General features: G+C 37.2%; 1 protein-coding gene across 9 annotated transcripts; it reads left to right on the top strand.

The window, feature by feature from the left end:
• USP25 (ubiquitin specific peptidase 25) lies at window positions 66,147-236,378 on the top strand. 9 transcript variants are annotated; one of them, XM_018052437.1, is made up of 28 exons: window positions 66,147-66,611; window positions 92,380-92,457; window positions 96,443-96,587; window positions 101,152-101,235; window positions 111,557-111,680; window positions 116,392-116,439; window positions 126,878-127,040; window positions 135,076-135,162; window positions 145,308-145,445; window positions 147,965-148,041; window positions 155,799-155,872; window positions 160,484-160,632; window positions 167,372-167,499; window positions 167,842-167,937; window positions 169,215-169,376; window positions 169,985-170,211; window positions 173,085-173,155; window positions 173,846-174,074; window positions 175,513-175,713; window positions 184,072-184,211; window positions 189,501-189,614; window positions 191,864-191,959; window positions 213,211-213,389; window positions 215,185-215,263; window positions 220,426-220,505; window positions 224,611-224,734; window positions 228,731-228,926; window positions 229,231-236,378. In XM_018052437.1, exons 1-28 carry the CDS (start codon window positions 66,567-66,569, stop codon window positions 229,401-229,403), a joined length of 3,507 nt encoding a protein of 1,168 aa, XP_017907926.1. In that variant the 5' UTR covers window positions 66,147-66,566; the 3' UTR covers window positions 229,404-236,378. The 9 variants fall into 9 exon arrangements, with proteins under 9 accessions (XP_017907926.1, XP_017908096.1, XP_017908237.1 ...); XM_018052607.1 differs by lacking the exon at window positions 189,501-189,614; XM_018052541.1 differs by lacking the exon at window positions 101,152-101,235 and having other exon boundaries at window positions 66,148-66,611.

Here is a 250,825-nt window from a genome sequence, read left to right as displayed (position 1 = left end):
AAGAAGGCTTTGACAATAAGGTGACTTTTGAGCTGACATTGGAAAAACAGTTAAGAATCTAAGTGAGGAGTTTGGGGAGAGGTGTATTTATGGGGAGAGAAGATCATGAATACAAGCCTGAGGTGGAAGGGAAAATGGAACATTGAAAGGCATGATACCATAACAGTGTGGCTGGAGATGACACAGTGAGGGAGAGAGCCTGGAATAAGATGGGGCTGAAGAGCAGGGCAGGAGGTGGAGCATGGGGGAGCTGGCATTAGAAGGCATTGTTAATGGAAGCTGACAATTTTACATCTAGATAATAGGATCAGATTTGTGGTACTGTTTTTCTTGCAACATGTTTAAAGTGCGGCCAAACACAAGGCTTCTGCTGGAGACTTGGAACGTCTCTTAGGCAATGACAGTGGTGGCAAAGGGAACTAGCTAGTGGCACCTGACCTCTTAACTCTACCATTTCCTGGTACACAGAGCAACAAGCTCTTACAGTAAGCCAGCAGAAACCTATTTTGAAATCTATGCTTAATATACTCCACTGGGACTGGGGTTAGTAGGCAGAGGTGGAACAGAGATTTTGCCATGATTATGCCATTGTTGAAAAAGAATCATTTAATGATGCTATAAAGAGTTGCAAATGAAATTAATAATCTTAAGGTCTTGTCGTAAAATGATTTTCTATTCAAGTAATAATTTTAGAGAATTTTTTCCTTGCTATAATATGTAAGCTGAGATTTAGTGAGTATATGCTTTTGATATATTTAGCTTACAGAAATACAGAATTCAAGCATTTGATTTTATTGTGCCTCTCAAGGTCCCCTATGACTTTGCTACTTGAAATGTGGTCCAGAGAACAACAAAATTGTCATCATCTAGGATCATATTAGTAAGTCAGAATCTCAAGTCTGTTCTCTATATCTACATCTCTATGCCTGCCTTGCAAATAGGTTCACCAGTACTATTTTTCTAGATTTTAGATATATGCGTTAATTTAAAATATTCATTTTTCTCTTTTTGACTTACTTCGTTCTGTATAACAGGCTCTGGCTTCATCCACCTCAGTTCAACTGACTCAAATTTGTTCCTTTTATGGTTAAGTAATATTCCATTGTATGTATGTGCATCTATTTCTTTATCCATTCATCTGTCAACAGACATCTAGGTTGCTTCCATGTCCTGGCTATTGTAAATAGTGCTGCAGTGAGTTGTTCTAAGTTAAAAATAAAGTAAACCTAAAAAAAAGAAAACCAGAACCTCAGAATCTCAGCCCCCTCCCAAATCTACTGAGCTAGAGTCTGCCTTTTAACTAGATCTCCATGTGATTTGTTTACTCATTAAAATTTGAGAAGGATTGCTTTAGAATACCATTCATGTCCAGCGTAGGAAGCTCTATTTGAATAATTGAAAGGGTTAAATTGTGTGATTTTTTTTGTTCAAGTTCATTAAACATTAATATTCTGCTCTTTCAATAAGTGGCTATTTAACATTGAGTTGTAAGTCAACTTAGAAGAGTTTGGCAAATCAAAATTTTAAAAGTCCTATTTTTCAAGTTTTTCTTCTCCCTTCCCTTCAAAAAACACTTCACTTTTACATCCCTATTTAAAATGAACAGTGAAATATGTACAAACATATTTTAATGCCTTCCTGGTAGAGGAATAATAATATTTCTGGAGTCATGCATTAAACAGTGTATTTGTGGTAGAAATAAAAATGTCGTAAATATGATAAGAGGCCTTGGGCATGAGAGGGCTCTTTTTCATACATCTTAGGGATAGAGAGCTATTTTGTGAAGCAAAGTTTGTTAGTGTTCTCTTTGATTTGGCAAAGTAAAATTCCAGAGCTTGAGCTGGAGCAGATTTTGAGTCAAAAGAATTAAGATGTTTCACATCAAGATGAATTTGAATTTTGCTATCTTGGTCCTTGTATCTGTGCTCTATTTGTTGCTGCAAAAATTATTATAAATAATGGTTGACAACAACACAATTTTATTATCTTAAAGTTCTGTAACTTGGAAAACCAGCATAGGTCAGGATGTCAGGAGGGCTGAGTCCCTTTCTGGAGGTTCCATGGAAGAAGGTATCTTCTTGCCCTTCCTAGCATCTAGGGGCCTTTGGTTGTGGCCCCTTTCATTTTCAAAGACAGTAATGATCAGTGGAGTCTTACTGACATTGCTGTCTCCTCTTCCCTTTTAATGAGACTTGGAGGGGCAGGGAGGGTTCCCTAGAGGCTTGGTGGTAAAGAATTGCCTGCCAATGCAGGAGACACAGGTTCAGTCCTTGGTCCAGGAAGATCCCACTTGCCACAGGGGAACTAAGCCCATACACCACAACTATTAAGCCTGTGCTTCTAGGGTCTGGGAGCCGCAACTCCTGAGCCCATGTGCCTCAGCTAATGAAGCCCTTGCACCCTACAGTCTGTGCTCTGCAACAAGGGAAACCACTGCAATATAAGACCACTCACCACAACTAGAAAGTAGCCTCTCTGCTTGCCACAACTTGAGAAAAGCCCTCATATCAACAAAGACCCAGCACAGTACCCTCAAACTATAAAAAAATAAATATTAAATAAAATTATTTTAAAAAATAAAATAAAGAGACTTGTGGTTACACTGGATTCACCTGAATAATCCAGGCTACTCTCTGTTTGAAGGTCAGCTGATTTGAAACTTTAATTCCCCTTTGCTGCATTACATATTCACAGGTCCTGAGGATTAAGACATGGACACCTTGGAAGGAACATCGTTCTGCCTCTCTTAATCCTTATGGGGGGAGTGAGTGCACAGCCTGGGGAGAAAAGTCAAGAAGGAATTCCAGAGAGAGATAAGGACTGGGCAGTTCCTGGGAAGGGTGGCAGGCTATGTTCTCATGAGAAAGATATCCAGTCAGAGTTCCCCTATAGTCAGAACTGATTGTAAATGAGACTTTCAACTGCTTTTCATAATTGTTTTCAATACCTCACATGGCATGGATTCCTTTCCAGCATATTTTTGCATTTTTCCATTAAACCCTACACGGAATGAAAAATGTATTGCTTAAGGGTGACTATTTAGAATGGAGAAAGAGAGAGGGGAGGCCATGGTCATGGGGCCTGGAGTAAAGCCAAGCTCAGAGCGATAACTACAGGGAGGAGATGATAAGAAAGAATAGTGAGTCAAGCCAGGAGCACAATTGACAGCAAGGGAGTACAGGGAACTCACCTCTTTTCTCACGCCCTGCCTCTCATAGTGTTCAGAGGAAGTACATTCATGACAATAAATTCCATCTGAATGTAAGTGGTCATTGTTGCACAAATACCAAGTTCCTTAAATGCCTTAGGCTCTGCGAAACAAAGGCAAATAAAATATGCCTCTACCTTCAAAGTGTGTATGCAGTCCAGTGGTGAAGACTGACAAATAAATGCCTATTAGAAGGCAGAGTAAGCCTAGAGCAAAGCCCAGGGAGCATCTGGGAGTATGAGGAGAAGCTTCCAAAGCAGATTGCACTTGCCAGGGAAGGCTTTCCAGAAATGATGTCTGAGCTGTGTGTGGCAATATGGCTAGGGAACATGTGTACATGGAGGGGGGAAGTTGGGCCTTTCAGAAACAGCAAATAGGCATGTGTACAAATGTGCCCTCCTAATATAGATACAAGGGCTAGACTCCAATTTTATCTTTGTCACCCGATGATTCTCCCTCACTTCTGTCGCAATGGTGTAGAATTGCTCTCCTTACAGAAATGAAGCCCGTCTGGTCCTATCCACTCCTGCCAGCTAAGGGTCTATGGGTTATCCTTTTTCTCACTTGAATCTTCATTCTTTCTCTGGATCTTTCCTTTACGTTCTTAAACAAGTTCTCTAGTGTCTCCCAGGTTTAGCAATTTAGTAAATCTCTGTCCTGGCCCACATCTCCATTCTGTTACTTCTTCCTTTCTTGTCAAATTTCATGAAAGGCCTCTCTACACTAGATTTTCTAACATCTTATTACTTTCTAACATCCTGTTTACCTCCAACTCTTAGCTATCTGAGTTCCAAATGTTCCCTGCAAACCTGCCTAAAACTGCTTTCATTGAAGGTATCAAAAAAATTTTTTTAATCAAATCATCCTTTTGGTCACTAATTTTCTGAACTCTGACACATCTAATACCATGACAAACTTCTTTCTAGAAAGCCTCTCTTTCTTTCTCTTCAGGCATGACAAGATTCTGATTCCTTGCTTCTCTGTTCAAACCTCCATCTCCTTTTAGCTTACTTTTCTTTCACTTCTCTGCTAATAATGGGTGCTCTAATATACATTTATATATATATTTTAAAAGTTTATTCAATGAAGTAGATTCCTTGTTGAAAAAATATATAAGTATGTCTTAGAATTCACTTCACTAGGATTCAACTCTAAAAGTTTGCTTCAAATATTCAAGCATTGCTTCAGAAAGTTGACATTGTAATCAGAAAAATAAGTCTACAAAGATTACAAATAGCTTTGTTATAAGGAATAGAGTGTGGGAAATATGATGGCTTGTGCTTGTCCCCAGACACATTTTCTCCCAGACATTTCTGTTACTGCTGTTGTAGGAAAGCAAATATGCCAAATTGACTTGAAAAATTCTGTGCAATAATGTAGGACAGTGCAGTGGAGAGAAGAGGATAGAAAATAATTGTGGTTAGGAACTTCATGCTTTTTAAAAATCAGAGCAATTTTACAGAAGGAAAAATTAAATTATCAACATCAAATAAACTGCCATCACATTTCCTCTCCAATGACTGAAGCTAAATTTTCTTAATTGAAACATCCTTTTAAAAAGTTAAGCATATTTTTCTGATATTGAGAAACATTTTACTACTTACAAGGCTCTACCACAGCCCTCTACTCACACAAAGAGTGGTTTTGAAATTAGTTTATTTTCTTAAGAAAATAAGTGTTTATACAGATCTGGTCAAAGCAAAGTCTCTATAGGTTGAAAAAATTAAATAGTCAGAGCTATTAGAACTGCAGAGTGTCTTGCATAAGGAATGGAATGGGAATAAATGGAGACCCTGGGCTTGGAGCAGCAATACTCTGATGGTTAGAGAGTTATTCCACATAAGCTCTAGAAACTTGCTTGTATAGACATGTCCTTTTTGATGGAGACACAATAGTCAAATGGTATATCAGTGTTTATAATCTGACTTAAATTCAACAGAAGTGCAGCAGTTGCATTAAAGATAAATGGTATTTTGCCTAATCAAAGTATTCCCCAAAATGTATTGGTACTTTACAACTATTTTGTAAAAAGTCATCATTTTTAAATGTTCCAGATAAATTCAATATGTTCCAAAAACATTGACTCTCTTGAAATTGAATAATTATATCTTAACTTATTTTGTATGAATTTTTGTTTATGTCTGGCTCAAAGTCTTTTCTCCATGATTTATTGTGGAATCAAATTTTAGGGGAGGGCTTAGTTCTGAGAAATCATTTATAACATATATGTGACAAAGAGTTAATAAAGTTAATAAATCAGTTAGAGTAAGTATTACTAGTGCTACCATTTACTGATGTGAAAAAACACTGGACATTATTTGGTTTAGGAAGAAAACTAAGAATTTTATTCAGGGAGTGCTAGATTTGAGCTGCTTGTACCACATACAAGAGGTAATGTGTAGATAATTATGTACCATATTTACATACCTGAAAGGGCATTCAAAGGGGAAATTTTTTGCTTAGTAAGATTTTACTTTTAATATGTCATGAAAATCTTTTTTATTTTTTTTATTTTTCAAAATATGTTCCCAGGTGCATCATTCAGGTCCCCAAAGAGTTCTTCTATCTTTTTGAGGCAAGAAAAGATGCTGGATACATAACAGATTTCTGTGCAGTTACTTAAATCACCTAAGTAATTTATAGTGATACAGGAAATACATGTGAAAAGCAAGATATATTTTGTATATGGTATGATCACAACTAAGTAAAAACAGTTTTATAGATATAAATATTTGAAAATAAATATACCAGAATGCTAATAATTTTAAAAAAAAAAAGATGCTGGATACAGTTCTCTGTCTCTTTTTCAAAGTTACTATATCAATGACTTTATTTGTCACACGTATTTATCTAATAAAGGAAAAAAGCTTATGAATGTCAGAAACCTGGTTTTGAAACATTTCCATTGATTGTTTTTAATTCAACCAGCATTTTGTGGGCTTAAAAAAGAAAGACAACTGTTTTGAACCCACAACTTGCTGGTAAACACACTTCTGCTGAGGGAAAGTTGAGAGGAAAAGTGGCCTTCATATGTCTCCATTGGTCTCAAAAGTTACATTTTCCCAAAGGACACATCAAAATCAAACCCATAGTGATTACTTTGAAACCCAAACTGCCAAAAACAAGCAAAAAATATGAACCAGAAACCGTGTTTGTGAATGGTAACTATACCCTCTAATCGCACTGCTTCTCAATCTAAGCAGGGTCTTAACATTCAACAGTCAAGAAATTTATTTAACTGGTAGTTATTTTCATGTAACGAGTATGTTTTCTTTCTCCTTAGATACAAATACCGTACGAGTGAATACGTTTTTACTCAGACTCTTCTCATGTGCTGTCAGTTGGTACTGGGCTGGGGGGCGTGCGTGTTCCTCTTGTAGCTGTGCAGGTTTCTCTTGTTTAGTTGCAGTCATAAGTGCGAGTTCAGAAGAGGCCGAGCTCAATGCTGGAGCAACGGGTACCGGTTCGGAAGTGGGAGCCAAAGCAGGGACGGAAGCTGGCACTTGAGCCACAGTTGCTGCTGTGGATGAACCAGTAGCAGTGGTGGCTTGATTTGGTCGCTGGGCTGCCTGTAGCTGGGGCTGATGCTTTACTGCTTCAGGTTTTGGGGCCGTTACCATCTTGAACCTTTTCTTATTATGATTATATTCCTTGTGGATAGTATCATTGTTAAAGGTTTTGTCTGCAGAAATTAATTTTTGTCCCACTACCCAAAGTGCATCTTTTACTACAAAGATGCAGCCAATTCCAAAGGCTCTACAGGGCTGAACTAAGCTGAATTCTGGAAGCCAAGCCCTAACAGAGCGTGGAGCCCACAGATCTGATCATACCCCCGGGGACAGACTTCTGCCCCCTCCCCCAACTCCCTGTGTCACAGGGCACTTTTTTTTTCCTCTCTCTAGAAAGCTCTCCTTCCCTCAGACCTACTGTCACTCATGATCCAACTCATCTTTTAAATGATTAAATATAATCAGTGTTTCTTGGTTTAAAAAGAAAAGGAAGAAAGTCCTATACTAGTTAGTTCTCATTACCTTAAAGTAAGCTAAAATCACACTATGTTTCAAAAAACAAATTTTAACTCTAAAAATTATTTTAAAACCACCTTTCTGTTTTTGGCATTTAGCAACTGGCAAACAAAAACACTAGTGTATACAATAAAGAGACTTAAGGTGGAAAAGATTTAACTAAGAGCTCAATTTTGGAGAGTCTCTGTGTGAGGAACTTGTGACTATCCATGTGGAATTGTTTGTTGAGTAGGCAGATATTAAGTTTATAATTTTTACGGAGATAGCACAAAAGTTATGGGACTGAATGTCATTATCTGAAAAGTGAATATGCATAGAAAAAAAGTTATCTGGGGTAGAGTGACTTAGAGACTATCAAAGTAAAGCAGAAATGAGTTCCTAAAAGGAGACTGGGAAGGAAGGTCCTGACATGGAGTGAAGAAAAGTCTTTCAGGAAGGAAGGGATGATCATTTGTAACAAAAGCTGTTCGTGGGACAAAAGCTGCTTACAGGTAAGGCTATATCAGCACTGAGAATTGCCTGTTGAATTTGGCTGCATAGAGGTAACTGGTGACCTTGAACAAACAGTTCTTGTGGAGAAAAAGAGATAAGAAGGAGAATGGAGTAGGTTCAAGGGAATGAGGCAAACCAGGAATTACAGACAATGGGTACAGACAATTGTTTTTAAAAGATTTGGCTTTAAGAGAGAGCAGAGAAATAGAAAATGTCTCTGAAGGAGATGTGGAATCAAGGTGAGCTTGTCGTCCTTTCCCCCCCTTCTTCTTCTCTTTTAATGGAAGAGAGAGGGGACAATTGCAGGAGTGAAGGCTTTGAACAGGGGAGAGGTGATAAGAGACATCATGTTTAACCACAGGAGGGAATACAGGATGTATGATTACAGATAAAGTTTGGAAGATTGATATTTTTTTCCATGAAATAAGTAATAACTTCATCAGTTAAAAATGAGAAGAAGGGGGGAGTTGTTGGGAGCTTTAGTAGAAAGGAGAATATGCTTGAAATAGTCATGTGAGAGCAGGAGATTGAACTGACTTGGAGAAATTTCACAAACTCTCTTCCTAGACAAGTCAGATACCTATATAGGGAATTCAGACTGATAAAAAAAAAAGAAAATTGGGGCTTTTATTTTGGTAAATTTTACTCCACTGAAAAAGTGAGAAATCCAAGCTAGTTTCCATTCTTCATGAGCTGCATCCAGAAGTACTAGACTTCAAATTTTACCTTCTTCATTGTCCCATGGAATTTCAGGGTTTCAGGTTGCTTCAACAAAGATTGGGTATGTGGAGGCTCAGTTGCTTCATTCATGTCCAACTCTTTGCGAACCTGCAAACTGAATCCCACCAGGCTCCTCCATCCCTGGGATTCTCCAGGCAAGAACAGTGGCTTGGGTCACCATGTACTCCTCCAGGAGATCTTACCAACTCAGTGATGGAACTCAGGTCTCCTACATTGCAGGTGGATTCTTTACCACTGAGCCACCTGGGAAGCCCAACTAAGAATATCAGTTCAGTTCAGTTCAGTCGCTCAGTCACGTCTGACTCTTTGCGACCCCGTGAATCGCAGCACTCCAGGGCTCCCTGTCCATCACCATCTCCCGGAGTTCACTCAAACTAACATCCATAGAGTCGGTGATGCCATCCAGCCATCTCATCCTCTGTCGTCCCCTTCTCCTCCTGCCCCCAATCCCTCCCAACATCAGGGTCTTTTCCAATGAGTCACCTCTTCGCATGAGGTGGCCAAAGTACTGGAGCTTCAGCTTCAGCATCATTCCTTCCAAAGAAATCCCAGGACTGATCTCCTTCAGAATGGACTAGTTGGATCTCCTTGCAGCCCAAGGGACTCTCAAGAGTCTTCTCCAACACCACAGTTCAAAAGCATCAATTCTTCGGCGCTCAGCCTTCTTCACAGTTCAACTCTCACATCCATACATGACCACAGGAAACAATAGCCTTGACTAGATGGACCTTTGTTGGCAAAGTAATGTCTCTGCTTTTCAATATGCTATCTAGGTTGGTCATAACTTTCTTTCCAAGGAGTAAGCGTCCTTTAATTTCATGGCTGCAATTACCATCTGCAGTGATTTTGGAACCCAAAAAATAAAATCTGACACTGTTTCCACTGTTTCCCCATCTATTTCCCATGAAGTGATGGGACCAAATGCCATGATCTTCATTTTCTGAATGTTGAGCTTTAAGCCAACTTTTTCACTCTCCTCTTTCACTTTCATCAAGAGGCTTTTTAGTTCCTCTTCACTTTCTGCCATAAGGGTGGTGTCATCTGCATATCTGAGGTTATTGATATTTCTCCCAGCAATCTTGATTCCAGCTTGGCTTCTTTGATGTTGTGAAAGTGCTGCACTCAATATGGCAGCAAATTTGGAAAACTCAGCAGTGGCCACAGGACTGGAAAAGGTCAGTATTCATTCCAATCCCAAAGAAAGGCAATGCCAAAGACTGCTCAAACTACCGCACAATTGCACTCATCTCACACTCTAGTAAAGTAATGCTCACAATTCTCCAAGCCAGGCTTCAGCAGTACTTTAACCGTGAACTTCCAGATGTTCAAGCTGGTTTCATAAAAGGCAGAGGAACAAGAGATCAAATTGCCAACATCTGCTAGACCACCGAAAAAGCAGGATAGTTCCAGAAAAACATCTATTTCTGCTTTACTGACTATGTCAAAGAACTGTGGAAAATTCTGAAAGAGATGGGAATACCAGACCACCTGATCTGCCTCTTGAGAAACCTATACGCAGGTCAGGAAGCAACAGTTAGCACTGGACATGGAACAACAGACTGGTTCCAAATAGGAAAAGGAGTACGTCAAGGCTGTATATTGTCACCCTGCTTATTTAACTTATATGCAGAGTACATCATGAGAACTAAGAATATAGCCCCATTTAAATGTATGTCTATTTAAGACTATACTTACAAAGCAATTCAAGAAACCACCAATGTGATTGAGTTACACAGAGGCAACCCTGCTTCCCAGGACTGGCCAATTGAAACCACAACCTTAAACAAAGGGTAGAGGTAAAGAACCTTCCTGCCAGTGCAAGAGACAGAGGAGACATGGGTTCAATCCCTGGGCTAGAAAGATCCCCTGGAGGAGGGCATGGCAACACACTCCAGTATTCTTGCCTGGAAAATCTCCATGGGCAAAGAGGATCTTGGTGGACTACAGTCTCCATAGGATTGTAAAGAGTCTGACACAGCTGAAGTGACTTAGCACACACACACACACCCATCTCTGACCCACAATTGGCCTGACGAGTGAGACAAGATATCAAATTAACATAGAGCCACTCAAATGAGGAAACCCTTCATTATAATATACCAAAATAACAATCATTTAAACTTGGATAATTTTAATGATTTGTTACAACATCTGTCAGTGAGTACTTCAAACTAAAAGAAAACAAAAGACAAAAATAAAACTTTCTTTGTAATGTCTGGAAGAAAAAAATATCATTTTCCTTCTACCCTTCCAGGTTCTTGGCTGGATCTCTGTAACCAAAGGCAGGTTAATTAGAGGAAAGCATACAAATGTATTTAGCTTAAAAATGTAAGTTTTATGTGACACAAGAGCCCTCCTAAGGAAGTGAAGACCCAAAGAAACAGATAAATCTGCATGTTTTTATGCTGAATTTGATGAAGAGTGACAAGTTGTGGAAATATGTTATAAGATGAAAATGATATGAACTCAATGTAGGAAACTGGGAGAATCTTAGCAAGACCTATTCATTCACATTCAAAAAGAAGGACACCCCTTACCTCCTGGTATAGAGAGGGTACCTTTAGGGCTTCCCTGGTAGTCCAGTGGTTAAGAATACACTTGCCAATGCAGGGGACATGGGTTCAATCCCTGGTCCAGGAAGATTCTACATGCCGTGGAGCAACTAAGCCCGTATACCACAACTACTGAACCTGCACTCCACAAGACAAGCCACCACGATGAGAAGCCTGAACCTCACAGTTGGAGTAGTTCTCACTCGCCACAACTAGGGAAAGGCTGTGTGCAACAGCAAAGACACCGGGCAGCCAAAAATTAGTTGATCAATTATTTTCTTTTTTTAAAAAAAGAGAGGGCACCACTCACTTGAGGTCATTGTGACCTGCTTCAGAGGAGAAGAGCAAAGAGTCTTTCTAGCACATTTCACTTCTCAAATTCCTTCCACTTAAACTATTCAAGGGTGCATCCATATTTGGAGGTAGCATATTCTAAACCCCATCAGTAACAGTTCAGTTCAGTTCAGTTCAGTCGCTCAGTCGTGTCCGACTCTGCAGCCCCATGAATCTCAGCACGCCAGGCCTCCCTGTCCATCACCTTCCCTTTATTCCCCAAAAGCTTCAATAATCAAAGTAATCCTGAGATTGTGAGAGTAAATGTGATTTTAAAAGTAGTTTAGGTTAAGAAACAAAAGCAAGTAGTTTCATAAACAAAGTTTCACTCTATAGTGAAATGCTGAACTTGATCAAAGTATCCAGATATCCTGAATTATTCAAATAAACATATTAATCCTCCAAATAAATCTACAGAATAAAATAAGAACAAACATTACTCTTGATTAATGTGAGTAGAAGTAATATAACCTCTGAGGAAGATTTCATGAAATTGGCAGTGATTGCTACTGCCATGTTTATTAAATGAGAAGCAGCAGTTTCATAAATGAAATTACTAAAGACAACATTCACTGTGTCAACAGTGAAAACTGACAAAAATCAAAACATTAACCTTCAACAAATATTAAATACTGACAATTTTCCTAATGTTTTAAAATATTTTTCAATGATAAGATATTTAGTTCCAGTAGAACATTTTTAAATCTTGTGTTTAATTACTATGTGTGCCTACAAGTTTAGAAATCTACAATTCTGTATAACTTAGGCTTCTGGGTTCATTCTGACAGATGAAAACCTTGGAAGTTGCCACTGCTGTCCCTACAACAAGAAAAAGCTGACCCAGCTGAAAAGCCATATCTGCTCTTGAATCCATCAGAGAACTGAGGTTTCAGGAAAAATTGCCAGGCAAAAGTCTGAAGAGGCAAATTCATCCAGAGAGACACAGGTAAGACTTGCTGACCTGGACCAAAAGCTGCTGGAGCCATATACCAGTCAGTTCAGTTCAATCACTCAGTCATGTCCAACTCTTTGCCACCCCATGAATCGCAGCACGCCAGGCCTCCCTGTCCATCACCATCTCCCGGAGTTCACTCAAACTCACGTTCATCGAGTCGGTGATGCCATCCAGCCATCTCATCCTCTGTCGTCCCCTTCTTCTCCTGCCCCCAATCCCTCCTGACATCAAAGTCTTTTCCAAGGAGTGAACTCTTTGCATGAGGTGGCCAAAGTACTGGAGTTTTAGCTTCAGCATCATTCCCTCCAAAGAAATCCCAGGGCGGATCTCCTTCAGAATGGACTGGTTGGATCTCTTTGCAGTCCAAGGGACTCTCAAGAGTCTTCTCCAACACCACAGTTCAAAAGCATCAATTCTTTGGTGCTCAGCCTTCTTCACAGTCTAACTCTCACATCCATACATGACTACTGGGAGAACCATAGCCTTGACGCAATGGACATTTGTTGGCAAAGTAATGTCTCTGCTTTTAAATATACTATCTAGGTTGGTCATAACTTTCTTTCCAAGGAGTAAGCGTCTTTTAATTCCATGGCTGCAGTCACCATCTTCAATGATTTTGGAGCCCCAAAAAATAAAGTCTGGCACTGTTTCTACTGTTTCCCCATCTATTTCCCGTGAAGTGATGGCACTCATCTCACATGCTAGTAAATTAATGCTCAAAATCCTCCAAGCCAGGCTTCAGCAATACATGAACCATGAACTTCCTGATGTTCAAGCTGGTTTTAGAAAAGGCAGAGGAACCAGAGATCAAATTGCCAACATCCGCTGGGTCATGGAAAAAGCAAGAGAGTTCCAGAAAAACATCTATTTATGCTTTATTGACTATGCCAAAGCCTTGGATTGTGTAGATCACAATAGACTGTGGAAAATTCTGAAAGAGATGGGAATACCAGGCCACCTGACCTCCCTCTTGAGAAATCTGTATGCAGGTCAGGAAGCAACAGTTAGAACTGGACGTGGAACAACAGACTGGATCCAAAGAGGAAAAGGAGTATGTCAAGGCTGTATAGTATCACCCTGCTTTTTTAACTTCTATGCAGAGTACATCATGAGAAGTGCTGGACTGGAAGAAACACAAGCTGGAATCAAGATTGCCAGTAGGATTATCAATAACCTCAGATATGAAGATGACACCACTCTTATGGCAGAAAGTGAAGAGAGACTAAAAAGCCTCTTGATGAAAGTGAAAGAGGAGAGTGAAAAAGTTGGCTTAAAGCTCAACATTCAGAAAATGAAGATCATAGCATCCGGTCCCAGTTCATGGGAAATAGATGGGGAAACAGTGGGAACAGTGTCAGACTTTATCTTTTTGGGGCTCCAAAATCACTGCAGATGGTGACTGCAGCCATGAAAGTAAACGACACTTACTCCTTGGAAGAAAAGTTATGACCAAACTAGATAGCCTACTCAAAAGCAGAGACATTACTTTGCCGACTAAGGTCTGTCTAGTCAAGGCTATGGTTTTTCCGGTGGTCATGTATGGATGTGAGAGTTGGACTGTGAAGAAGAAGAATTGTGAACGCCGAAGAATTGATGCGTTTGAACTGTGGTGTTGGAGAAGACTCTTGAGAGTCCCTTGGACTGCAAGGAGATCAAACCAGTCAATCCTAAAGGAAATCAGTCCTGAATATTCATTGGAAGGACTGATGTTGAAGCTGAAGCTCCAGTACTTTGGCTATCTGATCTAAAGGGCTGCCTCAATAGAAAAGACCCTGATGCTGGGAAAGATTGAAGGCAGGAGAAGGAGCAGACAGAGGATGAGATGGCTGGATGGCATCACGGACTCAATGGACCTGAGTTTGAGCAAGCTCTGGGAGATGGTGAAGGTCAGGGAAGCCTGGCATGTAGCAGTGCGCGAAGTCACAGAGTCAGACACGACTGAACAACTGAACAATAATAATTCTGGTTGGTGGAAGGGAATCCCTTCCCACTCCAACCACTCCCCCCACCTGTTTCACCTTTTTTTTTATTTTTCAGTAACCAAGTGGTATCTGACTCTTCATGACTCCATGGACTGCAGCACATAACACTTCCCTGTACTTCACCATCTCCTGGAGTTTGCCCAAGTTCATGTCCATTGCATCAGTGATGCCATCCAACCATCTCATCCTCTGTTGCCCTCTTCTCCTTCTGCCTTCAATCTTTCCCAGCATCAGGGTATTTTTCAATGAACCAGCTGTTCGCCTAGCAAGGGAAAACAAAAGCAAAAACATAGTCAACAGGGATCAGAGGTTCAAGGAAATAGGTTGGAAAGGCTGCAGCCAGGGAAGGGAGTACATGGAGGTGAGCAGATGGATGAAGCTGTCTCACAGAGAAACACCTGTGAAGGTCACAGTTCAAGGACAAGGCTGATTAAAACAGTGAAATTTAATTGAAGGATTATAGAATGCCCACGCCTTACTACCACACCAACAGGGCTCCAGTGAAACAGCGGATTACATCTCTTAGTCCTACAAGAAGCAGACTTCCTCTGAAGAGGCATTCTCAGGGAAGCCCAATGTCCGGAGGAAAACCAAAACAAGGAGGTTTGATGAATATGAATCTTCTAGAAACTATTGCCCCAGCAAAAATTAACATAAATCTTCATCCTAAAGCCCTCTTTACTTCCTTCTAATTATTTATGCACATCATATTTACCTCTCAACAAAAAATTATAAGGCCTTCCAAAGGCAATTAAAAGCACAGTATGAAGTGAAGACAGAACAAGCATTAGAACTCAACTCAGATGTGACACAGATTTGGGGATTACCAGAGAGAACTGAAAATAACTGTGATTAGCCTTTCTTTATATGCTGCCTGATGTGAAGAGCTGACTCATTAGAAAAGACCCTGATACTCGGAAAGATTGAAGGCAAGACAGGAAGGGGATTACAGAGGACGAGACGGTCAGATGACATTACCATCTCAATGGACATGAGTTTGAGTAAGCTCTGGGAGATGGTGAAGGACCGGGAAGCCTGGAGTGCTGCAGTCCATGGGGTCACAAAAAGTTGGGCACACCTGAGCAACTGAATAACAAATGCTACCCAGAGAGGAGTCTGCACAACACTGTTCTGGGTTCTGTTATAACTTAGAGGAAAACTTTCACAATGTTCAGAGCCCTTGGTTTCCTGCATATAAAAAGCAGAAAACGTCCTCAAATTCCTCTCAGCAGAAACCCACTTAGGTGACACCAGTCCTGACTTCTGAAAGGAATAGTCACAAAAGGCAAAGGATGACAAGCATGAGCACTCAGTCGGGGCCAACTCTTTTGACCCTGTGGACTGTAGCCCACCAGGCTTCTCTGCCCATGGGGTACTCCAGGCCAGAATACAACAGTGGGTTGCCATTTCCTCCTCCATGGGGGTCTCCCAGACCCAGGGATCAAACCCACATCTCCTGTATCTTCTGCATTGAAAGTAGATTCTTTACTCACTGAGCCATAGCATCTACATCACAAATCTGAAGAAAACCTGAGAGAAGCTGGCAGCTGGTGCCATTGTTGCCTTTGAAAACCCAGCTGACATCAGTGGCATATCATCCAGGAATACTGACCCATGAGTGGAGCTGAAGTTTGTTGCTGCCTCAGAGTGACTTCCATTGCTAACTGCTTCACTCCTGGAACTTGGCACCAGATCCAGGCTGTGTGGAGCTGACACTTCTGGTGGTTACTGATCCCAACACTGACAACTAGCCTCTCATAGAGGCACCTCCTGCCTTCTCCTGCTCTGTGAGACTCTCCTCTGTGCTATGTGGACATGGCCGCCCATGCACCAACAATGGAGATCACTCAGCGAGTCTGATGTGGTGACGCTGCCCTGGAAGTTCTGTGTATGCATGATACCATCTCCCAGGTACACTCATGGGAGGTCATGCCTAATCTCTGCTTCTCCAGAAATCATAATGAGATTGAAGAAGATGAGCAGGGTGCTGCTGAAAAGGCTGGGAGCAAAGAGACTTTTCAGAATGAATGCACTGCCCCAGTTTCTGAGTTTACTGCTACTCGGCCTGAGGTTGCAGGTTGGTCTGAAGGCAAGCTGTGTGCCTTTTCAGCGATTTTCTATTGATGACTAGTCTGCAGTTCCCACTGCTCACCACTGAACATGTAGGAACAGCCAGTGAGTGGCCTTAAACTGATTTTGTCCACAAATTCTTATACAGAAAATGGAAATAAGATTGAGGGAAAATAAGCAATTTCTAAAAGTTTTTTTTTTTTTTTTAATGAAACAAAATAACTGTGACTAATACGATAAGGGCCCTAATGGGAAAAAGTGGACAACATGCAAGAGAGTTGGAAAATCTAAGAAAAAATTGAAAGGAAATGCAAGAAGTCAAAAAACATTGCAACTGAAACAAAAAATGTGTCTATCAGAAGAAGTAACATGGCGAGGAGAGAATCGGTGAGCTTGAAGACACATAGATAGAAATAATATAGTAAAAGATTCTAAAAGTTGGAAAAGACATTAAAAGTTATCTCATGTATCTTCTCAATTTCCTTTTGAAAAATTGGATTAAAAATACCTTCTCTTTTCTAATGGTATATCAATGTTATAAGTAATTACCTAACTCTTGCCATTAAGACTATTGTAAATACATAGAAGCATATCATTTTGACATAACTAACATAGATGAAGCAACTTTAGGCACTTAAATATCATTTGCCTGTAAAGAGCAATGCGACACACAAGTTATAAACATTTATGGCTTAATTTGGAGAATTAGAACAGGATTTATCCCACTATTGTATATTATCCTGATCAATTTTTTAAACACCTTTGCATTATCATTTTTTTCTAATATACCTATAACTATTTATTTTAATTAATATTTATTGGAGTATAGTTGCTTTACAATAATTTGTTTCTGCGGTGCAGCGAAGTGAATCAGTTATATGTACATATATATACCCACTCTTTTCTAGATTTCCTTCCCATTTTGGTCATCACAGAGCATTCAGTAGAGTTCCCTGTGCTACACAGTAAATTCTCATTTATTATCTATTATTATACACCGTGTCAATAGTGTATATATGTCAATACCAATCTCCCAATTTACCCTCCTACTTCCCCCTTTGGTAACCATAAATTTGTTTTCTACATCTGTGATTCTTTTTACTAAATGCCCTACATTCTTCATGCTGTATTTTTAATACTTGTCTACTGCTACTTTGAGCCTTTCTGGCATTAAGGATCAGTCGTCAAATGTTGGAACTAATGTTTGAACTTATTTATGGCCTTGCCTCCTTGGACTTCAGTACTTACCGTCACTCAGTCAGTGTTCAGTTTCAGTCCAGCTGTTCATGTGTGCACATTAAGGTAACCTGCTTCCAAATATTCATGACCCTGAGCTATTGAAGGTCAAGTTACTGCTAAGAGGACTTCTTTATATATTATAATGTCAGATGAAGAATAGTGCAACAGTTTTTTAAGATTATTAGCTTCTCCTGGTTGCATTGAATGAAATTGATATTTAAGCTCATATTCACATAGTTCACGTACTCAGATGTGAAATTCTGTACTAGCGTAGAGGCATTTAAGAAGAGGTGGCCCCTGTCTTCAAGGCATGATCATGCTATAATTGTGCTATTAGAATTGCCTTAGAAGGTTTTCTTAAATCCTGTCATGCAGGTTTGTTTGAGTAGAAGCCCAGAAAATAACATTGGGTTGGCCAAAAAGTTCATTTGGGGAAATGCGCATGAACTTTTTTGGTCAACCCAGTATTTCTTAAGAACTCCACAGATAACTTTAATGTGTTACCAGGATTAGAATTACTGAGCTATATTGATAAAGATATCAGGGTGAAGTAAGTCAGAAAGAAAAACACCAATACAGTATATTAACGCATATATATGGAATTTAGAAAGATGGTAATGATGATCCTATATGCGAGATAGCAAAAGAGACACAGATGTAAAGAACAGTCTTTTGGACTCTGCGGGAGAAGGTGAGGGTGGGGTGATTTGAGAGAATGGCACTGAAACATGTAAATTATCATATGTGAAACGAATCACCAGTCCAGGTTCAATGCATGATACAAGGTGCTCAGGGCTGGTGCACTGGGATGACCCAGAGGGATGGGATGTGGAGGAAGGTGAGAGGAGGGTTCAGGATGGGGAACACATGTACACCCATGGCTGATTCATGTCAATATATGGCAAAACCCACTACAATATTGTAAGGTAATCAGCCTCCAATTAAGATAAATAAATTAAAAAGCAGGCAAATAGATTTGAAAGTGATAAAGGATGTCTCTCCCTCTCTCTCTCTCTCTCTCTGTCTCTCTCTCTCTCTCTCCCCCCGCCACCCTTCTCTCTCACACACACACACATACACACTCTCTCAAGAGATTTCAGAAGATGGGAAGTTTATGTCCAATGGAGAAATCCACAACAAAGGTTTCTGAGCTAAAAGGACTGGAAAGATTTTGGAAAGGAATATTCAACTGAGTGGAGATGAACTCCTGACAGGAGGACACTAATACTGAAAGAAGGTAAAGTAATGCGCTAGACATTGACCTTTTTGAATGATATAGAGAGGAGCTAGACTCAGAAGAGAATATTGCAAAGAATTGTGGGAAGTAAGGTGAGACGGGGAATAAGATCCCAAAGTGAGAGCCTAGAAACTTGAATATCAGGGTGATGTCATTATAAAGCATTTCTTAAATAGTTTTTTTGTTGTATTAGTTAAATATCAGGACATTTAAATCTATGATCCTTTACCAACTGAAGTACTGAACATTATTTATGCAGCTGAAATTGCTCCCTTCCTGAATCATAACAGTCCCACCCGCTGCAGAAGTAATCCTTATTCTAAACTTGATGTTTATTATTCTTACACATTTCTTGATACTTTAATACATAGGGACCCCTACGTATTTTGTTACTAAAAAAAACCCAATCTTTCAAGTTAAAAATGTAAAGTATTGAAGAGAATAGATATGGTACCAGGCTTACAGAGAAAGGAAGGGATATCCAGGAATGGGAAGGAAATCTTAGTGCCTTAAATATAGAAAATGAGGAAGCAGGATGAATCAAATAAAGATGCTGGGCTTTGACACTAGGAGACTAGAATCATGATGTGGTGTTGACAGAGTCAATGAATCACTGAGGCAGAACCGTTTTCTGGGGTGTAGATGCTGTTTTTGGAATTTGGCTCTATTGACCATTTCCTCACGGTGAAGCACGCCTCTCTTGGCTTTCTGCCAGAGCTCTCTTTCAGCTTTGCTTCTTCCGTCCTTCCTTCTCAGTTTCCTTCATGATTCCCCATTTTGTATTTACCTCTTCCTACATCTCATACTTCCCTGGATAGACTCATTCACTTCAGGGGCCTTAACAGACAAATGCTGTTGACTTACCAATCTGTCTGGTCAACATGTATGTCTCCTCAACCCCAGACCTAGATTTCCAATTTCCTGTGGTTATCTAGCTCCGCAGTCACTTTCAATGTGTCCAAAGTTAGTCCTCTTCACTTTCTGCCATAAGAGTGGTGTCATCTGCATATCTGAGGTTATTGATATTTCTCCCGGCAATCTTGATTCCAGCTTGTGTTTCTTCCAGCCCAGCACTTCTCATGATGTACTCTGCATAGAAGTTAAATAAGCAGGGTGACAGTATACAGCCTTGATGTAATCCTTTTCCCATTTGGAACCAGTCTGTTGTTCCATGTTCAGTTCTAACTGTTGTTTCCTGACCTGCATACAGATTTCTCAAGAGGCAGGTCAGGTGGTCTGGTATTCCCATCTCTCTCAGAATTTTCCAAAGTTTATTGTGATCCACACAGTCAAAGGCTTTGGCATAGTCAATAAAGCAGAAATAGATGTTTTTCTGAAACTCTGTTGCTTTTTCCATGATCCAGCAGATGTTGACAATTTGATCTCTGTTCCTCTGCCTTTTCTAAAACCAGCTTGAACATCAGGGAGTTCACAGCTCATGTATTGCTGAAGCATGGCTTGGAGAATTTTGAGCATTACTATACTAGCATGTGAGATGAGTGCAATTGTGTGGTAGTTTGAGCATTCTTTGGCATTGCCTTTCTTTGGAATTGGAATGAAAACTGACCTTTTCCAGTCCTGTGGCCACTGCTGAGTTTTCCAAATTTGCTGGCATATTGAGAGCAGCACTTTCACAGCATCATATTTCAGGATTTGAAACAGCTTAACTGGAATTCCATCACCTCCACTAACTTTGTTCGTAGTGATGCTTTCTAAGGCCTACTTGACTTCACATTCCAAGATGTCTGGCTCTAGATTAGTGATCACATCATCATGATTATCTTGGTTGTGAAGATCTTTTTTGTACAGTTCTTCCTCAGATATGCAGATGATACCATCCTTATGGCAGAAAGTGAAGAGGAGCTAAAAAGCCTCTTGATGAAAGTGAAAGAGGAGAGCAAAAAAGTTGGCTTAAAGCTCAACGTTCAGAAAAAGAAGATCATGGCATCTGGTCCCATCACTTCGTGGGAAATAGATGGGGAAACAGTAAAAACAGTGTCAGACTTTATTTTGGGGGGGCTCCAAATCACTGCAGATGGTGACTGCAGCCATGAAATTAAAAGACGCTTACTCCTTGGAAAGAAAGTTATGACCAACCTAGAGAGTATATTCAAAAGCAGAGACATTACTTTGCTGACTAAGGTCCATCTAGTCAAGGCTATGGTTTTTCCAGTGGTCATGTATGGATGTGAGAGTTGGACTGTGAAGAAGGCTGAGCGCTGAACAATTGATGCTTTTGAACTGTGGTGTTGGAGAAGACTCTTGAGAGTTCCTTGGACTGCAAGGAGATCCAACCAGTCCATTCTGAAGTAGATCAACCCTGGGATATCTTTGGAAGGAATGATGCTGAAGCTGAAGCTCTAGTACTTTGGCCACCTCATGCGAAGAGGTGACTCATTGGAAAAGACTCTGATGCTGGGAGGGATTGGGGGCAGGAGGAGAAGAGGACGACCGAGTTTGAGATGGCTGGATGGCATGACGGACTCAATGGACGTGAGTCTGAGTGAACTCCGGGAGATGGTGATGGACAGGGAGGCCTGGCGTGCTGCGATTCATTGGGTCGCAAAGAGTCGGATACGACTGAGTGACTAAACTGAAAGTTAGTCCTGTTATCATCTTATTCCCTTTCTGCTTTATTCATATCCTTTGTGACATATTCCCTCTCCCTTCACAAATCTTTGCAAATCATTCCCAAGGTTTATCTTCTTACCCAAGCTAGAAAACAAGACATCTTCCCATATTTTTCCCTAAACAACAGCTGTAGCCACTATTTAATGCCGTGTCTTGTCAAGTCAACCTCCTTAATGGTGTTTCTATTGACCCCCCTTCTTTGCAACTCTCTCAACTACACTAGTCGCAGGTTCATTTTTTCTCTTACCTGGCCAATGATAATAGTCTGTAACTGTCTTTCCCCAGCCCCAGTTTTGTCCAGCTTCTATTATCTGTCTTCCACATGCTCTCAGAGTAATTTTCTTCAATATAAATTTGATCATTTCCTTCCCTTAGGTGGTAAAGAAAAGAATCCATTACACTCTTCAGAGGCTCCCCATTTTCCTCCTTTGATCCCTAATTAGGATTCTGCAGAGTTGACTCAAAGGCAACCGATGGTACGAAGTTAGAAGCTGAAAGGGCAGATGACTTTTTTGAGGAAACATGAAAGAGTTCTGGATCTGTCTCCTAAGCCAAAAGAAACAAATGCAAAAGTTGATAAATGGCACCTAGTTAAACCTTCCTTTTGCACACAAAAGGAAACCTTCGACAAAACAGAAAATAAACAACTACTGGAATGGGAAAATATATTTGTGAATGATATGACCAACAAAAGGTTAATATCCAAAATACATAAACAGCTTATGCAACTCAATATCAAACAATTAAAAGAATCCGATCAAAAAATGGCTGAAGACCTGACTAGACATTTTTCCAAAGAAGACATACAGATGGCCAAGAGGCATGTGAAAAGATGTTCAACATTACTAATTCTTAGAGAAATTAGAGCAATGAAGTATCACCTCACATATGTCAGAATGGATATTATCAAAAAGAACACAAATAACAAATGTAGGAGAGAATGTGGAGAAAGGAGAACCTTCGTACCCTGTTGTATGGAATATAAATTGATGCAGCCACTATAAAAAGCAACATGGAGGTTTCTTTAAAACTGTCATATGTTTCAGTTTTTCCACTCCTGGTTATATATCCAGAAAAAATGAAAACACTAATATGAAAGATATATGCATCTAATGTTCCTAGTAGCATTATTTACAATAGCCAAGATATGGAAGCAACCCAAATACCTATCAATGGATAAATGCAAAAAGAAATGTAATATATATATTGGACTCAATTGTGACACATATAAACAGATTTACAGATAGAGAAAACAGACTAGTGGTTATCAAACGAGAGAAGGGTAAATTAGGGATATGAGATTAAGCAGTACAAGTCACTATGTATAAAATAGATAAATAACAAGTATGTGTATGTAGCACAGGGAATTGTAGCCATTATCCTGTAATAACTTTCAATGGAGTATAATCTGGAAAAACATGGAATCACTATACTATATACCTGAAACTAATATATCTTGTAAATCAATTATACTTCAATAAAAACTTTTTTAAAGTGATTTTTTACTATCACTATTTTATGGGGAAAAAAAAAAGAATTGGGGGAATTCCCTCTTGGTCCAGTGGTTAGGACTCTGTGTTCTCACTGCCAAGGGCCTGGGTTCAATCCCTGGTAGAGGAACTAAAACTTCCACAAATGGTACAGCCTGGCCAAATTAAAAAGCAGACAGATTTGGGTTCAAAAGCACGGACTCTTCCCCTACTTCTATCCTACTGCTAAGTAATTCATTCACCAAGAATTTAATTTATTGAGCAACTACCAAAGGCCAGATAGTCTTCTCAGTGCTACTACACATGAAGTCTTTTAACTTTCACAACAAAGCATATATGTAAGTAATATTATTATTCCCACTTTACAAAGGAGGAAATTAAGTCATATAGATGATAAATTATCCAAGGTTATTCAGCTTGGTGAAGTCAAAAATCGGGACTTGAACTCATGTAATTTGACTCTAGAATTTTGCTATTCAAAGTGGGATGTGTGCATGTGGGTTAAGTCCCTTCAGTCATGCCCAACTCTTTGCAACCCCTGGCAAGACTGTAGCTTCCCAGGCTCCTCTGTCCACGAGAGTCTCCAGGCAAGAATACTAGAGTGGGTTGCCATACCCTCCCCTAGCAGGTCTTCCTGACCCAGGGATCAAATCTGCATCATCTCCTGCATTGGCAGGTGGGTTCTTTGCCACTACCACCACCTGGGAAGCTCTCAAAGTGGGATACATAAGTATTAGTAGCAGAATCATGTCACTGGTGATATTATTTAAAATGCAGACCCTCTGCCCTCTTCCCAGACCTGCTCATTCAGAATTTGACTTCATACAGGATTTCTGAGTGATGTGTGTTTTCTTTCAACATTGCTTTTTATCTGGATTCTTAACTATCAGGCTTCCCAAGTGGCACAGATATCAGTAATACATTTTCATTTTCTTTTTTAGACATATGGGCTGACTATTTTTTTTCATGGGCTTGTAAAAAAAAACAGCAAAAAAAAAAAAAAAACCCTCAAATCTTGCTCCTTTACATTTTACCAAAGGAATGATAACAAGAGGACCTCAGAACTCTCTGAAGGTGAGTTCCCAGGAGTGAGTTGAGCCTTTCTGAACACTCATCTTTCTATGACTATCTCATCACTTGTCTTGAATCTGGTATCTGATACTCTCAGTATATTTAAAATAGGAAATTAAGAAGCTAACTTTTCTGGTCAGGATAAGTATAAAATGGTTATGTTAACAGTACTATTCTAATCATATCTTGATGTAGGATAATTTTATACCTCCTGAAATGAAATTAAAAGACGCTTACCTTTACAGACAAGCAAAAGCTGAGAGAATTCAGCACCACCAAACCAGCTCTCCAACAAATGATAAAAGATATTCTCTAGACAGGAAACACAAAAAGGGCATATAAACCCGAACCCAAAACAATAAAGTAAATGGCAACGGGATCATACTTGTCAATAATTACCTTAAACATAAATGGGTTGAATGTCCCAACCAAAAGGCAAAGACTGGCTGAATGGATACAAAAACAAGAACCCTATATATGCTGCCTACAAGAGACCCACCTCAAAACAACAGACACATACAGACTGAAAGTGAAGGGCTGGAAAAAGATATTCCACGCAAATAGAGACCAAAAGAAAGCAGGAGTAGCAATACTCATATCCGATAAAAATAGACTTTAAAACAAAGGCTGTGAAAAGACAAAGAAGGCCACTACATAAAGATTAAAGGATCAATCCAAGAGGAAGTTATAACAATTATAAATATATATGCACCCAACACAGGAGCATCGCAATATGTAAGACAAATGCTAACAAGTATGAAAGGGGAGATTAACAATAACACAATAATAGTGGGAGACTTTAATACCCCACTCACATCTATGGACAGATCAACTAAACAGAAAATTAACAAAGAAATGCAAACTTTAAATGATACAATAGACCAGTTAGACCTAATTGATATCTATAGGACATTTCACCCCAAAACAATGAATTTCACCTTTTTCTCAAGTGCTCACGGAACCTTCTTCAGGAGAGATCACATCCTGGGCCATAAATCTAACCTTGATAAATTCAGAAAAATTGAAATCATTCCAAGCATCTTTTCTGACCATAATGCATTAAGATTAGATCTCAATTACAGGAGAAAAACTATTAAAAATTCCAACATATGGAGGCTGAACAACATGCTTCTGAATAACCAACAAATCACAGAAGAAAACAAAAAAGAAAACAAAATATGCATAGAAATGAATGAAAATGAAAACACGACAACCCAAAACCTGTGGGACACTATAAAAGCAGTGCTAAGAGGAAAGTTCATAGCAATACAGGCATACCTCAAGAAACAAGAAAAAAGTCAAATAAGTAACCTAACTCTACACCTAAAGCAACTAGAAAAGGAAGAAATGGAGAACCCCAGTTAGTAGAAGGAAAAAAATCTTAAAAATTAAGGCAGAAATAAATTCAAAAGAAACAAAAGAGACCATAGCAAAAATCAACAAAGCCAAAAGCTGGTTCTTTGAAAGGATAAATAAAATTGACAAACCATTGATCAGACTCATCAAGAAACAAAGGGAGAAAAATCAAATCAATAAAATTAGAAATGAAAATGGAAAGAGTACAACAGACAACACAGAAATACAAAGGATCATAAGAGACTACTATCAGCAATTATATGCCAATAAAATGGACAACGTGGAAGAAATGGACAAAATCTTAGAAAAGTACAACTTTCCAAAACTGAACCAGGAAGAAATAGAAAATCTTAACAGACCCATCACAAGCACGGAAATTGAAACTGTAATCGGAAATCTTCCAGCAAACAAAAGCCCAGGTCCAGATGGCTTCACAGCTGAATTCTACCAAAAATTTAGATAAGAGCTAACACGTATCCTACTCAAACTCTTCCAGAAAATTGCAGAGGAAGTTAAACTTCCAAACTCATTCTATGAGGCTACCATCACCCTAATACCAAAACCTGACAAAGATGCCACAAAAAAAAGAAAACTACAGGCCAATATCACTGATGAACATAGATGCAAAAATCCTTAACAAAATCCTAGCAATCAGAATCCAACAACACATTAAAAAGATCATACACCATGACCAAGTGGGCTTTATCCCAGGGTTGCAAGGATTCTTCAATATCCGCAAATCAATCAGTGTAATTCACCACATTAACAAATTGAAAAATAAAAACCATATGATTATCTCAGTAGATGCACAGAAGGCCTTTGACAAAATTCAATATCCATTTATGATTAAAACTCTCCTGAAAGCAGGAATAGAAGGAACATACCTCAACATAATAAAAGCTATCTATGACAAACCCACAGCAAACATTATCCTCAATGGCGAAAAATTGAAAGCATTTCCCCTAAAGTCAGGAACAAGACAAGGGTGCCCACTTTCACCACTACTATTCAACATAGTTCTGGAAGTTTTGGCCACAGCAATCAGAGCAGAAAAAGAAATAAAAGGAATTCAAATTGGAAAAGAAGAAGTAAAACTCTCACTGTTTGCAGATGACATGATCCTCTACATAGAAAACCTTAAAGACTCCACCATAAAATTACTAGAGCTAATCAATGAATATAGTAAAGTTGCAGGATATAAAATCAACACACAGAAATCCCTTACATTCCTATACACTAATAATGAGAAAGTAGAAAAAGAAATTAAGGAAACAATTCCATTCACCATTGCAGCGAAAAGAATAAAATACTTAGGAATATATCTACCTACAGAAACTAAAGATCTATATATAGAAAATTATAAAACATTGATGAAAGGAATCAAAGAGGACACTAATAGATGGAGAAATATACCATGTTCATGGATTGGAAGAATCAATATAGTGAAAATGAGTATACTACCCAAAGCAATCTACAGATTCAATGCAATCCCTATCAAGCTACCAGCAGTATTTTTCACAGAGCTAGAACAAATAATTTCACAGTTTGTATGGAAATACAAAAAACCTCGAATAGCCAAAGCAATCTTGAGAAAGAAGATGGAACTGGAGGAATCAACCTGCCTGACTTCAGGCTCTACTACAAAGCCACAGTCATCAAGACAGTATGGTATTGGCACAAAGACAGAAATATAGATCAATGGAACAAAATAGCCCAGAGATAAATCCACACACCTATGGACACCTATCTTTGACAAAGGAGGCAAGAATATACAACGGAGTAAAGACAATCTCTTTAACAAGTGGTGCTGGGAAAACTGGTCAACCACTTGTAAAAGAATGAAACTAGATCACTTTCTAACACCATACACAAAAAAAAATGGATTAAAGATCTAAACGTAAGACCAGAAACTATAAAACTCCTAGAGGAAAATATAGGCAAAACACTCTCCGACATAAATCACAGCAGGATCCTCTATGATCCACCTCCCAGAATACTGGAAATTAAAGCAAAAATAAACAAATGGGATCTAATTAAAATTAAAAGCTTCTGCACAACAAAGGAAAATATAAGCAAGGTGAAAAGACAGCCTTCTGAATGGGAGAAAATAATAGCAAATGAAGCAACTGACAAACAACTAATCTCAAAAATATACAAGTAACTTATGCAGCTCAAGTCCAGAAAAATAAATGACCCAATCAAAAAATGGGCCAAAGAACTAAATAGACATTTCTCCAAAGAAGACATACGGATGGCTAACAAACACGTGAAAAGGTGCTCAACATCACTCATTATCAGAGAAATGCAAATCAAAACCACAATGAGGTACCATTTCACACCAGTCAGAATGGCAGCAATCCAAAAGTCTACAAGCAATAAATGCTGGAGAGGGTGTGGAGAAAAGGGAACCCTCTTACACTGTTGGTGGGAATGCAAACTAGTACAGCCACTATGGAGAACAGTGTGGAGATTCCTTGAAAAACTTGCAAATAGACCTGCCTTATGACCCAGCAATCCCACTGCTGGGCATACACACAGCGGAAACCAGAATTGAAAGAGACATATGTAACCCAATGTTCATCGCAGCACTGTTTATAATAGCCAGGACATGGAAACAACCTAGATGTCCATCAGCAGATGAATGGATAGGAAAGCTGTGGTACATATACACAATGGAGTATTACTCAGCCGTTAAAAAGAATACATTTGAATCAGTTCTAATGAGGTGGATGAAACTGGAGCCTATTATATAGAGTGAAGTAAGCCAGAAATAAAAACACCAATACAGTATACTATACAATGTACTAATACATATATATGGAATTTAGAAAGATTAATGATAATCCTGTATGCAAGACAGCAAAAGAGACACAGATGTATAGAATGGACTTTTGGACTGTGGGAGAGGGAGAGAGTGGGATGATTTCAGAGAATGGCATTGAAACATGCAAAATATCATGTAAGAAACAAATCACCAGTCTATGTCCAATACAGGATACAGGATGCTTGGGGCTGCTGCACGGGGATGATCCAGAGAGATTATATGGGGTGGGAGGTGGGAGGCGGGTTCAGGATTGGGAACTCATGTACACCCGTGGCTGATTCATGTCAGTGTATGGCAAAACCAATACAGTACTGTAAAGCAAAATAAAGTAAAAATAAAAGGTAAAAAAAAAAAAAAAGACACTTACTCCTTGGAAGAAAAGCCATGACGAACCTAGACAGCATATTGAAAAGCAGAGACATTACTTTGTCAACAAAGGTCTGTCTAGCCAAGGGTATGGTTTTTCCAGTGGTCATGTATGGATGTGAGAGTTGGACTATAAATTAAGCTGAGTACCACGGAATCGATGCTTTTGAACTGTGGTGTTAGAGAAGACTCTTGGAGTCCCTTGGACTGCAAGGAGATCCAACTGGTCCATCCTAAAGGAAATCAGTCCTGAATATTCACTGGAAGGACTGATGCTGAAGCTGAAATTCCAATACTTTGGCCACCTGATGCAAAGGACTGACTCATTTGAAAAGACCCTGATGCTGGGAAAGATTGAGGGCAGGAGGAGAAGGGGACAACAGAGGATGAGATGGTTGGATGACATCATCAACTCTACGGACACGAGTTTGAGTAAACTCTGGGAGTTGGTGATGGACAGGGAGGCCCAGTGTGCTGCAGTCCATGAGGTCACAAAGAGTCAGACATGACTGAGGCAACTGAACTGAAGTGAACTGAAAAGGAAGTAGGGGACTGATGTTCAGAATAATCCCCAGTGGTCCAAACTTGGTATTAATTTAGTACCACAGGTAGATAAGCAGGAGGAAGGGATGGAAGCAGCTATGACTTAGAGATCAAGTACGATAGTAGGGAAAGTTGGGGATTACATGTCAGTACAACCCTAGTTGACATCACAATCACACATTGCAATCTTAACAGTGAGTTTAGGTGACACGTACCTTCTAAGTTAACATGGGAGAAACAGATTTAAGGATAAATTGCAAATCTTTCACATTTATGAAATTCACTCATAAAGACTTCTTGAGGCAGCCTCAGCCCTGGCTCCTAAATCACCTGGAAGCTATTTCCAGCACTTTTCTCTCATAGAGAGCTCAAAACTCAGCCAAGCAGTAATAACAAAATGGATGGTTTATAGAGATGGTGCAAACAGGGGAAGAATATGTTACATCACACACCACGTGGCAGAAACTTAAGCAAAATCCTCATTAGACATGAGGATTCTTCATGTTTCTCTTTCTCAAATGCTTTCTTCCCAATGTAGCTTTCCTTTCCTTTTCCTTCTATCCTCCATTTTTCTTCATAGTATCAAACTGCTCTGTTGTTACCAGCATGAACTAAAAATTTAAATAACCTAAGCAAAACATAGACTGGAGAGTTCAAAAAAGAGTAGTACATTTTCTAGCTGGTTTTACTATCTACAGTATCCAATCTCATTCTCAGGACCCTGCCAAACAAAAACAGGTCTATTCCTAGCCAGGGACAAGGATGTCTCTTGTTAAGAAAATAACAATAGTTTCTCCCCAGTGCTGCATTCTCCTCTGTTGTAGTACTAATTAATTCTTTTTATATAAATAAGTACAAAATTCTTATCCTACTGACAAAAGAATGAGTGGACATGCCATCCACATCTTCACAAGACAAGGTGCTTGCTCTTTGGGAGGATGCATGTATGTGACAAGCATTTGAAACAGGTGTTTGTATACTTCAGTGACTCTGGGCACCACACATACACTTAATCAAGAGGCCTCAGTTCAGTTCTGTTCAGTCACTCAGTTGTGTCCGACACTTTGCAACCTGTCGGACTGCAGTACACCAGGCTTCCCTGTCCATCATCAACTCCCAGAGAGTACTAAAATTCATCTCCATCTAGTAGGTGATGCCATGCAACCATCTCATCCCCTGTCATCCCCTTTTTCTCCCACCTTCGCTCTTTCCAAGCATGAGGATTATTTCAAATGAGTCAGTTCTTTGATCAGGTGGCCAAAGTATTGGAATTTCAGCTTCAGCATCAGTCCTTCCAATGAATATTCAGGACCGATTACCTTTAGGATGGACTGGTTGGATCTCCTTGCAGTCCAAGGGACTCTCAAGAGTCTTCTCCAACACCACAGTTCAAAAGCATCAATTCTTTGGCTCTCAACTTTCTTTATGGTCCAATTCTCATATCCATACATGACTACTGGAAAAACTATAGCTTTGACTAGACAGACCTTTGTTGGCAAAGTAATGTCTCTGCTTTTTAATATGCTGTCTAGGTTGGTCATAACTTTTCTTCCAAGGAGCAAGTGTCTTTTAATTTCATGGCTGCAGTCACCATCTGCAGTGATTTTGGAGCCCCTCAAAATTAAGTCTCTCACTGTTTCCATTGTTTCCCCATCTATTTACCATGAAGTGATGGGACCGGATATCATGATCTTAGTTTTCTGAATGTTGAGTCTGAAACCAACTTTTTCACTCTCCTCTTTCACTTTCATCAAGAAGCTCTTTAGTTCTTCTTCACTTTCTGCCATAAGTGTGATGTCATCTGTGAATATGAGGTTATTAGTATTTCTTCCAGCAATCTTGATTCCAGCTTGTGCTACATCCAGTCCAGCATTTCTCATGAAGTGCTCTGCCTATAATTTAAATAAACAGGGTGACAATATATAGCCTTGATATACTCCTTTCCCTATTCAGAACCTGTCTGTTACATGTTCAGTTCTAACTGTTGCTTCTTGACCTGCATACAGATTTCTCAAGAGGCAGGTCATGTGGTCTGGTATTCCCATCTCTTTCAGAATTTTCCACAGTTTATTGTGATCCATACAGTCAAAGGCTTTGGCATAGTCAATAAAGCAGAAATATATGTTTTTCTGGAACTCTTTTGCTTTTTCAATGATCCAACAGATGTTGGTAATTTGATCTCTGGTTCCTGTGCCTTTTCTAAATACAGCTTGAACATATTGAAGTTCACAGTTCATGTACTGTGAACGTTGTGTATGTTGAAATCTGGCTTGAAGAATTTTGAGCATTACTTTACTAGCGTGTGAGATGGGTGCAATTGTGCGGTAATTTGAGCATTCTTTGGCATTGCCTTTCTTTGGGATTGGAATGAAAACTGACCTTTTCCAGTCCTGTGGCCACTGCTGAGTTTTGCAAATTTGTTGGCATATTGAGTGCAGCCCTTTCACAGCATCATCTTTTAGGATTTGAAATAGCTCAACTGGAATTCCATCAGCTCCACTAGCTTTGTTAGTAGTGATGCTTCCTAAGGCCCACTTGACTTCGAATTCGAGGATGTCTGGCTCTAAGTGAGTGATCACACAATATTGGTTATCTGGGTCATGAAGATCTTTTTTGAACAGTTCTTCTGTATATTTTTGCCCCCTATTCTTAATATCTTCTGCCTCTGTTAGGTCCGTACAATTTATATCCTTTATTGTGCCCATCTTTCCGTGAACTATTCCCTTGTATCTCTAATTTTCTTGAAGAAATCTCTAATCATTCCATTTCTATTGTTTTCCTCTATTTCTTTGTGTTGATCACTAAGGAAGTCTTTCTATCTCTCCTTGCTATTCTTTGGAACTCTGCATTCAAATGGGTTTATAATTCCTTTTCTCCTTTGCCTTTCACTTTTCTTTTCACAGCTATTTGTAAGCCCTCCTCAGACAACCATTTTGCCTTCTTGTATTTCTTTTTCTTGAGGATGATCTTGATCACTGCCTCTGGTACAATGTCACGAACCTCTGTCCCTAGTTCTTCAGGCACTCTGTCTATCAGATCTAATCCTTTGAATCTATTTGTCACTTCTACTGTATAATCGTAAGGGATTTGATTTATGTCATACCTGAATGGTCTAGTGGTTTTCCCTACTTTCTTCAATTTAAGTCTGAATTTGCCAAAAAAGAGTTCATGATCTGAGCCACAGTCAGCTCCCAGTCTTGTTTTTGCTGACTGTATAGAGCTTCTCCATCTTTGGCTGCAAAGAATATAATCAATCTGATTTTGGTGTTGGCCATCTGGTGATGTCCATGTGTAGAGTCTTCTCTTGTGTTGTTGGAAGAGGGTTTTGCTATGACCAGTGCATTCCATTGGAGAAGCCAATGGCACCCCACCTCATCACTCTTGCCTGGAAAATCCCATGGATTGAGGAGCCTGGTGTGCTGAAGACCATGGGGTCACGAAGGGTTGGACATGACTGAGAAACTTCACTTTCACTTTTCACTTTCATGCTTTGGAGAAGGAAATAGCAACCCGGTCCAGTGTTCTTGCCTGGAGAATCCCAGGGATGGGGGAGCCTGGTGGGCTACCGTCTATGGGGTTGCACAGAGTCGGGAACAACTGAAGCGACTTAGCAGCAGCAGCAGCAGCAGTGCATTCCATTGGCGAAACTATGAGCCTTTGCCCCACTTTATTCTCTACTCCAAGGTCAAACTTGCCTGTTACTCCAGGCATCTCTTGACTTTCTACTTTTGCATTCCAGTCCCCTATAATGAAAAGGACATCTATTTTGGGTGTTAGTTCTAGAAGGTCTTGTAGGTCTTCATAGAACAATTCAGCTTCAGCTTCTTCAGCATTACTGGTTGTGGCATAGACTTGGATTACTGTGAGGTTGAATGTTTTGCCTTGGAAACAAACAGATATCATTCTGTCATTTTTGAGATTACATCCATTGTATGTATTTGGACTCTTGTTAACTATGATGGCAACTCCATTTCTTCTAAGGGATTCTTGCCCACAGTAGTAGATATAATGGTCATCTGAGTTAAAGTCACCCATTCCAGTCCATCTCAGTTCACTGATTCCTCAAATGTTGATGTTCACTCTTGCCATCTCCTGTTTGACCACTTCCAATTCACCTTGATTCATGGACCTAACACTCCAGGTTCCTATACAATATTGCTCTTTACAGCATCGGTCTTTACTTCCATCAACAGTCACATCCACAACTCAGTTTGTTTTTGTGTTGGCTCCATCTCTTCATTCTTTCTGGAGTTATTTCTCCACTGATCACCAGCAGCATATTTAGCACCTACCAACTTGCGAGTTCATCTTTCAGTGTCCTATCTTTTTGCCTTGTGCTGTTCATGGGGGTCTCAAGGCAAGAATACTGAGGTGGTTTGCCATTCCCTTCTCCAGTGGACCACATTTTGTCAGAACTCTCCACCATGACCTGTCCATCTTGACTGTCCCTACATAGCATGGCTCATGAAAGTGAAAGAAAGTGAAGTCGCTCAGTCATGTCCAACTCTCTGAGACCCCATGAACTGTAGCCTATCAGGCTCCTCCCTCCATGGGATTCTCCAGGCAAGAGTACTGGAGTGCGTTGCCATTTCCTTCTCCAGGGGATCTTCCCAACCCAGGGATCGAACCCAGGTCTCCTGCATTCCAGGCAAACACTTTAACCTCTGAGCCACCAGGGAAGTTCATAGTTCCATTGGATTAAACAAGGCTTTGGTCCATGTGATCAGATTGGTTAGTTTTCTGTGATTGTGGTCTTCATTTTTCTCAGCCCTCTGATGGAAAAAGATAAAGAGGCTTATGGAACCTTCCTGATGGGAGAGGCTGACTGAGGAGGAAACTGGGTGTGATGGGTGGGTCCATGCTAAGTAAATCTGTTATCCAATTTTCTGTTGATGGGCGGGGCTATGTTCCCTCCGTTTTTTGACCTGAGGTCAAACTATGGTGGAAGTAATGATGATAATGATGACCTCCTTCAAAAGATCCCATGCGTGCACTGCTGCACTCAGTGGCCCCAATCCTGCAGCAGGCCACTGCTGACCCACACCTCCGCCGGAGACTCCTGGACACTCACAGACAAGTCTGGGTCAAGATCGAGAGGATATATATATATATATATATACTATATATTATATATTTATATATTGAGTTTCCACATGATGTTTCTAAGAAAGGAGGTCCAATTCAAGAAGCAGTTTTATTTTTATTTTTTTATTGGAGTATAATTGCTTTACAATGTTGTGTCAATTTCTGCTATACAGTAAAGTGAATCACTTATATGTATGCATATATCCCCTTCCTCTTGGACCTCCCTCACACCCCACCTCTATTGCACTCATCTAGATCATCACAGAGCACAGAGTTGAGCTCCCTGTGCTATGCAGCATCTTCCCACTAGCTTTCTATCTATTTTACATGTGGTAGTGTATATTTGTGTGTGTGTGTATGCAGTCCCTCAGTCGTATTGGATTCTTAATGACACTATGGATTGTAGCCCTCCAGACTCCTCTGTCCATGAGACTTTCCAGGCAAGCATGCTGAAGTGGGTTGCCATTTTCTCCTCCAGGGGATCTTCCCAACCCAGGGATCAAAGATGCATCTCCTGTGTCTCTTGAATTGTCAAGTAGATTCTTTACCACGGAGTCACATGGGAAGCCCCAGTAGTCCATATGTGTCAATCCTAATCTTTCAATTTGTCCCACCCTAATTGCAATAGCCAGGACATGAAACAACCTAAATGTCCAATGACAAATGAATGAGTGGAATATATACTGGAATATTCAGTTCAGTTCAGTTCAGTCGCTCAGTCGTGTCCGACTCTTTGCAACCCCATGAATCGCAGCACACCAGGCCTCCCTGTCCATCACCATCTCCCAGAGTTCACTCAGACTCACGTCCATCAAGTCCATCATGCCATCCAGCCATCTTATCGTGGGTCATCCCCTTCTCCTCCTGCCCCCAGTCCCTACCAGCATCAGAGTCTTTTCCAATGAGTCAACTCTTCGCATGAGGTGCCCAAAGTACTGGAGCTCCAGCTTTAGCATCATTCCTTCCAAAGAAATCCCAGGGTTGATCTCCTTCAGAATGGACTGGTTGGATCTCCTTGCAGTCCAAGGGACTCTCAAGAGTCTTCTCCAACACCACAGTTCAAACGCATCAATTCTTTGGCGCTCAGCCTTCTTCACAGTCCAAATCTCACATCCATACATGACCACTGGAAAAACCATAGCCCTGACTAGACGGACCTTAGTCGGCAAAGTAATGTCTCTGCTTTTGAATATACTATCTAGGTTGGTCATAACTTTTCTTCCAAGGAGTAAACGTCTTTTAATTTCATGGCTGCAGAATATTACTCAGCCATAAAAAAGAATGAAATTGAATCATTTGTAGAGATGTGAATGGACCTAGAGTCTGTCATACCGAGTGAAGTAAGTCGGAAAGATAGAAACAAACATCATATAGTAATGCAAATATGTGAAATCTATAGATGAGCCTGTTTCCAGGGCAGAAATAGACATGCAGACATAGAGAAGGGACAAAAAGCAGTTTTTAAAATATCAAAAACAAGTGGCAAACAACATAAAGTCTTGTTTTAAATTTTTTTTTAATTGGAAGATAGTTGCTTTACAATATTGTGTTGGCTCCTGCCATACATCAACATTAATCAGCCACAGGTATACATCTGTCCCCTTCCTCCTGAACTATCCTCCTGAACCCCTCTCCCATCTCCCACCCAATCGCACCTTTCTAGGATGTCACAGAGCACTGTGTTGAGCTCCCTATGTCACACAGCAAATTCCCACTTGCTATCAATTTTACATATGGTAATATATATGTTTCCAGACTGTTCTCTCAATTTGCCCCACTCTCTTCTTGCCCCTCTGTAGTCCACAAGTCTGTTTATATCTGTGTTTCCATTGCTGCCCTGCAAATAGGTTCATCAGTACCATCTAAATGCAAACTTCTTTGCATAGCACAGCAATCTACCTGGCCTTGGCCAGCATTCCCAGCCCTGGAGAAGGGAATGGCAACCCACTCCAGTACTCTTGCCTGGAGAATCCCAGGGATGGAGGAGCCAGGTAGGCTGCCATCTATGGGGTCGCACAGAGTAATACATGACAGAAGCAACTTAGTAGCAGCAGCAGCAGCAGCAGCAGCAGCAGCAGCATTTCCAGCTTCAACTCCCACTGTTCCCTTCTTACCCTGCCCAGCCCCAGTGCTGTCGGCCAGCACTCTTGGGGATCCCCAAAGGCATGCAGTGCTTCAACCTTCTGCCTTTGCTTGTGCTGCCTTGTTCACTTACCTAGGGAGCACTTATATCCATTCTGAAACAAAATTTTTGTGTTACTCCTGCTATGAAGTCATCACTATGTTAGTTCTGGCTGCTGAAACAAAGCACCATAGACAGCATGGCATAAACAACCTAATGCTTTATTTGCTCACAGTCCCAGAGGCTGGAATTCCAAGATCAGAGTGACAGCATGGTTGAATTTTGATTATAGCCCTCCCCTAGGTTACAGACTGCTGACTTCTTATTGCGTCCTCCTATGGTGGAAATTATATGCAGAGCACATCATGAGAAATGCTGGGCTGGAAGAAGCACAAACTGGAATGAAGATTGCCAGGAGAAATATCAGTAACCTCAGATATGCAGATGACACCACCCTTATGGCAGAAAGTGAAGAAGAACTAAAGAGCCTCTTGATGAAAGTGAAAGAGGAGAGTGAAAAAGTTGGCTTAAAGCTCAACATTCAGAAAACTAACATCATGGCATCCGGTCCCATCACTTCATGGGAAATAGATGGAGAAACAGTGGAAACAGTGGCTGATTTTATTTTTGTGGGCTCCAAAATCACTGCGGATGGTGATTGGAGCCATGAAATTAAAAGACGCTTACTCCTTGGAAGGAAAGTTATGACCAACCTATACAGCATATTAAAAAGCGGAGACATTACTTTGACGACAAAGGTCCGTCTAGTCAAGGTCATGGTTTTTCCAGTGATCGTCTATGGATGTGAGAATTGGACTGAAAAGAAAGCTGAGTGCTGAAGAATTGATGCTTTTGAGCCGTGGTGTTGGAGAAGACACTTGAGAGTCCCTTGGACTGCAAAGAGATCCAACCAATCCATCCTAAAGGAGATCAGTCCTGAATATTCACTGGAAGGACTGATGCTGAGGTTGAAACCCCAATACTTTGGCCACCTGATGCGGAGAGCTGACTCATTTGGAAAAATCCTGATGCTGGGAAAAGTTGAGGGCAGGAGGAGAAGGGGACGACAGAGGATGAGATGGTTGGATGGCATCACCGACACAATGGACATGGGTTTGGGTAGTCTCCGGCAGTTGGTGATGGACAGGGAGGCCTGGCGTGCTGCGGTTCATGGGATCGTAAGGAGTTGGACACGATTGAGCAACTGAACTCAACTGAACTGAACTGATGGTGGAAATAGGGCAAGCGAGCACTCTGGTCTCTTTTATAAGGACACAGATCCGTACATGAGGATTAGTTAGTTTATGAGGGCTCTGCCCTGAAGACTTAGCCACTTCCCAAAGTCCCCAGCTTCTTAAAATCATTACATAAGAGATTAGGATTTCAACATATGGATTTTTTTTTGTTGGGGGACACAAATGGGGCTTCCCAGGTGGCACCAGTAGTAAAGAATTTACCTGCCAATGTGCCAATGCAGAAGACTAAAGAGATGCAGGTTTGATCCCTGGATCCAGAGCATCCCCTGGAGGAGGAAATGGTAAACCATTCCAGCCTGGAAAATTCCATGGACAGAGGAGCCTGGTGGGCTACAGTCCATGGGGCTGCAAAGAGTAAGACATGACTAAACACACACACACACACACACACACACACACACACACACACATTCAGTCTACTGCATTGGCCTTCCACATTAGAAGTGATCTCATCTGTCTTTGTTACCCTAAACATACTCCTATCATCGAACCAATATCACTTGTATTTACCTGTGTTTTAGCTTTCAGGATAATAAGGTTTTTGACAGTAAGGACTCTTTTATTTACAGTTGACCATCAGCCACTGCCTGACTAATGTTAATATCCTTTGAATCTTTGAATGGGAACTCACTTGTATGCAGTTTTCCAGTCTTAAATAACAACAGACTGATGAAAGAAAAATTGCCTAGGTGTAGTCTGCATTAGGGCATAACGTTGCTTGAGAAGAATTAATATGCCATAAATCTTCCTTTTACTTGTATTTTACTTTTAAAGTGTCTCGGGTAAGTATACATATTGCTAGTTTAGTCAGAACCAGTATCCCAGCACATTATAGGATAAAGGTGTAATTTCCAACTACTTCATAAAGTGTGAAAAAGCTCTCTGAGGTCTCAAAAGAAAAAAAAAAACAACAACTGTAAATAAATCTTAATTTTAAAAAATTTAAGGCTTTAATTAAGAATAATTCCATAATTTCATATATCCCCAGCTGCCATGCTCTCATTAGGAAAATAAACTTTAAGAAATATATGGTAGTGGTTGTCTTCTAAAATTGTTATTAGTGATTATTTCTCATTTAGTTTCAAATAGCTGGGCATTATTTCCCCCATGTTACAAAAATCCATTTATTTGTATAAGTATGGTTCGGATGCCTGGAAATCTGAAAAGCAATAAGAAAGTTTTACACATTAATTTCCTTTCTAAGAAACAGAGCACACATTTATGTTTGAACATGTGTCAATGAGATGGGCTGCCTGACAGAACAAGAATTTTGTGAAAACTATCAGTATGTGTGAAAATGAGAAGTCAGAGACAGGGCAAGAAAGTAGTGAAGACCAGATCACTTATACCCTGGAATTAGCACGTGTGCTTAGTCACCCAGTCATGTCCAACTCTTTGTACACCCATGGACTGTAGCCCACCAGGCTCCTCTATACATGGAATTCTCCAGGCAAGAATACTGGAGTGGGTTGGCATGCCTTCCTCCAGGGGATCTTCCCAAGCCAGGGATTGAACCCAGGTCTCCCGTGTTGCAGGCAGATTCTTTACCATCTGAGCTACCAGGGAATTGGCATATCTTGAATTAAAACTGAGATTGTTAGTGTTCTTTTTCAATTGTACTTTAACAGAAAAAAATCTATTTCCAGCCCTGTTATTTATTCATATTCATTCTATGACTCACATTTATGATTAAATTTGGATGCTGGCTGGAAATTCATCTAGATATAAATGAAAGAAAAAATCTGTTTATCATTTTAAGGATAGAATTAATAAAAATAAAAACAAATCAAGGTGTGGAAAAATGAGCAAATATTAGTTGCTATTTTATCCAAAATATGAAAGCCAACTACTTAACTATGCAAATTCAATGAATCCTGTTATATAGGCAAAATATACTCTTTCAAATGCCAACTTTATGTTTCAGTCAGTGAGTCATTTCAGTCGCTCAGTCATGTCCAACTCTTTGCGACTCCATGAGTTGCAGCACACCAGGCCTCCCTATCCATCACCAACTCCCGGAGTTCACTCAGATTCACATCCATCAAGTTGGTGATGCCATCCAGCCATATCAAACTCTGTCATCCCCTTCTCCTCCTGCCCCCAATCCCTCTCAGCATCAGAGTCTTTTCCAATGAGTCAATTCTTCTCATCAGGTGGCCAAAGTATTGGAGTTTCAGCTTTACATCAGTCCTTCCAAAGAACACCCAGGACTGATTTCCTTTAGAATGGACTGGTTGGATCTCCTTGCAGTCCAAGGGACTCTCAAGAGTCTTCTCCAACACCAACAACATTGTACAGGAGACAGGGATCAAGATCATCCCCATGAACAAGAAAGGCAAAAAAGCAAAATGGCTGTCTGGGGAGTCCTTACAAATAGCTGTGAAAAGAAGAGAAGTGAAAAGCAAAGGAGAAAAGGAAAGATATAAGCATCTGAATGCAGAGTTCCAAAGAATAGCAAGGAGAGATAAGAAAGCCTTCCTCAGCGATCAATGCAAAGAAATAGAGGAAAACAACAGAATGGGAAAGACTAGAGATATCTTCAAGAAAAGCAGAGATACCAATGGAACATTTCGTGCAAAGCTGGGCTCGATAAAGGAAAGAAATGGTATGGACTTAACAGAAGTAGAAGATATTAAGAAGAGGTAGGGCAAGAATACACAGAAGAACTGTACAAAAAAAGATCTTCATGATCCAGATAATCATGATGGTGTGATCACTCATCTAGAGCCAGACATCCTGGAATTTGAAGTCAAGTGGGCCTTAGAAAGCATCACTATGAACAAAGCTAGTGGAGGTGATGGGATTCCAGTTGAGCTATTTCAAATCCTAAAAGATGATGCTGTGAAAGTGCTGCTCTCAATATGCCAGCAAATTTGGAAAACTCAGCAGTGGCCACAAGACTGGAAAAGGTCAGTTTTCATTCCAATCCCAAAGAAAGGCAATGCCAAAGAATGCTCAAACTGCCACACAATCGCACTCATCTCACATGCTAGTAAAGTAATGCTCAAAATTCTCCAAGCCAGGCTTCAGCAATACATGAACAGTGAACTCCCTGATGTTCAAGCTGACTTTAGAAAAGGCAGAAGAACCAGAGATCAAATTGCCAACATCCGCTGGATCATGGAAAAAGCAAGAGAGTTCCAGAAAAACATCTATTTCTGCTTTATTGACTATGCCAAAGCCTTTGACTATGTGGATCACAATAATCTGTGGAAAATTCTGAAAGAGATGGGAATACCAGACCACCTGACCTGCCTCTGGAGAAACTTTATGTTCAGGGAAGACCAAATACCAAAAAAAACAAAACCCAAATTTCTGAAAAATCTTGCTTTTTATCCCCCCCAAAAAAGCAATAATATTCAACTGTGTACATATTAGTTGTGTTTCCTAATCATGCAGTCTAAGAATAAGGAAGTATCTTGGGTTTTTCCTTAGCTGAACTGAGGAATAAGAATATATAAAGTTCCCTAGACTTTGAGTTATTCATAAACAGTGTATAAATATATTTTTTTGGCTTTGAGGGTGTCCCTGAGTACAAGTTTTTTGTCATTTTCATTTTCTTAGTTGTTCCCAAAGAGAATATCAATATTGAAACTTAGAAATCAATTTCAATTTGTTTCAGTGCCAGTCTAGTATCAGAGAGGTTTTCCATTTAATATTTAAACACTTTGATAAATATTTAAACAGCAACTACTTGTGCTGGGTAAATTCTAACCAAAGTAGGATGGAAACTATTTTACTGTTCCCATGTTACTAACCTTAAGCTGGTAATTCTCAGATATGAGGCTTTTTGATGTGCGCTTGTGTGTGTGTGTGTGTGTGTGTGTGTGTGTGTGTGTGTGTGTGTGCGCGTGCGCGCGCGTACTCACTTTAAATTTATTCAATGTAATTTCCAGATTAATTTAGAGCCAAGTCAAATAAGTGATAAAATTAGTTGGAAGATGTAGATGACTCTTCTTCAACTTCTAGTTATATGCTTAGCATATGCTTTTGAACAAAGTGAAAATTTGAAGAGGAGAGCAAAATTCTTTTCAAATTCAAATTCTTCGTTATTAATATATGCCTGCTTTTACTTTTCTTTTGCTTATCTTTGATAATAGAGTATCATATTGCCCTTAAACATACATTTTAGGATCTCTAGAGTATAAATATTGACTAAAAACTTTGCAATTCAGTTCACTATCTTCATGACAAACATCAAAAGTAAAATAATAAGGCGATGTTAGGAGGGATAAATATTTCCCGTGTCCTTTAGGACAAAGTTTCCAGTGTGCTAGCCAGGCTTAGACCGTAGCCTACCAGGCTCCTCTGTCCATGAGATTTTCCGGGCGAGAATCCTGAACTGGGTTGCTATTTCCTACTCCAGGGAACCTTCTCCCAACCCTGGGATTAAACCCACGTCTCTTGCATCTCCTGCCCTGGCAGGTGGGTTCTTTACCACTAGCACCACCAGGAAAGACTAGCCAGTCCATAAGAGCTTTATATTTTAAATGACAAAAAATTATGGCAGACTTAGAGTGACAGGTAAATTTGGGTTGGTTGATAAGAATAAAGAGAAAGTGAATTAAATGGCATCTTTTGATCTGTGCGGTTCTAGCACAGAACTGCCCCCACAGACTATTAGAACCTCATCTTCAAGGAAGATTTTTATCAGTGTTTTCAACCTATTGAAAAACTTTGAGAATATGTGTTTTTAAGGACATAAAATGATCTCCAATATATGTTATTAAATGAAAACAAGCAAGGTAGAGAATCAATTGTGTGCAATGTTTTTTTCCTCTGCTTTTGCGTATGTACAAAGTATAGGGGGGAAAGATGGTAAAAACAATTGTCTCCACAGAAAATTTGTCCCCACAGAAGGATTGGATTAAGTAAATATGTTATATGTGTATTCTTTTGTATTTAAAATTTAGGTTCTATGGATGTATTGGTTAAAAATCTACGCAGACGCTGGCTACTTATCTCTCCTGAATCAGAATATCTGTGGTCTGGCTGAGGTATCTGAATTTGCAGAAGCTGTAACTTTCATTTGGTACTTACTGTCTTAAGAGATGCTCACATAAGAATATAACTTTTGTGCTCCTAACCAGAAGGGGACATGAGGTAGGAGTGGGGAAACAAGAGCAATGCAGGAGTATAACTGCCTTTCTTCTATCACCTTACATTATGATGAGGAAGGGTTTTACAAATAAATTTGACATGACAGAATTATGAGGTCATTAACAGTTTTGATTTTGCAAGATCAAATGTCAGTAAGTGCCAACAATGTGATATTCTCACTAACATTTTTGGAAGGCTATAATAATGAATTGAGCCCTGTGTGCTTAGTCGCTCAGTTGTGTCCAACTCTTTGCAGTCGCATGGACTGCAGCCCACCAGATTCCTCTGTCCATGGGGATTCTCCAGGCAAGAATACTGGAGTGGGTTGCCATGCCTTCCTTCAGGAGATCTTCCCAACCGAGGGGTCAAACCCAGACCTCCCACACTGCAGGCATATTCTTTACCATCTGAGCCATCAGGGAAGGCCAAGAATACTAGAGTGGGTAGTCTATCCCCTCTCCAGCGAATTTTCTAGACACAGGAATTGAACTGGGGTCTCCTGCATTGCTGGCAGATTCTTTACCAGCTGAGCTACCAGGGAAGCCCGAATTGAGCCCTAGGCACCTACAAAAGGAACCTGTGAAGTCCAGAGTTAAGACTGTAGGTCTTGTGGCTGTGTGGTTACCAGATCAGAAGTTATGTTATATAACAGAGAGGTTCTCCATCTCTAGAATGATGGATGTGGGGCAGTCCCACGGTTCTTTGTATTCCTCTGTTGGTATGTCCCCAGCAGATGCACTTGTTCAGGTTATAAAAGGCCTCCACAGTGAAAATCTGTTGTCCTACCATATTATTCTTTTGGACACAGTGCCTCAAGTCCAGCCCCTTCCAGCCTCCAGACAACCTCAGACCACTGCTTAGCACTTTGGTGAAAGGGGTATTCTTCAAAACTTCCCAGCATCCATTATTGTCTGCACCCTTAGTATTATCTTCTGGTTTTGTTTATCAACCTCTTTGGGTGATAGGAAGATGGTCCTCATGCAGGATGATCCAAGATGCTCAGAAAGAAGCTTCAAAAGTCCACCCTCCCCACAGCAACATACTATACCTGCCCAAGAGGAAGTAGCCCATGGTATCTGATGAGGAGGAGGGCAGTGGCTACCCTCACCCTCTCACATGGGAGCAAAATTGAAGCAATCAACTGTTCTGAAAGAATTGTTTTATTTTTATTTATTTTTTGCGCCCCCCCCCCAACCAGTGGCATGTGGAATCTTAATTCCCAGACCACCAGGGATTGAACCCATGTCCCGTTCATTCGAAGTGCAGAGTCTTAACCACTGGACCACCAGGGAAGTCCCCTGAATGAATCATTTTTTAAAATTATAGCAAACTTATAGCCCTCATTCAGGGGATAAAGACTCTCCCATCTCCTTTCAGTATCAGCCAGGTGTTATCCGGTCTTATCATTGATGAAAACAAGAGCTGCATGAAGGAGTTAGAAGCTTGCTCCATTCTTCATCCATGCATGTAGAAACCCATTAATATTAGTTACATTGAAGTTGGGCTCAATCTTCCCCCTTACATTGAAGTTGGGCTCAATCTTCCCCATCCTGTCTCTGGAAAGAAACATATATATGTATATAGAGATATGTAAGGGCTTGGGAAAGAGGATAAATGTGTTTGCTAGAAAAGAGATGTACAGTGCTTACTATTTGGTAACAACCAAAATGGGAAAAGAATTTGAAAAAGGATAGATACGTGTATATGCATAACTGAATCACTTTGCTATATACTTGAAACTAACACAATATTGAAACTTTATATACTCCAATATAATATAAACATTAAAAATTAAAAGAGAGGAAGTGTTACTGAATCACAGTTAATCTGAATACTCATCAGTGCAAGGTGGTCAGAAGGGATGTCCTTTTCTATCGCTTCTTCAGACTATAAATCCAGTAAAGATAGGAGGATTTCTTGGACTAGAATGTAGAGAACAATGCTTTCTTGAGTAGATCCGAAAATGCCTTTGATAATCTCCTCCCTGGATTGGGGGTGGGATCTAAGGCTGGCTTCTAACCAATAGAATATGACTAATGTTTTGGTACTTCTGCCTGATTGACTAAGTCAAAGCCTTTGACTGTATGGATCAGAACAAACTATGGAAAATTCTTAAAGAGATGAGAATACCAGACTACGTTACCTGCCTCCTGAGAAATCTGAATACCTGTCAAGAAGCAACAGTTAGACTGGAGATGGAACAACAGACTGGTTTGAAATCAGGAAAGGAGAACACCAAAGCTGTATATTGTCACCCTGCTTATTTAACTTATATGTAGAGTACATCATGTGAAATGCCAGGCTGGATGAAGCACAAGCTAGAATCAAGATTGCTGGAAGAAATATCTATAACCTCATGCACACGGATGATACCACACTTATGGCAGAAAGTGAAGAACTAAAGAGGCTCCTGATGAAAGTGAAAGAGGAGAGAGACAAAACCAGTTTAAAACTCAACATTTAGAAAACTAAGATCATGGCATCCAGCCCCATCAGTTCAGTTCAGTTAAGTCGCTCAGTCATGTCCGACTCTTTGCGACCCAATGAATTGCAGCACGCCAGTCCTCCCTGTCCATCACCATCTCCCAGAGTTCACTCAGACTCACATTCATTGAGTCAGTGATGCCATCAAGCCATCTCATCCACTGTCATCCCCTTCTCCTCCTGCCCTCAACCCTCCCAGCATCAGAGTCTTTTCCAATGAGTCAACTCTTTGCATGAGGTGGCCAAAGTACTGGAGCTTCAGCTTCAGCATCATTCCTTCCAAAGAAATCCCAGGGCTGATCTCCTTCAGAATGGACTGGTTGGATCTCCTTGCAGTCCAAGGGACTCTCAAGAGTCTTCTCCAACACCACAGTTCAAAAGCATCAATTCTTCGGCACTCAGCCTTCTTCACAGTCCAACTCTCACATCCACACCTGACCACTGGAAAAACCATAGCCTTGACTAGACGGGCCTTAGTCGGCAAAGTAATGTCTCTGCTTTTCAATATGCTATCTAGGTTGGTCATAACTTTTCTTCCAAGGAGTAAGCGTCTTTTAATTTCATGGCTGCAATCACCATCTGCAGTGATTTTGGGAGCCCCCCAAAATAAAATCTGACACTGTTTCCACTGTTTCCCCATCTATTTCCCATGAAGTGATGGGACCAGATGCCATGATCTTTGTTTTCTGAATGTTGAAATTTTAGCCAACTTTTTCACTCTCCACTTTCATTTTCATCAAGAAGCTTTTTAGTTCCCCTTCACTTTCTGCCATAAGGATGGTGTCATCTGCATATCTGAGGTTATTGATATTTCTCCCGGCAATCTTGATTCCAGCTTGTGTTTCTTCCAGCCCAGTGTTTCTCATGATGTACTATGCATAGAAGTTAAATAAGCAGGGTGACAATATACAGCCTTGACATACTCCTTTTCCTATTTGGAACCAGTCTGTTGTTCCATGTCCAGTTCTAACTGTTGCTTCCTGACCTGCATGCAGATTTCTCAAGAGGCAGGTCAGGTGGTCTGGTATTCCCATCTCTCTCAGAATTTTCCACAGTTTATTGTGATCCACACAGTCAAAGACTTTGGCATAGTCAGTGAAGCAGAAGTAGATGTTTTTCTGGAACTCTCTTGCTTTTTCCATGATCCAATGGATGTTGGCAATTTGATCTCTGGTTCCTCTGCCTTTTCTAAAATCAGCTTGAGCATCAGGAAGTTCACAGTTCACGTATGGCTGAAGCCTGGCTTGGAGAATTTTGAGCATTACTTTACTAGCATGTGAGATGAGTGCAATTGTGTGGTAGTTTGAGTATTCTTTGGCATTGCCTTTCTTTGAGATTGGAATGAAAACTGACCTTTTCCAGTCTTGTGGCCACTGCTGAGTTTTCCAAATTTGCTGGCATATTGAGTGCAGCACTTTCACAGCATCATCTTTCAGGATTTGAAACAGCTCAACTGGAATTCCATCACCCCTACTAGCTTTGTTCATAGTGATGCTTTCCAAGGCCCACTTGACTTCACATTCCAGGATGTCTGGCTCTAGATGAGTGATCACACCATCGTGATTATCTGGGTCATGAAGATCTTTTTTGTACAGTTCTTCTGTGTCTTCTTGCCACCTCTTCTTAATATCTTCTACTTCTGTTAAGTCCATACCATTTCTTTCCTTTATCAAGCCCATCTTTGCATGAAATGTTCCCTTGGTATCTCTAATTTTCTTGAAGAGATCTCTAGTCTTTCCCATTCTGATGTTTTCCTCTATTTCTGTGCATTGGTAGCTGAGAAAGGCTTTCTTATCCTCTCCTTGCTATTCTTGGAACTCTACATTCAGATGCATATATCTTTCCTTTTCTCCTTTGCTTTTCGCCTCTCTTCTTTTCACAGCTATTTGTAAGGCCTCCCCAGATAGCCATTTAGCTTTTTTGCATTTATTTTCCATGGGAATTGTCTTGATCCCTGTCTCCTGTACAATGTCATGTTCATCGGGCACTCTATCTATCAGATCTAGTCCCTTGAATCTATTTCTCACTTCCACTGTATAATCATAAGGGATTTGAAATAGGTCATACCTGAATGGTCAAGCGGTTTTCCCTACTTTCTTCAATTTAAGTCTGAATTTGGTAATATGGAGTTCATGATCTGAGCCACAGTCAGCTCCTGGTCTTGTTTTTGTTGACTGTATAGAGCTTCTCCATCTTTGGCTGCTTAGAATATAATCAATCTGATTTTGGTGTTGACCATCTGGTGATGTCCATGTGTAGAGTCTTCTCTCGTGTTGTTGGAAGAGGGTGTTAATGGACTGAAATGGGTGAATTTAACTCAGATGACCATTATATCTACTACTGAGGGCAGGAATCCCTCAGAAGAAATGAAGCAGCCATCATGGTCAACAAAAGAGTCCAAAATGCAGTACTTGGACGCGATCTCAAAAACGACAGAATGATCTCTCTTCGTTTCCAAGGCAAACCATTTAATATCACAGTAATCCAAGTCTATGCCCCAACCAGTAACGCTGAAGAAGCTGAAGTTGAATGGTTCTATGAAGACCTACAAGACCTTTTAGAACTAACACCCAAAAAAGATGTTCTCTTCATTATATGGGACTGGAATGCAAAAGTAGGAAGTTAAGAAACACCTGGATTAACAGGCCAGCCGCATTACTTCAAGGCAAATAGATGGGGAAACAATGGAAACAGTGACAGACGTTATTTCGGGGGCCTTGAAAATCACTCCAGGTGGTAACTGCAGCCATGAAATTAAAAAACGCTTGCTCCTTGGAAGAAAAGCTATCACCAATCTAGACAGCATATTAAACATCAGAGACATTACTTTGCCAACAAAGGTCTGTCCAGTCAAAGCTTTGGTTTTTCAAGTAGTTATGTATGGATTTGAGAGTTGGACTATAAAGAAAGCTGAGTGCCTAAGAATTGATGGTCTCGAACTGCGGTGTTAGAGAAGACTCTTGAGAGTCCCTTGGACTGCAAGGAGATCCAACCAGTCCATCCTAAAGGAAATCAGTTCTGAATATTCATTGGAAGGACTGATACTGAAACTGAAACTCCAATGCTTTGGCCACTTGATGTGAAGAAGTGACTCACTAGAAAAAACCCTGATGCTGGGAAAGATGGAAGGTGGGAGGAAAAGGAGACAACAGAGGATGAGATGGTTGGATGACATCACTGACTTGATGGACATGAGTTTGAGCAAGCTCCAGGAGTTAGTGAAGGACAAGGAAGCCTGGCGTGCTGCTGTCCATGGGGTCTCAAAGTTGGTCATGACTGAACAACTGAACTGAATGTTTTGGGATATTACACTTGAGATTATGTTAAGTGGAAAAGGTGAAGGAATTTTGAAGATACAATAATAGCTCTAATAATTTATTCTAAGTTAATCAAAAAGGAGATTATCAAGGTAGGTCTGACATAAGGGGAGTAGAGACTCTCTCCTACTGCCCTAGAAGAGGTAAACTGCTATGACTTCTATAGCTGCAAGGAAACATATAGTGTTAATTGTCACCTAAACTTGGAAGAGAACCCCAGGCCCAGATGACATCCAAGTCCTGATGACCCCTTAACTGCATCAAGGTGATTCTTCACGTTGGGCCCGAACTTCTCACTTATGGAAAACAGGAGATTATAAAAATGAGTTATTTTAAGCCTCTGAGTTTGTGGTAGTTTATTATGCAGCATAGAAAACTAATACACAAGCTTATAGGTTATTACAGGTAATTCTGGTAGCCTTGTTGTTGTTCAGTTGCTAAATCATGCCTGACTCTTTGTGATCCCATGAATTGTAGCACACCAGGCTTCCCTGTCCTTTTCTATCTCCCAGAGTTTCCTCAAACTCATGTCCATTGAGTTGGTGATGCTCTCCAACCACCTTATCCTCTGCTGCTCCCTTCTTTTGTCCTCAATCTTTCCCAGCATCGGGGTTTTTTTCCCAGTGAGTCAGCTCTTTGCATCAGGTGGCCAAAGTGCTGGAGCTTCAGCATCACTCCTTCCAATGAATATTCAGGACTGATTTCCTTTAGGATTGACTGGTTTGATCTTCTTGCTGTCCAAGGGACTCTCAAGCATCTTCTCCAGCACCACACTTCAAAAGCATTAATTCTTTGTATTCTTGGTAGCTGTGTACTATTATATTGAGTTTTTTCATGTCTATATTTTCATATATTTCTCAAGAGCTGGTCTCCTCTTTGGTTCTCTTTGTGTCTCTCTTCACTTAGCACATAAACATTCCTTGAATGTTCTTTGAATTAATTAATTAATGGGGGAATTTCTTTTTGTTGTATGTACACTGGTTCTTTTTAAGTTCAACTTTTCTGCTAAGAAACTGTTTTTCCCATCTCCTAGTTTTGGTCCTTCCTCTCACTGTTCTCAACCGCAGAATACATCAAATCCACTAACCAGCAATTTCTGGTTATAATTAACAAGCATAACCATTGCCAAGTATAGTGAAAGTTTAACCTCTTGGGTTTGGAAGTCATGTGAGCTACTCAAATTAATGTATCTTTCTTCATATTCAATCATAAAGATATTTTCCTTTGGGATGTCATCACCTGTCACTGAATAATTATTAGGACATTCTTAAAATACATTTCCCATAGAAATTTTCCAGTTAGAAATACTACAAGATACAATTACACTATGCATTCTACTATTTAGGAAAAATTGGGTCAGTTGAGGTTCATTGCTATAAGTCATAGAAATCAATTCTGCCTTTTTGAAAAAAGTGTTGGAAACCCATCTGGCAGCTGACAGGATAAAAAGAAAGATAGAGAATTTGGATTGGAAAATGGATAGGAATGGGGAAGGATGAAAAGTTAAAACTTGAGCTAAAGCTGCCAATACAGCTTGTTGCTACATTCTTGGCTTGACACTGGACGTCACTCATGAAGCCCTGATAACCACCATTTTCCACCAACCCCAACATTCCCCCCATTAGAAATAATTCTTAGTTGTCTGGTTGTTTTTTGTTTGTTTGTTTGTTTTTTTTTTCACCTCACAAGTTAAAGATTCAGTGGACTGGGGGAGTATCTGACTGGCAGAGTTCATTCTATGGATCTGAGAGCAGGTATCTGGCATTTTGCTTTCTGTGGCAGTAGACAGGACCTTACCCCTCACCAAGACACAATGGCCAATTGTCCAAACACGGGGTCCAGATAGTGGGCTGCCTCCATCTGAAAACACAATCCCTGACATATTCAGAACAGAGTTTTCTGGAGACAGACTTAGTTTGATGGAATTGTCTCCTCTTCAAAGAGGAGTCTCAAGAAAGACTTGAATAAGGGTAGAGGAATCTGGAACGATAGAGTATTATTTATTGGCCAAGTGTACAGCCACTTTTGGCCATAGTTAGATAAGGAAGGAGATAACACCAAATGGTTCTGGAGACTTCTTGTCTTCCCAGAAGTTTTCCTCATATGCACATCTGTGGATAATTCCACATACCTGGAATGAGGGTTCTGCAGTGTTCAAAATATGTTATTGTCATCCCGAAGGGTATTTTTTTCACCCAGTGTCTTCTGCTTAGCAGTCTGACTGTAGTGGAGATTCTGGCTACAGGACTTCCTGCCCATCTCCTCCAGGTGATGGGTTAAAAACAAACAGAATAGGTTCATAATCATTTATTTCAAATTTTTGTGAACCCAAAAGTAAAGGAAAGTTTCAGTTTCTAGTAACTTTACTCAGTAGGTTGCGATTCAAGACCTGTGCTGTCAGTTGTACCTACTTCATACTTTCTCCACCAAATCTTGTACTGAATGTCATGCTCTCTGTGAAAACTTGCTTTATTATCTCAGACTGAGCCTATTTCCTTTTCCTTCGACTTCCAGCAATTTGTACATAAATTTGGTTATTAGCATCGCATACATTATTGATTCTCCTATCAGATTGTGAACTGTGTCAGAGCAAAGACATCTTCTTTAGGCAGAGTTAGATGCGCCCTGGTGGGCTTTCCTGGTGAATGACTGGTAATGAATCCACTTGCCAATACAGAAGACACATGTTCAATCACTGGGTCAGGAAGAAAATGGCAAATCCTTCCAGTATTTTTGCCCGGGAAATGCCATGGACAGAGCAGCCTGGCGGGTTACAGTCCATAGGGTTGCAAAGAGTTGGACACAACTTGTAACTAAACAACAAAGATGCTCCCTACTACTACTTGGTACCCTGTTACATACTTTCTATATCTGACTCCTCAGGAAACTAGGCTTTTAGAGGGTAGAGATCGTTTGTTTTCCTTCCATCTTTGTCCATGGTACTGAAATTCAAAAGAGTCACTAAGGTGTTGAACAAAGCTATGAAGTTGATGGAATTCCAGCTAAGCTATTAAAAATTCTAAAAGATGATGCTGTGAAAGTGCTACACTCAATATGCCAGCAAATTTGGAAAGCTCAGTAGTGGCCACAGGACTGGAAAATGTCAGTTTTCATTCCAATCCCAAAGAAGGTCAATGCCAAAAAAATGTTCAAACTACCTCACAATTGTACTCATTTCACATGTTAGTAAATTAATGTTCAAAGTCCCCCAAGCTAGGCTTCAACAGTATGTTAAGCAAGAAATTCCAGATGTACAAGTTGGATTTAGAAAAGGCAGAGGAGCCAGAGATCAAATTGCCAACATTTAATTGGATCATAGAAAGAGCAAGATAATTCCAGGAAAACATCTACTTCTGCTTCACTGACTATGCTAAAGCCTTTGACTACGTGGATCACAACAAACTAGAAAAATCTTCAAGAGATGTGAGCATCAGACCATCTTTGCTGTCTCTGAGAAACCTGTATGCAGGTCAAGAAGCAAAAGTTAGAACCTGACATGGAAAAATGTGCCGATTCCAAATTGGGAACAGAGTACGTCAAGGCTATTGTTATCCTGCTTATTTAAGTTATATGCAGAGTATATCATGTGAAATGCTGGATTGGATAATGCACAAGCTGGAATTAAGATTGCTGGGAGAAATATCAATAACCTCAGATATGAAGATGACAACACGCTTATGGCAGAGAGTGAAGAGGAACTAAAGAGCTTCTTGATGAAGGTGAAAGAAGAGAGTGAAAAAGCAGGCTTAAAACCCAACAATCAAAAAATGAAGATCATAGCACCCAGTCCCAATACTTCATGGCAAATATATGGGGAAACAATGGAAACAGTGACAGATTTTATTTTCTTGGTCTCCAAAATCATTGCAGAAGGTGACTGCAGCCATAAAATTAAAAGATGCTTGCTCTTTGGAAGAAAAACAACAACAAGCCTAGACAGCATATTAAAAAGCAGAGACACTACTTTGCTGACAAAGGTCTGCATAGTCAAAGCCACGGTTTTTCTAGCAGTCATGTATGGATGCCAGAGTTGGACCATAAAGATTATTGGGCACCAAGGAATTGATGCTTTTTTTTGCTGTGGTGTTGGAGAAGACTCATGAGAGTTCCTTGGTCTGCAAGGAGATCAAACCAGTCAGTCATAAAGGAAATCAGTCCTGAATACTCATTGGAAAGACTGATGCTGAAGCTCCAATATTTGGCCACCCAATGTGCAGAGTCGACTCATTGGAAAAGACCCTGATGCTGGGAAAGATTGAACGGAAAAGGAGAAGTGAACAACAGAGGATGAGATGGTTAGACGACTCAATGGACATGAGTTTGAGCAAGCTCTGGGAGATGATGAAGGACAGGGAAGCCTGGTGTGCTGCAGTCCATAGGTTCACAACAACTGAGTGATTGAACAGCAATGACAATAGGGTGGGATCATTGGTTTGTCTTAAGTGTATTAGTTATTAACAAAATATATTAAATTTCCATGTATCTAGCCAAATCATTGTACTTTGTAATTCCAATGAAATTCGTCTGTGTGTCTGTGTGTGTGTATGTTAGCATTTTACCATTTACTCTTTGAAAATTAAAAAAAAAAAGTAAATTTGAGGACTGAGTACAAGCCTTTAATATAAGAATGCATATCATCCTCATCTGTTGTTCCTCTCTTAACAAAGACCTGCTAAGTGAATACTGCAATGTGTCTTCCTGAACTCATTTTTAATAATGTTGGCAAATTAGGTGGTGTTGCAAAATATATTACCTTCTTAAATTGGCATATGCCAGAGCTAAGACATTGGACTAAGAGTCAGTAGATCTAATTTATTTATTATTTAATAAATATTTGCTGGGGTATTATTCTTCGTACAAGTTTTGTCACCACTATACACATTCTGTGTACTGCTTGCAAGTCACTCAACCACTCTGAGACCAGATTTCCATATTTGTAGAATGAATATACTGAATATACAGTTTGTCTTGTTTGTTTCATAGCATAATTAATAAAGATCATATGAGACATCATATAATCAAGTGAATTATATACATTTAAATGGTAAAGCACTTAAAGCTATCATATCCATTATATTAAATTGGTCATATATAATATAGCTATATATATTAAATAGTGCTTTATATAGCTCTCAAAACCAATTCTTAATTTCCATAATTTCATACTACTGAAACCAGATAATAGCCTATAATGACACCATACATTTGAATTGTTCTTTATCACTATTAGAGTACTCTCTAGTAAGTCTTTGATCATATGGATCAAAGGATCTTTGATCCTTTCAACAAGAGAAGGTAGAATCCACTTCTTTGATTTATTTTTTCATCCACACATTTCTAGGGATCTATTTTTCTACATAATAATTTCTAAATCTAGAGCTCAACTAGCTTTTGAACTTTTCAACTTTTGGTACTTGAATAAGCAAGAAATTTTGATTCAATTTGTTTCCACCTCAATTTCTCAAAGGATCACCGTAGTGATACATGTTACCTGAGAGACATAAAGAGTTGTCAGATCAGTTTTATTTCTAGTTATTGCAAAATGCCTCATGAGAGTAGAAGTCTACAGTAATGAGTCTCAGCATTTTTGGTCCTAGGGCTGATTAATACACTCAAAAATTAGTGAGAACCCCAATGAGATTTTATGTCTGTAGGCTATATCCATCATTCTTCATTACATTAGAAGTTAAAACTGAGAAATTTCAAAAATACTTAGTATTTCATTTAAAAACAAGAAACCCATTATATTTCAATGTAAATATTACTTTTATCAAAAATGATCATGTTTCCAAAACAAAAAGGATAATGACATTTTGTATTTTGCAAATCTCTAATATTGCCTTTAACAGAATACAAGAAAAGTCTCTAATTTATTTCTATAGTCTATCCATTAACATGGTGTGATCACTAATCTAGAGCCAGACAACCTGGAATGTGAAGTCAAGTGGGCCTTAGAAAGCATCACTACGAACAAAGCTAGTGGAGGTGATGGAATTCAGTTGAGCTATTTCAAATCCTGAAAGATGATGCTGTGAAAGGGCTGCACTCACTATGCCAGCAAATTTGGAAAACTCAGTAGTGGCCACAGGACTGGAAAAGGTCCGTTTTCATTCCAATCTCAAAGAAAGGCAATGCCAAAGAATGTTCAAACTACCTCACAATTGCGTTCATCTCACATGCTAGTAAAGTAATGCTCAAAATTCTGCAAGTCAGGCGTCGGCAACACATGAACCATGAACTTCCAATGTTCAAGCTGGTTTTAGAAAAGGCAGAGGAAACAGAGATCAAATTGCCAACATCCGCTGGATCATGGATAAAGCAAGAAATTTCCATGAAAACATCTATTTCTTCTTTTTAGACTATGCCAAAGTCTTTGACTGTGTGGATCACAATAAATTGTGGAAAATTCTGAAAAAGATGGGAATACCAGACCACCTGACCTGCCTCTTGAGAAATCTGTATGCAGGTCAGAAAGCAACAGTTAAAACTGAACATGGAACAACAGACTGGTTCCAAATAGGAAAAAGAGTACGTCAAGGCTGTATATTGTCACCCTGCTTGTTTAACTTACATGCAGAGTACATCATGAGAGATGCTGGGCTGGAAGAAGCACAAGCTGGAATCAAGATTTCCAGGAGAAATATCAGTGACCTCAGATATGCAGATGACACCACCTTTATGACAGAAAGTGAAGAGGAACTAAAATGCCTCTTGATGAAATTGAAAGCAGATAGTAAAAAAGTTGGCTTAAAGCTCAACATTCAGAAAACGAAGATCATGGCATCCGGTCCCATCACTTCATGGCAAATAGATGGGGAAACAGTGGAAACAGTGTCAGATTTTATCTTTTGGTGCTCCAAAATCACTGCAGATGGTGACTGCAGCAATGAAATTAAAAGGCGCTTACTCCTTGGAAGAAAAGGTATGACCAACCTAGGTAGCATATTGAAAAGCAGAGACATTACTTTGCCGACTAAGGTCCACCTAGTCAAGGCTATGGTTTTTCCAGTGGTCAGGTATGGATGTGAGAGTTGGACTGTGAAGAAAGCTGAGTGCCGAAGAATTGATGCTTTTGAACTGTGGTGTTGGAGAAGACTCTTGAGAGTCCCTTGGAGTGCAAGGAGATCCAACCAGCCCATTCTAAAGGAGATCAGCCCTGGGTGTTATTTGGAAGGAATGATGCTAATGCTGAAACTCCAGTACTTTGGCCACCTCATGCGAAGAGTTGACTCATTGGAAAAGACTCTGATGCTGGGAGGGATTGGGGGCAGGAGGAGAAGGGGACGACAGAGGATGAGATGGCTTGATGGCATCACTGACTCGATAGACATGAGTTTGAGTGGACTCTGGGAGATGGTCATGGACAGAGAGGCCTGGTGTGCTACAATTCATGGGGTCTCAAAGAGTTGGACATGACTGAGCGACTGAACTGAACTGATTTATTAACATATATCATGCATGTTGAAGTATGTGAGGAAAATTTGGTCTTACATAGATATGTCACTGAAAAAGGGAACATCTTGCAGACCTCCAAAAGGGTTTTAAGGATTTCCAGGTTCTATTAAACACACTTGGAAAATGGTTGATCTACAGTGTAGAGGGTTTAAATGCAGAAGCTTTGAAGTCAGACAGACCTCTTACCTTAGTTCAAACCAGTTTAATATGTTTGGCTGTGTGTCCTAGGACAATTTACTTAAACAACAAGCCACAACTTCTTCCTCTGTGAAAAGAGTGTAATCATTCCAGCATCATGGGGTTGTTGCAAAGATTAAATTGCTTGAATTGTGAAATGCCTACCATAGGTCCTGGCACATAGTAAGTGTACAAAAAATAGTAACTGGCTCTAATGTATCATAGACTGTTTTCTGTACTCCCCTCAAAATAGAAGTCCTACAACAGCCAACCCAACTCACCTGACAGTAAGACCAGTCTTAGAGGAGGTTCTGAAATTGAAACCAATAGGATCTAATTTTAAAATATGCTACCCTATTATTCATTTATTCAAGACTTATTCTCAGTCAATCTTCTCTCACAGTTGTGGGTGTTTATAAAATGATAGCCCAACTAAAGCTATGGCAGATTTGAACAGAACCATCTAACTAACCTTTGCACCAGAAATATTTCACTTGTTCTTAATGAAAAACAGACCAAACTAATGGACTGAGACAACAGCAGATTATTGAATACATATCTCATTTTATAAGATATTTCACACTAATTATACAAAAACATTTTCTGAAAGCCTAGAGAGTAGGAAAGGAGATTTTTTAAATGTATGTGAATTCATTTTAATTACACTTGCTGAATACCTCTTCAGTATAAACATCATTATGAAGAATCCAAAAATGAGCAACACTTTTGCTTAATATTTAAGTTTTTTTCTTTTTGTTTTGTTTCTGCTTGCTATTAGCTTTGTTTGTGCAAAAATAAATTTCTGACCTGCCATATCTCTAGTAGCCATTTAAAAAAAATTTTATTGAAGAATATTTGCTTTACAATGTTGTGTTATTTTCTGCTATAGAGCAAAATGAATCAGCTATATATATATATTTCCTCTTTTTTGGATTTCCTTCCCATTTAGGTCACTACAGAGCACTGAGCAGAGCTCCCTATGCTCTACAGTCAGTTCTCATTAGTTACCTATTTTATACATAGTAGGGTATATATGTCAATCCCAATCTCCCAGTTCATCCCATTTCCCCTTTCCCCTTTGGTGTCCATACATTTGTTCTCTACATTTGTCTCTATTTATAGTTTGCAAATAGCTTCATCTGTGCCATTTCCCCCCTAGATTCCACACATATGCATTAATATATATTTGTTTTTCTCTTTCTGACTTACTTCACTCTGTATAACAGTCTCTAGGTCCATTAATGTCTCTGCAAATGGCACAGTTTAGGTCCTTTTCATCGCTAAATAATATGCATTTTTAAAAATTAAAGACATTTATATCAGAACTTTGTGTTTTTTCAGCCATCCAAGAGAGAACACAAATGATCATCGAGAGTCTAAAATTAACGGTAAAGTAGCTGCCCAGGAATAACTAAACAAGTTCTTTTGTACATGATTTGACATATGAAATTACTACAGAAATCACCAGAACAGTTCCTCCTTAGATTGTCAGATTGTATAAACTGATCTCATTTAACTCTGCTACTGGCCTTATTTTCCTATTCTCAGAATATTCAGTCACAGCTGAATAGCTTTTAACTTCTCAATTTGTAGATCATAAGGAATAATAATTGTAACACAAACTTGCTCACATTTATTATGTATTTACTTTGTGCCTTACGATGTTCTAAATATTTTACATGTACTTAATCATTTAATCAAGTTAGAACTGGATATGGAACAACTGATTGGTTCAAAATTGGGAAAGGAGTACAATAAGACTGTATATTGTCACCCTGATTATTTAACTTATATGCAGAGTACATCATGCAAAATGCCAGGCTGGATGAATCACAAACTGGAATCAAGATTGTCAGGAGAAATATCAACATCCTCAGATACACAGATGACACCATACTAATGGCAGAAAGTGAAGACGAACTAAAGAGCCTCTTGACAAGGGTGAAAGAGGAGAGTGAAAAGCTGGCTTAAAACTCAGCGTTCAGAAAATGAACATTACGGCATCCAGTCCCATCACTTCATGGCAAATAGAAGGGGAAAAGTGGAAACAGTGACAGGTTTTATTTTCTTGGGCTCCAAATCACTGCAGACAGTGACTGCCAGTATGGAATTAAAAGACACTTGCTTCTTGGAAGAAAAGCTGTGACAAAACTAGACAGTGTATTAAAAAGCATAGACATCACTTTGCCAACAAGGTTCGTCTAATCAAAGCTATGGTTTTTCCAGTAGTCATGTACGGATGTGAGAGTTGGACCATAAAGAAGCCTGAGTGCCAAAGAATCCATGCTTTTGAATTGTGGTGTTGGAGAAGACTCTTGAGAATCCTTTGGACAGCAAGAAGATCAAACCAGTCAATCCTAAAGGAAAACAAACTTGAATGTTCATTGGAAAGACTGGTGCTGAAGGTGAAGATTCAGTGTTTTGAAGCCACTTGATGCAAAGGGCCAACTCATTGGAAAAGCCCCTGATGATGGAAAAGATTGAAGGCAAAGGGAGAACGGGGCAGCAGAGGAGGAGATGGTTAGAATGCAAAACCGACTCAATGGATGTGAATTTGAGCAAACTCTGGGAGACAGTGAGGGACAGAGAAGCCTGGCATGCTGCAGTCCATGGGGTCACAAAGAGTCAGACACGACCTAGTGACTGAACAATAACAACAGCAATAAATCATTTAACCATCAAAATAACCCTATATTATTACACTCGTTTCAAAAATGACAGAGATCTCTAGAGCATATGTCAGTAAAGTTCATATAAAAAAATAAGAAAGCAACACAATACTCTCTAAGTATTAAATCAAAGTATAATTTAAAGTATTGGTTACACAGGTGAGGAAAGAGGACATTGAAAAGGGAGGATAAGTTAAATCAGAGTTTAGCAACAGCAAGAAGTCATTCTGACTCTTCTTTTGGACAGATGACCAATGGAGGCAAGATTTCCAGACCTCAGGGACCTGCCTCACCTGGAGGACCTTGAACTCAGGTAGGCCAATCTTTTGAAAATGGGAACCACTGAAGAGATGTAGCTCAAGGAGATGCCCCTGAAGGGGAGCAGGAGAAGGAGAAAGCAGAGTAGCCTGGCTTCTCCCTTTCTCTCACACTCTGATGCCCACCTATGTTTCTCAATGGTGAAATCTATTCTGAAGCCAGCTGACCTGAGAGAGTAGGACATGGAGGGATAGTCCTTTCTGTGATGCAGAGAAGAGTAATAGGAGTACAAGAAATGTTCCTGATAGCAAATAGACAAGGGATATGCAGAAGACTTAGGTAACTTGGTGAAGATCATCAGTCTTTCAGCTGGTCTTTGGGATTTGAACATATATAGAAATTGTATACCTGAATACCATTTCTGCCCATATATGTTTTGGCTTCCCTCGTGGCTCAGATGGTAAAGAATCTGCCTGCAATGAGGGAGACATGGGGTTCAATCCCTGGGTTCGGAAGATCCCCTGGAGGAGAGCGTGGCAACCCACTCCAGTGTTCTTGCCTGGAAGAAGAACATTAGACAGAGGAGCCTGGAAGGCTACAGTCCTTGGGGTCACAGAGTTGGACATGACTGAGTGAATAAGCAGAGCACATGCCCTGAATAAGGGAGATAAAGGTTTTAAGAAGTGACATGAGTCACTTTCTGATATGACTTTTTCTGCCAATATATGTCATAGGATACTTTCAGGGAAAAGTGTGTGTGTCTACGACTATATCAGGGGAAGAGAGGAAAGAAATGAGAAATGGTCTGGGACTTCATTTTCAGGGTCAGAATACACCTTTGGGCAGGTTCAGGTAAGAGGAGCATGTGATTCATTCAAGAAATCTCCACTTTCATGCGAGCTCTCAGTTGGTAAAGTGTAGGGTTTTCTCCACATAGATCTTGCTTTCAAAGTAGACCTCGCAAAGGTACAGTTCACGTTAGAATGGATTCTGTTTTCAATTTTTCAAAACTATATCAGTTGGAACTGTCAGTATTGGCAGGAAATGTAGAGATATATCCTTTAATGGCTGACAAAGGTCCATCTAATCAAAGCTATGGTTTTCCCAGTAGTCATGTATGGATGTGAGAGTTGGACCATAAAGAAAGCCGAGCACTGAAGATTTGATGCTTTTGAACTGTGGTGTTGGAGAAGACTCTTGAGAGCCCCTTGGACTACAGGGAGATCCAACCAGTCCATCCTAAAGGAGATTAGTCCTGAATATTCAATGGAAGGACTGATGCTGAAGCTGAAACTTCAATGCTTTTGCTACCTGATGTGAATAACTGACTCATTGGAAAAGACCTTGATGCTGGGAAAGACTGAAGGCAGAAGGAAAAGGGGACAGCAGAGGATGAGATGGTTGGATGGCGTCACCAACTCGATGGACATGAGTCTGAGCAAGCTCTGGAAGTTGGTGATGGACAGGGAAGCTTGGCATGCTGCTGTCCATGGGATCGCAAATGTGGGACAGGATTGAACGATTGAACTGAACTGATCCTGTAATGTGTTAGTGCGTCTCTTGTCAATCTAAGAGTTCATGAAGTGGGGCAGGAAAACGGATATTGATGGCATACAGATATGAAGTATAGTATTAACTAGATTGAGTATGGCTGCCTTGAGCTGAATTGTGTTCCTTTAAAATTCTCATGTTAAAGCCCCAAACTTAGTACCTCAGAATATAATTATATTTAGAGATGCTGTCTTTAAGGATGTAATAACTTAAAAATGAGGCTGTTAGAGTGGGGCCCTATGCAATATGGCTGGTCCTAACAAAAAGAGGAAGAGACACCAAGGGAGTGTGAGTACAGAGGGTAAACCATATACGCAGAGGCAGCATCTGCAAGACCAAGCAGCCAGAGAAAACCAACGCTGCTTGTATGTTGATCTTTGACTTCCAGTCTCCAGAACTGTGAGAAAATTGACCTCTGTTGTTTAGGCCACTCAGTCCATGGCATTTTGTTATGGCTGCCCTAGCAAACTAATACACTTACTAAAGGAGCAGTATCTGGAGACTATCTGTGGAAGGTACCATCCATCAATGACTGGAGATGCTAGTGACATTATATCATATAAAACAATATGGCTGCTAGGACCATGAAAATCTATCCAACCGGAATGAGAAGTTAGAGTTAGAGTTAGTTTATGGAAAGCCATAAATAAAGTTATTTTCTCTCCTTTGTGGCTGCCCATTTAATTTGATAAGCATTTTATGGTGTGTGTATTAGGCAGAAAATACTCTTACAGGTTCCAGTCTCTGAACACTCTATTGCTGAATGATGCCACTGTGACATCATAGAAATCTCTTCTTTGAATGATTGCTTATGGTTCCCCTATTGGTGGAAATAATATTATCCCAGAATGTCAATACATCTTAAGAAAAAAAAAATTTTCTATCCTCTTCAAAATAAATTTTAAAAACATTATTTTGCTGTGGAAATTGTTTAAATTTACCTTGTTCATGTCTCATAGATGTGTTTTGGCGCCATATGAACAGTAGTCCAGAAACAGATTTTCATACCCATCTAAACAAAGAGAAATAAAAAGTTAAAATAGAATAATACCGACATCATTGGTTCACATACAAGATAGGATATTAAAAACTCTTCAGTTCAGTTCAGTTCAGTTGCTCTGTCATTTCTGACTCTTCGTAACTCCATTTATAGCAGCACGCCAAGCTTCCCTGTCCATCACCAACTCCCAGAGCTTGTTCAAACTCATGTCCATCTAGTTGGTGATGCCATCTAACCATCTCATCCTCTGTCAACCCCTTCTCCTGCTTTCAAACTTTCTCAGCATCAAGGTATTTTCAAATGAGTCAGCTCTTCCCATCAGGTGGCTAAAATATTAGAGCTTTCAGCTTCAGCATCAGTCCTTCCAATGAATATTCAGGACTGATTTCCTATAGGATGGACTGGTTTGATCTTGCAGTCCAAGGAACTCTCAAGAATCTTCTCCAGCACCACAGTTCAAAAGCACCAATTCCTTGGTGCTCAGCCTTCTTTACCGTCCAACTCTCACATCCATACATGACTACTGGAAAAACCGTAGTTTTGACTAGACAGACCTTTGTTGGCAAAATACTATCTCTGCTTTTTAATATGCTGTCTAGTTTGGTCATAGCTTTTCTTCCAGGTAGCAAGCATCTTTTAATTCCATGGCTGCAGTCACCATCTGCAGTGATTTTGAAGCCCAAGCAAATAAAGCCTGTCACTCTTTCCATTGTTTCCCTGCCTATTTGCCATGATGAGACTAGATACCATGATCTTAGTTTTCTGAATGTTGAATTTTAAGCCAACTTTTTCACTCTCCTATTTCACTTTCATCAAGAGGCTCTTTAGTTCCTCTTTACTTTCTGCCATAAGCTGGTGTCACCTACATATCTGAGGTCATTGATATTTCTTCTGGCAATCTTGATTCCAGTTTGAGCTTCATCCAGCCTGTCATTTTGCATGATATACTCTGACTCATGAACAGCAAAACTGACCTTGGGCACATTTTTTTTTTTTTAATTAGGATATCTGGCAATGTGTTTTATGTGTAAATTTATTTCAAATTTTCACTCTCTATTCATTCCAATTGTATGCTTTCTAAAAAAATATCTAATGAAATATGAAATTTGATTCTGAAGATTCTATAAAACCACAAGTAAAATTTTAAAAAAATTAAATAGGAAACCAGTAGAAGTAATCTGGGAATCATCAAAGTGGGCAGGTACAAACTAACATATAAATAAAACTAACATATAAATAGCTTTATTTGCTAATTATATAGAAAGCACCAATAAGATCTTCTTTTTTTTTTTTTTTTTGTGGAAGTAAAAAGTCTAACTCAGAGGAGTATTTATTGCCAAAATCTAGAAACTAAACTCTAGTATCTGGTAATATCTTTTTGAAACCACACTGGTAGATTTTTATGTTAAATTTAACTTTCTTAAATTCAAATGTCAAGAAGTAGATAGACTAAATTTTAAGAACATCTATAATACAGACAAACTTGAAGTTGATATGTGGAAAGAATTTTTATCTATAAATGAGGAAAAATGGGCTCTAGTAAGCTTTCCTTGACAAGTTATCCTTGTCGGGACTCAGTGTTCTCATAAAAGGGCTTCCCAGGTGGTGCTAGTGGTAAAGAATCTGCCTGCCGATGCAGAAGCCCAGTTGTAACAGTGGTAGGTTTGATCCCTGGGTCAGGAAGATCCCCTGGAGGAGGGCACGGCAACTCACTCCAGTATTCTTGCCTGGAGAATTCCATGGATGGTGGAGTAGGGCAGGCTATGACTCATAGGATCACAAAGTCAGAAACAACTGAAGCGGCTTAGCACTAGGCATGTTCTCATTAAAAATGTATGCATTCTGTCAGAACGGTCTGTCATTCCTTAAAATTCTGAGTTTCCAACCAGTTCACAACTTTTCAAAATCTTCTGTCAAAGATGTAAGATAGCAACAAATAAAAATTGTAATCTGTCAACATCAAATGAGCAAATAAACATGAAAGCTGAAAGCAAAGACCACAAAAGTTGATTGAAGACCTACCTCTAAGGTACAGAGGCAAAGATGGTTTGCAAAGTGCACAAAGTACAAAACCTTATGAGTTACAGTAATTTATGATTATTAAATAAAATAAAAACAAAAATTTCAATGACCACATACCAAACTGACTTTTTGTTAAAAAGCAGATTAAAAACTATACCCAGATTTGCATATGTGTATATTGTATTTTTGAGTATATCAATTCAGCAGTGGCCACAGGACTGGAAAATGTCAGTTTTCATTCCAATCCCAACGAAAGACAATGCCAAAGAATGCTCAAACTACTGCACAATTGCACTCATCTCACACACTAGTAGAGTAATGCTCGAAATTCTCCAAGGCAGATTTCAGCAATACATGAACCATGAACTTCCAGATGTTGAAGCTGGTTTTAGAAAAGGCAGAGGAACCAGAGACCAAATTGCCAACATCCGCTGGACCATTGAAAAAGCAAAAGAGTTCCAGAAAAACATCTATTTCTGCTTTATTGACTATGCCAAAGCCTTTGACTGTGTGGATCACAATAAACTGTGGAAAATTCTTCAAGTGATGGGAATACCAGACCACCTGACCTGCCTCTTGAGAAATCTGTATGCAGGTCAGGAAACAACAGTTAGAACTGGACATGGAACAACAGCATGGTTCCAAATGGGAAAAGGATTACGTCAAGGCTGTATACTGTCACCCTGCTTATTTAACTTCTATGCAGATACATCATGAGAAATGCTGGGCTGGATGAAGCATAGGCTGGAATCAAGACTGCTGGGAGAAATACAAGTAACCTCAGATATGCGGATGACACCACCCTTATGCCAGAAGGTGAAGAAGAACCTGAGAGCCTCTTGATGAAAGTGAAAGAGGAGAGTGAAAAAGTTGACTTAAAGCTCAACATTCAGAAAACGAAGATCATGGCATCTGGTCCCATTACTTCATGGCAAATAGATAGGGAAACAGTGGCTGACTTCATTTTTTGGTACTCCAAAATCACTGCAGATGGTGATTGCAGCCATGAAATTAAAAGACGCTTACTCCTTGGAAGGAAAGTTATGACCAACCTAGACAGCATATTCAAAAGCAGAGACATTACTTTGCCAACAAAGGTCCGTCTAGTCAAGGCTATGGTTTTTCCAGTGGTCATGTATGGATGTGAGAGTTGGACTGTGAAGAAAGCTGAGCACCAAAGAATTGATGCTTTTGAACTGTGGTGTTGGAGAAGACTCTTGAGAGTCCCATGGACTGCAAGGAGATCCAACCAGTCCATCCTAAAGGAGATCAGCCCTGGGTGTTCATTGGAAGGACTGATGTTAAGCTGAAACTCCAAAACTTTGGCCAGCTGATGCAAACAGCTGACTCATTTGAAAAGACCATGATGTTGGGAAAGATTGAAGGCAGGAGGAGAAGGGGAGGACAGAGGATGAGATGGTTGGATGGCATCACCGATCAATGGACATGAGTTTGAGTAACTTTGGGAGTTGGTGATGGACAGGGAAGCCTGGTGTGCTTCAGTTCATGGGGTTACAGAGTCGGACACGACAGAATGACTGAATTAAACTGAACTGAACCACGGATTATTCCTTCTCTCGCAGCGCACGGCACCTTCATATCCTATTTGTGTCCCACCCCCAGATTAGCTTGTGAAATTCAAGATACTTTTGAGGTTATAGACTGCTTTCTCAATATTAGGTTTTCCTTACTATTCCATATATAATCAAGTATTTCAAGAAGGGTGGTTATTGATAATTGTTTTGCAACTGGGGTATCCTGTACCATCTAGGCAGTGATATTTTTGTAACATTGTTGAATAGACAGTATTTCATTTACGTCAAACCTTAGGAAAATAAACTTTATTTCCTAAGAGCCTGCCAGTGACTGGCACATGTTTGAAAAAACGAAGTTGACAGAGACTATCAATATTAATTTATGTAATGATTAGTTGCAGAGAAAAGTACATTCCAGCAAAAGGCCTTCTGACAGCCTTTTGCTTAAATCACAATTGACTTTTCTCTTCGGGCAAGTTTACTGCTTGTGAAATTCCTAGAAAGGGCTGGGGAGAGGACTCAGAAAGACCTAGGATTCGGGATCCAAAGCGGTTTGGGAACGTTCAGGGACCTAGAGGAAAATATTTCTCTTAGAGGGATATGGAAATCTGACAGATTCTGGGCATGAAGAGGCACGATGCCCTCCAGCCTTGGCTTGGAGCATCGCGGAGCCGCGGATAGGCGTCGCACAACCTGCCGCAGGGGCGGCTCCGAGGCCGGGCCCGCGTGGCGCTCGTTCGCCCCACCCCGCGGGACTACAGGGCGGGGGGCGGGGCTCCGGAGCGGCCCCGCCTCCCGTCACACCGCCCCGCGGGTCACAATGTAGGGTTAGGGCGGCCTGTGGGCGGGGCTCGGCGGGGGAGGAGCCGCCAGGCGGGGGCGGTGACGGCGGTAGAGGGAGGGGAGGGGAGAGGAGGGGAGGGGAGGGGAGGGGGCGGTAGAGGGAGGGGAGGGGAGGGGACAGGAGAGGAGGGAGGGGAGGGCAGGGGAGGGGAGGAGGAGTTGCGGTAGGAGGAGGACAGCGCCATTCTGGCCGGCCGCTCCCTCTGTCCCCTTTCCCTTCCCCGCAGTGGCCCGCGAGCCGCCAGCGGAGGAGCGCGCGCGCGCGCGTGACGCGTCCGGGCTTGCTAGCGCCCTCCCGCCCCCCAGCGTCCACCGCCCGCTCATGGCCCGGGCCGCGGCCGCCGAGCCGCGCTGAGGCGGGCCGCGCGGAGTCGTGGGGCCGCCGCCGTGGCCCTCGGTGTCCGCGCCGCGCCGCCAGCCCGTGGTGCCCGCGCACGCCGGCCGTCGTCGCCTTCGCGCCTGGCTGGCGGGGGCGCTGTCCTCGCCGGCCGTCCGCGCCGCTCCCTGGGGCTCGGCGGAGCGTGGCAGTCAGGGCCAGCGGAGGCTCGGGGAGCCGGACGCCGGCGCGGCGGGGGCCATGACCGTGGAGCAGAACGTGCTGCAGCAGAGCGCGGCGCAGAAGGTGAGGAGACCCGGCCCCGCTCCTCCGCCCGAGGTGCCGCCCTCCCCCGCCGCGGCCGGGACCTCCCCGCCGCCCGGGCCTCCGCGGCCCCAGCTTTCCCCGCGCCGCCGTCTCCCGCCCCTGCCCGCTTTGGGGGCGTCGCGCCCAGTTCCGGGCTGCGTGTGGAAAGCGGGGTGTAGTTAGCGGGTTTCAGTCCACTTCCTTCTTGCCAATTGTTTTCCTGTAACCGACGGTGATGGGTGTTTGTTGAGCGCGACCTTACATTCCTACACTCCTCTGTATGACTTCCTAATTAAACTTTATCTTCCTCGTCTTTTTTTTTTTTTTAAAGAAAAAGAAATAGCCGGTTGTCATCCCTTGTGAACCCAGTTTTCTTTCCAAGACAGGAGCCTTTCAGATCTGCTATTTTGCAAAAGAGTCTCCACCGCAATTGAATTGCCAGGTACAGGAACCAGGTGGACTCAATGTAAAAGTAGAGGATTTGGTTGGTTCCTTTTTCTTTTTGTTTTTTTCCTTTTTTAAAAAAATATAGAAACTGTCCCTTAAGAAGAGACCTTTTCGGCCATGCTTATTTCAGGTATATTTTGTCCCCTAGGTTTGACCTTGTTCCATCCTCACCCTTTACTCTTGCCTGGGTCACACATTAAAGAGGTTGTTCCCTTAAAAAAAAAAAATCTGGGTTTGTGAAGCTTCAAATCTGTTCCGTTAAGTATAGTTAAGTGAGAGATGCTACTTTTCCCCCTTCGATTTTGCTTTCGGAATCTGAAGTGCACTCTCACGGGTTGCACCATGTTCTGGAGAGTCATTGGCTATGGCTTAATTTTTGGGGAGGGGGTTATTGGTGTGAAAAACATTTTGGGCAAAAGGAAAACCATTACTTTACTCGTCTTGAAATTATGGTGGTGACCACGGTTTGCTGTGAAAAGCTGGTAGAACTATTCGATTTTTCTGGGAGAGTAGTGTGAATGCCCCACCCTGTGGTGTTGATATCAGTAGTTTCTTGGCATCATTGTATCTTACCTGTGCTTGATTTTAAAATAAGGCCTACTGTCGTAAAATGGACTATGTATACTCACAGCGTGCTAAGTTTTTGCTTTGAGATATTTTTAGAATTTTATGGTAGTACTTGAAGTAATTGAAGATGCTCAAGAATTTTGGAAAGCGAGCATACTGCATTGTTATTTTAGGCACTTTGGGGAAGTGTGTTAGTTAATTGTTATTGGTTAATTTGGGCATCCCAGGTGGCTCGGTGGTAAAGAATCTGTCTGCAATGCAGAAGACTCTGGTTCGATCCCTGGGTTGGGAAGATCCTTTGGAGAAGGAAATGGCAACCCACTCCAGTATCTTTGCCTGGGAACTCGCATGGACAGAGGGGCGTGAGGGGGTTTCTGGTGGGGCATGGGGCCATGGGGTGGCAAAGAGTAGGACACCACTTAGCAACTAAAGAGTGACTGGGTTGATTGAGAAGATGTTGCAGACTGCGGTTTATTTACAGTGAAATAATTCTAGTTTTAATAATGGGAGCTTAGGACAGTTTATCTCCTAATCCCCTTCATTCTGTTTTGAATACTTTGAACTTTAGTTTTTGATGTTGAGTATGTGACAAAGTGTTAATACTTAGAGGAGGATCTTGTGGCCATAGTATACTGAGCAATATTTAGTAGGCTTGGTATCCTTCCGGTTTATAGTTCTCTTCAATGTTAAGTGTTAAAGCCTTTTTTTTTTTTTTTTTCAAAGTGGGAAATGTAGCTCATGGTTCTCACATGTCAGATTTGAACAATGGCAAAAAAATTTGTGAGTTTTTAAAATTGATTTTTGACTAATGTACTTAGATAATGCAGATCTGCCCATTTCAGAGGTTTATGCATAAATTTGAATCAAGAATAAATTACTAAAAGTGATCTTAGCCATCAAGTCCAGTTTCCCAGTTTAATGAGTTCCCCTCCTTATGCAAAGGGAGTGGTTGTTAGTCTAAAACACTACCATTTTGACACTGTTTTTAGTATGTGTCATATCATCTCGTTGAGATTGTGGACATTTTTTTGAGCAATACAGTCGCATTTATTTTTATACTTCTATCATGGTGTTTATGTATTAAAGAAACATTTAATGTGTTTGCTTGCCATATGAATATGCTGTTCTTTGTTACTCATATTAGTACTATTTTAAAATATTCATACAGGTTCAAATACTTTAAACCATCTACTTCAAATGAACTGACATTAAAATCCATCAAGGTAGTAACTAGGAAGTAGACTTCAAGCTAGTAACTAGGAAGTGAACTACTTTAGAAGAAACAAAAGTGAAACTCTTTGTTTTTAAAATGGAAACTATGAATTATTAGTAAAATGGGAAGTGTCTAGTGCATACTGCATAACCAAAATTTCAGCCTATTTTCTGCTCTTCTGTAAAAACTTGGTGTATGCTCACGTGTAATATCAGCTTTATGTCTGTTCATTGGAACAGTTTCTTATTTTGTGAGATTGTTGTTTTTTTTTTTTCTTCCCAAAGGATGTATGATTATAATTAAAAAAAAAAAAAGTAGCACAACACTTGGGTCTTTTTTTTTTTTTTTCCCAAGTAACACAAAACTTACAGGTCTTCTGTTTACCTACAGAGTGGCTTGGCTTGTCACAGTGTAACGTAAGGCAAGGGGTGTCTTTTCCTTTGCCTCTGATGTGTTCTTTGCTTGATCACTCAAGTTTGGTCCTGGCAGGGAGTTGTGAGATTGAGTGAAACTGCAAAGAGCCATTTTCCTGAGGTTTAAGATGATACAGGTGAATTGGAGTTGGTATCAGATTAGCTAAGGTTAAGTCCTGTCATAATTTTGGTCTTGAATGTGTATATTCGGCCTTTCTGCTTGATATTTACCTGAAGTGTAGGATTCTCATCTCAGAATTTTGGTTCATTGATTCAGGTCCCAAATGAGGATTCTTTAGGGCAGCAATATATTAAATAGAAGGCATTCTCTTAGAGACCAGATTAATTTGAACAGCTGTGAGCTGGATTCTATTTACATTAACTGTATTCTCCTGAGTCGAATAAATTTTTTTTTTTTTTGGCCTATTTTGTTTCACCACAGGGCTTAGAACAGCTCCTTGCACATAGTTCAGTTTAGTTGCTTAGTTGTGTCTGACTCTTTGCAACCCCATGGACTGTAGCACACCAAGCTTCCCTGTTCATCACCAACTCCCAGAGCTTGCTCAAATTTATGTCCATCGAATCAGTGATGCCATCCAACCATCTCATCCTCTGTGGTCCCCTTCTCCTCCTGCCTTCCATCTTTCCCAGCATCAGGGTCTTTTCCAATGAGTCAGTTCCTTGCATCAGGTGGCCAAAGTATTGGAGCTTCAGCATCAGCATTAGTCCTTCCAATGATTATTCAGGATTTATTTCCTTTAGGATTGACTGGTTGCACATAGTAGGTTTCAGTAAATATTCGATGAATGAAATAGAGTGAGTGCTTTCTAAGAGAAATACAAACTGCAGGGGTTATTTTAGTTCCTTAACTGAATCTCACAATTTAACATGATTGAGAAACAGTTAAGAGCTTCGTAGCTGGAACTAATGGTAGAGAATCTGCCTGCCAATGTAGGCAACATCAGAGATGCGGGTTCCATCACTGGGTGGGGAAGATACCCTGGAGGAGGGCATGGCAACCCACTCCAGTATTGTTGCCTGGGAAATCCCAAGGACAAAGGAGCCTGGCGGCTACATACAGTTCATAGAGTCACACAGAGTCGGATATGACTGAAGTGACTTAGCGCACATGCAGAAACGATGAAAGCTTGAAATTGTGTACATCTGTTAGAATATAGGCAATGTAGTGAAAGAATAGGATGTGGGTTGATCTAAATCACCTTTCCATGACCTTGGACAAGTCATTAAATGCTGCTGAATTTACTTTTAAAGCCTTGAAGATAGATGATTAGACATGAGCAACTTTTTTATATCCAAGTGTTTAGTGGAGCTAAGCATGTGTTTATTCCAGACACAGGATAAAAAAGAGAAAGTAGAGGAGAGAGGCAGAAGGAATCTTATGGATCAACAGTCAGCTTTCATTTAATTATACTGGGGGTTAGGTGGGAAGGAAGTCACAGGTTAACCAAATTAAGAATTAAAACTTGAAAAACAATATAAGTTGAATTCTGGGTAAATTTCTTAGTTGCAATAATGTAGTATTTCTAATTTAGGAATTGTCTAAAGTTATAGAATGTTCATTGGAAGGACTGATGGTGAAGCTAAAACTCCAATACTTTGGCCAACTGATGCAAAGAACTGACTCATTGGAAAAGACTCTGATGCTGGGAAAGATTGAGGGCAGGAGGAGAAGGGGATGACAGAGGATGAGATGGCTGGATGGCATCACCGACTCGATGGACATGAGTTTGAGTGAACTCTGGGAGTTGGTAAAGGACAGGGAGGCCTGGCCTGCTGCAGTTCATGGGGTCGCAAAGAGTTGGACATGACTGAGACTGACCTGAACTGGAAGTTATAAAAATGTAATGTAGCATTTAAAGAGACAGTTCAGTTCAGTTGCTCAGTTGTGTCTGACTCTGCGACCCCATGAATCCCAGCACGCCAGGCCTCCCTGTCCATCACCAACTCCCAGAGTTCACTCAAACTCATGTCCATCGAGTTGGTGATGCCATCCAGCCATCTCATCCTCTGTTGTCCCCTTCTCCTCCTGCCCCCAATCCCTCCCAGCATCAGAGTCTTTTCCAATGAGTCAGCTCTTCGCGTGAGATGGCCAAAGTACTGGAGTTTCAGCTTTAGCATCATTCCTTCCAAAGAACACCCAGGACTTATCTCCTTCAGAATGGACTGGTTGGATCTCCTTGCAGTCCATGGGACTCTCAAGAGTCTTCTCCAACACCACAGTTCAAAAGCATCAATTCTTCGGCGCTCAGCTTTCTTGACAGTCCAACTCTAACATCCATACATGACTACTGGAAAAACCATAGCCTTGACTAGGTGGACCTTTGTTTGCAAAGTAATGTCTCTGCTTTTGAATATGCTGTCTAGGTTGGTCATAACTTTTCTTCCAAGAAGTAAGCGTCTTTTAATTTCATGGCTGCAATCACCATCTGCAGTGATTTTGGAGCCCCCCAAAATAAAGTCTGACACTGTTTCCACTGTTTCCCCATCTATTTGCCATGAAGTGATGGGACCAGAGGCCATGATCTTCGTTTTCTGAATGTTGAGCTTTAAGCCACCTTTTTCACTCTCCTCTTTCACTTTCATCAAGAGGCTTTTGAGTTCCTCTTCACTTTCTGCCAATAGGGTGGTGTCATCTGCATATCTGAGGTTATTGATAATTCTCTCGGCAGTCTTGATTCCAGCTTGTGCTTCTTCCAGCCCAGTGTTTCTCATGATTTACTCTGCATAGAAGTTAAATAAGCAGGGTGACAATATACAGCCTTGATGTACTCCTTGTCCTATTTGGAACCAGTCTGTTGTTCCATGTCCAGTTCTAACTGTTGCTTCCTGACCTGCATGTAGGTTTCTCAAGAGGCAGGTCAGGTGGTCTGGTATTCCCATTTCTTTCAGAATTTTCCACAGTTTATTGTGATCCACATAGTCAAAGGCTTTGGCATAGTCAGTAAAGCAGAAATAGATGTTTTTCTGGAACTTTCTTGATTTCTTGATGATCCAGCAGATGTTGGCAATTTGATCTCTGGTTCCTCTGCCTTTTCTAAAACCAGCTTGAACATCTGAAAGTTCAGTATTCACGTATTGCTGAAGCCTGACTTGGAGAATTTTGAGCATTACTTTACTAGCATGTGAGATGAGTGCGATTGTGTGGTAGTTTGAGCATTCTTTGGCACTGGAATGAAAACTGACCTTTTCCTGTCTTTAACCTTATATAAATCACTGTAAACATTATATAAAATAGGCATTGTTTAGTATTAAATGGTTGGTTATCTTGTTAGCATAAGACTTGGTTTACTGAGAGAGCAGGATCCAGCTACTTATTCAGCTACTTATTCCCCTTTTACTCCTTTCCTTTCTCACCTAGTTTTGACTCTATACTAAGGTTGTAACCCGTTGTCTTAATGAATTTTCATTAGTTCTAATATTCTGATATTCTTCAATATTCTTTGTATGCAATCCATGACATTTGCAAATAATTATCATTCTGACCTCTTCTCTGTCAATTTTGGCACCTCTTTTTTCATATGTTATTATTTTAGCTCAGATTACAGAATACTAGGATTAATAGTAGGGTCTGTAATGTATTGTTTCATTGTAATATGAAATGTCCTTATAGTTACAAGTTTTTAAAATGCTTTGAAATCAGATTTAGATGTTGACTCTTTATCAAACATCTTTTTTTTTTTTTTGCAAGAACTGATGGTGGTATTTTATGATAAGCACAATTGTAATGGATAACACATAACATTTTTACTGAGTACTATGTTAAGAAAGTGTGCAAAGAATTTTGTAACTTCTTTTCAACTTCATTTTCCCAACCACTTTTTTAGGTAGACACTTTTTTTACTTTCATGTCCTGGTTGAGGAAAAAGTATTAGAGAAGAACTAAAGCAACATTTCATTGTTAGTGTATGTTGAGGGTGGGCTTTAAACTCTGAGACTTGGGGGCTTCAGCCATTAACCATTAATCTGTATTGCTTTCTGGCTCGCATTTGTCCTGATGCCTCAGAATTCATTACACTAAATTTTAATCTAAAAATTAGAATCTTCATTTTTAAATGAGATTTGTTACAAGGTTTGTTTTCATATGTGTATGGACTATTAAGATTAGCTCATACAAAGATTAGAAAGCTTTTTGTTTTTTCATACGGTTTTGGAATTGTCTAGCATAGCATTAAGTTAAATCAGTCAAAATTTGTAGCATTTTGTTTTTGATCTTTCAACCTAAGTGCTTGTGGCTTTGAAGTTTTGATGACTGTGACGCTTATTAGGCTGACCGCTTTATTTAAAGCACGTTTTAGTTATGCTTTCCAAATTTTGACTATTATCTTAAATTGTTTTTCTTTCATTATTTAAAAATATTTTTTGTTTTACTTTTTTGTTGTACTTTTTAAGCTGTTGGTTTTTAGTTTCAATACAATTGAAACATTCTGTTTAGAGAATATGATTTGTAATAGTTTTAGAAATTTATTAAGAATTTCTTATGACTAAGCACATGAGGTTTTAATGATCATGTAAAAGAATCTGTATTTTTTGAGTTACAGAGTTCTATATATATATCACATGAGCACTTAGAGTGTGATTTGAATATTTCATGGTTTTATTTTTATATCTTCTGAGCAAGATTGAAGTCTCTACTTTTAATATAATTTCATCAAATTATATTTGTATTTCTAATGGATCTAATCTAAATTTGATTTTGCTGGTCGTTTAGTAAGATTTCATCATGTATATGTGTGTGTATATATATATATAGTGATAACATGTTTAATCTTTTTATTGCCATCTGATTTTCATTTATTTAAAGAGCTTTTTCTTCTCTTAATTTTAAACAAATATATTTAAACATGTTTTTATGTAATAATTAATAGTTTTTCCTCCTTCCTTGTGCTCCCAATAAGACTGTTTAGCATATTTTTTCTTACATCTTTCTTGAGTTTATTGGAATAATATCGAATGGTAATTTTAAATGATTTTTAAAATTTTTACAATGTACTCTATGTCAAAAATATTATTTTACTTAATTGTGTTAAATATTAGTGGCAAGTAAATTTTTTAAAATGGGTATTTAGATGTTTAATTTTAACTATGCTTTTCTGTGTAGTTTAATGCTGTTTAACTTTTTTTGGGGTAGATAATTTAACTTTCTGTGTGTATGTATGTTCTCAGTCATGTAGGACTTTGTATGAGATTATAAGATTTCCTCTTTGGTTTTAGAATTCAGAGATTTTGCACGCATGTGTGTGTGTGTGTTTAACCATCCTGACAAAAATTTTTGATCTGAAAACTATAATGTTCTTCTCAGGAAAAAGATATATATTTAAAAGTTACTACTGGTACTCTCTTCCATTTTTCTTCGTACTCTGAAACTACATTATTTGAATATTAGATACCATTCATCTCGCTGTCTTGCTTCAAATTTCATTTTATATTTTTTTCTATTCTTTTGCTCTGTGTGCTAGAATAACTTTGCTTTGTCTAAAATTATTATTTTTGTATGCCAGTTCTGTATTTGCTTCCTTCATAAGTGGTCAGATACTTTTTGTCAGGTTTGTTTTAATTCTAGTTGGTTCTGAAGTACACAGCATGGAATTAATCATAAACTTTGGATCATAATCAGCTATCAGTGCAAATATGTTTTCATTTATTTATGAAATAGCAAATTAATCTTTGATGATAAGTACACATTAAACCCACTGCCTAAGGCAAAACTGAGAACTTTGAAAGTAACCTATATCTATCCATATAATCACCTCATCCCATCCCTCTGTTTTCATTTGAGATTGTAATCAGCTTGAATCCTGTGTTCTTTCTCTTTGATTTCCTTTTTATTGCCTCTCTGATTCCAAAGACACATATTTTTAAATTTTAGTTGTTTTAACTTGGGAAACTTTTTTCACCTTGCTATATAAATGAAATTTATGTGTATGATAATAAGAGTTTTAAAAGTTGTGTTTGCAACAACTAGACCTGTTTGCACTTAATTTTTGTATCTGATGTGTTAGGGATCCAATGTAATTTTTATTCTGTGTATGATTTTTTTGTTGTCAATCTTACCTTATTGAAAAGTAAATGCTCTCCCCCACTGAACTGACATACCATCTCTGTCATATGTAAAAGTTTTATGGAAAATGCGTTTTTGTTTCCCCCCTTTGCTGTTTTGTTCCACGGTTCATTTTGTGAATACCATCCTGTCTTCATTGTTAAGGCTTCATAATAGTCTCTGTACTGAAACAGGAAGTTTGCTCTTCTTCCAGTGTGCTTTGGTAGCTTCCTTAGAAAGTTTAGAATAATCGTACCAAGTTCTCTGAAAAACCCTGTTTGAGTTTTTTTTTTTTTTTTTCAGTAATTTTATTGACCCTGTAGAGCAATTTGGAACTTCTAACATCTTTTATGATACTGAGTCTTTCTATCCATGAACAGGGTGTACTTTTTTTTTTTTTTTAATTTAGCTCTACTTTAATATTTTTGTTGTTTAGTTGCTAAGTCATGTCCAACTCTTTTGCGACCCCATGGGCTGTAACCCTCCAGGCTCCTCTGTCCATGAGATTTCCTGGGCGAGAATACTGCAGTGGGTTGCCATTTACATCTCCAGGGGACCTTCCTGATCCAGGGGTTAAAGCTGCATCTCCTGCATTGCAGATGGATTCTTTACCACTAAGCCATCTTAGATCTTTAATATTTTTTACTTGGCTTATGATTTTCACAGTAGAATTCGTGTACATTATTTGCCCTATATAGTTGATTTTTCCAATAACAATATTATAAAATACTTTAAAATGTTTGTTATTTGTTACTGGTGTGTGTTCTAAAGGAGATCAGTCCTGAGTGTTCTTTGGAAGGACTGATGCTAAAGCTGAAACTCCAATACTTTGGCAATCTCATGCGGAGAGTTGACTCATTGGAAAAGACTGATGCTGGGAGGGATTGGGGGCAGGAGGAGAAGGGGCCGACAGAGGATGAGATGGCTGGGTGGCATCACCGACTCGATGGACATGAGTCTGAGTGAACTCTGGGAGTTGGTGATGGACAGGGAGGCCTGGCGTGCTGGGATTCATGGGGTCGCAAAGAGTGGGCCACGACTGTGCAACTGAACTGAACTGAACTGAACTGGTGTGTGTGAATGCAGCTGACTTTTGTACATTGATTTCATATCTCGCCACTTTGCTAAAATTTTTTCTGATGTTTTTTGAGAGATGTTTTTGGATTTTTTATATAAAGATCGTGTAAATAAATCATGATAGTTTTATTTAAAATTTTTATGCTTATAATTCATTTTTTCTTGTATTAGGTAAGACATCTGATAAATGTTTAGAAGTGGTGATGGTGGATGTTTCTATTTTATTGCTAATTTTAAAAGGACAGTTCTTACTTCAGTACCTGATATACTACTACTTTTTTTTTTTTTAAGATTAAAGTTTTATTTATTTTTGGTTGCGCAGGGTCTTTGTTGCTGTTCTTGAGCTTCCTCTAGTTGTGGCGTCAAATTGGGGCTACTCTTTGTTGTGGTGTACAGGCTTCTCACTGCAGTGACTTCTCTTGTTGTGGAGCACAGGATCTAGGCATATAGGATTCAGTAATTGCAGCACGAAGGCTCGGTAGTTGTGGCGCACGGGCTTAGTTGTTCTGCGGCATGTGGAATCTTTCCAAACCAGGGATCACACCCGAGTCCTCTGCATTGGCCACCAGGGAAGAATGGTCCCTGGTGTACTTCTAAAGTGTTTTTCTTGGGCATATACATAACTGTTGTAAGGTATTGCTAAATCATTATTCACGGTGATTGTACCTTCCCATCAGGAATGAATGAGAGTTCCAGTTGTCTGTTATCTTTGTAACGGTGTTATCAACTTTTATATGTTAGCAATTTTAGTAAGTAGTGGTACTTCATTGTGATATCAGTATATATTTCCCGATTGACTGTGGTTTTGAGCACCTTTTCATGTACTTATTGGCTATTTTTTGGATGATTTTTAAGTATTGTTTCTCATATTATTCAGGTTTACATTCTCACAGGATCAGCAATAACAAAAGCTACTTATTTTTCGAAGTCTGAAGATGGCAAAAAAGTTAAAGATGTTCCCAGAGGTAAAAACATTTACGGGCCAGTACTATATGCTTACAAAACAAAGTGAAGTTGCACAATTTTTCCTACATTTCATATTTTTTCTAGTAATGCCTCATAAAAAGGCTCCCTGCTAAAGAATGAAAAGGCTTTTCTTCTTCATGCCTCAAATTAACACCAAATTAATCTCTTTATTAATTAATTACACACAGAATAATAATCTTATGATGTCTATTTTTTTCCATAGGGTAAAAAAATACTTTCACATTGTAGTTGGCTTGGAAGTTTGGAGAGAACTTGGGGTACCAGTGATGGGGAGGCATAAACTGTGGACAGGTAAACAATTAAGTAGAGAAAGATGTTTCTTATGGTTTTTGGTCCATGTTGGAACAAGACAGAAGAGTAGCTTGTTTTGAACTAGAAACTTCTTATTTGTTGGGTTTTTGTTGGTGTTGTCTAGCCTGGAAGTGGGTCTGTTGGGCTGAGTGGCACTAGCTTTGAGGGCAGGATTGACTGTGGAGCTGAGAGCTAGATCCTAGGTAAAGAGGAAGGATATGGGAGAGGATATGGAAAGAGGGACCAGGAGTGAAGAACCATTAGTGGCCAGGATCTGATGCTGTGCTTATACTCATGTGAGAACCAACCATACACTTGCATATACTTAAGTTTATGCATCATAATTTGAACCAGGGTACATGCAAAATCAAATGTCACCTTTGTTTGAGATGGAGCTACAGAAGCAAGCTTGGACTCAGGGTGTGGGTCTCTCTGTATCCTCCACGGAGGCCTCTGAGCTGGTCTTGGCACTTTAGAAAGAGGGCCCCTGAAGTCTTCCCATAAAGCTTTAAATAAATTGGGTCAGGACAGGGCCAAGGAAGAGTGTTGAAAAGAAATTAGCATCAGTCCACTGCCTCAGGTCTAAAATGACCAGTTTGGGAGGCAAGAAGGAGCTCTCTGCGCAGGCCTCCTGGGGTTATGAACTCTGTTCTCATTGCTCCATACAGATTCTCAGAACTGAATTCCAGACTTCTTCCCCAGTGGGCTGGGATTTCAAGTTGGTAATAAAACTGCAGAACTAATAGAACTGATTATTTCCATTCCTGCTAGTGGCTTCAGAGGGAGGGCTCTAGTGCGTCTGAGCATCTTAGGCTGCGGTGGGGTAGAGAAGGCAGCATGTGAGCATATTTGGTGGTTCACTTATAGTTATGAACCATTAACCATTCTATGTTGACAGGTTAATTGGTTATCTTTTTATATGTTTATGAACTATTGTTTTTTTCTCTGTGGAATTCACATTTGTTTCTGGTTGTTTGGGTGGGGGGAGGGGGAGTTGTTTTACTTTTTCCTTTTTGATTTGAAGGAATTCTTTATAGTTTAAATACTACTTTTTCCCTCAACTTACATATCTTGGAGATGTTTTTTCCCATTTTCACCATTTTTCTTGCTCCCTTTGTGTTTTTCTTCCATGAATAGGAGTCCATTTTTATTTAATCTCATATGTAGTTCAGTTCAGTCACTCAGTTGTGCCCGACTCTTTGCGACCCCATGGACTGCAGCACGCCAGGCCTCTCTGTCAGTTACAAACTCCTGGAGTTCAGTCAAACTCATGTCCATTAAGTCAGTGATGCCATCCAACCATCTTATCCTCTCATCCCGTTTTCCTCCTGCCTTCAGTCTTTCCTAGCATCAGGGTCTTTTCCAATGAGTCAGTTCTCCGCATCAGGTGGCCAAAGTATTGGAGTTTCAGCTTCAGTATCAGTCGTTCCAATGAATATTCAGGACTGATTTCTTTAGGATGGACTGGTTGGATCTCCTTGCAGTAAGGGGCTCTCAGGAGTCTTCTCCAACACCACAGTTCAAAAGCATCTTCAGTGCTCAACTTTCTTTTAAAGTCCAACTCTCATATCCATGCATGAATGCATGACTACTGGAAAAACCATATCTTTGACTAGACAGACTTTTGTGGACAAAGTAATAACTCTGCTTTTTAATATGCTGTCTAGATTGGTCATAACTTTCCTTCCAAGGAGTAAGCGTCTTTTAATTTCATGGCTGCAATTACCATCTGCAGTGATTCTGGAGCCCAAAAAAATAAAGTCTGACACTTTCCACTGTTTCCCCATCTGTATGGCATGAAGTGATGGGACCGGATGCCATGATCTTAGTTTTCTGAATGTTGAGCTTTAAGCCACCTTTTTCACTCTCCTCTTTCACATTCATCAAGAGGCTCTTTAGCTCTTCACTTTCTGCTGTAAGGATGGTGTCATCCGCATACCTGAGGTTATTGATATTTCTCCTGGCAATCTTTATTCCAGCTTGTGCTTCATCCAGCCCACTGTTTCTCATGATGTACTCTGCATATAAGTTAAATAAGCAGGGTGACAATATACAGCCTTGACGTACTCCTTTTCCTATTTGGAACCAGTCTGTTGTTCCATGTCCAGTTCTAACTGTTGCTTCCTGACCTGCATACAGGTTTCTCAAGAGGCAGGGCAGATGGTCTGGTATTCCCATCTCTTTCAGAATTTTCCACAGTTTATTGTGATCCACACAGTCAAAGGCTTTGGTATAATCAATAAAGCAGAAATAGATGTTTTTTTGGAACTCTTGCTTTTTCGATGGTCCAGTGGATGTTGGCAATTTGTTCTCTGGTTCCTCTGCCTGTTCTAAATCCAGCTTGAACATCTGGAAGTTCACTGTTCACATATTGCTGAAGCCTGTCTTGGAGAATTTTGAGCATTACTTTATGGTGTGTGAGATGAGTGCAATTGTATGGTAATTTGACATTGTTTGGCATTGCCTTTCTTTGGGATTGGAGTGAAAGCTGACCTTTTCCAGTCTTGTGGCACTGCTAAGTTTCCAAATTTGCTGACATATTGAGTGCAGCACTTTCACAGCATCATCTTTTAGGATTTGAAATAGCTCAACTGGAATTCCATCACCTCCACTAGTTTTGTTCATAATGAAGCTTCCTAAGGCCCACTTGACTTCACCTTCCAGGATGTCTGGCTTTAGATGAGTGACCACACCATCTTGATTATCTGGGTCGTGAAGATATTTTTTGTACAATCCTTCTGTGTATTCTTGTCACCTCTTCTTAATATCTTCTGCTTCTGTTAGGTCCCTACCATTTCTGTCCTTTATTGAGCCCATCTTTGCATGAAATGTTCCCTTGGTATCTCTAATGATGCATGGGTCATGTTGGCGAGGTCTGACAGAATGTGGTCCACTAGTAACTTAGATGTAACCAAAATTAAAAACAATACATCAGAATAACAAGGTTAACTTAATTTGACAGATGGTAGTGTTTTATAGAAGCTCTATTGGCATTTTCAGCTTCAACCAAGGAAAGTAATATATATGTATCAGCATTATTCTTACAAAATATGGTTATTAAACATACAAAGTAGATTTTATTGCTGTTGTCATCTATATTCCATCTGTAACCTCAGTACTTATTTGATAGTATTTGTCTTAGAGTAGCGGTCTCAGGCTTTTTGTTGTCAAAAATCTTCAGAGATGTGCCCCCAGGTTTGATCATAGTTTAAAACTTTATTTTGCTGTACTTCAGTAAATGTATTATACTTATTCCAGTATCTCTTCTGAACAGGTTAGGTGATTTAGTGTAGAGCGGAATACACTTGTTATTAATAAGGGGTAAACAATTGTACCTTACTTTTAAGTTAATGCCGAATACGTATTATTTGTTGAAACTTGTCAATTCTGCTATGAGCACGTCTTAGTGCCTGGACAATCAGGAGGGTGGGATACTACTGAACAGTGTGATAACTGCTTTTGCAGATACCATGGGACAGTATTGTTGTACTGGAACAACAATTGCATTCTAATTACTGCCACCTCCCTTAAGAGTTGTTGAATTTTGTTGTGGTGAAGGTTTCAGATCTTTTTGAGTGTGCTGCCAAAAATGCTTAGTATTTAAACACGTACTATAGACACAGGGAATTTGAGAATTGATGGGTAAGAAGACAGTCTGAAGTAGGTGTAGGTATGGGCAAGATTTTTGCAAGCTTGTCAGATTTTGCTGTGTATTTACAGTACATATATTTTAAGTATGTACATTTGGGCTATACAGCATACTAAAGTTTGGTTGCTAATACCACGGACTGTGTGTTTACTTAATTGTAGGAGTTTTTCAAGGTTTGGTCTTCGGTTTTCTGCTTTCTACTTTGCAAGCTTTGAGTGTTTATGTAATTTGTCATTTGTATACGTTCATTACTACTAAATTTGTATTTTCAAAATAATTTAAAACTTTCACCCTCACATAAACTCTTGTTTCATGTTTTCAATTGCATTTCTGCTTAGATATCCAGTTATCTCTCATTATCATGTCCATCTATTCATTTGTTCTTTTTTTGAGCAGATAGGTATAAACAATACACTATAAAATAGCTTATCGTTTGGTGGTGGTGGGAGCCAGAAATGCATACATTATATTAAAAGTTAAGTGAAGTATATGGAGCTTCCTTGGTGGCTCAGACAGTTAAGAATCCTACTGCCATGCAGGAGTCCTGAGTTCGATCCCTGGGTTGAGAATATTCCCTGGAGAAGGGAATGGCTACTCACTCCAGTATTCTTGCCTGGAGAATTCCAAGGATAAAGAAGCCCGGTGGGCTGCAGTCCATGGGATCGCGAAGAGTCAGACATGACTGAGCAACTGATGCTTTTACTTCTTTCCTTAAGTGAGGTGTATATAGGATATATTGCTAGGACCAAGGAGAGGATCTAAGAACAGGAAAGACCTCACAGAGGAGGTGATGTTGAAGATGTATAGGGGGATGGATGGTATCGTTTGAAGCAAAGAGAAGTCCATGAGCAGAACAAACAAAACAATTTGGGGCCTTGGTATATCTATAAGTAGCTATATGTGACTGGCTGTGGTATAATATATAATACTCTCTGGCTGCTCCTTCCTCTCATCCTTATCCCCTGGCAACCTGAGGTTCATTCTTTAAGTCTGTGAGTCTGTTTTTGTTTTGTGAATAAGTTAAATGCAATGTCTGCTGTATATTTTTAGGTGTTTTTTTTTTTTAATTTAAATGAAACAGTGAAAGACTAAATACTTAGTCTTTTCCTTTGGTTTCTGTCACAGGAATTTGCTGCCTTTTGTATGTTAATGAGATAACTCCTGGATGGGGGGACTAGATTGCTTCAGGATGGGAGCTTTGCCTCAGAAAAAACAGCCACTATGATTAGAGCCTACTCCCCTGTCCAAGGAGGAAAGAGGCACTAGAGATTGAGTCCAGTCACCAGTAGCCAACAATGTAATGCATCGTGCCTACCTAATGAAGTATCCAGTGCCTTGTACACTTGTAGTAAGTGCTCAGTAAACGGTGGTTCTAAGAAAAAACCAACCGTATATGGTTAATTTTCCCCTTCCTGATTGTTTTTGAGATTTCTCTCTTAAAAATACAGAATTGTATCATTAATATATTCAGTTCATTTCAGTTCAGTCACACAGTTGTGTCCAACTCTCTGCGACCCCGTGAACCGCAGCACGCCAGGCCTCCCTGTCCATCACCAACTCCCGGAGTTCACTCAGACCCACGTCCATCGAGTCAGTGATGCCATCCAGCCATCTCATCCTCTGTTGTCCCCTTTTCCTCCTGCCCCCAATCCCTCCCAGCATCAGAGTCTTTTCCAATGAGTCAACTCTTTGCATGAGGTGGCCAAAGTACTGGAGTTTCAGCTTTAGCATTATTCCTTCCAAAGAACACCCAGGGCTGATCTCCTTCAGAATGGACTGGTTGGATCTCCGTGCAGTCCAAGGGACTCTCAAGAGTCTTCTCCAACACCACAGTTCAAAAGCATCAATTCTTCGGCGCTCAACCTTCTTCACAGTCCAACTCTCACATCCATACATGACCACTGGAAAAACTATAGCTTCGGCTAGACGGACCTTAGTTGGCAAAGTAATGTCTCTGCTTTTGAATATGCTATCTAGGTTGATCATAGCTTTCCTTCCAAGATGTAAGCGTCTTTTAATTTCATGGCTGCAGTTACCATCTGCAGTGATTTTGGAGCCCCCCAAAAAATAAAGTCTTACACTGTTTCCAGTGTTTCCCCATCTATTTCCCATGAAGTGATGGGACCGGATGCCATGATCTGAGTTTTCTGAATGTTGAGCTTTAAGCCAACTTTTTCCACTCTCCTCTTTCACTTTCATCAAGAAGCTTTTTAGTTCCTCTTCACTTTCTGCCATAAGGGTGGTGTCATCTGCATATCTGAGGTTATTGATATTTCTCCTGGCAATCTTGATTCCAGCTTGTGTTTCTTCCAGTCCAGTGTTTCTCATGATGTACTCTGCATAGAAGTTAAATAAGCAGGGTGACAATATACAGCCTTGACGTACTCCTTTTCCTGTTTGGAACCAGTCTTTGTCCTAACTGGACTCTTACTCATACAGTCAACTTCCTTAAAAGGATTTTTTGTATCCTAATAAAAATTAATATATTTTTGGGATACAAAAAAAATTATTTTTGTGTATAGATATATATATATATTTTTTTTACAATTAATATATTATTAGGATACAAAAAATGCTTTTAAGGAGGTTGATTGTATGAGTAAGAGTCCAGTTAGGACATAGAAACTATACAGTAATATGAATGGCAAAAGTTTAATATAAAGAAATATTGACTAGTAACAAATGATAAAGTGTTATCATTTGAATTATCATTTAAAGAACTCTGAAGAATAGAGGAATAAATATGTTTGGGAGAGGTCTCACCGAGCCCCGAGACTGAGATTCACTTCTTATTGAAGAAGTTATGATTGAAGTCCACTGGATGGAGGACATGTGTGCTGAGTTGCTGGAGCCTGGACACTTATGTAAATGACCCTTTTATCGGTCTGGGAAAGAAAGTGGTATAGAGCACATGCTTTATTAAACCTAGCTGTATGTCTAGAATAATGCAGTTTCTAATAGTCAATAGTGAAAGTGTTATGGCTCATTCGTGTCCTACTCTTTGCGACCCCATGGTCTGTCCATGGTATTCTCCAGTCAAGAACACTGGAATGGGTTGCCATTCCCTTCTCCAGGGGATCTTCCCCACCCAGGGATCAAACCCTGATCTCCTGCATTGCAGGCAGATTCTTTACCATCTGAGCTACCAGGGAAGCTCAGTCAATAGGATGTACTGTATTTGTAATTAGGATGACCAAATACTGTATTTGTTTTAAGGAATTGTTTGTGATACCTAGAGCTGCTAGGAGTTATGTGGTATTCTAGTTGGAAAGTTCTACTTAGAGCATGCTAATTTTGCTCTATTAGTTTAAGAGATTTTATTTTTAGACTGGAAATTAATAAAAATTTAAGTACAGAAACCAAGAGACACACAAAGATTTAATTGGACAAGAAGAAATATATTAGGAATCAACCAAATCATTAGCATCAAAAACAAGTTAAAGATACACTTGATTTAAACTGTAGAGATTGCAGTTCACAGATGTGAGTTGATTCATGACAGTTTTGTTTACCTACATTTTCCAGAATATAAGCATTCTAATTTAAAAACACAGTGTTCCAAAAGGTTTTGCAAGTTGGGTTTTTGTAACTCTAAATGCATGTTCCCATAGAAACCATGTTTCATGGTATTAGATTTTTGTTTGGCCTAGAAATGTATTTAACTCTGTGTGAACTTAGCTTATCACTCTGGGTCAGGAAGATCCCCTGGAGTAGGAAATGGCTATCCACTTCAGTATTCTCCTCTGGAGAATCCCATGGACAGAGGAGCCTGGTAGGGTACAGTCCATGGGATCACAAAGAGTTGGACATGACTTAGTGACTAAGCACACACACACACAAAACAGTATATTTTGGGGAAACTGTTTAGTTTCTAATTCTGTTGCATATCTTTTGTCTGCCAGTTAGTAGGCATAGAGGGTTCTCTTCAGGGCATGGACATCATGCAGGTGTTAGACTGGTTAAAGGGCTGCAGTAGGGGTATGAACTCTGAAGGGAGGAATGATGGAAACTTTTATTGAGGATGAGCAAAGTGTCTTATTTTTTCACCTTATTCTTTTTTGTTTGTTTGTTTTTTTTTTTTTTTAGAGTACATAATGCTTAAGGTTGTAGATCTGGATTCTATAAAAACATGGGGAAAGACTTTAAGTTCAGAATTTCTGGGATTTCTAAGGCTAAATGTAAATAGTGAAGAATACAAAAAGCATACTTTTAGATTTATACATCCATAAAAGTATGTGATTATTTTAATACTGAAGTGCTGTTAACCCAAAAAGATTGAGATGAACCTTAACTCTATGGCAGTAGAAAATAAAAGATAGCACAGCTATTCTTGAGATTAATACGTAGATTATTTGAATTTGGAAATTTCAACAATACTGTACTATACACTCCCTTTCAGGCAGGATGGACATTACCAGGAATAGGCAATAAGGCCTTCTGTGAACTTCTCAGTGCAATGTAGGAAAGTGTAGAAAGTTTGCTAAGCAATTGGGCGTGATTTATGCATGCTTCTTGTTTCCTTCTCCAGTTTAATTTGTACCTCTTTCCTGTGGCTGAGTTCAAGCCCTGTGAGGTGACTTACTCCAGTTCACCTGTGCAAACTGTTGCTTTCATTTATTTGGTCAATATTTACTGTGTTTCTACCACATGCCTGACACTGTACTACTTAGTTACCAGGAACACAGTGATGAGGGAAGTAGACACCCTGTGTTTCTCTTCGGTGTAGAGTCTGATGATTAATCATTATATATTATTACAGTCTGTGGTGTCAGAGAAACCTCTGACCTTAACAGAAAGCAATTGAATATCCTCAGACCTTTGAATTAGGAAGCAGAATAGTATTGTGTACACCCTGACTGGAAGAGGAAGCGCAAGAGGGGAAAGCAGTGTAAGGTCAAGCTAGAAATAGCTGGGGCATGTAAAGGGCCCTTTAAGCTGTGAGAAGGATCACACTGTAGGTAAGTTCCTCAGAGAGGTCATATGAAGGTGCACATATATTATTTGAGGTTATATATGAAGAGAAATGAAAGGTAGTCATGTTGTTCTCCTTAAAATTATGGATAAAAAAAGACTTATGAAGATTTTTTTTTCTTATATATCTGGTTACAGGAGGTTTGGGTCTTACAATGAGCTACATGAAGGATATATTACATACTTGAAATTGTCTGTCAGTGAACTTCGAAATGTTTTCCATTTGGTGCCTAGCAATGCTAATTCTGAAATTTAAGTCATGTGATTTTGAAGTTGATGAATGCTTTGGGATTTCCTATCAAATTGTTGTTTTGTTTTTTTTTTTCCTTAGAAATGTTTAAAGTTATTTTTAGAGGTTCTTATGAGAGTTGCCATTTTTTCCCCTGAAGATGGAAACCTTTGTCTTCTTGCTTTTGCATAAACTGTTTTATTTATATTTAGAAATTCAGTCAAAGGAACCAAAGACTGTCTTATGAGTCACTCACCTCTCTTAACACAGAAAGCTTTCCTGCCTTGTGGTCATCAGTGCTCCAGTTCTTTTGTACCACTTTCTTGTATCAAAGTGTTTAATGTCAACATAGTAATGGATTTTGGGGCTGAGTATTTATTTTTTTTACTACATCTTTAATCTCCAGAATCAGCTACCATGGAGAAAATGTGGGAGACACATGGACTGTGGAATTTGAAAAATTAGACAATCATTTCTGCGTTTGTACTTCTTAGTCTCTTAAATATGTTATTCGTTATAAAAAGAGTGATTTTCTAGAGGATTTGTGTGTGTGCATGTGTGCATATATTATTTGAGATTATATACCAGAAGCACTTAACAGTCTGGCATGCAGTAAGAGCATAATAAATACTTGTATTCATTTTTAGCCTTAAGTCAGGGATCCTTTTTTTGCATTTTCAAGAAACTATACCAAGGTAAATATGCTGTAGTCTTACTTAAATAGATTTAAAACAGACCCAGTATTATATAGGATCAACAGGGGAAGGAAAGAATTCTCTGAAACATTCTGATCCATACTTTATATTGAAGTTACTGGTACCTTCTTCTCCTTGAAATGCACAGTATTGGATTTTACACGTATTAGGTACTTAAGGATGTCATCACTCAGTAAAAATAACATCAATGAAGAAATCTGAAGGCCTGTAGATAGTCTGGGCTTGTTCGCTTACTGATTTTTGTGGTGTTTGCAAACCATTGTTTGAACATTGTGTCTTGCCCTTCTTGATTCAGCAGTGTCAGCAGGTTACAGCCACCTCCTTATACCGTTCAGTTCAGTTCAGTCTCCCAGTCGTGGCCAACTCATTGCGACCCCATGAACCGCAGCAGGCCAGGCCTCCCTGTCCATCACCAACTCCCGGAGTTTACCCAAACTCATGTCCATTGAGTTGGGGATGCCATCTAATCATCTCATCTTCTGTCGTCCCCTTCTCCTGCTCTCAATCTTTCCCAACATCAGGGTCTTTTCAAAAGAGTCAGCTGCATCAGGTGGCCAAAGTATTGGAGTTTCAGCTTCAACATCAGTCCTTCCAATGAACATCCAGGACTGATCTCCTTTAGGATAGACTGATTGGATCTCCTTGCAGTCCAAGGGACTCTCAAGAGTCTTCTCCAACACCGTAGTTCAAAAGCATCAATTCTTCAGCGCTCAGCTTTCTCTGTAGTCCAACTCTCACATCCATACATGACCACTGGAAAAACCATAGCCTTGACTAGATGGACCTTTGTTGGCAAAGTAGTGTCTCTGCTTTTAAATATGCTGTCTAGGTTGGTCCTAACTTTCCTTCCAAGAAGTAAGCGTCTTTTAATTTCATGGCTGCAATCACCATCTGCAGTGATTTTGGAGCCCAGAAAAATAACGTCTTGACACTGTTTCCACTGTTTCCCTATCTATTTCCCATGAAGTGATGGGACCAGATGCCATGATCATAGTTTTCTGAATGTTGAGCTTTAAGCCAACTTTTCCACTCTCCTCTTTCACTTTCATCAAGAGGCTCTTTTGTTCATTGTTCCTTACTGCCATAAGGGTGGTATCATCTGCATATCTGAGGTTATTGATATTTCTCCCAGCAATCTTAATTCCAGCTTGTGCTTCTTCCAGCTCAGCATTTCTCATGATGTACTCTGCATATAAGTTAAATAAGCAGGGTGACAATATACAGCCCTGACGTACTCCTTTTCCTATTTGGGACCAGTCTGGTGTTCCATGTCTAGTTCTAACTGTTGCTTCCTGACCTGCATATAGGTTTCTCAAGAGGCAGGTCAGGTGGTCTGGTATTCCCATTTCTTTCAGAATTTTCCACAGTTTATTGTGATCCACACAGTCAAAGGCTTTGGCATTGTCAATAAAGCATAAATAGATGTTTTTCTGGAACTCTCTTGCTTTTTCTATGATCCATTGGATGTTGGCAATTTGATCTCTGGTTCCTCTGCCTTTTCTAAAACCAGCTTGAACATCTGGAAGTTCATGGTTCATGTATTGCTGAAGCCTGGGTTGGAGAATTTTGAGCATTACTTTACTAGTGTGTGAGATGAGTGCAATTATACTGTAGTAGATAAGAAATTTATACAAGGAAGACCTCAGCTCAGAAAAGGAATTCTGGAGATGATAGTGTTGGGTCCACTTTGGATACAAAATCATTAGTCAAAGAAGAGAGAACCACATGGCAGGACATTTTTAGTTAAGAATCAGGGTGTTTCAAGGACCAGAAGTATGGTAAGTAAGAAGTTGCAAACCTTGAAAGAAGACCAGAGTCTTAATCACAACAGAAATGAAAGCAGCAAAATCATAAGATTGTAGGAAATGAAAGTGCAATTTTTCAAAGATAGAAAAAAGCACAGCTGGAAGATGCCAGTAGCAAATAGGAAAACTTGACAGATGAGGTGGTTTCTCTTCCATAAACTTAGAATTTTCTCATTGCTTACCTCTAATGATCTTGTTCCCATTTCTTGCTTAGTTAAGAAAATTCATTTACGTTTTCTTTTCCCACTCAGCCTTCTTTCCCACCCTAATCCTTTTCATTGTTTCACTTTCAGTCAAAATTCATGAGACCGAGAACCATGCTAGACATGCACCTGAATAGCTTTGTTAGGATTGTTAGCTGACATTATTGTGAAAAATGAACAAAACACACCAAATGATAACAAAGTTTTAGATGTTACTTTTTCTATATAAAATACTCTTATATGAGTATTCTTATTGTACTCACTTGGAGTCACCTGTCACTGTAACAGACCACACCAAAAGTTAGTGACATCCCAAATATTATCATGTTCAGGTTGGTTGGTTGGGGTGACTATTCTCATGTGGCTCATTCTTCTGGGGCAAGTGGGTTACCCAGGTTATGTTCTTAATGAATTGCACAAGTTCAAGAAGGCAAGCCCAACCATGCAAGCACATTTCATGTCTCCTAATATGCCATTGATGAAAGCTTGCCTCATGGCCAAGCCAGTCATCAGTGCAGCAAGGAAATACATTTCTGAAGCTTCAGTATTTTGGCCATCTGATACAAAGAGCCAACTCATTGGAAAAGACCCTGATGCTGGGAAAGATTGAAAGCAGGAGAAGATAGTGGGAGAGGATGAGATGGTTAGGTATCATTACCGACTCAATGGACATAAATTTCAGCAAACTCCAGAAGATAGTGGAGGACAGAGGAGCCTGGTGTGCTGCAATCCATGGGGTCACAAAGAGTTGGACATGACTTAGTGACTGAACAGCAACAACTAGTGGGAGGAAGTGAGAAGTGGCAAAGTGTGTGGATACACAGATGGGAGAAGAATTGGGAGTCTAATGCAGGCTGTGTAAGCTTTTCTGGGTTTTACATTCTTTTTACATCTTACCTTGTACTTGTTAACATAGACACACTATTTTTGTAATCTTAGCTTAATATGATTTAAGCTTAGCTTAATTTAATTTGTAAATATTAACTTCTATATAGATTATATATTTGCTGTTTAAAAATACACAGTTGTTTGTTTAAATTAAACCGTGCTTCTAGGCTCATCTGTATCAAACTCATTTGAGATGTTTACTAAAAATGAGGATCCCTTAGCAGATCCAGATGCTTCTGGAATCACGATCTCTGGGTGTGGGGCCTGGGAATCTTCTTTATTGATAAATTTATCAGGGCATTGTCTTGCACATTACAACTTAGAACTTCTTCATTAGTGGAAGGACATTTGCATTATTTCCGTTCGAATTGCATTATAAATAATAGCCAGCATCATTTGTACAAATGATTAATTTGTTTGGGGTATTCAGAAATCTTTCCCTGATATACAATTGAATAATTTGCAGTTGAGGAAAACTATATTCTGTGTAAAGAATAGGGTTTGGAGTGCTGGTGTGGGTGGTTACAAACAAGCTTGTAAGATCTTTCAAGTATTTTATGTTCACTAAAATAAAATGTAGAATTAGATAAAGAGAATTTCTGTATAATTTGTATACATCTTTAATTTGTAATGTTGGATATTGTGTAAGTTAGTTGTGGTTCCATTGCTTGCTATTGGTAATTTTTAAAATGAAAGTAGAAAAGTTGACATGTCTAAAGAGAATTTTACTTTTCTCATATTTCAACACTCTAAATTTGGCAGTTCAGTTCTTTTATTCAGCTATTTTGTTTATATGACCTCTGTTCATATACCTTACTATATATTTTATTTTTAGTCTCAGTTATCTCAGCTTTTAGTAAGATTTTTATGGAAATTAAAATTTGTTCATGTCATAGCAGATACTGCCAGTGGCTGTTTAGTGCACATTCTTCATTCTTTTCTTTTTCCTTAGCAACAAATTTGAAGTGAAGCTTGTTGCCTAACTGAAAAATACATTTCTCAACCTTCTTTGCAGACACGAAGGGCCATATGACATGGCTTTGTTCTGCTCAGTGAATGAGGCACATGGGGCTTGGTAAAGAAGGTGGAATCATTTAGCAGACACTGTGTCCTTTCCCCTGTATCTTATCTAGCACCTGGACTGGATGCTAGAGGAGGAAGTATAGAGGGACATTTAATAAATGCCATGTAAGATTGTTTAGTTGGGAAGACAGGATTTCAACAGATCCTTTTATTCTAGTGGGGACTTGCTTTCCATGTCGTATCACCCATTGAGCTTTCTCTATTTCATAGTTCTGTCTTCAGTTTTGGGGAACTTGTATTAAGAAATGTAGAGATGGAAGGAGGACCATATTCTTAATTAGAGAAGTTTAGGGAAGGGTTTTGGTAGTAGAATCCTTTCCTACCTGTTTTTCTCTTTACTAGAGTATGGTAGATCAATAGAGTATAAACATCTAAAGCAAATGGGCCCAAGTGACTCAGAAAGTAAAGAATCTGCCTGCAACAAAAATCTGGGAGGTGCAAGTTCGATACCTGGGTTGGTAAATTCCCCTGGAAAAGGGAATGACAACCCACTGCAGTATTCTTGCCTGGAGAATTCTATGGACAGAGGAGCCTGGCAGGCTAGAGTTCATGCAGTTGCAAAGAGATGGACACGACTGAGGGACTAACACACACACACAGCAAATGAGGGCAAGTAGTCAATTTTATTTTGGATCTTTTATGACAGATTGGAGAATGAGGTGTTTTTTTTCCTCCCTTGAATAGGGTGTGGTGGTTTAGTCATCCCCCAATGTAATATATCCACCTACTGCTTGTTTGCCAAAGGCATATTTTTTCCGTACATCCTACATGCCTAGATGCTGGCTGACTTTAGGGCGAGGGAGAGATTCTAGGGCTGCCTCAATTTCATTCTGGGGTCTCATCCCCTAGTTAAAGTACACCAGTGGATACCTGTTTCCCTTAGTTCTTCTTAGGTTTAGCTGTCACCGAGATCACTCCTCTTATTAGACAGCATACATCAGACAGTGAAGAATCAGCTTTTAGAAACATGAAAATGGAATAAGGACTCATGCAGCGTGGTTCATTCTTCCTAAAATAATGAAATTTATTCAGTCTTTCTCAAGTTCTGTGTTTTTTGTTTTTTACTCTATTTTGTGTTTTCTGTCTTTTTTTCCCCAAAGGTCATTTATTTACTTATCCTTGTACATTTTCAGATTTGAGTATAACACTTTCGGTTTTTCCCTTCTTCCAGCACCAGCAGACGTTTCTGAATCAACTACGAGAAATTACGGGGATTAATGATGCCCAGATTCTACAGCAAGCCTTGAAGGTATGGCCTCTGTTTCACAAGACACAGTTTCTGTTACACCCTCATCTCTACCACCTACCATATTGGAAAGCTGAGTTTTTTAGTTATACAATGTATAGTACCATAGATACAGGGAAGAACTTTTGTAAAGTATAGGTCTTACTTAACGTAGCATTGGAATAGAAAGAAAGTTAAGAGCCGAAGAATTGATGCTTTTGAACTGTGGTGTTGGAGAAGACCCTTGAGAGTCCCTTGGACTGCAAGGAGATCCAGCCAGTAGCCAGGACATGGAAACAACCTAGATGTCCATCAGCAGATGAATGGATAAGAAAGCTGTGGTACATATACACAATGGAGTATTACTCAGCCATTAAAACGAATACATTTGAATCAGTTCTGATGAGATGGATGAAACTGGAGCCGATTATACAGAGTGAAGTAAGCCAGAAAGAAAAACACCAGTACAGTATACTAACACATATATATGGAATTTAGAAATATGGCAATGATGACCCTGTATGCAAGACAGCAAAAAAGACACAGATGTGTATAGTGGACTTTTGGACTCAGAGGGAGAGGGAGAGGGTGGGATGATTTGGGACAATGGCATTGAAACATGTATGCTATCATGTAAGAATCCAATCGCCAGTCTATGTCCAGTGCAGGACACAGCATGCTTGGGGCTGGTGCAAAGGGATGACCCAGAGAGATATTATGGGGAGGGAGGTGGGAGGGGGGTTCATGTTTGGGAAAGCATGTACACCCGTGGTGGATTCATGTCAATGTATGGCAAAACCAATACAGTATTATAAAGTAAAATAAAAAAAAAAAATTGAAAAAAAAAAAAAGAAATCAGTCCTGAATATTCATTGGAAGGACTGATGCTGAAGCTGAAACTTCAATACTTTGGCCACGTGGTACAAAGAACTGACTCATTTGCAAAAACCTTGATGCTGGGAAAGATTGAAGGCGGAAGGAGAAGGGGACAACAGAGGGTGAGGTGATTGGATGGCATCACTGACTCAATGGACATGAGTTTGAGTGAACTCCGGGAGTTGGTGATGGACAGTGAGGCCTGGCGTGCTGCATCCCATGGGGTCACAAAGAGTCGGACATGACTGAACAACTGAACCGAACTAACATAACATACTGCAATTTTGAGCACATTAGCTTTTAGCGTCCTGATGTTCCATGATGCCTTGGAGTGAAAGAAGACCTCCCTCCACGTGAGACAGTTTTCATGCAAAATGGAGTGATATGACTCCCAAGTACTAATGGCCAGTTTTACTCAAGAGACATTTTAGTGTTTAATTGGGGATAGAGGCGTAGAATGGCATAGAAGATTAAGAGGAATTGGGAGAAAATTAATACAGTATCAGAAGCTTCCCTTTAATCTTCCAGGAAGGAGACATATAAATCAGCTAACCTTCAGTTAATCGAGTGTTTAAGATTATTCAATATCAAACTGTTCAGTTATGCACAAAAAAGGGCATGATTTTTGTTGTATCCTGTGAAATATACTCATTGCCACACAGAGGCACCCAGATGAGTCAGATCACGTGGATATGCAGATTGAAAGAGAGCGAATGAAGGAAAAATGTTAAGAACTCGAGCTCCACTTGAAGAGTATTTATAGATCACTGCTAAAGGCTAACATCAGCAGTACAGCAGTTGTGCTGCTGTAGGCACACACACAGTTCAGTCCTGTGCACGTTGCTCTGAAAGACTACATTACGTTACTTTTGATTTGGAGCCAGAAGTTCTTCCTTTTTTTCTAGAAATAATTTATCTTTTGAATGATTGTAATCATAATCATCATCATTGTAGTGGTAATAACTAGCACTTATTAAGCACTTGCAGTAAGTACTGGGTGCTATTCTAAGTACTTTGTGTGGCTAACTCCTCCGCCTAGTAACTTTGAAGTAGGTGTTATTTTTATCCACCTTTTAAAGGGTAAGGAGAAACAGAGAGGTTAAAATGACTTGCTGAAGATCACATAGTTAACATGTGGAGGAGCTTGGAATAGACACCAAGCAGCCTGCTCCCAGTACCACACATAATTTTTGCTTCAGCTTTTTCCTGCATCAGGAAAATGATCAACCAGTAATGTTAGGAGCATTTTAAAGCATGGTTTATGAAGCCTCTCTTAAGTAGCTGGAAAGGAAGCAAAAATGTTGTACCTCAATTTTTATGATTATGACATTTAGATGATTGCCAGTCCATTCTTTATTCTGCTAAATATGACAATCATTCCACATCTGTTTTCAGAAATGGCCTTTCCCATTCTGTATCACTTGAGTCTGGGGTTAGACCTCATTACCTTCTCAGGGCAAATTTGGGGAATTCACTTACTTTTTGTTAAAAACTTAGGAAACATGTAGAATATGTTTAATTAAATAAACATAAAAAAGTAGTGTCCACATTTCCTTTGAGCTAAGTTATGTGACCATGTTTTTTTTTTCTTTTTTTTAAATTTGTTTCAGTTACCAGTATCTGGGGGAGAAAACAGTGTACTTAAATCTTAATTGTTGCTCAGTATAAACTTGTAAAATGTTTAATAATGGGTTGACTATCCAGCATTATACTGACACAGAGTCTACTTTTGGGAGCCACAGTGTCGTCGATTGATTTTAGCACTTTTATATTGAGAATCTCTTTGTATGTTCCAAGTAAGTGACCTTCAAGTTGTATAGATCCCTGCTGCATTCAGTTTATCATCATTATATATGAGGGAGTATATGGAAAGCATTTGGTACATTTCTTGGCACTTAGTGTTCAATAAATGTTAGCCATTGTTATTAAAATTGTTTCACGTCTGGTTTGTCACAAACTGTAGACTATGTTAAACTCATGTTTTGGATGAGTCATTTAAGAGTCTGATGACAGTTTTGATAGGTGACAAAGTTAGAACGTGCACTCCTACTGTTTTCTCTCCTCAAAGGCTGTTAAAAGTGGAGTTGGGCTGAGTTGTTCCAGTTGCTCCGACATCAGATTGTGGAATCATCCTGGTCTTTCTGTTTTTCTCCCTCCCCCCATTTGATATGATAGCAAATAATATTGGGCTCTGCTTCTGCCGATTCTCTCCTATAGTCTGTTCCTCACATATACCCACAGTAATCCTTTTAAAATGTAAGTCATAGCATGTCATTTCTGTCCAAAACCTTCCACTGGCTTCCAGTTAAAGTTTGTAAACTAAATATCTGAAGGCTTCCACAGTATTATGTGTTCTGGCCTTTGATACAAAGATAGCTTCATTATTAATACCTGGATTTCATAATGTGGTTTCAATTAGCAGTCACAGAGCTAATGTTTTTTTTGTTGTTAACTGTAGAGAGAATATAGAGATAACTGGGCAAGTTTCTCTCATGATTTTGCTGTCAAAAATTCTTTAGTGTTTTTAGCATCTGTTTTTCTTCTGAATTTTTAGAATAACACTTATGTATTTAATTTGGGTAGAATTTTCATCTCCACAGTAGTCTGGAGTTCTGTGTGTCTCTCTATCAAGGTTTTAGGCCACTGATGTTGTTTTCTTCTTATGAGTCTGATATTTGCTTGTTAGTTTGCCTCTAAGTAGGCATTCAGCATAAATATTAAAGAGAATATCTGTTATTGTTCTTGTTTGCTGAAGTACTATTTCAAATATTTGTTTTTCACTGTTTTAGATAGCAAGTTCCAGAAAACGTTTTTTAGTTTGTTCATTTACTTAGAAGTATACGTTTATGATTGGACTTTTGTTAAGCAGATATAAAAAATAATGGAAAATAAATTATTTATAGAATTGATTTTTGTATTATATTAGTTTTAATTAATAGATAAAGGAATTACTGTTGATACAGTATACTATGTTTACAGTGAATTTATATTGTAAAATTAAGAATCACATAGTATAATTTTAAGTCTGAAAATTATTTTTACTATTAGTGTTATTATGGAGAAAATTACATAAATCATATGCAAATGTATACTTACTCCAAAATATTTGATGTTCTGTTCTTGATATTTGAAGGATAGTAATGGAAACTTGGAGCTAGCAGTGGCTTTCCTTACTGCAAAGAATGCCAAGACCCCTCAGCAGGAGGAGACCACTTACTACCAAACAGCGCTTCCTGGCAATGACAGATACATCAGTGTGGGCAGCCAAGCAGATACAAGTAAGATTACTTTTCTTTCTTAATATTTTAATTAGAATGTAATGAAAACTTTGCTTGGGGCCGTGTTTTGTTTAAGCAGAGGTGAAGGATGAAAAAAGAAACGACTTTAGCTTTGGCTCTTCTTATAGTTGAAAGGTGCATATGTTTTTATTAGCTGCTGTATTTTTTTCCATTTTGGAAGTAAAAGATTATATTTAAGTTATATATTCTTTCATAAAACATTTCATGTAGTGTTGTTTTAAAATATGGAACATCCAAAGGTGTTATTTATTAAAAATTTCTAGAATTTTAAATAGGGCACAGTCATTTGTTTTATAGATGTTAAGTGTTGGTAGAGACCTTAGAATTATTTTTGAAGATAAAGTATTTTTAAATTACTGGTATGATTTACTGTTTAACAGAATTTTCCTTCCCTCAACTCCAACCCCGCTCCAAAATAAAGATCTTGGAAGAAGGTTTATACAGCAGAACAAAATAAACAAACATGCGTATACACATAGAAACACACAGAAAATTTTACACGAGACTCTAACTTTTCTTCATAATATGAATAATTTATGCTTATATAAAGTTTTTTTCTTTATTTCTATCTCATTATGATGTAGTAACTGCATATAAAATGTAGGTATTTCTGTGCATTCTGGATTTGAAAAGTGTGGTTACTAACTTGTCCTTAAAGAGAATTTTTTGGTTTTGTTTATAAATGTTCTTAAAGTTAGGAAACAGCCAGAAAGATCCCATTCATATAGATGTTTATAGCTACTGATTGGCATTAAATGCTGTTTAATGTTGTTGATAAAATATTTTAATCTCAGAATTTCAAGGTAGTCTTAGTATTTTTGCTCCACAAATGGTCTTGTGTCTCCAAAGCTGAGATACTCCTATCTCACACAGATAATAGGTGATGGCAGAAGCTTTGTATAAGACTCAATTGCTATGTCCAAGTTCAAGACAAACAGTGTTTTGGCCACTACCTACATCTCTAACTTCATTTTCCACTGTTTTCCTTTCCCCTCTTTACACTGTAGTAATGGAAAATAGCTTGGAAGTTCTCATCCACACAATGCTATTTGATTTCTCCTGTTGTTACACATGCTACTTCTGTCTGGAATCCCCTCTGGCCTTCACCACCAGTCTGATTTCTTCTGGGGCTCTTAAGATATTGCTCAGAAACTGCTGGCTTGAGAGTATTTCATCTAGCTTCTATGTTAAACTGAGTGCTTCTCTTAACACCCAGAGTGTACTTCTGTCTTAATGAGTATTGTGTTATTTTGAAATTATTTGCTGTGCCTTTCTTGCATACCAGACTGTAAACTTAACAGGGCCATAGAGTGTCTATAGTCCAACCATTATACTAGGATGTCATGGTTTCTCAAAAAAGTGCTTGTTGAGTTATTTTTGATAATATGTATAAAAAAGCCATTTTGAAACCAATGAAAGTTCTCTGGAACAAGATTGAAAAACTTGTTTCAAGAAGTTAGAAAAAAGATAGTGGTATAAATAGAGAAGGAGTTAGTATGTGAGAATAACATTTCATATCTTTTAAGGTTCTGAGACTTGGGAGGAAAATGAAGTTGGGTAGAAAAAGGACAAAAGATTTTGACTGAAGACAGCTGGTTAAGGTGAAAGAAGCAGGAAATGGAGTAGACATGGTTCCGTGTTCTAGTGGAAAGGATGGAAGGATTTTAGAATGATAGCTGTCAGCTCTTAATACAGATGGTAGACTTTGTGACATGAGACAACATATGCAGGGAAGAATTAGGATTATAAGACTGTCATCAAAAAGATACCCTATTTGTTGTGTGAAAATTAGAAAATGGTCTTTAAGCTGCATGTTAACACCTGTTCCAAAATTTTGACAATGAGTAGTGAGAATGTTATGGACAAAATGAAAGATTTGAATAGGTGCTCTTAGGGAGAAAGCAACCTGATTTCAGAAAGTGTGTGTCCCATTTGTTAATTGTAAAAACAAAATTTGTGTGTGTGTTTATATGTGTAGCCCTTGAAAAGTGTGCACTAAGTACTTTTATATTCCCCTTGAAAGAAATGATAGAGAGGTGGAGTTTCTGGTTTCATCTCATTGATTATCTTACTGAACAAATTGCTTGTACTTTTAATTTCTTTATTGATAAACTGAGCTATCCTAACCAGAATGCTAACTCATATTTAATAATTGAATAATTTGTATAGTATATTCATAAAGTTGGTTTGAGATTATTGAGGAAAAAAATTGTAAAAATATAGTGAGGTGATTGTACTATAATAGTATCAGTATCAAAGTGGGAAAATACAGCTTATGAGGTAAAAATAATTTTTTTCCATTTTACAACTTACATCTTTCTAAAATTTTTAAGTACGACTGCCTTTAGGAAATAGTATTGATTTAGCATTTAAATTTAGTCATGTCATAATAGTATTACATGGTTTAAAACTGAGAAAGTAAGTAAATGTCATGCATTCAGCAGATTCTTTAAACTACTATGCTATAATTGCTGAGGAAAAATGAAATCTCTTGTTTATTTTTAATTCTTGGAAGGAGTGGTTAAATATGGGAAGGATAGAAAATAAATGTAAGTGAGTATATATATTTAAATGCAGACCTCTTCCTGAATAAAAGTGTAAGTGCTAAAGGAGTACGGAGTGTCAGAGTGATCAGAGTGTGATGAAGTTTTCAAGGGATTGTTCTAGATAAAAAAACTCTTTTTGAGCATTTTCTCAATTTTATGTGAAATGCCTTGTTACTTGAAAATTGACCTTCAGTTCAGTTCAGTCGCTCAATCATGTCCGACTCTTTGTGACCCCATGAATTGCAGCTCGCCAGACCTCCCTGTCCATCACCAACTCCCGGGGTTCACTCAAACTCACGTCCATCGAGTCAGTGATGCCATCCAGCCATCTCATCCTCTGTCGTTCCCTTCTCCTTCTGCCCTCAATCCCTCCCAGCATCAGAGTCTTTTCCAATGAGTCAACTCTTTGCATGAGGTGGCCGAGGTACTGGAGTTTCACCGTTAGCATCATTCCTTCCAAAGAACAGCAGAAAGTGAAGAGGAACTAAAAAGCCGCTTGATGAAAGTGAAAGAGGAAAGTGAAAAAGTTGGCTTAAAGCTCAACATTCAGAAAACTTAGGTCATGCCATCGGGTCCCATCACTCCATAGGAAATAGACGGGAAAACAGTGGAAACAGTGTCAAACTTTACTTTTGGGGGCTCCCAAAATCACTGCAGATGGTGACTGCAGCCATGAAATTAAAAGATAGCTTGCACCGTGGAAGAAAAGTTATGACCAACCTAGATAGCATATTCAAAAGCAGAGACATTACTTTGCCAACAAAGGTCCGTCTAGTCAAGGCTACGTTTTTTCCAGTAGTCATGTATGGATGTGAGAGTTGGACTGTGAAGAAAGCTGAGCGCCGAAGAATTGATGCTTTCGAACTGTGGTGTTGGAGAAGACTCTTGAGAGTCCCTTGGACTGCAAGGAGATCCAACCAGTCCATTCTAAAGGAGATTGGTCTTGGGTGTTCTTTGGAAGGAATGATGCTTGAACTTAATTCTTTCAAATAATGGCAAGGGTTTTTGTTTTTTCAATTTTTTCTCTCTCTCTCTCTTTTTTTAAGTGTAAAATCTGTTATAAACAGGGCTAAGGCATAAACAAACCTTGGTAACTTATTGTCATCTATTGGTTGTAGTGCTGACAAAACATTTATGTTTTGAAATAAAAGTCTCTAATGCTAAATACATAATGATTCCTTGTTGTTGTAAACTAGTTGATAAACTATAAACTTACTGTTATAAAACTTGTAACTAAAGATTTTTTTTAGAAGAACTAAACCCGTGTTTTTTTGATGACTAGAAAAATTTAGTTTTCAAATTAATGTTCCATAGAAGTCACATTTGGGGTTGTAGGGAAATTTTCATATACTCAAGTATATCAGAAAAGAAACTAAATTATGTCATTTGAGAGGAGAACACATATTTGTGAACACAGTGTTTGTGAACTTTAATACTGAAGAAGTAATTACATTTTCAGTAGTTGGTAGGGCGATTATTGGCCTCAGTGTATTTTTACGTTTCATTTTTGAGAGAAAAAGGAAACATTTCAAGGAAAGCTTGTACTCTGCATAATAAGGAATTAAGAAGTATTGTTTCGGTAACATTCCAAACTGTAAATAAATACTGCTGGTTTCTAGGGGGAAAAAAAAACCCAAATTTTTTGTAGTACTGTTAGCGTATAGTTGAGGCACATTTTAAAACTACTTTTATCCCCTGTTTAGACTGGATATTGTGAATTGTCAAATGAGTGCCTCCTGCCTCCAGCTTAAATGAGAAGTAAAATGATTGTGTTAGGAATTTTGCAATTAAAAATGCAAAGAGGATTAGGAAATGGTACAAGATACTGAGATATCATAGGTGTATTTAATAATCAGAGAAGAGATTTTGTGAAGTTTTTGTGTCATGACAAACTCTGTCATAGACATGACTATACAATGCTTTCGCCCAATTTGAAATCAAATAGTAATATTCTTTCTTTCTTGATCATTCAATTCTTTTGAACTTTTTTAAAACAGGAAAAAAACAGTATATGCCCACCAGAACAAGATGTGCTACAATTGAGCAATCAAAGTATGGATCGAAAGATAAGAGGGATTTGGGTAGGTAATTTTAACATAGAAAATAATGCCACATATTGACTTAAGTGAAATTAGTACAACACGCTGGAGTGAGTGTTCAGTGATAGACCCTTCACAAATTTAGAAGCATTGTGTTTTTTTTTTTTAATTGCTGTATTTCTTTTTACAGAAGAACTTGAATTGTTTGGTAAGGATTGCACAGAAAGTGAGAAACATGTTGAAGTTCTGTCCTGGAACTCTAGTCTTAGTTATATTGCTTGATTAGTCTAAAATTGATTTTTTATTTTCTTTTTAGATTTAAAGCAAAATTTATAAACAGATTCCAGTCTAGTCTTCTCATCCCTGCTGAGGGTAAATCACTTTATGTTGAGAAGTTTAGGATTTACTAATTGAACACTGATAATTTTTTCCATTCACCAAATTTGTTAAATAAGCAACTGCAGAAAGAAAAAAGTGAAATAGAAGTTAAATGTTTTTCTGTAGAGATTTCTAATGCATAATGCATGATTCACCAAAAGTCAGTTAAGCCTAAAAATGAGATGCTACAGTGGTATGCAAATAACTTGTAGCTGATTAGATGCAGTTAGGCATACATTCTGTGTTAGACATACACTGTAGAATTGCTTGTATAACTTTATTTTCTGTAATTTTAGGACAAAATGATAGCTATGGCATTTGCACTTTTTGTTTTCTAATACAGAATGAAAGTTTTTACTTTTTTCCAAGTCAGAAAACATGATGAACTAGATGACAAACTCAGGATATGCCTCCTTTATTATCCCTTTTCTTAGTTAACAGTGCTGCCGTTATAAATTTAGCAGCAACTGTTAAAAACAGAAAAAGACCATTTAGAACTGAGTTGTTAATACAGTTGCCAGTAGTTACATGTGGCAACTTAAATTTAACATCAGTTTAAATAATCCTGAAGCTCAGATTTTCTGTTGCCATAGATATATTTAAAATGGGCGGTAGTCATCAACATGTAACTAGTGGCTACTGTATTGGGCTGTGTGGGTAATAGTACATTTCCACCATCACAGGAAGTTTTATTGGACATCACTGTTTTGGAGAACCTGAGTTTAGCAACGATAAGGTTGGAAAAGAATGGGAGAGTGCAGTGAGCAGCACAATTTCTATTATGTCTTCTTGCTTTTAAGTATTCTTTTAACATGACACCTTATTATGCTATTTGTCCTTTATCTGGAGAAAGTTTTCAATGGATGAAGTATATATTCTCAAGTATTCTAACTAGTGCCACTATGAAGATCACTCATTTATTTTTATTTCTATTCTAGTCTAGATATTAACCTTAATTTGCTTAGCAGATATTTATTGATTTCCTAATACAAATCAAGTACTCTTTTAGGCCATTAAAAATACCAAGAAGTGTCTGCATTAACATAGGGGGAAGAGTGATGGTAAATAGTAAATAAAAAATGTCTGGTAGTAGTAAGTTTATGAAGAACAGAGCAGGGTCGAAGGACAGAGGGTGACAGGGATGGGTTTGTAGTTCAGACACAGCGTGTGGTATTTTAGATGGAGGGTTGGGCGGTGAATATCTCACTTATACAGATGCCTCAGGAAGAGAGGGGCTGAACCTCCAGGATATCTGAGGGAAGTGTAGCCCAGGCTGGGGCCTTGAGGCAGGTTTTTGGCTCAGGAGGTGAGTGGTGAGGACAGGAACGGTGGTTGAAGCAGAGTGAGGCTGAGAATGGTCTTTTCCTCATTTCCATTCACCTGCTTATGATCTCTTTCTTCATCTTTGCTTTTTTCTTTCAAGGGCATCCCCTTCCTTTTGGTGGCTTAGTGGTTTTTTTTTCCCCTCCAGCTTTTCCTCATCTCCCAGAACTGCCGTGTAGTTTGCAGTTCGGTCAGTTTTTACATGCCTGCTTTCCCCTTCAGTGTTTCTCTGTCAGTTTTCTCTGCCTACTTTTTCCTTCAGTTTTTCTGCCCTGGTACATATTCTTATTACAACTCTTCTCAAACACTTGTTCAGCACTTTTAATTCTTAACTTCACAAACGGTTCTTTCTATTCATATCACTTCTCTGCCTAGAAATCTTTGCTGATGGGAAGTATAAGCTTGGCTTATTAAAAAAAAAAAAAAAAGAGAAAAATGTTTCCCCTAGGGTTAGCCTTTTGTAGGTGAAGAAAATAATGAAAGAACTTTCTTCCCACCTAAATCAAAATCTTACATTGTAGATGTAACTACAATCTTACATACATTGTAGTTCAATTAGATTATGGGCTAAATTGGCTCTTCTGAACTAACTTGGACTCCTTATGTCATTTTATGTACCCTTTTCATGAGAAAATGAATTATGAAAGATAAATGTTATATACATTTGAAGTCTAATTTATTGTTAAGTTGATGGCTTTCTATATTTTGGAGTTAGCAGAGAAATGTTTGGTAGTTGGTGTGTAAGTTTTTAGAAGGATTTTTTAAGGTGAATGTTATGTTTTTATGTATATATTTCTGACTCTAAAGGAAAAAAATGTTTTATTTTGGGCAGTATTGAAATGTTGGAGAGTGCTGTTCATAGGTTTTTGTACTGTGATTTTTCTGCAGTGTTACTCAGCTGACACTAACATGTTTGTGCCCTTGAATTCCGTTCACATTTATTCTAATAATGAAGGGAGGATTGGTTGAAAGAAAGCTTAGTATTTTACCAAGGTTGTCCCTTGGCATTGGATGGAATTTTTTACAAAGGCTAAATTTTTGTAATTGACTTTTGCCAATTAGAAATTGCTTACTACTAAAGCTTGTTGAGTTATTTCAAATCATAAAAGGTGATGCTGTGAAGTGCTGCACTCAATATGCCAGCAAATCTGGAAAACTCAGCAGTGGCCGCAGGACTGGAAAAGGTCAGTTTTCATTCCAATCCCAAAGAAAGGCAATGCCAAAGAATGCTCAAACTACCGCATAATTGCTCTCATCTCACACGCTAGTAAAGAAGTAATGCTCAAAATTCTCCAAGCCAGGCTTCAGCAATACATGAACCATGAACTTCCAGATGTTCAAGCTGGCTTTAGAAAAGGCAGAGGAACCAGAGATCAAATTGCCAACACCCGCTGGATCCTTGAAAAAGCAAGAGAGTTCCAGAAAAACATCTATTTCTGCTTTAGTGACTATGTCAAAGCCTTTGACTGTGTGGATCACAATAAATGGTGGAAAACTTTGAAAAAGATGGGAATACCAGATCACCTGCTTCTTGAGAAACCTATATGCAGGTCAGGAAGCAACAGTTAGAACTGGACATCGAACAACAGACTGGTTCCAGATAGGAAAAGGAGTACGTCAAGGCTGTCTACTGTCACCCTGCTTATTTAACTTACATGCAGAATACATCATGAGAAACGCTGGGCTACATGAAGCACAAGCTGGAATCAAGATTGCTGGGAGAAATATCAATAACGTCAGATATGCAGATGACACCATCCTTATGGCAGAAACTGAAGAAGAACCTGAGAGCCTCTTGATGAAAGTAAAAGAGGAGAGTGAAAAAGTTGGCTTCAAGCTCAACATTCAGAAAACTAAGATCATGGCATCCGGTCCCATCACTTCATAGGAAATAGATGGGAAAACAGTGGAAACAGTGGCTGACTTTATTGTTTTGGGCTCCAAAATCACTGCAGATGGTGACTGCAGCCATGAAATTAAAAGACCCTTATTCCTTGAAAGGAAAGTTATGACCAAACTAGACAGCATATTAAAAAGTAGACATTACTTTGCCAACAAAGGTCCGTCTAGTCAAGGCTATGGTTTTTCCAGTAGTCATGTATGGATGTGAGATTTGGACTGTGAAGAAAGCTGAGTGCTGAAGAATTGATGCTTTTGAACAGTGGTGTTGGAGAAGACTCTTGAGAGTCCCTTGGACTGCAAGGAGATCCAACCAGTCCATTCTGAAGGAGATCAGTTCTGGGTGTTCATTGGAGGGACTGATGCTGAAGCTGAAACTCCAATACTTTGGCCACCTGATGTGAAGAACTGACTCATTAGAAAAGACCCTGATGCTGGGAAAGATTGAAAGCTAGAGGAGAAGGGATGACAGAGGATGAGATGGCTGGATGGCATCACTGAGTCAATGGACATGAGTTTGAGTAAACTCCGTGAGTTGGTGATGGACAGGGAAGCCTGGAGTGCTGCAGTCCTTGGGGTCACAAAGCGTTGGACACGAATGAGTGACTGAACTGAACTGAAAGCATGTTCTCTTCCTTTTTTGAATAAGCACTTAAGGAAATCATAGAGGATTATTTTTCATTGTGAAATTGATAGCTCATTACATATTTTATAGAAATCATTCTACTAAACTCTAGAAAGAGATTAAATTTAGGATCAATCATTGTTAAAATAACATTTTACTTTCTTAATATCCGTTCTTAAAATCATATGTATTTGATATGCATGTAGGTTATAATAATTCACTATTGCTCTATGGCTGTATGGTTCTAAAATAACCTATGGAAAGAAGAAGCTTTATGAACATCATGGAGAAAATTATTGTGATTAAAATGAAACTATACTAAACCTTCTCCATTTGCTTAAAGGAACAAATCTCAGAATTTCAATTAAGGACCCATAGTCTGGTCAGTCAGTCTTCCTAGCATTGAAGACTATAATTACCTTTTTCTTCCTTTGCTCACACTTAATTCCTCTGATACCAGATATGTGAAGTTTGTTTTTTTTTTTCTCCTGTATACAACCAGTTCTATGACATCAGCTGGGTATTCTACAATTCTGACACCATTTACCTGAAGTTAGCATCAGATGCCACAGGCTAAATTCTCAGTCCCACAAATTTCCTACCTTAGACACCAGTCACAAGTAATGGGCCCCCAGGTTACCTATGTTCTGTTTGACCTGACTTCAAATTGGAAGTTCTCGTGACCTCCTCAAGTTTGATAATTTGCTATAATGGCTCACAGCTCAGGGAAACACTTTTTATTAGTTTATTATATTAAAGGCTATGATAAAGGATGAACAGCCAGATGGAGAGGTGTATAGAGCACACCTCTGTAGTCTGGAAAAGTCCCAAGCCAGAAGTTTCTGCCTTGTGGAGTTGAGATGTACCGCCCTCCAGCATATGGATATGTTCATCAACCTGGAAGCTCTCCAGACCTTGTACTTTGGGAATTTTTATGGCAGTTTCACCAGGTAGGCTTGATTGTTAACTTAATCTCCAGTCCCTCATATATATTTCCCTAGAGGATGGGACATGCAGCTCCAAGTTGCAAGCTTCTCATCATGACTTAGTCTTTCTGGCCCATCCTGAAGTCAGATTGGAGCCCACAAACAGTCATCTCTTTAGAACAGAAGATGCTTCTCTCACCTAGGAAATGCCAAGTGATATAGAGCTCATTGTCAGGAACTGGGTCAGAGACCAAGTATTAGAACAAAAGATGCTCCTAGGATCTTACCATGCTCTTTGAATTGGCTTGTTAATCCATGCATGATTTAGTAACACAATGCATTGGTAATTTGGAAAGATTTCCTTCCAAATGTTGGAAGAACATCTACATTATAAAACAAATAGAAATTGTTAATATCACTTGATTTTACCAGAAAAGCCTTTAAAGTATTAGGAAGATATCAGTCTCATAGTGACAGAAACAAGTTTTCTGAAGTTGCAACTTCTTGAAAATTCTATAGTTACAATTGGCAGCAAATAGTCTCATTTGTTTTTCAAGTGACAGGCTCCCCTTTTTTTGAGAAAATGTCTGTCAAATATCGATGTGTGAATAATCATAGTTTGTAGTTTATCGGTTGTAATATCAAGTAAAAATAGTGCTCCATGAAAAACATTCGTTGAGTTCAACTTGCAGCTCAAGCAATGCACTAGTGTTTTTTTCTTTAGCAACAACATACTTTGCATATATAACAGAACTACTATGCATACGTTCAGTTTTGTCACATAGAAGTAAAAGACCATGTAAAACAATGTTTGAGATTTCATAAAATTAGTTTTCTCTTATTAAGGATTTAAGAGAGATTGGCTTTTTTTTAAAAAATTGAGTGTGTATAGTTGTAATATAATGAATTGCTTATATAACTTGATGCTGCTTACTTGATTTGTGCTAAGACACAGTGGTTTAATGCACTGTTGTTTTGCATAATGACTGGAAATGTGACCATAGTAGGAAAGACGGATAACATCATAACATTTTTTATGAGAGCATTTTTTACTTAAGGAACCCTTTCCCTTATAGAGTCACTGGGGATCCCCAAGAATCCATGGATTACACTTGGGTACTGCTAGTATGGAAGGGAGACCACTGGATTTAATAATTTGAGGACTTAAATTTGAAGCCTGTCCACCTTTCTTTTATTCTTATAATATTAGATTTCATTTCTGGCAACTTCAGTTATTTTGTTTATGAAATAGGGTTAAAAGCATCTTGCCTTACTTTTTGCTTTTGTGTTTCTCAAGTTACGATTGCTGAATTATGAAAAGCTTGAAATATAACTTGTTGCTATTTCTAAGTAAGTTTCTGTTCTAGCCAGCTTAGTTTACTTGTCAGTTGTGAAACAGTACACACTTTAGATAGTTACAAAGAAGAAATTTAATACAGGGGACTAGATTGTTAAAAAAAAAAAAAATCGGTGGGAGCACTGGAGGAAGGATCTCTAGCTCAGCTTTCTGAAATGACTCCCAGATTCTTGCAAGACTGGCCAGCCAGCAAAGCTACTCCATCTGCCACAGTCAGGGAGACAGTGAATCAGGAGACTGCCTGCGGGACAGTTGAGAACATAGCTTTAGAGCTGTTGCCCAGGGAGAGCCAGCCAGGATTAGGTAACTGCCACTGAGCTGTGCCTGGACACTGGAGCACAGAGTCTGGTTACTACTTCTACTCTCTCTCTTGACATCCTGAAGGTGGAAACTGGATTGCTCCTGTGGAGCAGCCCACATCTGTTCAGTCATGCTGGAAAAAAAACAGCCAAAAGCAGCAGGAGAGTGCCTTCCTCCGCATAGCTGCCTTTCACATCTCATGCTAGCATATCTGATGGGTGGAACCTAAATTTTATCCAAAACTGTAACTACAAGTGAATCAGGAAAATAGATTGGTTTGTTTTAATCTTTTCGGCTTCTGTCATTGAAGAAAGCATACTAGGAAGATGAGACAGTGAAGTCTGAGGAGCTAATTGATCAAGTCCTCCAAACCTGTTTGCTTCTTTGTGATTTTTAAGTTGTTATCTTTATTATTCTCTCTTTAGTCACCCAAGTTTTAATCATTTTTAATGACCATGATCTCATTTTTATGAGGCCATTTCATGCCTCTCTAGTTCTAGCTTCTTTAATCAATATTTCAGCTGGGCTGAATGATGACACACACTGGTGACACCACCCATCTACAGCTGTGGTTTGGTGGACTTGTAAACCAGATGTCTGAAACCTTTGACCTGCTGACAGGTGTATCATTGCAGTTGTTTGGTAACTCTCTTCCACGTTTTACTTGATTGAATTTTTTTAGACCTGCCTGCAATGCTGGAGATCTGGGTTCAGTCTCTAGGTTGGGACGATCCCCTGGAGAAGGGAACAGCTACCCACTCTGGTATTCTGGCCTGGAGAATTCCATGGACTGTATAGTTCATGGGGTCATGAAGAGTTAGACATGACTGAGCGACTTTCACTTTATTGCACTTTTGTAAAGTTTTATTATACTAAGGAATTTTAAAAAATCTTCTATGGCCGACTGTTATTTCTAATATTTTTAGTATTCTTATAAGCTACTGTTTGGAGGAAAAAAAATGTATATAGCAATAAAAGTAGACTTTTGAATCTATTGATGTATTTTATTTATTACTACGTGTGAAAAAAATTTTTAAATAGTTACATATAACCCTTAGCTAGATGGGCTTCCCTTGTGGCTCAGCTAGTAAAGAATCTGCCTGCAATGCAGGAGACCTGGGTTTGATCCCTGGGTTCGATCCCTGGGTTCAATCCCTGGGTTGGGAAGATCCCCTGGATTAGAGAAGGGCTACCCACTCCAGTATTCTGGCCCGGAGAATTCCGTGGGCTGTATAGTCCATGGGGTCACAGAGTTGGACACGACTGAGCAACTTTCACTTTTACTTTTGGGCTTTCCTGATAGCTCAGTTGGTAAAGAATCTGCCTGCAATGCAGGAGACCCTCGTTTGATTCCTGGGTCAGGAAGATCCACTGGAGAAGGGATAGGCTACCCGGTGCAGTACTCTTGGGCTTCCCTTGTGGCTCAGCTGGTAAAGAATCTGCCTGCAATTCAAGAGACCTGGGTTTGATCTCTGGTTGGGAAGATCCCCTGGAGAAGGGAAAGACTACCCACTCCAGTATTCTGGCCTGGAGAATTCCATGGACTGTATAGTCCATAGGGTCGCAAAGAGTCAGACACGACTGAGGGACTTTCACTTCACTTTCAGATAGCAGAATGCAGACACCTTATGTCCCACTCCTTACTCCTTTTTCTTGTTTCACTCTTGTAATACTTGGATTACAAAGGAAAAAAAAAATTTAACATGTCTCAAATACAGATAAACAAAATGAATATAAAATGTGTCCAAAATACTTACCAGCATAATCCCAGCAATGCAGAGATAAGGTGGTAACAGCTGTACTTCTTTCTCTTTCTCATCCTATTTTGTAATCCCCTACTTAGCAACATGTTATGGTTTGCCATTGTTTAAATGATAAGAGAGGTATAATTGATCTCTTTTGGGTTAAGGAAGTAGATCAATATATGTTGGGAAATTGGATTACAAAGCAGTTTTTCTGAATGTGGTAATAGTTGTAGACTTTATTTTGAGAAAGAATACTTACAGCATCAAGACTATTTTATTTTATTCTCACTGAAGAAAACATTTCATTTAGTAGTGTATATTTTCTTTTTGTGAAATGAAAATTTCTTTTTATAATTAAATGAAAAGCATAGAACAGACAATAGAAAGTGAGAGATCCTTATACTTTCTTTTCCTCCTAATCCTCTTTCTCAAAATTAACCACTGTTAAACGAAGATCGTGGAATCTGGTCCCATCGCTTCATGGGAAATAGATGGGGAAACACTGGAAACAGTGTCAGACTTTATTTTGGGGGGCTCCAAAATCACTGCAGATGGTGACTGCAGCCATGAAATTAAAAGATGCTTACTCCTTGGAAGGAAAGTTATGACCAAACTAGACAGCATATTGAAAAGCAGAGACATTACTTTGTCAACAAAGGTCTGTCTAGTCAAGACAATGGTTTTTCCAGTGGTCATGTATGGATGTGAGAGTTGGACTGTGAAGAAAGCTGAGCGCTGAAGAATTGATGCTTTTGAACTGTGGTGTTGGAGGAGACTCTTGAGAGTCCGTTGGACTGTGAGGAGATCCAACCAGTCCATTCTAAAGGAGATCAGCTCTGGGTGTTCTTTGGAAGGAGTGATGCTAAAGCTGAAACTCCAGTACTTTGTCTACCTCATGCGAAGAGTTGACTCATTGGAAAAGACTCTGATGCTGGGAGGGATTGGGGGCAGGAGGAGAAGGGGACGACAGAGGATGAGATGGCTGGATGGCATCACCGACTTGATGGATATGAGTTTGAGTGAACTCCGGGAGTTGGTGATGGACAGGGAGGCCTGGCGTGCTGCGATTCATGGGGTCACAAAGAGTCGGACATGACTGAGCGACTGAACTGAACTGAACAGTTTTATACATTCTTTCTGACTTTAAAAGTGTATATAAGTATATATGGTCAATTGGGCTTCCCTGGTGGCTCAGCAGTAAAGAGTCCACCTGCAATGCAGGAGACCTGGGTTCGATCCTTGTGTCAGGAAGATCCCTTGGAGGAGGTCATGGCAACCAACTCCAGTATTTTTACCTGAAATCTTATGGACAGTGGAGCCTGGTGGGCCATGGTCCATCTGGTTGCAAAAGAATTGAATATGACTTAGTGACTAACCAACAACATGGTCAGTTAGTTTCTGGAACGTAACTTTGAGAGCTCATTTAATTATTATACTTTGATAAATGTCTAGGTTATATGGACTAACAAACGTATATGTGGGTTAACTTTGGAAAGCGTAAATGTAAATGTTTAATTGTTGCTTTCAATTTTTGTTATTATAGAACTTGTTTTTAGCACTTTCTGCTTATTAGCTTTTGAATCTTCTCTAATGAAAAATATTTATGCTCTTAATTTTATAGGGAAGAACATTAAATTGCAAAGTAGAACCAATTTAAAATGTGTTTGCGTTCTCTTTGGAGAGGTTCCTGGACAGAATTAAGTTGGTGCTGGATTTGATTTGAAAGGGTATATTGGGTATAAAATCTCCATTAGGAATTACGTTTCATTTTGTTTGACTTAATTTTGAGAAACATAGTTTTGCTTTTCAGATGTGATTGATCTTACTGGAGATGATAAAGATGATCTTCAGAGAGCAATTGCCTTGAGTTTGGCGGAATCAAACAGGGCATTCAGGGAGACTGGAATAACTGATGAGGAGCAAGCCATTAGCAGGTAAAAATGCAATTTGTATAGATATAAGTACTAATTATAATAGAAATAATAATTAACTTTAACTTGAAGAGGCACAAAGATACACTTTATTATTCTAAATAAACTATTAGTAAACTTCAGTATTGTTGTTATATTTTATGTAACCAGAATGTTCATTACATTTGAATCTTAGATTTAGTTTTGGAGTGGCATTTTGAGACATTAAATTTAAGCATATATTTTAATATTCCTTTGATTTTTTTTTTTTTCTTCCCTAACTCCTTTTTGGTCCATTGTCCAATTCAACTTATAGTCATTTATAGCAGGGATCAGCTGACTTTATCTGTAACATGCCAGTTGTAAATATTTTAGGCTTTGTCGGCCATCTGCTTTCTGTTGCAGTTACTCAACTCTAACACTGACAATACATAATTTAATGAGTACAGTTGTGTTCCAGTAAATCTTGATTTACAAAAACATAGACAGCCAGCTGGATTTGGCCCATGAGCCATAGTTTGCCTGCTTCTGATCTTTAATGTGATAGTATATTCATAGGTTTTTGGTTTTTTTTTTTAAAGAAATGAGCAGGAATTCCAAGATTGCAACTTTTGATTTAATTACCAAAGCTGTTTAGTTTGAAACAGTTTGATCCACCAAAGAATTAAATAAGTTTGGTTTAAAAAAAAAACCAAAACAACTTTATAACAGACTATAATCGTCTATACAACTCTTTGGAGCCAGGGGCAATTTAATGTGGAAGAAATTTATCTTTGAAGAGGTTAAATGATTTTCCAAAGGTACGCAGCTAAGATGAGTCTTATGACTCATTCTTTTCCCTGTTAACAGAGTTGTTTGATAGCAAAATGTACCAGCTTTCTCACATAATTTCCCTTGACACAGTATTTAATAGTGTATTTCTAAGTAATCTGAGATTACTGTATGGTAGGAGATGTCTCAAAATGCTATGTTTATTAGCAAAGGCACATAATTTTTCATAGTAATACCTTTTAATGTCTCTAAATGTTACTTTGGAAACTGTTTTGTAAGATATTAAGATGGTAAGAATTAATTACAATTCATATTCTTCTTTAACTGTAGCTAATATGATTTAATGCCAGTAATTTTAAATAGAAACCGGAATTGAGCTACATAAGTTGCTTGTATATTTTTGAGATTAGTTGTCAGTTGCTTCATTTGCTATTATTTTCTCCCATTCAGAAGGCTGTCTTTTCACCTTGCTTATATTTTCCTTTGTTGTGCAGAAGCTTTTAATTTTAATTAGATCCCATTTGTTTATGTTTGCTTTTATTTCCAGAATTCTGGGAGGTGGATCATAGAGGATCTTGCTGTGATTTATGTTCTCCTCTAGGAGTTTTATAGTTTCTGGTCTTATGTTTAGATCTTTAATCCATTTTGAGTTTATTTTTGTGTGTGGTGTTAGAAAGTGATCTAGTTTCATTCTTGTAAGACACAGATGTATAGAGCAGACTTTTGGACTCTGAGGGAGAGGGAGAGGGTGGGATGATTTGGGAGAATGGCATTGAAACATGCATACCATCATGTAAGAAACGAATCGCCAGTCTATGTTCGATGCAGGATACAGGATGCTTGGGGCTGGTGCATGGGGATGATCCAGAGAGATGATATGGGGTGGGAGGTGGGAGGGGGGTTCATGTTTGGGACCTCATGTACACCTGTGGTGGATTCATATCAATGTATGGCAAAACCAATACAGTATTATAAAGTAAAATAAAGTAAGATAAATAAATAAATAAAAATAAAAATAAAAAAAAAGACTTCTGCAGAAATAAACAATCTAGACTTAAAACTCCAAAAAAATAAATAAATAAAAATAAATAATAAATAAAAACCAAAAGTGCATATCTATTTTCAGTCATTTTGTTTAGGCTGATTTTTTGAAGGATTTGGAGAAATTATAAAGTTAGATTTTGTCTTATAAACATGAATTGGAATTGATATAATTGTCTTGAATAACTATAAAATTTGATAATACTTAAGCTTTGTAAGAAATATTTTAAACATGAAATACATCAGTTGAAATTCATATTTAAGGGGAATGAGGATCTATTATGTGAAAAAGAGATATTAAATGTAGTATATGGCTTCCCAGTGGTAAAGAACCCGCCTGCCAATGCAGGAGACAAAAGAGACTTGAGTTCCATCCCCGGATCGGGAAGAGTCCCTAGCTGAGAGCATAGCAACCCATTCCAGTATTGTTGCCTGGAGAATCCCATGCAGGCCGTAGTCCATGGGGTTTCAAGGAGTCAGAACCACTGAAGCAATTTAGCACGCTCATATACTGTGATACAAATATTTTTTAAAGTACATGTATAATTTTGTATATATTGATTTATATTACTGCATAAATAGAAACATGACTGGAGGATTATATACTGTTAGTATCAGTAGTTTTATATCTTGTATTTTGTAATTAAAATAGTGTATAATAGGTAAAAAAAAATTGAAAGTGAAGGAGTTTATATTATTCCTAATCTTTATTACATTCACTATATGTTATATATATTTTAAGATTAATTTTTGTCTAAATGGAAAAAAATCTCTTTAAGATAATGTTCTTTCTTATTCTTGATCTTTTAATTTTAGCATACCCTTAAATAGTAAATATTTTGCAAGTATTTGTATTATAGATAACATTACAGAGACTTGGTATTATATGACAAATTTTACATAAAATTAGACTCCATTAAAGTAGGAGTATTTACTGTTGCACAGTGTAATTTTTTTCTTGATATGTGTAGGTTTTATAATATCAGGTAACAAAAAATGTTAAATGCAACATGCAGTAAATAAGCATGTTTATAAATCACATTGTATTAGAAATAAGGGAAGATGAGCATTCTGGTTAGACATTTGACAACTACAGTATTCTAGTGAATTTGATTAAGACTTAAGGCTCTAAATTCGAAGGGTAAAATATATTTAAACATTTATTTTTTTAAAAGTATTTTTAAAAGTGAATTTAACTACTTGATGATAAAATCTTTCTAAATAAAATCCCAGAGTCATTTGACTATGATTGTATTTCAGTATATATACTTTAATATGAATTCACACATTTGGAATACTATGTTACTGTGTATAACTAGATAAGCTAAAACCTGTCTTTTTACATCATAGAGTCCTCTGTTTCAGCACCCATAAATTTCATGGTAAAATTTCTTAAGTTGAACATTTTAAAAGTGTACGTCTTAATTTAGTTACTTTTTAACGTCAGGATTGGATGTATTTATTACTACTCGGACAGGGAACAAGTAGAGTATGGATAGCTGAAATTTGTTAGTAAATTGCATGTGGCTAGCTTAGGCTAGGCATATTTGTTGTGAAAATGGTTGCTTTGTGAAATAACTGACTAAGGTGAGTAGAAAGTAGGGCTAGGTTCTAGTTAAAATTGTTACAAACAGCTTGCCTTCAGCTGTGTCAGGAAATATGATAGACTAAAACAAATGTTCTGTGTAAGCAACCAAAATGTGTTGTTTCTGTTGGATGTAAAATATTTTAAGATCTCTTGAAAGTATTATAGAGTTGTTCAGATAATAAGGGCTGCGATCAGATTAAATCAAAGTGAAAGAACGTACCCAAGGAAATAAGTTTGAAATGCTGCAATTCACTTTTTGACATTATGAAATTTGCTTGTGTCAGTTTTGATATCTCTATTGAATGTGGGAAAAGGAAGTCGAAGGCCATTGTCTGTAAGTAGGTGGGAAGCATTAATACAAAATCATTCCCCTTGTAAAGTGATTATGTCAGTAGATGACAATCACCTTAAGAATAAATCAGAAGTATCCCCTCTCCAAAATGCCTATAATACTGCAAAGATAGTTCTCTTGGCTTGAGGAGTGTTGTTGGAGGTGATGAGATTTGCCCTTGAGAAATTGTACCATGGTTGTGCAGCAGAAATTTGTGTCACTTCAGTAATTCAGTAAATCTCTACTTGAAAAAGAACTGTGAAAATATCTTCTAGAAATTATTAAGTAAAAAAAAAAAAAGAAAAAAAACAGAACACAAGTTTAATGGATTAGAAATAGCTAAAGAATGTGTTAGTAGTCTGTAAGCTGTATGAGAAGAAATTACCCAACATGTAAAGGATAGCTAAAAAGATAAAAAATATGGAGAAAGGTTGAATGACATGGCAAATAAAATGAGTAGGTCTAACATACATTAATTGATATTACAGAAAGAGAGGAAGGAGTGGGTCAGAGGTAGAATTTAAAGAGATCATCACAGAAATTTTTTAGAAGTGAAAAGATAACTTATAACTTCATGAGTCTACAAATTCCATTAGAAAAATTAAAAGAAGCCCACACCTAAATTCATTATAGTGACACTAGAACACTTAAGACTGCGAAAATCTTAAAATTTCTTAGAGAAAAAAGGTAGAATTGTCTTAAAAATAGTGACAGTGAAAGTGATGAATTACGCAAATTTACATGGCAGCAACACACATGAAAATAATGAAAAGTGATTTCCAGTGATTGGAAAAAAATAACTGCCAGGATTCTGTGGTATGGGATAGCCTCACCAGGGTGTTTTTCTTTCTCATTTCTGAAAGACAGAGAATTATTACTGTTTCCCGTGTTCATGGATCTACCATATCGCATACTCACAGATGTGGGGTGGTTGTAGTGCCTCCACTGCTACAAAATCAATGTGTCCCTTTCCAGTAGTTCTAATTTTACCTTTTTTTCCCCAGTAATTTCCTACTTGTACCTGAGGTTTCACCCAGACAGGCTGATACAAGGTAAACAATAACATTTTTGTAAAATTTACATGGACCCTTTGTACCTCCCACTTTGGCTTACATGGGGCCTTCCCAGGTGGCACAAGTGGTAAGGAATTCACTGTCAATGTAGGAGATGTAAAATATGCAAGTTCATTTCCTGGGTTGGGAAGATCCCCTGGAGAAGGACCTGGCAACCCACTCCAGTATTCTTGCCTGGGAAATCCCATGGACAGAGCCGCCTGGCAGGCTACAGTCCATGGGGGTCTCAAAGAGTCAGACATGACTGAGTGACTTAGCATGCACGCACACGCATCCTCTTCGTACCTCCTGCTTTGACTTACATGGGCCACTGTAGAGGAACTGGATGAGCGGTGTGCTCATCCAAGTAATTATTATTTTTACACTCTAAGATCATTCAGTCCAGGAAAGAATTTTAGGTGTCTGAATATAAATTGAGTTTGGGAGCCACTTGGAGGGTTTACCAACTAGGACAGCCTAGAGTTGTCATTAGGGAAAGAATAAAGCAACATGTCCAGGAATGGTTGGGACAGGATTCTGAATTTTAAAAACCTATAACCTAAAAGTTATAGGTTTATGTAACTCTCACTCTTTTCATCTTGATCAATACCTAGGAAGCAGTTATGAGGGTTGAATGCCTTAAGAAGATGTTTGGAACAGGAGTAGGTGAGGGGGGTGGGCTATTACAAATCTTTTGACGTGAACTTGTAAGGATAATTTTAAGGCTCAACAATACCAGATGTCCAAGGATGGTAGAGAGCATAGAAGGTCCATCCAGTTCTTTGACTATCACCTTTTTTGAGTGGCTTTTATAATAAAAGGTATACCATTGTCAGATTACAAGTTGAAAAAGTGGAAAATATGAAACATTAGTTTCAAGGGCCTCAAGAGTATGGGATGAGATGACCAGTTAGACTGGGAGAGCAAAACTGTAACTCAAAAAAAAAAGTGTCAGCAACCATGAGGCACTACTGATAGTTCTGAGAAGGGTCAGAATGCAGACTGGAAGGTGATCAAAGGGCCAGTGTAGTCAGTCGGTGAGGAGTGGGCAAGAGCTTGCTTACCACTGGAGAAACAGATCTGCTTTTGGAAGTGGTTACATATCCAACGTGCAGTTTCTGTGTCAGAAACACAGAGTTCTTTGACTGGTGTTCAGTACATGATTATGGACTAGTTGCCCTGTGGGATATGATGATAGGTTACAGCAGTAGTGGTAATCCCTGGTGCAAGCTTGGTGAGTCACCTCATTGGAGAACAGCTATCACTATACAGCCAACACAATGACTAAAATTAGAAAGACTGACATACCAAATATTGGTAAGTATGTACAGCAATTGGAAGTGTCGTATATTGTTGACAAGAATGTATAATGGTATAACCACCTTGGAAAACTGAAAATTTCTAGTGTATTTCAACATATATACTATGCTTGGACTTAGCATAGTCTGTGTTTCCACTCCTAGGTTTAGACCCTTGAGAAAGGAGTATACAGTGCCTTTATTAATCATAATTAAAAACTGTAAACAACCAAAGAGCAGAATAGTTAACAGTGGTGGTATATTCACACAGTGGAATACAAAGCAATGTAATGGAAAACATTTTCCAGATTCTTTTAAAAAATGTGGAGGAATCCCCAAAGCAAGATGTTGAGTGAAAGAGATGATGCAAAGAGTAATTGCTCTATGAATCCATTTACGTGATATTTAAGGACAGGCATAACTAATTTATGGTGGTAGAAGTGGTCACAATGCTGATTATCTGAGAACTAGAGGACACTGTTGGAAAAAGGGCACGAGAGAATTTTGGGGAATGATAGAAATTTTCTATATCTTGTTCTGGGTGGTGGTTACATAGAGGTATTCATTGGTAAAAATTTCACTGGACTGTACATTTAAGTTTTGTGTATCTTATATACAAATCGCCTCTCAATAAAATACTTTTACCAGGAAAAATGTATTTAGCTATGTTAATTGCTAATATACAAAAAGTTATATTTTTATGTATAATAAAGAATGATAAGGAGAAAAAAATTTAAAGCTACCATTTATAACACATAAAACTATTAAAGACCAGGAATAAAAAAGAAATGTGTAAGAACTTCTAAGAAGAAAATTATTAAATAACACTGAGACATATTAATGAATATGGAAATAATTGGAAGTATATTGTATTTTACAAATTGAAAGATTTAAGATTGCAAAACTGGTTAGTTCTCCTTAATTGACTTATGTATTTAGTGTGATCCCAGTCAAAATACCAAGTTTTTTTTTAAAGGAAATGTAGATGATTCTTCCACCCTCTATCCCTCCCTTCCACCTTCTTTCCCTTTTTTTTTTTTCCAGTTGATGTGTATAGCTGAAGTGACATGCAAATTTTCCAGTATGTTGCTTGCTTAAAATGGATTTGAATGATCAAAGTGGAATGTTTTCTATAGTGCTTTAAATAAAAATACACACACACACACAAAAGCCCTCAAAATCAGTACTAGGAATGGGAACATTTACTATAAGTAAGTGCTTTAAAGATTCCTTCAATATAGTGTGTGGAAGGAAAAGAGCAAAAATGTTTTGTCATCTTTTTCTATTGTTGAATGTCATGATCATGACTAGTGTTGGAAAGGTAAGGTGATTCTAGTTGGGGTGGGTTTTTGGGGTTGCCTTTCTCAGTATGCTACATTTTGTTATAAGCTATTTCTGAGCTCTGAGATTTGCAGTGTTGTTTTTTATTCTCTCTCTCACTCTCTCTTTAAAGTCTAGGTAGAATCACTGGCTTTACTTTGGTGATGCCAGGAAGGACCCTTATGAGGACTCGGTTTATGGAAGGACCCTTATGAGGACTTGGTTTATATAAAATTTATAGTCATAGTGCCAGAACTGCACTCTCAAAAAGGACAAGAACTTGGGACTGGAGGGCTCATATTTGGGTTAGAGGTTGGGCTTTTGCCAAAGGACAATAATAATAATAAAGATATAGCAACATCTGATAGCCAACTTATATTTGAAACACTTGTTTAACTCCATTTTTTTTTTTTAACCAAGTATGCTCTAGGGATGAAACAAATCCATGTTTCTATCCTCTGATGCTGATAGGAGAGACTGGTTGGTTCAGAATTTTGTGCAGTGTAATAAATGTTTTTATAAGGAGGAAACCTACTGGAGCATGTTGTAAGTCTCTAGTGATTACAAAACTGAACATGTTGTAAGTTCTAAATTAAGGAGATCACAAAGTCATGGCATTCTTTCATCCATGGTACCATAATTCTACCATATTAGCTCATGGTTAGGGAATATTATAGGGCTTCCCAGGTAGCACTAGTGGTAAAGAACCCACCTGCTAATGCTGGAGACACAAGAGGCATGAATTCTATCCCTGGGTCTGGAAGATCTGCTGGAGGTGGTGGCGCTTGTTGTTCAGTTGCTCAGTCATGTCTGACTCTTTGCGATCCAATGGACTGCAGCACACCAGGCTTCCCTGTCCTTCACCATCTCCCAGAGTCTGCTCAAACTCATGTTCATTGAGTTGATGATGCCATCCAACCATCTCATCCTCTGCCTTCCCTTTCTGCTCTTACCTTCAGTCTTTCCCAGCATCCGGGTCTTCTCCACTGAGTTGGCTTTTCGTATCAAGTGGCCAAAGTATTGGAGATTCAGCTTTAGCATCAGTCTTTCCAGTGAATATTCAGAATTGATTTCCTTTAGTGTTGACTGGTTTGATCTCCTTGCCATCCAAGGGGTTCTCAATAGTCTACTCCCCTTGAAGAGGAAATGGCAACTCCCTCCAGTATTCTTGCCTGGAGAATCCCGTGGACGGAGGAGCCTGGTGGTCTACAGTCCATAGGGTTGCAAAGAGTTGGATGTGACTGAACGACTTAACACACACATACGGAGAATTATAAGTCTATATGTTTAAAACTCATATTTTCATTATAATGTATGATGATCTTTACCATATGACTAAATTCAGTTATATATATAATTATATACATTTAATTATGTATACATATACACATAAGGGCTTCCCTTATGCCTCAGCTGGTAAAGAATCAGCCTGCGATGCTGGAGACCTGAGTTTGATCCCTGTGTAGGGAAGATCCCGTAAAGAAGGGAAAGGCTACCCAATCCAGTATTCTGGCCTGGAGAATTCCATGGCCTGTGTAGTCCCTGGGGTCACAGAGAGTCGGACACGACTGAGCGACTTTCACACATGCACGTATACTTAAAAATTTTTTTACATCTTAGGTCACTTTGAGAAGCAGGAAACATATATATCTTGAGCTCTATTCAGTTATTACAGTTTGTATCCAGTTTTTCCTTTGTAGAAAAAAAGATCCATGGGAATGCTTGGGTAATGGTAATTTCAGTTATATTCTTGACTTTCTTTCCTCCTCCTGCTGTTGCTGCTAAGTTGCTTCAGTTGTGTCCGACTGTGCGACCCCGTAGACGGCAGCCCACCAGGCTCCCCCATTCCTGGGATTCTCCAGGCAAGAATACTGGAGTGAGTTGCCATTTCCTTCTCCAATGCATGAAAGTGTAAAGTGAAAGTGAAGTCGCTCAGTCGTGTCCAAGTCCTAGCGACCCCATGGACTGCAGCCTACCAGGCTCCTCCGTCCATGGGATTTTCCAGGCAAGAGTACTAGCTTGTAACAAAAAGTTCAGGTAAGCTGTTCGGTCCTAGAAATACATTTGAGGCCATGCATTTCCCACCATGAAAATTAAGAGATGTATTTTCTTGGTGGGAGGGGACTGAACAGAAGGGTGACTGAATTAACTATATTGAAACATTTAAAAATAACACCTTCTAGTTTTTAGTAATCTTAACTAGATCTGGAATTAGAAGAATATTGTTACCTCAGAGCAGTCTGAATTGTAGATTTGGAATGGGTTGTTGACAGGTATGGGGAGCAAGAGACCTCGTTTTACTCAATGTTGTCTTGAGGCCAAGTCTCATTTTGTTACTAAATTCATGTGACTTATGTATAGATTTTAATTTTTGTAGATTGGGTGTATTTTGTAGAAATCAACTCTTCTGAAGTTTTCCATAACTAATGTCTATGTGACCTGTTGCCTGGTCATTATGATACAAGTGATCTGATGTGTTGGCATTAAAAAGGATTATTTCTCTTTTATTTTATTATAACTAGAGTTTTAAGTTAGTATTTTATTATAAATAGAAGTTTAAAAAGATACGGTGGTAGAGGATCATCGACCTAGGAGATTTATGAATGAGCGTAGTTCTCCTTGACTTTCGACTAGCTTATGCTTCTGGAATATACTATAGAATCCTCTTTTTTTTTTTTTTTTTTTTAAGTGATTATTATACCTGCCCACCAGTGCTAGTCAGTTGCTAGATGCCTCTTCTGTCTTTTATATTAGGTTGGTGCAAAAGTAATTGTGGTTTTGCATTGTTGAACTTTGCTACTTGATAATGGGAATACATTCTTAAATGTAGTTACATGTCGTTAAAATGCACATTTCTTTATTTCTTTCTGGCTAATGACTTATTACTTGCTGTTTATATATATTTTAGATATGGAAATGATGTCAGGAAAAAAAAAACAAATTTGAGCAATTTTCTTGTTTGAGTTCAAAATGGGTAGTAAAGCAGCAAAGACAACTCACTATCAGCAATGCATATAGCCCAGGAACTGTAAAGAAATGTACAGTTCAGTGGTGGTTCAAGAAGTTTTGCAAAACTTTGAGACAAGAGCCTTGAAGATGAGGAGCTCAGTTGCTGACCATCAGAAGTTGACAGTGACCAATTGAGAGCCATCATCTAAGCTGATCCTCTTAAAAATACATGAGAAGTTGCCCATGAACTCATTGTTGACAATTCTGTGGTTATGTGGCATTTGAAGCAAATTGGAAAGGTGAAGAAGTTTGATAAGCGGGCGCTTCATGAAGTGAAGTCGCTCAGTCGTGTCCGACTCTTTGCGACCCCATGGACTGTAGCCTACCGTCCCTGGGATTCACCAGGCAGGAATACTGCAGTGGGTTGCCATTTCTTTCTCCAGGAGATCTTCCCAACCCAGGGATCGAACCTGTGTCTCCCGTATTGCAGGCGGATGCTTTACCATGTGAGCCACCAGGATGCCTCATGGACTGACCGCAAATCAAAAAATTGCCATTTTGAAGTGTTGTCTTCTCTTATTCTATGCAACAACAATGAGCCATTTCTCCATTGGACTATGACATGTGATGAAAAGCAGGTTTTACATGGCAGCCTGCCATGACCAGCTCTGTGGTTAGACTGAGAAGAAGCTCCAAATCGCTTCCCAAAGCCAAACTTGTACCAAGAGTCATGGTCACTTTTGGTGATCTGCTGCCCTCTGATCCACTGTAGCTTTCTGAATCCAGGGAAACGATTACATCTGAGAAATATGCTCAGCAAATTGATGCAATGCACTGAAAACTCTAACAGCTGTAGCCCGCATTGGTCAACAGAAAAGACCCAATTCTCCAGAGCAGTGCCTAAACACACATCACATAACTTCGGAAGTTGAACAAATTGGGCCATGAAGTTTTGCCTCTTCTGCCATATTCGCCTGACCTCTCGCCAACCAACTACCACTTCTTCAAGCATCTCAACATCTTTTTGCAGGGAAAACACTTCTACAACCAGCAGGAGCTGGAAAATGCTTTCCAAGAGTTCGTTGAATCCCAAAGCACAGATTTTTATGCTATAGGAATAAACAAACATTTATCATTGGCAAAAATGTGTTAATTGTAATGGCTCCTAGTTTGATTTAACATAGGGGTGTTTGAACCTAGTTATAATGATTTAAAATTTAGGGTCTGAAACCACAGTTACTTTTGCACCAACTAGTTGAGCTATTTCAAATCCTGAAAGATGATGCTGTGAAAGTGCTGCACTCAATATTCCAACAAATTTGGAAAACTCAGTAGTGGCCACAGGACTGGAAAAGGTCAGTTTTCATTCCAATCCCAAAGAAAGGCAATGCCAAAGAATGCTCAAACTACTGCACAATTGCACTCATCTCACACGCTAGTAAAGTAATGCTCAAAATTCTTCAAGCCAAGCTTCAACAGTACATGAACCATGAACTTCCAGATGTCAAAGCTGGTTTTAGAAAAGGCAGAAGAACCAGAGATCAAATTGCCAACATCCACTGGATCATGGAAAAAGCAAGACAGTTCCAGAAAAACATCTATTTCTGCTTTATTGACTATGCAAAGCCTTTGACTGTGTAGATCACAATAAACTCTGGAAAATTCTTCAAGAAATGGGAATACCAGACCACCTGACCTGCCTCTTAAGAAACCTATAACGCAGGTCAGGAAGCAACAGTTAGAACTGGACATGAAACAACAGACTAGTTCCAAATAGGAAAAGGAGTATGTCAAGGCTGTATGTTGTCACCCTGCTTATTTAACTTCTATGCAGAGTACATCATGAGAAACGGTGGGCTGGAAGAAGCACCAGCTGGAATCAGGATTGCCGGGAGAAATATCAAAACCTCAGGTATGCAGATGACACCACCCTTATGGCAGAAAGTGAAGAGGAACTAAAAAGCCTCTTGATGAACGTGAAAGAGGAGAGTGAAAAAGTTGGCTTAAAGCTCAACATTCAGCTGGTCCCATTACTTCATGGGAAATAGATGGGGAAACAGTGGGAACAGTGTCAGACTTTATTTTTTGGGGGCTCCAAAATCACTGCAGATGGTGACTGCAGCCATGAAATTAAAAGACACTTACTCCTTGGAAGAAAAGTTATGAGCAACCTAGATAGCATATTGAAAAGCAGAGACATTACTTTGCCAACAAAGGTCTGTCTAGTCAAGGCTACGGTTTTTCCTGTGATCATGTATGGATGTGAGAGTTGGACTGTGAAGAAAGCTGAGCACCAAAGAGTTGATGCTTTTGAACTGTGGTGTTGGAGAAGACTCTTGAGAGTCCCTTGGACTGCAGGGAGATCCAACCAGTCCATCCTAAAGGAAAGCAGTCCTGGGTGTTCATTGGAAGGACTGATGGCTAAAGCTGAAACTCCAGTACTTTGGCCACCTCATGCGAAGAGTTGACTCATTAGAAAAGACCCTGATGCTGGGAGGGATTGAGGGCAGGAGGAGAAGGGGACGACAGGATGAGATGGCTGGATGGCATCACCGACTCGATGGATATGAGTTTGAATGAACTCTGGGAGTTGGTGATGGACAGGGAGGCCTGGCGCGCTGCGATTCATGGGGTTGCAAAGAGTCGGACACGACTGAGTGACTGAACTGAACTGTACTGAATAAAGACCACTGGCACCAATCTTTCCTGTTTGTAATATATTTGCTACTTTTCCCAGAACCCATTGCTTGTTTTAGTTTGTTTGTTTTGGATTACCAGTGTAGAAATAATATTCATTAACTTTTACTTCTAGATACACATATATAATAAAGGGAACAGACTTTTCGAATGAAAATTGCTCCCACTTATAAAAGTCAGTAATGATTAAATATACCTTTTTTTATCGGAGAAAGCAATGGCACCCCACTCCAGTACTCTTGCCTGGGAAATCCCATGGACGGAGGAGCTTGATAGGCTGCAGCCCATGGGGTCGCTGAGTCTGACATGACTGAACGACTTCATTTTCACTTTTCACTTTCATGCATTGGAGAAGGAAATGGCAACCCACTCCAGTGTTCTTGCCTGGAGAATCCCAGGGACGGGGGAGCCTGGTGGGCTGCTGTCTCTGGGGTTGCGCAGAGTCGGGACAGGACTGAAGCGACTTAGCAGCAGCTGCAGCATACCTTTTGTATATAAAACAGGTATTGATGTTGTGTTTACTTTTTGTATACTACGTGTTAACTCCTCTCTTTCGAAGTGGTTGCCTTGTACAAATTTAATTTGTACAGTTGATTTTTCCTGTGTCATGCTAAATTGTGCAAGGAACAGCAGGAAGTCTCTCAAGTTGGCTCTTTGACTTACTTCCCTTCTATGTTCTTGAGAACTTGTTTTTTGATTAGAGTGGGATCTTCCAGATAAATGCTGATATTCTTAAGTCCCGAATCATGTAACTAAATACCTTCCAAGTAGTTCCAGCACTGTTTATTGTTAAATAATTTAAGAGAAAAAGCCTCTAGGGACTGAGGTTCCTTGTGAGAATTGATAGTTGGGCAGAGTACTGCTGCTAATGTTAGATCACTCTTAAAAGTGTAAACTGTTTATTTTTAAATATGAGTTTACTTTGACCTTTACATTTTAGTGTATCATGTTTTCTGCTCCCTGCCCCCAGTATGTGATTTAATTGATTCCCAAAGAAAAACTCTATCCTATATTCATATAAGTTATTTTCAGTAATACTTATTTGGAATCTAATGCACTGTATCTAAGGTCACATTACAAAGTTAGAGATGGAAAATATTCTGCTGCTTCTCCATAATTAAGGAAGATAGCTGTATTAGTTTGGCATTGATATAATAGAGCAAAATCTTTAGGATAAAAATAGTGTAGCATGAATGAGATTTTTTTCAAGAAGCCAAAAAGTTGAAAAAACTCATACTAAGATTTTTGTAATGAACATAAAATGAGTTAAGATATTTGGCTGTTATTCATGATAATTTGGAATAGTAAGTAACACATGTCTTGAGTAGGCAAAATGCATGATTAGTTTATACGTAGGGATTAGGGTTTTTCAGCATTTTCTTGCTTAAGAGCAAGGTAAACACTATTAAGCAGAGTAGCATTACTGTTAGCCATGTTTCAGTATGTTTTAGATATTCTGTGGATGTACTTATTTTGAAGAGGTTTATCTTTTATTATTCTGATATGTAGGTATTTATTGCAGTAGATTTTTCTCTAGGCAGACTATTGGGGAATGAAGTGAACACATAAATATTTTCTCCCTTTATTTTTCAGTAGCTGTTGTAGAATATGGATCTGTAGAACTGAAAGGAACCCTAGAATTTACCTTAATTTTTTTTTTTTAAATAGAAAAGGAAATTAATGATCAGAGGGATGAAAGTGCAGTGTTTTTCAGTTTTTAATTTTCTTGATGATTCAAAGAAATTCTTATAAAAACTAATCATTATGTATATTGTAAATATGTACTTCAATACAATGACTTTTCAGAAAACTTATCTAGGTCCTATATTCCTTATACTAAGCCTCTAATTTGTTGAAATATAACTTAATACATATATTTCCTATTATGTAATGCTGTCTTTTTGTGATTACAATTCGTTTTCTGAGGAAAAACTGCTGCCTGTGTTTTGATCTATTAGCATTGCTACTACTATGTTCTTGACAACTAGAACTATGCTATGTTCTAGAAAACTAACCTCCACTTGAGTAAATTTAGTGTTAAGTATTCCTTTTCCAAATGCATTGTCTAGACCTTAATTTATCAAAATCCGTAGTTTATAGTGTGCTGTTTTCTACCGTACAGTGCTAAATTAATGCTGTATTTTTTCACCATCATTTTCTACCCATCATTTAAGAGTTCTTGAGGCCAGCATAGCAGAAAATAAAGAATGTTTGAAGAGGACACCTACTGAAGTTTGGAGAGATTCTCGAAACCCTTACGATAGAAAAAGGCAGGACAAAGCTCCTGTTGGACTAAAGAATGTTGGCAATACTTGCTGGTTTAGTGCTGTTATTCAGGTAAGAATCTTTATGCAGATCTTATCTAGTGGGCCTGGCAGCAGTGAAAAGTGGGTTTGAGTTGTGTTTCTTTTTAGTTGTTATATATAGACATACACACACAGACACACACACTGCAAACAAGGTTTTAATATGCCTTTCTACCAACGTATTTTGGCGATTGCAGTATTCCCCACTCCACTTTGTTCTTCATTCCCAGTATGGACTTTTCCTGATAAAACACTGCCAATGCCTTATTCAGAATTAATTTCTCCTCCTTCTCTGTTGTTGGGAATTGTTGTCAGAGTGAAAAGAAAATATTTTTGTATATAAATCCCTGCAAATTTAGGAGAGGATATAACCAAGATGGGGCTTCCCTGGTGGCTCAGATGGTGGTAAAAACAAACAAAAAAATCTGCCTGCAGTGCGAGAGACCTAGGTTTGATCCCTGGGTTGGGAAGATCCCCTGGAGAAGGGAATGGCTACCCACTTGAGTGTTCTTGCCTGGAAAATTCCTCGAATAGAGGAGCCTGGTGTGCTACAGTCCATGGTGTCACAAAGAGTCAGACATGACTGAGTGACTAACACTTCACTTCATAACAAAGATATGAAACCAAGACTGGTGGTTTTTTTGTGTGTGTGTTTGAGTCAGATCAGATTTATTTATATATAATAGAAAATGTCATTCAATAATTATAGTCATTTAAGTACTTTTTTTTATAAAAGACATTTTATTTCAGGAGTAAATAGATTGACAATTCTCAATACATATGTGAAAATGAAAGAATAAAAATAAATTAAGAATAACATTTTCTTTCTAACTTGGAATTATTTATTGAGCTTCTTATTCTAAAATTAAAAATATTTGTATGCATAGAAAACCATCTTCTTAGTTTGGACTATTTTTTTTAACTCTTACGTGATATGACTATTGCCATAATTCTTCAGTATTCTCAGACATTGGTAATGTTATTTTTCAAATTGTGAGACCTTAAACAGTCTCCTTAAGTAAAACAATCTATGAATAATAATATGCTCTCAATTTTAATTACTCTTTAGGAGAATTAATATTTGTGCTTAATTTCCTAACATAGCTGAACTGTAGCTCATTTAGTGTTTCTGATGAGTCTTTTTAAATCAGTAGATGTTTTCTAATTTACATTCTTTTACATTCAAAATACCTCTTCATTTTGTCCATTTCCAACCTGAATACAGTATTAACTTACATATGATATTAAAGAAACTAAAAGGTTATTAAATTTTTCTATTCTAAAGGTTATTAATTGTGTTCTCTAGGTGGTTATTTTTTTTTTTTTCCACTTCAGTGTTACAGTTTCTAGCTCTTTTCTGTCTTTTTGCTTCTGGCAAATAGTATTATACAATTTGATTTTCTTTGGTTTTCTAGTTTCGTGCTTCACTTTTTATTCAACTATGGTACACACCAATTAATAACACAATATGTTATTTGTTTTCCAGGCTATTAAAATATTAAGGAATACTTGGAATTAACATGAACTTGTAATAATACTTTTGCTTTTGGTCTTGAGTGTGCGTTAATTATCCACTTACATGCTAGCAATATCTCAAATTTTATTTGCTATCTTAATACTTGCACCACTAGTAAATTCTTTTGCATTTCATTGTTTAAATGTCATAATTTAGTTGTCACTTTAAAATGTGAAACACAATTTTAAGGCTGTGATCTGAGTGCTTATGAGTATGTTTTGCTGCCAGTATTTGGATGTTATCTTTACGCTATTATGCCCAGTAAACGAGGCTCATTAGCTTCTCTTAGAAAACTGTAAGAAGTAAGAAAGTGCTCACAGAGAATCAGTATTTGTTAGTTAGAATAGGTGCTTTAAACATCTAGAAGAAATAACAGATAACCTTGAAAATGTTGGCTTCTAATGAAGTAATAGGATACTGTCTTTTGGGAATGTAGAAAAACAGTAAGCTTTAGTTTAGGAAATTGTGGATGGGAAAAAAAAATTTGTCTAGTGATGACTTTGTTTTGTTTTTGAATGTAACTTTAAAATCTCTTAAACCATTTTGAAGTAAAGTAAAGTGAAGTCACTCAGTTGTGTCTGACTCTTTGCAATCCCATGGACTGTAGCCTACCAGGCTCCTCCCTCCATGGGATTCTCCAGGCAAGAGTACTGGAGTGGGTTGCCATTTCCTTCTCCAGAGGATCTTCCCAACCTGGGGATCGAACCCGGGTCTCCCACATTTCAGGCAGATGCTTTAACCTCTGAGCCACCAGGGAAGCCCAAAGGGAAACCATTTTAAGTAGCTTTTAATTTTTGCTTCTGGTAATTGAAATATTTTATTTTTTCATTCCTTGACATTTACTTAATTAAACAGACATCTAAAATATGTTTATCATAATAAATGGAACTTTTCACTTATGAAAGGAACTTTGGGTAGGAAATCTGTATTAGTGTTGGGAATTAAAAAAAATTTTTTTTTTAAGCAAGTTGGAACTTGTTCAAATTGTGACATAAATGCACTGTAAAGTTTCAGTTACAAAAATTTTCTCAGGGATGGAATTTACTTAGTTGGCAAGACTAGTGTGAAACAATTGGGAATTCTCTTCTTTAAAAGTATTTCTACTGATTATAGTTTACAGGAATTATAAACCTCTAATTTCAGAGTAGGTAATGGGGGGTACACTACAGAAGGTACAGCTTTGTTATACTTGTTCCTTTAGGTACTGAGACCTAAGTATTTTGGAAGAGGCACAGAATATCAGAAAGAGATTGTTAGCAAAAAGAAATTGTGCAGAGAGTGGCTTACATAATCTTTTGGATGCTAACAATATTAGCCTGACTGTCTTTAGATTGGGTATCAACCACTTAAGTAGTCAGGATTATTTTCATCCTGTTCAAAAGCAACTTTTATGTAGATGGTACTGATTAGGACTGCTTTTTCTTCTCTATTCCTTTCTCTAGTTTGGGGTGTTAAGTTCAAGTAATTCATGAGTTCTCATGACCCTTAGCACCATTTCATCTGGAATCCTCTGAGATGCTCAGAAGTAAGGTGCTTCTGCTTCTTGATTTGCCTGGTACAGTCCCAGTTTATTGTAGATGCGTCAGCACTTATTAATTCATTGTAGAGCCCTTTTTCGTCCTCAGAAGAGTTGTGGGTTGGATGATAAGGTTTATGATCCCGAGTCAGTTAAGTTCAGTTATATCCAAAGTCTAGATTTTCCTATATTCCGCAGAAGAAGAGAGTAGTTGTCTGATGCCTCTCCGTCTGGGAAGGCGTTAGGGATTTACCTGCTCTGTATACAGACTTTCATCTTTTAATCAGGCCACTCTGTTTTTCTCACACTTTGAAACTCAACTGTTACTATTTCATTTTTAAATATTAATAATCCACCAAGGAGAATTTATGTTGGTTTCCCGTAGTCTCTTTCATCATAGAAAGTTTATATCTCCTTCTGCTCTCTTGTCATCCCTTTTTTTGTTTTCCATAAATTATGTGTTTAAACTCTCACCCTCCACGAGTTTAGCCAAATTCTTCACAGATTTCATAATTCATATATTGGCTTTGAGCGCAATAAAAGGATACTTGTTTTCAATGTGTATGACTCACAAATGTAATTGAGACAGTAGTGACGATTCCCACCCCTTTTGAAGAAATATGTAGTGTTTTTGAAGAAATATGTGTTTTGAAGAAATATGTACTTTTGAAGAAAGTAGTGACTTTCCCACCCCTTTTGAAGAAATATGTTGACCAATACGACTATGCCCTATCAAGAGTATAGATTGGGACTTAAAGTGAGTTCTTGTTATTTGTTGTGATAATACATGGTCATAAATTCTGCTTTGGGTAATAATAGCATATTCAGTTCTTTTCAGCCATCCACTTGGTCATATATTGCTGGAGTCTAAAACCAAAAATGAAACCATCGTTTTGAAGGCATCATAAGCCCTAAAGCATTGAGGAATTTTGAGGCTACACTTTGAGAGAACAGGATATTCAGAGAGTAAGCTTCACATTTTGGGCTGTTTTATCTTTGAGAAAACATCTACTTCTGCTTTATTGACTACACCAAAGCCTTTGACTGTGTGGATCACAACAAACTGTGGAAAATTCTTAGAGATGGGAATATCAGACCACCTGACCTGCCTCCTTAGAAATCTGTATGCAAGTCAAGAAGCAACAGTTAAAACTGGACATGGAACAATAGACTGGTTCCAAATCGGAAAAGAAGTACATCAAGGCTATATATATATTGTCACCCCGCTTACTTAACTTATATGCAGAGTACATCATGAGAATTGTTGGACTGGATGAGGCACAAGCTGGAATCAAGATTGCTAGAGAAATATCAATAACCATTGATATGCAGATGACACCATACTTATGGCAGAAAGCAAAATAGAACTGAAGAGCCTCTTGATGAAAGTGAAAGAGGAGAGTGAAAAATTTGGCTTAAAGCTCAACATTCAGAAAACTAAGCTCATGGCATCTGGTCCCATCACTTCATGGCAAATAGATGGGGAAACAGTGGAAACAGTGAGAAACTATTTTTGGGGGGCTCCAAAATCACTGCAGATGGTGACTGCAGCCATGGAATTAAAAGACACTTACTCCTTGGAAGATAAGATTGGGAGCTCATATACACCCGTGGCAGATCCATGTCAATGTATGGCAAAACCAATACAGTATTGTAAAGTAAAATAAAGTGAAAATAAAATTAAAAAACTAATAATAAAATAAAATTTAAAAAAAAGGAAAGCTATGACCAACTTAGACAGCATATTAAAAAGCAGAAATGTTACTTTGCCAACAAAGGCCCTTCTAGTCAAAGCTGAGTTTTCCAGTAGTCATGTGTGGATGTGAGAGTTGGACTATAAAGAAATCTGAGCGCCAAAGAATTAATACTTTTGGGAGTGTGGTGTTAGAAAAGACTCTTGAGGGTCCCTTGGACTGCAAGGAGATCCAACCAGTCCATCCTAAAGGAAATCAGTCCTGAATACATTGGAAGGACTGCTGCTAAAGCTGAAACTCCAGTGCTTTGACCACCTCATGGGAAGAAATGACTCATTGGAAAAGGACTCTGATGCTGGGAAAGATGGAAGGTGGAAGGAGAAGGGGACAACAGAGGATAAGATGGTTGGATGGCAACACCGACTTGATAAACATGAGTTTGAGTAAACTCCTGGAGTTGGTGATGGACAGAGAAGCCTGGCATGCTGCAGTCCATGGGGTCTGAAAGAGTATGACATGACTGAGCGACTGAACTGAACTGATCTTTGAGGCAATTTCAAAAGTGGCTGCTGATTGGCTGGAAGCTAAGCAAAGTTTCATACAAGCTTGAAAGCCTGGGAAACACCTGAGATTTTCAGTTGAATTCTAAAGGTATTAACTGAGAATTGAGAAGAGGCCAGGCTTTATAACTTGTGAATCCCAGCTTAAGATCATCTCATAATTGATTGGATCAAGGTAATACAGGATTACAAATGTTTTAGTCCTGCTGCCTGCCAGAAGGAAATGTAAATTTTGGTGGAAGATATCTTACACTTTGAACTTTCTCCAGTTTTTTACATACAATGTCTAGCACTCAATCATTCATAATTGGTCATATCAGGAAATAAGACATGTTCCCAAATTAAGAGAAAATAATGGATAATTAGAAATATAACTATGTAGGGACAACTTAAAATTGAATGTTTTGTTATATAACTACTAATATACTTAAGGAATTAGAAGCATAGTTGAGAATTTTTGATAGAAAACTAAAAACTATAAAAAAAAATTTTAGAGCTGAAAATATCATAAATTGTTAGGATATCAGTGGATGAATTTTGCAGCATATTAAACCCAACTGAAGGATACACAGCATGACCAGAGAATTAGTCAACTAGACAGTTTGTTTGAGGAACGTTTTCACACTAAAGCCACGAAATACAGATGAGAGCATAGAAGAGATATTTTGGACATGGAATAAACTGTACTAACACAATTTATTTGTGGTTCCAGAGGGAAACTGAAAAGGAAATAGGTTAAAAACAGTAGAAGAGATGACAGAGAATACTCTGAACTTGGTGAGAGATGATGAAGAATACTCTGAACCTGGTGAAAGAAATCAAGCCACAGATTTGGGAGGCAACAGGAACCAAATAGTATGAACATGAAAAAATACTGCACAAAAGCACATCATAGTAAACTAGAAAAAACTCAAGACCGAGAAAACTCTAAAAGTAGCCAATTGGAAAAAGATATATTGCTTCAATAAAGGAGCAAAAATAACACTGACAGTTGGCTTCTCAACAGAAAGGCTATCTTGGGAAAAGGGTGTTCAAAAAGAAGAAAAAAATATTTTTCAGTGGGAGCTCAGAGCATAGAAGTGGATTGAGCTTCTCTAGATTTTGTCATTCTTTTTCCTATATAAACCTCTTGTAAGAACAGTCCATACTTTAACCTCTACTTTATCCCATTTCTTTAGGACTCATTGCTGCTATCCTACCATTTTATTGGAAAGGCGACTTCCCAACTGCTAAATATAAAGATTATTTTCCTGCCCTTACCTTCTTTGGATGTGGCAACCTCCAACCTTTACTAATCTTCTCCTTCATGAATTTGCCAGTGATTAATTGATATACTTCAGAATGTCTGGTACTTTATATCTTTGTTGAGAAATTCCGGACATAAACATTTTTGAAGCTCTGCTGTTACTCTGATGCACAGCTATGTTTGACAGCTTTCTCTACTCCTATTTCTCCTGTGCCCTCAGACTCGCCGCTTCTATTACTATTCATACTTTGTTTTATACCTCTTCTTCCTTTGGCTTTTAAATGCTTCTTAAGTTTCTGATTTTTGGTCTATTATTGTATTACATTCTTTCTAGTTTATAACATCTACTCTCATTGTTTTAACTTGCAATCACAAGGTAGTATTAAAGGTGGAGATGACTTGGTATGTTTTATTCTCTGTTGCCTGTCTTCCTTGTGTCTGGCATGTAGTGGGTGCTCCATAAATATTTGTTAAAAGAATGAGTAAATGAATATGTTCATATTGTTTACTAAAGAAATACTTCAGGTCACAGTTATCAGTTTTATGGCTTTACCTTTCATATATAGGTCTTTGATTTGCATCTATATATATCTGTATCTGACTCTATTTATAGTGGGAAACAATTTTTTGTTTTCTTATTGGTTTATGATGCTATGTTTATTTCCTAGCAAGTTGGCTAGCCCATCTTTTACTAAGATTTTAATGCATCATCGCCTCCTGTACAATGATTTTCGAACTTCATAAACTATGACTCACAGAAAGGAATACATTTTACATTGTAAAACACTTTACACATACCTATGTATGAGAACTTCACCAATGAAAATTTTAAAAATAATACTCTGGTATATTTACTCTTTATGACATGTTCTGATATTTTCCATTACATTTTATTTCATTTTTTAGAGTTAATGTTTATTGAGATTAATGGATTGCAAGCTATAGTTTAAAAGGGTAGCTCCAGGAAACTTTTCCATGAGCATCTATGCTATCATTATACTCTATGTGATCAGTATTACTGTATTTTTGGGTGACATTGATGTTGTTTTAATTGAATTTTGTTTCCTTCCTAAGCTATGTCTCCTTGACCATTAGTGATAATAGATAATTTCTTTGAGTCTCTATAACCTAGCATCTGGCCTATAGATTTATTCATACTGTATTTTTGTAGAATTGATACCTCTAAAAAACTCATATTGTATATAACATGTTGAAAAAGTTCTTGAGTTTGCATTTGTATACATTTAATTTTGAGGAAACTGCTTAGGCACATAGAAAACTTTTAATAATACATATTATATTTTTTGAGTTGTCCAAGTGTAATTTTCTGCTTTGCAATACAATAAATATTGTTAATGATCAAGAATATGTCAAAATAAAAGAAGTATAACTTTTTCTGAGGGAGAAAATAGGCCTTCTTGTGCTGGTGGGAAATATTCTGTATATAAAATGAATCTCTCAGACTAGTCATATTTTTGTAGTTCTGTTAATAGAATTTTCCCTTTGGTTATCTTAAATTGTTGTTCTTTTTCAGTCATTATTCAATCTTTTGGAATTCAGAAGATTAGTTCTGAATTACAAGCCTCCATCAAATGTTCAAGATTTACCCCGAAACCAAAAGGTAAAATTATGGAAGATTTTTAAGTCGAGTGTACTCTTTGGTGTTTGCTTTTGGTGCCATGCCATGTGCCTAGTCATTCCCAACCCTTTGCAACTCCGTGGACCACAGCCTGCCAGGCTCCTCTGTCCATAGAATTTTCCAGGAGTCGGTTGCCATTTCCTATTCTAAAGGATCTTCCCAACCCAGGGATGCAACCCACGTCTCCTGTGTCTCTCGCATTAAAGGTGGATTCTTACCCACTGAGCCATGGGGGAAAGTTTGCTTTTGGGATATTTGTGAAATCAAATCCGAAGCAGTGTCAAATTTGAATGTCAACCTGTTAATCTCAACTACAACAGTAACAGGTTGACATTCAAATTTGACACTGCTTCAGATTTAATTCTTGGTCAGTATATTGTAAATATGAATTTTTCTACACATGTGTGTCAGTAATAGGCCAATTTTTAAATTTCATTTTAGTAATTGCTTTTTTCTTCTTTTTAGAATGTCAGAGTAATAGGCTACCATTTATAATTCAGGGTCTTTCCTCCTCAGAAACTGGGTGGAAATCAAACATTTTTCATTTATTTCTGTAGACGAACTCCTTAAAAGGTTAGCTTTGCCCTGTTTTTGCAGTGTGAATCTACAATTTCTAATATTGTTAAGCAGTGTAACGTGACAGAGAGCACAGAGGTCAGAGCCACATTTCCCAGGTTCTGGACCTAGAGCTAGTTACTTGATCTAGTTACTGCTCAGATGATAAAGCGTCTGTCTGCAATGTGGGAGACCCAGGTTTGATCCCCAGGTCGGGAAGGTCTCCTGGAGAAAGGAAATGGCAACCCACTCCAGTATTCTCGCCTGGAAAAATCCCATGAACAGAGGAACCTCTTAGGCTGCAATCCATGGGGTCGCAAAGAGTCAGACACGACTGAGCGACTTTACTTTCTTTCACTTTCTTATCTGAAAATCGAAAATAATGACAGCAATTGTTTTATAGAGTTTCTGTGAGAGTTAAATGAGATGACAAAACATAAAGGGCTTAGAAGTACCTGGTACATAGTGGTAGCTTACAGTTAAAGTTGTCCTGAAGAAGATTTAGGTTTGGGACTGGGGACCAAGCTTGATCACTCAGAGCTTTTGCGTGGCAGAAGTTTTATTACAGTGAAAAAGGACAGAGAATGCTTCTGACATAGACATCAGAAGGGGGACAGAGAGTGCCTCACTTGCGAGTCTTATCCAGGCCTTATATACTTTTACCAGATTCACTCCCACAACAAACATCTTAAATTAACAAGATTAGAAGTAACAAAAGAAAGGTTTTACCAGACCCATTCCCACAAAACATATCTTAAGATACCAAATTAGTCAGAAGGTTCTTGTTAAAAAGAGGAAACATATCCTTGAGCAAGATACATTGTTATATAATAATTAGTACAGGGCTTAAGGAAAACATACTGTTGAGTAAGATAAATTGTTTTATTGTGTAAAGTTACTGAAACCAAGCAGTGTAGAAAAAAACATTTTGTCCCTGTTGCCTCCTTGAGAGCCCAGACTCCTTATCAACCTACCTAAGAATTAACTCTCTCAGTAGTACCAAGTGTCAGCTATTGCTAGCTTTTCAAAAGATAGGACTGATTCACATTCAGAAATTCATACTTAATGAAAAAGATTAATTATGGAGATGATATGCTTGACTGTAAGACTTAATGATCTTATCATAAAGTAGCCATAAAGACAAAGACAAAGAAGTGAGAAGTTTTAGGTTTCAGTAAAGTGTTGAACTTTGTGTGATCTTTTGTTTGTTGTAATGATACATTATTATATTTTCTTTTTAGTCTATCATTTTGAAAAAAATTTTTCCTGCAAACATTATTAATGTGAAGCTGAAGGGAATATAATTTGATTTTTAACCAGCTTTTTGGGCTATAATCGTTAGCCATAAAGTGTCAGACTAACTGAAAACCATTTTCAGAAGGGAACTAAGATCACCTGACCAACTACTTATACTTCAGAGAAATTAAGCAAACCCCTTTCAGTCATTACAGTTTTTACTTTTTGGACTATTGCCTCCCTCTGTTAACAATTTGATTAGTTCTTTCTTTTGATGTTTTGCTTAAAGTATATTTATAATTTACATGATTATTTAGAATTATTACTTGCAGTTGCTGCTGCTGCTGCTAAGTTGCTTCAGTCGTGTCCAACTCTGTGCAACCGCATAGACGGCAGCTCACCAGGCTCCCTCGTCCCTGGGATTCTCCAGGCAAGAACACTGGAGTGGGGTGCCATTTCCTTCTCCAATGCATGAAAGTGAAAATTGAAAGTGAAGTCGCTCAGTCGTGTCCGACTGTTAGCAACCCCATGGACTGCAGCCTACCAGGCTCCTCCATCCATGGGATTTTCCAGGCAAGAGTACTGGAGTGGGGTGCCACTGCCTTCTCCAATGGCAGTTAGATGTTCATAAGTATCTTTTTTTTCCCCTATATGTATCTTAGCCTGTTTTGTGTTCCTGGATTTTAGTACTTTACAGAGTTTAGCTTTCTTTTATTCTATAAATAATTGAATAAGACTTACTTCGTTTTATAATCTTACTTGAAAACAATCGTGATATCAATGCCTATGTACAAGAGTTTGGGGTCATGAGAATGTTTAGCTGAATACTAGAGAAATGTATGAATCCAATCTTTTGACACCTTTATAAGGAAATTTCTCTTAATGAAAGGGTCTGCATGTCTAGGTATCCCTTTAGTTTAAGAAATTAAAATAATTTTAATAATAATTACTGCCATTGGGAAAAATCACTCAACAAGAATACCATGCAGTTTTATAAAAGATTGTTCTACAAATGAGATATTTCTTTAATTTCACATGATGACAGCAGTACATACTGTAACTTGACAACTTTGAAGCTAACATGAGATTTAGAGGTAGCCACTGATTAGTGTTACAGTTAATTCAATTGAAGTGATAAAAGGCACAGGTTTCAAAAAGATGTCAGTGTAACCTTAGTTACTTATTATTTAATAATAAATTTATAGCAAACTTATCTAGTGTTTACTGCTACACTGAGCCTGAAAAGTCTGAGTAGCAGTGAACACTAAGGGTTCACTTTGATTAAATCACAGAGATCTATTTACATACATTATTAAGTAGGAAATTTTTTGTTAGCAATTTAAAATTACAGCAAGCATTATATGTCTGTTGATTGATAGAATGAAATGAAGTCTTTGAAATCAGTTGGCATTTGAATAGACTTGTGTATTGGTTCTAGAGGTTGAAACTAATTTTATACATCCATATTTATTTGTGCTATTTGTAATCTTAATGTCTAGGAGAATTGGGAGATTATTAGAAATTTAAAGATATATTCTCACTGCAAACATCTCATCCTTCTCCATTCCCACACATAATCTCTTGGCTTAAAGAGCCGTGAACTGATGGGAAAGCATATATTAAATGTTGACAAAGAGGCATAAGCTTATAATATTTAGAGGTAATCACCATATAATTAATAACCTTATTAATCATAAGGTTATATTATTTAAAGCCTTGATTTAGGGGGAATGTTGTCAAATAAACAATATTCTCTCTACTCAGAAGTGAGAAGCATATGAGAAGGAAATGATTTGGGGTTAATACCATAAATATATTATTGAGCAAATATCTGAGGGAGTTTTGAATTTTAAAATAAAAAGAGGCATTCTGAAATTTTTGTCTTTAGCCATGAAGGTATAACAGAAGCTAGGTTTACAAGTTTTAGTAAATTTTTAAGGATTCAAGGCATACGGATTATGTCTTCCAACCGCAATGAAATTAAGTTAGAAATCAACAACATAAAGGTATCGGGAAAATCTCCACAGTATTTGGAAATTATTTATAGTTCTAAATAACCCCAGGAGCAATGAACAAATCAAAATGGAAATTTCAGGGTGTTCTGAACTGACTAAAAATTAAAATGATGGATCAAAATTAGATAGACGTAGCTAAAAGCAGTGGTTAATGGAAAATATATGAACTAAATGCCTTGTTAGAAAATAGAGTTTCAAATTAGTGGCATTAGATTATGTCAGAAAATTAGAAAAATAGATCAGTAATTTGAAAGCAGAAGAAAGGAAATAAAGATAAGAGCGTGAATCTATGAAATAGACATCAGGGAAACAATAGAGAAAAATTAATGGAATCACAAGCTACTTCTTAAGAATATTGGTAAAACTGATAAACTTCTAGGTAGACTGAGCAAGAAGAGAGAAGAAACAAATAACCAAAATAAATGAAAGAGGCGCACATCACTGCATATTCTGCAGACAGTAAAAGAGAATAGTGAAATATTATAAACAACAGACAAATATTTTGAAAGCCAAAGGCTATTGAATGTAACTGATGAAAAGATATGCTGTGTATTTCTATATTAAAGAAATTAATTTTTTAGTTTCGAACTTAAGCACAAAAAATAAAATCAATAGCAATAAAGTTTATTGGTGAGTTATACCACACATTTAAGGAAGAAATAATACCAATTCTCTACAAGTTTTCTCAGAAAATTGAAGAAATAAAACTTGCAAATTTACCCTGTGAGACCAACATTACACTGAAACCAAAAGTAGAAATATATATTTCAAGTAAAGAAAACTCAGATCAATATTCCTTATGAATAATAGAAGGAAAAATTGTCAGAATTGGGGCAGGTTGAATGATGCAATATATATAAAGGACAATACCTCATTGACAAAGTGGGATTTGTCCAGGACTGAAAGATTGGTTTAGTATTCAGAAATGAATATAATTCATCATAGTAACAATTTAGACAAGAAAAGCCATAAGACTAGCCCAGTAGATGAAGAAAAAGGATCTGATAAAAGCTAGTATCTATTTATGGCAAAATCTCTCTGAGTAGCTAGGATTTAGAAAGAAACCTTTTTAACTTGATGGAGCTCATTTATGGGAAACCTGCAAATATTTATACTACTTAATGGTGAAAGACAATCCTTTTCTTCAAAGATCAGGGACAAACAAGGTTGTCAGGCCTCACCACTTTTTTATTAAACATTAGTGATCTCAACCAGTGCTATATGGCAAGAAAAAGAAATAAGCAGGCAAATTGGAAAGGAACAAACAAAGCTGTCTTTTGGTGTATATGCCTGATTGTCTATTTAGAAAATCCTAAGTACTCTACCAAAATATAGGTGCTAGAATCAAGGGGTCAAATCATCTAGCAGTGTTACATGGTATGAGGCAAACATGCAAAAATCAATTTTAGAGGCTTCCCTGGTGGCACTGTGGTAAAGAATCTGCCTGCCAATGCAGGAGACATGGGTTCAATCTCTGATCTGGGAGGATCCCACATGCTGCAGAGTAACAAAGCCCCAGTGCCTCAACTACTGAGCTTACATGCCCTAGAACCTGTGCACTGCAACTGGAGAGTAGCCCCGCTCACCACAACTAGAGAAAAGTCCATGCAGCAACAGAGCCCCAGCACAGCCGAAAATGAATAACTAAATTATTTTAAAAATAAATTATATTTCTCAGTACCAGAAACACACAGTTGGAAATATAAATTAAAAAATGACTAGGTAAGAAAGGCAATGCCAAAGAATGTTCGAACTACTGCCCAGTTGCACTCATCTCACACTAGTAAAATAATGCTCAAAATTCTCCTAGCCAGGCTCCAGCAATCTGTGAACCATGAACTTCCAGATGTTCAAGCTGGTTTTAGAAAAGGAAGAGGAACCAGAAATCAAATTGCCAACATCCACTCGATCATCAAAAAGGCAAGAGAGTTCCAGAAAAACATCTATTTCTGCTTTATTGACTATGCCAAAGCGTTTTGACTGTGTGCATCACAATAAACTGTGGAAAATTCTGAAAGAGATGGGAATACCAGACCTCTTGAGAAACCTATATGCAGGTCAGGAAGCAACAGTTAGAACTGGACATGGAACAACAGACTGGTTCCAAATAGGAAAAGGATTATGTCAACTCTATATATTGTCACCCTGCTTATTTAACTTATATGCAGAGTACATCATGAGAAACACTGGGCTGGAGGAAGCACAAGCTGGAATCAAGATTGCTGGAAGAAATATCAGTAACCTCAGATATGCAGATGACACCACCCTTATGGCAGAAAGTGAAGAGGGAACTAAAAAGCCTCTTGATGAAAGTGAAAGAGGACAGTGAAAAAGTTGGGTTAAAGCTCAACATTCAGAAAACAAAGATCATGGCATCTGGTCCCATCACTTCATGGGAAATAGATGGGGAATCAGTAGAAACAGTGTCAGACTTTACTTTTAGGGGCTCCCAAAATCACTGCAGATGGTGATTGCAGCCATGAAAGTAAAAGATGCTTACTCCTTGGAAGAAAAGTTATGACCAACCTAGATAGCATATTGAAAAGCAGAGACATTACTTTGCCAACCAAGTTCTGTCTGTTTAAGGCTATGGTTTTTCCAGTAGTCATGTATGGATGTGAGAGTTGGACTGTGAAGAAAGCTGAGCGCCGAAGAATTGATGCTTTTGAACTGTGGTGTTGGAGAAGACTCTTGAGAGTCCCTTGGACTGCAAGGAGATCCAACCAGTCCATTCTTAATGAGATCAGCCCTGGGTGTTCTTCGGAAGGACTGATGGCTAAAGCTGAAACCCAATACTTTGGCCACCTCATGCAAAGAGTTGACTCATTGGAAAAGACTCTGATCCTGGGAGGGATTGAGGGTAGGAGGAAAAGGGGACGACAGAAGATGAGATGGCTTGATGGCATCACTGACTCGATGGACATGAGTTTGAGTGAACTCCAGGAGTTGGTGATGGACAGGGAGGCCTGGCGTGCTGCGATTTATGGGGTCGCAAAGAGTCAGACACGACTGAGCAACTGAACTGACTGAAGAGCATAAAAGATGGAATATTAGAGGGAAAGTAGATAAAAGATACAGAAAACTACTGAAGATCACTGGGAAAAATTGAAGAAGTAGAGATATATACTGTGTTTATGAATCAGCTGAGTAAGTATTGTTAGGATATCAGTTGTCCCCAGCTTATGGAATCAGTGCAATACAGTTATAATTTTGGCTGGCTTTTTCATAGGAGTTGACAGATTGTAAAGTTTATATGGAAAATCAAGGGATATAAAATAGCCATAGCAGTTTTAAAAGGAAAGGCAGTGTTGGAGGAATTATCAGGCTACAGTGATCAAGACACTATGTTATTGGTGAAAAGATAGTCATATAGATCATTGGAAGAGAATAGAGTATGCAGAAATATAGCATACACATAGGGGCAATTGGTTTTAATCAAAGTTGCCAAAAAAATTCAGTGAACAAAGGAAAATCTTTTGAACTAATGATGTCATAGGAAGAAAAATACTTTTCAGGCTCTACAAGACGTTATATGTGGAAAAAAAAAAAAAGATAACTATAGACCTAAAACAACTGAAACTATAAAAATTCATGGATAAAACAGTAAATTTTAGGGTTTTGAGTTAAGAAAAGATTTTTTAAGTACTGCAACAGACTGGCACAAAAATAAACAAGGAAACTTTAATAAATAGGACTTCATCAAAATGAAAAGTTTGTTTTTGAAAAATTCATGCAAATGAAAAAGGCACACCACAGATTGGGAAAATATAATAACAAAACGTGTCACAAAAAGGAATTGTATGTAAAATATATACAGAATTTGTACAATTCAGTAGTAAGACAAATAACCTACCTCAACAGATTGCAACACCAAAGAAGATAAACAGATTGAAAGTAACATTAAAACATGCTTGATGTTACTGGTCTAAATTAGGACCAATGAAAATTTTAACTAGAGATGCCACTAGGAGAACTGAAGTTAAAAAATATGGTCCATATCCAAGTGTGAATGTGAACCTAGAATGTGGGTCTAGAACTCTCCACTACCACTGAATATGTAAAACATTACATACATGTAAAACTGCTATGGCTGTTCGATATCCCTTGATTTTCCCTATAAATTTTACATATTCACTGGCATACGTAGTGACTTTGAAAAATTGTTTGTTTCTTAAAAACATGTACTGTACAGCCTCACCAATTCCTTGTGGTTCTTGACTCAAAAGGAATGAGAGCATATGTCCACACAAAGCCACATCCAATAATATCTGCAGCAGCTGGAACAGGTTAATGTATAAATAAGTTGTGTTCTGCCCACACAGTGGGATCCCACTCAGCAAAAAAACAGAATGTATTGTACATACTAGTGAAGGTCAAAATAATTATGCCGATTGCAGGAAAGCAGACTTAAATGAGTACATGGGGTATAATTTTGAAGTATATAAATCTCTGGAAAACACAGAGTAACCATGGTTGCTTGGGAATGATTAGGGAGGGGAGTGAGGGATGAAGAAAGTTTTGGGGGTGATATGCAGGTGCTGATTATGGTGATACAGTCATGGATGTATACATATGTGAAGCTTGTAAAATTGTACACGAATATACAGTATATTGTACATCAGTTATATCTTGGTAAATCTGTTAAAAGATTAAGAATCATGTTTGAATAGTTCCTATATGTGGTGGTATTTTCATAATTTAGGTGCATATAATGGCTAATCTTAACAGCATTCACTAATTTTGTCTTTTGAAATTTCAAGATTTTTCTAGCCACAGGAATTGGCCAAGAGCAAAGAATGTTTTATTAGTGTATTTAATTTTTCACATTTACTTCTTAGCAGAATTTCACTTAATTTTCAAAAGTCATTTTTTTTTTTCGTCCTTGTTACTTGGCAAGGAATGTCTCAAGCTGTTTTTGCTGTAGGTATAGTAATAAGTGAAGAGATTGAGCACAAGCAATTAAGGGTATTTCTGAAAATTACTTTGTGGATTAAAATGGTTAGTATTTATAGTCTTGAAACCCTTGTTGTGAAATAGTAAGTACCACAGAATAATTATGAATTAGTTTTTTATCTTATTTAAAACTTTTGCATTTATTCTTTATCATAGATGATAACATTTATTATGCTTAAATAAAATCCATGTTTTTTAAAATGTTTTTTAAAACTTAGCATTTTTATGTTAGACTATGTACTCTCTGATTTCTGTAGTGGATTTGTAGTTTTTAAATCAGATAAATATTTGGAATCAGTTTTGTTTCCTTACATCTGTTTCTTAAGACTCCTTTTTTGATGCATTTTGAGAGCAGCTGTTTCTATGTTAATTGATTATACTGGGCATCAACTGTACACAAATACACATGCCTACAAAACTGCAAACTTGAAAGTTTTTTCTAATATTTAAATGGTATATATAAGCTTTGTTAAAATTTTTATTTCAAGAGCTAACCATAGTAACAACTACTTGTCTGATTTGTTATCATGTTTCACTAAGATAGGTGAATTATGATCTTTCAAAACATTTTCTTCTTACTTTAAAATTAATTATTTATGATAATTCGGTTGTTTTTGTTCCATATGGAGTATTTGGTTTAATCAACCAGGAAGAATTGAATGCTTGTTTTGTGTAGCAAAAAGTTGTGAAGGATATACAGATATCCTTGCCTTTGTGAAACTTAACAGTTTATCAAAAAATAAAAGTAAACTTGCAAAAGGAACCCTGGAAGGATGATACATTCTTATTTGACTAAAATTAGTCTGATAATTGGGATTATCACATAACAGTTTCAGTTAGTGATTGATTCCTAAGTGAAAAACATTAATTTCAGTTGATGTGGAGTTTGACGAGATCATTGACTTGGAGGGGCCTGGGAAGACTTCATGGTGGAGGAGGGATTTTTTGCTTAAATGGGTTTATTGAGGGTAAAGTACTTAAATAGTGCCTGGTACGTGATTAAACACTCATTGAATGTTGGCTCTTGTTATTGCTGTTCTCAGCAGCAGCTGGGCTTTGCTGAATGGGAAGGATTATAATAAACAGACATAAATGAGGATATTCTTGGCTGGGTAATGACATGATTTGCTGTGAATATATGGCATTTATGCTAAAATTGTGAGCTTAAGCTAGATGCTCTGCTGTTTCCATGCTTGATTCCTTTCTGTCTCCTAGTTGAAACCAACACTCTTTCTTTTTTTATAATAGAATGCTGGACTCATTCTTAAGCTATGTTAGTTAAATTTCTGGTTAATTTTTACTTGAGTATCCCTTTACCAGTAAAAAATCTAATTTTACTTAAGAATTTTTCTTTCTTTTTTTCAATAGGAGCATCGGAATTTGCCTTTCATGCGTGAGCTTCGATATCTATTTGCACTTCTTGTTGGTACTAAAAGGAAATATGTTGATCCATCAAGAGCAGTTGAGATTCTTAAAGATGCTTTCAAATCAAATGACTCCCAGCAGGTAGCTTTTTTGTGCTTACTTGTTTATTAACTATTTTTATTTTAATTTTTTCTTCCTTAAGCAGTGTTTTGAAATGATAAATGAGAAATAACATTTCTGTTATCAAAACAATTCTTATTTTTATAAGAATAAACTGGAGCCATTTAAAATATTATTTGGAAGATTTACTTTTGAATTAAAAAACAGTAATCTTGATAGTATATGATAAACCAAGCTGTAATTTTAATTAAAATTACTAAATGAAAGTAACAGGTAAAGTGAAAAATGTTCACAAGTGTGTAGTTAAAAATCTTCACCAAGGTGTGATAACCCAGTGTCAGTTTAGTATACATGCTTTTGATATGCCTGTTTTTGCTGGCAGAAATTCCTCACTCAGAAAAAGTTTCTGAATGATATTAACTTTGTTTCTGAATGGTATTAACTTTGTCACTGTTTCTTTTAGTTCCCAAACTTTATGTAGTGCTGTTTGGGTACTTTTTATCAATTTCTTATGAAGAATATTGGAAATTTTCCTATAAAGGTAGAAAATATCTACAAACATACCAACATTTTTACATATAATTTGGGAAGTTAGAGAAATTAAAGAAGGAAAGCAGAAGAGAAGCAAAGAAAGTAGCAGAGGATAATAGCAACAGTGTTGAGTACGATGGCAGTGATGTAATGGGCAGAAAATAAAGAGGATACTTGAGGGTTTAAAAATTCCACTACATTTGCAGTGTAGTTGTTGTAGTACTTGCATCTGTTATCTAGATGTGCGGAGAGGGTCTTGGGCAGAGAGTTCTGAAAGATGTCTGATTTTGCCACTGCCTTCCCTGTACTTTTTTAAAAATGCTTTTTTAGTGGCAAAGATAAATGAACAAAAAAGGTGGTCATATCAGAATTTGCTTATGTTTGTTGTTGTTTTCAATTTTTACACCTCCCCCACCCCCGACATTTTCTTCTTAGATAACTAGGAAACCTTTTTCTTTCTTGTCAGATATAGCCTTGCAAGGTAAGTAACATAGAAAAACATGGCAGGTCGTTTTAAGGTATTATATTAGTTAGGACAGCCGTAACAAATGACCACAAACCGAGTGATTTCAAAGCAACAGAGAATGATTCTCCCATAGTTCTAGAAGCCAGAAGTTCAAAATAAAGGTGTTGGCCGAATGAGCCGTGTTCGCTCCAGTGGCCCTCAAAGATAGTCCTTCCTTGCCTCTACCATCTGGTGATTCCTGGTGTTCCTTGGTTTAAGGTTCCAATCTCTTTGTGTTGATATGACCTTGCCCCCTGTATATCTGTGTGCCTGTTCCTTCCCCCATCCCCCACCTCTTAGAAGAGTACCTATCACTGGATTTAGGGCCTGTCTTAATCCAGAATGGTGTCATCTTAAGATCCATACTTTCTTTACATCTGTAGAGACACTTTTTCCGAATATAGTCACATTCTGAGGTTCCAAGTGGACATATATTTTGACAGGCCTCAATGTAACCCACTACAGGTGGTATGGATGTTTATAGCTAGCTTTTTGTGTTAAGTTTGGTTGTCTTCATATGGCTTGGGAGCAGTTTATTTATGCTTCCTAGACCTTAGTTTCAACATTTTAAAAGTTAAATCTCTTGTCCTAGATGTTCTTCAAAAAACGTCTAGCTGTGGAAATGTGTAACAGTAAGTTTGTTTTATACTTAGGGCTATTTTGATAAAAGCAGGTTGCTTACACTTACTTAGCTGTCTTTGGGCAGTCATAGTAAGAATTGCTTTATCTTCCCACCTAACCCCACTCTTCATGCAGGTTCTATACAAACGTGTTTGCTGTACTCCAGGTCAGATTATTGAAAGAAGTTTATGGTAGTTAATGAGTACAACTGCCACTGCTTTATTCCTGTTTATCTATGTCAGGTGAGCTAGAACCAATGGAAGGGATTGTGGAAGGTGAAGATGATGCTGGTTCTGATTGGAGACTCAGTTTGAACTTCAGAGGTGGCAGATCTTGATAATCAGGGAGCCAGTGATTGATTGGACTCAACCTATCCAAGTTAACAGATATCTTAGTAAGATTAGATATGGCTTAAAAAGTGATGTATAACAGTTGAATTGAGAAAATGAACTGTTTAAAAGCTCATATTCCTTCTAGGGGAGAAGCCAGTAATAAATCTTTGTATAAGGAAGAACTCTTTGGTAATGTGGGACCTTTGTTTTATAAAGATTCATTAGAGAACCCTGGGGGGAGGTAATAGCTCTTTAAAAATCTCATTCATGAGTTTGCATTTTTATATATATCAATATATATACATATGTATTTTTCCCTCCTAAAGTGAAACTCATGTATTATGAATATAATGCTTATTTTTCTCAAATACTGATTTTATGCTCTGGTTAAGTTATAAATATTTCTTGCATTTGATGTGAAACATTTCATATGATACCTTTGTGAGGAGTCAGTTAATTATACATTAGAAAAGACTAGCTGTAAGTTTTATGTTGCAGTGTTTTCATTAGTAGGCTCAAATATCAATAAGACATTTTTTTTCCCCCCACAGCAAGACGTGAGTGAGTTTACACACAAATTATTAGATTGGTTAGAAGATGCCTTCCAAATGAAAGCTGAAGAAGAGACGTAAGTTACTGTGAAGTTTAGTTTATGGGGTATAGGAGGTTGATAAATAACACTGTTTTTGTTTGTTTGTTTTTTTCTGTTATATATTCAGTATCAACAGAGAAATAGGAATCTGAGATAAGTGTGTGGAAGCCCAAATGTTACCTATATTATTTATAAGGTTTTTGGAATTTGTGGCCACAAATGCTGAGGTTTATAACAAAAGCGAAGCTTCAAGCCTTTAGCTTTCAGTCCAGCTCCAGTGTTCCTGGCTCTTAGTTCAGTCCAGACTCAAGTTACTGTTGCTAAAGACTGCAGCAGAAACTTTGGATGATGTCATAAATGGAGGAAATCTTCATGCTTTTAATTCTGCCAGGATGTCTATCATTAAGGGCCAATTGGTTGTTTTATTAGACAACTACTTATAAACTTATGTTGGAAGAAATCTCTCCAGATTATGGCACTAAATCTACAATATCTGAGGGGAAAATTCTGTTGTGGGAAACTTAGACTGTATCATTGAAAGCTGCTTCCTTTTTGAATGTTAAGAAGTTTATGATGCTAACAGTTGTAGTCTGGTGCTCTTCTTTTCTGTTCACCACGGTTCTTAAGTTGCAGTTTTCTTACAAACCTCAGTTTACTGGCTTTCAGTGCTGCACTGAATATAAGCTGTCTTTCGAATAACATATTTTCATGCCACAATGGTTGCTACCATAGCATTTTGCTATGAGATTGGTTAGACTTGTGAAACCTGCTTTCTAGGTAGTTTCTTTCTTTATGTTAGTTTCATTTGGTAAATCTCCCCATCGTGATGCTGAACTGAATCTGCTGTGGATGCTTTCTGAAACCTGAGTTCCAGCTCCAGTAAAGATCATCATGTCTATGATAAGCTGTTTTCTCAACTTTTGAATGTTAGATCTAGGCCTTTAGTATATTTCTTTCTGCTCCTTTTTTTTTTTTTTCCCCTTGGATGGGATAGTTCTTTAAGGTGCAGTTACATTCCCCCTGCCCCCATTCTTTTTGAGGAGGTCTTGGCTGAATTCTTAATAGTTTAACCTGCCTCTTAACCTGTATGGCACCAGTTCTGTTTGAATGCCAAGTGTCTTCTCTCTCTTGATGCTTGACTTTGTTTTCTGCCCTATCCCTCTATGCTGTCTTAATAGGTCTGTCATAATGAGAGTTAGTGAAATATGAGTTAGGAGTATGCCCAAGTAGTTTATTATTCACACAGGCATTACCCACCTTCACCTCTTTTGTGTTGCAGAATTCCACCAGGGTTCTGTCCTGTCAGACCAACAGACAGCCTGTGTGTGAACTTTATCTGCAGTTGTCCACCCTGGCTCCTCTTTAGTAAAATTCATGTTCCTTGTACTTTTCCTTAGAGTTCCGACCCCCAAAATTTATTGAGCATGTTTGCCCAGAGTGTGAATGCTATCTGTATCTCCGTCTATGGAAGCTGAGTCTCTTTGGAGTTCTCTCTGTAATTCTTTGAGTACTTTACCATGAAGTCCCTATTTCCTCTTCTGAAATCTGCCCAGACTTGCTGTAATCACCTCTTATGGTAGCCTCTGTTCAGCACAGCTCCCTGATAGCTGTCTCTCTCTAGACTGCCACTTGGCTGTTTCTTGAATCCTGGTTATTTCTGAAAGGATCATTCTTTTCTGGTTTTGGAGATCTTTCCTTATTTTACTCACTTTTAAAAATTTTTTTTGGGTTCGAGTGTCAACTTTTCTGGTCTAGTAACTAACAAGTTACCAGAGATCAAATTGCCAACATCTGCTGGATCATCGAAAAAGCAAGAGTTCCAGAAAAACATCTATTTCTGCTGTATTGACTATGCTAAAGCCTTTGACTGTGTGGATCACAATAAATTGCGGAAAATTCTGAAAGAGATGGGAATTCTGAGGAGGCAGGTCAGACCACCTACCTCCTCAGAAATCTGTATGCAGGTCAGGAAGCAACACTTAGAACTGGACATGGAACAACAGACTGGTTCCAAATAGGAAAAGGAGTATGCCAAAGCTGTATATTGTCACCCTGCTTATTTAATTTATATGCAGAGTACATCATGAGAAATGCCAGGCTGGATGAAGCACAAGCTGGAATCAAGATTACCGGGAGAAATATCAATAACCTCAGATATGCAGATGACACCACCCTTATTACAGAAAGTGAAGAGGAACTCAAAAGCTTCTTGATGAAAGTGAAAGAGGAAGCAAAAAAGACACAGATGTGTATAACAGACTTTTGGACTCAGAGGGAGAGGGAGAGGGTGGGATGATTTGGGAGAATGGCATTGTAACATGTATACTATCATGTAAGAATCAAATTGCCAGTCTATGTCCGATGCAGGACACAGCATGCTTGGGGCTGGTGCACGGGGATGACCCAGAGAGATGTTATGGGGAGGGAGGTGGGACGGGGGTTCATGTTTGGGAACACATGTACACCCATGGTGGATTCACGTCAATGTATGGCAAAACCAAGACAGTATTGTAAAGTAAAGTAAAGTAAAAATAAAAATTAAAAAAAATTTAAAAAAAAATCTGAAAAAAAAAAAGAAAGTGAAAGAGGAGAGTGAAAAGGTAGGCTTAAAGCTGAACATTCAGAAGACTAAGATCATGCCATCTAGTCCCATCACTTCATGGCAAATAGATGGAGAAACAGTGGAAACAGTGTCGACGTTATTTTTTGGGCTCCAAAATCACTGCAGGTGGTGACTGCAGCCATAAATAAAAAGATGCTTACTCCTTGGAAGGAAAGTTAGGACAAAGCTAGACAGCATATTAAAAAGCAGAGTGATTACTTTGCCAGCAAAGGTCCATCTAGTCAAGGCTATGGTTTTTCCAGTAGTCCTGTATGGATGTGAGAGTTGGACTCTAAAGAAAGCTGAGCAATAAAGAATCGATGCTTTTGAACTATGGTTTGGAGAAGACTCTTGAGAGTCCCTTGGACTGCAAGGAGATCCAACCAGTCCATTCTGAAGGAAATCAGTCCTGAATGTTCATTGGAACGACTGACTGATGCTGAAGCTGAACTCCAATACTTTGGCCACCTGATGTGAAGAGCTGACTCATTTGGAAAGACCCTGGTGTTGGGAAAGATTGAAAGCAGGAGGAGAAGGGGAGGACAGAGGATGAGATGGTTAGATGGCATCACCGACTCAATGGACATGAGTTTGAGTAACTTCGGGAGTCCTGGCGTGCTGAAGTCCATGGGGTCTCAGAGTCGGACACAACTGAGCGACTAAACTGAACTGAACTAACAAGTTTTTTTTTCTCCTTTTTCTAAAACTGTTTTAAAAGAATCTAGAACTTTCCTATTTCATCTGAAATCACAAGCCTTACTTGAAATACTTCTCATTTGTTTCTCAGTAGTTTTGATTTTGCTTTACTGTTCATGGAGCTAAAACTTTTTAAAGTTTAAGAGATTGGGAAGCACTGAGTACTGTATCAGTTGCTCTAAATCTTTGAACTCTTTCTGTACCAACGTGATTTCTGAGGCTGAGGTGTCCCTGATACAAGCTTTCTTTGATGATTTCTTTTGGCCTTTGATATTTGTGATATTTGCATCAGTCTATCTTTTCTTCGTGCAAGTGCTGGATATATCATTTCTATTATAGAAGTCTCAGGTGTTCTAAATGGCTCTTCACTTTTGTTCCTTGCACTTTTGTTGATAACAACAGTCTGGGTCCCTGAAATTCAAAGCTTAAAGGCATAGTAAAGAATAAGACCTCTGAGAGTTTTGTTTTCCTGTTGGGTTAGCCAAAAAGTTCTGTAAGATGTCATGGAAAAACTCGAACGAACTTTTTGACCAACCCAGAACACGGGAGTATGATGCATGAAAATGGAGGTACTAATCTTTATGTCTAAAGATTCATCGACTTTTACATCAGGAGTGACAGCCTTTGTGTTCTTCCTCTTCCCCATATCAGATGACAGAGGCTTCATCTCATCCCAGCCTTCTGGGATTACCATATCAGTGAAAAGTATATTGACTCTCAAAGTTACGGACCAGAAATGACACACATTACCTCCACTCATGTTTTGTTGTGCAAAGCGAAAAAAAAAAACCAAAAAACAAAAAAACAGAAAATAACAAGTATTGAAATGTGAAAAAAATTGAAACTTTTTTGCACTGTTGATGGAAATGTAAAATGGTGCAGCTGCTGTGGAAAACATTATGGTTGTTAAAAAAAATTAATAATAGAATTATCATTTGATAGAGGGAATCCTTTCACAGTGTATACATACATCAAATCATGTTGTATCCTTCAAATATCTTACAGTTGTTTGTCAATTGAATTTATAAAGACGGAACAGCAAAAATTAACCACATGATGATCCAGCAATTCCACTGCTGGATTTAAATCCAAAAGCATTTATGTCAGGGTCTCAAAGAGATGCTGCACACTCATGTTCATAGCAGCATTCTTCACAATAGACAGATGTTGAAAGTCACTGATCATGTCCATGGATGAATGGAAATACAGATGTGGTATACGTATACAATGGAATATCCTTAGCAAGTAAGGAAACTCTGACGCATGCTACAACATGGATGAATCTTGAAAACATGATGCTGAGTGAAATAAACTAGTCACAAAAAGACAGCCACTGTGTTTCACTTATACGATGGATGTGTTTAGAGTTGTCACTTTCAAAGAAACAGAAAGTTTCTGATCTTACATTTAGATCTTTAATCCATTTTGAGTTTATTTTTGTGTGCGGTGATAGAAAGTGATCTAGTTTCATTCTTTTACAAGTGGTTGACCGGTTTTCCCAGCAGCACTTGTTAAAGAGATTGTCTTGACTCCATTGTATATTCTTGCCTCCTTTGTCAAAGATAAGGTGTCCATATGTGTGTGGATTTATCTCTGGGCTTTCTGTTTTGTTCCATTGATCTATATGTCTGTCTTTGTGCCAGTACCATACTGTCTTGATGACTGTGGCTTTGTAGTAGAGCCTGAAGTCAGGCAAGTTGATTCCTCCAGTTCCATTCTTCTTTCTCAAGATTGCTTTGGCTATTCGAGGTTTTTTGTATTTCCATACAAATCTTGAAATTATTTGTTCTAGTTCTGTGAAAAATGTGGCTGGTAGCTTGACAGGGATTGCATTGAATTTGTAAATTGCTTTGGGTAGTATACTCATTTTCACTATATTGATTCTTCCAATCCATGAACATGGTATATTTCTCCATCTATTAGTGTCCTCTTTGATTTCTTTCATCAGTGTTTTATAGTTTTCTATATATAGGTCTCTAGTTTCTTTAGGTAGATATATTCCTAAGTATTTTATTCTTTTCGTTGCAATGGTGAATGGAATTGTTTCCTTAATTTCTTTTTCTACTTTCTCATTATTCGTGTATAGGAATGCAAGGGATTTCTGTGTGTTGATTTTATATCCTGCAACTTTACTATATTCATTGATTAGCTCTAGTAATTTTCTGGTGGAGTCTTTAGGGTTTTCCATGTAGAGGATCATGTCATCTGCAAACAGTGAGAGTTTTACTTCTTCTTTTCCAATTTGGATTCCTTTTATTTCTTTTTCTGCTCTGATTGCTGTGGCCAAAACTTCCAGAACTATGTTGAATATTAGCGGTGAAAGTGGACACCCTTGTCTTGTTCCTGACTTTAGGGGAAATGCTTTCAATTTTTCACCATTGAGGATAATGTTTGCTGTGGGTTTGTCATATATAGCTTTTATTATGTTGAGGTATGTTCCTTCTATTCCTGCTTTCTGGAGAGTTTTTATCCTAAATGGATGTTGAATTTTGTCAAAGGCCTTCTCTGCATCTATTGAGATAATCATATGGTTTTTATTTTTCAATTTGTTAATGTGGTGAATTACATTGATTGATTTGCGGATATTGAAGAATCCTTGCATCCCTGGGATAAAGCCCACTTGGTCATGGAGAAAAGGGAACCCTCCTACACTGTTGGTGGGAATGCAAACTAGTACAGCCACTATGGAGAACAGTGTGGAGATTCCTTTAAAAATTGCAAATAGAACTACCTTATGACCCAGCAATCCCACTGCTGGGCATACACACCGAGGAAACCAGAATTGAAAGAGACACATGTACCCCAATGTTCATCGCAGCACTGTTTATAATAGCCAGGACATGGAAACAACCTAGATGTCCATCAGCAGATGAATGGATAAGAAAGCTGTGGTACATATACACAATGGAGTATTACTCAGCCGTTAAAAAGAATTCATTTGAATCAGTTCTGATGAGATGGGTGAAACTGGAGCCAATTATACAGAGTAAAGTAAGCCAGAAAGAAAAACACCATTACAGTATACTAACACATATATATGGAATTTAGGAAGATGGCAATGACGACCCTGTATGCAAGACAGGAAAAAAGACACAGATGTGTATAACGGACTTTTGGACTCAGAGGGAGAGGGAGAGGGTGGGATGATTTGGGAGAATGGGAATTCTAACATGTATACTATCATGTAAGAATTGAATCGCCAGTCCATGTCTGACGTAGGGTGCAGCTTGCTTGGGGCTGGTGCATGGGGATGACCCAGAGAGATGTTGTGGGGAGGGAGGTGGGAGGGGGGTTCATGTTTGGGAGCGCATGTAAGAATTAAAGATTTTAAAATTTAAAAAAAAATTAAACAATTAAAAAAAAAAAACAAAAAAAACAAAGAAACAGAAAGTTAGAATGGCGGTTACCAGGGCCTGATGGGAGGGAGGAATGTGGAATTGTTTAATCGGTTTCTCAAGCTGATATTAGTTCTAGAGGTTGGTTCCACAACAGTTGTGAATGTACTTAACACTGCAGAACTGTACACTTAAAGATGGTTAAGAGGGTAAATTTTATCACAATTCAGATTTTTTTTTTCAAATTTAAATAGAAAGTAGATCGGAAAGTGCTTCTTACTATATATCTGAAAGTAGAGGGCTGGAAATCTTTTTGTACAGCACTAATAACCACCATACTACTTCAGAATTGTTGGAAGGCTTAAGTGAAGTATTTCCCTCCAGTTGTTTTATGGTTTAAATCCAGGTGCATGTAACACATCAAGAGACAAATAGTATCTTTCTCTCTCTTTCAAAAGTAAATCAGTTTTGTTAATTTAAACAAAAATTTATGAAGAAAAAGTCTCTGTACAGTTGTGGATAAAACATGCTTTTATATACTAAGGCCAAGATAAACTTTGTGTTTTTAGATCACAGGGTACAAAACATTAAAGAAAAAGTTAAAAATTTCTACTTGCTTCAAGCCAAAAAAAAAAAAAAGCCCAAGAAAACAAATTTATATGTTAAAGAATTTGGAAAATTCAGATGCCTAATTTTACCAGCAACATGAAACTTTACAAAAGATTGGCGTACCTCTTTAGCTACTTGGTTCAAAACTGATATTTTGTTATTTCACTGGTGTGTGCAAGAGGGGTTTTTCCTCCTTCCCAGCAAGTCCAAATAAGCATGTATTGTATGACTAAAAGTCCATACTCTAAATGATAATGGAATGATCAGGTACTTTGTGAATACAAACTGGGTTCATATCTTCTTACAGTGACATCCCACACAGTTTTTAACCCTTACAACCGCTTTGTGGGTTTAATATCCTCAGTTGACACGTGAAGAAACAGAAAAAATTTAAATATCTTGGCTCAACACTAAGTAGCAGAGCCAAACACACAATAACCACATAAATGTTATTGTCTTGGCATCTATTATTGCTCTTTTAATGTTTTCTCTATTATAGTTCTAAAAATTAAAAATTGTAGTCACATTTATAATTTTAATGTGATTTTTAGGGATGAAGACAAGCCAAAGAACCCCATGGTAGAGCTGTTCTATGGAAGATTCCTAGCTGTGGGAGTGCTTGAAGGTATAGTTGCATATTTACTTCTTTATTACAACTGAGATATTATTAATTGTTTGGTCCTTTGTCACAATAGTCACTTTATTTGTGGAATGGTTTTTAATTTGACTTCCTCTGTCTAGTGGTTTCTGTTAACATTGCTAATGCTAATCATTTATATAGAAAGCAAAGAATTGAGTGCAGAAAGGAAAGTGCAGAGTATGTTATCACATGCTGATTGATACTCGGTTAATGTTGATCTGATGTTCTTTCCTTGGGAACGGTTCTGTGATACTGTGAATTGTTAAGGTGGCAGTTGGTGCCTCTTTAAAAAATAATATTAGAGTTTAATACTGGGCTTGGTATGATGGTCACTGTTTTTGAGGGTTTCATGTCTATGCAAGTTAAAAGCTGTACTTAGCAATTTAGCATAGTCAGGGTTTTGCAGGGTTCCCATTTAGGGGTTGATTATAAAATTCTTTAGAATATAGTTTTCAAGGAAGAATTGTACTCTTATCTTTAAAAAAAATCAGTTAAAAGTGATAATATTCCTGTTAGTCAAAATCCAGGCCTAAAGAGTTACTCTGGTTTTCCTAACAAGGGAAAGAAACTGACTCATAAAATATACATCAAGTAATAAAATCACTTAAGTTTCAAAGCATACATTTTTGAAAAACTGTCTTTCCCAAATGGTCCTATGGATCACCTTTTGAAAGTTCACCCAAATTACCCAAAGTATAAAATTTGGGGATTTGATTTTTCTTGAAGATCTTAAGTGATGGATTGCCATGAAGTTTTGTTTGAATGTGATTTTATAGTTTGAGATTTGGAGAAAGGCAGAGACTAACTCGGGATTTAGATGCGCTAAAGGCTATACTGAGCTGTCAGTACATTTTGTTTGCCTCAAATGCTGAATATTCATTATATAAATAGTGGGATATTTTATATATTTTATACTCCTATTTAGGATGTCCATACTGTCATACTAGTTTTTATTTGAAGTAGAACACTATCTGTAGAAGTTGAGGAGCTCTAATCAGGTTGTGACTGTGCACTGTTGATAATATTATACTCCTCATGAGCACTTCTACCTTTATTACCTGGATTCTTAGAAGGGATTATTAAAATTTCTCCATCAGTGTTGAAGTTGTTGTACTTGGTTTTGGTATGTTGTTTCAATGTTGCTGTGCTGTATAAATGTGATTTCAGTACATTTCCAGGTGAACCATGTATTTGCTTTGTTAACAATATATTTTAGAGTACTTTCTTGTCATTTTTACATATATCTTCCTAATGCATTTTTTAGACTAGTGACTCTGAGGTAGGGTAATTTTCAGTTTGTTTACTAAAGTCTTCTGTTGCATAAGTTCATTCAGCTCCACCAGAGCTTCTAGGCCGTTGATCTCTCCATTCTGTTCTCAGCCTTTGCCTTTCCTTCCTTGTCCATTATGATCCTCCTTATAGATTGCTGAAACTCTTTTCCCCCTTTCCCTTCTGGCACGCCCTCTCTGACTAGTCTCTGGCCCTCCTGGAATTATTTTCTTCTCTCTGCATGTACTGAGAACCTGACTGTTGTTAGGAGGAAATCACTCAAATGGGCTTATTGTAGTGGATCATGAGGTTGCAGTGACTCTAAGCTTCACTAGTCCCAATCCCGTAACCCTCCCTGGCACTCATCTTTGTCTGTCTTCATCCCTGTCTTCTTTCCCATTTTCTGCAATAGAAATTTCCAGTTTTTCTGTGTTTAATATAATTTCTTTGTCTCTTCATTTTCTGAAAAATTCCTTACCTCGGATTTCGTAGATTGACATTGAAGTTTACGAAACCTAACCGTGGATCCTGGCTAAGGCCACGGATCTAGTTTTGTGCTTATAATTTTTTTTTGTTATCATAGTTCTTAAAAGTGACTTCCTCAGATTAGGAGCTTTAGGCTTCCCAACCTGGGTCCATTCCTACTACCACCTCATTCTTTTCTTTGTCACTCCAGGTAATAAAGGAATTATTTTGTCGATTAATCAATGGCTAGTGTGCTAATAAGAATCTCATCTTTTCATGCTTTCTCTCAGGTCTTTTTCTATCCTTTATCCTGCTTTTATTTCTGTATCTTTCACTTCTTCCTTTCACTGTGTCATTCACATCAATATTTAGACATGATCTGGTATTTCATATCTTTAAAATTAAAAAAAAATAAAATCCCTTCACATGTTCTTTTTCAGTTAATCTTATTCAGAAATAACCTCCTTTATTTAAAGATAGGATCTTGTTTTTATCTGCTATCTCTCCATTTATTTGACCTATCCCATTTTTATTTCTGGCTCCAGACCTCTTCTAAAAGGGGGCTTTTGAAGGTTATTGATTTCCTAAATGTGTTAGTCCATTGGATAGTCCGTTGGATCCCTCTCAATTCTCACTGAATTCTTACCAACTATTAGTGCTGTTGACGCCAATCCTTCTCCTCCTCCTCTTCCTTTTACCTGCTTTTTCATTGAAAATACTTCTCTGGCTTCTAGTCCACCATATTATCTTGGCTTTCTCATGCCTCTGTTGATACTTTTTAGGAATTATATTTGTAGTTTTTTTTCTATATCTAAATGTAAGACAGCCTTGGGACTCAGCTTAGATCCTCTTCCTCTTCTTGTTTGCTAATTCCTTGGGCAATCCCATTTACTCCCTTGATTTCCTGCTATGAATAAGCTACTACTTATTCAGTTTATAGCTTCACATCAGTCTTAGTAAAAATATCATGGGCCATTGTAAACCAATGATTTTCCCTGCTGCCTTAACACAAAAGTAAAAAAAAAAAAAATCCTCTACTCTTCTTCACTGGTGCCCTTTTCAGTGCATAGAAATCAGTTACTCATGCTCAAAATCTGAACATTATTCTCGATACTTTCCTTTCTTGTCTGTTCCTCATCCTGCCTGTGAACCAGTCAATCAAGTCCTATTGGTGCTTCCTTTTGTATATATTAATAAATGTGTGTATGTGTTACTTCATCTGTTTTTATACACTTATATTATTAACTCCTGTTCCATTCTACTTTTATTTATAGATGGATTCTATATAGTCACATACCAGCTTTATCACTTAACAGAAACCATAAGGATTTTTCAGAGATGTAAATCTGAGCCTCTTATTCCTATATTTAATTATTCAGCAGTTTTCCATTATATTCAGAATATACTAGGAAAAAATTCTTAACAAGGGCTAGTAGACTTGGTTTAAGAATTTTGTTTTGATTCTCCCACCTAACTCTTCATTGTTATGTCCATGTTGCTCCCCTAAGCTATACTTCCTTTCCCTTAATTCTTTAAACATGCCAAGTTCTCTGCAGCCTGAAAGTTTCTGGCTGTTCTGTTTTGGCCAGGGATACTCTGGCTTTCCAGTTCTGGTCTGGCTACCTCCTATTCACCTTTGCAGTCTCAGCATAAATGTCATTTTCCTGTGGAAGTCTTCCTTGCTTTACCCTCCTGCCCTAAAGACTAGATTTGCTCCCCTTCCAAATCTTCTCACAGCACTCTATCTCACCACACCTTTTCTGACAGCTGTAATAATATTTGTTCATAGCTGTATGTGCAATTAATGTGCATGTTGCGTTTTTCCAAGAGGCTAAAAGTTTCCTTAGCTCAGAGACTCTATAACTTTTGTATGCTGCTATGCATATTCTCAATGTTAGTGTAGTATCTTGCCCTTAAAATGTACTTTTTTAAAGAATAAACATATATATACACACACACACACGAATATAATTACATATACACATATGAGTGTGGGATTAATATCTATAGCATAGCTGTATGTGAATATACTTACATGCATGTAGAAGCCAGTAGGAAAACAGGAGTAACTATAGCTGTCTGAAATGTTGGTCAGTTGCTCAGTCATGTCTGACTTTTTTTGCGGCCCATGGACTACAGCATGCCAAGCTTCCCTATCATCATCTCCCGGAGTTAGCTCAGACTCATGTCTATTGAGTCGGTTTTGCCATCCAGCCATCTCATCCTCTATTGTCCCCTTCTCCTCCTGCCTTCAGTCTTTTCCAGCATCAGGGTCTTTTCCAGTGAGTTGACTCTTCACATCAAGTGGCCAAAATATTGGAGCTTCAGCTTCAGCATCAGTCCTTCCAATGGATATTCAAGGTTGATTTCCTTTAGGATTGACTAGTTTGATATCCTTGCAGTCCAAGGGACTCTCAGGAGACTCTTCCAGCACCACAGTTCGAAGGCATTAATTCTTTGGGGCTCAGCATTCTTTATGGTCCAACTCTCACATCCGTACATGACTGCTGGAAAAACCATAGCTTTGACTATACAGACCTTTGTAGGCAAAATAATGTCTCTGCTTTTTAATATGCTGTCTAGGTTTGCCATTGCTTCTCTTCCAAGGAGCAAGTGTCTTTTTTAATTTCATGGCTTCAGTCACCATCTACAGAGATTTGGGAGCCCAGGAAAATAAAGTCTGTCAATGTTTCCATTGTTTGCCCATCCATTTGCCTGAAATGTAAACATTTGTTTCCCCACCTATTTGTCTGAAACATAAACAGGTATAGTTTTTAGGTTGAGGAGATAATATATACATTTATTTACTTTTTGGAAGCTAAAAGGCCATATTGAGGAATATGAATTTCTCCTCTCTTATAGGTAAAAAATTTGAAAATACTGAAATGTTTGGTCAGTACCCACTTCAGGTCAATGGATTCAAAGATCTACATGAATGCCTAGAAGCTGCTATGATTGAAGGAGAAATTGAGTCTTTACATTCAGAAAATTCAGGAAAATCCGGTCAAGAGGTGAGTTTAGCATCTTCATTCTCCTTTCCTATAAGTCTCTTATACAGTGTTGTGAAGTAAGGCTCTAACTGTATAGCTACCTAATAATTGAGAGAATAATCAGAAAATGTTTTTGAATTTAATTATGGTAATTTAGACATTTTGGGGAAAACTGCAGAGTCAGTACAGTCTATAATCTACGTTAACTTTTCGTTTAAAGTGTTTTCTCAAAATTTTATGTTAAAATCCTCATTTAGGACATTGTTCAGTCTTTTAAGACTTTTTCAGTCCAGGTACCAGCCATTACAGCATACTAGTGCTGGTAGTAAGGAAGAAAAACACTGATGTTAGAGTGGAATTCTGTATAGACATATGTTCAGTTCAGTCGCTCAGTCGTGTCCGACTCTTTTTGACCCCGTGAATCGCAGCACACCAGGCCTCCCTGTCCATCACCATCTCCCGGAGTTCACTCAAACTCACGTCCATCAAGTCAACGATGCCATCCAGCCATCTCATCCTCTGTCGTCCCCTTCTCCTCCTGCCCCCAATCCCTCCCAGCATCAGAGTCTTTTCCAATGAGTCAACTCTTCGCATGAGGTGGCCAAAGTATTGGAGTTTCAGCCTCAGCATCAGTCCTTCCAATGAACACCCAGGACTGTTCTCCTTTAGGATGGACTGGTTGGATCTCCTTGCATTCCAAAGGACTCTCAAGAGTCTTCTCCAACACCACAGTTCAAAAGCATCAATTCTTCGGCGCTCGGCTTTCTTCACAGTCCACGTTACTTACATCAAATATGTTGGAATATGTCAGGCCCAAGGAGGCAATACCACGTGGGCTCCTTTTCTTATAAAATTACTGTGTAATTGCCTGAAAGGCAGATGGAAGAACTTGCTTCCTCAAGAAAGAGAATTAAAATAGATATTACAAACCTATTTATCTGTCTCCACTGCCTCTGTCTTGTAACCTATGTTCATCTCTCGATTCATCTCTCTAGCTCCGTCTGTATATCCTTTCATCCATGTATTCATCCAGAATATTAGAAAGGAAAGGACGGATCATGTGCTCCAAAATCAGTCATCATTAAGCAGTTGCTGCTAGCTGTCTAGATGTAAGCTCTGCAGGGGTTCACCACTCTGTCCCTTGGATAGTATGGTCTCTGTCTTATAGCCCTGTTACCAGCAGATAGAAGTACGTAACACGTGTTGACTGAGTGAAACGTCTCAGTAATATTAAAAAAGTTTCCAAGGTTTTTATCTTTGAATAGGCACTTAATAATTATTAAGTGATTGCATCTCTGTTTATCTAAAGAGGGCCTAGGTTCTTATATCTTTGAGAATCAATTGTTTTTATTTGAATTATGTGCTTTTTAAAAAAGATGTAATTTCTAATGCCATCCTCATCTCCTGTGTCCCCTCACACATTCAAACAAAAAGGAAATAAGTATTCATTGTTTTTTGCCTTTTTCTTTTTTTTTGAGAGAGAGAAAATATTTGAAATAGTTTTTCTGTCTACATGTGGTTTAGTTGCTAAGTCATGTTCAGTTCTAGCAACCCCATGGACTGTAGCCCACCAGCTCCTCTGCCCTTGGAATTTCCTGGGCAAAAATACTGGAGTGGATTGCCATGCCCACCTCCAGGGGATGTTCCCAACCCAGGGATGGAACCCAGGTCTCCTACATTGCAGGCAAGTTCTTTACCAGCTGAGCCGATGGTAGGTGTGCCTACCTCATGTGTCTACGTCATAGATCACCTACTTCAGTGATTCTCAGCAGATGCCTAGATTCCACCTCAAAGTTATCAAATCAGAATCTAGGGATGAGCGCCAAAGCTCCACAGGTGACTCTGATAATAGATCTTTAATTAAGACTACTTAAATGAAGCTTATTTATCTTACTGATTGGGAAACAGATCTTTGAACATTAGAACTTTCCAAAGATCCCCAAGGGGAACAGGAAAACAGAGCTTTGTAAAGTGCAGTCTGTTTGCTATTAAATAGAAGAATGGTGGATTTGTGCAGGGAGAGAAGGAATGGCTTTTTCCTTACAATGTTACAGTAGCTTATAAATGAAACATGCTATGATTTATTGGTAAATAATGTAATAATAAGTAAATAATATTCCTCACATATTCCTAGCTTTTGAAAATATTTTTCTTACATTGACTCTGAATGTCATCATTTATTTTTTAGAAGATTTAGTTTGTTTTCTGTCTTTGGCTTCGTACTCTGACTGCCCTATACTGCAATATATATTTTCTGCCTAGATTTTCCCACCTAGCCTAAGGTATACAGTGGCTTGTCATTTCTCTAGTCTCTAAATTCAGTTCCTAAGATAATAGGAACTAAATAATAGCTAGTTCCTCAATAATAGCGAATATGATTACCTGTGATTCCTAATTCAGTCGCCTAGATTTGCTGGACATGGTAGTTTCAATAAGTCAACCTACTTTAAGTGACTATCGCTGACCAGAGTAAAAAGTTTTTAGTAACACCCTTAAATAATAGTTTCATTCCATTGTGTCCTTCAGAAAAACCTATTTTATTTCTCTATAAACACCAATGAGTAGCATCTTAGACTTGTTTCTAAATTGGCATAACCCCTGATGTTAATACCTTTTATTTCTTATGCTATTATTTAATAAAAATTATTGATTTTACTTTGATGCAGCAAACATTAAAAAAACTTTTTTTTTTGCAAAACAGCTGTGGCTAACTAATATAGGAAGACCTCTAGTCTCCAGAATTGCTATGGTAAAACATTCAGTGGGCTATAAGAATTACATTTCTTTAATGACATACCAAGAATCAACTGAATAAATTAAAAATGATTATACGTAAAATAATTACTACCAAATTTTTTTCTAAATCATAACTTTTAATTAAATGGTATATCATTTATAGATGAGTTAATCTCTCCAAGAAACCTGGAACTACTTTTTGGTTGCCTGTTGGTGAGAAAGAATTTCAAAGAGTAAATATCTCACTTCTGGTGTAGGTATTCACTACTAATGCTATGATGTACATCCTTTTAAGTGTGTACATATAGATGTTTGTATTTGTTCATACTATTTTGAGACTTGCATTGTTTTTTACTTACCAGTATATTGTGAACATCCTTCCATGTCAATATATAGCTTTACATCATTCTTTTTAGAACCTGCATAGTATCACCATAACTAGTATTTATAAAATTAAATTGATTTAATTCTTCTGTGAAACTATTGGATAAAGAATTATTTCAAAGAATGTCTTTCTATAAATAACCTTGTGCACTTTGGAATGAAGGATAGTTAGAAATGGAATCTTTCGGTCACAGGGCATACTCGTTTAGAAGTGTAAGTACTGCCGAATTTCCCTTCAGGGTTGTACACATAATCAAAGTGCTGAGAGAAATTTTACAGAGCTTTAGCTAAAAACTACATTGTAGAAATAATACCTACATGTGCTGTATTAGATATGTGTAGATATTATATAGGAAACAAATAGGGCAAAGGACTGAAGATAGTCAAATGACTGAAATTGAGGTTTGAATTCCAATTGGAAGTTTTCTCCTCTAAGGCTTAGTTACATCCTAGCTTTGTTTGATGTGCTATGGGGAATTTTCAGTAGTAGGTCTGTCTTTTTCTTATTTTTCCCCCCAATATACATGTAATCTCACAAAAGCAAGATAGCTAAATCATATTAATAGAAGAATATGCTATTTACTCATAAAAATGACTACATTCTCTCTGGAAAATATTTTAACAGGTCAGATTTATATTTAGAGTAAATTCAGGAGTACTTTTGTTGCCAGTACTGAACTGCAAAAATCTATTACCCCTGTCCATTCGTTTTATAATGTAGTAATAATAAAAGTAATAACGATGAGATATCAAGAGTATAAGCATCATTTTTACCTTTAGTGACCTGTGTTTCACAAAATTCATGGCTTATCAGAGAATTAAGTATAGGTTGTTACTAAATGGAGAAATATTTTGAAAGGAAAAAAATGTCTTGTTTTATATTATTTAAAATTCTCTTTTATATACTGCTGTACTTATAATCTAAAATCACAGAGCTCAACACACCCGTAATATTTTTTTTAATGAATTTAGGGAATGTCTGGCTATCCCTTCTTGTCCTGAGCAGCATTAAAATGAAAAAGTGAAACCATGTAGTAGGAAAATCCTGTAGTAGGAAAAAACTGTCATTGCTGTTAGATTAAACAATCTACACAGAGACATGACATATTATGAACATTCTTTTATAAGATATGGAACCTATTTCCTGGACTGTTATGGCCTACAGAAAATCATACCACCAAATTGGGTCATTTCATTTCTGTTGGCCATTGTAGGTTTCCATGAATTAAAGTATGTTCGTTATTTAAAGTAAAACAGTAAGCATACCTTAATAGTTAATATTTAATTTTAAATAGTAACATTTAAACCATTGCAAGAAAAAACGAAGGTAATAGTGTTTGAAATCTACTTTTTGAGTATTATGAAGTTGAATAGAGAGTATCATCCTAAGACATCAAAAGTGTCCCTTGTGATATGTGTAGAGTGTATTTTAATTCTTTATAGTAACTTTCAGTTCAGTTCAGTTCAGTCGCTCAGTCGTGTCCGACTCTTCGCGACCCCATGAATCGCAGCATGCCAGGCCTCCCTGTCCATCACCAACTCCCGGAGTTCACTCAGACTCACATCCATTGAGTCCGTGATGCCATCCAGTCATCTCATCCTCTGTCGTCCCCTTCTCCTCCTGCCCCCAATCCCTCCCAGCATCAGAGTCTTTTCCAGTGACTCAACTCTTCGCATGAGGTGGCCAAAGTACTGGTGCTTCAGCTTTAGCATCATTCCTTCCAAAGAAATCCCAGGGCTGATCTCCTTCCGAATGGTTGGATTTCCTTGCAGTCCAAGGGACTCTCAAGAGTCTTCTCCAACACCACAGTTCAAAAGCATCAATTCTTCGGCGCTCTGCCTTCTTCACAGTCCAACTCTCACATCCATACACGACCACAGGAAAAACCATAGCCTTGACTAGACGGACCCTAGTCGGCAAAGTAATGTCTCTGCTTTTCAATATGCTCTCTAGGTTGGTCATAACTTTCCTTCCAAGGAGTAAGCGTCTTTTAATTTCATGGCTGCAGTCACCACCTGCAGTGATTTTGGAGCCCAAAAACATAAAGTCTGACACTGTTTCTACTGTTTCCCCATCTATTTCCCATGAAGTGACGGGATCAGATGCCATGATCTTCGTATTCTGAATGTTGAGCTTTAAGCCAGCTTTTTCGCTCTCCTCTTTCACTTTCATTGAGAGGCTTTTTAGCTCCTCTTCACTTTCTGCCATAGGTGTGGATTAAAACTAACTGAAAAAAAAAAAAACCAAAAAAACACCTCGCCAAAGCAAATAGGCAAACTTTGCTCAAGAAATTTTAAAACTTAAGGGATATTTTTAATATTAGATTTTTCATAATTTTCTCTTGTCAGTTTCAGATAATATCCATATAAAACAAATTACTTCAACTTCAGCTATCAGTAAAAGATGAACCAACTCCCAACTCAGGAAATCTCAATTCAAGTAATCATTAGCATTTTTTTTTTCTGTAGCCAAGCTGTGTGGCATGTGGAATCTTAGTTTTCTGACTAGGGATTGAACCCTAGACCTGTGAATCTTAACCACTGGGCCAACAGGGAAGTATGAAATAGTTTTGAATAACCATTTACTTTAACTGATTTTGTTTAGTGAAAAGTAGCAACTTACAAGATCATATTCAATTTGCCAAATGTGCATTTTCCTGCTTTTTTTTCCTCTCTTGGATGTTTAAATTAGCATACTGAGCTTATTGACATTTATGTGGTGACATTTTGTGGCCCTTGAAAATACCATAAATAACACAGTATGCTGCAATATAGTATGCCTTCTTTTTACAGAAGGACACTGCACAGCTTAAAATAAACATTTAAAAAATACTTGTTACATTATTTTATACTTCTTTATTTGTTGATTCACAAGTTTTTTCATTTTTCTTTCTCTTTAAATAAGTATGGTTTATGTAAAGCTTGAATCTGTTTGTTAAAATTTCTGAAGTTCTGTTGCCTTTTATGCTTAATTGAATAGTTGCCAAAGTGTGGAGGAGTTGCCTCATAGCAAGCAGGCATTCAAATCTTTAAGCACTAGTAATTTTTAAAGTAAATGCTGTATTTGATAGTAATTGATCTCTTTCTTAAATGTGCCAAAATTCTAGTAGGAACATTAAATTTAAAACAAGGAAGTATAAGTTTCTAGCTTTATCATGAGAATTGTGGTCTTTTATGTTATAAAATATTTTTTTCTTTTGTATATTAACATCTTACAAGTATCTTCCTCACAGGTTTTTGACAGTGTGGTTGATTGTATTAAGTATATGTGTCATTCCTGGTAATAACTGTGACATAAGATTGAAGAAGCCAGAAAAATTGAGATACGAAGCCATGCTTTCATTCAGTGTTTTTCACTTTGGGTTTGAAATTCTAATGTAAAGAATTACCAATGAGGAAGAGTCATCAGAAGATTTTTCTCTTTCCTGTGTGTTATCCTACTGGAATTTTCAAAAGGTGTCAAAAACTTTTAGAAAGAAGTTGAGTTTTAACTAAATTGCATACACAGTCAGTTATCTGTGATGTTAGCATTATGATGATGCACGTAAAAATGCCACTGCTCCCGAACATTCTGTGCCTAAAATTGTAGTGGAGGAAATAAAAAGGTCGTGTTGAGGTTTTTTTTTTTTTTTTCTTTCAGCATTGGTTTACTGAACTACCACCTGTGTTAACATTTGAATTGTCAAGATTTGAATTTAATCAGGCACTGGGAAGACCAGAAAAAATTCACAATAAATTAGAATTTCCTCAAGTTTTATATCTGGACAGGTATGACTTGGTATACAACATAATTTAGTTTTGAAACCATTTAGTATCCAAGTAAAGAGTTATTGTTCTCAGAGAAAATTTTTGCTTAATTTCCTTAAAAAGTTTTACTTTTTGCATAATGTTTCTAATGCCATTTGTCAAGGAAAATGGAGTTCTTTTTTTATTTAGAAAAGTGTAGTTACTGGGAATAATGTTATAAGGAAAAATATTAATTTGTATTCTCTAATGTTTTATTATAAAATTTTAGATGAGTTAATCTTCTGTGGTGGTGGCTAGACTTAATATTGTATCTATTTCTTGTTTGGAAATATTGATAATTGCTATATTTCTTTTCCCTGATAGATACATGCATAGAAACAGAGAAATAACAAGAATTAAGAGGGAAGAGATCAAGAGGCTAAAAGATTACCTCACAGTATTACAACAAAGACTTGAAAGGTATTGAAACTTTTATGCAATTATGGATTAACTATAGGAACTCATATTCTTAATGTCTGCTTAGAGTTTTAATTTAAAATTCTCTTTGAATGACTTGTGATCCTACATATAGATAATCATTCTGGATGGATATTTTGCTTGAATTGGAGAAGGAAATGGCAACCCACTCCAGTGTTCTTGCCTGCAGAATCTCAGGGACAGGGGAGCCTGGTGGGCTGCCATCTATGGGGTCACGCAGAGTCAGACACGACTGAAGCGACTTAGCAGCGGCAGCAGTTTAGGCTTGAGTTTTGCTAGAGACTAAAATAATTCATAGTTGGCATTAGAAAATTATTATTTAAAATTAAATATTCCTACTGTCAAGAGATAATACTCATGGTACTGAAAGTACAAAGTTAAACTAACTTATGATTGAGGTTTCTTCTTGTGTGAGGTTAAATACTACTCTTGAGATTTCTATTAATAAATGATAACTGAGTTTTTCTGCTTAACACTGAAGATAGAAGCACAGATGCCTATGATCTTTATAAAGAATAATGGAATCTTTATAAAGAAGGGAAGCAAGTGAAGTGAGCAGAGGGAGTCAGAGAGCACAGCCCTGTGGAAAGATGGTGCCTGCCATTGATACTAGGCCCTGCCATGTGTGAATATCAACTCCCTGTTGTCTAGAGCTTTAGACTGTTTCCAAAAGAAGCCAAAATCTGGACTATCAAATAGTCTGTAGTTCAGACAGAAGTCTACAGGTTAAAATGTGCTCTGAAAGATCCGAGTTTGCAACCTCTGATCTAATCTGTATCCCCTTGTTTTACTATTCACTTGAAAATAAGTGATCTAAAGCTTTTAATATAAAATATATTATTTTTCAATAGTTTTAATTCTTAAAAGGTATCAATAATCATATTGAAATATAATCAGAGGTAAAAGCGGGGGGATAATATTAGCCATTATCTTAAGACCAGATGACAGATCTAAAAATAAAAAGCCTGAGGAGATGACAATGTCAGTTTTCATTTTACTGTTAGATTATAACTTACAGCAGCCATTTGAAATTTATAACAGTGTATATACACATTCAGTCTTCTCAGCTTTGGTTTTGTTCCTCTAGAGAACATTTAACTTATTTCTTGAATGTATAAGTAGTTTTACCATCATTTCAAAGCAAAATTAATTTCACTATTGAAGAATATTAAAGTGTTTTTGTAATGTTTTAGAACAATTATTGAAATAAGTGTACTTTTTACACAAATTTAAGCATTCATGCATTTTATGGTTAACAGATATTTAAGCTATGGTTCGGGTCCCAAACGGTTTCCCTTGGTGGATGTTCTGCAGTACGCCTTGGAATTTGCCTCAAGTAAACCTGTTTGCACTTCTCCTGTTGATGATATTGATGCTAGTTCCCCACCTAGTGGTTCCGTACCATCACAGACATTACCAAGGTAAAAAGTTTTCTTGGTAGAAGAGATAGCTGTGTTCCTGTATTATGTAATATTGTAATTGATACCTTTAAAGAAGGTTTTTATAAAATGCACGTTGTGCTTTATTTTAGTGAACTTAGAAGATTGTGTAGGTCTTCTAGGGACTTTCTTATTTCATTGGATTTCAATGGATTTTTTATGGCTGTGGATTAAAATTTTCGTATTTTTTTCCATTCAGAATTATACTTTAGGATGTTTTGGTATGTATATCAGCCTTTCTTTCATCCATGAAAATACTACTATTAAATGGGAATTTTTTTCTGTAGTGTGAGCTGATAAGGATCAGCAAAGGAAGGTTTTATAAATCTGGTATATGTATGATTTGTATAAGTAAATACTATTGAGCCATTTACAATATAAAGCCCCAGTTTTATCCTTATAATAATGTAGTTCCATGTAGTAAGAATCTCATTTGGATGTTACATTAATCCACATACTTCTTTTTTTTTTTAACTTTTTTCTTTTGTAATTATAAGCCAACTTAATATTGTTTATTTAGCACTTAATCTTTGTCCAGAGCTTCAGTTTGGAAAGTTTAATAATGAATATTCTATGCTTGAAAAATGCAGCACAACAGACCAACAGGGGGCTCCTTCTTCAGAACTGCCAAGCACGTCACCCGCGTCAATAGCTGCCATTTCATCAAGATCAGTAATACACAAACCATTCACTCAGTCCCGGATACCTCCAGACTTGCCCATGCATCCGGCACCAAGGCACATAACAGAAGAAGAACTCTCTGTGCTGGAAAGCTGTTTACATCGCTGGAGGACAGAAATAGAAAATGACACCAGAGGTAAGAAGCTTCTCATAGCAGAACTACTCTCACCTCAGATGGACATGGTTAATGTTAAAATTGAGAAGGGAGGTCATCTCTGGATTTCATATGTAAATATTAAAAATGGGATTTTTTTGTCCCCCCCTCCCCTTCAAAGTGTTTTCTATAAGATGAGCTCATTTGGCTTCCTTTTTTATGATCTTAATATCAGTTTTAGAGAGACCAACAGATTTTCCTTGGATTACTTAGCTGATTAATGACCTAGCAGATGGTCTGATTTTCTGGTTTAGTGCTCTAAATTTATATCAAGCTGGTATTCACAGGTACTCCACTGGTGAAACATCATCCAGCATCAGATTTTGTACATAACCAACTATATTACCTCCCTTGATGCCTGTGCTGAGTTCAAGTGAAAAACATTTTCTCTAGGTTGAAGAATTAGAAATGTGAATTTTAATTTTCTGTCTGCTCTAGCAGATTTCCAGATATGATCTATTAACTCAGTGCCAGTCTGTAACTAGTTTTAACTGGCATAGGAAAAATAAGGACAATGCTCTGGGAGTGGAGGACAGTGAGCATGTTGGTATTCAGTTGCCGTCCTCCATTCTTGGAAGGAACACTCCTTTATTCTGAAATAATCTCCTTCCTACTTCAGTGTTACTAAAATGAAGTGATGTGGATATTTTCTGGTAGACTTTATCATCATTTTTCTTGATCTGTGGAAAAAATCTAGGAGTTCCTCTTTTGTATCAAAAGGTTGGGCTTACATTAAACAACATCACTTGTTAGGTTTTAAATCTAGTTTTAAAGCCCAGCTAGATGCTTTATAGACAGTATGAAAGTAAAGAGCAGTCCTAATTTAATAGTAAATAAGGTGGGAGAGCAACTAACAGCATTAGTTACTATGAAGATTTTCCTTAGTATTTTCATATATAAGGGAATTTTTTATATTTGAAATCATTAGTGAACATTACTTAAGCACGTAGTTTTTCCTGAATACTATGTTAGGTTGTTGGATAATATTTTATTGAACTAGGCATGTTATGTTTGTTTCTATAAGATTCCAGTCAGAAAAGTGAAAACTAAGATGCTTTTGACACTAGGGAAGTAGCATTTAGGGAAGAAAAAAAGAATTTGGTTTATTCTTTGGAGACAGCTGACAGATGTGGGTCCTTGACTAGAGGTGAGAGACAGAGGGGTATCAGGGTTGATTCCCTCAGTTCCTCATGGTGGTATTGATAACTAAATGGATAGAATGTACTGTGGAAAAGGGCAGAATGGTGGGTCGCCTCCACCTTGGGGAAGGAAGTAGGAATATGATGAGTCCGCTTCTGGTCATTTTAAATTGAGGAACTTGAGAGACGTGTCATATGGTTTTGGACCTATGGCTCAGGTATAAAAGATTCCCACCCCCTCCAAGCAATGAACCAGTTTAGAGTCTCACTAATTTTGTGTGAGACACCCTGTTTCCCAGTATTCTCCCTAGCCCTGGGCACCTTTTAATTTGTGGTAGTCTGATAATTGAAATGAAAATGGTATTACAGTGTCCTGATTTCAGTTTCATTAATCATGAGTGAAATTCTGTTTTTTAACAAATTTGTGAAATTTATCCAATTTTTATATTGAATGGTTTGTCTTCTTGCTTAATAGAAACTTAAATGTTGTGAATATTAGCTTGTTGTGCTGTGCTTAGTTGCTCAGTTGTGTCCGATTCCTTGCAGCCCTATGGACTATAGACTGCCAGGCTCCTCTGTCCACAGGCAAGAATACTGGAGTGGGTTACCATGCCCTCCTCCAGGGGATCTTCCTAACCCAGGGATCGAACCTAGGTCTCCTGCATTGCAGGTGGATTCTTTTCTGTGTGAAGCACCATGGAAGCCCAAGAATACTGGAGTGGGTAGCATGTCCCTTCTCCAGGAGATCTTCCTGATGACCCAGGAATCAAACTGGGGTCTCCTTCATTGCAGGCGGATTCTTTACTAGCTGAGCTACCAGGGAAGCCCTATTAACCTGTAGTGTAGGTGGCAGATAACTGTTTTTCTAGTTTGTCATTTGATTTTCTTTATGTTGGTTTTTGTTTTTGTTTCTATACTATAGATTTTTTTTTTTTAATTTGGGGAGGAGTCTTTGCGTTTATGGTTACTGGATTTTCTATCAAGCTTTTTTTTTTTTAAAAAAAGCCTTTCCTGTTGTAAAGTTACTTCTTTTTTTTTTTTTTTTTGTAGGCTTTGATGTTGTCTGCTTGATTCTTTTTAATAGCTTCATAGAATAATGTGGTTATACTGTATGACAGATATTTAGGTTGTCTCCAGTTTTTTAAAAATAATTATGGGTGATATAGCTGTATATATCCCTTCCTCTAAGTAATTATGTAGGATAGATTTCTACTTGAAGTAGAAATAGTGGGTAATGGGAATCTCACAACTTCATTTCCATTGGTGATTATAGTGGATTTTTATTCAATTACATATATATGTATATGTGTGTGTGATATGTGATGAAGTTACTTTATTTCATTGTTTACATTACTTTGTTTCATTATTTCATTGTTTTCCTGTTTTATACAAATATGTGGGGGAGGTATTAACTTTAATTTTCATTGGAACCTTCTTTTATAAATTTGAACAAAATACCATTTTTTTGGCTCAGTTCATTTTTTAAAATAAACTGTATTTGTTTGGTTTTTAATTTCTCATTTGTGCTGCATCTTTTATTAAGGAGAACTGAATTCATTTTATACAGATTCTGAATAGTAATGTTTTTAAGAATAGTTTTAGAAACTTTTTCTTACTCCTCTAGCATATTTATAGGAAAAGCTTTATCCCCTACCTTACAAGTCTCAGTAGAAACATACTTGATTTTGATCATTAAATGGCATCTTCTATCCTTAGATTTACAGGAAAGCATATCTAGAATCCATCGCACAATTGACCTAATGTACTCTGACAAATCTATGATCCAAGTAAGTTGAATTTTGAGCTAGTAAGCATTATCTAAGTTATTTACATATTTTATCTTTATGTTAGCTTAATTCTCATACTTTAAGATTTTTCTATTATTTTATATTATTTTTCTTTGTATTCTCTGTATCTACCTACCATTTTATTCTTTTGTAATAAAATTTATTAAAATTTTTCAAAGTGTTTCAGTATTTTTAAGAAATTATATGGGAGAAATTATATGGTTGTTTAAGGATACTAAGATTATGTGAGAAGGTAAAGGGCTTAGTTACATTTAAATTTCTGAGAGTTATATAATGGCTCTTTATATATGCCATTTTGCTGAATTTACCCACCAATTTATAATTATGAAAATTTAAGCAAAGCATCTGCTAAATGTATAAATATTCATTATACAAATTATTTATTCTAAAGATAGCTTAAATCAACAAATATATTTCCAGAGTTTTGAAAATCACCCTATTTACTTACACACCTGTCTGTTTTACATGTCTTTAGTTTACTTATCCTCCCTCTTCCCTGCCTATTTTTATTTCATAGTTTAATTTTTTCAAAACTCCGATCCCAGCTAATTTACTCTTGTTAAAAAACATATGCCTCAAGGGAACCCTCGCATCAGATGATTTGTGATTTTCATGAGATGTGATTATAATGGAGTATTAACTGCAGTTTAACTCTGTTTTCACGTTTAGGTTCCTTATCGTTTACATGCTGTTTTAGTTCATGAAGGTCAAGCTAATGCCGGGCACTACTGGGCATACATTTTTGATCATCGTGAAAACAGGTGGATGAAGTACAATGATATTGCTGTAACAAAATCATCGTGGGAAGAGCTAGTGAGAGATTCTTTTGGTGGTTACAGAAATGCCAGTGCATACTGTTTAATGTACATAAATGACAAACCACAATTCTTAATACAAGGTAAGAATATGAAATATATAGGGCAATATATATTTTTAAATAAGTAGCTCTTTAATTTGATTCTGGTCTCTGGTGTGATTAGTTAAGTGTAGTTTACTCAAGGTGGTGGATATATTTGGAAAATGCTTTTGGGTTATTGTAAGGGAGAACACTGGAATTGAAAAGTAATATGACCAGGGCTGAGAATTGGGATATATTTTGTATTCAAAGTTAACTATTATAAAATATAATTATTATAAAATATAAATTGGACTATAAAATATAAATTGGACTTTTTCTCCTTGCTAAAATCCCTTTCATGACTGTATCACACATTAACTCATATTCAAACTTCTTCACCTAACTTGTAAAGCCTCTATTATATGGCTTCTAATTGTCTCTCCAGATTCATTTATAACCACTCTTCATTTCAAACTTCATATGCTTGACTGATATTTAAACTTGTTTGGGTCACACCAAATCATTTCACGTATTTATATCAATATGTTCTTATATCTTTTTATGTTTGCCAATGATGATCTTATTTCTTCTTTTGCCTAATTCCTGCTCATCTCAAGATTCAATTCATGTGTCATCTGCTTTGCCAAGTTTTCCTTGAACCTGCCAGAAAGTATCCCTTCTTGCCTTCTCATAGCATACTTGTATTGGGCACTTATTGTGCTGGAATTATATGCTGGCTTGCCTTTCCCACTTCACTCTGATCTGCTCACAGACAGGGACCATGTCATACTATGACATGGTCTTAATCTTTTTACTTCTCATATTCTAATATAGACTTTGCATATAAAAAAGAAAGCATGTAATAAAGGTTTGTTGAGACTGATAGAAATCAACTTTCTTTTTGTATTTAACCATTCAGCAAAACTTGCTGGATTTATGACTGAAAAGCTAAAATTTAATTTATGTGAGTGTAGTAGAGGTTGAGTAACCTTGTTAGATACTATGTATGTGATTTTTAAGAAAAACTTTGCTATATTGATTAGATTTCAAATTGTGTATAAATATATTGCTATACTTAACTGCTTCAGATGGAAAAGAATTTTAGTTCTGTTTTGAGCTTTGAGGTTATGTGTTACTTCTCATTTTGTGGTGAGTTTTACTTCATGAATAATCAAGTATCTGGTATTTTATAGTAGAAAAAGTAGTACTATGTCAGTAGTACTGTTTGAGTAGCAACAACTTTGGCTTTATGTCTTGTTTCTTTTTTTTTACTCTTCAGAATAAAAATAAAAGCTGAGAACATTACCTATAATGGATGATCACATATTTGCATCTTGCTTTTCTGAGCATTTGTTTGAGTTTTCTTTTAACATATAGCTAATATTGATTTGCTAGATGGTAATAATTTGGACTTTAACATTTGAAATACCTTCTGTGTTGAGCTTTTCATTTTTTTTAATCCTTAATTTTATAATAGTTTTTGAAATATGATTTGCAGAGGAGTTTAATAAAGAAACTGGGCAGGCCCTTGCTGGAATAGAAACACTACCCCCCGACTTAAGAGATTTTGTTGAGGAAGACAACCAGCGATTTGAGAAAGAACTAGAAGAATGGGATGCCCAGCTTGCTCAGAAAGCCTTGCAGGAAAAACTTCTAGCATCTCAGAAACTGAGAGAGTCTGAGTCTTCTGTGACAACAGGTTAGTCCATTTTTATTGCATTTTATCAATTTCATATTTCTTGATAATTGTAAAAATAAGATGCTCATTGTAAAAGCAAGAGCAAAAAACCTTATCCTATAGTATGAAGACTCCAATTTAGAAAATCTGAAATTCCATCATTCAGAGATAAAAGGCAACAGTTTAGTTTACCCCTTTGCCAGATAGTGCTAGATAACACTATATATACATATATACCATTTTTAAGCTGAATGAGATGATTCTGCTAACTCTCCATCTATGTATGTTACCTACTTTGATTGACTTTTCTTGGCAAGATACCTAGAAAAACTATGAAACTGCCAATTCACTAAAGCTTTCAAGAGGATGCACTCTATTAATTTCATATTTAAGCAAAATAACACTACTGGTAAATAGTATTGGTTAATGTAGAGTATTTATTTGATTCTTTTCAGAATTCATAAAAGACAAATTAGCAGCAACTAAATTTTTAATATATTCCAAGTGAAGAACATCCGTGTAATCTATAAAACAAATGAGAGGTATATAAAAATATAAATATTTTAACAATTCTATAATTATTAGCTGGTGAAATCAATAAAATATTAAGGACTACAAAAATAAAATACATTCTTTCACAATTGAAAATACAATGGCCAATGATTTTTTTAAGATTGATCTTATGATTAAGTTGTGAATATAATTTAAGATGACATTTTGTATTGTAAAGAAGGTACGTTTCTGTTTAGTGGTTAGGGAAATGAGAAGAGATAAATTAGATCTTTTCCTTAAACTCATTTGTCTCTCCATTTTTTTTTTTTTTTTTAATTTACTCTGAGTGGATCATTTTGAATCACCCTTTTTTGTAAGGTTTGTGTGTTTTATTTTTATTTTGTAAGAAAGCGTTCTCGGCGTTTGTTTAATTTTGTCTTTTACAGACAGATTCCTATGCACCTTTACCTAGATAAATTTTAGCATTCTCCTTTCAACTTTAGACGAATTTATTCTTTCACTGAGATCTGTAAGACTACAGTATGTTGTGGTGACTGATGTATAGGTATGCACAAATCTTTCCAGACTTGTAACTTGTTTTCATGCAAATTGAATAGTTGAGTCCTAGATCTTGATTTTAAGCAGCATTGAGTCAGCATTTTTAAAAGACTATGAAAACGGTATTATACTGCCATATTGATACATAAATGCAGTATGCAGTACAGTGTCTTTCAGTACCATCATTGTAGTCTTTGGTGAGCCATACCAGACAAGGACTGCACTTTCTTCACGTACATCAAAGGCCAATGTGTAGAGCAGGCAAAACTCTATAGTTTTACAACAGTGCAGTTTCATTATAGTAACCTTGTCCATGTTAGTAGGAAATAAAATAGCTCAGTAGCTATCAAGAGGTTTCTGAGTTCAAATAACTCTAGTAAACTTGTTATAGTTCCTGTCATTTTTGAGTTAGTTCCATCTCTTTGTGATTTCTTCCCTTATGAAAGGGAGTAAATCTGCTTCCAAATTACTTCCTGTCATTTTTGAGTTAGTTCCATCTCTTTGTGATTTCGTCCCTTATGAAAGGGAGTAAATCTGCTTCCAGATTACTCCCTAGAACTTACCCCAAGATGGAGCTAGTCTGTTATTCTTCACTTAATTTTTTACACCTCTATTTGCTTGTGACTGTTCATATTGGTGGGAGGACAGGACTGCATAAATGGCGTAAACGTTAGTGGCACCTGAGCACTCAGATGAAGGTGAATCCTCTAGTCACTTGGCCAAGCTCCAACCCTGTTATTCTTGGTTCACTTATATTCTGTAGCATCACAATATTAAATTCTATACAGTCTGCTTTTCATCTTTTCTGTTTCTCACAAGAGTATCTAAATTTACAGACTTAACACATATTATTTTTACTAAGTCAAACTAAGACATATTCCCCATAGTATTCTTATCTGACAGGACTTGCCAGCTTTTCCCCATCCTTTACATTTGTTTTATTCCCTCTGTATGAAAAGGCCACATCTATATGCTCCATATCCTTTTTATTCTGATGAGTACTTCCTGTTACACACTTCATATCCTGTTTTATAAGTTTTAAAAAATTGAGCAGTGGGCGTTGTGCAGGTACGTTCATGTCTCTTTTTAGTATTTAAAAAAAAAACTTGAAGAGATGCAGCTGAGAGGAGCTAGAATAACTAAAAAATAAAGAGATGGTAAAGGTCAATTCACATGTAACTGTTATGATAGTTATGTTCAGGACTGAGTTTTTAGAAGGCAATGACAATACTGCCTCAGTAAAAAACCGTGTGTCCTCTATAGAATTACTAGAAATAGGCACTTTGAGTTAATAGAAATAGAATATTGTAAATCTATAAATTTGGGATGTGTGTGAGATTATTGACTAAAAATTGATTTCTACCACTATCTTATCTTACATATCACATTAAGAAATCTTTCTTCCATTGCAGGACAATTTAACATACACAACTGAATAAGATAATCTATTATATTGTTCCTTGGAATTACTTATCTCCTTTTATTAGCAGGGAAATTTTACTTTAATGCCCATGCCATTTTTTTTTCCTATTTTTCCCTACAGTTTTCAAATAATTTAATTTGATATAATACTTTCATAATATCATAGAGAACCTGTATTTATCTCTCAGGTGTACAATAAGATTATGAGTGACTAGTGGAAGTAATAAAAGGAGATCTTCTTCATAAAATCCGTCAGAGTGATTTTTCTTCTCTTCCTGAAAATCTTTTCAATAAAGTTAAAACCTAAGAACCATTAAAATCTAGTTTCTTCAGAATGATATTCCAAATAAGAATATTAATTAATTAAATGAGTATTTGTTCCTCTTTTGATAACAGATAACCAAAAAAATCCATAGGCGTCACTTCTTCAGCATGATTCATTGTCTTATTGAAACTAAGTAATAAGTGATAGGAAAGTATTCTTCAATCCATATCACACTACCTCTTAATCTGCAAAAGAAAATTTACCTTAACACTTATCTTTAGAGATTTAGCCAGCAATTCTTTACTACTGGTATATACATCAGGAGTACCTGGGAGACTGTTTCTGAGGACATACCATCTGAGACTTATTGGGATCAGTATCTGTGGAGGAAGGGTCCACAGTATATATTTTTTAAAAGATGTTCAGATAATTCTGAGTGTACCTCTGGTTAAGCATCATGGCTCTAGGCTATATGAATAAAACTGTATTCTGAGGGAGAGGGAACTTTGCTTGAATTATTATTTTGCTTGTGTTACTCATATCTTACTCAGAAACTATTGGAAGTCCTTACTGTATATCTATATAGCATACTCAGATTTTAAAAGCAAAAAATAAACTGAAACCAAAAAATAAGGGTAGAAAAAATGAAGTAAAAATGGTCTACAAGTCAAAAATAAGTTGATATTCCAGAAAATTACAGTTGGTTCCTGAGAGTAAGATCTGGTAGAGTGGACAATATTGTCAGTATTTTCAGGATATTTTCAGTAGCATCAGTATTTTAAGTTCCTTTAAAGCAGGGACCAAGTCATGTTTTTATTTAAATCTCCACAATGTAGTATAATACATGACACATGATCGATGCCCCTTAAATGTTTTCTGGTTTGATTTCATTCCCTTTGGAAATTGCAGTAATGAGTTTCCTAGAGGTGATCTTCAGTGTATGGGAGTGCAGCCATTTTAAAAGGTTAGCCCAAATAGCTATACGTTAGGAAGAAAGTCAAAAATATGTGGTGCTGTTATGGCTTTTTCTTAGATAAACTGTAGGTTTCACTTTGGTTCCTAAGCCTACACCTCCCACATTCCTGAGAATTCAGTTTGTGGTGCTACCTAGGAATCTGAAGCCTTTAAAAGTTTCCCTGATATTCTAGCCAGCCTAGCATGTCTTTTTATAGACTGCTTTGGGGGAATTATTGACTTTAAATGCATTTCTATAAGGAAAATGGACTGCTTTCTTTGAAGCAGTGCTCTTTAAGTATTTTTCTCTGGGTAGTGGAATGAACTTTCTATTTTCCTCCTCTGGTTATTTTGTTTGTTCTGGTGAACATATCTTTTACTCTTCTGGTTTGACAAAATAAAGTTAAAACCTCTTTTCTTTTTTATTTTACCTTCTATTAAATCTGAATCCCTTGTAATTCTTCCAAGGCCACTATTCTGTAAACACGTTTCATCTAAACCAGGTTGTTCCCTATCACTCTTGCTTGTAGGGTCTTTTCCTGTCATTATGGTTTTGCTCATGAAGTATCCCTCATTTGAAAAATGTCCTCTTATCCTCACTATTCTTGAAACTTTGTCCACTTTTAAGACTTCCCTCGTAGCCCCAAGTCTTTATGAATCTCCCTAATTACCCCTGTAGCAACTATTGTCTTTTTCCCCCTATTCTAGTCCCAGTCTATTCTCAGTACCAAAGTTATATTTTGCCTTGCTTACTGTTATAAAGGCCCATTAGTAGCAAGGAATTTATTAATCTTTTATCTGTCCTTACAGTGCCTTTGTTTATGCTATTCCTTCTGCCTGGAATCATCTTTCTCATCTCCAAGATAATCTTCTCTACAAATCCTTCAAGACTTAGCTCAGTTGGCATTTCTTCTAGGAAGTATTTCTTAGCATGCAACATCTTTCCAAGTGTGTGCATGGGTCCATAGTGCTTCTCTAGGACCTTGTGCATAAGTCTGTTTAGCATTTAGCATTTAGCACTTTCTATTGTAATGGAGTATACATTTCTGTGATTTTGTTGAGAGTTCCTTAAAGTGAGTAAAACTTATGTCATTTTTTCTTAACATTATTAATACCTAGCATAGTACTCGGAGAAGGCAATGGCACCTCACTCCAGTACTCTTGCCTGGAAAATCCCATGGACAGAGGAGGCTGGTAGGCTGCAGTCCGTGGGGTCACTGAGAGTTGGACACGACTGAGTGACTTCACTTTCACTTTTCACTTTCCTGCATTGGAGAAGAAAATGGCAACCCACTCCAGTGTTCTTGCCTGGAGAATCCCAGGGACAGCGGAGCCTGATAGGCTGCAGTCTATGGGGTCGCACAGGGTCGGACACGACTGAAGTGACTTAGCAGCAGCAGCAGCATAGTACTGAAAATGTCACATGCTCATCAAACATGTTGAGAATGAAGTTTGGATTTTTGTTTCCAGACTGCCAGAACTTGAATCCTTGTAGGTTCACCTACTGTGATGACAGCACCACTCATACAAGTTCCATGGAAGATATTTGCACAGAGAAAATTCCAGAGGAAATAGTTTTGTATGACATTTAGGCAGAATCCTTCAGCATCACATAAGGTTTTTGGACTCAAATCCCTATGAGGAAGGAAACCTTAACCCTGGGGACCGACGTATATTTGACTGTGTTGATCAGATAAAATTACTTTTGCTCTTAAGAGCTTTATTTACCTACATTGTTCAGATTTCCCTGGCTTAGCCCAGTGCCTTAGCAGATGAATTTTTTGACCCACATTGCATTAAGCTCACATCCTACTGTCAAGCATTGATGTTTTATCTGTTACAATGAGAAGAGACAGGGGGGAAAACGCAAGTAATGTAAGCTTTAGCAACAAGAAGTTTGTCTCTGTTAAGGCCTAAAATAGCTGACTTAAGCCACTTAATCATGAAACCTTCAGGAAGCAGAAGCTCTGCTAAACTGGAGTTGTAGTGGTTGAGATTTTCTTAACTTTATCATACAGGCACACTAAAAGAACATTGCAGTTCTTAGGAAGTCTAGAAATGAGACATTTAGCTTCTTTTGGACTTCTTTTCCTGTGACAAACATGGTAATCATTTCTTCCTTTAGTTTTCCTTGTCAGAGTGTATTTCACTTCCATTATCCTAATGACTCATATCCAAAATATAAGACATCTGCATATCAGTCTCCACACCATTATGTTTAAAATGTATCTTGAATCTAACAAATTCTCACTGTCTCTTATCCAAAAGCATAGTCATTTCTTGCTAATATTGCTCTATAAGCAAGATAAAGAGCTTATGTTGCTGTTTTAGTACTTTTACTGACTTCTAGTTTTACTTTATTCTCTAATCTTTTCTTTACAATGTAGTCAGAATAATTTTCTTTAAACTCAGCGTGTTTTCATTGTATTTAGAATGTTTATCCACTTCCTTTTGCCGTTAAAACTTTCATGACTGAAAGGCCCCCATTTTATCCCTGTCTACATCATCTCTTGCCATTTCTCGCCTCTTACACTATAGTCTATTTGACCACACTAGAAGCCTTTCGGATTGAATTCGTGCTCACTTCGTGGGCTATTCATTCTTCCACCTAATTCATTATGTTTCAACTGAAACGTTAGTTTATCTTATACCCCATAATCTTAAGTTACCCTTGCTCCATTTTATTCCTATAATGTATTATGATGATATCAGAATTCATACGTGTAATTCTTTGGTTAATAAATTTTTCCATAGTTAACTATAAATTTCATGGGGACGGGACTGGACACTTTGTTAACACTGAGTCCCAGTGCCTAGCCTAGTGCCTACATAGACACTTAATTAAAATTCAGTGGATGAATGAATACTCGTGCATCTATGTTGAAATTATAGTATTTCTCTTTTAATAATATTTCACTTAAAGAAAGGTTTTAGATTAATCAGATATTGGAAAGGATGACAGTAGTCCTGTTGTTTCCCACCAGTTGGTTGAGCAGGAACTCAACCTATCCCAGTAACACTGTGCAATATTTTAGAGTACGTTCTTACTCCTTTTACCCTTTCATTAGTTTATTAATTCATTTGTTTCATTAAATTATTGTGTGCTTATTATATGCTTGGTGTGGAAGAAATAGGAATACAAAAGGGAGATAACACCCCTGCTCTTGAGATTCTTACAGAATAGCAGGGAATATGGGCTTGAAACAAATAACAGTAATGAAGCTATAATTGTGGGAAAGTGCTATTAAAATGAAAGTATAAGTTAGTGTAGAGCAGTAATTCTTGTCTGGGAGTGATTTTGACCTTCAGAGGGCATTTGACAGTACTGGAGAAATTTCTGGTTGTCACAGCTGAGAGAGGGAGTCAGTACTACTAGTATTTAGTGGGTACACAGGAAAGCCCTCCACACTAGAATCATCTGACCTAAAATGTCAGCAGTGCTGAGGCTGAGCAGCCCTGCCCTGGAAACGGAGTCATTGGCAATACTTCTATGCAGAAACAGCATTTAAGCAAAAGGATATATTGAAGTTATTAGGTGGAGGAGTGAGAGTTGTTGACCAGTCAAAGGGAAGAAAATGAGGAAAGATCCAAAAGTTGGACAGTTAGCCTCTTCTCTGATGTATTGGATAAACTGAAAAAAGGCTAGTATGTGTTTCTTTTTGAGCAAAGGACACCAGGTGATGGAGAGACAGGCAGAGGCCCACTTATATAAAGCCTCATAGGTTGCATAAGGATAAATATTGGGTTTGTCTGTTAAATATCCAGTGAACATTCAGAGTACATTGTTGCATCTATGGATTTAGAACTCAGAACATAGACAGTAGGTATAATTTTAGGAATTCTTCCCAGAAGAAGTATTTGAACTCTTGAGTTTATATTGGTCCTGGAACTATCAGGAACAGGTTCAGAAAAGATAGAAGGCTGGGCTCATTCATGGTTAGGATTTTGTTAAGTAAGTATGAAAAAGAATACTGTGGCCAGAAAAACAGCTACTGTGCTCTCTGTGGAAACTCAGACCAGGATTCTTGTACAATCCCCCGCTCCCTTGTTCTTTGGCAGAATGCTAGTGATTTTCTAAAGTGAGATTTGTTTTTTTTAAGGTTTCACAGTTTTATTTTCTAATTTATTTTTAACTGGAGGATAATTGCTTTACAGTGTTGTGTTGGTTTCCACTGTACAACAGCGTGAATAAGCCATAAGTATACATGCTTCCCTTCCCTCTTGAACCTCCCTCCCACCCCCGACCCCCATCCCATACAGGCTCATGGACCAGCAGGGAAGGAAGGATGAGATGAATTGAGAGAGTAGCACTGAAACATATATTACCATGTGTAAAATAGATAGCTAGGAAGCTGTTGTATAACAGGGAGCTCAACCCGGTGCTGTGATGACCCAAAGTGAGATTTTGATGCTTGTCCTAACAACAACAACAAAAAACTTACAGTAAATTTCTTAGCATAAACTATAATGAGTGCTTTCTTCAGTAATTATTTGACTTATCTGAGATTTGATTCTTTCCTTTTGGTAAACTCTGGAGGAGGAAGTGCCATTGTTTGAAGCATGTATTACTTTAGAGTCAATAAAGTAAAATTAATGTATGACTTCAAATGAGAAGTAAATAAGAAATTCATCTTAGTCTAGACTCACTGATTTATATTAGATATACAATTGATTCTTTTCTCATGAAGCACAAGCAGGAGAACCAGAATATCTAGAGCAGCCATCAAGAAGTGATTTCTCAAAGCACTTGAAAGAAGAAACCATTCGAATAATTACCAAGGCATCACATGAGCATGAAGATAAAAGTCCTGAAACAGTTTTGCAGTCGGTAAGAATTTTTCTTTTAGCTCTCTGAGCATACCCATCCATGTTCACGAGATTTCTTAGCTGTGTAAGGAGAGTGACCTGTTTGGGAGTCAGGAGAGACCTGGCCAAGGGATGATTCTGCCGTGAACATGATGAGTGGTTGTAGGTGTCACCAAACTGCCAGGTTGTAATTTCCTCAGCTATAACTTTTTAAATGCTTCTTTTAAAGAAAACAGTTTTTATCTTCCTGTTAGAGAATTATGAAAAATTATAATCATAGGCCAAACTGGTCATTTGATTTGGAACTTCTAAAGAGAAGTACGGAGGTTAACATTATTTTTCTTTCCCCTCTACCTCCCTCCCACCCTGCCTTCCGTATTTAGTCTTACGTTAGGATAGTTGGGAATGTAGGGAATAGTTTTCATTGCTCCATGGACTATGTTTAACAAAATTCTAGATAGTCTAGGTTAGAGTAATATTAGCAGGATTAATATGATATTATAAAACAGTTTATGCATAGTTCAAGTGCCCTGTGTTAGATTGTCATCATTAACCTCCTTTAGTGTAATTTTCAAGTATTTAGCTGTATCTTTTAATAACAGTAAGTTGAATATATTAGTATTGTATTATGTTTCAGTAAATATGATATTCTGAGAGATGTTTCAAGGATTTCATACTGTAAGACCATTCAGTTGCTATAGGTATTTATTTTTTATTTTATTAGTGAGAACAAACAGCTCTAATGTAGGTTTCAGAGTAGCTAATTTTAGGATTTAAAGATGCTCACCCAGAGAACTAAAGAAAAGAGGACACTTCAACACATAATTTCTACTTACTGAACTTAATCTCAACAGTAACCCTCTAATTACAGTGTAGTCTTTAATATTATAAGGCCATATTAACCAAAATGTTCCATTAATAGGGTAGTCTTTTAATTATATCTTGCTGAACAAAGTGATATCGATAAATTATTTTTAAATTTAGTTTCCTTTTTGAAAAAGTTTGATTACATATCTTCTTACCATAAAAAACAATAGTTTTTTATTATTATTCCAAATTCTGCAAATACCCTGGAGACTATAAAAAACTTGAGGAACTGGTCACTCTAAAGCATTTCCTGAAAAATACTTCTTTGAGTAGATCTGGGTGAATGATAGAAGAGGACACCTTAGGAAGGAAGAAAAAGCACAGGAGTAAATACAAGGGAGAAATAATTTTGTCAGATATAAAAACATATTTTGCTAGGGCTTTTGCTAGTTAGGATTTTTATTTGTTAGCGTTTACATTATGGTTGATAAGTTTCATCCTTTTAACTAGTATCAAAAAAGTGGAAAGATTACTTAGCTTAATGTAGAATCATGGTTTTTTGTGGGGTTTTTAGAGGGGTTTTTTTTAGTTTGGCTAATCAGGTGCAGTTTAAATTTGTAGAAATTAGCACTTAAAGTTAGATAGTTTATTCATATGGTTAATATCTTATAAGGTAGCAGCCTATTGCTTCACCTTTAGTCGAAAAAGGGTGGCATTGAGAAAATAGATTAGCTAGCATAAATATTTTTCAATTTGGCTTATCTTCTGGAGTAAACCAACAGTTGGTCCCATTGTCTGTATAAATCCTGCACCAAAGGATTGATCCTGCACCAGAGTATGTTGATCATGAGTATGACCATTGTTTCCTGGTCTCATGGCCAGTTGTTGAGGATCATTAAAATCACTAGGTTTTCTCATTTAAAGGCATGCCTTAGAAACTAAGGGCAGCAGAGGATGAGGTGGTGGGATGGCATCATCGACTTGGTGGGCATGAATCTGAGCAAACTCGGTGAGATAGTGAAGGACTGGGAAGCCTGGGCGTGCTGCAGTCCACGGGGTCGCAAAGACTCAGGCATGTCTTAGCGACTGAATAACAGCAAAGAAAGTAACTTGCAGAGTCTTTAGCTTTGGGGATTAAATAGTCCTGGGGTTTTGAATGTTAGTTTTATTTCCTTCAATCTATGCAAACTTGAGTAAGTTGCTTCATTTTTCTAAACCTCAGTTTTTTTAAAATATAAAATGGAGATGATTATGGGATGAATTAAGATCATTTTTTAAGTGCCTAGCATATAGTATGACCTTAAGTAGCTCTTTATTTCCTTCTGTTACTTAAATCCTAACCATTTCACAAATGTACAGTATATAAAATTTTGATGTTAGTGTAAGAAAAATTTCCTGAGAAGCTTAGAATCACAGAAGCCATAAAGAGATACTCTCCAGATATTTAGACAGCTTGCTTTTTAGAAGAAAATCTCTAATTTTGGTTGAAATATTTTAGAAAATTTAAAAATACAAAAAAGTAGACTAAGAATCGTGCATAGTTCCCCAACCCAAAGTTAATCACTCAATAAGTTAGTATGTTTTCTTTCATTCTTATGTTTATATACAGATTTATGATTTATTTTTGTAGTTGATTTAATACTATATATACAGTTTTATATTTTAATATTTCTGTCACTAAACAACTTTCCCCATGTTGCAGATTCTTTGTAAAAAATGTTTAATGGCTTAATAATAATTCATTGAGTGATCAAATTCTTATTTACTTACTCATTCCCTTCTTATATATTTATTTCTACTTTTACATAATTTTAAAAAGACTGCTAAAAATGAAACTTCTATATTTTTGGTTATTTCTTTACATTTCCATAGTGGAGTTATTAGGTTAAAAGCTGTGAGCATATTGAGGAATCCAAAGGGGTTGAAAATATATAACTTTCTTTTTTTTTTGAAAAAGCAATGGTTTTATTTTTTTAATTTAAATTTATTTATTTTAATTGGAGGCTAATTACTTTACAATATTGTATTGGTTTTGCCATATATCAACATGAATCTGCCACGTGTTCCCAATCCTGAACCCTCCTCCCGCCTCCCTCCCCGTACCATCCCTCTAGGTCATCCCAGTGCACCACCCCCGAGCATCCTGTATCCTGCATCGAACTTAGACTGGCGATTCGTTTCATATATATTATACATGTTTCAATTCCATTCTCCCAAATCATCACACCTCTCCCTCTCCCATAGAACCCCAAAGACTGTTCTATAACTTCCTAATCACACTTTTATGGGACCACTTTTTTTTTTTTAACAAATCGGGTATTCAATAGATTTCAGGCAATTGCTTAAAGTCTTTGTGATCTAATTATTTTTGCATCTTATTAACTGAGAAATTTATTTTTAACCTCTGTTAAGTTCAGCCTTTATTAAGGTATTCATAGAGCATGTGACCATAATAGGAAAAGATATCCTTAGGCATGCATGCTCAGTCTCTTCAGTTGTATCCGACCCTTTGCGACCCTATGGACTATAGTCCACCAAGCTCCTGTCCATGGGATTCTCCAGGCAAGAATACTGGAGTGGGTTGCTGTGCCCTCCTCCAGGGGATCTTCCTGATCCAGGGATTGAACCCACATTTCCTGGGGCTCCTGCATTGCAGGCAGATTCTTTACTGCTGAGCCATTGGGGAAGCTCCTAAATATCCTTGTACTTTACTTCAATGAACCCTAAAATTCTTCATATGAAAAATTTTATGGTAATTTAAGATATCTAGGCTTGATGAGAAATACTACAGAATGTGTGCCCAAAGCTGCTTCCTTTTTTCAACTTTCACCCAAATAATTAATAATATGCTGTTTAAACTGTTTTGTGGTAACTGGAAAGGTTTATAAAACATTTATTTTCCCTAAGTGCAATTATTTTTTTCAAAGGAAATATATTGTTGTGTAAGGATCAGTATTCTAAGGAGTGTATTTCCTGGTTGATACTTTCCTAAATTTATATTTATTATTCTTAATATATTATTGGTTTGAATTGGTTTGCTTGTGAGAAATTTTTCACCAAAAGTCCAGACAAATTTCCTAGTTTACCTGCTTATATTTCACTCTTGTGACTGGAAACCTAGGACAATATTTTTTCCCTTAATTATTTTTTTATTATTTTTTTCTCTCTCAATTAATTCTTAAATAAATATCACGGACCAAGCTTGCCTCTGTAGAATATGTGTTAGTATATTGAGTTAAAATTATTCAAATATAAGCAATTCCAAGAAGCATAATAGTATAATGTTTATAATTTCTATCATTTATAGAATAATAATTAGTGTATCGGATTTTGGGTTAGCTGAATACTCTCTCCTGATCATGACAACCATGCAGGTTGGTTATATCGTCTTAAAAAGTCAAAGACTCAAACACAGCAAAGGAAAACTTTCCTGAAAATGTCATGGTTAAAAATAGCATTTCTTTAAAAAAAATAGGCTAGTCTTGGCCGCTGTTCTTGTTTTATTGTTTAATTAAACTTTTTCTGCATATATACTTTGAAAAAGTCAGAAAATCTTCATATTTTAAAATTTACCCATATTTTAAACTGCAGTAAGACCACTCCATTTTCATTAAAATTTTCTGTTTATTTAGTGTCAAAACTAAGTTGATTTTTGCTTAGGAAAATTTTAAAGGTGCAATTTGAAGTTATTTAAGCAATCTGCTTTCAAGCACCGTAAATATTTTTGAAATTTGTTTGTAGATAAATAGTGAATATGGTAGTCATCTATTCAGTAAAAAAGGGTCCTTGTGAAATCTGAACAGTTTTTTGAATGAACCATATTAGTGTCTTTGAGTGGACTTTCTGGATTTTACACTGGCTTCCACTCCATTGGTTTAGTGAAGTTCATAGAATTTAACAAAAAAACAAATCTGAGTTGTTAAAAATTGATATCACTTTCTAGCAGCATTTCCAAAAACAAGAATTCATTGAGAACTCATGATGTAAATATACCAGCTGCTAGTGAGTTAGGCACAATAGATTATGGATATTAAGTGGCAATATAATTAGTTACTAGAAAGGATAGAAGGTAAAATCATCAGAAGGAAAACTTACAAATTCTCCTGGGGTCGAAGGAAGTCTTATTTTGATGAAAATATCAAAGAAAAAAAGGCTGTATAGAGTTATTAGAATTAAAAATAAATAAATCTTTCACCAATAAAAACAGCAGTAGGATATCCTACTTCAGTATTAACTGTTTCTACAAATTTGGAATACAAGGTACTCTGTGAGAAAAAAAAAAAAAACGTTTAGATTTAATTTAATATTTGAGATGCAAAGCAAAAGCTAGAGATCTTGTGTTGTTACTGAATGAATGCATTTGCTTTGATGTTCAGCTTTAGATGGTTTTATTTCGTACTAAACAAATACAGGTATTTTAAAAGGCTCAAGAGTCTATGCACTTAAACTGAGTGCTTCCATTGTTCTCTTTTCTAATGTTCACACTAATGATTTTTTTCTGCAGAAACCTGAAAATACCACAAGCCAGCCACCTTCTAAGCAGCAAGTTGTAGAGGTGGAGATTCCTCATGTAGGGACATTTATGATTGAGTCAAAGGAGGGGGGTTATGATGATGAGGTACCTTCACTGTAGCCCTTGGCACTGTTTCCACCTGTTCTTTTGCTGTGTGAATGCAAGTGCTTTGGGCATGCCTGCACCCTTACACTGTGTCTGTGGCCGCATAACCTACAGCTTTGCCACCCACGGTCTGAAATTACCTTACCAATTGCTAACAGTATTAAATACTTTGAATTTCAAGTGAAAATTTAACTAGAAAGTTTATGAATTTGGCAAAAAGAATAATTTTGTATTGCAAGAGTTAATTCCTTTGTTCACACACAGAATTTGTTTACTCTCAGGTTGGGAAGTTTTAATTATGTTTGTTTAATTAAATAGCAAAAAGTTTTTTGAGCACTTAAAATTTTTATTTTCCTTTCCTGTTTTGCTCGAAGTATCAATTACTATAGTTTGCCCACTATTTCCTACCAGAAGACCCTACAGTCTGATTTGGTGTATATTAGTAAATAGATAGGCTTCCCTGGGGTGTCAGTTAGTAAAGAATTCGCCTGCAGTGCAGGAGACTGCCTGCAGTATAGCAGACTGGGGTTGGTTTGGTTTTGTTTCTTTCCCCAACCTCTGTGTGACTGAACTGAATAATTCATCAGCATTGCTAAATACCTACCAGTATTTTGTACACTGGGCACCTCATCTTACCACTTCTTATCACTCCACTGTTAATTTTCATCTACTTAGTTTTCTAACATTATGGAGTCACTTTTGCTTCCTGTCATGGTTCTTGGGAATCCAGATGAAAATTGCTATTGTCTTGATCCCATCAGATTCCCCCCCCACCACCACTTTTTTCTTAACATTCTTCGATTTCGATTTTGATCTTTTCCATATTTGAAAGAAGCCAGTAAAGCTGTTTCTGAATAGTAACAACAGAGAAGACAGATCCTGAATTCTATCATTTATTAGTTATTACTGGCATGGATGAGAACTGAATGTATATTAGTTTTTTTTCCAAGTAACTTTTTTTCAGACTGACTTCAAGGTTATAATTAATTGTATGAGTCACTTCACTTTCATGAGTTAATCACCAAAATCAGAGGTGTCATAAAGACATTACTATTACTGTGCCACTGTAAGAAAGCATGGGCCGTAAAGAGACTGAGAAGTAAATTTGTGAGTTAGGAACTGATCAGGAGGATTTTCTGAAGCAGATAGATAGATATATTGCAACTCTCTGTGTGTGATCCAAAATATGCTATGGGCAGTAGTTTCAGTGAATCGGAGGTAATGGATGCAGTCTCTTGATTGCTCCAATATTATAGCTTCATAGTGTCTTGAGATTTTCATTTTTCAGATATTTTAAAATATAAACATTTAAGAATACAGTCATTCCTCAGTATCAGGGGGAATTGGTTCCAGGACCCTGCCTGACCCCAGCAGATACCAATATCTGCAGATGCTCAAATCCATTATACAAGATAAACACAATATGAAAATGAAATACTTAAATATTTAATACTTAATAGCAGTACATTTTTCTATTTAACCATTTCTGTGTTGGTGGTACTTGAAGATTATGGCAACTGGCATGTTTTAAGAATATTCTTAAAATGTTAATTTGTTGATCAAGCATCTTAGTGCTTGTTTTAGGGTGAGCCTTCTGGCATTTACAAAAATAGGATTGTGATTAATTATTTAACACTGTCATTTGTGCAAGTGCTTATGCTATTGGCAGGACTTTGTGTTTGGTGTGTGTGTATGTGTGTCTTAATTCATTGGAGTGATAGTTTAGCAGTGCATGTGCCTTGTAATTCTTAAAAATAAGTCATATGGATACAGGGCTGCTGCTTAGATATTTAGATTGTATGGTGGTTCAAACGGGTACCTGGCCTGCTGGCAGAGTGGAGCTGGAATTTAGCTAATGCTGAGCTCCCCAAGCCTTAAAGAAGAAGCATGTTTTTAAATAAAAAGAACATTGATTTTTCTAAATGGTTCTCTTACAGAGCAGCACATTTTTCTAAATTGTCAAGGTGTTGCCTTTTAAAAAATTCTTCAGTTCAGACGGGATGCCTTTTTGCACTTCGCACGAAGGCACCATGCCAGGTAGCTGTGGCCCTGTATGGAAGATTTTGAGAGATACTTACGTGTATATCAGATCACATTTGCTACCAAAAAAAAAGTGCAGCGTTTGATTTATAGTAAAAAAACAAAGGACTTTCAACTTGCATGTAAAGGAATTATTTTGTTTTTGTGATTTTTTTTTTTTTCTCTATGATAACCATTCAAAAGTTCTTACTTTAAATCCCTTATGGCAGATCATGATGACACCGAACATGCAAGGTATTATCATGGCCATAGGTAAATCCCGGAGTGTGTATGACAGGTGTGGCCCTGAAGCAGGGTTCTTTAAGGTACAATGAACATTTTCATTTTATTTATTTTTTTAAGTGAACTTCTTAAAATGTTTCATTTCCTTGAATTAAATTTGTTTTCCTATGTAATTTCTCTCTTCCTATGTTAGCCTTGACCACCTAATGTTCTGGGGGTTTCTTTTATACATGAATCTAAGACTGATTATTATTTTCTAAATTCAGGTACTTCAACAAAAACAAAACATTTTACCCAAGTTACCCTAATAGTACACCTCTGGTTTGTTAGCAGGAGTTTGAATTGTATATATATTTGAAGCAAATACAGGGTATTGATGAGCAAAAGTAGGAACTGAGTTATCTGCTTCTGGTAATATTTTTTTTTTCTCCTCTGGTAATATTATTAGTCAGTATGGCTTTTATTTTCATTTCATACTAAATTGCTTTCTTCATTTAGTTGTTTCTAAAATAATTCATTCATTATCTTATTTTTCTTAATTATGTTCCTCATAATTAATTTTAATCTTAGTTATTTCAAAACATGCGACCATCAAGCTGATGCATTATTCTGTGACTAGATCTTTCTTGCCTCTTATACCAGATCTTAACAATGTTTTGACAACAGTATTATTTGTTCTTATATATTTGAAGTATGAAACCACTCCATTTGGTTTTCACTTTCTTTAGTGGAAGTCGCTCACTTGTATCCAACTCTTTGCAACCCCATGGACTATACTGTCCATGGAATTCTCCAGGCCAGAATACTTGAATGGGTAGCCTATCCCTTCTCCAGGGGATCTTCCCAACCCAGGGATCAAACCCAGATCTCCCACATTGCAGGCGGATTCTTTACCAGCTAAGCTACAAGGGAAGCCCAAGAACACTGGAGAGGGTAGACTATCCCTTCTCCAGCGGATCTTCCTGGGGGTCTCCTGCATTGCAGGCGGATTCTTAACCAACTGAGCTATCAGCAAAGCCCAACTTTCTTTAGGTTAACCAAAAATAATCACTTTTTTTCACTCCTCCCTCCCCTTTAGTGTTTGTTATTTACCAAAAAAAAAAAACGCAACAACAACAACTTTATTGAGGTACAGTTCATGTCAGCAAGCCATGTAAGTTGTATGTTCCCTTTCTTGACATTTACAATTGAAAAATTTCCGTTTTCTATATTCTACCACCTTTATCAACTCGATCTGTAAGAAACTTTTTGTTAGTCTTTCTTTCAGTATATAGTACAAACAAAGGCCTGTTAGTAGTAGACTTAGATCAGAAAACACTTTAGACTGGTTAGAATTAGAGTTACCAAGCATCCTGGTATGCCTGGGACTAAAGGATTTCCTGGGGTACAGGACTTTAGATGCTAAATGATTAAAGTTTCGGCAAACTAGGCCCAAGATGAGTTGTTCCCTCTTTTAAGATCCCATGAGAGAGTTTGAAAACTACTTTACCATGAAAAAAAAAAAAAAAACTTTTATGTTTAAAAATTCTAGCCTTATCCCTAGGTAACCTACATTTCTTTTCTTAAAAATCACTAAATACATGTCTTCTAAAGTGTTCATCTACTTTGTGGAAGAGTTATCTGTCATTTACACTACCATTGTCATTTTTGGTCAACTTTGGGTATCTTTTTATTGAACTGGAAGCGTCACTTTTATTAATACATGGGATACTTTCAAAGAATCAACTAATAATACACACTACAAACAACAGTAAATACACTATGTCCCCCCCCCCATCAGTGATAACACTTTTCAACTATTTCATCAAATCCTTTTGGTTTTAAGAAGGATGCCTGTAATTTTGTGATTTTTAGTTTACCTCTTTCCTGTTGAATTCCAGACCATGGGATGTGATTGACAAGCTCTCTTTATTCTCCTGCCCCATATACACACATTAACATGTACAATTTTTACCCCTACATCAACACACAGAATTTTGTCATTTGATTAAACCAGAATTCTCAGCTTGTACTGTTTTTTGTGTGCTGCTTAGGGTTGAACTAAGTCATAAATATTATCATTTTACTTTTTCCCCCATCAGTTGTCATTTTCTTTGGAATTAGTTGGCTTTTGTTGTTGTTTGCTTAGTTTTTTGCTCTGTTCTTCATTAGTTTTTTGTGTGTGTTTTTGTTGTTGCTGCTGTTTTGGTTTTTTTGTAGAAGTCTGTTCTGGAGCTTTATGACCTGTTCCAGTCTGCATTGGTTTTCCGCTTTTCTTCGTATGTAGCTAGTATCTTGAGACCTTCTTTCGCTGTCACTTTCAGGATGGCCTTTGCATCTTGTTCTTTGTGTATTTTCTGTATCTCATATATTTGTGTTTAAATATACCTGCTGATTCTGATGCAGCAGAAAATCTCTAAAGTTTATTATTTCTGTACATTTCCATCTATCTGTAATTGAGGAATATGTATGTTTTACATATATACATAATATAGGAATGTGTTTATATCTAAAATATATATATTTATATACAAAATATATATAAATGTAGGAATATATAATTATATAATATAAATTACATAAATTTATATTTTAGATTTATAATATGTTATATATAAATAGATAAAAATAGGAATATGTTTATAATTAATGTATATTTTTAGTATAGGCAAATCATTAGCATTTTGAAAATTCTGGCTGATAATATAAAATTTGAGAAAACATGTCCTATAAGTAACAAAAATAACATATACAAAATGCAGTCATTCGGTAATAATAGTAGTGTCTCAAATAAAGCTAATAACAACTGTCTCTCCTGCTGCCCTGTTGTAATTACTTCTAACATTTGTATAGCCTTTCTGCTATTTTTATTTAGTTTGTAAAGACATGCATAGAGCATTTTTTTAACTTTTACTATTCATATTATTTTATAATTATTCATATTTTATAACTCAGAAACATATTGTGAGTATATATCTACCACATTATCTATACCACCTGCATTTAGTATTCTATGGTTTAGATGTACTCTCATTTACTATATATTACCCTCTCTTTGGACATACGTCATATATTTTTTCCCCATCTGCCATTTCTGTTTGAATTTAGTCTATGGTACCTTTTCTATAAAGCAGTTTTAAAATACTGTGGTATCTATACTATCTTTCCTCTCTTTTCTGAATTCTGGAGTTTCATTGCTATGCAAAAAGTCATTTTTAACAAAGGTATTATAAATTTTCTATAATTTTTCTTAAAACATTGTTCTTAATAAATTTTTATTTTATAAATTCAAAAATACCCTATTTACATTTAACTGTAGCATTTTATCTGGGCTTTCTGCATTCTATATTAAATAAAAAGTTGCTATATGTTTTTATTTGATGGCTGTCTTCCCAGGTTTGCAGTTATACTTGTTAAATTCCTTTACTGTCCTGTTTTCTTTAACTCTAGTATAATTTACATAAGAATTAATTGCTCCTTAAGAGTAAACTAGGACTCACTTATAACCATATGAGCTTGGCCTCTTTTTTTTGGCTGTAGATCTTTTGACAGAGTTTTTGATTCCTTTTACAACAATTGATATGTTTAATTGTTCTGTACATTCTTGACATTTGATTCTAATCATTACTGACATTCAGTATTAAATCACAAAATATGTATATAGCACAGAATCTAACAACAGTTGCTTCTTCCTATGTCTTCCTATGTTCCCTAAATCAGATATAGTATAGTTTTAATTTTCTTTCTTTATGCTTCGTTTATGATAAATTAAGGTAAAGGTTTTTTGTTGTTTTCTTTTTTCTTTTTTCATATTTATTCTGTCCTATCACAGTACTAAAGAAAACTCTTCATTGGATTTATTTTGTTAGCTTTTTTGCTGTGAGTAGATGTTTTTCAACTGTGCATATTTAAGTACTTCTAAATATAAATTTCCTTATGCATTATAATTAAAACAATGTTTTTAAATGTTATATATGTTTGCTAGTTGAAAAACCATGTGGTGAAAATGTTAGCTTTGTTACTGACAAAAAGATCAGTTGCTCAATGAAACTTAGATCTCTCTGGGTAAGTGGCCTTGATAAGGCTTAACTTCTGTATTAGGAAGAGTTAGCAATGTGGTCAGTCACAGTTACTATTTCAACCACAGGACCTCCCACATTGGGGTCTGCCTCTATAAATCGAATAAATACTAAAAAGTTAATAGGCAGGCAGATTTGGAAAAATAAGTGAGAAAAGACACTTAGGTAAGTCCTTCTCCCAAGATGACTTTGTTAAGATTGGTTTTCACTGTTAACAGAAAGTCCCCAAATCATAGTAGCTTAAAGACAGAAGTTTCTGTCATGTAAAAACAAAATCCAGAGAAAGTCAATACAAGGCTACTATGATAAGCAAAAAATAAAAAATAAAATAAAAGCCAGAAGGAAAGGAAAGGAAAAATATTCTCAAAGTACTAGTTACTTGTATGTGTATAATGGGAGTGGGAGGGATCATATCATAATTAAAATTGTTAGATTAGTATTATTTTTTATTCAATTTCAGATATATTAAATTTTCTTTTATGTATATTTTTTTGTTTACACCTATTAAAGTGCCCTTAGGATTTTAATGAAGCAGTAACACTACTATATTATGAAGCTTTTTTTCCTTACTGGTTATTTCATTGCCCCATAACAATCGTTCCCAGTTTATATGACTTTATCAGTTTGCTTTTTCTTTTTAAACTCCTGTTATTATTACTTCTCTGTTTATTAAGTAGTTATGAAAATATATTTACTAAACTATAAAACTTGCTGCAGAGTACACAGTTCATGAGTTTATAGCTTAGTAAATTATCACAGAGTACACATATTCATGTAACTACCTATCAGGTCAAGAAACAGAACATTATAATACTCCAGAAACTACCCTTGTTTATCCTTCATGTGAACTACACTCTTCCCCTATCCAAAAATAGATGTTATCTGAACTTCTAACAGTATAAGTAAGTTTTCTTGTTGAAGTTTATATACCTGGAGTCTTTTACTGTGGTCCATTGTGTCTGGCTGCTTTTACTCAAGAATATGTTTGGAACTTCATATGTATTATTGGATATAGTTAGAATTTTTTCATTCTCTTAATGATATTTCATTGTATAACTACACTGTTTTTGTCCCATTCTGTTGATGGACATATTCAAAATGTATTTATTATGTGCTTATATCACAGTATTTATATCAAAGGTACTAGTGAATATAGCTAGGGAAATGATGGACTAAGTTTCTGCCTTAATGAAGTTTATTTTCTAGGGGAAAGTAAATACTAATTAGAGTTATAATCAGTATGATAAAGTAGCATTTTGACATGGAAGAAGAACATATAATGGAAAATCAGAGATGTTATTTAGAGGACTTCTTAGAGAAAGTGATGTTTAAACTAGTAAAATACACATATATCAAAACATAGAATGTAAACATTTCTCTCTCACTTTTTTTTTCTTTTTATTTTTTTATTGAAGGATAATTGCTTTACAGAATTTTGTTGTTTTCTGTCAAACCTCAACATGAATCAGCCATAGGTATACATATATCCCCTCTCTTTTGAACCTGCCTCCCATCTCCCTCCTCATCCCAACCCTCTAAGTTGATACAGAGCCCCTGTTTTAGTTTCCAGAGCCATACAGCTGATTCCCCTTGGCTATCTATTTAACATATGGTAATGTAAGCTTCCATGTTACTGTTTTCATACATCTCACCTTCTCCTCCCCTCTCCCCATGTCTATGAGTCTAGTCTCTATGTCTGTTTCTCCATTAATGCCCTGTAAATACCTCAGTACCATTTTTTTAGATTCTGTGTATGTGCATTAGAATACAGTATTTATCTTTCTCTTTCTGATTCACTTCACTCAGTATAATAGGTTCTAGGTTCATCAACCTTGTCAGAACTGACTCAAATGCTGAGTACTATTCCATTGTGTATATGTACCACAACTTTTTTATCCATTCATCTGTCAGTGGACATCTGGGTTGCTTCCATGTTCTAGCTATTGTAAATAGTGCTGCAAGTAAACAATGGGATACATGTGTCCTACGCCTAGGATATATGCCTAGTAGTAGGATTGCTGGGTCATAAGGTGATTTTATCCCTAGTTTTTTAAGGAATCTCCATACCATCTTCCATAGTGGCTGTATCAATTTACATTCCCACCAACAGTGCAAGAGCGGTCCCTTTTCTCCACACCCTCTCCAGCATTTATTGTTTGTAGATTTTTTGATGATGGCCATTCTGACCGGTGTGAGGTGATATCTCATTATGGTTTTGATTTGCATTTCTCTAAAAATGAGCAATGTTGAGCATCTTTTCATGTGTTTGTTAGCCATCTGTATGTCTTCTTTGGAGAAATGTCTGTATAGGTTTTTGCCACTTTTTGATTGGGTTGTTTGTTTTTCTGGCATTGAGTTGTATGAGCTGCTTGTATATTTTGGAAATTAATCCTTTGTCAGTTGTTTCATTTGCTATTATTTTCTCCATTCATGAGAGCTGTCTTTTCACATTGCTTATAGTTTCCTTTGCTGTGCAAAAGCTTTTAAGTTTAATCAGGTCCCACTTCTTCACTTTTGGTTTTATTTCCATTACTCTAGGAGGTGGGTCATAGGGGATCTTGCTTTGATATATGCCATTCAGTGTTCTGCCTATGTTTTCCTCTAAGAATTTTATAGTTTCTGGTCTTACATTTAGGTCTTTAATCCATTTTGAGTTTATTTTTGTGTATGGTGTTAGAAAGTGTTCTAATTTCATTCTTTTATATGTAGCTGTCCAGTTTTCCCAGCCCCATTTATTGGAGAGGCTGTCTTTGCCCCATTGTATATTCTTGCCTCCTTTGTCAAAAATAAGGTACCCATAGGTGCATGGGTTTATTTATGGGCTTTCTATCTTGTTTCATTGATCTATATTTCTGTTTTTGTGCCAGTACCATACTGTCTTGATGACTGTGGCTTTGTAGTATAATCTGAATTCAGGAAGGTTGATTCCCTCCAGCTCCATTCGTTCTCAAGACTGCTTTGGCTGTTCAGGATCTTTTGTGTTTCCATATCAATTGTGAAATTTTTTGTTCTAGTTTTGGGAAAAATGCCATTGGTAATTTGATAGGGATCTCAATGAATCTGTAGATTGCATTTGGTAGTATAGTCATTTTCACAATATTGATTCATCCTACCCAGGAACATGGAATATCTCTCCATGTGTTTATATCATCTTTGATTTCTTTCATCAGTGTCTTATAATTTTCTGTGTACAGTTCTTTTGTCTTTTTAGGTAAGTTTATCCCTAGATGTTTAATTCTTTTTGTTGCAATGGTGAATGGGATTGAGTCCTTTACTTCTCTTTCTGATTTTTCATTGTTAGTATATAGAAATGCAAGTGATTTCTGTATATTGATTTTGTATTCTTCAGGGTTTTCTATGTACAGAATCATGTCATCTGCAAATAGTGAGAGGTTTGCTTTTTCTTTCCTGATCTGGATTACTTTTATTTCTTTTTCTTCTCTGATTGCTGTAGCTAGGACTTCCAGAACTATGTTGAATAATAGTGCTGACAGTGGACACCTTTGTCTTGTTCCTGATCTTAGGGGGTATGCTTTCAGTTTTTCACCATTGAGAATAATGTTTGCTGTAGGCTTATCATACATAGCCTTTACTATGGTGAGGTAGGTTCCTTCTGTGCCCGTTTTTTTGAGGAGTTTTAATCATAAATGGGTACTGAATTTTGTCACAGCCTTTTTCTGCATCTATTGAGATTATCTTTCAGTTTGTTAGTATGGTGTATCACATTGATTGATTTGTGTATATTGAAGAATCCTTGCATCCCTGAAATAAACCCAGCTTAATCATTGGTGTGGGAGCTTTTTGATGTGTTTGCTGAATTCAGTTTGCTAAAATTTTGTTGAGGATTTTTGCATTTATGTTCATCAGTGATATTGGCCTGTAGTTTTCTTTTTTTGTGTTGTCTTTGTCTGGTTTTGGTGTCAAGGTGAGGGTGGCCTCAGAATTAGTTTGGAAGTGTTCCTTCCTCTACAGTTTTTTGAAAGAGTTTTAGAAGGATAGGTATTAGCTCTTCTCTAAGTGTTTGATAGAATTCTCCTGTGAAGCCATCTGGCCCTGGGCTTTTGTTTTTTGGGAGATTTTTGATCACAGCTTCCATTTCAGTGCTTGTAATTGGGTTGTACATAAATTGTATTTCTTCCTGGTTCAGTCTTGGAAGACTGAACTTTTCTAAGAATCTGTCCATTTCTTCCAGGTTATCCGTTTTATTGCCATATGGTTGTTTATAATAGTCTCTTATAATCCTTTATATTTCTGCATTGTCTGTTGTAACCTCTCCTTTTTCATTTCTAATTTTATTGATTTGATTCTTCTCTCTCTTTTTCTTGATGAGTCTGGCTAAAGGTTTGTCAATTTTGTTTATCTTCTCAAAGAACCAACCTTTAGCTTTATTCATCTTTACTATTGTTTCTTTCATTTCTTTTTCATTTATTTCTTCTCGGATCTTTATGATTTCTTTCCTTCTATTAATCTTGGGGGGTTTTTGTTCTTCTTTTTCCAGTTTTAGGTGTAAAGTTGGGTTGTCTGTTCAAATTTTTTCTTATTTCTTGAGGTAGGATTGTATTGCTATAAACTTCCCTCTTAGGACTGCTTTTGCTGTACCCTGTAGGTTTGGAGTTGTTGTGTTTTCATTGTCATTTACTTCTAGAAATGTTATTATTTCCCTTTTGATTTCTTCAGTAACCTGTTGGTTATTTAGAAATGCATTTTTTAATCTCCATGTGTTTGTTTTTCTTACAGTTTTTTTCTAGTAATTGATACCTAGTCTCATAGCGTTGTGGTTAGAGAAGATGCTTGATATGATTTCAATTTTTTAAAATTTGATTTGTGACACAAGATGTGGTCTGTCCTGGAGATTGTTCCATGTGCACTTGAGAAGAGGTGTATTCTTCTACATTTGGATGGAATGTCCTAAAAATATCAATGAGATCCATCTCATCTAATGTATCATTTAAAACTTATGTTTTCTTATTAATTTTCTATTTTGATGATCTGTCCATTGGTGTGAGTGGGGTGTTAAAAGTCTCCAACTATTATTGTGTTACTGTCAGTTTCTCCTTTTATATCTGTTAATGTTTGTCTTATGTATTGAGGTGCTCCTATGTTGGGTGCATATATATTTACAATTGTTATGTCTTCTTGGATTGGTCCCTTGATGATTATGTAATAAGTGTCCTTCCTTATCTCTTGTAATATTCTCTATTTTAAGATCATTTTGTCTGTTATGAGGATTGCTACTCCAGCTTTCTTTTGCTTCCCATTTGCATGGAATGTAGTTTTCCATCCTGTCACTTTTGGTCTTTAGATCTGAAGTGGGTTTCTTGTAGACAGCATGTATATGGGTCTTGTTTTTGTATCTATTCAGCCAGTCTGTGTCTTTTGGTTGGAGCATTTAATCCATTTACATTTAAAGTAATCATTGGTGTATATGTTCCTATTACCATTTTCATATTTGTTTGGGGTTGATTTTGTAGATCTTTTTCATCTCTTGTAGTTCTTGACTATATTAGTCCCTTTAACATTTGTTGTAAAGATGGCTTGGTGGTACTGAATTATCTTAATTTTTGCTTATCTGAAAAGCTTTTCATTTCTCCATCAATTTTGAATGAGATCCTTGCCAGGTACAGTAATCTTGGTTGTAGATTTTTCTCTTTCAGTACTTTAAATACATCCTGCCATTCCCTTCTGGCCTGCAGAGTTTTTTTCTGAAAGATCAGCTGCTAAGTGTATGGAGTTTCCTTTGTATGTTAGTTGTTGCTTCTCCCTTGCTGCTTTTAATATTCTTTCTTCATGTTTAGTCTTTGTTAGTTTGATTAATATGTCTCGGTGTGTTTCTATGTGGGTTTATCCTGTATGGGGCTCTTTCTGCCTCTTGGACTTGATTGACTGTTTCCTTTTCCATGTTGGGGAAATTTTCAACTATAATCTTCTTCAAAAATTTTCTCATACCCTTTCTTTTACTCTTCTTCTTTTTGGACCCCTATAATTTGAATGTTGGTGTGTTTGATATTGTCCCAGAGGTCTCTGAGACTATCCTCAGTTCTTTTCATTCTTTTTACTTTATTTTGCTCTTCATAAGTTATTTCTACCATTTTATCTTCCAGATCAACTGATTCGTTCTGCTTCAGATATTCTGCTATTGAGTCCTTCTAGAGTATTTTTAATTTCAATAACGGTGTTGTTCGTATGATTATTCTCTAATTCTTCTCAGTTTCAGTTCACTTCAGTCACTCAGACGTGTCTGACTCTTTGCAACCCCATGAATCGCAGCACGCCAGGCCTCCCTGTCCATCACTAACTCCCGGAGTTCACTCAAACTCATGTCCATCGAGTCGGTGATGCCATCCAGCCATCTCGTCCTCTGTCATCCCCTTCTCCTCCTGCCCCAATCCCTCCTAGCATCAGAGTCTTTTCCAGTGAGTCAACTCTTGGCATGAGGTGGGCAAAGGATTGGAGTTTCAGCTTTAGCATCAGTCCTTCCAGTGAACACCCAGGACCGATCTCCTTTAGAATGGACTGGTTGGATCTCCTTGCAGTCTAAGGGACTCTCAAGAGTCTTCTGCAACGCCACAGTTCAAAAGCGTCAATTCTTCAGCACTCAGTTTTCTTCACAGTCCAACTCTCACATGCATACATTACCACTGGAAAAACCATAGCCTTGACTAGATGGACCTTTGTTGGCAAAGTAATGTCTCTGCTTTTGAATATACTATCTAGGTTGCGCGTAACTTTCCTTCCAAGGAGTAAGCGTCTTTTAATTTCATGGCTGCAGTCACCATCTGCAGTGATTTGGGAGCCCCCAAAAATAAAGTCTGACACTGTTTCCACTGTTTCCCCATCTATTTCCGATGAAGTGATGGGACCAGATGCCATGATCTTTGTTTTCTGAATGTTGAGTTTAAGCCAACTTTTTCACTCTCCTCTTTCACTTTCTTCAAGAGGCTTTTTAGTTCCTCTTCACTTTCTGCCATAAGGGTGGTATCATCTGCACATCTGAGACTATTGATATTTCTCCAGGCAATCTTGATTCCAGCTTGTGCTTCTTCCAGTCCAGCATTTCTCATGATGTATTCTGCATAGAAGTTAAGCAGGGTGACAATATACAGCCTTGACGTACTCCTTTTCCTATTTGGAATCAGTCTGTTGTTCCATGTTCAGTTCTAACTGTTGCTTCCTGATCTGCATATAGGGTTCTCAAAAGGCAGGTCAGGTTAATTCTTCTAGGCCTTTGTTAATTGGTTCTTGTATTTTCTCCATTTTACTTTCAAGGTTTTTGATCATCTTTACTATCATTATTCGGAATTCCTTTTCAGGTAGTTTGCCTAGTTCCTCTTCTTTTATTTGGACTTCTGTGTTTCTGGTTTGGTCCTTCATTTGTGTAGTATTTCTCTATCTTTTTTTTTTTTTTTTTAAGTTGCTGTGTTTGAGGTCTCCTTCTCCCAGGCTTCATGATTGAATTCTTCCTTTTGGTTCCTTTCCTCGTAAGGTTGTGTAAGCTTCATGTAGGGTGATATGTGTGCTGTGTTTGTTTGTCTGTTTTTCCTTTGATCAGCAGGGCTGAGTGAGGTGGTAATCCTGTCTGCTGATGATCGGGTTTGCATTTTTGTTTTGTTTGTTGTTCAGGCGAGGCATCCTGCGCAGGTTGCTACTGGTGTTTTGTGATGCTGGGTCTTGTATTCAGGTGGTTTCCTTTGTGTGAGTTCTCACTATTTGACACTCCCTAGGATTGGTTCTCTGGTATTCTAGGGTCTTGGAGTCAGTGCTCCCACTCCAAAGGCTCAGCGCATGTTCTCTGGTCAGGAAGTTTCCACAAGTGGCTTGTGGCATTAAGTGAGATTAAAACAACTAACAAAAAATGAGAAAACAAAGATGAACCCCAAATGGCAGTTACAAAGTTAGGCAAATAATAATTAAAATAATGGAATATACACCCATGAGCAAAGTCAAAACAGTCCAATGTAAATAAAGTACAATAGATTGACCCAGCGAACCAAGGAAATCAAAAATTATATTTACCAGTTAAGAACAAAACAAAAGCACAAACTGGAAAACAAAACTAAAGCAAAGTGCCAAGTGGGGAATAACACAATGAAAACAAAACTAACAAATATGTTGAGAGAAAAGGAAAGAAAAGAAAAAATTTATATGCAAAGTTAAATAGAGGTAGATGAAGAAGATTTATTATATACATTAAAGATTAACTGCAAGGGGAAAAGATCAGTAGGAAAGGCAAACAAAGGCATAAATGTAAAAAAATATATAATAGGTTTTAAAAAAGTAAAAAAAATTATAAAAAAGAGAAAAGACAAAAAAGAAGAGCGAAAAAATGGAAGGAAAAAGGAAAACTCCATAGCACGGCAAAAACCCGATGTAAATGCAGAGGGTTATAACAACAATAAAAAGTGTGACTGAATATACACATCTACATATACACCCATAAGCAAAATCAAAACAGTCCAACAAAAATAAAGTACAATATATTGACCTGACAAACAAAGGAAACCAAAAATTGTATCTACCAGAACAAAACTAAAGCACAAACTGGAAGACAGAACTAAAGCAAGATGCCAATTGGGGAATAAAGCAATGAAAATAAAACTAACAAATATGTTGAGAGGAAAAGGAAGAAAGAAAATAAAAAAATAATAGATATGAAAAGTTAAGTAGATGAAGTTTTATGTACATTAAAGGTTAACTGCATTGGAAAGGAACAGTAGGAAAGGCAAGCAAAAGAATAAATGTATAATAATAGTAATAGGTTTAATAGAAAAAATAATAGTAGGTTTAAAAATTTAAAAGAAAAAAGAAAAGAAAAGCTCCCCAGAACTGCAGAATCAAACATAGAGGCAGAGGTTTATAACAACAATAAAAAAATGTGACTGAGAAAAAGAAAGAAAAAAACTCAAAAGCTTAATTAGATTTAGTAGTGCCAATAAAATCGACAACTACAACAGTGGTGGGGGCAGGGTGGAATTCAAAAGAATACACAGAACAAGTCAAAACATAAGAAGAATGTTTTTCGTGAGTCACTGCTGTCAGAGTCCTTTCCCTCACTGGGAGTCATAGTAAACCTCACCTCGCTAGAATACCCTCCAACACTGTGATATCTGGACTTGTGGGGCCAGCTCAGATTCTAATCTGGTCTTACTCCTATGTCTTCTTGCCGCCAATGTCCACAGCTATCAGAACTAGTGTGTTTTATTTTGTAGGAGCTCTCAATGACATTTTATATTTTCCATAGACACAGAGACTGCCTACTTGATCGTGTGAATTTCATCTGCATGTTGTACAGCTGGTGGGAAGATTTGGGGCCTTCTTCCTTAGTCACATTGCTCCTGGTTTCAACTGTGGTTTTATTTTCACCTCTGCATGTGCGTTGTCCACTGGGGTTTGCTCCTGAGGCTGCCCTGGAGAACTTGGGTTTGCCCCTGTGAAGGCCAGGTGTGGAGGTGGTGCTGCTATTTGGGTTGCAGGGGCTCTGGCAGCACCAGGTACTCAGGGGAGTTGGAGGCTAGGGCAGCAGGAAGTACAGTGCTCTAGAAGGGTATGGCAACCATTATTGGCCAATACGCTCCAATATTCTTGCCTGTAGAACCGCCCCCCACCCACCCCCAAGAGAAGCCTGGCAGGCCACAGTCTACAGGGTTGCAAAGAGTCAGACACTACCAAAGCAACCCCGTGCACATAGATGCAAGAATTTTTGCCTGTGGCAGCTCTGCCCCAGTGAGAGTTGAGCATGAAGGTGGCACAGCTGCTTGGCTTGCAGGGACCTTGGCAGTGCCAAGTGTACAGGGACACAAACTGCCTCCTCGGCAGGAGTTATGGCCCTATCAGAGTCTTTTTCCGAGCCTCTTGTAACTGGCGATCAGAATACCTCTTTGGCTAGTCTTTCTCCGCAGCTCCGCCCATTCAGGCACTTAGAGGGCTCCCTTGCCTGAGGTCTTTCTCTGGCGTGTCAGGCACATAGAGGGTACCCCTTCTCCCCCTGCCCCCCCCCGCCCCCGGCTGGGGTCGTGCTCTGTAAATCAGTGCATCTGGCACTTAAAGGGGCACCCTGGGTGGGGTCCTACTCTGTAGGTTCAGCGCATCAGTCACTTAAAGGAGCACCTTGGGTGGGGTCCTGCTGTGTAGTTCAGTGTGTCAGGCGTTTGATGCATCACCTGCTGTATTGTTCAGCTGCCACTGCTGGCATGTGGGGAGAAAGAGGCTGTGGTGATAGCTCCACCCCCTTTCCTCCACAGGCATTTCCCCCAACAATCTCCTCCCTCACGTCCCCTCTGCCCGCATCTCCGAGTCAACAGCAGCCCTCGCCCTAGGATTGCTCCACAGTCCCTAAACTCCAGTTCCCTGGTGCTATGCTGCACCTTCCAGGGACTCTACATCCCTGTCCCGGGTATGTATGGCTGCGGCAAGGACTGTCTGATTCTCATTCCATTTAGGCTGCCACAGATCAGCTGTTTCACTCTCAGCCTGAAATGTTTCTCCTCTCACTCGGACAATGGCCCTGATGTGGGGATCAGACCCCTGTTTCAGTTCCCCCACCCACCAAGGGCAGGTCCAGTCCTACTAACACTCCTGTTTTTCCCCCTAGTTCCTTCATCCTACTGATTTTTGCGTGGGTCTATATATTCCTTTCCACTCATCAGACATTCCTGTCCTCTCTCAGCTGGTGTTCCACATGCACCTCTGTGTCTGAAGGTGTATTCCTGATGTATCCATGGAGAGAGATGTACTCCACGTCCACCTACTCCTCCGCCATCTTGTTCTCAGCCTACCTCTCTCACTTTTTAATTTCCACTCCACAATTAACCTCTCTCCCTGATTAACCTCTTATTTCTTATATATGCTTCTAGATAAATAAGACTGATATTCAGTACTCATCCATATGTTATAACTTAAATAAAAATAGAAGTTTCTTCTTTCAATCTTTATCATTCTTTTTCATGTAATGTGGTGGATGATTTAGTCATGTCATGATTTGTAGATTTTTCATAGGTACATTTTATTTCCCATTGAACTTACCAAAGTTTATTTAAACACTTTTTTAGAGCAGGGCTTTCTAATTTTTTCCTTGTTATGACAAACAAGGATGAATCTAGTTATGGATCTGGCCACCATAAAGTCTGATAGCATTAGTATCTCAATCCTTATAACTTACTCATGGCTTAAGTTAGGAAGCTCTGTCCCACATGAGCTGTTACTGGCAAAGCCTTTATGGTCAGATGCCTGGATTTAAATCCTGGCTTTATCACTTAATAATTGTGTGATTTTAGGCAAATTACTGAAGTTATCATGGCCAGTTTTTCCATTTATAAATGAGAAGTTATCTTGAGAATTAAATGAGATAATTCATGTTAGATATCACTGGACAGTGTCTATCACATAAAGAATGCTCACAAATTGTAACTATTATTAAATCCCATATTACTGTTTTTGATGGGTATTAGGATCATTTCCAGTATTTTTGAGAATGTTCTTGTACATATTAGGTTGGTGCAAAACCAGTTGCAGTTTTGCATTGTTGAACTTTGCCATTTGATGTACATTCTTAAATGTGACTATGTTGTACATCATTTTAATGCACATTTCTTGCTTTATGTTATTTGTTAGTGACATTACTTGTTGTTTTTTTTATGTATTTTAGTCTATAGAAATGATATTAGACAAAAAGCAAATTTGAACTATTTTCTTGTTCAAGTTCAAAATGGGTCATAAAGCAGTGGTGACAACTCACAACATCAACAATGCATTTGGCCTGGAAACTGCTGACAAATATACAGTGTGGTGGTGGTTCAAGAAGTTTTGTCTAGGAGACGAGAGCCTTGAAGATGAGGAATGCACCGGTCAGCCATTGGTTGTTGACAGTGACCAATTGAGAGCCACCACTGAAGCTGATCCTGTTACAGCTACAGAAGAAATTGCCCAAGAGCACATCAATCATTCTATGGTCATTTGGCATTTGAAGCAAATTGGAAAGGTGAAAAAGCTCAATAAGTGGTGCCTTATGAGCTGACCACAAATCAAAAAACTTGTGATGTGTTATCACCTCTTACTCTATGCCACAGTAACCATTTCTAATCAGTTTGTGACGTGATAAAAAGTGGATTTTATAAGACAACTGCAATGACCAGCTCTGTGGCTGGACTGAGAAGAAGCTCCAAAACACTCCCCAACGCCATACCTGAATCAAAGAAAGGTCATGGTCCCTGTTTGGTGGTCTGCTGCTGCTGTGATTCACCTCAACTTTCTGAATCCTGGTAAAACCATTACATCTGAGAAGAATGCTCAGCAAATCAATGAGATGCACCAAAAACTGCAACACCTGTAGACCACATTGATCAATAGAAGGGGTCCAGTTCTCCATGACAACCACATGTCATGCACAGCCAACGCTTCAGAAGTTGAACGAATTGGGCTACGAAGTTTTTCTTCATCTGCCATATTCACCAGACCTCTCGCCAACTGAGTACCACTTCTTCAAGCATCTCAACTTTATGAAGGGAAAATGCTTCCACAACCAGCAGGAGGCGAAAGATGCTTTCCAAGAGTTTGTAGAATCCTGAAGCACAGATTTTTATCCTACAGGAGTAAGCAAACATTTCTCATTGGCAAAAATGTGTTGATTGTAATGGTTTATATTTTGATTAATAGAAGATGTGTTTGAGCCTAGTTATAATAATGATTTAAAATTCAGGATCTAAAACCATAATTACTTTTGCACCAACCTAAATATATTATTGAAAATTCAGTGAACATAACATAGTATATTTGCCCAGTCAAAATATTTATGAATTTTAATTCACTTGTTTAATTTATATAAATAAATGGAAAGTTTGTCAGGTTTCATTTTTTCCTGTCTTGATAATTTTTAATTGCCACCTATATTCTCAAATCCTTTCAGAATTTAATTGTACCTCATATTATTACAGTGAGATGGATAATTATATTTCTCAGTATTTTGAGTCTTCTCAGAAAGGAACAAGATATGCCTCTTCACTCTTTTGGCTCTCTCTTAGGTCCTTAAGTAAGGTTTTATTATTTTACTTCAGCATGGTCTTATAGCTTCTTTTTTAATCTAATCTTAGATGTGTAGAAATTGTTTCTGTGAATTGAGTTACTTATCCTCAATAACAAATTATTGGTAGAGTTATCTTGTAGGAAAGTTAATTACTTGTATTTATTCATATAGTGTCAAATTATTTTTTTCTAATAGTTTTCCAGTGGATTCTCTTGATTATTTCAGTAAACTGCCTCCTAGTAATTATCTCATTAGTTGTTGTTTAGTCACTAAGTCCTGTCTGACTCTTTTGCAAAACCTGTGGACTGTAGCCTGCCAGGCTCCTCTGTCCCTGGGATTCCCCAGGCGAGAAGATTGGAGTGAGTTGTTGTTTCGTACTGTAGGGAATCTTCTTGACCCAGGATCATTTAATCCCTGTCTCTTGCATTGGTGGGCAGATTCTTTACCACTGAAACACCAGGCAAGCCTCAGTTAATCTCATTTCCAGGATAATTTTTGTTATACTTTTTTCTTGTTTCATTTCTGAAATATATTCAGGCTTTCAGAATGTAGTTAAATAATAAAATAATGGTGATAAACTCCTTTGCTTAGTTCCTTAGTTTAATGTGAATGTTTGTAGTGTTTTATTATTAAATAGGATGTGTAGTGTTGGTTTTTAATAGCTCCTCTCTTATAGATTTAAAAATAAAGACAGTTTCTGAAATTTACAGTTAAAGAGTTTTATTTTAAACTGATTGATATTGGAATTTAGGCATTTTTTAAAAATGCATCTATTAGAGATTCTGCACAAATTTCTGCTTAATGCTTAATTCTTACAAAGGAAGGATCTTAGCATTGATCTACCTTTTTTTTTTTAATCATTGTAAACACTGTCTCTTCTTATATTTTCTTTATGTACACAAGGAAGTTTATCAAAATTAGATGTCAGTCTGGGCATCCATGTTCATAAGCAAAATTAGCCTTTTTAAAAATATTTGTCAATTTTTGATATTCAGATTATACTAGTTTTATATAATATTAAAGAAATTTTCCCCCCTTTTTTTTGTTTGGAGCAGTTGAGATATAGAAGTCTTTGAAGATTTGCTATAACAGCACAACTCTAATACAAAATAAGCCTAATTCCTTTATTGGGTATAGATTGTAGGCAGCGTTTTCAGTTATCTATAGTTTTGCTTGGGTCTCTTCAGTTTTTCTGCTTTGTAAAGTAATTCTGGTAACTTATATTTTCCTAGATGATCATCTGTTTAATAAAGATGTTATAGTTTATTGGCATAAAGTTATACGTATTATTCTTTTATAAATTTTAAAACTTTTTCCTGTATTTTTTTTAATCACTTTCCTGATTTCTAATGTTATTTTTATCCCATTTCTTGGTCTTCTATTCAGATTTTTGAAAGAAAAAGCCTTTTGTGGTCCTTATCTAATTGCCACATTATTTTCTTTCTTCTGCTTTATTTTGGTTTATTTTCTTTTTCTAGTTTCTTGAAATAAATGTTATTTTATATTGCTTAAGCTGAAATTTCCCTGGTACCAATCTGGCTGTGTCCTTTAGGTTTTGAGATTTCATATTCCCAATATTATTATAATTTTGATTCCTTTGGTCCAAGAATAGTTTATAGAAGAATACTTCTAATTCCTAAGTGTTTAGTTTGGGAATTACCTTTAATTCCTATTTATATAACATACAGTCAAAGACTATAACCTATATGATTCTGATCCTCTGGAATTTGAAGTAGATTTTTTTTATCTCTTAGTACAGTATCAATTTTTAAAATAAAATGATATATTTAGCTTTCTGAATTTTACTCTATCTTACCTTAGATCTTACTGCCTCCAGAGTGTACTATACATTTGTATATTTGGTATTTTAAATAGTCTGTGAAAGTGAAAGTCACTCAGTTGTGTCCGACTCTTTGTGACCCCGTGGACTATACAGTCCATGGAATTCTCCAGGCCCGAATGCTGGAGTGGGTAGCCGTTCCCTTCTTCAGGGGATCTTCCCAACTCAGGGATCGAACCCAGGTCTCCTGCCTTACAGGCGGATTCTTTACCAGCTGAGCCACGAGGGAAGCCCAGATGTAACTTCTATAAGAACTAATACATGTAGAGTATGTTTTATCATGTGATTCAGAAAAGTAGAAAAAAGTCAAACTAAAAATCGTTTGGAAGAAGATTTCAAAAAACAGATTTTTAACCAGTCTCATTGAATGGATCATGTGTGGCTTGATGGGAGATGGTCAAGGACATCATCCAAGTAGAGCACTTAAGAAACAAAGGCTTGTGCATTTGTGAGGAGTGGAGCTTGATCTAAATAGAGGAGTAACAGGAAATAAGACCTAATAGGTAACGTTGAGCCTGGTTAGTCAGACCCCGTTAAATGTTAACTGTAAATTGTGTAAAGATCTCCTGAATACACCAGCGTGGAACACCTCATTGAAAACTTGAAGGAATATTTATATGCAGTACATTTTGAAAGTGAGAAAACTTTTTGAGAAGGAAGTTGATTAACAAAACAATGATAACATTCATTGGTAATTTATGCTAATAAAATTTAGTATTTTTGTGTTTGAAAAATTGCTCTACAAATTTAGAAGTGCAATTCTACCTCTAGTGGTTTAATAAAACACCTATAAATTGTGAGTTTGGTATTTACTCATTATAATTAGGAGAATCGTAAGTAGAGCAAAATCAAGAGGTAAACATCATCTTAAACCTGACAGATAATCTCTCTAATAGAAATCTGTTTACTATTTATATATATATACATATAGATACATATAGATATATATATATATATATCCCAGCCTGCATTTTGAAGGGTGGTGGGAGAATGGATAATCATTTAGTATTATAATGTCTGATAATCTAAACTTATATTATTATTTGAGAGAGAATTTTATTTTGGTCATACCAGTTTCAGCCAAAAGAATGACATCTGAAATATTTAAATACACAAAAACCTTCTGATAGCCTATGGAAATCATTGTCTAAAGGGCCATAAGAGGAGAAACAATTACTTTTTGTTTTACACTTACTCTCAAATTCAGTAGAGTGTAGTTATTAAATGACCATGTGCCTTTTTTTCAAATTGGAAAGATTAAAGAGTTTGTAAGCAAAGCATGCAGTAACGTGAGTCATGATATCCTTACATGACAAATATAGTTAATTTTCATGGCTGCTTTTTAGCACAGCAATAAAATGAGAATGGCATATGTGTATCTAAAATAAAGTTGGAATAATTTATCTATAGAGTAACTATCTTACTCTGTTTATAATGCTAATGTGTATAGAAAGGACTTATTAGCTCCCCCTTAAGTTTGAAAACATATAACTAGAATGTTCCATTTACTGTTTTTCAGGTACATTTTCTCACTTCTATATAATACAGCCAAATAGGTGATAGTATCTGGATGGCCAAGAATTGCTTAGGAAACGCATGCAAAAAAACCCTTTCCAATAGAATGGACTTTTTGTAACATATTTTGCATGTAGCTCCAAATATCTTATGGTTAGTAGAAAATAATTTAGATATGATGTCTAATATAAATGAATATTTTAATTAAAGTGTTATCTGTAATTATATGGGCTTCTTACATATGGCAGACTTGATATGTATCTGTATACATATTTCTCTGAGCAAATATTTTTCAAATCATTTGCTTATGTGTGGGAACACACATTAGTATTTAATATTTCTCATAATAGTAGTTGCAAGTAAAGAAAAGGTTAGCTCAGTATCAAGGTAGTAATAGTGATAGTGTTCATTGATAAACATTACACTGGTAAAATTCAAATATTTTTGAAACAAAAATTTATGGTGAAGGAAAAGGCTTACTTTTTCATCCCTTATTTGTAAGCTCTACAGTTAAAGTTAACTGTGATGGTATTATTATCATCCATTTAAGAGCCAGCTGTTTTCTTTCAGATATGAATATTCTAGGGACCTACAGCTCAACCCTAGAATTTTAGATATTAGAGGTGTACTTCAAATGGAGCATAGATTAGGAGATATGCCAAGTATCTCAGTCTTCTGATGCCTCTGAATAGACTTTGACCAAACTCTGATAAGTTTTGCAAAATAACTCTTGGTAAGCTTAGATGTATTTAAACTATGGAACATGGGACAGTGTTCTTAGATATACAACTACATTTTTTGTAATATTTTAAAAGGAAAACATATTTGAATATAAGGATAATTATAATACTGAAGGATGTGAATTATTATAATTAACTAAGATTGGCATTTTGTTGTATTTTCTAGGCAATTAAGTTGGAATATTCAAGGTTGGTTAAATTGGCCCAAGAAGATACCCCACCAGAAACAGACTATCGTTTACATCATGTAATAGTCTACTTTATCCAGAATCAGGCTCCAAAGAAAATCATTGAGAAAACATTGCTAGAACAATTTGCAGATAGAAATTTGAGTTTTGATGAAAGGTAATTTGAAAATACAAAATGTTAAGTATTTTATTCACGTGCTCAAATTGCCCGTGTTGTTCTTATAGCTCCAAGTGCAATTTTTGAATATGTATTTTACACGTAGACATATTTCAGTAAGTGCAGCACAAAATTTGACTTCACTTAATTCAGTTGCTTTGTAATTTATTTGTTACTTATAATCATGACTTTTAAAAGTTTAACCCCAAAATAATTTAAATGATTTTATTACATTTTAATTGTGAACCAAGGTTCTGAGATAAGCAATATAAAGATACACAGAAGAATATAATATAATTTTCACTGGCCTTTGGGAACTAAGAACTTCAGAGAAATAAAGAATTTCTGAACCTCTGCACTATGGATATTTTAGGCCAGATAATTTTTTTGTTTTGGGGTGGGGGCTATCCTATAATTTGTAAGATATTTAGTATGTTCCTGGCCTCTACCCATTATGTGCCAAGAGTACCCCTCAAGTGGTGACAACCCAAAATGTCTCCAGATACTGCCAAATAGCCCCACTGGGAGCAAAATCATCCTTGTTTGAGAATAGTTGGGGAAAGTAATTAATCAATATACACAAAGTAATTAAACATCTTCTGACTTAAAGAGAAGGTTTAGAATGGTTAAATGAATTTTGGTTTACCCAAAAAGTTTTTTCTTAGAAGTTTCTATAAAACTGTTTACTAATGTTAAAAATTAAAATTTAATCTAGTTAAGTTAGAATAAATACTATTTAAAAAAAAAAATTTCAGCCCTCAGGTAAACACCCAAAGTATTGAAGTTTTAAAATGTAGAAACATTTATGCTATCTTGGAGTTCATGGTAAACACATTTTAATTCTGAAGTAAATGATTATCCTTTCATGCATGTCTCAAAAATACTGAATTCAAAATATGTGTAGTAGAGAAGAGTGTGGTGGAAAATAAAGCATCTAGGATTAATTTCTGCCTCATCATGTGTCTGCTGTGAAAGTTAGGATTAAGGTTTCAATGCACGTAAATGGTTTTGAGCATTATCTGGTAAATACTCAGTAAGTATTGGCTATGAGTTTTTATTAGTAATAATGTTGACATCACTTATTTTGTTAAATATAACTGAAGAACTCAGAAATGTTGACCCTCTTTTATCTGGGCTGTTAGTGTACTGTGTTCCAATGAGTATATGCTGTTGAATTTGGGGAAGATACTTATGAAGTACTCACATTGACTTTTCAATCTTCTGCAGTTAGCCCTGGCAGGTAAAAATAGTTTGTTTTGAAAAATCTACTTTCTCTTGTGCTTGAAATACAGAGTAAACTATATGTGATAACTATAAATATATTTTGGGGAGATATCTTTAGCAGTGGTTCTGATCATAAAATCTGTTGAAATATTGCCATTCCTGTATGAAAGGATAGGCACATTTTGGATATCTACTTATGATTTATGAATAATATTATTTAGGGGAAGTGAGATTTCATGTCTCTGGAGCTTGCTTAATAGAGATACATTATCAATTTTTTAAAAACTTTTTTTCATGTTTAATAGAACATAATTTTAAATTCATATAGAAATATAACATGGTGAATTAGAATTATTGCTTCTGTCATCTTTATATACTTAGTAAATATCCAGTATTGTCCAAAAAATGAGATTTTTCACTTACTTGAAATTTGTTTCCTCAAAAATATTGCACAGTGATAGTGGATTTCATTTTCATATGTGTTGGATAGTTTAATTTTGCATAAAACATATTTTTTAAGTTTTTATGGATTTTGCTTTTAATTTAGAAATATTTTTTCTTTCATTTGAAGGTGTCACAACATAATGAAAGTTGCTCAAGCCAAAATTGAAATGATAAAACCTGAAGAAGTAAACATGGAGGAGTATGAGGTAATGTGCCTTTTGGAGGGTTGACTGAGGAATTCTTTAGTTCAGTAATCTTTCATTTCAGTATAGCTAATAATCACGTGAGAAAATTCATCATGAAGGGGTAAAGTAACCTGCCTGAGGTTATCATAGCTTCATGTCACAACTTGGTTAGCAGAACCTACATTCTTAAATGCTGTATTACAGTGAAGCCATGCGATACACTTTCTTTGCTTCATATATATATATTTTGAGGGGAAGTTAAAAATTGGTTTCAGTCATTGTATGCCTTCTGCATTTGTCATTATTGGACAGGGTTGTGTGAGGGAGGCACGCATGTGACCATTTGCAGTGTGCTTGTGGTAGTTTCGTGCACAAAATTCTCTTTGTGTTAACTTTGGCTTTAAAATTAAGTTACAATTCAAACACCTAGTATTTTGTCAGATTTTTAAGTTTAACTTTCTACATTGTTTTTCCAAAAATTTTTACATGAATAAATTTTAATTTGCATTCATGAGTGCCTTTGGTTAGTGATTGGTCACGTTTGCAAACCTGATTACTTTATATTCCCTTAAACAATTAGTATAACTCACTACATTTAACAGATAAAAGGAAGGAGACAGAAAAACATTCATTTTTGATCAAAACTCTTAGCTAAACTGGAATACAAGGTAACTACTTTAGTCTACTGAAGTGTCTTAAAAAACAAAAACTAACAGAACTACCATAAACTACCATAAACATATTGAAATCTGAACATTGAAAACTTTCCTTTTGTGCTCAAGAAAAAGACAGGGATGTATGCCAGTTTTATTCAACACTGTACTGGAAGTTTAAGCAGTACAGTAAGGCAATAAAAATAAAGCAAAAAGTAAGAGATTGCAAAAGAAGAAACAAAGCTTTTGTTATTTACAGATGTTTTATATATAGAAAAGAAAAAGCTAGATAAATTTATTGGAGATAAATAAAGATAATAAGAGAGCTTTGTAAAATACAAATCTATCATCTAGCCCCCGAGCCTGGAACCACCAGGATGCCCATGGATATTTATCCTGGTCCCGAGGATTTTCTGCCTTCTAGTCTAGCCATCCTGGCATCCAGTCCGCTTCTCTCCACCTCAGACTCTGCGGCCGCCCAGAGAACCGGGTGCCAGATACCGGGTTCTAGGACCTAGAAGACCCTCTCTGGAGGCCAGGATATTCAGATGGCAAGAATATACAGAAGAACTGTGCAAAAAAGATCTCCACGACCCAGATAATCACGATGGTGTGATCACTCATCTAGAGCCAGACATCCTGGAATGTGAAGTCAAGTGGGCCTTAGAAAGCATCACTACGAACAAAGCTAGTGGAGGTGATGGAATTCCAGTTGAGCTACTTCAAATCCTGGAAGACAATGCTGTGAAAGTGCTGCACTCCATATGCCAGCAAATTTGGAAAACTCAGCAGTGGCCACAGGACTGGAAAAGGTCCGTTTTCATTCCAGTCCCAAAGAAAGGCAATGCAAAATAATGCTCAAACTACGACACAATTGCACTCATTTCACATGCTAGCAAAGTAATGCTCAAAATTCTCCAAGCCAGGCTTCAGCAATACATGAACCGTGAACTTCCTGATGTTCAAGCTGGTTTTAGAAAAGGCAGAGGAACCAGAGATAAATTGCCAGCATCCGCTGGATCATGGACAAAGCAAGAGAGTTCCAGAAAAACATCTATTTCTGCTTTATTGACTATGCCAAAGCCTTTGATTGTGTGGATCACAATAAACTGTGGAAAATTCTAAAAGAGATGGGAATACCAGACCACCTGACCTGCCTCTTGAGAAATCTGTATGCAGGTCAGGAAACAACAGTTAGAACTGGACATGGAACACCAGACTGGTTCCAAATAGTAAAAGGAGTATGTCAAGGCTGTATATTGTCACCCTGCTTATTTAACTTCTATGCAGAGTACATCATGAGAAACACTGGACTGGAAGAAACGCAAGCTGGAATCAAGATTGCCAGGAGAAATATCAATAATCTCAGATATGCAGATGACACCACCCTTACGGCAGAAAGTGAAGAAGAACTAAAAAGCCTCTTGATGAAAGTAAAAGAGGAGAGTGAAAAAGAGAGCTTAAACCTCAACATTCAGAAAACTAAGATCATGGCATCCGGTCCCATCACTTCATGGGAAATAGATGGGGAAACAGTGGAAACAATGTCAGACTTTATTTTTTGGGACTCCAAAATCACTGTAGATGGTGATTGCAGCCGTGAAATTAAAAGACCCTTACTCCTTGGAAGAAAAGTTATGAGCAACCTAGATAGCATATTCAAAAGCAGAGACATTACTTTGCCAACTAAGGTCCGTCTAGTCAAGGCTGTGGTTTTTCCAGTAGTCATGTATGGATGTGAGAGTTGGACTGTGAAGTAGGCTGAGCACTGAAGAATTGATGCTTTTGAACTGTAGTGTTGCAGAGGACTCTTAAGAGTCCCCTGGACTGCAAGGAGATCTAACCAGTCCATTCTGAAGGAGATCAACCCTGGGATTTCTTTTGAAGGAATGATGCTAAAGCTGAAACTCCAGTACTTTGGCCACCTCATGCGAAAAGTTGACTCATTGGAAAAGACTTTGATGCTGGGAAGGATTGGGGGCAGGAGGAGAAGGGGACGACAGAGGATGAGATGGCTGGATGTCATCACTGACTCAATGGACGTGAATCTGAGTGAACTCCGGGAGATGGTGATGGACAAGGAGGCCTGGCGTGCTGCGATTCTTGGGGTTGCAAAGAGTCGGACACGACTGAGCCACTGAACTGAACTCTGCATAATTTTAGGAGATGTTATAAAGAAGACCTAAGTTAATGGATGTATGTATTGTGTTTGGAAAACTTGGTGTTGTAGAGATGTCGTTTTCCACAGAATGGTTTATTGAAACTGTTCAGTTTCTGACAAACTTCTAGCAAGTTGTTTGATGGAGCTTAATAAGTGATCAAAAATTTTATGGAAATGCAAACATTCTAGTATCAGTATTCTTGTAGAACAAGGTAGGAAGGTTATTTTCACTTGAAATCAATATAAACTATCTTAGCTTTTATACTTTACAATAATATTATTATAAGAATGGGTAAATTTGAATTATAAGGCAAATAGAAAATCTGGGAACATAGCCACAAAAAAAAAGGACACATAATACATGCCAGAGATGCAGGCAAATTGGTTTTAATTCTGCCCTTGTCTCCAAGATTCAGGTTACATGGGACTTGATTTTAATTGTTATTTGCTTCTGCAGTCCCTCCACCAGTTTGCTTCATCAGATTGGATGCTGCATATTTTTATTCTGAAAATTTCTCATATTTTTTCTAATTGCAGAGCCACTAAATCTTACTGGTATTTACATGACGTTTTTGGATTTTGTATATCCCACATATCTTTGTCTTGCTCTGAGTCTCCCATCAGTAATCCTTGGCCTGCAAACCAAATCTAGTTCATCACCTGCTTTTATAAATAAAGTTTTATTGGAACATAAGCCATGTGTTTAAATATTGAATATAAGCACTTTCACCCTACAACTGCAAAGTTGAGTAACTACAACAGAGACTGCATGGCCTACGAAGCCTAAAGTATTTATTGTCTAACCCTTTAAAGAAGAAGTTTACCTACTGAAAACTTCTAAGGTGAATCTAATGATAACAGAATGGCAATTTGAATACTTCTGCCAGAAAAACTAACTTTATGCTTAAAGATAAATTTTACCCTTATGTGTATTAATGTCTTCTATCCCTGGTGGCTCAGATGGTAAAGAAATCTGCCTGCAGTGCTGAAAGATCCATATTTGATCCCTGGGTCAGGAAGATCCCCTGGAGAAGGGAATGGCAACCCACTCCAGCATTCTTGCCAGGAGAATTCCATGGACAGAGAAGCCTGGTGGGTTACAGTCCATGGGGTCGCAAAGAGTCAGATAGGACTGAGTGACCAACACTGTCACTTTCAATAGTATGAAAATTTTGCCTTTTTAAATTAAAATGATTTATATTCAAGGAGAATATATCAATAGTTAGCTAGTAACTGGCCTATATGTACCTTACTTTCATTTATTTACAATAACTTGTATAAAAGCTTTCACACTTTTATCATCACTATCTCTTTTAGGTTAATCATATATTGAATTTTAGTTACGATTTTCTTTGAATCAATTTTTATTAAGTAAAAAAATCTTGATTTTTTTTTAAGAAAACTGTTTTCTAAAATTGTAGATTGTTAATTCTGAATCATTTTGTTATATGACATGCTCAATAATTGTGGGTGTTTTGGAGAGGGGCTGTGAAATGCTTCTCTCTTTTTCACCGTATCTCAGTTGAAAAGACTACTTAGCAACCATATTTAAAATTTATCACAAATTTTGCAAAATTAAAAGGTTAAATATATTACAACATTTTTTATTTTTCTTTCAGTTCCTTAAAACTCTGTTTCAAATAACAGTCCTCAAGCTTTGATTCCAATTAGTTAGCTTCATTTACCTTCTACATTCAATGTGCTGTAGGTCTATAATAATTTTTTTTTTAATGTAGTGTTGCTGCTTTACATTATGTTAGTTTCAGGTGTACAGCATAGTTGTTCAGTACGTTTACAGATAATACTCTATTAAAAGGTATTGCAAGAAAATAGCTATAATTCCCTGTGCTGTACAATATGTCCTTGTTGCTTATCTATTTTATACATACTTTACATTTTCTAATTCTGTACTTGTACTGTACTCCTCCTCCTTTTCCTCTCCCCATGAGTAGCACTATGGAGGTTTCTCAAAAAAATGAAAATAATCCAGCAGTTCTCTCCTGAGTATATGTCTGGAAAAAATTGAAAGCAGAAATTTGAAAAGATATATGCACCCCAAATATTCTCTGATAATATCTTAATAAACTTTTACACTGAAGAATTTTTGAGAGACAGATGGCCTACCTATTGATTATCTTGCCTTTTATTTCTGCTATCTTCTAGTGTGATTGTTTAATTTCTCTCATCAGTGTCTACAGTTTTTACCTTTATCTTTACACTGACATGTTTGTATGTAAGAAATTAAAGTCTTGATTTAGGTCCAGTTTATCTTCAGTTTTGAACTCTTTGCTTCTGTTAGTTCAAGTAGTTATCATAAAATGTATTTGTAAGTAGTTTTCATTGTAGTTTTAATGTTCTTTCACCTACAGGAGTGGCATCAGGATTATAGAAAATTCAGGGAAACAACCATGTATCTCATTATTGGGCTAGAAAATTTTCAAAGAGAAAGGTAAGGCAAAATGGACACCCATGATAAGAAAACCTTAATTCTTGTATTCTATTCAGACGTGACCTCATCTCTTGAAAAGATTTTATTCACAATATATATTTTCAATAAACTTTATTTTACAACTCTCTTAAATTTATAATTGCAAATTGCAAAGTTAATACAAAGAATTCCCATATACAATATATTTTCCATTTGAAATTAAATATGTAAAGTTAACATTATTGTCATTGATTTTATCAGCTCTCAGACACTACAGTTGAAGTTTAGAATGAAATAGGATTAGATTGAAGCCTAGATTTGCTAGGGACCAAAGCAGCTGGTTTTCCTTCCCTGGGCTTCCCTTGTGGCTCATCTAGTAAAGAATCTGCCTGCAGTGCAGGAGACCTTGGTTCAATTCCTAGGTCGGGAAGATCCGCTGGAGAAGGGATAGGCTACTCACTCCAGTATTCTTGGGCTTCCCTTGTGGCTCAGCTGGTAAAGAATCCACCTGCGCTACAGGAGGCCTGGGTTCAATCCCTGAGTTGGGAAGATCCCCTGGAGAATGAGAAGGCTGCCCACTCCAGTACTCTGGCCTGGAGAATTCCACGGACTAGTCCATGGGGTCGCAAAGAGTCAGACGTGACTGAGCAACTTTCACGTTCACTTTCAAAGCAGCTGGTAGCCAGCAAATGGAACTCTTTGTATTCTCCAACATCCACCTTCTTGTCACTAGCCTTTTTCCTGTTCTTTCTGAGTTTAATCTTGATTGCAAATTAGCAAATGTTTCTAATGTGTCCCTTTTTCCGAAATTCCAGGTGCTGTAAAAATTATATCTTTAGAAAACTGATCTCTTGTCTTCTAAATATTGCAGCTGTAAATATTTTAGATTGCTTCTCATACAAATTACAGGTGATTTTAAAGGAATTTCTACTTACCAAATTGTTATTGTTACTGAGAAGAAAGGCTGCATATTGATTTATTGAGCACTATAGATTATTAACTAATTACATTTATTCATTATCCATGTATTTAATTCATATCCTTTAACACTAATTTACTTGACTAGGGATTTTTTAAGTGCCATGTTTAAAATGCACTGTAATATTGCCACCAAGTAAAAAGGATATTGATTTTTTTTTCTTTCCTTTTTTATTGTGTATTTTACCTCCACTAGAAGTAGTAATGCTATTTTTTTAAATGCCAGCATGGAGTATTACTTCTAGAACTACGCTGTACAAGATGGTGGCTAAGGAGCCACGTAGGACAATTTAATTTAATTACAATTTTTAAAACTTTTCAGTTTCTCAGTCATACTAGCCGCGTTTCTGATGTCCAGTAGTCACATGTGACTAATGGCTGCTGTTTCGGCCAGCACCGACACACCACTTCCATTACTGCAGGAAGTTCTATTGAACAGTGCCACTCTGTTCATTGAACAGGCACAATGCCATCAAAATCTTGAAAGTTAACTCATAAAAGTAGAAAAGTAAAAAGTAGTATTAATACTTGGAGGCAAATTATTGAAGTCCTAGTGATTGTGTACTTTTAAGATAATTCACTTTGGTCAGTTGAAGTAGAAGATATTTTGATCAATAGCTCTCTTTTATAAAATCCTATTTTGGCCAACATTCTATTTCTTTAATAGGAGTATTCTAATTTGCTTTAGGGTTTTAGAGATTAAGGTTTCTAAGAAAAATATGAATATGCCCTTACAATAGCATAGACTGTGTAAAAGACTTTTCCATTTAACAGATAAAGAAACTAGGCTCCAAAGTGATACAATAACTTTGCCAAGGTCACACAGCTGACTAGGGAGAGAAAAATTGAAATAAAGGCCTCTGTGTTCTTATATTATTTAATGAAATAAGAAAAGGACAAAGTGTATTCATCATCTCAGTAAGAACTAAAAAGATGAAACTTTCTTCTTTGCTCTCTACATCACTTCTGTATTAGCTTTTCTGAGCTAGCATTTGTTAAAAGACTTTAAGTAAATTGTGTTTAAATTTCATAATTTGCTTAATCTTAAATATATTCTTATTGGTAAAATGAATATTATTATCATGGCAAATGTTTATTATTAAATTGGAAATATCAGTTAGGAAATTAGTGATTGTAGAAAATAATATTTATGGAATTTTGTAAAAAGAAATGTTAATTATACCACAAATGTAGCAGTTACCATAACTAGCAGTATATAAGATGTTGGCAAAATGCTCTGTCAAACTTTTTTAATGAAAATATAGCACTTGAAAGCCATAAATTAAATATTTATTAATGGGCTAGTGTTACTTCTATGAGTAGTGAAATGAAATCATGTTTTAGGAGCCATAGTTCTACAGCAGTAAAATTGAAAATTAAAGAGAATCTACCAGGCTACATAGTCTTATTTTATCTTAAATAAGATTTTGGTAACTGGACTGCTGAATTTTATTCTAATTTACTTGAAATGGAAGCACTTTAAAGGCTGATGAAACGTGGAACATTCTGTGTACTTCACTAGAAAATTGGAATAAGTTCATGGTTTCAGAGCTATTCTCAGAGAGATGACTCAGGTCTAGAATGCCAGAAATGGATGCCATTCCAGGGAGACCTTTCAGCTGGGAACTTAATGGCTGTAAAAGGAAAGGTAGATGTGCCAGCAGACTAATTCAACTTAGTGGCACAAGGCAGCATTTGATACTATTGTCACTCTCTAAACGAAAAAAGCTTTAGCTGAGACTATACCCATATTATTTCAAAATAAGATTTCATGCCCTAAATTCAAGCAAAAACAGATCCCTGGGAAAAGCTGTTTTCAAAAAGTATTTAAAAGAACATATGTTTAATGAAGTAGTTTCAGATGTATAATTTGATTTGTCATGAATGACCATGTTTATTTCCCTATAATTCTACATTTAACATTTGGACTGTATAATTGACTTGTTTGTGTCTGAGCACCTGAAATTAACAAACAGTAACAATGATGGGCAGTATTACTTAAAGAGTTATAAAATATTGTTTCTGTACATTTCACTTCTTAGGATGTTGCATTTTTCAGAATTTGTAAGATATGCTGTGACTAGAAAAATTGGCTTATAGGAGGTATCTTAAAACATCTTTCATATTTCAGTTATATAGGTATATTGTTGTTGTTTTAGTCACTAAGTCAAGTCCAACTCATTTGCGACACTGTGAACTGTAGCCCACCAGGCTCCTCTGTCCATGGGATTCCCCAGGCAAGAATACTGGAGTTAGTTGCCATGCCCTCCTACAAGGGATCTTCCTGACCCAGGGATCAAACCTGTGTCTCCTTATTGCAGGCAGATTCTTTACCTCTGGGCCACCAGGGAAGCCCATACAGATAAACAACTGTATATTTGTCCTACAGCATGTTAGAGGAGGGATAATCATTTTAGAGACAAATATAATACTGATATATTTGCGTCATATTCTCTTTTTAAAACTTAGTTTGAACTTCATGAGGTCTAGAGTTATAGCAATATTAAATATTAAACAAAGGCCTAACCCTGTCTGCCCTTTATGTTAGTGTTTGTACCCCAGTAGATTTCCCAGATTTGGAAGCATTTTTTCCCTTTCTGCTTCACTCAGCTCCTTTGGATATTCTCCTCTCGGTTAACTTTTCTCAATGACTGGAACTGTGCCCTCACATAGGGAAGAAAAAAACAAAGTGACGAACGGTAGTCATTTAATTAATCAAATAATGTTTGTGATAAGCAAAGTAACCTGATCAGTCCCTCAAACAAAATGTCATGGTGTTGCTAAAAAAGTAGACTGTTGACTTTCATGTCAGTGTTAATTTTGAATCTAAATGGAAAGAATTAGCAAAGAAGATAGAAGGAACTCTCTGAATCACTCAGTTTGGCCTTTTTCTCCCAGTTTTTTCTAACTTTCTAGCTCAGTTTTTTTGGGTTTTTTCTTTGTTTTAGTTTTAAAACAACTCTCTACTAGCTTCACATGCAGCTGTTGCTCCAGAGATACTCTCAGGTATACAGTGTATCATTAGATGTTTTATTTTAATGTTGATCTGGATAATCAAAATGTAAATATGTACCTAAAATGTTTTGTAATTATAGTTACCTTTCTTTTACAAAAATAAAATACTGATGCTGTACTTCTGTTTTTTAAGTTATATAGATTCCTTGCTATTCCTTATCTGTGCTTATCAGAATAACAAAGAACTGTTGTCCAAAGGCCCATACAGAGGACATGATGAAGAACTGATATCACATTATAGAAGAGAATGTTTACTAGTAAGTTGAAGGCACACAGTGTGTGTTTACTCTATCATATTGTTTTACATTGGGCAGTTTTTTAGACTCATGTAAATGACCATAAATTCTGATATGGTAATTGTCATGATGATGTCTGTCCTCTGGGTCTACTTCCTTGAGGTGTGGGAGACTATACTCAATTCTTTATCCCTTCTTCTTTAAGAATCTTAAGTTTTACAGATGATAAATAAGAAATGTTCTTAAAATGAGATCAGAATAATTAATTTTTATATCTAGATTTCTTCTCATTCTACCATTCCCTTTTTTGATGCAGAAGAAGTGCTGAATGGTATGATGAATTATCATTATTATTATTCCAGAAAAAGTATAGTTTTTCTGAGTTTTTATAAAGAATATATTTGGTGTATATAACATTAAATAATTCATTGTAATATGAAGTTTTTTTCCATCTGGTCATTGAAATTTTTTCCTCAAGTATTTTTACTGTGTATGTGCTTAAATATTATTGTTATGAACTTAAATATTTTCAGCAGTTCTTTTTCCCCACCAGTTTACTTTCTGGCTGGAATATTTTGTTAATGTTTCTTGACTTTGTTTATCTTTAAGTGTAAAACCACAAATTCCATCTTTATACTTTTTATGATTGGATTTCTTTTAGCTATTAACATGACTATAGATTGTGAACCTCTAAGTCATGTTTTTTTTTCTATAAAATACATAAAGGTATGCAAGAGTGTATCATTTTTGAGCCAATATAGGTTACTTGGTTTACATGTACTTTAAAAAGACTTTCAGTAGGTGTACTGCTGAAATGTTTTCTTTCAGTAGAACTGCAGAGTATATGTTAATTGTAGTCTGCATTATGTCTTCAGAATTTTTGAATGGCAAGAGTAGAAGCTTGTGATTTTGTTATTTTTCTCTTAGCTGATTTTATTGCATTTGAGTATATTTTAAGATTTTAATTATTGATGGTTTGTATCCATCAAGAATGGTATTCTTAATTTGTTGTTCTTTAGTCATTAAGTCATGTCTGACCCTCTTGTGACCCCATGGACTATAGCCCGCCAGGCTCCTCTGTCCATGGAATTCTCCCAGCAAGAATTCTTGAGTGAGTTGCCATTTCCTTCTCCAGGGGATCTTCCCGACCCAGGGATCAAACCTGCATTTCCTGCACTGGCAGGCAGATTCTTTACCTCTGAGCCACCAGGGAAGCCCATTCTTAATATGGTCAGTTTCAAAAGGTTTTTAATCAGTGCCCAAGAAGGAAGATCTGAATTACATTCAGGTTCATAATCCATGCATTGAATGAATCAAAGCACTTGTTAATGTAAAACTTTGCAGTGTTGGAATATTGAAATTTATTGATAAACCTATTTTAAACATAAACACAACTAAAATACTGTCTACCGTAATGGTAGACAGTGTTTATATTATGGTAAACAGTGTTTATCATTTTATGTTAGTAAGCCAGCCACATGTATTGTTTCACATAGGAATTTAACTGTAGCTTCAAGAGGATTTTAGTGTTCCTTTTAGGTGTTTTATTTTTTCCTTTTTTAGTTGTTTTTTTTTTTTTTTAATATTGAGAATTTACTGAGTATCGGGTTCTGAGGGATGCAAAGAGCAGAGCCATTATTATATCCTAAGAGAATTCAATCTGGTGAGAGATGTATACAAGTAATTTTTATATTTCAGAATAAGTATTATGAGAAATACGCAACATAGTATGTTTGGAATTGTTGGAGAGAAGCTTAAGAAATAAGATAAACATTGATCTGTATCCTAATGGATAAATAGGCATTTTGTGCCTTGTAGAGAAGGGGCAAGAAATTCTAGACAAAGGAATATCGTATGAAAAGACATAGATGTGTATACCGGACTTTTGGACTCAGAGGGAGAGTGAGAGGGTGGGATGATTTGGGAGAATGGGAATTCTAACATGTATACTGTCATGTAAGAATTGAATCGCCAGTCCATGTCTGACGTAGGGTGCAGCTTGCTTGGGGCTGGTGCATGGGGATGACCCAGAGAGATGTTGTGGGGAGGGAGGTGGGAGGGGGTTCATGTTTGGGAACGCATGTAAGAATTAAAGATTTTAAAATTTAAAAAAAATAAAAAATTTAAAAAAAAAAAAGAAAAGACATAGAGAGTGTACAACAGAAAATGAAGATAAGTCTGTTGTGGCTTAGTTATGAGAAACAAGTGTAGGTGGAAGTGATGAAGCCAACAGTGTTTGTTGATGTCAAACTGTGTAGAAGCTTATGCATCATTCTCATGAGTTGGTTGTAAAGTTGGAATAAATTGGGCATAATCAGTTTTGTTTTTAGAAAGTAATTCTGGCAGTAGTATACTTGACTATGGACTGGAATGGAGTAAAGATTAAAACAAAGAACCCTGGAAAAGATAGACAGGGAAAAGAGGAAGAGTCTCAACTAAGAGGTACAGTATGAAAGAGAAGTTATGTAAATGGTAAAGGAGATGGTCGGTAACGATGAGATGAGTGTGAAGAACGAAGTAGAGGCATCAAAGCCTCATGACTTACTAGATCTGTTTTGTCTTTGGCTTTGGGGACTCTGAAGAGGATGAATAGGCTGGCTTTGGATATAATTATGCTTAAGTTGTCTCTAGGATCTGTTTTGATTTAGTGAACGTAACATCAAATTCAGAATAATAATGTCTTTGAATGCAAATTGTAAAAATTACACTATATACTTAAAGGCTTATCTCATTTAATCCTCTTAGTCACTATGTGAGGAAGGTTATATACTATGCCATTTTTCATATAAAGAAGCTGAAGCTTGGAAATTAGTTGTTTACTGACTGTTAGATAATTACTTAGTGGCTGAGTTGGACTTTTAGCATAAGCTTTCTACAAAGTCAAGATGAATTGCACAAGAATGTCATAACCTAAGAAATAATATGATTTTTATAATTTAAATTATTTTTAAAATATGAAGATTATTTAAAAACCATACTCTCTATAAACGTGAGATTTCAGACATAAACGTCTCATGAGCAGGTGGGAGGGAGGCTCATGACAGAGGGGGCTATGTGTATTCTTATAGCTGATTCATATACACAACATTGTTAGAGCAGTTATCCTCCACTTTAAAAAAATGTTTTAAGTCTTATTATACCTGTATCTTTTTTCTATCTCCCATGTCTGTATTTCTTATCTCATGGATTTCTTACTTCTATTTAATTAGATGTCAGCATGCTTGGCCTCTGCTCCCTCCTGCCACTTGTTTTTATAAATGAAGTTTTACCGAAACATAGCCCTGCCCATTCATTTACATACGACTGTCTTGGTGCAGCAATATTAATGTCATTGCAACAAAGACTATATAGCCCTCAGAGCCTAAAATATTCCCTGTCTTGTCCTTTACAGAGAAAATGTTACTGATCCCTGTATTGTAACAGATTGTGAGCTCCATGAGAGTTTTCTTATTAATCATTTGGGTACCCCTGCAACTAAAACAGTTTCTGGCACATGGCATGTACTGAGTAAGAATTTTTTGAAGAAATGAATGATTTAATTGATTACCTTTATATTTTTGTATCAAGAAATATAACAGTCCCTGTTCAGCTGACATTTATGGAAAAGATGAGTTTTTCAAAATTAGTATGGAATCTGAATTTCTTTGCTTTTAAAATTACTTTGAGTGCTTATCATATTTTAGAATTGGGGTAATTCACCTCTGGACAATTAATTTAAAAATAGTTCCTATAGTGATGATCAAAGTAAACTGAATATGAACTTTAAAAACATGACAACAGTATTTTTCTGACTTTTTTTTTTTGCTCTTGTTTCTATTGTAACATGCAAATCCTTTTCTAAGAAACTTTTCTCACTTAATAAGCTGAGGTTGCTTTTTCTGATTTCCATTTGTTCTATTACTGTTTGCAAACATGCTTATTATGTTGCCTTCATTATTGTGAGATATTTTTACTTAATTGAAAAAGGAAACAAACCTGTTTTTTTTTTTTCCTCTCTTTCTCTCTCATTGCATTAAGAAATTAAATGAGCAAGCTGCAGAACTGTTTGAATCTGGAGAGGATAGAGAAGTAAACAATGGTCTGATTATCATGAATGAATTTATTGTCCCATTTTTGCCCCTGTTATTGGTGGATGAAATGGAAGAGAAAGACATACTTGCTGTGGAAGATATGAGAAATCGATGGTGTTCCTATCTTGGACAAGAAATGGAATGTAAGTTGAAACAATGCTAGTGGATTCCTGAGTTGTTGGGATTAAAAGGTGTTAGAATTAGATGTTAGTTATTATCATTTTAATATTCTGTGACATTGTTACATTCACATGATTTTTTTTCTTATTTACAAACTAAGCTATACATACTGCTGTTGCCATTCATGCTTTACTTCCTCCTAAATGGCAATGATTTTGCATGCTTTGAAACAAAATATCGGCTGCCTACTCTAAATTACTAAATCTTGTTGAAGATAATTTTTCTCCCTGTCAGTTTTTAGTTATATCTGATTGTTTGTGTTTGCAGCAAACCTCCAAGAGAAGCTGACAGATTTTCTGCCAAAGCTGCTCGATTGTTCTACGGAGGTTAAAGGTTTCCATGAGCCGCCTAAGTTACCTCCGTACTCCACACATGAACTCTGTGAGCGATTTACCCGAATCATGCTGTCCCTCAGTCGAACTCCTGCTGATGGAAGATAAACTGCACATACTCTCCCTGAACACACTGTATAAATGTTTTTTTAGTTCTTAGCCCTTGCCTTCCTGTCACAGGGTTTGCTTGTTGCTGCTATAATTTTTAACTTTTATTTTAATAACCGCAAAAGACAAATTGACTCTACAGACTTTAGCCAGACTGCAAACAATAAAGCTGAGAATCGCATGGCGCTCAAACTTTGTTTTAACCAGAACTGATGTATGATTACCAATCCAATTGATTTTATTATGGCAAAACCATGCTTTTGCCACTTTTCTGTTACAGTATTACTTTGCCTTTATCTTTTCTTGATCTACAGCTTTCCATTCAGTCTGGATCCTCCGTGACTATAGCCATTTAAGTGTTCAGCACTGTGTACAATACATAATATTTGGTAGCTTGTAAATGAAATTAAAGAATAAAGTTTTATTTATGGCTACCTATGTGTTTGTAAGCAGGTATATTATATATTAGTGTATTTTTTTAGTTATATAAATGAATTTTTTCCTGGGGATTGTTTATGGGTGATTAACAGATTAATACAGACTTCTAATTTTGCTCTAATGTTAGCACATTAGAAATTTGCTGAGTATTTGATACTTAAATATTATATTTTTGACTAAGTTGTTATACTTAGTATGGCACCTAAACCTGTTTTGAATTCAAATCAGGTTTTAACCGAAGTGAGCAGCTGATACTTAAGTCAACCACACTGAAACTTTTAACCTTTTCTTAAATTAACCTTTAATTTTTTTAATGTATTATACATATAATATAGCAAAGTGATTATTTCAAGAGATACCAGAAAAAAAGTACTTGAATAAGGGCTATTTAATAGTGAAACTTATGAGAACTATGTATATGTATATATTATATATGTATATATACACATACATACACACATACACACACACATTCTTCATAATGGAGGACAGTGTTTGCATTATATAATCATTCTATTTTTGTAAATTGTATACCACTTTAATTGCAAATGTTCTCTACTAATCAATGCTGTGAAATGGAAGTTGATATTGTTGAACTAGAAATTATATGAGTATCTTCCCTGCGTTTATTTACTTCCTTTTCAAAAAGGAAAAAAACTGTAGAACATTTTATAGGTGGAACTGCTGTTTAAGATTAATGAAGTAATATTGTGAATGAAATCCAATGCTTTAAAGGTAATCATGCTACCGACAACCTATTTTTGAATTTATAAAAATTTCTTTATAAATGATACTTTGTCAGCATAGTAAAATATATCATTATACTATGTGTATGTTTGTTACAGCGTCGCCAAAACTAGTGCTTTTTATAAGTGCCTCTCATAAAAGATCTGGATGGAGGAAGAACAAGAAAATATTAAGCTATTATATAATACTCCTTATAAAGGTATCAATGTATTGCTAAGGTATTAGTGATAAATTGCTATTTCTTTGTAAAGTTAGATTTTGTATATTATAGCCATCAGAATGTGTTTTGGTTTAGATTTTAAATTCTCTACTTAGCAGAATTAGTATTCTGCCTTGATTTTCAAGTCTTGTTGAAAGTTTAGAAACTTCATGTGTATCATCAAAGCATTTATAAAGTATCTTCAGCATTTTATGATATTCTACCATAACAGTAAAGTCATTTGTGTATAATTGACTACTGAGACACAATTTGCTAAACATGATATGGAAATTACTTCTTTTATAAGGTACATCCAGGTAAGTATTATATTTACTCTGTAATTAAAGCCAGTTTATTCATTCCTAATTATGAATCTGAAGTTCTTCTTTTAAAAAGTGACCTTTTTTAAGACCTGAGGAAGCAACTCGTTTTTGTATCAGCTTTTAATCTAATGGTTTAGATCAGTGAAGTTTTCTTACATTATGTACTGGATTAAATATAACTTAGGGCTAGTAATTTAAAAATCAAAACCTCATAGAACTGTTGTCCATGGCAGATTTCACTTTGACTTAATGACTCTCATTTTTATTACTGTAGTACTCCTTTCCCACTCCCCAAAAATTACATTTTGTAAAAATTTAATGTAGAATTCAAATGGAAGTTAAGACTTGGAGGAACTTATAAGATTGTGTATAAGGAGACTGTAGCCACCAGTGAGCCTGAAAGCCTGTAATTCTTTTCAGATTTGTTAAAATACAATGCACTAACTACACTAAATAACTGCTTCTCAAAATGTCTCCAGACCAGCAGATTCAGCATCATCTGAGGACATGTTAGAACTGAAAATTCTTGAGCCCCGCATCAGAACTACTGATTTAACACATGTTAAGCTTGAAGAGTTAACAAGTTTCAACAAGTCCTTCAGAAGATTCTACTATCTGCTGAAGTTTGAGAACCACAGTGCTAAATAATCCCCAGCACCTTTTTGAACCCTTGTTTATTGGTAACTTCATTATTTCTCTCACTGACGCTTTCCAGGAAGTAACTAAAAATCCTTTTCCTTAGTTTTAGATTTACTAAGACTAAGGTAGATTCTCTCCTCCTGTGTCTGATTCTCTAGAAGTTCAGTGTCTTTGTGATTCAGAATCGTTGACTGTGACCTCTGAGTCCTGTTGTCATCCTCCAAAAGTAAAATCCCACAGGATACTTGGGAAGAGTGAGTAGGGCAACTTTGTGTAATTACTTTTTTTTGGATTTTTCATTGGTATGCAGATAAAAGTAAGAGTCATGACTGAGGGAACGATGTACACAGTTGGATGCACACGCGCACACACACACACACACCAAAATTTCGGATTCCCTATTTATTCCACGCACAGTTCTTCTCACACCTTCACTACTGTCCTTGAACCTCCCATTCGACGCTGCTCCAGTAAAATAGGATCTTAATTTACCAAGAAAGTTAAGGAGCTTGGGTATGACCCCCTCCGATTTCTCACCCCCATACTTGTAAATTTACAGTTAATTGTTAACCAGGTTGTGATAAGGAATAGACATTATTGATAACCCAATGTTACAAAGAAAGTATAAGTAAAATGTATGAAATGAGTTTATAAATTTAATTAAAAGTACATTCATTACATGGAGGACATATTTGCTCTTTGACAGAATTAGAAAACTCACTTTTTTTGCTTTGTATTAGCCCAAAAGCTGTACAATATATTTGTCCTTTAGCGAATGGCTTTCTTTCAATAATCTAGAGCCAGTTATGTACCCTTAACCCTAGTTGTGGATCAAAAGCATATGAGGAGCATTTCTTTACAAAAGGTGTCTATGTCCTCTCTTATCATGTGAATTCTTAAAAGCCTTTTACAGTGACAGATGTTTGAGAACATTGAGTAAATGCTTCTCCAACTTTAATTTTTCTAAGGATCACCTGTGGCCTTCCCCTCAGAGGCTGGCTGACTGAGCCTGGCTAAAGTAGGGCAGAGAAACTTACCTTCTGCATTGTTGCAAGTGACATGAAAAGGCAGGGAGTTTAAATTTTCAGATGACCCCCTCAGCCATACAGCATGCCCAGTTTAGTCTGTGCTCTAGCCAAAGCTGCTCTCAAATGTTTTTCAGTCCTTAACTCATGGACTTTCTCTTCTGAGTGGCTGGCTAAGAGTGCACGCTCCAGAACCAGACTGCCTGGGTCTGGATTACTGTGTTGGTCTTGAGTGAACTCTTCAACTCCTCTGTGCCTAAGTTCCTCCACTATAAAATAGGATTACAGTAAAAACTACTTTACATAATTCCTTTAAAAGATGAAGTGGGTTTCTATATTAAACAAAAACTCTCAGAAAGTGTCACAGTGTGAGTGTTGAGTTTATTGTCAGCCATTTTATAGTTTGTCATTGTTGGCTTCGGCTAGTAATTTTCAGAGTCTCTGCCTTCCTGAGACAGGCTTCTTTGCATTCGTCTCATTCTTTTGTTTTCTATCTACTCAAATGTTGTCAGGGTTTCTGTTCTTGGCCCACTTCTAACTCTTCATGCTTCCCAGACAGTCATATCAGCTAGTTTGTCGTCTTATACTGCAAACTATACTTCTTATAGTTTGTCTTCTATACATGCCTCTGATTCACAAGTTTGTGTTGCTAACTGAACCTCCTTTCTACATTTTAGATCCATGTGTGTGCCCATGTGTCTGTTCAACACAGAGACTTGGATGTTTCATGGGCGCTTTAAATTCCGCACATCCGAAATTGAATTCACCGCTTCTTCCCACACCTGATTCTCTTATTTTCTCTTAGAGAGTGATACACTGATTCAGAAATAAGAAGTTATTCTCAATTCTACTTTTATTTCTCCTTGATTACCAGGTGTCGACAGGTCAGATTTTCCCTTGCACATGCACCCCTCACTGCTGTCAATGAGATTTCTCATCTAATTTGGACAATTGCATTTGCCCTGAGTGGCCTGTCTTTGACCTTGCCACTTTAGTCCATCTTACATACTGTTGGCAGAATCATCTTTCAAAGTGGTTTTGCATATCCATCTTCCTTTGCTGGCCTCAACTCCTTTAGAAGGAGATAGTATCTCCTGTTTTTTGTAACCCTAGTATCTGTTAAAATGCCTGGCAGATTAACAAAGGTGCAGCCTGGTCCTCCAGTCACCTCAGACCGGCCTGGTCTCGCATGATAATCAACTAGCTGCCTGCAGCTGTTTAAATTTAAGCCAAATAAAAGTAAAATTAGCCATATTTCAAATTCTCAATAATGACATTGGCTACCTATTGGACAACACATTTTAGAACATTTCTATTATCGCAGGAAGTTTCGTTGGATAGAAGTACTTCCAAGCGTTGCTTATACGGACATCTTCAAACAACTTGTAAAATGCCAACCTAAGCAAACTGGCCTTAAGCATTTACGTCTCCTTATCTTAATCCAGCCATGAACCACTCACACATCTGCTCTTCAGAGAGCACCTCTACTGGGATATATCCAGTTAAAATAGCCTACACGAGTTATTTCAACAGGGGCAATGTGGTAGAGGCACTAGAGGTAACCCAGGGAACCTAATTGCAGGATGTAGCTACTGTTCCTAGGAGTAGGAAAACAAAAGGTGAAAAGAGGGCTTCCCAGAACCTTGGAGTTCCAGAAAACAGGTCTCCATGGAGTTGGTGTTCAAACCCCTGAGAAGGTTCACCACCTAAGTGCTCTCTGAAAGCTGAATGAAGACGAATCAGTTGAAATTATTAGGTCGCTAGTAGGACTGGCAAGCAAAGACAGAGGTAGATCTTGTTTTCCTCTTTCTGCCTTCCAGCTTTCCTAATGAAGTGCAACAAAGAGATCTGTAAAATGCATTGCAAAATCCCCACCCCAGCGTCACCTTTTACCAAAGGGTGGAGCTGGAACTGAGAGACAATAGGAATACAACCTACACCCGAGTTTCCTCTCAGATTTCCTTCTTATCCAAACATGTTACTCACTGAAACCCTAGATGTTCAGAAATGTATCTACAGACCATCTCTGGGAACTCAAATACACTAGTTCTGATTAAAATTTTGTTGCTCTCTTTTTTTAACCAAATGAGACCTTTTAATGATGCTATTTAATGCATTATTTTGTTTAAATCAGCGGTGGAAGGATGTATGAATTCATGCCCATTCACTCACATGTTTTGCTTGTATGCTATATGCCGCAGTATCTGCCAGGTAGTGTATTTATCAAACTTAGACAAAAGTAATAATCTACCAAAATTCACATGTCTTCCCAGAGTTAGACACCTGCACTTAATAGAGCTTAAGACTTTCGTGTTGACTCCCTTGGACATCTTGCTATGCATGTGCACATATACATACACACACATACAAGTGTATCTACATGACTTTCATACAAATTTTAAAACATAATAGGTGCAGACATAGTTCCCAGAAACTGTGTCTCTTACTGCTCTGCAGTATTGATTATAAGGAAGATGTCCAATATTTACTCATGGACATACAATGTAGGCTGCTACTTACATCTTTGTCTGTATTACTTTAATCCTTTCTGTCTTTCTGCTAAATTTGGAGATGTAATAGCTTCTGAGTTATGAAGTATACAGGCCTAAAATTTTGAGCTAAATCGTTAAACTGTCCTTCACCAAGCCATTCCTCTACACTGCTGCCGCTAGTGCATGAGAGTTTATTTCTTTACAGGATCAACAGCATAGAATTTTGTCAGTTTTTAATACTTTTCAGAGACAGCCAAAAATTTATTGTATTTTTAAAATTTTTAATGAGAATATATTTCGGTATGGTAATGGCTGTTTGTACTTGCTTATGATCTTTGTGCTTTTTCTTTTGGGTGTTCATGTCTATAGGTTTGCAATATCTCATTTTAGGAATCATTCTGTATTATACACTGCAGTTTTCTTCATTCTGTCATTTATTTTCAGCTTGCTTATATGTTACAATTTTATGACTTTATTTTTATGTAATCAAATCTATTGACCTACTTTAAAATTTTTGCCTTGGATATCATGTTTAGAAAGAAATTTCCTTGTTCAAGATTATAAAAATACCCATGTTTTCTTCTGATATTTTTATGATTTCACTTTTTATGTCAGTCTTGAATACAGTTGGAAATTATGAGGTAAAAATTTACAAATTTTTGCCATTATCTAATTGTCTATAAAATATTTCTTTTCCCTTACTGATCTAAAATGTAATCTCCACTAGATAATAAATTTTTATATTTGATATTTATGAACACTCTAGTTCCACTTAATGTCTTTGTCTATTCAACTACCATTACTAATTTAATGACTATTGTTTTAACATGTTTGTTTTATAGCTAATATACATTTTCACAGTATCTAATATGTCACATTACTCCCCAACACAGATGCTCTTAAATACTCAATTTTCCCCAGAGTTTTCCATACTCTCATAGATAAACTAAATTATTCAACCTTTTTTTAAAAATAAAATTCCTACTAGCATTTTTATTGTAATTACATTGGCTTGCATAGATTGGCATATAGAATAATCATGGTGCATTTACAGTGATGAATCTTCCTGTCCAAAACCAGTATTTTGTATCCTTTTATTAAATTCATGTATTCAGAAGAGTTTTAAAATTATTTATTGTGTTTAATTCTAGGTGTCTTAAAATGGTTTAATGTTGCTGTGGTGGTTACAAATGAGCTGCTTTTTCCATCTTAAAAAAAATGCTTTCTAACTGAATATTACTGGTATAGAATAGCAGCTCTCAAACTTTTTGGTCTCAGGACCTCCTCACATGAAAATTATTGAGGACATAAAAAAGTTTTGAGCAAATTACATCTGATGTTTACCATTTTAGAAATTGATTTTGAAGTATATATTTTAAAATGATTTAAAAAGTCAACATTTATGTTAAAATGATTTTAAGTGGAAAAGTAGCTCAATTTTAAGCCTTGTTTTTCTTTTGTAGTCTGGTGAGCTTAAAATCACAAGCCTGAGGCTTGAGAGGAAATTAAGTACTAATTATAACTATCCCCACCCCTTAAAATGATTATTAAAAAAAAGAAAATGATTATGAAAATTATGCTGTGCTCACACTTCCACACAGCACATAGGATTAACGTAAAATTTGGACCAGCAAGCATGATTATTTTAAAGATAGGAATCACTTTTCAAACTGGTCATTTAATTTCTTAGAAAAAGAAGAATCATCTAACCATTTCAAACTTCAGTGTGCCTTCCCTAGTCCTGGAAATTTAACCCAATAAAAATATTGCTCTCTGGTTGGATTGCACTTCCTGTAGCCCATATTTTGAAAATGTCTCCAGGAAGAAAGCATGTTCTACACTGCCCTCAAGCAATGCCACCTTGTATGTCCATTGTCCCAACACTGAAAAGAGTTGCTTCATATTTTTAAAATCCAATTTTAATGGTTATTGATGTCAAGAAACTTATTCTGATACCAGCTGTTCTATGATGGCTAAATCACGGATGTCTATAAATCTTTTAGAAGATGATATATGGGGAGTATCTTTAAGATCTTGGAACAACAATGGACTTCTTAACAGAAAAGGAATTAAACATAAAGGAAATATTTGATAAATTTAATAACCACGTGACATTAAGAATTCTGTCAATCATAAGATTCCGTGAAGAGACAAGGCAACGCAGTGAGAGAAGTTATTTGCAGTATGCAAGATGGCAGTGCAGTAATAAAATTAAAGATTGGATTTGTGGCTTGGGTGAGATAATTTTGATAACATACTTTCTAAAATGTAACCAGATCCTTTTTCATTAAATATATACATATATATATATATATATATATATATATATATATATATATAGTTAAAGAAAACTCCAGTGACTGCATTTTTCAACAAAATGAAGTGACAGACATTTTCATAAGCTACAAAATACTACTGGATGGAGCCAAACTGCATGCAGCTATTGTATTTTGGCAAGACTTTTGACAGGTTTAGCAAATATCAGTAGGTATCAGAGTAAAAAAAAAAAAAAAAATCTGTACATCCTAATACCCCCAGAAAATAAATAGCCAATAAATATAAACAAGGCCTTGATCTAATTGGAATCTTCTGCAAATAGGTCTGAGAAGAGTGGTTAAAACAGGGAGAATGCTCCATTAGCTTCAATTTGTGGATGGGTGGTACCAAGGGACATGTGTAAAAAAAGTGGAGGAGGCTGAGGCTATCTAAGCCTCAAGGAAGTAGAAAATGCTCAAAATCAAAATTGCTTCTGAAGGGCAAACATCATTCTGGGGAAACTTCCAGAAAAGTCTCTGGCTATAAGAGGCAAGATTTTCATTTAAGATGTGTGCGCTAATTTCTTCAGTTGTGTGCAACTCTATGGATCGTAGCCTGCCAGGCTCCTCTGCCCATGAGATTTTCCAGGCAAGAATATTAGAGTGGGTTGCCATGCCCTCCTCCAGGGGCTCTTCCCAATCCAGGGATCGAATCCAAGTCTCTTACGTCCCCTGCATTGCCAGGCAGGTTCCTTACCACAAGTGCCACCTGGGAAGGTAATTTAAGATAGTTTTAGTTTTCTTGTCCATTACCCAGATTTTGAGATAGGAATTTAATGCCCTGAGATCATCATTTTCTTTCTTCAGATTCTTCAGTACACTTCGGTGTAACCAACCAATCCCTTGATATAACAAGTTTTCAGCAAAATACAGCAGCAGCTACTGAGTCACTCCTTCCACAGGTGACTTCATATGATAATCTAAGTCACAGTGTTAACCACTGCAGTCCATGGACTTACCAGCATCCTCTTTATGACAGACATCAATCCGTTTTAATTAATCAAATTGAAGATAAAGATGATAGATTACTCAAGATTCAGTTACTCTGTAGCCTCTTGATACCAATAACTACATTTATGTTAAATGAAGGAAGCATAACTGAGTTGTGAGATAAGATAATAATTAAAACACAATTATGAGAGGAGCTGGAAGGTGACAGTCTAGGACAGAAGTTGGCAAATCAGAGGAGGTGTCACTGACCAGTAAACCTAGGAAGCCAAGTATGACCAGCTGCTGAAGTGGAGCTCTGAAGAGAATGCTCCTAGGTCTACAAAAAGGTATGTTGTTCAGTCGCTCAGTCATGTCCAACTCTGCATCCCCATGGACTTCAGCATGCCAGGCTTCCCTGTCCTTCATCTCCCAGATTTTGCTCAAACTCATGTCCATTGAGTCAGTGAGGCCATCCAACCATCTCGCCCTCTGTTGTCCCCTTCTCCTTCTTCCTTCAATCTTTCCCAGCATCAGGATCTTTTCCAGTGAGTCAGATCTTCACATCAGGTGGCCAAAGTATTGGAGCTCAGCTTCAGCATCAGTCCTTCCAATGAATTTTCAGGGTTGATTTCCTTTAGGATTGACTGGTTTGATTTCCTTGCAGTCCAAGGGACAAGAACCTCTCCAACACAACAGTTTGAAAGCATCCATTCTTCAGTATTCAGCCTTCTTCAGGGTCCAGCTCTCACATCCATACATGACTACTGGAAAAACCATAGCTTTCATTTTATGGACCTTTGTTAGCAAAGCAATGTTTCTGCATTTTAACAGAAGGTATACCCTGTATACAACTCTGCCATGATGATGGGCCTGAAGCAACTTACGGTCACAGATCTGGCAGTTGAAGAAAAAGCTGGGTGTGGGGTGGAGAACAGGTGCAAGTTGGAACCTGTCGGCACCTCTGTGTATCAATCAGCACATCTAGTAGCCTTCAGAGAACAAAGGCTCATTCACTTCTATTAATACTTTCCTAGTCTTGCAATTCTTTTGTCCATGCTAACTAGCGACCACTCAGGAAGGATTCTAGAAATGGACTTTCAGAGTTGTAGAGTTCAGGCTATGACGAAGACATAGAAGAAAAACATAACCACAGAGAAAAATTATATATATATTTTGTTGTTGTTGTTATTTAGTCACTAAGTTGTATCTGACTCTTTGCAACCCCATGGACTGCTCCTCTGTCCATGAGATTTCCCAGGCAAGATTCCTGGAGTCAGCTGCCATTTCCTTCTCCAGGGGATCTTCCTGACCCAGGGATCAAACCTGTGTCTCCTAGTTGGCAGGCAGATTCTTTACCACTGAGCCACCTGGGAAGCCCTGTTACATACATTGTATGTGTATATATTATGTATTATATATATGTCTATGTGCTAAGTCATTTCAATTGAATCTGACTGTGCAACCCTATGGAGTGTAGTCTGCCAGGCTTCTCTGTCCATGGGATTCTCCAGGTTAGAATACTGAAGTGGGTGGCCATACCCTCCTCCATGGAATCTTCCTGACCCAGGGATCAAACCCACATCTTTTATGTCCCCTGCATTAGCAGGTGGGTTCTTTACCAGTAGTGTCACCTGGGATGTCCATATATGTACAAATATTACATATATGTATATGTATATATGTATATATATATATATAATACAAAAATATCTGAGAATTCAATAAGAACAGTGAGCTTGAACAGGGGCTTTACCAAAAATATATCCAAATGACTGATAATCAGAAAAGTGTTCAGCCTCATAAATAATCAGCAAAATGGGAATTAAAATCACAATGAGATACCACCAAACACCCACAAGACTGGCAAAAAAAAAACCAGCCAAATACTGGTGGATATGTGTATGTAGCAACAGGAATACAAATTATACTGGTGGGTATGCAAATTAATGCAACATCTTTGGAGAAGTGTTTTGCAATATTTTAAAACATTGAAAGCTATGAGTACATCATTCAGTTTTGTTTTTAGCTTTTTTTTTTTTCAGGTCAGTTTCTCAGTCGTGTCCAACTCTTTTTCCTAAATACTTTTCTTAAATATATTTAGGTATATGTGTGTCAATTTACACCTACAAAAATGTTCTTGGAAGCAATTTTTATACTAGCAAAAACTCAGTACAGTTCAGTCAATCAGTCATGTCTAACTCTTTGCGACCCCATGGACTGCAACATGCTAGGCTTCCCAGTTCATCACCAACTCCCAGAGCTTACTCAAATTCATGTTCATTGAGTCGGTGATGCCATCCAACCATCTCATCCTTTGTTGTCCCCTTTTGCTCCTGCCTTCAATCTTTCCCAGCATCAGGGTCTTTTCCAATGAGTCAGTTCTTTGTAACAGGTGGCCAAAGTATTGGTGTTTCAGCTTTATCATCAGTCCTTCCAATGAATGTTCAGGGTTGACTTTCTTGAGAACTGACTGGTTGCATCTCCTTGCAGTCCAAGGGACTCTCAAGAGTCTTCTCCAACACCACAGTTCAAAAGCATCAGTTCTTTGGTGCTCAGCTTTCTTTATAGTCCACTCTCACATGCATACATGACTACTGGAAAAACCATAGCTTTGACTAGACAGACCTTTGTTGGCAAAGTAACATCTCTGCTTTTTAATATACTTTCTAGGATGGTTATAACTTTTCTTCCAAGGAGCAAGCATCTTTTAATTTCATGTCTGCAGTCACCATCTGCAGTGATTTTGGAGCCCAAAGAAACAAAGTCTGTCACTGTTTCCATTGTTTCCCCATCTATTTGCCATAAAGTGTTGGGACCAGATATCTTGATCTTAGTTTTCTGAATGTTGAGTTTTAAGTCAACTTTTTCACTCTACTCTTTCACTTTCATCAAGAGGCTCTTTAGTTCTTCTTCACTTTCTGCCATAAAGGTGGTGTCATCTGAGGTTATTGATATTTCTCCCAGGAAAAACCTGAAACAACCCAAATATCCATTAACCGTAAACTGATAGATTTCAGTTTGTTCATATAATGGAACACTATACAGCAGTAAAAGGAGAAAGAGGATCTTATAAAGATATGGCTGACTGAAAGAAATACGACAAAAGTGTATACAGTTTAATTCTGTTTATTTAACTCAAAAAACCCAAGTAAAACAGAAATATTTAGAAATGCACTAATGGCAAACTGAAATCAGAAAAGGATTGCCATGTATGTCTGGGTAACAGTTACTTCCAGCAGGGAGGATAAAGGTGTGATTGGAAAAGGACACCTGAGAGGTTTCAAGACTTGCTTCCAATTTTGTAGGATTTAAGAAGTTTTAATTTTATGTTTGCATGAAAGTTTGTAGTTTGAGTTTAAGTCTGCAGTTTGGAGGAGGATTAATCTCCAGAGATTAATTTGATTAATTAATCAAATTAATTAATCAGAGATTAAATTTGACAGTCATCATATCTGAGATGCAGTTAGTCAAGGGAATTCATGTTACGTAATTAAGTAATGTAGAGAAAAGAGAGGAGAGCCCACGATTGAGTTCTGAGGAGTATTAAAACAAGTCTTTTGTTGGAACGAAAACCAGTCCTGAAAACAGAGAAGGCTCGCCAATGAAGTAGAACAATCTGGTGTCTCTTACTCCAAGCAGAAGAATTTTTCTTAAAGTAGGAAGCTGTCATTTAAGATGAGTGTTTCTGGGTAAAATAAGGACAAAGAGTAGGTGATGTTGACAAGGGTCATTTCAGTGGCATGGTGGAGCCGGAAAGCACGTTGGAAAGACTTCAAAAATTTAACAACATGGCTGAATTGATAATTTAAAAAATGTTTGAGGAAGGGATGAAGGGATGGTCACACTGAAATAACTTGATTGTTGTCTTCTAAATTCCCAGTAGGTGGTGTCATAATACTGTATTTAGAGAATAGGGGTTTTTTTCTTTTTAATGAGACAGAGAAAGAACAAAATACTTTTGAACTAATATGCTTGCTCAAATCTATGTACTTTCTTTTTAAAAGTTTTTTCTGTAAGATGACACTATTATGAACATCTTAATTCTTTATGGTGAATCTGTAATTCACATTTTTATAAGAAAATATTTAGTAAGTGATGACTTTTTATTCTTTTATTCTCTATAGTTATATAATAATACATAATCAGTCAAAAGAATGAGACGGCTAAAATGTCTGCCTCCCAAATTTCCCAGTATATTTTTTTTTACTCTTATATCTTAGGTGAAAAAAGAAACTGTTTTTGTCCTGAGAGTCAAACAGGAATGCCAGGCCTGTCATTATAACCATTATATTTTGCACTCAAATGTTTTCTACTTTTAGCTTCTCTTTTGAACTATCTATATTATAAATGATTGGCTTTGTGGAAATCCAGCTGTTTATAGTTGAATTCAGTGTACTCTCATTCTCCCTACATTACATTTCAGTAATCCTTACATTTGCTTTGTCCATATAATACATGCAGTGAGATAGTTATAACTCAGTGAGTAGTATGGTCTCTCTGAGAGGGTGACTGTCAACAACTGTGTAACCGTCCATGTTTTTTGTGTCTCATCGCTTGGATTATTAATTCCCTGGTGGCTCAGACAGTAAAGAATCTGCCTGCAATGCAGGAGACCTGGGTTTGATCCCTGGGTTGGGAAGCTCTCCTGGAGAAGGCAATGGCTACCCACCCCAGTATTCGTGCCTAGAGAATTCCATGGACAGAGGAGCCTGGTGGCCTACAGTCCACAGGGTCACAAAGAGTCTGACACGACTGAGCAACATTTTCACTTTCACCTAGATTACATACTCTTGGAGGATCAGACCAATGGATTAGTGGGTGTTTTTTTGTTTGTTTTTTATTTTTGTAACCACCACAATGTCCCTTCTAAACTATGAAAACTTATTAGATATCTGTAGTTACTAAGCATTTAAACTGACTTCTTGAAATTTCCCTACATCATAAAGATTTGATGTCCACACTATGAGATCTATTACTTTCCTAATTTCATACTTGTGATACCTCAGTAATCATGAATCTGAAGATGTATACTCTCCGTGGTGTTAGTCTTTGATGGAATAATGAAAATTCTCCATCCCCAGATAACTGTTACTACTTCATCTGTCTGGCAGTTTTGTGGAAAAGTTCACTTCAAAGGGTTTGCTTTATTTAAACTGACTCCACATTTGCTTGATGGGAAAGATACTATACCCTGGGCTTTTGTGAAAAATAATCAGCAGCAATTATTTAACATGCAAGCAGCTGAGCTAGCAATACCAGTTGGAGCAAATAACAGGCTGGCTCAAAAACATAAAAGAAAAAATTTGGAGAATAAAATGTCCATATGGCCTTTTTTAAAGTTCTGATATATTCCTGGAATCTAGAAGGTCACACACACAGGAAAGGCTGTGCCGAGGCCAGGAAAGACCTAAAAAATCCTTAATCTCTCACATAAAGGAGACCAAGAAGAGCATGGTGTCTTGCAAAGTGGAGACGATAAGAGATTCGAGTGCACAGAGCCTATGTCTGGAATTTATACAGCAAGGTCATTTTGAGTGTTTTCTGAGGTTAAAGATGTAAATTTTATGTTTTTTCTTTTTCCCTTCTAGTGTCTTTCCTCACTCTAGTGATACTTTCCTCAGATCAGTTTTTGGCTTCCCCACCCAGAAATACAGTGTGATTTTTCACACCCCACCACAGCCCACATACACACACATATATACTGGGTGACCTCAAAGACTCCAATTAACTTTATGCTAAAAGTCACAGAAATAAGTGCTTACTTCACACAGCTCTATGACCTTGCCTTGAAGGTATAGTCACATCTAAGTCTACTTCAGTCTCCTCTTCAGCACCTTCAGGTTTTACAGTTGCTTCCTAGAAAGTGAGACCGCTGATAAGACACTTCAGTTCAGTTTAGTCGCTCAGTAGTGTCCAACTCTACAACCTCATGAACCGCAGCACGCCAGGCCTCCCTGTCCATCACCAACTCCCGGAGTCCACTCAAACCCATGTCCATTGAGTCGGTGATGCCATCCAACTATCTCATCCTCTGTCGTCCCCTTCTCCTCCTGCCCTCAATCTTTCCCAGCATCAGGGTCTTTTCAAATGAGTCAGCTCTCCGCATCAGGTGACCAAAGTATTGGAGTTTCAACTTCAACATCAGTCTTTCCAATGAACACTCAGGACTGATCTCCTTTAGGATGGACTGGTTGGATCTCCTTGCAGTCCAAGGGACTCTCAAGAGTTTTCTCCAATACCACAGTTCAAAAGCATCAATTCTTTAGCACTCAGCTTTCTTTATAGTCCAATTCTCACATCCATACATGACCACTGGAAAAACCATAGCCTTGACTAGACGGACCTTTGTTGACAAAGTAATGTCTCTGCTTTTTAATATGCTGTCTAGGTTGGTCATAACTTTCCTCCCAAGGAGTAAACATCTTTTAATTTCATGGCTGCAATCAACATTCACGGTGATTTTGAAGCCCAAAAAATAAAGTCAGCCACTGTTTCCACTGTTTCCCCATCCATTTGCCATGAAGTGATGGGACCAGATGGCACGATCTTAGTTTTCTGAATGTTCAGCTTTAAGCCAACTTTTTCACTCTCCTCTTTCACTCTCATCAAGAGACTCTTTAGTTCTTCTTCACTTTCTGCCATAAGGGTGGTGTCATCTGCATATCTGAGGTTACTGATATTTCTCCTGGCAATCTTGATTCCAGCTTGTGATTCTTCCAGCCCAGCGTTTCTCATGATGTACTCTGCATATAAGTTAAATAAGCAGGGTGACAATATACAGCTTTGACATACTCCTTTTCCTATTTGGAACCAGTCTGTTGTTCCATGTCCAGTTTTAACTGTTGCTTCCTGACCTGCATACAGGTTTCTCAAGAGGCAGGTCATGTGGTCTGGTATTTCCATCTCTTTCAGAATTTTCCACAGTTTCTTGTGATCCACACAGTCAAAGGCTTTGGCACAGTCAATAAAGCAGAAATAGATGTTTTTCTGGAACTCTCTGGCTTTGTTGATGATCCAGTGGATGTTGGCAATTTGATCTCTGGTTCCTCTGCCTTTTCTAACACTATTCCACTGTTAATGGAAATTTTCTGATTAGTTAACCTCTATAGTTCTGAAAGTTGATACTGATAAATACCTAATAAACACTTCATTTGTAAACCCAAGTAGAATCAGTTGTATACACTCTATCCTGAGTCTAAAGGGTCAAATAAGGTTGATGTTCATTTGAACCAAAAGAAGATAAAACATATCAAATATGCCCATGTCCCTAGTTAGTGTAAAGTGACCGGCCTACCACCCAAGAGAAAAGAACGACACTGTACTCCCAAGCCTCTCTCCCAAGTACTCTGATCTTGCTTCAGATATTTGTCTGAGTCTCCTATGATCACCTAGTGCTGCTTGGGTCAAGAAGCCTTATGAACAAAGGGTCAACTGTGAATAAAAATTAGCCAAAGAAAATGAAGTGTTTGGACAAATAATAGGCATAAGGTCATAATCTGTCATGCCTTGTTTGCTTAATTGATTAATTGATTAATGAGTTTGAATGAAAATGAATGTACTTTGTAACAATAAGTAGCTTCCTTAGTTATTTCTTTTAGTCCACATCCTCAGCAGATTCTCTGCCTTAACCTGAGGCAGAATCTAAATTCAGAGTGTTATTGTTTGGTCATTAAGTCATATCTAGCCCTTTGTGATTCCGGAACTATAGCACATCAGTCTCCTCTGTCCTTCAGGATCTCCTGGAGTTTGCACAAATTCATGTCCATAGAGTTGGTGATGCTGTCTAACCATCTCATGTTCTGCAGCCCCCAGTTGGTTCAAATACAACAGCCTTGCAATTCACACGCTCTCAGTTCAGTTCAGTTCAGTCGCTCAGTCATGTCCGACTCTTTGCAACCCCATGAATCACAGCACGCCAGGCCTCCCTGTCCATCATCATCTCCCGGAGTTCACTCAGACTCACGTCCATCGAGTCAGTAATGTCATCCAGCCATCTCATCCCGGGTCGTCCCCTTCTCCTTCCCTAAATCCCTCCCAGCATCAGAGTCTTTTCCAATGAGTCAACTCTTCGCATGAGGTGGCCAAAGTACTGAAGTTTCAGCTTTAGCATCATTCCTTCCAAAGAAATCTCAGGGCTGATCTCCTTCAGAATGGATTGGTTGGATCTCCTTGCAGTCCAAGGGACTCTCAAGAGTCTTCTCCAACACCACAGTTCAAAAGCATCAATTTTTTGGCACTCAGCCTTCTTCACAGTCCACTCAGATATTAAATTCTATGTTTTTAACTTTCAAAGCTACATACTATCATTAACAGTTTATACAAATAAGTTATTTTATATTTATTTACTATTAATCATTTTATTTGTTTAATATTTTTTATGTTCTGACTGTCTTTATGATCAGTTTTCTTCTTATGGGGTCCATCTGAAGTTCCTTTGCTTAAGGTGATAACATTCAAAGACTTTGGTTTCTAAGATACTTTTATTTTATCCTTTTTGTAGTAGTAAAGTTTGGCTAGATACATCATTCTTGGTTGATACGTATTTCTTCTCAACACTTTAAAGTCTTCCCCCTGTCTTCTGGCTTCCCTTATTATTACTGAAAATTCTATCAACAACCTATGCATCATCAATTAATCTATCATGTCTTTGTAGGTGGTTTGTCTTTTCTCTTTGATATTTTAAGATCTTCTTTATTTATCAGGTGCTTACATTTTCACTACAGTGTTTCTATGAGGATGTTTCTTTGTGTTGATCCTATTTTAGATATATTGGCAGATACTTTTCTTCCACATAATCATTAAGCGACTCAGATTTTTCTGTTTTGTGTCTAAAAAATTTACTTTTCATAGTCATATACAGCTAGAAGAAAGAAAAAGTGACTATGGTAGAGAGACACCAGCTTCGTAATATCTTTAGCCCCAAATGACAAACATCAATTACTTCCACTTACTTTCCGTTTACTACTAGTCATATGGATACATCTAGATGCTAGTGGAGCAGCTGCTTCCTAACCCACTTTTTCTTTCCAAACACAGGACACATTGACTTTCTCTCCAAGGAAAATAGCCCAGAGTCATTCAGCTATTACATTCAGACAACAGTCAAAGTGCTTTGAGTGGTGCTCAGTGCGCTAGACTGGATAATGGCCACCCACAGATGACAGGGCCTACTCCTTGAAACTTACAAATGTTACCTTATAAAAAAAAAAGGTCTTTGCATGCATGATTAAATTAAGGGTCTTGCCATTGGAAATTATCCTGGATTATCTATCCTGAGATGTAGATGTAGTCACAAGCATCTTTGTAAGAGAGAGGCAGAAGGAAATTCGAAGAGAAGGGAACTGAAAAAGAGAAGATCGTATAAAGATGGATGCAGAGGCTGGAGTGAGATGGTCACAGCAAAGGAATACCAGCAATTACCCCCAGCTGGAAGAGACCAAGGAGTGAATTCTCCCCTAGAGATTCCAGGGAGAACATAGTCTTGCCAACACCTTGATTCTGGCCTGGGGAAACTGATACTGTACTGGCCTCCAGAACTATGAGAGAATTTCTGTTGTTTGAAGCTGCCAAATTCATGGCAATTTTTATGGTAGCCACAGGAAACTAATATACTAGGATGAGGACTCCTCATGATCATTTGAGCTTCATTTTTTGAGTGGGTCCTAAGGGCAAGGAAGGAAGCTATGCAGTCACTACACCTTTAGTTTCCTATTTGGAGAAGGAAGAACATTTCAGCTGTGGACACCACATCACTATCACTGATATTTCTGGTTTGATGGGGTAAAGTTCAGTAGCCACCAGGAGACATGCACTGGGGAACATGCAAAGTAGATCTGCCTCTTCAACGTTCTTGGAGTGACCTTGCTTTTCCTCCGACACACAGACAGCCCACAGGAGACATTTACCAGGCTTTCAGCGACTACAGTCAGTCATTCTTTGAGTGTGTTTCATCTGTCACTTAGCTGTTAGCTGCAGTGCTTCCGGAATGAGAGACTTGATCTCAATGGTCTGCACAGTGTAAAAAGCTTTCAGACGTTCCAATATTCTTTTACCCTACTTCAGCTGATATCATCCTGATTTCCACTGACTTAATTAACTCTCCCAATTATGCAGTTTTTGTGAGACTGAAAATCACAATGCTCTCTTGTCTAAGCAAGGGATTGGCATATGACTAAGCTAGAGAAACTGGGATCACGTCTGAGGACTCTGACTTTTGAGTAGAAAGACTTAAGGACAGAAGAGCGTTCAGAGCATGTTACCTCTCACAGGTCACCTTGACAGGATGATGGAATATGCCTGTTGCCTGGAATGCCAGAGGAGCTCTTATCCCAAGCCTTTCCTGAACCCAATTCTCCAGACTTCCTGCCAATTTTGTAAGCTGCCCAATAACATTAAAAAAAAATTCATACTTACTGTAGTTGGACATCATAAATTTCTGTTGCTTGAAACTAAATAACCTTTAAATCTGCAGAAACTTTTAAGACTAAGTTCTGACACTGTGAGGGTATCCTGCACATAGGGCAGAGAGAATGAGGGCCCCTTTTGATGAGAAAATTAGGAAAGAAATGTTAACCTACATATTTATTTGGCTAAGGGCAAAAGTGTTCCTTAACATCACTGAATATTATCTCAGTTCCTTTGATCCATGTTCTGTACAATCCATTAGTGTTAGGGAGTAGCCTTTTGTTCTGGAAAGTTCAGAGGTGTTTTAAATTATGTCATCTAACATGTACAGAGGGTGCCTCATGTAGACAGTTCAACTTATGACTTTTTGTCTTTATCATGGTGCCACAGAGATAAGCATTCAGTACAAAATAAGCTTGCAGAGATTACTGGGTCTCAACCCCACAGTTTCTGAAATTATTGTTGTTCATTCCCTCAGTTGTGTCCAACTCTTTGAAACCCTGTGGACTGCAGCACGCCAGGCTTCCCTGTCCTTCACCATTTGCTGGAACTCGCTCAAACTCATGTCCATTGAGTTGGTGATGCCATCCAACCACCTCATCCTCTGTCATTCCCTTCTCCTTCTGCCTCCTATCTTTCCAAGCATCAGGGTCTTTTCCAGTGAGCTGGCTGTTTGTATCAGGTGGCCAAAGAAGTGGAGTTTAAGCTTCAGCATCAGTTCTTCCAATGAATATTCAGGCCTGATTTCCTTTAGGATTAACTAGCTTGATTTCCTTGCAGGCCAAGGGGCTGTCAAGAATTTTCTCCAACACCACAGTTTGAAAGCATCAGTTCTTCAGTGCTCAGCCTTCTTTATGGTCCAGCTCTCACATCTACACATCTACTGGAAAAACCATAGCTTTGACTATACAGACTTTTGACTGCAAAGTAATGTCTCTGCTTTTTAATATGCTGTCTAGGTTTGTCATAGCTTTTTTTTTTTTTTTTTACAAGGAGCAAGCATCCTTTTATTTCATGGCATTAGTATTCAGTATCTTTAGTATTTTTAATAAATTCCAAGATGTTATTGATGCTAATGGTCCTAGACCACACTTTGATAACCACTAGATAAAGAAACCTTGTCTAACTCAATGAAACCAAGCCATGCCTGCAGGGCAACCCAAGATGGGCGGGTCATGGTGGAGAGGCCTGACAGAATGTGGTCCACTGGAGAAGGGAATGGCAAGCCACTTCAGTATTCTTGCCTTGAGAACCCCATGAACAGTAGGAAAAGGCAAAATGATAGGATACTGAAAGAGGAACTCCCCAGGTCATTAAGTGCCCAATATGCTACTGGAGATCAGTGGAGAAATAACTCCAGAAAGAATGGAGCGATGGAGCCAAAGCAAAAACAATACCCAGTTGTGGATGTGACTGGTGATAGAAGCAAGATCCGATGCTGTAAAGAGCAATATTGCACAGGAACCTGGAATGTTAGGTCCATGAATCAAGGCAAATTGAAAGTGGTCAAACAAGATGGCAAGGGTGAACGTTGACATTCTAGGAATCAGCGAACTAAAATGGACTGGAATGGGTGAATTTAACTCAGATGACCATTACATCTACTACTGCGGGCAGGAATCCCTTAGAAGAAATGGAGTAGCTATCATGGTCAACAGAAGAGTCCAAAATGCAGTACTTGGATGCAATCTCAAAAACGACAGAATGATCTCTGTTCGTCTCCAAGGCAAACCATTCAATATCACAGTAATCCAATTCTATGCCCCAACCAGTAACGCTGAAGAAGCTGAAGTTGAACAGTTTTATGAACACCTACAAGATCTTTTAGAACTAACACCCAATAAAGATGTCCTTTTCATTATAGGGGACTGGAATGCAAAAGTAGGAAGTCAAGAAACACCTGGAGTAAC

This window comes from Capra hircus, chromosome 1 (genome assembly GCF_001704415.2).
Source record: "Capra hircus breed San Clemente chromosome 1, ASM170441v1, whole genome shotgun sequence".
NCBI lineage: Eukaryota > Metazoa > Chordata > Mammalia > Artiodactyla > Bovidae > Capra > Capra hircus.
Note: the sequence above shows the minus strand (reverse complement) of the source record. Positions and strands in the feature narration are given on the sequence as shown.

Excerpts from the sequence above, each read along its gene's own strand:
- USP25 (XM_018052437.1), top strand. The coding sequence starts at position 66,567 with ATGACCGTGGAGCAGAACGTGCTGCAGCAGAGCGCGGCGCAGAAG. Across the intron at positions 66,612-92,379 it reads AGCAGAGCGCGGCGCAGAAG|CACCAGCAGACGTTTCTGAA; the intron begins GTGAGGAGACCC and ends CCCTTCTTCCAG. Across the intron at positions 228,927-229,230 it reads TCTTGGACAAGAAATGGAAT|CAAACCTCCAAGAGAAGCTG; the intron begins GTAAGTTGAAAC and ends TTGTGTTTGCAG.